Raw genomic sequence first — 288,358 nt, 5'->3', positions numbered from 1 at the left:
CATACGCACGGTAAAAAAAAAATACCCTACCCACTTGATCTGCAAGCGCAATACTGACAATAAATTTGAAATAAATTCAAAGAAAGTTTGTAACTTTTGCTTATCTTATTTTGATACCTTGATGTTTGTTTTTGTTCCTCATTTTTACACTATTTACTGATAATTGTTTTGGTAATCATATCAATATTAAAAAAATAGTATTAAAAAAATGAACAAATAGCCTAATTTTCTGCCATATACAATCAGCTAGCTAACAACAAATTTGTTCTGGGTTCACCTCACTCCAGTCTAAACTAAATGATTTTAGGCTATTTATTTTACTACACATTGTCCACATAAATAAGCTGAAAGACTGTTGATAATTAAAAATAATTCTTACTATCCACTCTTGCTAAAGTGGGTAAGCACACTTGTGTTCTCATTTCAGGTGTTGTTCTGAGTAAATTATTAAACTAATTCGTGAGTTCAGTGTTGGACAGATCAATTCTAACCAGTCGTTAAAATGATTCGGTTCAAAGGAGTCATTAGGTCGCGAATCGGACATTAGCAGACGCGTTGTGTGCGAAACCCGTCTTTAGAAAATCGCGAAAGATTCGTCAAGACACAGAAAACACTTCATAACCGGATAGGATTTGTTTCCTGTTTATTTAAAGTATGCTTTATGTCAGCTGGTCAGAGAATCAGTCAATGTTTTTTGAGCGCATTTCACACCCAGCGGCAATTAAAGGAAGACGTCTGATAGCGCCACGTGCAACATGGATTCGGTCTTCCGACCTTTTGATTTTGATTAACGTAAAATGTGAAACAGTAGAAAGCTAAGAATGCTTATTTTGAAGACAGAGAGAGTGCGAGCGAGGGATGAGCTCACTGGTCGTTCTCTCTGTCACTCAGTTAACGCAAGCGCAGCAGTCATCTACTACATCAATCATAAATCACAATAACTCAACAAATAAGGCTTTGGCGGGACAAAAATTTGTTTTGGCGGCCGGCAAAAAATGTTCAATGTAGGAAAAACCCTGATATTGTTTCAAAGCAACTTCACAGAAAATGCATGCGTCTACATTACAGAAAAAAACAGAGAATATTAAAATAATGACAACATTTTTAAGATTACCTTTTACACATTCAGGGTCAACATCTGTAAAAGTTCTTCAGGATCATGGATCCAAAACTTCTGGATCATGAGGGGGGAAGAAACATGCACACACACAAATGAATATTAATTTGTTTGATAAAACATTAATATTAATTATCAACTTACGGACATGGACTTGCAAAACATACTCACCAGGCCCATACAAAAACTTTACAGTAGATCCAAAATCCTGGTTTGCCTATAATTCTTCAGAGTCCAAGGATGGTGTTTTCCTGTCCTCTCTGCTGAATGAGTACATGATCTCAGATTATTCATTCCAAAGCTCTGTTACATTTTATGACAAGCTTGATCTTAAAACTAGCTGACAGTAGGGATGGGCATCATGACCATATTATTATACATACATGAGAAATTTTATTTTACAATAACAATATATATCACAATATATTTATTTTGATGGATATTTTATTAAAATGCTACAGAATAATACTGCTTTAAAAGTCTTCACTGTATGATATTCAATTAATTAATATCACTTGATTCTTAAAGAAGCAGAAGGTCTTCTCTATTCTTTTGTTTTATTACAATTATGACAAAGCTGCAGCCCCTTTAAGAACGGATGCACATAATGACAGCCATCCGGGTTTCCCCACGTTAACTTGAACTGTTTAATTTACTTAAGACATAACTGACTGTTTAAATCAAGTGAATACCTCACATGACAAGGTTTCTGAGATAATTGTGTGCATTTTACAGAAAGATAATTGATTTCGGGATCGCATGCTGTCTGAGAGAGGCTTATTTTAACACATGCATGTCCCGTTCATTATTCTACATTCATGCATGTTTCCTTGTCAAAATGTCAAAAAGTTTTAGTACAGTCAGTGCTGCGTTATATACGCTATATTCCCATTACGCAATATAAAAAGGTAATGTTAACGTTTACAGCAAAATCGCTAACAATAGTCAGTATCATCAGATCGCCATAACACCCAGCCCTATCTTAACAATATTACAACAAAACACAGAAACAGAATATGTAAGTTAATCACGATTAGCATATGACTTTAATGCACTAACGTTATATCTTGATAAGCAGTAGAAAAAATATAAAGGGATTTACTTTACCTTCTGCCGTCTGCTGTCCGCCATTGGAAACTTAGTCTGTTCTCTCAGTCGACATCCCACAATCAAAATTTGTCCAAAATAAGGTTTTAACAGGTTTAAAATGATCCATGCAATGCCATTAATGGACAGAAGAAGCCGTCCTGTTGAAGATTAGAAGCCGTGATCGCGTCGCGTCCCCGCGAGCCACGAGCAACTCCAACGACAACGGGTGTATAATTCAAACTGAAGGCGCGCACTGTCATTGGCCAGATTTCTGGATGACGTTCAGATTGACCAATCACGCTCAAAAGAACACGGAAAGACAGCAAATAGCCTTGCAAATATAGAAAAAAACTTGTTTTAAACAACAGTTAGAAAATGTGTATATTTATTTTTATTTGCTGTTATATTTAATTAATTGGTCAAATGGCGTTTTGTGGTGTGGGCAGATGCCTGGAAGTTTCAACCTGGAGAGCAGTGCAGATTTGTACTCTTTAAAAACAATTATTGTTTGATATTTAGTTTGCTATATATTTTGTTATATTTGTATCCAGAATTGAATGTAAAACCAGTTTGAATGTAAAAATACACCTTCACTGTAAAACAGAAAATTAAAGTAAAATATCTTAATTTAAATAAGGAAAAATCTGTAAACTAATAGTTTTCTCTAAAACGTTTAATGTAAATTTCTGTGAAGTTTTTTAACTTTATTTGACTTAAGATATTTGACTTATTTTACGGTTTTTGTTTTGCAGCTGTAGCTGCTGTTTTTTTTTAGGTTTTTATTTTTACAGTGTAAATATAAAACTAATAAGATTTACTTTAAAATGACAGAATAATGTTAAATTGTTAGTATGGACACAAACATAAACCTTTAATATAATGAGCTAAATATTGTATTACAGTTGTTAATTTACAGATATTGTTTGTAATTTTGCATGAATTTGTTATTTATGAAAACAGAAAAATAAAACAGTGATGTTCCTGTATAAAAAAATGAGAATTACTGTAATTTTTCATTAATGATATAATCCTTAAAATAACAGTCAAGTTGTTTATTTAGATATTGTTTGTAATTTTACATCGTTTTAAACATAATTCAAAATTACAAGAAAATACTGTAAAAAAACTGAAAACTGTTTTTTTCTGTAAAATTAGGATTATTTTTATTGGTTGCCTTATTTTTATTGGTAACCTTATTGGTTGCACCTACATCTATTGTGAGTGGTGGATTTCAAACCTTAAAACGCCCCTTTTGCAGCGTGTTAAAGTTAAGAATCTTGGAGTGACACTTTTTGTTAACAGTTGCAGAGCTGAAAGATCTGCTTGTGTTTCTGTGTTTCTTGAGCAAGTGAATCCCTGCTCTTTTTTTATTCCATATTTTTATTTTGAGCATATCAGTTTTTGGTGTTTTTAAAACAAACTTTTTCATTTTCCACATTTCATCTCCTTTTTATTTAATTCTATTATTGCCTACAATTTGTAAAAATTTGCAAAAATTGTTTGGGTATAGTCTAAAATGTTTGGTTAATTATCCTTTGTTAATACCATTACATTTCTTTGTTTATTTCATTACATATTCAGATTTTTTTGTGAACGTATATGTTCAGACAGGGTTTTTATTTTGTACTGTTTTCATAAAAAATATTTGATTAAGAGACTCTTTTCATGCAGTAGTTTTAAGGCCCTGCCACACCATTCTGATGGTTTGGCCCAGACCCAGGCAACATGAACCAACCCCACAGTCGGCTTTAGTCATTGCTAGTTCAGTTTAGTTTTTCAGGGCCTTAAGAATTCTTTTTTCTGTGTAAAAAGCTTGTTTGCTGTAGCCTACAGTAGACCAGAGATAATTCTCAATCCTGAAGTCCTCCCCTGCCACCCCTCCTTCTGAGAACAGCCAGCACAAGTGTCAGTCATTAACATATGAAAGGTCTTCTTCACACCTAACAGTCTTCAGTCCTAGCACACCCAGCAGTGTTTCAGCTGTATATGTCCGTGAAATTTCACGGATTCCTGTATACGTCCGCATACGTGAGGTTTCCGGGTTTTTCTGGAAATATACTGTTCCGTGTTACTCTGATCCGCTTTTTCCCACATACATCCGGTAAACATCAAATTACACAGGAGTATACCATGCCCGGATAGTGCCGGATTTCAGTGTTTTCATGCAGTGTTTCATTAAATGAGTAGGGCAGATTATGGGTGTGGCATTTGGATGATTCGTGGTCTTTTATGGCTTCCAGTTTTAGGTTTTTAGTCCCAACAATGAAACTATTAGTTTTGGCATCTTCTGAAGCGTGTTGACAACATACTAGGGTTGCCACCTTCAGTGTGGCAAAATAAGGGACACCCATTCACGACAATATAAAATATAAAATTTTATATTATTTTACATTTGATTATTTAATTTATTTCTAAAGAACTCTTTAGTAGCCTATTTGGTGCACTTTAAAGGGATAGTTCACCAAAATCGAAAACATTCTGTCATCATTTACTCTCCCTCATGATGTTTCAAACCTGTATGAGTTTCTTTGTTCTGCTGAACACAAAAGAAGATATTTTGCAGAAAGTTTATACCCAGGCTGCTTTGTGGGCACCATTGACTTCCATAGTAATCTTCCTTTGTGTTCAATAGGGGTGTAACGGTACACGTATTCGTATTGAACCGTTTCGGTACAGGGCTCTCGGTTCGGTGCGCGCGTGTACCGAACGGTTATGAATGCAATATATGAATACAGTCCGCTTGTTTAAAGCGCGGAACACACTTCAGTCCTAGTTCCCACACGAACATATTGAGTATTCAGTCCATTTTATAAAAAAATTCAAACGATAAATGCCGTTTTAACGCTCTTTAATGTGACGTGACTGATAGATGCGTATCAGTTCAACTTCAAGCGGCAGCGTGCGGCGCGCGAGTGAACGCGATCAGGAAGAGATGATTGCGTTCACTGGCGCGCCGCGCGCTGCCGCTTGAGAAGGAATAAATATAAATGAATATATTAAGGTATGTTGAGGATACATTACAACTTACTGAAACGTATCATATGTTGTGTAATCACTCCATCAGTGTTTCAACCGCGGAAAGACAATAAAACATTTTGTAAACAAGGTCGTGTAGAATCACGTTTACCTCAGAAGTCATTCAGTGTCCACAGCTGTTAGTTTACTAGAGAGATTAACTCTTTCACTGAATACATGCACTATATTAGCCTATATATTCATTATATATTCATTATATACTACTTAGCCTGTTAGTGATGTCTTGTTTATTTAATTTATGTTTAAATAAATCTGTCATGAAAATTACAGCCACTAAATGATTATATTTCAACAACAAATTGGAGAAAAAAATTATAATTAGATTTAGAAGTTAATGCAAAAACTGCCTTATGTGAAGCTTATGAGTGCTGATTATTATATCTAAAAATAAATAGCAACTTAATTTAGGCTAATAGTTTGGGCTCTGTTGTTAATCTTTAATAGCAATATGTAAGTAAGGGCTCCCTATATAGTTTACAGCATTATCTTTAAGAAACTTTTAGTTATAACTGAATTAATTTAAGGACTGACACAAATTTTTTTCATTAAACCACTGTTGAATAAAAATTAATAAAAAGTAATTTTGTAAAACTGCTGTACCGAATCCGTACCGAACCGTGACTTCAAAACCGAGGTACGTACCGAACCGTCAGTTTTGTGTACCGTTACACCCCTAGTGTTCAACATAACAAAGAAATGTATACATGTTTGGAACAACTTGAGGGTGAGTAAATAATGACAGAATTTTCATTTTTGGGTAAACTGTCCCTTTAAGCAGTCATTCTGAACCAGTAATCGCTTTTTTATTAATTTACTTAAATTATGACTATATTATTATGTAATTATTTGTCCCATTTTTATCTAAATATTCTTTTAATAAATGTCAAACTTTATATGGCAGGATTATTTATTATGTATGATTAAAATTATACATTAATAATAACATTAATTAGGCTATAATCTATTAATTAACCTGTCTAACATATATATATATATATATATATATATATATATATATATATATATATATATATATATATATATATATATATATATATATATATATATATATATATATATATATAATAATTCTGTCTGCCAAGCTCTGATAATGTATGGAATATTATATAAATTATATTATATATTATAAAATATAAATTTTATATTATCCATTTAAAAAAACAATAGGCCTATACCTTTAGAAGCACGGATGTGTGTGTCACCGCTGCTGCTTTAAATCAGTCAATCTGAGCAACTGAAATGCTTCTCTGCAAAGTGTGCAGTTCGCCTGAGGTTTATCTCGAGTTACTGGACAGACCCATTGATACCTTTTTTTTCTATTCAGCTCTATATCTGGAGATCCTCTTGCGTTCAAACGGCAGACGCAACGCGAGCTCGACATGTTTTTAAAAAAACGCGCAAGTTTACAGCTCATGTTCTCGAGACTCCGCCGCTATGGCAACAAAGCCGCTAAAACGCAACCACGTGGAAATTAACTTCTCTACTACTTATTGGGAATTTGATTTGTAACGCCACATTTTTTTTGAAGGTGTGCCTCCTCTAAAAGTGCCCGCCGTCCAGGTGAAACAGTAGGCTATGCTATTTGTATGTACCCGCCACGGTGGCCGGTAGGTGAAGCGAGTTTACCCGCAACAACACAAAATCACCCGCATTTGGCTGGTGGCGGGTGCTAATTTCCATCCCTGGTGCGCTGTTACAAAAAATGCGCTGCAAACCGCCAGGCGAAATGGGGTCTTGCGCACCCAACGCGCACGACCGCCCACTCTGCATTGACTTCATTTTTGCCGCTCGCGCTCTTGCGTACGCGTCGAGTATAAACAAGGCTTGAGTGAGTGAGAGACTGACTGAGCTCAGTGTCTTTTAATGTTTATTTTAGGTTTCATACACCTCAAATTACATTACACAACCACAAAAATATTAGCAAAAACTAAATATACAGGGCTCGACATTAAGCCTGTTCACATGCTTGTCCTTCGGACAAGTAAATCTGTCATTCACTTGTCCGAGTAAAACATTTGCTTGTCCGGACTTTTTTTGTAAATATAATCTATACTGAAGCAATATTCTCACCAGTGTTTAATCAGCTTTGACATATTTAAATATGCATATTTGTCATATTTGTACCTTTTTATAAAGGGCATTTTTCCATAATCTTATTAAATATAGGGTATGCTTCGGCTTTCCTTTTATATTCTTAAATTTGATCAATAAATTAAATTAGAATAAGACACTATAGGGTGTTACCAATCAAATTAAATAATTTACACTGAAAAATTACAACTGCATTAAATAATGTTATGAGATTATTTTAAATATTTTTGAATATACAAATAAGAAATGTAGGAAAGATGAAACTAAACCACCAGTAGGTGGCAGCATGTGACCGTCTTAATGAGCGAGTCATTGAGTCGATTCAGTGAAACGGCTGAATCATTCAAGAATTTGGCGGTCGTTTACGAATAGGCCATTGAATCTTTGATTCAACCGATTCACTAAAACGCTGAATCATTCAGTAACACACACACTGTTGCTGTGAGATGCGTTACGGTTCTGCTGTGATATTTGTTTGGAACTATTTTCGCTCCTGAAATAGAACAAAAACAGTCCATATTGCTTCTAAAATGTAAGTGACTTAATGTTAAATTGCTTATGGAACTTGTTGATGAAATCAGTGTCATTTTCAGTCGTGATGGTATTCAGGAAAACAACACTTGTTAGTGTAATGTTGCTTAACTGTATCATATGTTATAAATATAAAAACTGCACTATTTTATCTGTGTATGTTAACTGAGTTTCTCTGTATGAGCGGCGCTCATTTGTTTTCGAGAGGCTGCGCGAGCCTCAACAGCTCAACCTTGTCAGTTCGTTTTATATTATTATCCACTATCGATCGCCACTTACACTAACTGAATGCAGAATCATTATTGCACTTTGGTGATTCCCTAATTATTTTTTGTTTTGACGTTTTAACCAGGATACTTGTCCGTCGGGCAAGTAAAATTGTTTTTCACTTGCCCCTTCAAAAAAAGCGGACAAGCGTTAATGTCGAGCCCTGCTAAATATAGTTTGTAATTGCATATATATATATATATATATATATATATATATATATATATATATATATATATATAGCATGAAATTACTGAACCTTACGAGGCAAAAAAAAATCAAAATAATCGTTCATTAATCGTAATCGAGGTAAAATGTTCAATTAATCGAGGTTTTTATTTTTGGTAAAATCGTTACAGCCCTAATATATATAATTAATTTCCTGATAAGGTTTTTACTGTAAATATTTTCTACTATTAAAGGTGAATTTTTTTTCTAATGAAAAAATGCATTTCTTTTGTGATTTAAAAAAACTCTTGAAGGAAATGGTTCACTTTCAGCAGTTATTGTTGTCTGTGGGGCAGATTTATGTTTGTTGTACATCAGATACAGATATATTAACACAGTAGGCCTACATTACATTTATTTGAATGCATTAATGAGAGAGTGATTGTGTGTGTGAATTACTCATTACCGTCTCTATTCATTATGAAGCTGTGGTTTGTACTTAGCCTACTTCAAAGGTATTAAAATATATGCTATAACAGTTGAGTTTCTAAGCTACTTTAGTGACTTTACTTTAGTCACAGGACAGCGTTGATCCTGCGTTTCTGTGCTCCTCTGCGCGCGATCTTCACATGATGTGCGAGCTTCTGTCTGAGTGTTCGTTTGTCACAATATATCAGGCAATAGTTCAACATAATACACATCTGATGGTCGAAACTCGCTTTAATGTTCAAACTGGCAGGGCTTAAAACATACAAATTACAAAGCTTTGTGAGGACGCAGTTGAGGACGCGCGTGCGTTTAAATGTTGTAACTGACAAGCCTTTAAACGCATTTACTTGACAAACTTTATGAGCATGAAAGTGAAAGCGATCTGGCTTCGGGGCGTGCGCGCGCCGTGTGTGTGTGTGTGTCTGTGTGTGTGTCGGCGGCAGCGCGTATAGGCTATAAGAACGGTGATTAACTGACCTGTATATAAACTGTGTAAAACATGCAGTTACTAGTGATTCTGGGTATCTATAAACACAGATAACCGCTCCTGCATCTGTGTGCCTGAAAACTGCACTTGATGTGACTGACGGGGCGGAGTCACGTAAAAACCGAAATAACCGACATCGGAAAAATACGTCGGTTAGAGGTTCTGAATGTCGGTTTCGGTTATTTTTCGATTAATCGTACAGCCCTAATATATATATATATATATATATATATATATATATAACAGCAAGATATCAGTGTTGTAAACATATAATGGCCCGTGATGACATTACCGATCAAATAACACAATAATTTTCTACCCTTTGACGTGTACGATCAGTCTAGGCTGTTCCCTCACGTAATGTCACATATATCAGGAGAAGTGGGTGATCTTGTGTTGTAAATCCAGCAGGCTTCGGCTCCCTGGTACTGTTGTAAACACATAATGGCGGCGCCCCGCCCACAGCTCGTGATAACTTAATGATCAACTAACATACACTGCAAAAAATGCTCATCTTATTTAGTATTTTTTTCTTGTTTCCAGTTCAAATATCTAAAAATTCTTAAATCAGGGTGCATGTACTAGATAAGTAAAATGACACAAGATATTTTTTCTTGTTTCCTGGGGAAAAATATCAAAATGAAGTGAGTTTTTGCTTAAAACAAGCAAAATTATCTGCCAATGGGGTGAGAACAATAATCTTATTTCTGTTGGGGACAGAAACAAGAAACAAGATTTCAATCAGAAACAAGATTATTTTTCTCACCCCATTGGCAGATAATTTTGCTTGTTTTAAGCAAAAACTCACTTCATTTTGATTTTATTTTTAAGAAAACAAGTAAAACTATCTTATGTCATGTTACTGATCTAGTAAAAGCATCTTGATTTAAGAATTTAGATATTTAGACGTAAGTAAGAAGAGCATTTTTTGCTGTGTATATATTTTTAATATATATAAACCAAGTAGCTCAGTTAAATAGCCTAGCTAAATAGCCTAACAGTAAAAAAACCTAATAGCTCAGTTAAATTCACTTGCATGCATTTAATTTAGTTAACAAGTTTAAAAATATTTTGTATAAAAATAATAAAAATAAAACATTTGAACAGTCATGCATTGCGAGCAAGTTGTCACTGTTGACGTCACTCTTACCTCACACTCGCGTTGGTACCAACTTCAGACACAATTTTAATAAAATGTACCAGTTTTTAACTACTTCAGAGAAAATGGCAGACAATTTATTTAAAAGGCAACTGACAAGTGAGGAAATTGAGGAGATTTTTTTTTTTATTCTGACGAGGAGAATTCTGACAGTGAGGCAGAGAGAGACAGCGATGAAGACCTTCCCCCAAACCTTGAAGCTCTTGATAACACTGAGGGTGAAGATGAGACTTCTTCCACAACGCCAGAACATATTTTACCTTCAAATGACGCAGCTGAGGTAAACTCGTCAATCGTAATCGTAATCCTCCTGGCCCAGGCAATTTTGATGACCAACAGTGTGGTGTGCAAAATCCACTAGAATCCCCCAGTGAGGTCAATTGTTTTAAATTGTTCTTCACTGAAGAAGTTGTCGGAGAAATTGTGGAGGAAACAAACCGCTATGCCTCTGACTTGAAAGAAAAAGAAGTGAGGGGAGAAATGGTTAAATGGGTTCCAACAAATATCCCTGAAATGTACACATTTTTAGGGGCAGTTCTCCTAATGGGGGTGATCAAAAAACCATCACTTTGGGATTACTGGAGCACAGACCCCATGCTCTTGACACAATTTTTCGGGTCTTTGTTCTCACAGGACCGCTTCCTTCTGCTCCTCCGCTGTCTTCACTTCGCAAACAATGCAACAGCAGTTTTCAATGACCCTCTGGATCACAGTTGGCAGTCAAATGGCACGATAAGAGAGATGTGCATGTCCTTACCACAGTCCACCCAACTGGTATGGCAGCCACAGGGAAGTTGGATCACATCACTGGGAAAGCAAAGATGAAGCCAGTCTGTGTGCTGGAGTACAAAAAAAGATGGGGGCAGTTGACAAAGCTGACATGATGACTGGTTTTCTTGAATGCACCAGAAAGTCTACCAAGTGGTACAAGAAGATCTTCTTTCACCTACTTGACACGGTTTTACTTAACAGCCACATTGTCTACCGGCAAATTACTGGTAAGATATTTCTATAAATCAAAGAATATAAACAAGATAAAAAGTGATTACATTTTCAATTAATGTAAACATAAGTGTTATAAAGGGTATGCATGGATGTCACTTTCCTGACAGAGCATGCCCCTCTCAGCCTGAGTGAGTGGCAAAAGAGCTGCTGCGGGACTGGATTTAATAGGGGAAACTGCGAAAACAACGAGTAAAACAAGTTTCAGTTTAAACTTAAGGTTAGACTCGATATAGTGGTCCTTACAACTTACCAAAGATCCGGTGATCCATGGATATTGACAAGAACATTTCCTGACATTTATACATGCCTGATTTTGACGCCAGTAAAATACATAAATCAAATTTGCCTGTGAATGCTAAATACAATATACTAGGGGTGTAATGGTAAACAAAACTGACGGTTTGGTATGCACCCTGGTTTTGAAGTCACGGTTCGGTACAGCAGGGGAGAGAAAACTAAATTTAAAATAGCTTTTTTTGTTTTATTAAACAGTGGTTTACTGAACAAATTGTGTCAGTCCTTAAATTAATTCAATTATAACTAAAATATATAAAAAAAATGATCTTCTAATGCAATTTTTATTATTTGCTAATAAGTTATACCACACTCAGATAGGCATACATTATGCATGTTACTGGACATTGTTTTAATCCTCTCGCATCAAATTCAAAATACATTTTTATGGCCGTACAAGATATTATTACGCGCCGTGATGAACATCGCAATGCCGGGTTTGCCTACGCTGTCGTCACATTGTTCTTGCCGTCTGGATGAAGATGAGGAGCAGAGACTGCACAGCGAGTTGTGTTGACAGTGTTTAGTGATTTGGAGAAGAGAAAAGAGTTAATTCATGAAGTTGTGTGAACAACGCACAGTATCCGTATACGTCCGCGCACATGCGCACTTTGGTCAGAGCGGCAATATTGCAATTTTTAATGCGATTCAAATTGGCGTACGTGTGTTCATGCGAATATGAGCTTAATCACATTTTAATCGAATTTACTCCAGCTGACAGTGATGTCACATGCATACCCTCTATTAACAAATTTACAATAATAAACATACCACACTGTCACATACTATTCTATCCTCTTCCTTACGCCCTATTGATGTGTTCTATTGTGAGTAGGAAAGGAAATCACCTCCCTGCAATTCAGGACGAACCTGATGAGAGGGCTGCTGGAGGAGTACAGCACATCGCGGTGTCCATCCAAAGGAGGGCGTCCTGCCTTAGACACTCCTCTGTGCCTTACAGCCAGGCATTTTCTGTCAGAAGTCCCTTAGACCACTTCCCAGGGCAGCAGGACCAGGCGGCACTGCAAGGTCTGCCTCTCCAGCACACGGAAGGGCAAGCAGAGGCACCTCACCAAGCACATGTGTGTGTCGTGCAACACTCCCTTGTGTGCGGTCCCATGTTTTGAGGAGTACCACACACATAAAAAGTCATTTTATTTATTTATTTATTTTCGTTTATTTATTGTAATTATATTTGTAATTTGTTTAGTATAAACATATGTATATAGTTTGTTTTAAAGATTTTTTTACTATAGTATATTTATTGTTTTGTTTTTAATACTATTTAGATTTTTGTTCATTGTAATTATATTTATAATTTGTTTTGTAATTTTATTAGAAAGTGTATATATGTATAATAGTTTAAACAAAAAACATTTAGCTTAAATTGAAGAGATTTGATAAAACATGAATGAAATGTGTACATTTTGCAATTTCTTTTTAACAAATGACATATGTTTGAATTATGCTAAACTTATACAACACATTTCTCACTAGCAAAGCAGAGAAAAGGTACATGGTATTTGACATCATGTAAACTATATATATATATATATATATATATATATATATATGTAAGCTAATAGTAAGTGAGGCGTGACGTATAGCTTTTCTCTGCTTTGCTAGTGAGATATAAAACTCAGTAACAATATTAACACTAAAACATAAATAATATATAATTTATTCATGTTACGTTTCAAGTCAACTGAACCCTAATAACTTAACCGAATGCACGGAGCATATTTGCAATGTGCAAAACAACAAACATGACATTTGAACGACCACATTATTTAGTACTGTTGGTTTTACAAGAGAATTTTTAAACATCTTTATTCATATTTATTGCATGCTTGTAAATAATTATTATTTTTCTCCAAAATAGAAAAAAAAACTAAAATATACTCCCCAATTGTCACGCGGATGTTGTGAGGGAAACGCAAAATGCCGTGTGCAAGCGAAATTCAAAGTAGTGGTGAAAAAATGTACTTGTTGCTACGCCACTGAATTGGTGCATTGTTCTCTATAAAATTTGACCTGATTAACACGAAAAATAACACATTTCGACATTAAGTTAATCGTGAGATGTTCAGTATTTCTCAATCTCCAAATGACTTCAAGCCCCGTGCGGGAAAATACACAAAAACACGACCCAAAATTTATTTTATGGATTAATGTACGATCCCTTAACACTACCCCCAAACCTAAACATACCAATTTTATACAGAATATAAAGAGAATAAAAAGTAATGTACAGAATGTGGAAAATGTTGATTTTAGTAACAATATAGCATTAAAAAGATATTTTGATATCAAAAGTTACCCAAACCATTTATTAAAACCATTTATTATAAACAAAAGCACAACAGAAAGACCAGTGTAAATTAATCACAATAATTTATTTATTGCAAAAATGTCAAAAGCGGTACCAAGAGTAGTTCAAATGATGATGTGTTGCAGTCGCAGTACTCTCTGGTGGTATATAATAGTTTTGTATGAGCACTGAGCAGGGTGTAAGTTATTGATCAGTGAAAATATCAATCCGGCTTCAGTCCGTGAAGGCGCGCTTTTCCCATTTTTTTCGAATACAAATCGACTGAAACACGGCATGTCACAATCTGTGACGAAGCAGGCGAGAGCCAATGAGCGTTCGATGTCACTGCCATAAATCATGTCGTAACACTTCATAGGGGCCCGTTTTTTTAATTTGAAATGTGAAAACATCCCAATGAGCGCGGGATTTGACGTTTACGGTCGCTGATGAGAATGGAGATGAAGATCACTGGACAAAGGGCCGAATTTGGATCTGTTCCACGCAAACGTATGGATTCTAAAGATTTGGATTACAGCGAACAAATAAAATTGATGTGTTTTAAGAATTTATGTTGTTTTTGTGTATCTTATGATCGACATTTCCCACACAGACTAATTTGTGGAGCTGCGCCACAGAATCAACACCGGCCGCCACATATTGCGAGTCGTTATAATTTTTTTAACGCTATTTACAACACGCGTATTCGTTCAGCTGCAGCCAGAGCCGTTGAAAAACAGAGTTGCGACATGCTCTGCTCTCATCTCCCGGCGGCGCACGCGGTCACGTGGCACTGTTGATACATTTGAATGGATACACAACAGCTTCACTAATACTATACAGGTATTTGCAGCAATGTTTGGTAAACAGTACAGCATAGTGTGAATTGATTATTACGTCAACCACATTTACAGTATCATTTTATAATGGAGAGTGATGGAGATACAACGTCGTTAACATTAATGTTAATGTTTTTCTTGTACTTAGCCCTCGGGTATTCCTTACTAATCGGTCACACTCATACTCATTTATGGTCAAATGTGACCATACACCTTTTTTCAATTAAACAAATGTTTTATATTTTGGTTTAATAATATTTATTGAAAATTTTGAGGAGATATTTTGGTACTAAATAAACCTAATATTTGTGCAATAATTAGATTGCCCATGCATGCACGTTTAGTACATGGAGTAAGCTTCTTAAACACACATACAAAAAACATGCTAAACAGGATACTCCAAAACCATAAAAATTAACCACATTCCAGTGTCATGTGTGCTTATGCAAGGAGCTAGCAACAGAAAGAGATTATTTTCTACACATTAATGGACATCTCAGGCATAAGTAAACAGTTCAGTATATGTTTGTAGGATGTGCATTTGGAAGTAATATTTACAGCACATTTAACACCCACCGATACAGGAAACACAATCCACATTCATTGAAAGACTTCAAAACCATTGCCATCAGTTCAAGTGATCATTTGCATCAGTCAGACAATTCTGTAGATGGGCCAGCAGAGTCTGTGGATACAGATTATGAATAAGTTGGAAAATAATGTTCAGGTTCCAAAGTCAGCAGTAGATAAGGTCCTTTCAGCATCTTTCCCCATCACAAAGGCAGTCGTATCTGATCTGTTCCAAAGTCACAATATTCAAGTTGAGGAATCATTAGTTAATGAGCTTTCTACAGTTATATGCACATCTAATCCACTGGGCTTGAACATCTTGACGTTCAGATAACTGAAGACCATCAATTGACTGGTCTCAAGTATTACAAAACCATAAGAGATGGGGAGTATTGGAAGCAAAATCAGTTTCTTTCCGGAGACGGTTTGAGAATAGCCATTAATCTTTATGTTGATGATTTTGAGTTGTGTAACCCACTTGGGACATCTCGAAAAAAGCACAAACTCTGTGGTGTGTATTGGGTCTTGGGTAATTTGCCACCCGGTTACCATTCAACTCTATCTTCAATCTATCTTGCTGCTCTGTGCAAATCTGATGATATCAAGACTTATGGCTATGGAAAAGTTTTGGAGCCTCTTTTGCAAGACCTACAAGTTTTAGAACAGCATGGTGTTTTCATTTCTCAGCTTGGTCAGTTGGTTAAAGGAACTGTCCAGTGTGTAATAGCGGACAACCTTGGAGCCCACTCAATAGGTGGATTTGTTGAGAGTTTTTCTGGAGGTTCAATATGTAGATTCTGCACTGGACAAAAGTCAGAATATCAAACTAAACATGTCGGGTCGGGGGCTTTCCAACTTAGATCCAGAGATAACCATGATGCTCATGTACAGACAGCACAGGCGAATGAAAGTATCTGTTGTGGTGTCAAAAAACAATGTGTTTTAACTGAGCACAGTTCACATTTTCATGTCAGCACTGGCTATCCTCCAGATATTATGCATGATCTCTTTGAGGGTGTTGTTCCAGTTGAACTGGCGCGTTGTATTAGTTTGTTGATCTCCAAAAAGTATTTTACTCTTGACATTCTCAATAAACTGATACAGGCATTTCCATACAAATGGAGAGGCAAAACTAATCGCCCACACGCCATACCACGCTCTTTTGCATCCAACAACACAATAGGTGGCAATGCACATGAAAACTGGACCTTGTTAAGATTACTTCCTTCTATTATTGGGCTGTTGTTGCCAGATGATGAGCCAGCATGGCAGGTGATCTTAGATCTTAAAGATATAGTCGAACTGGTTGTAGCCCCTGTTCACACAGACGAGACGATTGCATATCTGGAGGCCAAGATTTTTGAACACAGACAGCGCTATCTTGAACTCTTTCCTCATGTCAAGTTCCTACCAAAGCATCACTATTTAGAGCACTATCCGCAAATGATTCGTTGCTTCGGACCTCTAATTGGACTGTGGACAATGAGATTTGAAGCAAAACATAGCTTCTTCAAGCAGGTTGCTCGTCACACTAATTGTTTTTAAAATATAGCTTGCTCGCTAGCTATTAAACACCAGTTCATGCTTGCCTATCACACACATTCCTCGAGTCTCAAGAAATCTTCCTTGGAGGTCACAGATGTTTCAGTTGTGCCTGTCGATGTCCTTAATGAGATATTAATGTGTACACTGAAACAAAAATACCCAAATGTGACTCAGGTTCATATGGCAAAAAATGTGTCTTGCAGTGGTATACATTACACTGAGTGGATGCTTATTGTACATGGATCTGTAGATGGACTGCCTAAATTCACTGAAATCCAAAAACTGTGTATTCATAAGGATTAGCTGTGTTTCCTAGTGAAACCTTTATGTTCTTGGTACAGGGAGCATTATAGAGGATTTGAGGTGACTGCCTTACCCACTATAGAGGTTGACCTGATTGAGCTTGGTGACTTGAAAGACCCATATCCCCTTGTGGATTACATGGTTGGGGGTTTGCGTATGGTGAGCTTGAGAAGATTCATCATCATTGAAGATTAATATAATCATTTTAGTCTAGTCCGAGGCCTGGAGGCCAATGGCCAATTGCTTTAAGGGATAGTTCACCCAAAAATGAAAATTTGATGTTTATCTGCTTACCCCCTGGGCATCCAAGATGTAGGTGTCTTTGTTTCTTGAGTAGAACACAAATGAAGATTATTAACTCCAACCGTTGCTGTGTGCCAGTCGTATAATTGATGTCAATAGTAAAAGATTCTAAGAGAGTAAAAAAATCATGACGACACATTGATGTCTTAAGACTTGAAACAATCGGTTTGTGCGCAAAATCGAACAGTATTTATATAATTGTTTTGGCCTCAAATACAACACTATGTACATCAGCCGTCCCCGCGCCATTACTGCTTGTAAGTGAGGTCAAATTACATGATATGGCGAAGAGATACGTGCAAGAGATCACTTCCGCCGCTTGTATCCCATTGAGATACACCATATCGTGTAATTTGACCACATTTGTGTTCTACAGAAGAAACAAAGACACCTACATCTTGGATGCCCTGTGGGTAAGCAGATAAACATCAGATTTTCATTTTTGGGTGAACTATCACTTTAAGCTCTTTCTTGCAAAATCTCTGATTATATTTTAATTTAAAATGAAAATGTATATATATATTTTTTTGTATAATTTCTTGTTCTCTTCTATTTTTCTCTTTTTTCCCCTCTAGTTTAAAGGTGTTCCATTATGGCGAATCCTGTTGCTATGCGGATTATCTTTGGTGACGAGACTGACTCCAGGAAACTGTCCCTGATATCTGGAATTCCAGATACTGTGGAAGAACTTCATTCTTTTATAAAGACAGTCTTTCGGCTGAATGAGGACTTCCGTTTGCAATACATGGATGTTGACTTCAATTTCAGAAACTGAAGTTAAGTTCATAAACTCTTTGAACACAAAAGTACACTGAAGGTGATATACCTGCCTGCATTGTCTCCTGTTGAGCTCCAGATCGATGAGCCCTGCATCAAATTGTACCCAGTGAATTTATTTTGTGAGACTCCTGATTCAGAGCCACAAACCTCATCACTTGTCTCATCCTTTGATGATGTACAGTATGCATCTACTCCTCACTCATCTACAGAAACTCCCTCAGGTTTGTCCCCATGGCCCAAAGCGTTTGTTGTCCCGATGTTTACTTATGACGCAGAATTTGAGCTAAACATAAAGAATACTGAGTTTGAGGCCAATGGGACGTACTTAAATCCTGGCCCAAAGCTGAAAGGTATCATTCTTAATGGCCTAGCCCAAGAAATGGTAAAATACACAAAATATCCTAAAGACTATCAGTGTGAAGAGGTAGCAGCAGCTTTAACTAGGGTCCATCCTTGTTTGGGGCAACTTGGTTCTAAGACAGGATTTTGGGGATGGAACCAGTCACTTAAGTACAAGATGCAAAATTATCGCACAAAGCTTGGCCGGCTCAGACATCCTGAAATCCTTGTAAATTCCTTGAAGTACAAACGAAAAGGCCAAGGCAAGGTTGTTGCCAACATCAAGAAACCAAGGAAGGCTGCGGTCAATTACATTCCTCTGCATCCAAAAGGTGAATCCACAGAAAGCTTGGAGGACGAGAGAATTTCTTTATTGTCGGAAGTGAAAAAGCGTGACAATTTAGTGGTGATAAAGCAAAAATGGAAAGAACATTCTCCCACAGATGTCAGCTGATCGTGGAGCAAAAGTCCATGATAGAGGAGATAAAGATTCAATGGCCAGCTCTTTTTCAGCAGAGTGAAGTAAGTAAATGTTATGTAGTGTTTTATTTTAGTCATTATTGGGTTATTTTTGTAGTAAGAATAAACAAAAAATTGCTGTGTTTTGTTTTTCATTTTGAAGGTGAACTCTGAGTTCATGCGGATCACAGTGAATTGGACGCGCATAAATCGAGCGCTTGAAGCGAAATAGACACGCGTTCAAGGCGCTCCAGGAGAAATATGTCATAAAACACCACTCTACCTCTTTTCATTTTCATAAAAAAATATAGGCTATTTAACATTAATAGCCAATGGATTCAAAATGTTCAAGCATCCACCTAGACTATATTCGCGTTCGGTGTGAACGCAGCATAAGGCTGAAATTAGCTTCTTTCTGTTTTTAATACATTTCTCGAATGTCTTAATTACAGTAGGCCTATAGATAGTTATGATATTTGTGGCTGCACCGGGGTCCGTCATAACAAGGTTAAAGTTACGCCACTGAGGCTAATCATGAGCGGTCCATGGCATCTGCTACCCATGGCTGTTAAGAACTATAGGCTACATCAATAAATTACAACAATTTCGTGCTATGGGCACTGCCACTGATACAGGCAGCGGATGAGCCTATTTTACGCTGAGCTTGCTTCTGCTTTTCAAAGAAGTGTAACAAAGGCATGGGCTAAATAAATTCTCTCATGTGGATACAGACATATACACACATCACTATACTATACAACACATGCCCTTATTAGGAGAAAATATGTCGTTTTAACAACATATCTCGTTATTACGAGAAAATTGTCGTTTTTACGACATAAGATCTCGTTATTATGAGAAAATATGTTGTTAAAACAACATAAGATCTCGTTATTATGACATAATTGAGTGAAAAAAAATATGTATGTGGCAGCAATGCGTCACCGTATTATTGCATGACATAAGTATTTGATCACCTACCAACCAGTAAGAATTCCGGCTCTCACAGGCCTAGTCCACACGTACACAGGTATTTTTATAACCAGAGTTTTTCCTCCTCCGTTTTAAAAAACAATCGCGTCCACACAAGCACGGTTTAAAAAAAATCTCCGTCCACATGAAAACGCAAAACCGCGCTATGATTGGCTGCTTGATTTCCACATGGGTCCCATCCACGGCACCGATGCACTGAGGGATGCCATGGGCTCAGTGAAACCCTTCTTCAAGTTTACTTTGGAATCAGTGACAGGTAACTGTATATACACAGGGGCAGGGCTCAAGTGGACTAAAGCTTCATACACTTGCCTTACTATGTTGTATTATTGTATTCTGGCGCCTCTGTACTGCAATACAATGAGATAACTGCGCATGTATCTGTATATATGTAATAAGCGCTGTTAGCAGAGTTATTAAAAGTTACGTCCGCCATTGCATAGACTCCACTCATGTATAAACAAAAGCGATAACGGCGCACATTTCGACTTAACAAGCCGAAATCTCCGGTTTCACCGTCTACACGACAACGCTGTAACCAGAGTTTCTAAAAAACTTCACCCTGGCCGGAGTTTTCAAAAAAGTCCGGTTTCAGTAACCAGATACTGCGTTTGCGTGTGGACGAACAGCCAAACCGCGTAGAAAAAGCTGCGGTTTTGAAAATACCCGTGTTCGTGTGGACAGGGCCACAGACCTGTTAGTTTTTCTTTAAGAAGCCCTCCTGTTCTCCACTCATTACCTGTATTAACTGCACCTGTTTGAACTCGTTACCTGTATAAAAGACACCTGTCCACACACTCAATCAAACACTCCAACCTCTCCACAATGGCCAGGACCAGAGAGCTGTGTAAAGGCATCAGGGATAAAATTGTAGACATGCACAAGGCTGGGATGGGCTACAAGACAATAGGCAAGCAGCTTGGTGAGAAGGCAACAACTGTTGGCGCAATTATTAGAAGATGGAAGAAGTTCAAGATGACGGTCAATCTCCCTCGGTCTGGGGCACCATCCAAGATCTCACCTCGTGGGGCATCAATGATCATGAGGAAGGTGAGTACAACTCCAAGAACACCATCCCAACTGTGAATCATGGAGGTGAAAACATCATTCTTTGGGGATGCTTTTCTGGAAAGGGGACAGGACGACTGCACCGTATTGAGGGGAGGATAGATGGGTCCATGTATCGTGAGAACTTGGCCAACAACCTCCTTCCCTCAGTAAGAGCATTGAAGATGGGTCGTGGCTGGGTCTTCCAGCATGACAACGACCCGAAACACACAGCCAGGGCAACTAAGGAGTGGCTCCGTAAGAAGCATCTCAAGGTCCTAGAGTGGCCTTGCCAGTCTCCAGACCTGAACCAATAGAAAATCTTTGCAGGGAGCTGAAAGTCCGTATTGCCCAGCGACAGCCCCGAAACCTGAAGGATCTGGAGAAGATCTGAATGGAGGAGTGGGCCAAAATCCCTGCTGCAGTGTGTGCAAACCTGGTCAAGAACTACAGGAAACGTATGTTCCCTTTCAAGGGAACTCGCGCTGCGTCAAAACGCTTAGAGAACGCTTCTGCGTGATTGCGTCTTGAAGCACTTGTGGAATCAGTCCAATGGACAGACGGAACGTCATAGACGGGTGACGTCATAGACCGGAAACTATAAAGCACCCGTGAACACAGACAGAACTAGCTTCTTCGCCTTCAAGAAGCGCTCTGTGTGAATCTTGTCTGTAAAAACTGGTGTTTTTTGTCTGTCTTTAAAAAAAAAAAAAAAAAAAGTTAGGCAGGAGTTTTCCACCTTTGTTCTTGTAAAAGAAAAACATAAAAGTAAAACAAACGTGACAGCAATTCACTGGATGTGTTCATCCCTGCCCTCATTTCATTACGGGTGGGGATGCATATTCTATGTGTGTTGACTGTTCGTTAAGCCGCCGGGCGCTCGAGGGCGCTTCGGCTCGCGTTCCCCGCGGCTCAGGTCCCTTCTGCCGAGGCAGAGCGGCGGCTTCAGTCGTGGGGATCGCAAATAGGTCCGGCAGAGGGGTTAGAGACGGGCATCGCCCTTTCTCTGCCTTCACCTGCCGGATCCAGTGTTTCATCTCAGGGTTGGAAGCACGCTTGCGGTTCCTTCCGCCCTGGGTGAAGCACAGAGACAGTGCATAAGCATATGTATGTGCGTCAGCTTTCATAAAAAAGGAGTGGGCGGACATTCATTGATAAATTTCTCAAATGTGTAAGAAAAGCACGTAGTGAAAAAGAGAAAATAACGACTCGGATCTCATATTTGCCGAGGCAACATGTAGATTACAGTCTGCAATATAAACACTGCATCTCACGTTTTGCCGAGGCAGCGTGTAGACTGCTAAGAATGTAACGGATTTGCAGAGCTCGTGTTTCCGAGGCAACACGTAGATTACAGTCTGCAATATAGTAGCGTTTGATCTTGCGTTTTGCCGAGGCAACGCATAGATCAGGGTCTGCTAAAAAAAAAAAAAAAAAAAAATACATATATAATGGACAGAGCTCGTGTTTGCCGAGGCAACACGTAGATTACATTCTGAAATATAAGAGAAATCAATGGATCTCGTGTTTGCCGAGGCAACACGTAGATCATGTTGCCACAATGCATTTATAAATGGGGGAAAGAAGGAAGAGAAAAAGAAAAAGAGAAGCCTTTTTCTCTGTTCCTATGTTTGACTCCTCTTTGCATTTTTTATGCCAATAATATTCAGCCAAAAGAGTGAACATCTGAGTGGTTTTGAATGCATTTCATTTTGACAAATTAAATCATATTTCTTTGTGGCTTGAGAATTCTTTATATATGGAACATATATATACATATTTCTAAAAATCCATGGTTATGGTAAGAGCATGCGCTGAGTGCTTCATGCCCTTTCTAATTCCAAAATGTGGAAGCAGAGTGAAGTTCTCTTCAGGCAAGGCGGTATTGAAAGACCGTTATTGTCATAAAGAGGGCTTTGTCAAAGTAAAACTCCTGATGCCATCAATGTCAGGTTTCTGAGGGAAACCCTCCGTAGGAAGGCGGTGTTCACCACATTATACGCTGCCCATCTCCCTTCGGGGCCCTCAAGGGGACCATTCTGCCAACCTCGCCATTTCATGTGTTTCGGGGCGCAGTGGTCTCTGGCGAACGCATATCTCAGGGTCCACCCGGAAACGTAGTGGTCCTGGGATGTGCGCACCCTCCGAGGAGGGTCCTAGAGCAGTCAGGCCAGTTGTTCCCTGCGCCTTCGTGCTTCAGGGCACTGCGCGTGCTTGTGGTACACCAGAGGCCAGTCTTGAGAGACTGGTATCTCTAATATTTCTGACGATATAAATATCATGTCTCTGAGGGTCTCTTCCGTAGGAAGGCGGTGTCCACCTCATTATACGGTGCCCGTCTCCCTTCGGTGCCCTCAGGGGGACCATTCTGCCAACCCTGCCACCTCGTGTGTTTCAGGGAGCAGTGGTCCCTAACGAGCACATGTCTCAGGTTCCACCCGGAAAACGTAGTGGCCCTGGGATGTGCGCCCCCTCTGAGGAGGGTCCTAGAGCAGTCAGGCCAGTTGTTCCCTGCGCCTTCGTGCTTCAGGGCACTGCGCTTGCTGCTTGTGGCCACGGGCCAGTCTCGAGAGACTGGTATCTCTAATATTTCTGACGAGCTCATATCTCAGGTTCCACCCGGAAAACGTAGTGGCCCTGGGGTGTGCGCCCCCTCCGAGGAGGGTCCTAGAGCAGTCAGGCCAGTTGTTTCCTGCGCCTTCGTGCTTCAGGGCACTGTGTTTGCTGTTCGCGGTATGTCAGAGATCAGTCTTGAGGGACTGGCACCATGGCAGAATCTGTTAGGTTTCATGGCAGCTGCGTCCGACGGGGATACCTTTTTGGCCTGCTGAGCATGAGACCGTGACAGTGGTGGCTCATAACCAAGGGGTTTCCCTGAGGGGATACCTGCTCCGCATGATGGAAGTCACGCGGCGATGCTTTCGTGCTTTAGTTGTGTGGAAAGATCCTTGGTTTATGCCCTAAAGGCTGGTATTGGGGACTCATGTTCGTCGCGTTACGCTAACGACAGAGTTTCCTTTGCGGGCTGGGGGTAGAAATCATGAGTGGTCACTCTCTAGAGCAATATAACACTGCATCTCATGTTTTGCCGAGGCAGCGTGTAGATGCAGTCTGAAAAAAGAAAGAAAAAGAAGGAAGCACATCTCAGGTTCCACCCAGAAACGTAGTGGTCCTGGGATGTGCGCCCCCTCCGAGGAGGGTCTTAGAGCAGTCAGGCCAGTTGTTCCCTGCGCCTTCGTGCTTCAGGACACTGCGCTTGCTGCTTGTGGTACACCAGAGGCCAGTCTTGAGAGACTGGTATCTATAATATTTCTGACAATTTCAATATCATGTCTCTGAGGATCCCCTCCATAGGAAGGCGGTCTCTACTTCATTATACGGTGCCCGTCTCCCTTCGGTGCCCTCAGGGGGACCATTCTGTCAACCCTGCCACCTCGTGTGTTTCGGGGCGCAGTGGTCCCTAACGAGCACATATCTCAGGTTCCACCCGGAAACGTAGTGGCCCTGGGATGTGCGCCCCCTCCGAGGAGGGTCCTAGAGCGGTCAGGCCAGTTGATCCCTGCGCCTTCGTGCTTCAGGGCACTGCGCTTGCTGCTTGTGGTACACCAGAGGCCAGTCTCGAGAGACTGGTATCTCTAATATTTCCGACGATATCAATATCATGTCTGGGGGGGACCATTCTGCTAACCCCGCCACCTCGTGTGTTTCGGGGCGCAGTGGTCCCTAACAAGCTTATCTCAGGTTCCACCCGGAAACGTAGTGGCCCTGGGGTGTGCGCCCCCTCCGAGGAGGGTCCTAGAGCAGTCAGGCCAGTTGTTCCCTGCGCCTTCGTGCTTCAGGGCACTGCGCTTGCTGTTCGCAGTATGTCAGAGGTCAGTCTTGAGGGACTGGCACCATGGCAGAATCTGTTAGGTTTCATGGCAGTTGCGTCCAACGGGGATACCTTTTTGGCCTGCTGAGCATGAGACCATGACAGTGGTGGCTCATAACCAAGGGGTTTCCCTGAGGGGATACCTGCACAGCATGATTGAAGTCACGCGGCGATGCCTTCGTGCTCTAGTTATGTGGAAAGATCCTTGGTTAACGTCCTAAAGGCCGGTATTGGAGACTCATGTTCGTCGCGTTACGCTAACGACAGAGTCTTCCTTTGCGGGCTGGGGGAGCGATCATGAGTGATCCTGCTGAGGCACTGGCTGAGGCCCGGGTAAATATAGACTCCACACCGAGGTGGCGGAGCTCTTGTGGTTATCCAGCTCCTCCGGGACTGGACACCATGATACGGGAATGGCCGAGGCCACCCTGTACACCTTTACCCGATTGCTCTGCTTCTGGGAGTTCTGGAGAGAATTCGCCGAGACGTGGCTCGTCTGCTGTTAATAGCTCCGTACTGGCGGGCCCGAGTAGGGCCCAGACCTAGTTTCTCTTCTGGATGGCTCTCCGCTGGAGATTCCGTTCAGTAGGGAATTTAACTCTTAAGTGAGAGGTTTGATCATCACCCCTGCCAGGAGGGTGAAACTGGGCCTGGCCTCCGAGGGGGCCCAGCCCATAAGTTCAGGTCTCTCAGCCGAGGCTGCCGAGACCATATATCACTCCAGAGCTCCGTCCACTAGGAAACTGTATTCTAGCCACATTGAAGGTGTATGTGGCAGCCTTAGCTGCTTTCCACGCTCCTTTTGGGTGAGGTTTCTTTGAGGAGACACCCGCTAGTTACTTGTTTCCTTCGTGGCTTTTTGAGGCATAGATCTGCAGTCAAGGGTTTGCGCCCGGCATAGGGAAAGTTCTCTTCATCCTAGGCCAGGCTATGTTGCTGGGGAAAAAATTCTACTAGCATTGTAATACCTATAGCACTGCTGGCCTTTGTCCTCCTTGGCGTCAGACCAAGGGAAACTAATCTGCTTTGACCACTCCTGGGGTGCAGGTGCTATCGTAGTAGTGTGCACTTTTGATTTCACACATACGGTCACATGCTCTTATGGCGGCGTTGGTATTGCGTTCTCTAAGCGTTTTGACGCAGCGCGAGTTCCCTTGAAAGGGAACGTCTCAGGTTACGTATGTAACCATGGTTCCCTGAGAGGGAACGAGACGCTGCGTCACCCTGCCATATTCCCTGTGTGCCCGTGAGCGACTTCTTTCAGGCTTTTTCAGAAGCTAGTTCTGTCTGTGTTCACGGGTGCTTTATAGTTTCCGGTCTATGACGTCACCCGTCTATGACGTTCCGTCTGTCCATTGGACTGATTCCACAAGTGCTTCAAGACGCAATCACGCAGAAGCGTTCTCTAAGCGTTTTGACGCTGCGTCTCGTTCCCTCTCAGGGAACCATGGTTACATACGTAACCTGAGACGATCTCTGTAATTGCAAACAAAGGTTTCTGTACCAAATATTAAGTTCTGCTTTTCTGATGTATCAAATACTTATGTCATGCAATAAAATGCAAATTAATTACTTAAAAATCATACAATGTGATTTTCTGGATTTTTGTTTTAGATTCCGTTAGTTGAAGATTAGGCCTACCTATGATAAAAATTACAGACCTCTACATGCTTTGTACGAAGGAAAACCTGCAAAATCGGCAGTGTATCAAATACTTGTTCTCCCCACTGTAGGCCTATTTAGTTTCCTTTGCACTAGTGGTGCTGATTTGTTTTTAACGTTGCAGATTTATTTATTTTTTATTTGAAAACGTGCTTCTGTATGCTGTTATTTTAGTGCAATTTGATCAATTAATAAAATCTCCAGTCTTTCACGTGCATCTCAAAGATCGTCTTTAATTTTGAGTGTGTGGGGGTGTCCGCCCTAGGCAAAATCATTATTGGTGCCCCCAGTCAAAAGCAACATTGGTATTACTGGTATTAATTAACAAATACATACATATTGCATCTATAATGTATGTGTAATTGACTTAATGTTAATAATTGTTTATGGAACATATGAAATCAGTGTCATTTTCAGTCGTGACGTTATTCAGGAAAACAGCACTCTTGGTAATGTGACATTGCAACTGGATCATATGTTATAAATATAAATAAACTCCACATTTCTACATGTTTACCGCAGTGTGTTAACGGAGTTTCTCTGTGTGAGCGGTGCACATTTGTTTCGATTTCTCCTTGAGAGGCTGCCCTAGCGTCAACAGCGCATTATAGACCATTTCAAGGACGTAAACATCAGTTCATTATACATTCTATATTATTATCATCCACTATCGATTGCCACTTACACTAAATTAATGCAGAATCATTCTTGCATTTTGATGATTACCTAGTTATTTTTTGTTAATGACGTTTTATCAGGCTACTTGTCTGGTCGTTCAAGTAAAATTCTCTTTCACTTGCCCCTTCAAAAAATCCACTTGTCCCGGACAAGCGGACAAGCCCTGACTTCTTGTCCAAAGGAAGCAGTTGCCAGAATATCTGCTGACCAGCAGAGGGCATGAGAAGCTAAGGTACGGCAGAGATGGCCTGACTCTCAATGTGCATACTATCCATCCTAAATAGTATGTGACATTAGTAATATTCAATAATATTTAGGGTGGATAGTATGCACATTGGGGTGCAGGGATGCTCTTACTGCTTACTGCCCAGGACACACTGCATACTGCCTACTATTATTTAAGAATAGGAGAATTATCACCCTACGTCATGCAGGTTCAGTGAGCATGTCGGTTGCAAAAGATGACCGGGAAAATGTTGTGTGCAGTGGGATGCCAGAATTGACCTATCTGCTATAATGTACCACTAACACAGGCCTTGTTGAAGTCTAGAAATGCAATGCAGATGAAGACACAGGACTGACCATGTTCTGTTTTAAATTTGAAGACTTTTAAAACGAAACCCAGTAATTTATTAATTTGTGTCAATCATACGGAATCAACTGGTATTTACCATTTCGCAAAAAATAAAACATACCGATTCATTTGAACCTGCTTCCGTATATTTGCAATGACAGGAATTCACAAAACAACTCAATTAAGCCATAAAGTCCAAAGGATTATGCATTTAGAAAAAAATATTGACAAAATATCACGTTTACGTCACATTTCTTTAGAAAGAGCGAGCATTTACATTAATTTTCCACAAAATGATGCGATCTGAGGAGGTTTGAACGATCTCTCCTGTCTCAGTATACTGTTATCCTTTCAGGCAGAGGGAGCTCATAAGCAGAAAAGAGGAGTTATACGAGTTAACTGGAGTATACAATTTATGACATATGTGGAATCATTAGTCAGGTATCAACAAAGTTAAAAGGCACAGGGAAGAGACAGATGAAAACCAAATAAATAAAGGTAAAGGTCTCCGGACAGATAAACCGAGGAGTTGAATTAGTTCAAATGAACTCTTTTGTATTAATCAAACATATTTAATAGCTCTATCTTAGTAGTCACATTTCTACTGTTTGTTTTAAACTCTTTCTTGTAGCTATGTAAATAATATTTGATATTTCTACAAAAGTACTGTGAAGCCTTTTCTGCCAAGTTGTTTTTGGACACCGACTGTAGCGGACCCCGTCCTGATTGATGGCCAAACTTTACTGATGGTTTATCAAGTTTATTGCGTCCTTTTTCACCACAAAACAAATCACTGTAAGTGTGCATTAGCGAAACTCTCTCTCTCCGTTGTATTATAATTAACATACACAGCAAAATATACAAAAACACTCATAAAACTAACATTAAACAAACATATACAGATTACAGACCTTTCACTACCCGTATTGCTCCGTAGACTATAATACCCATCAAAATAGGAGTCCCTCCTTAGTAAGACAGATAATGAAGACCGTAAACATATTTACACTGACAGAAATATCAAAAATGTATACAAAAACAAGTTAGAAGATAAATCACAATAAAGTGTATATAATAAGATATATAAAATATTTTAAAATAAATATGGTGGAGATTAATTTGGTAGCGAGGGTTTACAGATAATTTAACCAGTTTAATATGGAGAGATGCACTGAAATGTAGTAGACCTTCGTTTATGTGTTTTTGACCTACACTGTTAACGTTACATGATGTGAGAACAGTTAGTTATTTCGGTTTGTATGTTAGCAGGGACTCACTAACTTTATGTCATATTTAATTTTATTACAGTGATAATACTGTTCCATTAGCAGAGTACCGGACTTGTGCCCTCTCGTCCACGGGAGTTCGTTCTCCCGAGTCGAACTTGGCAAGTCTAAACTACCAAGGACACAAGTCAGAAGTTGGCATACTTGGTACTGAGAAACGGCCCAAGACAGGAACGCAACTGGAGTAGAGATAGGAGGTTTGTGAGTGAATCTTATCGTCCTTCTGGACACCTTAACAGAGATGGGTATTCCACACAGTTACACGCGGAAACGGAGTCCGTTGGTTGCTGCAAGAGAAAGCTCTGATGAATGTCAAGCAAAGAAATTTAAAAAGAAAAAGAGAAGGGATGGGGTGTGGAAAAGAGTTAAAGTGTATGCTGTATATAGAATGAAAGCTTTGTTTGGTCTTGTGGGTTTGAACTTTGTGGTAACCACTGATTGAGTCTGTGGAAAAATTTTCATCGCCTCTGCTGGTAGATGTATCATGCAATGTATGTTGTATACCATGAAATGATCGCCATACAGTTCTTTTTCAGCTGACTGCTGTAGTAGTTGTGGTCCACTGCCAAGTTTGGTGAAAGAAGAAGACCCAAGGCAACACTGAATGCCATAAAATGATCGTACAGCTGGTTGTTCAAAATTCCTTTTAGTACAATCTTGCCAGTGTACACAGCAAACTGCTGCAGTTCTGTGGCCTTCCACCAATCTATGTCGTCCAGACCCCTTGGTTTTCTAGCATTTAGGGCATTGCTCTACCCCACTCTAATCTTTTACTGGTATATCAGGCTCTTAGACCGCCTAGCTTGCACCAATGCTGACCCTTCCCTTGGCCCTTCCGAATGTTGTTGAGCACTGGCACCCATTGATGGACAAACTTGCACCCCAAAGGGACCTCTGTCTGGTGCTGGTCATCCACTCTCAGACTTGAGTTTTGGTACTTGGCTCTCTTCTGAGGTTAGACCAGGGGTTCATATGTCTATGAGAGAAGAGAGAGAACATGTGGTTTAAAGGTCCCATGGCATGAAATTTTCATTTTATGAGGTATTTCAACATTAATATGAGTTCCCCTAGCCTGAATTTTGTCCCCAAGTGGATAGAAATGTTGATCGGTGTAAAACCGAGTTCTGGCTGTCTTTCTCTGCCTTTGAGAAAATGACAGGCCAGACGAGCCAATCCTGACGTCTCCTGGTTTGACGTCCAAGCAGGAACAGTTACCTCCCTTTCCTCCGCCCAGAGAATCTGGCACGCCCATGCAAACACTCGAGATCATTAACGTTACTTGTGAACAAGTGAACGCTGCAGTTTCTCAGTGTTTGGATGTACAAATGAAAACAGAAGTCTTTCTTCAGTTCCTTCTGATCTGTGATCATTGATTTCTAATGTGTAGCTAATTATTTATTATTCGTGCACACACTGCGGCTTCTCTCTCTCCCGACAGAACGGTGTTTTCGTGTTTTCTATCTTGTGAGTCAGTGTTTTTGTACGTCCTCATCGCGTCTATCTGTTCTAAAATGTGCTTACAGTCTTTTCTGTTTAACATCAGCAGTCACATCTTTAGAGATAAACTTCACATACGCCGAAGCTCGGCCTTCAACATCCCCGACCCCCAGTACTGCATCTGGCCCACAGCGGAGGCACCAAACGCGGCGTGAGATTAAGCAGAAGGAGGGTAAGCGTGAGCATATCTGGGCTAGGCTAGCCAGCTTTCCCCACAATAAACTGGATTACATTCGATTACTGCTGTTGTGTCTTTGTTTGCGCTGTGTAAGTTACTCAATGCGCGTCACTGACACTATTCATATAATTGGAACATATCTAGAAATAATGCTATACTCAACACTTACTAACTCGTTCATCTCGCTGTAATGGTAACTTACATTGCATGTGTTACAAAGTTGGTAATAATGATGAAGACGGACTCGGCGTGACTGGGACTCGTGTTTATTCAGAACTCTCAGATACAAACACAATAAACTCGCGCTGACAGACAGCGCTCTCATAACTCAGTAGTTACTATAAATAACTTTGTTAGCAATCGCAACCGTCTCGGTGATGTCCGGTTCGCGAACGAATCATTCTTTTGAATCGATTCTTTTTAGTGAACCGAACCAGTTCACCAAATCGGAATGAATCGTTCTAAACGGTTCGCGTCTCGAGTCAGCGCTGATCCATCATTTACTAAAGTTACTAACTTTCTGACATGAGTGACAGCCCCTCCGACTAGAAATAAACTAATAACCTGAAGTATATGCTAGTAACTACAACAGTTCACCCTGAACTGAGACGTGCTGAGAACTGATGAGAAGTGAACTCAGGTCCATCCGTCTCTGGCAGACTCGTGCCTGCTCGTGCCTCGTTAAACCACGCCCCCTCCGCTCATTTAAAATGCAAAGATGTCAGCCAATCACAACAGTGGGCGTTTTTGCTGAAGTCTCACAGCAGACACGCCTCTTGAAGCAGGGCATTCAGCCACAGGGCAAACAGCATTATAGAAAAAATGCCTTTTATTTCTAAATTATGACATTTTATGATGTAAAAATCATACTAACAATATAAGTACACCTCAGGAAACACTATACAATAATAGAAAAATGCCATGGGACCTTTAAGTCTGCTATAATGTACCACTAACACAGGCCTTGTTGAAGTCTAGAAATGCAATGCAGATGAAGACACAGGACTGACCATGTTCTGTTTTAAATTTGAAGACTTTTAAAACGAAACCCAGTAATTTATTAATTTGTGTCAATCATACTGAATCAACTGGTATTTACCATTTCGCAAAAAATAAAACATACCGATTCATTTGAACCTGCTTCCGTATATTTGCAATGACAGGAATTCACAAAACAACTCAATTAAGCCATAAAGTCCAAAGGATTATGCATTTAGAAAAAAATATTGACAAAATATCACGTTTACGTCACATTTCTTTAGAAAGAGCGAGCATTTACATTAATTTTCCACAAAATGATGCGATCTGAGGAGGTTTGAACGATCTCTCCTGTCTCAGTATACTGTTATCCTTTCAGGCAGAGGGAGCTCATAAGCAGAAAAGAGGAGTTATACGAGTTAACTGGAGTATACAATTTATGACATATGTGGAATCATTAGTCAGGTATCAACAAAGTTAAAAGGCACAGGGAAGAGACAGATGAAAACCAAATAAATACACGATTATAATCATGTGTGATTTGTCTACATTCTTCAAGCTGTCTCTGGTATTTTACATAAACATATTGTATATCAATAATTATTCATACTTACATGTTGTGATTCTTAGGATCAAGCTGGTCCAAATAAATTAAGTACTGACCCATCTTTCCCATCTTCACCCATGTTCTCACAACATTAAACACAAAACCAAATCTTCAAACTACATTCGCAAAACTGAATTGTTGAATACATCGTAAAGGTCTCCGGACAGATAAACCGAGGAGTTGAATTAGTTAAAATGAACTCTTTTGTATTAATCAAACATATTTAATAGCTCTATCTTAGTAGTCACATTTCTACTGTTTGTTTTAAACTCTTTCTTGTAGCTATGTAAATAATATTTGATATTTCTACAAAAGTACTGTGAAGCCTTTTCTGCCATGTGCAATATTAAAGAGAAAGTTATTTTTTTCAGTGTTAAAAGAAAAACAAATTCCCTGAAGCCAATTCTCATGTAAGAGTGAGTGCTCATTTGGCTAATTAAATGCTTACCCATTCAGGCACATCGTCCTATAATGGGAAGACGTGATGATTTTCAGCTGTTACAGATCTCTGGAGTCACACTCTCTGAGCTAAATTTGATGAGCGCTGCCGTTATCTGTCTATACAGCTTAAGCAGAGCTGTGGGAATTTAATTATCGGCATGCCTTCCTCAACATAAACTGCACAATGATGAAAGTGTCAAAGAGTGTTTAGTGTTTGTTTTAATTAACATGCATAACAGACCAAGGACACTTGAAAAAGCAGTATTAAATATCACAAAATAAAAATTATATAAAAAATAGCCTATATATATATATATATATATATATATATATATATATATATATATATATATATATATATATATATATATATATATATATATATATATATATATATACACTCACCTAAAGGATTATTAGGAACACCATACTAATACTGTGTTTGACCCCCTTTCGCCTTTAGAACTGCCTTAATTCTACATGGCATTGATTCAACAAGGTGCTGAAAGCATTCTTTAGAAATGTTGGCCCATATTGATAGGATAGCATCTTGCAGTTGATGGAGATTTGTGGGATGCACATCCAGGGCACGAAGCTCCCGTTCCACCACATCCCAAAGATGCTCTATTGGGTTGAGATCTGGTGACTGTGGGGGCCATTTTAGTACAGTGAACTCATTGTCATGTTCAAGAAACCAGTTTGAAATGATTTGAGCTTTGTGACATGGTGCATTATCCTGCTGGAAGTAGCCATCAGAGGATGGGTACATGGTGGTCATAAAGGGATGGACATGGTCAGAAACAATGCTCAGGTAGGCCGTGGCATTTAAACGATGCCCAATTGGCACTAAGAGGCCTAAAGTGTGCCAAGATAACATCCCCCACACCATTACACCACCACCACCAGCCTGCACAGTGGTAACAAGGCATGATGGATCCATGTTTTCATTCTGTTTACGCCAAATTCTGACTCTACCATCTGAATGTCTCAACAGAAATTGAGACTCATCAGACCAGGCAACATTTTTCCAGTCTTCAACTGTCCAATTTTGGTGAGCGTTTGCAAATTGTAGCCTCTTTTTCCTATTTGTAGTGGAGATGAGTGGTACCCGTTGGGGTCTTCTGCTGGTTGTGCGTGTTGTGGCTTCACAAATGCTTTGCTGCATACCTCGGTTGTAACGAGTGGTTATTTCAGTCAAAGTTGCTCTTCTATCAGCTTGAATCAGTCGGCCCACTCCTCTGACCTCTAGCATTAACAAGGCATTTTCGCCCACAGGACTGCCGCATACTGGATGTTTTTCCCTTTTCACACCATTCTTTGTAAACCCTAGAAATGGTTGTGCGTGAAAATCCCAGTAACTGAGCAGATTGTGAAATACTCAGACCGGCCCGTCTGGCACCAACAACCATGCCACGCTCAAAATTGCTTAAATCACCTTTCTTTCTGTGGTTGGTTGATTAGATAATTGCATTAATGAGAAATTGAACAGGTGTTGCTATTAATCCTTTAGGTGAGTGTGTATATATATATATATATATGTATATATATATGTATATATAGGGTGAGTGTATATATATATATATATACATATATATATATATATATATATATAGGGTGATTGGGATGCTTTTTTCAAGTCATCTCAATGGCAAAAAGTGTCCGGTTGAAGGTCCATATCAATGCAGTTTCAAAGGGCTTCAGAGGCTCTGTGCGATCCCAGATGAGGAATAGGGTCTTATCTAGCGAAACAATCTGTCATTTTCAAAAAAATTTAAAATGAATATACTTTTTAACCTAAATTTCTCATCTTGCACTGCTCTGCGACGTGCCAGTGATTGCGCAATCACATCGAAAATGTCACACTACGTAGGCAGAAGTACCGCCCCAGTGTTTACAAAGTGCACATGCGAAGACTAATACAAAGGGCCTTTGGCAAAAAAAAAGGTAAAACAACGATGTCGGACAATTTTGAAGTTGAAGATGGAGTGTTTTTTGGTAAATGGCGTTTGTATTCGTCCTTACACGTTCGCTTGGGGTGGCCTATGTCTAGGTTTAACGTTTTCGACGTGATTGTGCAATCACTGGCACCAGGGCCGTGCACAGACCTTTTGAGGGGGATGTGCTGAAACTGAAAAAGGGCACCCCCTCTGTTCACCCGCCCCTAACACTTTATTATCAAACACGCATGACATGCTTTATTTAAATTTTTTGAAGATTTTCACAATTTTTATGTGTGTGATGGGAAAATGAAGTAGAGCAAGTTCGGCAAAACACAGATTCGAACCGTGATCAATTTGCATCTAAACTTCAAGCCATGCGCTTTACCCCTGCACTATCATGGATATCATTTGCATGGTGTCTTCTGCAATTCTGACTGACCCAACTAGACCTTCTGTGAAAAAGACGGCCTATTTGCACTTAATGTAACGACAACATTACTGTAACCATGTTTTACTACACATGTGAAAACGAGAGAGTATAGAGATTCAAAAATTAGTGAATATGTGCATATATCAACAACGTAAATTAATTAAACATGCGACCATGATATTATTACATGTTAACAAATTAATTGTATTAGCAATCATAAATCAAAGGACAAATTTCTAAGAAATATATTTGACCTAGATGACGAGGATCACTCAGTCACTTTGTGTAAGTTCCAGTAGGAAAATACTCACCAAATGGGCGCATCTATGGGCGCACCTTTGCTTATTTATGATTTTTCGGTGGCAAAAACAAATTAAATGTGGTTGTATTACTTATCAATATATTATTAAAATTTGACAAAAGTCAAACTCAAATGCAGTTACCAAAACTATTGATTTATTGAAGCAGGAACAAAAAACACTACCATCAAAAAAAGGGCACTTCGGAGTGTAAGGGCAAAAAGGGCATGTGCTCTGCACAGGTTGAGCCCTACCTGTGCACGTGCCTGACTGGCACGTTGCAGAGCAGCGCAAGATCAGCAATTTAGGTTAAAAAGTATATTCATTAAAAAAAAAAAGTTAAATGACCGATTGTTTCGCTAGATAAGACCCTATTCCTCGTATGGGATCACGCAGAGCCTCTGAAGCCCTTTGAAACTGCATTGATATCGACCTTCAACCAGTTGGTTGCAATTGAAAACAATTATGTGAAGAAAAATCCTGGAATGTTTTCCTCAAAAAACTTAATTTCTTTTCGACTGAAGAAAGAACAACATGAACATCTTGGTTTAGATGGGGGTGTCAGAGATGGGACACTGTCTTTATACGCTACAATGATGACCATAGAGGAAACATTCCTGCCCTTACTTCATGTTCCTGGATCTGGTGAATGCTCTTCAATGCAAAATCGACAATCGTGCGAGGAAGATAAGCTTTCAACAAACCCACCTATGGAGTGAGCAGCAAGATTATCTGCTACTACAGTGCCCTATATACCACTTTGCCCAGATTTGGCAAAAAAATACCATTATCTTCCAAGCATTTCAGATCTTTAAGCAGTATTGTACGTTTTAGTGTATAAAAACGTAAGTAAATTTACATGTGGATAGAAAAACTCATTATGTAATAATACACACGTATTCTCATGAGATCATGTTGATATGTACACTATATACGGCACTTTATTGCCACACAATTTTCTTTTTTTATTAATACAAATTAATAGGTTTCCCTAATGGATGGAGATCACACGGACGGGGACAGTTGCCTCTAAAAAGGTCTCTAGTACAACAAGTTTTTGTGTAAATAGTAGTATTAAGGTGAAATTGAAAATTATTTGTTGGATCTTTAAAACTTCAGATCAGATCATGTGAATTAGTCCATGTCTCTACTCCAGACAGGCAACCCTGCATACAATGTGTAAGTGCTACATCAACACTGACACTTTTTATTGCCTTTATGGTTTCTGAGTACAAAGTGGCTGATTTATTATATGAAACAATCAAAAAAAATGACTGGGACCTCTGGGATGCAAGGGTGGCGTGTCCACTTTTTGACCACAAGATGTCATCAGTGTGCACCGTACTAAAAAGTTAAGAGCAATGAACTATTTTTATTGTAGGTTCATTTCAACTTGCATGCAGTGAATATTTGTTACAAAAACCTTGACCGGAAACATGCTATAAATACACCTGAAATAATTAGTGAATAATTAACTGTGATAAATCAAGGCAGAAAAATAACAGGAACATGAGGGCCAGGAAACAGTGAACAAGATTAAGACTATGAACAAGAATGGATTTCCAAATAAAAGACACAACATCAATAAAGACATGAACTTAAAACATGAACCATAAACAAAATCTAAGCAGATGTGACAGTCAGTGGTTTGAGGGTACAGAAATGAGAAGAACACGCTTGTACTCACTGCTGCAGGGCTCTAAAAAATGCTCTCTGATCACTTGCAGATTTGCAAGTGTTTGATGCCCTAAATTATGCGACAATGATGTAATGTTCCATCTCTGTAGCTCAGCCTGGACTTCTTTTGCTCTTTGAGAACATGAAATTTCATGCCCACTCCTCAAGGGTTTTCTATTTGAACTCAATGTTGAAATATCAGGAGGAAATTTAAAGCATGGCCTGGAACAGATGTAGTGGAATGACAGCATCTCTAATCACACCATTCTCCAAATTGGACATTCATGTAAGCTAAGTAATCTATTTAAAGAAAGTCATCATTTATTGCATCAGACAGTCAAAGTGACATGATAAATTTGCTTACATAGGCATATGGCTTCTCATTTACTAAAAAGGTTTTCTGTTCAGCAATGCAATTTAACTAACACATCACACACCCTGCTTAGTTGAAAGTGAAACGCATAAGGATTTCAGTTTCGTAACTAAGGACTTGCTCAAGTTCATTATTTTAAAGTAGATGTTTTGCTAGTGTCTAGTATGTCTAAAATCCCTTCTCTGCTGTCCTCGTCAGAGCTCATTTCCCAGTACATTCAGCATCTGGCTCATTTCGCTATCTCATGCATATTCTCAAAACTCATTTTCAACGTCTTCCAAATAAATATTTTGATCGCTGACAGCTTCTTGACCAGATACAACATTAAGTGACAGTGACACGAATATTTGAATGTGTTCCCAAGTGAAAAAAAAGTATGCTAAGTATACTTGCAGCAAGACTAATTATCAGTATACTTGAAGTGTGTTAATGATTAGCTAACTTTAAATGTGCTATTTTGAAACAACTCATTTTGTACTAAGTATATTTTAGTTGTAAATAAGTTGTATTAAAGCATAATTTTAAGTGTATTTAGTGTACTTTATGTGCTAAATTGGAACAACTTTAAGTATACTTAGTATGCTTTAAGTATAGGGACTAATTACATGCTTGATTAGTGATGTTAAATGTGCTTTATTTTTATTATAAGTATATTTATTTGTGTTATAAGTATACTTTATTTGTGTTTTAAGTATATTACAAATTAATTACCAGTGTCTTCAGAACACACAAGCAATATACTATGAATAAATTATTTTTTCAGGTTTATTTATTTACTTTACCTTCCCTAAATACAAAAAATATACACTTTGTAGTCGATAACAATAAAATGTATTATTACTTAGCTATACATTGTACAATATACTTTGAATATAATGTCACACAATACAGTAGTTTAAATGTGCTACCAAGGCTGTCAACTTTTATTCTCGATTACATTAGTCTTACTTATTACTTACCTCCAAACTGCAGGACTTTTTCTCTAGTTCTTTTTGGCATCGCGTAATGTTATGCCATTTCAGGTGTGTTTCCATTTTGCCATCAAGGTCAGGCTGCAAACCTCCCGTGAGTGAGTGACGAGGGACAGACTCGTACAAACAGCAGCTCTGCCTCTGATTGGCTGCAGGCAATGAACAACACAATCTGATTGGTCACAGACCAAGTTGAAGAGACATTTGAATTCCGATAATACTCAACTACTCAACTCATATTTTCTTGCATTGTATTTTAGTGTGCTGTTGGTTTAATATAGAATTGTGTGTACGATTGTAACATGATTCTTCTCTGCCAGTGTAAACTCATTAAACATAATTATTTACACTTCAATTACAACTACAGTAGGGCTTGTAGCACACTGCATATATTTAAAAATGGGCTTTTAATGCATTAGTCATATTTTAACACTTATTTATTCATGCTTAATTTGAACACTTAAGCATGAATAAATAGCCTTAAACATTACTCAAATTTAACTTTAAATATACTACAAATTAAGGATATTTAATATGTATTTTTAAAATGTGCTTTTAGTACATTGTTAGAATGACAAATTTGAGCACAGTTTAAAATATACTAAAAATATATGTAAGGAATAATTGACGACGGGCTGTTGAATTATTAGAAAAATAATGCACACCCGAGAATTGCACTTATTTTGTCATTATAGATTCATTTATTATTGTGCAGAAAAAAAAAGTGCAATCTTACACACCTCGGGTCGTAAGCGACCCTATACAATTTTGACAAAAAACTAGTGGAAAAACAGGCATTTAATTATAATTGTATAATTTTTTTTTTTGTTATATTGTTTACAATGAATTGATTGAGGAATACTAAGAAGTTTGATGTCTAACCTTAAAAAAATAATGAGGAGGATGGAATGGAATGAATGCTCTCGTGGCACTTTGTTGACATGCGTCACAGTCACATGGCATCGGCGCTGTCTCAAGTCGGACAAGATTTCTAACCGGCATGCACAGCTTCAAGTCAGCCGCCAAATGGGCTGCACATCGCTGCATGAAGTCGAACAAGCCTGTTGTGTTTTGATTCTGTCACATGTTCCTTTGTCTAAGTTTCCCGCCACTTGTCTGTTTCCTAGGTTACCCTCATTAGTTAAAAACACTGTTTTGGACAGCCACGTTGAGCGTGAGAGTACAGAATGACGCATTTGATGTGGCGCCTTTCATCCAGTATATGACCCGATCTGACATTAAACACATACACTCCTACTCTAGCTTGATAGTTAAAGTGATGGTTATGTGCAATATTTGTGCACTGTGAAAAAATGTTTATTTAAAAAAAAAAGAATAAAATCAAAAAACATTTCCCAACAAGTGCAGCCACGGATATTCATTATGATACATCATGATGTTAGTATTTTGAATATCTTGTGGCATCGTGCGAGGGTGTGTCGTAGAGGGAAGGTATTTGCCAACTAGGTGGTTGCAGCATGGGGACTACAAACCAAGATGGCAGCTCGGTCCTGGACTACAGTTACCAGTTTCCTCAGTGGTGGAAGCACAGCTGTTGCAAGTGAAGGAGAAAAGCTGTTAATGAGCTGAGAACAGAGACTGCCTGTGTCTGGATATAGAGAGAAGCTGTTTTTGAAGAGTGTTTTTTCTGTTGTAAAGTTTTGAAGTTTTGAGTTGATGATTAAAAAGAAACCAGTGGCTTGATCTCTGCCTGGACTCGATTTGTGAAGCAATCCCCCCTTTGGCGATACCCTACCTCTCACAATGTCTGCAATCTGTTATAATAATTTCTTTGTTTTTTATTACATTTTTTTTTTTTTTACAGAAAATAGCATTTGCCTGATACTCTCAGTTTCCCCGTTTCTCATTTTGTTTTTCCATTGTGCATCAGGTATTTTTATTTAAAATGAAAATTGAGAATGAAGTACCTTTTTTTTATGATAGGTCTACTCTTTTATCTGCCTTGTACACTCTTGTATCTTGTTAATGTTTTTTTTTATATCACTCAGAGGACATGCCGAGGCTAGGACCTCTTCCCAGAAGCCTTCCTAGCCTGAAGGACGGTCCTCAGATCGGCCTTCAGCCGGTGGGCTTCTGCCGAGAGCGTTGCCTCTGTTGCCATGCTCCCTGAGGAGGGGCTCTAGAAGCAACGGTCTCTTTCTGTACCGTCCTGTACGAGGAGCTGGTTGACGGCTGAGGCTGCCTGCTCGATGCAGCCTTCTTCGATTTAGAGTGGCGAGGGAGATACTGTTTAAAAGCTGCAGACGGATTTTTCGCCTCCTGGAATCTGTCAACGACGCGGGCACGGATGCTCACACCTCCTGAACTGCTCACTCACCATTTATAGAAATGCTTATGAGACAATACAACCCCAAATACGACAGACAGTAACACAGAGCGCTTGCTGAAGAGCGAAAGATCTCTGTTATGTGCCGATGTCCCTTTGTAGCTTCTGTTTATGCCATCACGTTACGTCATGACGCAACACCAATCAGGATTGCAATAGTTGAATTCATACTTCAGACGCGCTACACTAAGGGAGGGTCTGCAAAGTGTCGTTCCGTCCTCGAAAGGGAACTGGATACTCAGGGTATTCATTGCTTTTATTTTTAAGTAATTTCTTCAGTATTATTTTAAAAACATGCTCTACACTTGAAAAATACATGATCCCAATGTAAAACTGCCAAACACAACAAATTCAAAAATATACATTTATATTGAAAGGTGGAGATCTGTAAGATATCAAACAATAAAAAAGTAAATATTTATTTATAGTTTCCATTAAAAACCTATTAAAGTTGGACACAGTCCCAGAAGATTTATATTTTTTAATTTTAAACAAACAATGCTGAAGTCTCTGCGCCCACAGCTTTAACACACCAGTGGTGCTCACATGGACATTGACTCCTGCACCTCCTCTGTATTGGATCATATCAATACCACCATTGACAGTATTACAAACCAGAAACAGATCACCACATACCCAAATCAGAAGCCATGGATGAACAGGGAAGTGCGACTCCTGCTGAATACTGCCTTTAGATCAGGAGTTGCACAAGCCTACAGTACGTCCAGGGCAAACCTGAAGAGGGGCATCAAAGAGGCCAAGCACTGCTACAAGCTAAAGATAGAGGGACACTTTTCCAACTCTGACCCTCGACGCATGTGGCAGGGCATTCAGGCCATCAGTGACTACAAACCCACCCACTCCACCCCCGCAGCCACTGATGTCAACTTCCTGAACGAGCTAAATTACTTTTATGCTCGCTTTGAAAGAGACAACAGAGAAACTGTCACCAAGCTCAAACCCTCAGCTGACCCACCAATCACACTCTCCTCCACAGATGTCTGCAAGGCACTGAGCCGGATCAGCGCGCACAAGGCTGCTGGACCAGACAACATCCCTGGTCGTGTTCTCAGGGCATGTGTGGAGCAGCTCGCTGGGGTTTTTACAGACATTTTCAACCTGTCTCTTGCCCAAGCAGCTGTACCTTCATGCTTTAAACACACTTCCATTGTGCCAGTGCCAAAACACTCTAGCCCGAGGTGCCCTAATGACTACCGCCCTGTAGCACTCACACCCATCGTTATGAAGTGCTTTGAGCGGCTGGTCCTGGAACACCTAAAAGACTCTCTACCATCCACATTGGACTCACACCAGTTTGCCTACCGCAGCAATAGGAGCACAGAGGATGCCGTTTCCATGGCACTGCACTCTGTGCTCACTCACCTGGACAATTAAAACACTTATGCACGCATGCTGTTTGTTGAATTCAGCTCAGCATTCAACACTGTCATCCCAACCAAGTTAATAGCCAAACTTGGAGACCTGGGCATCAACACTTCAATGTGTAACTGGATTCTGGACTTCCTAACTGACAGACCCCAGAATGTTCGTTCAGGACTCACCTGCACCACATCCATCACACTCAACACTGGTGTACCACAGGGCTGTGTGCTAAGCCCGTTTCTCTACTCCCTCTTCACCTCCGACTGCAAGCCTGTGTATGGATCTAATTCCATCGTCAAGTTTGCGGACGACACAACAGTGATTGGTCTCATCAGCAACAACGATGAGACTGCCTATAGGGAGGAGATCCAGCACCTGGCCACATGGTGCACTGAAAATAACCTGCTCCTCAACACCACCAAAACGAAGGAGCTCATCGTGGACTTCAGGAAGGAGTCAAGAGGCACACACGACACCATCCACATCAATGGAATGGCTGTTGAGCGTGTCTCCAGTTTCAAGTTCCTGGGGATCCACATCTCGGCGGACATGTTGTGGACGACCAACACCTCCAGCCTGGTCAAGAAGGCTCACCAGCGCCTCTTCTTCCTGAGGACACTGAGGAAGAATCAGCTCTCCTCGGCCATCCTGCTGAACTTCTATCGCTGCGCAATAGAAAGCATCCTGACCAACTGTGTCGCAGTATGGTATGGTAGCTGCTCTGTTGCGGAGCGCAAGGCACTGCAGCGGGTGGTGAAAACTGCCCAGCACATCACAGGGACTCCACTGCCTGCCATCGAGCACATCCAGAGGAAACGCTGTCTGCATGGAGCTCGCAGCATCCTCAAGGACTCCTCTCACCCAGCCCACAGACTGTTTTCTCTCCTGCCCTCCGGCAGGCGTTTCAGGATCCACCGGACCAGGACCAGCAGACTAAAGAACAGTTTTTTCCCCAGAGATGTCTCTTTACTGAACTCGAACCCCCGCTGATCCACTTCCCTCATATACTGCTAACTCTCCTACCTCACATATGCCTTCACTTTGTTATTTGCACTACCGACTGTTTATTACAGTAACAACTGTTTACTTATGTATTTTGCACTACCATACCTTAACTGTATTATGCTCATTTGCACTGCCGACTGTTATTTACAGTACCAACTGTTTACATTTGCATTTTGCACCGTACTTCTAACTGTAATATGCAACCACTTTCCACTGCACTTTTACACTTTTTTTCGGATAGCTTCTGTCCATAATTTATTGCACTACCTTAATCCACTACCATATTCCTCATTTTAGCCTAACATATCATTGTATACCTCTGTAAATGTCCATCCATTTAGCCCAAAAACCGGATGCTAACGGCTTGGTCAAAAGGAATTCTGCGTGTAAGCCTTTTCAGCCTTTCGGTGAAGTTCTTTTAATTTATTGATATCTCATTTTAAATCTGACTCCATTAATAATTTTACTCCAATTTTATGTGACTCCATAAAGTGTGTTACGTTTAGAGTTTTTTAGCTGATTTTAAGATTAGTTGCGATTTAATTTAGATCGTTGATTTTCCTTAGTATCACTTATTTCCAAATATTTGTTCCTCCATGGGACCCAGAGTCTCAAATAGGCTAAGCGTCTGGTTTCGCTTGCTCTAACGGACACAGATTAGTCAGTTCTGATATTACAGAGGATTGCAGGGTGAACTATCTTACCTCTAAGAGAGTCACACATGTTTACTCATAACAAAACGTGTAATTTTAGTGATAGTCACAGAAACTGCAACTTATAATAACAGTGGCAGTCAGAAATCAGGTTTTCCCTCATGCATGGCTCAATGCTCCCGCTATGGGGTCCCCAGTATGATCTGCCCTGGCAGAGAGATCTGCGGTAACTCCTACTCACTCCTCACGGACACTACTAAAATAATGATTTCAGAAAGATGCAGAATAAATCAAGATTAACATTTATTTTGGCCAGACCGGAAAAGTAAATAAGTAAACAAGAATCCATGGTACACAACTGATCAACGTAAAAACATAAAACACAATTGCAAAGCAATATGAAAATAAATTAAAAGAGTCATCATGTCTGGCACAATACCTGACCCTGCACCACACGGGGGGTTCTGACTACAGAATGTTCCCCCCTCAGTTTGGTTACCCTTGCTTAAATACTCCAACTAGAACAAAAGGGTTGTAAATATTTGCAACACAAACACCTGGTTTTGGGGGGGTGGATCAGATAACTTTGAAGAGACTACTCAAAGGAGAACTGAATTCTCATTAGTTTTCAATCTTTCTAATACTACTAGTGACTGCAGTGAAACTGAGACCATTTTACCATTCGCACTGAGACCTTTAAAAAGACATCAAACATGAAAGGGATAAAACAATAGATTTACAAGATACATCATCACTGGTATATCTGCATTTGGTGACTTGAAAACAGGGCAAGGAGAGGGCAAAATGGGGAGGGGGGAGAAATGTTTGTCAGGGTGTTGTCACAGTTTCTGTGAGATCTTCTCTCAAGATTAGTGACTTTTATTGTTCAATTGCTGGGGTGTGTATCTCAGCTTTTGTCTTAGCACCAAAACCGATCCTTACACCTCTATCTGTAAAATTCTGTTTATAGTAATAGCCATCTGTATATTATATTATATTCATAGTACATATCCACCTGTAAATTCTGTTTATAGTAATAGCCATCTGTATATTTATTCACTGTACATATTCACCTGTAAATTCTGTTTATAGTAATAACCATCTCTCTATTTATAGATATATTTACCGTAAAACTTCAAATAATAGCCCGGGCTTCTATTTACCCAAATCGCCGAACTGCACCGGCTTGTATTTGAAACAGGCGTCTATAAGAGACAGGCCTTTAATTTAGTGTTGAGATGTTCAAGCATGACGGTAGGAGGTTACAACATTATATTACGTTTTATTTATAATTAATTCGAATGTGTTTAACAAATCATTTAATGTAAGAAATGTCTTAGATTATTGGCAGCACAAAAAACGAAACGATGTGACAGCAATGGGCAGAAGTAGAACAATAAAAGTTACCGCTAAAATCCATTGAGCGTATGAACTTGTTGCCCGAAACACATCAACAAGAAAGAGTGAAGGCTACCATGTAAAACAACTGCAATCATGTGATAGAAAATTACTCTATTCATCACTATCATCATCCCCGCGATTCTTAATTCAAGTTCATGGGCGAATTCCTCCTCCACTTCTCCCTCTCCAGCCTCCGCTAACTCTGCCTGCCTTGCTCGCGCTAACAGCTCCGCCCAGATGCGCACGGCTCTCCCTCTTTGAAACAATGGATAATGTGGTCCTCGCTTCCATCAGAAGCTACTGTCAGGCCACATACCTAAGGATAACATCCCGAAGCTAATGAAATATATCTCCTCCTTCTCCCTCGCACACACAAACACACGCGCACGTCTGCGCGCAAGCATTAAAGGAATTGTTCAACCGCTCCGTATCCAGCTTTACCCACGCTTGAAATTTGACAACTGTTGGCTTAAATGTCAAATTATACTTTTCTCCATGGTGGTATTGAGAGAATTAAGAAAAACTGAAGACTGAAAGTTCGTTAACCTCTTTGTTATGTTGCCATAGTGATGAGTCGTTCATGAACGGTTCCGTCTGTCACGTGAAATTTAATCAAAACATAGAACAGATGATCTGACAGGTTTGAGAAGATCAAATACAGCCCGATACTAAAAAATAGACCCGGCCTCTATTTGAGACCGGCCTTTATTTACCCAAACCTGTCGTCACACCAGGCGTTTAAAAGAGACAGGCGTCTATTTGGGACTCGGCTATTATTTGAAGTTTTACGGTATATATATTCAGTACATATCCATGTCCTGCACTTATGCAAACGTTGTATATCCTGCACTTGCTGCTATTGCACTTCTGGATAGTCCTTAACTGCATTTCGTTGCCTTGTACTTGTACTTGTGTAATGACAATAAAGTTGAATCTAATCTAATCTAATCTTTAACATGTAAACACACTTAAAGTCACAATGAAATCATAATGGATGATATAAAATGTTTTATGGAATATTGCAATTTTAAATATAAATTGTTTATTTGTGCACATTATTATTAATATTAATATTATTATTATGTTTTACAACCTGTCACTCACATGAGATCACAGCAATAGCAAACCCTGATATAATGGACTTCTTCATAGCGCGAACATTGGTTAAACATGTTTAATATTCAAAAGGAGGATATTGATAATTATAAAGTGAATAAATGTTAATTTATAGAAAAAAGCTTTTTCAGCTTTTACACACACACACACACACACACACACACACACACACACACACACACACACACACACACACACACACACACACACACACACACACACACACACACACACACACACACACACACACACACACACATGTTGGGTTTTCATGTTTTATGGGGACTTTCCATAGGCGTAATGGTTTTTATACCGTACATACCTTATATTCTATCCCCCTACACTGCCCCTGCCCTTAAACCTACCCATCACAGGAGACATTCTGCATTTTTACATTTTCAAAAAACATCACTTAGTCTGATTTATAAGATGTTTTCCTCATGGGGACCTAAAAATGTCCCCACAAGAATGAGGATTTCGGATATTGCCATCTTTGTGGGGACATTTTGTCCCCATAAAGTAGGGATTAATAGTCCACACACACACACACACACACACACACACACACACACACACACACACACACACACACACACACACACACACACACACACACACACACACACACACACACACACACACACACACACACACACACACACACACACACACACACACACACACATAAACTCTAAAGGATCTAAAGGATTATTAGGAACACCTGTTCAATTTCTCATTAATGCAATTATCTAATCAGCCAATCACATGGCAGTTGCTTCAATGCATTTAGGGGTGTGGTCCTGGTCAAGACAATCTCCTGAACTCCAAACTGAATGTCAGAATGGGAAAGAAAGGTGATTTAAGCAATTTTGAGCGTGGCATGGTTGTTGTTGCCAGACAGGCCGGTCTGAGTATTTCACAATCTGCTCAGTTACTGGGATTTTCACGCACCACCATTTCTAGGGTTTACAAAGAATGGTGTGAAAAGGGAAAAACATCCCGTATGCGGCAGTCCTGTGGGCAAAAATGCCTTGTTGATGCTAGAGGTCAGAGGAGAATGGACTGATTCAAGCTGATAGAAGAGCAACTTTGACTGAAATAATCACTTGTTACAACCGAGGTATGCAGCAAAGCATTTGTGAAGCCACAACACGCACAACCTTGAGGCGGATGGGCTACAACAGCAGAAGACCCCACGGGTACCGCTCATCTCCATTACAAATAGGAAAAAGAGGCTACAATTTGCACGAGCTCACCAAAATTGGACAGTTGAAGACTGGAAAAATGTTGACTGGTCTGATGAGTCTCGATTTCTGTTGAGACATTCAGATGGTAGAGTCAGAATTTGGCGTAAACAGAATGAGAACATGGATCCATCATGCCTTGTTACCACTGTGCAGGCTGGTGGTGGTGGTGTAATGGAGTGGGGGATGTTTTCTTGGCACACTTTAGGCCCCTTAGTGCCAATTGGGCATCGTTTAAATGCCACGGCCTACCTGAGCATTGTTTCTGACCATGTCCATCCCTTTATGACCACCATGTACCCATCCTCTGATGGCTACTTCCAGCAGGATAATGCACCATGTCACAAAGCTTGAATCATTTCAAATTGGTTTCTTGAACATGACAATGAGTTCACTGTACTAAAATGGCCCCCACAGTCACCAGATCTCAACCCAATAGAGCATCTTTTGGATGTGGTGGAACGGGAGCTTCGTGCCCTGGATGTGCATCCCACAAATCTCCATCAACTGCAAGATGCTATCCTATCAATATGGGCCAACATTTCTAAAGAATGCTTTCAGCACCTTGTTGAATCAATGCCACGTAGAATTAAGGCAGTTCTGAAGGCGAAAGGGGGTCAAACACAATATTAGTATGGTGTTCCTAATAATCCTTTAGGTGAGTGTGTGTATATATATAGAGTTAATAATGTAATATTAAATAAATAAATAAATAAAAACTAACATCTAAAACCTGTTTTGTTGCTTATCTGAAGAATCGGTAATATGTGTTGATAAATAAAGTGTTACATTTAGTTGTAACTGTTCTGATTGTTTTCTGCCTGCCTAATGGAATATTCTGGCATTCAATATTTCATTCTGTGTAAAAGATGAAACAATGCGTTGATTGACTATGTATTCGTTAAAGTGCTCCATATGCTATTTTATAGGTTGCTAACTTTGTTTTGGAGCTCTCTTACAATTGGTTTACATGCATCCAAGATCAAAGAAATTAAAGGAAAATAAATGCCTATCAACATATCTGAATTTCAGCTCTTCCTTCTGGCTTTATGCACAATGATACGAAAAGGAATGATTGCGTCTGTTTTTCTGTATCAATTCCAGCACGAGTCCTTTTGAAGTGCATGCAAAGTGGATTTGCAGCATTGAAAATACCATCTACTCGACATGTCGACAACACAAACCAAACTCTTTCCGTCTCAGCTCCAACTGTAGTGTTTGAGGTCAGTAGACATTGTTCGCAGAGAGCCAATGACACCATAGGCTGGCATTATACAAATAACACTACAGACAGATCCAAATCGAAAAACAGAGGGACGTAGTCGTGATCAGTGTTGGGGATAATGCATTACAAGTAACTTGAGTTACATAATCAGATTACTTTTTCTATTAACTAGTGAAGTAACACATTACTTTTAAAATTTACAACAAAAGATCTGAGTTACTTTTCCACATTTATCTGACAGCTCTCATGTCCCCATGTTGAGAAAAATCAAGAGTAAGTGCAGATGCGTTGTGTGTAAACATGATGGTTATTTAAGTTCTAGACTAAATGTGAGCATTTATTCTTCTCACTTGCACAATAAAGATTCAGTACTCCTCAAAATGAATAAAATCAGTCAAATGCAAAATCAGAATATTATGCAAACCTCCAATAATTAAATGTTAAATAAAACAAATATTTTTTATGCATTTAATCTACCTTTATTGACCAATGTCTTGCTGCTAACGATGATTCAGTTAAACCATTAGCAAAAATGGCTAGATTTTTTGTTTTTATTATTAAAACGTTTTTATGCGTCCTATTCTTCCATTATCCAGAATGGCAACACAGCTGAAAGGTTTGTTTGAGCTGCGCCCTCTGCTGTACATGTGTGAATTTGCATTTTTGCCTCAGCCTGAGGCTTATTATTTCAATTTTGGTATGAAGAAGTCTTAACATTTGCACAAAAATAGCACTTTTTTGTTATAAAAAAACAAAACAAAAAGCTAGCCCAGCCCAGGTGAAAAAAGTAACGCAAAAGTAACGTAACTGTCACGGTTGGTGTGAGTGAAAAAGAGCGAGGACTCAAATGCAGGAAGATGTGGTCTTTATTAATAATCATAATAATATAAAACAAACAAAACACCCGCGAGGGGGAAAACCAAACTTGAAATAAACACAAGGAGAAGGAACACGTAGCATGACAGGGAACAGACGACATCAGACAACGATCCAGCACAGGGCTGCAAACACAAGGCGATTATAAAGGGAACAAACAAGGCAGGTAATGAGGGAGAACAGGTGGGGCAAATAAACCAATAATCAGATAACAAGATGGGCGGGGTTGACAATAGACCGGAGACATGACATCGTACCAAACAGGACAAACACAAGCACATGGCCAGAAATTCCAGATACAAGACATGTGCTTACACAATACAAGACAGACATGTGACAGTAAATTTTCTTAAAAAGTAACTAAGTAACTCAATTAAGGGAGTGACGCAATATTGTAATGCATAACTTTTCAAAGTAACTTTCCCCAACACTGTGATAAGGCAGTAATCTAATAACTTAATAACAGTCCAAACAGGCAAACAAAGCAAAAGGGTAATACAACAAACAACATCCAATAAAAAAGGCACAATGATCTTTGTGGTATGTGCAGAGGTTGAAGTAATGCTGGCAGTTCCTTGGGGGTCTTACTGTGCGTTCACACCGCCGCCGGCGAGAGCATCAAACTTCGCTCTGGCCGCCCTGCCATCGACGCTGTAGAAAGATTCGTGGACGCGCTGCCGCTCTGACGTAGATCGAATGCTTGGTCTTTTTTGAAACGGCATTTAAAGGGGCTGCAAAGCAAACATTCATGTTGACCGGCATTTGTGCTGACTGACCACAAGTAGGGTATAACCGTATAATATAACCTCATGAAATCATTTAAATGTGAAAGTTTAAAAAAAGCAGATCGATGGAAAGAACTTAACAATTATAGTTACATGTTTGCTAACGAAATAAACCAATTAAAAGCCATTTGTGTGGTAGATAAATAATATTGCACGTCTTCTTATCAAACCCGCCGCACCAGCAGTGATCAACCTCCTCTATTTTGCTTGGGAACTAATGTGGTAGGAACCGAAGTTTACAGCGCTGCGTTCTCTAGAATCATCTCAAGCGGAGCACTACTACATTCCCATTGGTTGCCGCCGGCTGCCGCCGAACCGCGTCATAGCTCATTACCATAAAGTTGACCTGACTTCAACTCTCCTTGACGCCCAAATCGTCCAAGACGCGCCGCGCCGCTCTCGCCGGAGCTCGCCGCCGGGCTCCCATTGAGAATGAATGACTTCCGGCCACTTTGACGCTCTCGCCGGCGGCGGTGTGAACGCACAGTTAGATTGAGCACAGAATTGACAAAGTTTGTTTCCTCATTGTTTAAAGATGGCCACAGGAATGGTGTTTGCCAGGGTAATGGTTCTCTAAATACATGGATGTTCAGTGCTCAATGACTCAGTGTGAATGCATTGGATGCTTGGAATACCATGGCTTTGAGACAGGACCACACCGATGCCACAACTGGATGCATCTACTTCAACACGGAATGTAATGCTGCGTTCACACCAAACGCGAATTGAGCGTCTGGCGCGAGTGATTTCAATGTTAAGTCAATGGAAAGGCGCGTTGACGCGCGTCTGGCGGTCTCGTGGCGTGGAAGGCGCGTTTCGCGCGGTGCGAAGGACGCGAATCCACCTCATTCGCGCGTCCAGTTTGCGCGAATGACACGAATTGGATGCGAATTGAGCATCTTGCGCGATACGCGCTTTACACGCGAATGGTGCTTTTGAGCATTCGCGCGTTTGAAGCGAATTCGCGTCTGACGCCCGAGTTGAAAAATGTGAACTTTGGCATCAATTCGCGCCGCGTTAACCAATCAGGAGCCTGCTTGCTGCTGTCACGTGGTAATGTGACATGTATGAGAAACCCTGCATAAATTAAAAATAGTACTATTGTGTCACAAAATGTAGTTTTAAGACTTTTTCAGGTGGGAATGTAGTTGTTTAAAGCTCAAATCTGTGGTTTATTTATAAAGAGAGTGCCTATTTAAAAAAAATTATCTTGTGTTTTTGGAGTTGTGAGATCCAGGCGATCACCGGGCAATCACTGCTCATAACCCCAGCGAAGGCAGCCTTTCCTCGGCTAGTCCTTCTGGCGTCTGCCGCTGGCTCTGATGTCCTGTAGTGGTTCGTTTTGTGTAGATCTAACGGCCGAGCTTTGCTCTCATGAATCTATAATTTGTTGTCTGTCAAATCGTTTTGACTGAGGGCAAAGAGAAGTTTCATAACTTTATATTTTAAGGATATTTAAACATACATGCAGTGAAGATAATGTAGGAGTTGCCTGGACCACATTTGTCTGGCTATTAATGCTTAATATATATTTTTAATGAAAATGAAAAGAGGCAGAGTGGTGTTTTATGACATATTTCTCCTGGAGTGCCTTGAACGCGCGTCAATTTCGCTTCAAACGCTCGATTTCTACGCGCGTCCGCATTCAAAATGTTCGCGCGTGAAACTAGACGCAGTAGACGCGATTTTGACGCTCAATTCGCGTTTGGTGTGAACGCAGCATAAGATATGGGTGTTTGAGAATAGGAGCAGTCATAAAGGCTTGGTCTGCTGATTCGTTCCATGGTAGTTTGGATGGTTTGCCCTTGAGTAAAGACGAGAGTGGAGGTCTACTAATACTGTAGTTTCAGATTAATCGTTTATAAAAGTTGGTGAATCCCAAGAATCATTGAAGTTCTTTAAAGGCACTGATGTCTTGGCCATTCTGTGACTTCCTTTACCTGGGAGACATCCATTTCTACACCCAGGTGACTGATATTAGAGCAGAGGAAGGTTGTTTGGGTGGCTTGGAACTGAGAGTCATGAGAGGACAGTCTTTACATGTTGAATATGTTGAGCTTTGTCTAAAGAGTATATGAGGATGTCATCAACGTAAGCTCTTACACACTGGTTGAACAGATCATGGAAGATTTAGTTAATGAAGGATTGGAAAACTGCAGGTGCATTTGCAAGGCCATACACTATCAACTGGAACTCATATTAAGCCCTAGTTATGATGAAAGCTGATTTCCACATTTATCCCTCTTTCCAATTCTTATGAGGTTGTAAGGGCTTCTGAGATTGGTATAGATGCATACTTCACAGAGTTGTTCAAGGGCTGAGGCAAAAAGTGTTAGAGGATATCTATATTTGACAGTTACTGTATTTAAGCCTCTGTAATCAATGCATGATCGGAGCCCTTCATCTTTCTTCTCTATGAAAAAGAAGCCTGCTTCTGCTGGAAAGGTAGAGGGACGAATTAACTCAACAGAGATCACACCCCCTCAACAGAGATCTCTGTGGTTTCTGGTCCTAAAGGGATAGTTCACCCAAAAATGAAAATTCTGTCATCATTTACTCACCCTCAAGTTGTTCCAAACCTGCATGAGTTTCTTTGTTCTGCTGAACACAAAAGAAGATATTTTGAAGAATGATTGTAACCAAGCAGATAGAGCAACCATTGACTACCATAGTATTTTTTTTCTACACCTATAGAGAACTTTTGGTGCATCATTAAACAAAAAATACGTCAAAGGCAACCACAAACTCTTCAGCAACTGGAAACCAATATCGGGCAAGTATCAAGCAAATTCCAACAGCAAAACTCCAGAAACTCATAACCTCAATGCCCAGACGTCTTCAAACTGTTTTGAAAAGAAGAGGAGATGCTACACCATGGTAAACATGCCCCCCGTCCCAACTATTTTGAGACCTGTAGCAGGCATCAAGTTCGAAATGAACACAACATTGTGTTGTTTATAGTCAGTTGCTCAGTTTTGCCAATGGAAATATTAAGACAAGGCAGAACTGCTCGTCTCCGATTCTGAGCAATAAACAGTGTTTCAAATCTGAATTTTTAAACAAAACCTTTAGTTTTGAACAAATCGGGTGAACCACTGATTCAATGGACTATGAAGAGAACCAACCGTTTTGGTACAGGGCTTGCGGTACGGTGCACATGTGTACTGAACGGTTCCAAATGCAATCTTTAACAGTTAAAGGGGTCGTGAACTGGCTTTTTTTATACTGTTGTCTGAGGTCAACTTATGACGTGCGCATGGTTTTTACATTCAAAAACATCATTATGAATAAGTAATAGGCTATTTTCTACCCTGGTTTTGAGCCTCTCTCATGGAATGCTCTGTTTTTATGGGCGTGCCGCACTGAAGACTTGGAAGTAAATGCCCACTGCTATGATTGGATAAGCTTTGCATATTATAATGAGCTTCGGCTCCCCCGTGAATACACGTGAGGAATTGTTTTGAAAGTGTGTGGGAAAACGGTAATCGGAATGATTCACCCACAGGCAGGGCTCGCAAAATCGCCTGCCCGACGTCCCGGGGCTAATGTGTTTTCCAGTCGGGTTACCAAAATGTATCACCACACTGCCCGGCGGGCTATCTTAAATAGTGAAATTGTTTCTCAATGTGCGTTGTTCACTCTCTTGACTTGTTATTTGAGGAACAATACGATCGCGGAAGTTTTGATAAGGCTGATTTGACCGCAGTTTAACTGATCGGTTTCACAACGCATGAGGAGGCAGCGCAGAAGCTGTATGTATGGAGAGCGGGAGCCACCTGATATGCTTTTCACATTGGCAGCGTTTGTTGCATGCAGCTGAACCGCTGCGCTTGTGTACTATACAGAGGAGTACCATTCTGTCACCCTTTCCGCTGTTCTCCTCCGACCCGTCTGTCTGTCTTGTGCTTTGATTTATGATGGGCAGCATATATCTGCTGAGAATGCAACAGTGTTCCCCTCTGTCCCACACACATATGCATATGACATGCTGTATATAGGTAGTTTACATGATACAAGTAACCTTAAAGTTAAGATATGCCTCTAGTTTCAATCATTTAAACGCCTCTGCATGCAGTGTACATGTTCTTTGTTCTATATCTACCCATCGGGCGGGCGAAGAACTAAAAAATAAATAACATTCAAATTAATTGTGATGAGAGACAAACCATTATTGTGTTTGTTTGATAAAGACAACTCTCATTTCATGGTAAAATGCAACGAACGTGCATTACTTTTTTACTTCCATTTTCAACTCTTCAGGGAAAACCAATCAAGGAAAACATACACCTAGAACATCTCCTAGTGGTCATTATATAAAACACAAAGAAGTTATTTAAAAAATGATATATATATATATATATATATATATATATATATATATATATATATATATATATATATATATATATATATATATATATATATATATGAATTACTAATGTTAACTAATACAAGCTTATTGTAAAGTGTTATCAAATATTGTTTAATAACTTAGCAACTCTGAGAAATACAGTGTATATATGACAGTAAACCAATAAAGCCTATATTCAGTCTTAGCTTGGGTTGAACATATTTAGTGTTGTGTGTTCGGGAAGCTGCACTGATGGAAACGGTGACAATTTAAGAGTGTGCACTGAAAAAACTGGTGTGTTGGATTTACATGATTTAATCATGTACATCGATTCCACGTGAATCAATTAAGTAAAACAAACATAATTTGTTCACATAATTTCAACATAATGGAATGAAGTAAATTTTAAGTAACCGTATTGAGTAGTCTCACAATGATTTTTATATGGCTCCCTAACATCAGTGGTGCACACAGGGGCTTGAAACCCTATCTCGTTAATCAAAACACACAAGTTTATTTTTGTAAAAATACAATTGTCACTTGACTATTCTATAATGTTGTACTTTCATTATATTTGCCAGCATTAGCACATCATATACATGCTAAGTTCGAAGTATGAAATGCTATTTAATTACATGTTCTGAGTCAGTCCAAACCCTAAGCAATCGCTCCGCTCTTCTCCACTATGGTAACCCAGTGTAATTTAAATGTTCTAATAATTCCACCATAATTAAACATTAAACACTAATAAACAATATAAAGTCTCCCCCTTTTCTCATTTTGCCCAAAAACACATAAAATAACACTTAATTTCAACAATTTTACTCTAGTCGTCAAGTCCCAAGCAAAGCATGCTGGGAACTACAGTTTCAGTAAAAATCATTTTCGAGTACTTAATTGGTTCACATTCACCCCAAATAATTTAATCTAGTAGATTGCACATTTTAGAGAATTACATTAATCGAAAGCAATGAAATCATGTTTAGAAGATAAACACAAATTTGTTGCGTAGATCACAAATAATACGATTAAGTAAATTGGACAACATGTGTTTTCCTGTTTTTTCAGTGTGTTTAGACTAATAATGGAAATGTAATTTTGCTAAAGAACTTACTACTTTACATGTATTTCTTTGTTGCTGAATGAAAGAGATTGCATGCACAGTGGAGAAAATAGTGGAAATCGATGTGTGTGTGTGTGTGTGTGTGTGTGTGTGTGTGTGTGTGTGTGTGTGTGTGTGTGTGTGTGTGTGTGTGTGTGTGTGTGTGTGTGTGTGTGTGTGTGTGTGTGTGTGTGTGTGTGTGTGTGTGTGTGTGTGAGAGAGAGAGAAAATGTTAAAGGGGCGCATGGATTTACACCGGGTATTTCAGTTCTGCTGATCCAAAAAAGACAGGTCAGGATAGAAATTCATAGAAATTTCAGTTCAGTTTGAACCAAATACATCTGTTTTTGTTTGTGTTTTTGATTTGATATTTCGACTCCAGTTCAATTTTCTATATAAAAATGCTCTTTTTTATTTGGGCTAGTTGAATTCTTTTCAGGCTACCAAAATCTCAAGAGTGCCTGCCCGAAGGACTACCACAATGATTTTTTTCTCATCCACCCGCAATTAAATGGAGTGTTATTTTTTATTACTTGGCCCGCCTGATCGGTGGATATAACCGCGAACCATGCATCACTAACACACACACACACACACATGCAAGCCTCACTGCAGAGTCAGGGTTAGGCACAGTGTTGGGCACGTTACTTTAAAAAAGTAATTAGTTATAGTTACTAGTTACTTCTTACAAATAGTAACTGAGTTAGTAACTGAGTTACATCATTATAAAAGTAACTAATTACCAGGGAAAGTAACTACTGTTACTTTTTTTTCTTTCAAATGTTCAAATATGTCAAATAACTTGGATGCCCCCAATTTTAAATATGTTAAATGAATGAATTGGACACTAAATAGAATAAATTGCTAATATAAAACATTGTACATTAAATGTGCACTATTGTAATGTTGCTGTGGGACAATGTGAGAGACACCTATCAAATTCAATACATTATTGTAAATATTATCAGTAGTATCACTACTATAGTTTAAATATTGTGTAAATAGTATCAGTACTTCTTTACTACTCCTCTGGTAGTGGAGCTCACGTTATCACCTGGGTTTTTAGCCACTAATGTTGTGGCTGTGATGCTGTGAGGCTTCATTAGATTAGAATTACTTGCCACCGACGTGGAGAGACTCTTTCTTCCTGAGAAATACTTTCTTCTATCACGTATAAATAAATAAAAAATGTACTCACAAAAGTGTGTTGATTCAGTCATTCATGTAATCTCATCATGTCTGCAAATCTAGTCTCTTGTTTACAAACAAATCTCTGGTGAAATGAAGGAACAAACGCGCAATGTCTTCCCCACGTGAGCTGGATATTCATTAAAAATAAACTTCATCCATGCATTCAGCTTATGCAACATGTTTATTGCTCGGAAGTTCGATCCGGTTTAGCTCCACGTAGGTCTATGTTATACAGGGAGTGCAGAATTATTAGGCACGTTGATTTTCTGATCATATTTTTTTTCCAGGCACATTTGACCAATTCCAAACCACAGTAATCCTAATAACTACTATTGATTCAGTATTTAATAATGTATAAGTGATATATAATTGTTCATGAAGGCTGGAAATGAAAATCACCTTATATTCAGGTGTGCAGAATTATTAGGCATGTTTTCTTTTACAGATAAATTGAGCCAAAAAAGAGATTTAACTCAGACTGAAAAGTCAAAAAGTATTAAATGCCCATGAGAAGGATGCAATACTAATGCAATACTAGACATTGCAGTTAAGGCATGACCATTGGACAGTGAAATGCTCGTTGGGTCAGCAGGATCTGACAAAAACAGGTGGTGAAGAAAAGACACCTGTTAACTGCAAAAGAATTAAGAATTAAGGTGAAGAATTAAGGGTGAAACCATCAGGAACCCTTTAGTCTCCAGCGCCACCATTTTCCAAAGCTGCAACCTACCTGGAGTCTCCAGAAGTGCAAGGTGTCAGGATCTCAGAGACTTCAGTTAGGTAAAGAATCCTAAAAAATGACCCCCACTAGATAAGAATCACAAGCTGAAGTGTTGTAAAATACATGAAGAAGGTTTTTTTATAGGCTTTATGGACAGATAGGTTGAGAGTGACTCTTGAAGGACCAGCACCACATCCTCTAGTACCACTGTTTGAAGAATTCATCTTCCAGAATCTGGCAGTACGTTTTGGGAGTTCATTTTAGTCCATCCTGAAGTCCGTTTTGCAGAGATGGACTAAAAATGAACTCCCAAAACGTACTGCCAGATTCTGGAAGATGAATTCTTCAAACAGTGGTACTAGAGGATGTCAGGCACGAGTCGGTGGGTGGGGCTACAGAATCAGGCGTTGGTTAAGGTGGTGTTTCACCACACTCTGACGTCACAGGGAGGCACATTCCCAGATCAAGGGTTTGCTGAGCCAGCTGTTAATAAAAGCTTTTCTTTGACTAACAAGGAAGTTTTCAGCTCTGAAACTTACAGGATATTCTTATATTACCATGACCTTTTAAACAGTATATCAAAAGCTCAAGGGAAAGTTGATTTCTCATTTCATGACCCCTTTAACAGTCGGCTTATTTTACGTGCGGAACATGCTTCAATCCAAGTTCCCACACGAACATATCAAGTATTCGCATCAGTTCAAACGCGAACAGAGTGAACGCGATCATCTCTTCCTAAAGAATAAACATTAATTAATATCTTAAAGGGGCACTTCAGCACAGGGAAGATGAACGTGTATTTAAACTGGGTCATTCATGTAGTAGAAATGTGAAATTATTTTTGAATTTGGTGCCTTCTAGACCGAGAAAAGACAGAAAATGTATTTTTGTCTCATGTGGATGAAAGACAACAACTCCCAGAATGCACTTGCTTTGCTGCCCTACAAGGCCACTCCCAAAGCCACGGCTACTGGTTATCACTTGCCCACCATGACACCGCCCACACCGTCGTTTTGATATTCATAGTAATACAATTATTTTGTTCAGTTAGAGAACAGACACTACAATTACGTGTCTTTTCAATAAAGTGTGAGTGAGCCGAACGAAAGTCACGACACAAATGCAGCAGGAGTCAGATTTCATTCATTACAAGAGAAGAGCAAAGCAGAGCTGAGGTAAGCGCGGCAGTCATTCACGAGTACCCAGTCTGGCGCGTTATCAGATCATGCCTATGGAAGCTTAACTTTCATAGGAATTCATTGAAAAGTTTAAACATGTCATGTCATGTCAACTTTATTTATATAGCGCTTTTTACAATGCAGATTGTTTCAAAGCAGCTTCACAGTGTTAAACAGGAAAATAGTGCAACAGAATTTTATTCAGCCGTATTTTATCCAGGCTCCAGCCCACGGCCCCGTCCAGGCTCCAGCCCACGGCGCCGTCCAGGCTCCAGCCCACGGCCCCGTCCAGGCTCCAGCCCAATGCCCCGTCCAGGCTCCAGCCCAAGGCCCCGTCCAGGCTCCAGCCCAAGGCCCCGTCCAGGCTCCAGCCCAAGGCCCCGTCCAGGCTCCAGCCCAAGGCCCCGTCCAGGCTCCAGCCCAAGGCCCCGTCCAGGCTCCAGCCCACGGCCCCGCTGTCCCGCCCAAGAAAATTTTTTGGGGGGGCAAGGGGTACATAGAGGCCATGAAGGCCCCGCCTCTGTGGCCTGATGAACTCCCGTTACCGCCATGGCCTGATGAACTGCCGTTACCGCCATGGCCTGATGAACTCCTGTTACCGCCATGGCCTGATGAACTGCCGTTACCGCCATGGCCCGGTGAACTGCCGTTACCGCCATGGCCTGATGAACTCCCGTTGCCGCCATGGCCCGGTGAACTGCCGTTGCCGCCATGGCCACCCACGCCTGAGGGTCCAGGTCCTCCCACGCCTGAGGGTCCAGGTCCTCCCACGCCTGAGGGTCCAGGTCCTCCCACGCCTGAGGGTCCAGGTCCTCCCATGCCTGAGGGTCCAGGTCCTCCCACGCCTGAGGGTCCAGGTCCTCCCACGCCTGAGGGTCCAGGTCCTCCCACGCCTGAGGGTCCAGGTCCGCCCACGCCACAGGGTCCAGGTCCGCCCACGCCACAGGGTCCAGGTCCGCCCACGCCACAGGGTCCAGGTCCGCCCACGCCACAGGGTCCAGGTCCGCCCACGCCACAGGGTCCAGGTCCGCCCACGCCACAGGGTCCAGGTCCGCCCACGCCTGAGGGTCCAGGTCCGCCCACGCCACAGGGTCCAGGTCCGCCCACGCTCCCAGGCCCGTCCAGGTCATGTCTGGGTCCGGTGCCCCTGCACGGGCCTGGCCCACCATCCCTCCCCCAAGACCGCCCCCCAAGACTTTTTGTTAAGACTTTCTGTTAGGCCATTGGTGTTTTGGTATTGTTTGGGCGTCAGGGGCCACCCATAGAGGGGGGGGGGATCTGTCACAGGGTGTTTTGGTGTTGGTTCATGTTCATTGTTCATTGTTCTTGGTTACATTTAGTTTATCATGTTATGTTTGAGTTTGTCATGTTCACAGTCTTGTCATGCACTTCCTGGTCTTGTCATGTGACTCCCATGCCCTCATGTGATCTTGTGTCTTGTCCTGTCATTGGTTCATTGTCTCATCACTGTTCACAGGTGTCACTTGTCTTGTCATTAGTCTGTGTGTGTATTTAAGCCCTCATGTTTGCCATGTGTCTTTGTCAAGTATTGAATGTTGTAACCCGCTGTTGGTGAGGTTTTTGTTATAGTTCATGCCAAGTCCTTGTTTTATGTTTTGTTGGAAATAAAACTGCACTTGGGTCCTTCAACTTGCCTCCAGTGGATCTACCCGTTACAGCTCCGCACCGCTCCGTTATTAATGCCCGAGCCGATGCGCATTTACATTCTGTGAGTGAGATCCCACCCCTATGCATGGGCGGGTTGAAAACATGCGGAACTAGCTCCAGCTACTGGTTGTAGTAAATAGCCTCTGGCCAAAAAATCCTCAGATGACGCAAAATGACGATATTTGTCATCTGAGGATTTTTTCCAGAAATAAAATGTATAATTCTCTCGTCTCAGGTGGACATGAAGGGGGAAAATACGATAATTCGAATATACTACCAGGTTTCTACGGAAACAAAGCTTAGTGCTAATCACTGAAGTAACCCTTTAAGGTATGTTGAGGATAATACATTTTTCAACTAAACATCGAAATAAATCTAATTAATAAACTAAATTAACCATTTAAACTAAATTACTGATCGAATTATTGATCTAAAGCCCACACTGTCACTGTATGATAATTGAAATGAACTGATGACATCAGCGTTTTTTCCAGAATGGCTATACAGCTGAATAAAATTATGCTGCATTATTTTCCTGTTTAACACTGTAAAGCTGCTTTGAAACAATCTACATTGTTAAAAGCGCTATATAAATAAAGTTGACTTGACTTGACTTGATACATTACAACTTACTGAAACGTATCATGTGTCGTGTAATCGCTCAATCAATGTTTCAACCGTGGGAAGACGTCAATAAAACAGCTTGTGAACAATGTCACGTAGCATTACATTTACCTCAGTGCTGTTAGTTCACTAGAGAAATCAACTCTTTCACTAAATATATGCACTATATTAGCCTATATATTCATTATATTCTACCCAACCTGTAAGTGATGTCTTGTTTATTTAATGTATGTTAAAATAAACCTGTCATGAAAATGACAGTAACTGTGTAGGCTATAAATGATTTCAAGAACGAATTGGAGTAAAAACATAATTTTATAATTCGATTTAGAAGTTAGTGCAAAAACTGCCTTATGTGAAGTTTACATGTTTGCACACAATGTGCTATTTGAGTGTTGAATATTATATCTAAAAATAAATAGCAACCGAATTTAGGCTAATAGTTTGGGCTCTGTTGTTAACCTTTAATATTATTGTTTTTAATTAAATTAATTAATACATTTAATTGTATAATTGTATATATATTTTTTCCTATACATCTGATCGAATAATATTAAATATATATCATATCAAAGTAATTTTCTGCAAAGTAATAATAATAATGATAATAATAATACGTCATTGACCCATATATTTCTCCATAATATCTAGGCTATTATTAATCCTTCACCAGCTACTTTTGGTATTATTAGCCTATAATATTGTTCAGTATAACCTACACTGTCTGAGAGTGCTTCCTAAAATATCACACATCTGGATCAAATTAATTACAAAACATCTTACGACATTAACGGGCAGAAAAAAGTCTCCAGAGGAAATATTCCCGGGGCGGCCGCTTTGATCCTTGACATTCCATTATGACATCACCATCATTCTGTCAAAGGACGCGCGCACAAAACAACCCCCGCTGTCACACGCGCTCAAGGAGCATTTGTCATCAGCGAAAAACACGAAACTGTATCAAGTTGGCAGGGAGACAGACTCTTCGCTTCTACCGACACCGTTATTTGTGCTCAATTGAACGCTTTTAATCATGGATGCGTCCCTCTTTCAGTTCTTCATAGAGGAATTCGTCGACTCCAACTGTACTCTTATGGGTGCTTTTCAGCACACTTTATACGAGAATTCGTCTTTCGCGTCGATGAGTGTCGATGGTGGGAATTACATTGGTTGTTAGCGCATGTGTTTTATTCAGACATTATAATGCACATTAATAAGCATCGGTTATATTTTCCTCCAAGGCATCTATTGTAACGCCACCACGGATGAAATCGGAACTTGCTGGCCAAGAAGCAACTCTGGACGGATAATTGAGCGACCGTGTCCGGAGTACATTAACGGCGTCAAATACAACACCACTAGTAAGACCCGTTCACTTTCTATTCATTTAACATGGAGCAGGAGAAGTGCATGTCTTTAGATGCTGTGGCTCAGTCCTTTAGTCAGAGTTCAAATACATCAAAAAGGTGCTCAGCAAATTGAGTCAGTGAATTTATGACAGATAAAATCAAATAAAAAAATAGGTCACACTCTTAGTTTAGGTCCCAATTCTCACTATTAACTATGACTTTTGCCTCTATAAACTCCTAATTAGGCTACTGCTTATTAATAGTTAGTAAGCTGTTAAGTTTAGGAATTGGTCGGATAAAGGGATGTAGAATATGGTCAAGCATTGACATAGGCTACTAAAAACCAATAAACGAATTACTAGTAATATGCATGCTAATAAGCAAGAGTGAGAATTGGATCCTAAACTAAAGAGTTTACGAAAAGTTCAAAGCTTATAAGATTTTTTCCCTCTCAAAGCATATTTATACAATCTTTATTCACATAAATGACATAATATTAATATTTTAGGCTAGTAGTTCTCAGCCCTGTTCCTGGGAACCCCACCGCTTTTGCACATTTTGTATGTCTTGTTAATTTAACAGATCTGATTCAGATCATCAGCTTGTTAGGACAGAGCTCAGTGTGTCAGAGAGAGACATACACACCAAGAGCAGTGGGACGCCAGGAGCTGAAACCACTGATTCAGACAATTGTTCGGTCACCATTTGTGCTTCTGTGGACAATGTTATCTGCCCTGCCACATGTTCTTTGCTTTAATGTGTGAAATGAAGCAATGCTGTGAAGTTCTTGTAACACACACACACACATACACATGCTCACACACATTGCCTCCATTCTGACACTCAATCTCAGTGATGCAAGGATAAGTTTTATTTTTATTTTATCTGAAGAAATTGCCTTAAAATGACATGACGTGAGTTAAAGTTAAATGCTTTTTTATTGTGAAATTCTGAGAACTTTTTCATAAATATGCCAAATGTATGCATTTGTTATCATTCATTATATAATTCGAAAAGAGAATACATGAATTCATTCAATTCTACTATGATAGTAGACCGTATAGAATCTAACACAATAATTTCAAACGTATTTGGAGAGCATTTATTGTCATATATCTTATACATTATGCACAGCTGTTTTACTTGATGTTGATAACATATTTCATAAGTAACAATTTTTTTTTTTTTGTCAGTTTATCATTAGTATTTGACATAGATGGACAGCTTGCTATAATTTCTCTATGGTTAAAATATGTCTTCATAAATAAGCAATGCATGTCCCTGAAAATCAATTCAAGGGGGCAAATATTACTCTTCAATAAAATAAAATATTATTTCTGACATTGTTGTGTACACAAATGATTATCATTAAGACCCTGTTTAGATCACGAAAAATCGCCCCGTATACATCAAAAGACAAAGTATTTGTTACAAATGATCTATGTAATTTCATTTTACTATGATTTATGGGTAACACTTTAGAATAATGGTCATTAGTTAACATTAGTTAACTAAATTAGTTAACATTAACTAATAATGAATTGCACTTATAAAGCGTTTATTGATCTTTGTTAATGTTAATTAAATTTACTAATGCATTATTAAAATCTTGTTAACATTAGTTAATGCATCATGAACTAACATGAACAAACCATGAACAGCTGTATGTATATTAACTAACGTTAACAAAGATGAACAAATACAGTAACAAATGTACTGCTCATGGTTAGTTCATGTTAGTTAATACATTAACTAAAGTTAACTAATGACCATTATTTTAAAGTGTTACCGATTTATGATATGCACATGCACAAAATGTGGCCGTTAAAGCGATCGTGAGTGTCTGATATCTTCAGTTATGAGCACAGATCATTATCCCCCTGTGTGCTGCACAGCATGCAATTTTCGTCAGTGTATCGATGTGACTTTTATATGTGAGGATAATACAGGGCTCCTAGGCACATTTAAGCCTTTCATTGTTGAGCACTGAATGTATAGTGAATAGTGAAATAGCCGTCTATCTGCTCATAGTGACCTGCTGATTATATAGCAGCTTTATTGACTCTTCTTTATGTTTTTATTAACAAAACTGGCATTTTATTGAGTGGCATTATTCATCCAGTTTGCAACCTCAATGTGCATTCTTTTCTGCCTCCTTTTCGTGGTTTAATTCCGATTATTATGGGTTTCATTTACAAAGGTCAGCACTGTTTGCCTCCCACTGTTAATGTTGTGCTATAAAAGTAGAATGTTTCTAGCAATCACAGAAGCTGTAATTCATCAAGTGATGATCAAATAATGGAGAAGAGTGTTATAAACTGGACAGCCTTACCTGATATGCATAATTCCTTTAGTGAACCTAACACAGCACAGACAGCACACACCAATAAAAAATGCTATCTGTGTGTATAATGAATTGCTAGAAAACATCCATCTGAATTCACTACCTAATTAAATTCACATTACATTAAATATTTTGGTGAATCTAGGTATTGTTTTCAACCTCAGACTAAAATCAACCGGACAAACCTTAGAGGGTTATTTATAGCTTGCATCAAGTTATGCATGAGACTCGTATGGTGTCATTGAGCCCTTCCGCTGCCCAAGGCACCTTTCCTAACGCTCGTCTCTAAACCCTCCTGTAGGCTATATCCATCCATCCAACACAGATACTTCAAACACACACAGTGTGGGTTTCTCCTTCTGCCTCACTAAACACGTACAATAATGTTCACTTATGTCATTTAGCACGTGAAATCACACCGCTGTCTGTGCTGTGGGCCGCTCCATGGCTTCTTTGGTGACTGTGGAGAGACATTTGTGGCTAAATCTATCGGGGATGAAGGAAAAGGATAAAACCTTTCTCCTAGACTCCCCGATCTCACCTTCTGGCCTGTTCGGTGACGCCATTAACACCGTCGTCAACAGGTTCCAGGAGGCGAGGAAGCAGTCAGCGGCCTTCCACCAGTACCTCCCTCGTCGCTCTAAGGGGAAGGCTGCCTCCAGCGGGCAGCCTCAGCCGTCCACCAGCTCCTCGCACCGGCAGGTGCAAAAGCAGAGCGTCGCCTCTAAAGCCCCTCCTCCCGGAGCTTGGCAACAGAGGCGGCGCTCGCACCAGCAGTCTTCCGCACCTAAGGGTGATTTAAGAAACGTCCTTCAGGCTAGGAAGGCTGCTGGGAAGAAGTCCTAGCTTCCTACAGCCGGTACTTCATAGTTCCAAAGAAAGATGGAGGGTTGCGTCCTATTCTAGATCTGAGGTATTTGAATCGATCTCTGAGGAGATTCAGGTTCAAAATGCTCACCATTCGCACCATCGTGAGTCAGATCCAGTCCGAGGACTGGTTCGTCACGATAGATCTGAAGGAGGCATACTTCCATATATCCATCCTTCCGTGTCACAGGAAGTTCTTGAGGTTCGCTTTCGAGGGCGAGGCGTACCAATATCGAGTGCTTCCCTTTGGTCTAGCTCTTTCCCCACGCACGTTCACAAAGTGCATGGATGCAGCTCTGGCTCCAATGAGACTCCAGGGCATCCGTGTGCTGAATTATATAGACGATTGGCTCATTCTGGCCCAGTCGTACGATATGGCAGTTCGGTATCGAGATTAGGGTTGGGCATCGAGAACCGGTTCCAACTTGGAACCGTTTAAAAAATAACGATGCCATTGGAATCGTTTAGAAATTTTGTTTTCGATTCCGATCATCGGTTCCAAACGCGCAAGTTTTCGGAAGTGCTTGCCGCGCCCGTTTGTTCTGTTGCAGCCATGGAGCACGGTAAGCGGCGCTCAAAAGTGTGGCTTTGTTTCACTTAAAAAAAAAAAAGAAGCCTGGGTCGGCACAGTGCAACACATATGACAAACTTATTTCTTGCACGGGAGGATGCACTACAAATATGTGGTGTATACATTAACGAGTGTAGCGTGTTTGAAATGCTGCGCAGGTCCTCCTCGGGCAACCCTGCGCTAACCAACGTTATTAAAGGGATAGTTCACCCTGAAATGAAAATAAAGCCTTCTTTTACTTGACCCTGATGTTGTCCCAGTGCCCTATGTCCTATGACATTTAAAATAATGTTCCTGCACGCGCTCCTTCCTATTATGGCAGTGAATGGCGATCAGCTAAAACATTACAAAAAATAAACAAATGTATCACGCAACGATACAGGGAGACGCGCGCCATATGGAAAGTGTTCAGGGGGCACACTATAAGGTTTTGCGAGAAAGAAACCGTATTATTCAGTCAAAACACTGAGCTCGGCCGTTATTCTGAGCGCGCTCCACTGTGTGCACTATGAGCCGTCAGCAGCCGCCGGCGCTCATGCCTACTATAATAACTCGCACTGTTGTCATTGCACCCACGATAAGCACACACACACACACACACACACACACACACACACACACACACACACACACACACACACACACACACACACACACACACACACACACACACACACACACGTAACCATTTTGAGAAATCAAGCTCAATAGAAAAAAACGCGATTCTCGTCTTTTCTATAACGTATATGATAAGAAATAATACTAATAATATAACCTCCTTAAGTGAATATTGTGTACCGGTTGTCATGACAATATTGCACGAGGCTACTGCGGCTTGGAGTGCGCACACACAGGAACACGCGCATTGGAACAACAGCTGGGTGAGTAAAAGATGGCTTTATTTTCATTTCAGGGTGAACTAACATTATCCCACCTTGTCATAATCAGGTAAGTGATTGTAGTGTAATAACAAAGCCCTTGACCAAATTGCGAATTGTGGTGAACAACAACATTACCGAAATTATTTTCCCCCCTTGTAGATAAATGTAGATATAAATTGCCCACGCTAGTAGCAGTCCTAATATGACTGCTGTTAATGCTATTGTTAAGTCGGGACTCGGTGTGAAACTCCATTCACCTTTGCAGCAAAGCAAGTGAAAATGCCAGCGGAGAAAGTCCCAAAACTAAAACTCATTATTGAATCAAAATACAATTTTCCTCTGTGAAATGAGCCTGTGACATGTTGTGACTCCACCCCTCAAAGAATCGGAATCGAGAATCGAAAAGAATCGGAATCGAAACTAAGAATCGGAATCGGAATCAGAATCGTTCAAATCAAAACGATGCCCAACCCTAATCGAGATGTCGTTCTAGCCCACATAAAGTGCTTGGGGCTGAGACTCAACACCAAGAAGAGTGTGTTGACGCCATCCCAGAGAACGACGTTCCTGGGAATCGTGTGGGATTCGACGTCGATGCAGGCACAATTGTCTCCCGCGCGAGTCGAGACCACACGGGTGATGGTCTCAGGGTTAAGGCTAGGCCACAGCATCACTGTCAGGCACTTCCAGAAGGTGCTGGGTCACATGTCAGCAGCATCCAACGTGATACCTTTTGGCCTGCTGCACATGAGATCCCTACAGTGGTGGCTGAAAACCAAGGGGTTTTCCCCCAGAGGGAATCCATTCCGTATGATCAGGGTAACACGCGCATGCCTTCGTTCCCTAGTCATATGGAAGAAACCTTGGTTTCTGTCCCAGGGGCCAGTGTTGGGAGCGTCCTGTTGCCGGAAATCCGTTTCAACAGACGCCTCCCTCACTGGTTGGGGCGCGGTCATGGACGGCCGCTTTGCGAGGGCCCGTGGGAGGGCCGTCATTCCTCCTGGCACATAAATTGCCTGGAGATGATGGCGGTCTACAAGGCTCTCAGGAGCTTTCTCCCGGACCTCTGCGGTCACCATGTCCTGGTACGGACAGACAATACGGCTGTCGTAGCGTACCTCAACCGGCAGGGGGGTCTGAGGTCGCGCCCTCTATGCAGAGTGGCGCATCAGATCCTCCTGTGGGCCCAAGGGAAACTGTTGTCCATCAGGGCAATGTATGTCCCGGGGGTCCAAAATCAGGGAGCAGACATCCTGTCGAGGCAGGGGCTGAGGCCCGGGGAGTGGCGACTCCACCCAGAGGTGGTGGAGGCCATGTGCGAGAGGTTCGGGATGCAAACGTGGCCGAGGCTGCGTCTGTACGCATTTCCCCCAATCGCTCTGCTTCTGGTGGCGCCACGTTGGCCGACTCGAGTTTGGTTCTCAGACATCATAGCTCTGCTAGCGGGTCAGCCGTGGGAGATTCCTCTGAGGAGGGATCTCCTGTCTCAGGCAGGGGGCACAATATTTCACCCCCGGCCAGAGATGTGGAATCTTTGGGTCTGGCCCCTGAGGGGGTCATTCAAACATTTCACAAGTTTGTTGATGTATCAATATCTCAATTTATACAACAGCTCTTTCTGGTTCTGGAATCTGATTGGTTAAGAGCCTTTTCCAGCCGTGCGATATTCCCACAGTAACAGCACTGGAACCGTTTCACCGTTTGTATCACTCCGCTTGTGGTCAAGGGGTGTGAAGGCTAAGGCCACACATATATATGTTTATTTGGTAGTACATTATTGTGTTGGTTTTGTAAGATTGTTTTTGTTTTATTTATTCTTATGTATTGTGTTAAATTCTAACCAAACGGTTGTACTAGGGGTGTGCGCATTTAACATCCAAAAAGGAGATAGCGCCAATTCATTACTAGAGTGCACGCTAGAGAATGAATAAATTCCACTAGACACATTTATGAGTTTAATATATTAATTTTATTGTTTGAGTTGTTTTCTTACCCGTGGTTCCGCTGAAGGCCCATGACTGCAGCATGGAGCGAAGATCGGACTAAACGGATGTATTATTTCCGGAGATCTTTTATTATTATTTTGGGGAATTATGGGAAATGTAGGGTTTGGTTTAACATGTGTGTGGATCATTTGTTGGGGGGGGGGAAGGTGATCTTGTTCATTTGAATGGATAAACTTGTGTGTATAATATTTTGTGTATATTTATTTTTATTATTACTTTATGGTGCATGTGAGTTTTCATATGTTTCTGGAGTTTATTTGTGTGAATATTTTTTTCTTTAAAATGTGAACCATGAAATGAGACATTTGTGAGACCCCTGGGTAATGCAATGGTTTGGTCTAATTTCTTAAAAATGAGTTTGGTTGTGATGGCGAGTCAGTTCTGGGGAGGGATCCCGGTCATAGAACATCAGAGACCCAGAGCTCACGTTGGTTTTCCCTTGCATTTAGTTATTTATTTATTTTGATGTGACCCTTGTATAAGTTATTTGTTTTCCCCCTCTTGAATAAATTAAGATTTTGTTGACTTGATGACTGCCTCCTGAAAAGTTTTTGGAAGAACCCGACAAGGGGGTAATCCAGCCCCCGGAAAGCGTACCTTCCATAGGGGCAGCCATTGCTAACCAAGCCATCACCTGCTGTTAGCATTCCATTGACTCCCATTCATTTTGGCGTCACTTTGACAGCGAATAACTTTACATCTGAGGCGTTCAAAGACTCCATTTGTCCATTGTTTATTTCTAAAGAAACGCGACAATGTATAAAAAGCTCCATTACCTTGTATCTTACACTATTGACCCGTAGAAGCCGTTTTTGTAAAAATAGGCTAACGATTGCGTCATAACCACGCGACTCTCGACGCGCAGTAGAGAAATTACCGTATAGACCCAAGGAGAAGCTCGCAGGCATCTTTTACTGTCTATGAGGCAATCGGGGGGACGTGGAGGCATAAAGTCCGATAAAGTTAAGGGAGAAGCTCGTGGAGAAGCCCATAGAGAGCCAAAAGCAACAGGACAGAAAATTTCAACAACGTGATTCAGACATCAGGAAGTGAGTGCTTCTACTTGACTTCACTTTTTCTCCGTGAAGTCTATGGGGTCGCTGTGTCCATTTCTTTTACTGTCTTTGCTTGTGGCAACTGTCATGGCGTTTGAGCAAATTCACAATTTTTTTCTTCTTCTTCAAATACTACTGTTGTTGTGTTACGAAATGTAGTTTTAAGAGTTTTTTACAGATGTTGGTGTTTCAAAGCAGCTTTACATTAATGGAAGAGAGATTGTTTTGGCTATACAGCGTCTCTAGAAAAAAGTTATTGTCCAGCTAAAGTAAGTTTTTGATTGATTAATTTCCGTTGTAAAAAATCATTAGTTTTTTTAATTTACTTGGGAGCCAATTAGTACACAAGAACATTTTCAACTAAAACAGAAAACTATTAATGTGTTTTGGTCGTTCATTTGCATGGCAACAGTGTCTGTTGGCTATAGAGCGCAAACCTTGAAACAGGTATACCATTATCATCTTCGTGTAAATTAAAAAACACAAATACTTGTCTGGCTTGCATAATACAGCGTTTTTAGTAATTTTTACGATAATTTTGATAACATTTCCATCTGAACAAAGGGAAAGAGAAGTGAAGGATGCATTCACAAGGGAGAGTCTAATATATATATCAGTGATTGAATCAGCCATATCGCACTGCTATGAGTGTGATATTGCTCATATATTTCAATATACATATTGGTTCATCCAGAGACTTGAGGTACTCAGGGCGGATCTCATCCACCCCCGGTGCCTTGCCACCGAGGAGTTTCTTGACCACCTCTGTGACTTCAGCTTGGGTGATGGACGAGTCCTCCTCTGAGCCCCCAGCCTCTGCTTCCTCAATGGAAGGCGTGATGGTGGGATTGAGGAGATCCTCGAAGTATTCCTTCCACCGTCCGACGACATCCCCAGTTGAGGTCAACAGCCGCCCATCGCCACTGTAAACAGTGTTGGTAGGGCACTGCTTCCCCCTCCTGAGGCGGCGGACGGTTTGCCAGAATCTCTTCGAGGCCAGCCGATAGTCCTTTTCCATGGCCTCACCGAACTCCTCCCAGGCCCGAGTTTTTGCCTCCACAACCACCCGGGCTGCAGTCCGCTTAGCCTGCCGGTACATGTCAGCTGCCTCAGGAGTCCCACAAGCCAACCAGGCCCGATAGGACTCCTTCTTCAGCTTGACGGCATCCCTTACTTCCGGTGTCCACCACCGGGTTCGGGGATTGCCGCCTCGACATGCACCGGAGACCTTACGGCCACAGCTCCGAGTGGCCGCAGCGACAATGGAGGTGGAGAACATGGTCCATTCTAACTCAATATCTCCAGCCTCCCTCGGGATCCGGTCGAAGTTCTGCCGGAGGTAGGAGTTGAAGATCTCTCTGACAGGAGACTCGGCCAAACGTTCCCATCAGACCCTCACAGTACGTTTGGGTCTGCCGGGTCTGTCCAGCTTCCTCCCCCGCCATCGGATCCAACTCACCACCAGGTGGTGATCAGTTGACAGCTCCGCCCCTCTCTTCACCCGAGTGTCCAAGACATACGGCCGCAGGTCAGATGAAACGACCACAAAGTCGATCATTGACCTACGACCTAGAGTGTCCTGGTGCCATGTGCACTGATGGACACTCTTATGCCTGAACATGGTGTTCGTTATGGACAAACCGTAACTAGCACAGAAGTCCAATAACTGAACACCACTCGGGTTCAGATCAGGGGGGGCGTTCCTCCCAATCACGCCCCTCCAGGTGTCACTGTCATTGCCCACGTGGGCGTTGAAGTCCCCCAGTAGAACGACGGAGTCCCCAGTCGGAGCACTTTCCAGCACCCCTCCCAGGGACACCAAGAAGGCCGGGTACTCTGCACTGCCGTTCTGCCCGTAGGCACAAACAACAGTGAGAGACCTCTCCCTGAGCCGAAGCCGCAGGGAAACGACCCTCTCGTTCACCGGGGTGAACTCCAACACATGGCGGCAGAGCTGGGGGGCTATAAGCAAACCCACACCAGCCCGCCGCCTCTCACCATGGGCAACTCCGGAGTGGTGAAGAGTCCATCCTCTCTCGAGGAGTGTGGTTCCAGAGCCCAAGCCGTGCGTAGAGGTGATTCCGACTATCTCTAGTCGGAACCTCTCAACCTCACGCACAATCTCAGGCTCCTTCCCCGCCAGTGAGGTGACATTCTATGTCCCAAGAGCCAGTTTCCGTGTCCAGGGATCGGGTTGTCTAGGCTCCTGCCTTCGACTGCTGCCCGATCTTCTCTGCACCGGCCCCTTACGGTCCCTCCTGTGAGTGGTGGGCCCACGGGAAGGTGTCCCCACGTCGCTCCTTTGGGCTGAGCCCGGCCGGACCCCATGGGGGAAGGCCCGGCCACCAGGCGCTCGCATACGAGCCCCAACCCCAGGCCTGGCTCCAGGGTGGGGCCCCGGCTGCGCCGTACCGGGCGACGTCACGGTCCTCTTTTTTTTGGTCATCATAAGGGTTTTGAACTGCTCTTAGTCTGACCCGTCACCTAGGACCTGTTTGCCTTGGGAGACCCTACCAGGGGCATATAGCCCCGGACAACATAGCTCCTAGGTTCATTCGGGTACTCAAACCCCTCCACCACGTTAAGGTGGCAGTTCAAGGAGAAGACAAGAATATTCAACATTTTATGTTTAAAACATCAAAACACAGTGCCAATAGAAAAATCAGCAGTGTTGAGCCCTTTAATTGGTAAATTAAAAGTCAAACACTAATAGGTATAATTAGGTGCATGCAACACAACCGCACTGCTTTTATTTATTATTATTAACTGTATGCACCCTCACTCAAATGGGTTCACGATCATGTAGGACAGCTTTCAAGAAAGATTTGCCGTTAGCCCTTAAATATGTTAGCTAACATTAAAAGAATATATTTACAATGTAGAGTTGGGAAACCCTTGCCCACCCCTGGTCTAGAGGTTGTAAACATACATACTTTGATAGTAGTGAACAGTCATTCCTATTGGTATCAGGTTATTCATCATCTCAGTACAGTCATGCATCACAGCTGACTGAGTTTATCCTGGATGACTTGAGCTGGCTGAGAATGAGAAAAACTACGACGTAACGTTAGTGACTAACGAATGGGGGTTTCGCTTAGAAGCCTATCATCTTCGAGCTTAGAGAAAACGCCCAATGGCGTGCCAATGCCATGGGGCATGCGGAATTTGCATACGTAACTCCGCCTCACCGCGTGAGTATATAAGGAAGTACGTGGCAATATCGCATTATGTTTCTGCTTTCGGAGCCAAGAGAACCTACCTCTTCACTCCTACAGCCTTCTGAGACTCTGTCAGCTTCTTCGAGACGAGCAGCTTTCCAGTCGGTGTTGGTGTAACGGCGCGTTCCAGTGATCGCATACTTCCTGCTTGGTGATCTGCGCAGTGGTCCGTTTGACAGCTGGTGTGTGTTTCCCTGGGCGCTTCGGCATCGACTGCGAGGCTTTCCTCTCACAAAAGAGCTTGCGCGTGGCACATCCTTTTCAGGATGTCTCGCCCGTGCACTTCTGGGTGCGGTAGATTTCTCTCGCCTTCTGATGGGCACGAGCGCTGTGTGACGTGTTTGGGCTTTCAGCACGCTCAGGCAGCGCTCGTGGATGATTCATGTTCTCACTGCGGGAACATGATCATCTCGGTGTTACGGTCGAGACTCTGTGAGCTTCGTGCTGATGCCGGAGCGAGAGTCCCCTCTGCCACACCCCAATCTGCGGTCTCCACCGGAGGCGGCACTTTGGCTGGTGGCCAGGGTGACCTGAGGGTGACGGTGTGGAATAAAGCTCCGACACTCATGCCTCGGCCCACACCCCCCTCTCATGCACCTGACCTGCCCCGCGTTCAGGCGTCTACATCGGGGCCAGCTCCTGCTGTCCCGACTGTGGCGTTTTGCGCGGCGGAGGATGAAGAAATGTCTATCGCCGCATCGCAAGGTGGGCTGGAGTCATCTGAGGATGATGACTCGGCTGTGCTGCCGCCTTCGGGTGTGCCAGCATTGCCCGAGTCGGACCCAGAGTTGACAGCCATGCTCTCTCGGGCCGCCGCAGCGCTTGGGTTAAAGAGTGGAACCCTCCGCCCCGACCTGAGCGTTCGCGGCTGGATGATTGCTTTTTGGGGGCGGCGCGCTCGGACACCCGTCCGACCGCCCCTCCAATACCTTTCTTCCCCGAGGTGCATGAAGAGATTGCGCGGTCCTGGAAGAACCCGTTGTCTTCCCGCAACCGTTTGGCGAGCTCTTCCGCCTTCTCTGCCCTTGATAGAGCCGCGGCTAAAGGGTACACTGGGGTCCCCCCAGTCGAACGCTCTGTTGCGATGCAACTGTGTCCTCAGAGTGCTTCGACCTGGCATGGCGACCCAAAGCACCCCTCCAAGGCCTGTAGGTTTTCGTCGTCTCTGGTGGCGAAGACCTATAGAGCTGCGGGGCAGGCCGCCGCTTCGCTGCATGCCATGGCAATTTATACAACAGCTCTTTCTGGTTCTGGAATCTGATTGGTTAAGAGCCTTTTCCAGCCGTGCGATATTCCCACAGTAACAGCACTGGAACCGTTTCACCGTTTGTATCACTCCGCTTGTGGTCAAGGGGTGTGAAGGCTAAGGCCACACATATATATGTTTATTTGGTAGTACATTATTGTGTTGGTTTTGTAAGATTGTTTTTGTTTTATTTATTCTTATGTATTGTGTTAAATTCTAACCAAACGGTTGTACTAGGGGTGTGCGCATTTAACATCCAAAAAGGAGATAGCGCCAATTCATTACTAGAGTGCACGCTAGAGAATGAATAAATTCCACTAGACACATTTATGAGTTTAATATATTAATTTTATTGTTTGAGTTGTTTTCTTACCCGTGGTTCCGCTGAAGGCCCATGACTGCAGCATGGAGCGAAGATCGGACTAAACGGATGTATTATTTCCGGAGATCTTTTATTATTATTTTGGGGAATTATGGGAAATGTAGGGTTTGGTTTAACATGTGTGTGGATCATTTGTTGGGGGGGGGGAAGGTGATCTTGTTCATTTGAATGGATAAACTTGTGTGTATAATATTTTGTGTATATTTATTTTTATTATTACTTTATGGTGCATGTGAGTTTTCATATGTTTCTGGAGTTTATTTGTGTGAATATTTTTTTCTTTAAAATGTGAACCATGAAATGAGACATTTGTGAGACCCCTGGGTAATGCAATGGTTTGGTCTAATTTCTTAAAAATGAGTTTGGTTGTGATGGCGAGTCAGTTCTGGGGAGGGATCCCGGTCATAGAACATCAGAGACCCAGAGCTCACGTTGGTTTTCCCTTGCATTTAGTTATTTATTTATTTTGATGTGACCCTTGTATAAGTTATTTGTTTTCCCCCTCTTGAATAAATTAAGATTTTGTTGACTTGATGACTGCCTCCTGAAAAGTTTTTGGAAGAACCCGACAAGGGGGTAATCCAGCCCCCGGAAAGCGTACCTTCCATAGGGGCAGCCATTGCTAACCAAGCCATCACCTGCTGTTAGCATTCCATTGACTCCCATTCATTTTGGCGTCACTTTGACAGCGAATAACTTTACATCTGAGGCGTTCAAAGACTCCATTTGTCCATTGTTTATTTCTAAAGAAACGCGACAATGTATAAAAAGCTCCATTACCTTGTATCTTACACTATTGACCCGTAGAAGCCGTTTTTGTAAAAATAGGCTAACGATTGCGTCATAACCACGCGACTCTCGACGCGCAGTAGAGAAATTACCGTATAGACCCAAGGAGAAGCTCGCAGGCATCTTTTACTGTCTATGAGGCAATCGGGGGGACGTGGAGGCATAAAGTCCGATAAAGTTAAGGGAGAAGCTCGTGGAGAAGCCCATAGAGAGCCAAAAGCAACAGGACAGAAAATTTCAACAACGTGATTCAGACATCAGGAAGTGAGTGCTTCTACTTGACTTCACTTTTTCTCCGTGAAGTCTATGGGGTCGCTGTGTCCATTTCTTTTACTGTCTTTGCTTGTGGCAACTGTCATGGCGTTTGAGCAAATTCACAATTTTTTTCTTCTTCTTCAAATACTACTGTTGTTGTGTTACGAAATGTAGTTTTAAGAGTTTTTTACAGATGTTGGTGTTTCAAAGCAGCTTTACATTAATGGAAGAGAGATTGTTTTGGCTATACAGCGTCTCTAGAAAAAAGTTATTGTCCAGCTAAAGTAAGTTTTTGATTGATTAATTTCCGTTGTAAAAAATCATTAGTTTTTTTAATTTACTTGGGAGCCAATTAGTACACAAGAACATTTTCAACTAAAACAGAAAACTATTAATGTGTTTTGGTCGTTCATTTGCATGGCAACAGTGTCTGTTGGCTATAGAGCGCAAACCTTGAAACAGGTATACCATTATCATCTTCGTGTAAATTAAAAAACACAAATACTTGTCTGGCTTGCATAATACAGCGTTTTTAGTAATTTTTACGATAATTTTGATAACATTTCCATCTGAACAAAGGGAAAGAGAAGTGAAGGATGCATTCACAAGGGAGAGTCTAATATATATATCAGTGATTGAATCAGCCATATCGCACTGCTATGAGTGTGATATTGCTCATATATTTCAATATACATATTGGTTCATCCAGAGACTTGAGGTACTCAGGGCGGATCTCATCCACCCCCGGTGCCTTGCCACCGAGGAGTTTCTTGACCACCTCTGTGACTTCAGCTTGGGTGATGGACGAGTCCTCCTCTGAGCCCCCAGCCTCTGCTTCCTCAATGGAAGGCGTGATGGCGGGATTGAGGAGATCCTCGAAGTATTCCTTCCACCGTCCGACGACATCCCCAGTTGAGGTCAACAACCGCCCATCGCCACTGTAAACAGTGTTGGTAGGGCACTGCTTCCCCCTCCTGAGGCGGCGGACGGTTTGCCAGAATCTCTTCGAGGCCAGCCGATAGTCCTTTTCCATGGCCTCACCGAACTCCTCCCAGGCCCGAGTTTTTGCCTCCACAACCACCCGGGCTGCAGTCCGCTTAGCCTGCCGGTACATGTCAGCTGCCTCAGGAGTCCCACAAGCCAACCAGGCCCGATAGGACTCCTTCTTCAGCTTGACGGCATCCCTTACTTCCGGTGTCCACCACCGGGTTCGGGGATTGCCGCCTCGACATGCACCGGAGACCTTACGGCCACAGCTCCGAGTGGCCGCAGCGACAATGGAGGTGGAGAACATGGTCCATTCTAACTCAATATCTCCAGCCTCCCTCGGGATCCGGTCGAAGTTCTGCCGGAGGTAGGAGTTGAAGATCTCTCTGACAGGAGACTCGGCCAAACGTTCCCATCAGACCCTCACAGTACGTTTGGGTCTGCCGGGTCTGTCCAGCTTCCTCCCCCGCCATCGGATCCAACTCACCACCAGGTGGTGATCAGTTGACAGCTCCGCCCCTCTCTTCACCCGAGTGTCCAAGACATACGGCCGCAGGTCAGATGAAACGACCACAAAGTCGATCATTGACCTACGACCTAGAGTGTCCTGGTGCCATGTGCACTGATGGACACTCTTATGCCTGAACATGGTGTTCGTTATGGACAAACCGTAACTAGCACAGAAGTCCAATAACTGAACACCACTCGGGTTCAGATCAGGGGGGGCGTTCCTCCCAATCACGCCCCTCCAGGTGTCACTGTCATTGCCCACGTGGGCGTTGAAGTCCCCCAGTAGAACGACGGAGTCCCCAGTCGGAGCACTTTCCAGCACCCCTCCCAGGGACACCAAGAAGGCCGGGTACTCTGCACTGCCGTTCTGCCCGTAGGCACAAACAACAGTGAGAGACCTCTCCCTGAGCCGAAGCCGCAGGGAAACGACCCTCTCGTTCACCGGGGTGAACTCCAACACATGGCGGCAGAGCTGGGGGGCTATAAGCAAACCCACACCAGCCCGCCGCCTCTCACCATGGGCAACTCCGGAGTGGTGAAGAGTCCATCCTCTCTCGAGGAGTGTGGTTCCAGAGCCCAAGCCGTGCGTAGAGGTGATTCCGACTATCTCTAGTCGGAACCTCTCAACCTCACGCACAATCTCAGGCTCCTTCCCCGCCAGTGAGGTGACATTCTATGTCCCAAGAGCCAGTTTCCGTGTCCAGGGATCGGGTTGTCTAGGCTCCTGCCTTCGACTGCTGCCCGATCTTCTCTGCACCGGCCCCTTACGGTCCCTCCTGTGAGTGGTGGGCCCACGGGAAGGTGTCCCCACGTCGCTCCTTTGGGCTGAGCCCGGCCGGACCCCATGGGGGAAGGCCCGGCCACCAGGCGCTCGCATACGAGCCCCAACCCCAGGCCTGGCTCCAGGGTGGGGCCCCGGCTGCGCCGTACCGGGCGACGTCACGGTCCTCTTTTTTTTGGTCATCATAAGGGTTTTGAACTGCTCTTAGTCTGACCCGTCACCTAGGACCTGTTTGCCTTGGGAGACCCTACCAGGGGCATATAGCCCCGGACAACATAGCTCCTAGGTTCATTCGGGTACTCAAACCCCTCCACCACGTTAAGGTGGCAGTTCAAGGAGAAGACAAGAATATTCAACATTTTATGTTTAAAACATCAAAACACAGTGCCAATAGAAAAATCAGCAGTGTTGAGCCCTTTAATTGGTAAATTAAAAGTCAAACACTAATAGGTATAATTAGGTGCATGCAACACAACCGCACTGCTTTTATTTATTATTATTAACTGTATGCACCCTCACTCAAATGGGTTCACGATCATGTAGGACAGCTTTCAAGAAAGATTTGCCGTTAGCCCTTAAATATGTTAGCTAACATTAAAAGAATATATTTACAATGTAGAGTTGGGAAACCCTTGCCCACCCCTGGTCTAGAGGTTGTAAACATACATACTTTGATAGTAGTGAACAGTCATTCCTATTGGTATCAGGTTATTCATCATCTCAGTACAGTCATGCATCACAGCTGACTGAGTTTATCCTGGATGACTTGAGCTGGCTGAGAATGAGAAAAACTACGACGTAACGTTAGTGACTAACGAATGGGGGTTTCGCTTAGAAGCCTATCATCTTCGAGCTTAGAGAAAACGCCCAATGGCGTGCCAATGCCATGGGGCATGCGGAATTTGCATACGTAACTCCGCCTCACCGCGTGAGTATATAAGGAAGTACGTGGCAATATCGCATTATGTTTCTGCTTTCGGAGCCAAGAGAACCTACCTCTTCACTCCTACAGCCTTCTGAGACTCTGTCAGCTTCTTCGAGACGAGCAGCTTTCCAGTCGGTGTTGGTGTAACGGCGCGTTCCAGTGATCGCATACTTCCTGCTTGGTGATCTGCGCAGTGGTCCGTTTGACAGCTGGTGTGTGTTTCCCTGGGCGCTTCGGCATCGACTGCGAGGCTTTCCTCTCACAAAAGAGCTTGCGCGTGGCACATCCTTTTCAGGATGTCTCGCCCGTGCACTTCTGGGTGCGGTAGATTTCTCTCGCCTTCTGATGGGCACGAGCGCTGTGTGACGTGTTTGGGCTTTCAGCACGCTCAGGCAGCGCTCGTGGATGATTCATGTTCTCACTGCGGGAACATGATCATCTCGGTGTTACGGTCGAGACTCTGTGAGCTTCGTGCTGATGCCGGAGCGAGAGTCCCCTCTGCCACACCCCAATCTGCGGTCTCCACCGGAGGCGGCACTTTGGCTGGTGGCCAGGGTGACCTGAGGGTGACGGTGTGGAATAAAGCTCCGACACTCATGCCTCGGCCCACACCCCCCTCTCATGCACCTGACCTGCCCCGCGTTCAGGCGTCTACATCGGGGCCAGCTCCTGCTGTCCCGACTGTGGCGTTTTGCGCGGCGGAGGATGAAGAAATGTCTATCGCCGCATCGCAAGGTGGGCTGGAGTCATCTGAGGATGATGACTCGGCTGTGCTGCCGCCTTCGGGTGTGCCAGCATTGCCCGAGTCGGACCCAGAGTTGACAGCCATGCTCTCTCGGGCCGCCGCAGCGCTTGGGTTAAAGAGTGGAACCCTCCGCCCCGACCTGAGCGTTCGCGGCTGGATGATTGCTTTTTGGGGGCGGCGCGCTCGGACACCCGTCCGACCGCCCCTCCAATACCTTTCTTCCCCGAGGTGCATGAAGAGATTGCGCGGTCCTGGAAGAACCCGTTGTCTTCCCGCAACCGTTTGGCGAGCTCTTCCGCCTTCTCTGCCCTTGATAGAGCCGCGGCTAAAGGGTACACTGGGGTCCCCCCAGTCGAACGCTCTGTTGCGATGCAACTGTGTCCTCAGAGTGCTTCGACCTGGCATGGCGACCCAAAGCACCCCTCCAAGGCCTGTAGGTTTTCGTCGTCTCTGGTGGCGAAGACCTATAGAGCTGCGGGGCAGGCCGCCGCTTCGCTGCATGCCATGGCAACCCTCCAGGCTTACCAAGCCCAGTTGCTGTGCGACATGCACGAGGGCAGAGCTGACCCAGAACTCAGCAATGAGTTGCGTGCCGCCACCGACCTCGCTCTCCGGGCGATGAAGGTGACCGCACGCTCCCTGGGTCAGGTGATGTCCACTAGTGTGGTCCAGGAGAGACACCTATGGCTCACCCTGGCTGATATGCGGGACGGCGAGCGGACCCGGTTCCTCGACGCTCCCATATCCCAGGATGGGCTGTTCGGCGGGGCGGTCGAGAGCTTCGCCCAACAGTTCTCGGCCGCTCAGAAGCAGACTGAGGCCATCAAACATATATTGCCCCGGCGGTCAGCTGCTGCCTCCACCCCATCGCCCGCGCAGTTGCCTCAGCCTGCTCGCCGCCGAGGGCGCCCTCCTGCGGTTCACTCAACCTCTGCGCCACCCAAGCAGCAGCCTCCACCAGGGCCGCGCAGAGGTAACCGCAGGAAGGCGTCCCAGTCCGCTCCAGCCCCGCAGCCCGCGAAGAAACGCCAGGCTAAGCGACGCCCCTGATGCGGAAGGCTCAGGGATGGGCAGTTCTTTCCAGGAGACGGCAGCAGGGCCGCTCCTTCCCCCGGTGGAGGGCCGGGGGAGAATCTTTTGTTCAGCTGCTGGCCCCCGGGTCAGCAGCACCCTAATGTGGTTAAAGAAAGAACTGACACTCCCATCCCTGAGCACCCAGAGACCGGTGATGACGGTACTCGCCACCCTCGGGTCCCGCCACTCGCATCCCTCTCTGTCGCCAGCCTCCTCTCAGAGCAGACCCCAGTGGAACGTGCGTCCTTCCCTGGTCTCCTCTGTCAGGACGCAGCCGTTAACTGTGCCCCCACACCGGGACGCCCAACAGCCTCCCATGTCCGGGCCGGTAACGCTGCCTCGCTGCCCCACCCTGGGTACGTCTGCCGTCCGTATGACCCCGCTGGTGCAGTTTCTGGGAGCCTGGCTTCAGCTTCCGGGGCTGTCCCGCTGGGTCGCGCGAACCGTCAGGCTCGGCTACACGATTCAGTTAGCGCAGGCTCCTCCCCGCTACAGGGGAGTCCGCCAGACCGTGATCGGGGCCAACGCCCCTGTCATGCGTGCGGAGATTGCCACCCTGCTGGCGAAGGGTGCGATCGAGCCTGTCCCTCCAGCCGAAATGAAGTCGGGGTTTTAAAGCCCCTACTTCATTGTACCCAAGAAAACCGGTGGGTTACGACCAATCCTGGACCTTCGCATCTTGAACCGATCCCTTCATAGGCTTCCGTTCAAGATGTTGACTGCGAAACGCCTTTTCGAATGCGTTCATCCTCACGATTGGTTTGCAGCGATCAACCTGAAGGACGCCTACTTCCATGTCTCCATCCTTCCTCGACACAGACCATTCCTACGGTTTGCTTTCAAGGGGCGGGCATATCAGTACGCGGTCCTCCCATTCGGGCTATCTCTGTCCCCTTCGGCAGCACGGGGTTCACATCCTGAACTACCTCGACGACTGGCTCATACTGGGCCACTCTCGAGAGCAGGTTTGCGGACACAGAGATCGGGTGCTCCAACACCTAGCCCGTCTGGGCCTTCGGGTCAACTGGGAGAAGAGCATACTCTGCCCAGCGCAGAGGATCTCTTTTCTTGGTATGGACATCGACTCGATCGCCATGTGCGCGCAGCTTTCGAGCGAGCGTGCGCAGTCTCTGCTGACTTGCCTCAGTCAAATCGAGAGCAAGAGTACGGTTCCACTGAAACTATTTCAGAGGCTCCTGGGGCATATGGCATCTGCAGCCGCGGTGACGCCGCTCGGATTGCTACATATGAGACCGCTTCAGCACTGGCTTCGCGATCGAGTCCCGAGATGGGCATGGCAGTCTGGCACGCTCCGGGTTCAAGTGACTCGGGCCTGCCTACAGACGCTCACCCAGTGGTCGAACCTCAGTTTTCTACGGGCAGGTGTGCCCTTAGAACGAGTTTCCAGGCATGTTGTCGTATCGACGGATGCCTCTGCCACGGGCTGGGGACGCCTTCTGCATGTCAATTGCCTCGAGTTACTGCCAGTACGGTTCGCCCAGCACCGCTTCCGAGCGTTGCTGAAGGGTCAACATGTGCTTGTCCGGACAGACAACACGGCCGTAGTAGCATACATAAACCACCAGGGCGGTCTACGCTCCCGGAGTCAGAAACACCTGAGGTCCCTTCGTGCTGTCCATATTCTGGGAGTTCTGAACCATGCAGCCGACGAGCTCTCGCGGTTTCAGCCTCTCCCGGGAGAATGGAGACTCCATCCCCAGACGGTCCAGCTGATTTGGGAACAGTTTGGGGCGAACGCGCAGGTAGATCTGTTTGCCTCCCACAACTCTTCCCACTGCAGCCTGTTTTATTCCCTGACTGAGGGCACGCTCGGATGCACTGGTGCACAGCTGGCCGCGGGGGCCTATGCAAATATGCGTTCCCCCCAGTGAGCCTACTCGCACAACTCTTGTGCAAGAACAGGGAGGACAAGGAGCAGGTCCTTTTGGTCGCCCCGTACTGGCACGGCCGGACCTGGTTCCCCGAACTCATACTCCTTGCGACAGCCCCTCCCTGGCCTAGTCCTCTGAGACCGGACCTCCTCACTCAGAGACGGGGCACCCTATGGCACCCGCGTCCCGACCTGTGGAACCTCCACGTGTGGCTCCTGGACGGGACGCGGCAGGTTTGAGTGGCCTGCCACCTACGGTGGTCGCCACCATCACTTCCACTAGGCATGCCTATGCGTTGAAATGGAACCTCTTCGTTCCACTCGGCATGCCTATGCGTTGAAATGGAACCTCTTCGTCACCTGGTGCTCTTCCCGCCAAGAAGACCCCTGGAAATGCCCGATCGGGTCCGTGCTCTCGTTTCTCCAAGAGGGGTTGGAGCGAAGGCTGTCTCCCTCCACCCTCAAAGTTTATGTGGCCGCAATATCTGCCCACCACGATCTCTTGGAGAACAAAAAGGTAAGTCAGCACGACCTGGTCATCAGGTTCCTGAGGGGGGCGAGGAGACTGAATCCTCCTCGCTCTCCTCTCGTACCCTCTTGGGACCTCTCAGTAGTTCTAAGTGCTCTGCAGAGGCCTCCCTTTGAGCCTTTGCGGTCGGTCGATATTAAGTTCCTGTCGATGAAGACGGCTCTGCTGACCGCATTGGCCTCCGTTAAGAGGGTCGGGGACCTGCAGGCATTTTCGGTTGACGAAGCGTGCCTGGAGTTCGGGCCGGCTAACTCTCACGTGATCCTGAGACCCCGGCCTGGATATGTGCCCAAGGTTCCCACCACTCCGTTTAAGGACCAGGTGGTGAACCTGCAAGCGCTGCCTTTGGAGGAGGCAGACCCAGCCTTGGCATTGCTCTGTCCAGTACGCGCCCTCCGCGCCTACGTAGACATGACGCAGTGTTTCAGGACCTCAGACCAGCTCTTTGTCTGTTATGGTGGAGAGGGGAAGGGAAGTGCTCTCTCAAAGCAAAGGCTGTCTCACTGGATAGTGGACACCATTGTTTTGGCTTACCAGCAGCAAGGTCGACCATGTCCCCTTGGGGTTCGGGCTCACTCCACTCGGAGTGTCGCCTCCTCTTGGGTTCTAGCGCATGGCGCCTCGCTAACAGACATCTGCAGAGCTGCAGGCTGGGCGACACCTAACACATTCGCCAGATTCTACAATCTCCGAGTGGAGCCAGTGTCCGACTATGTACTCGCCCCCCCGAGGGGCCGGTAATGGACCATGCTCAGGTGTCTTCGCTTGCTCGTCATTCCACTCCACGGACTGGATACGTGCGATTTTTCCTCAGGTGAGCTCCCCGAGAGCCCTGAGCTCCTCCAGCACTGTCGACGCCGACATCAGTTCAGTCTGCCCTTTCGAGCCCAGACCCTCATGTCTGGCCAGGTGCCCCATGTGCATGGTTCCCCTCCGGCGACCCCCACATGTGTATTTCACCGTAAGTCTCCGCAGTGAGCGGGTTTCTTCCCTTGGCGTGTCCCCGCCACCCCTAGGGTTAAAAATCCACCTTCGGCTGGTACCCTAGAGATCTTCCATATGCAGCCCTTAGCGGGTCATATTTGTCTCTTAAGTCCTCCCCACGGGTAGGCATCTTGGCATTCCCTCACTGGTATATGCTTCCCAGTGTACCTTGGTATTCCTGTGATAAGTGGGAGTCCTTCGTCCGTACTAGTCTTACGACAGGGTACTCACACTTACGCAGGGCACTGGAAGACAGCTGAGTGGGGGGATTATATTGGGACCCCCATTCGTTAGTCACTAACGTTACGTCGTAGTGACTGAACGAAAGGGAACGTCTCGTTACGGATGTAACCCTCGTTCCCTGAGGAGGGAATGGAGACGTAACGTCCCGTTGCCACATCAGCTGTGCTACCTGGAACGCAGGAGTTCAGTCTTGGCTCCTCAAGCAGGTAACATAATGCGATATTGCCACGTACTTCCTTATATACTCACGCGGTGAGGCGGAGTTACAGCTGACTGATTGACAGCCGATCGGGAGTACCTGAACTTTTCCTGGTGGGCCACTCGCCAAACCCCACCACGCCCCCGCATATTAAGTGCTTTTATTTACTGGAGTGCTGCAAGTGCATGGGAAACAAACACCAAAAGCCAGGTAATGAAACGGCGCTACCTGATTAAACCATGCACGCATCCAGCAGTCGCAGTGCGAGAGCAGCTGGATCATCTCACGCACAGGGCTGACAAACTTGTTTTGCGCATTCACTTCTCTATTGAAGTGATAACAAGCGCCAGGCAGTCGCTTTATCTATTTGAATTTGATACAAGCGCAACGTCATGTGTACAGTAAAGGCTCTGTGGCGAAACTAGCTAAACCAGACAGAATAGTTCCGACTATGTAAACTGAAGTGTTGAGATAAACTATAGGCTGCCTACACAACCACTGCATGAAAAAGTGGGATTTTCGTCAGTATGTGACACTGTAGATTGCCGTGAAACTTCAGGTTTACGACTGTGCACGGCAATTTGCAGGCAACACCGAAAACTGCCGTAAATTGTGGTAAATTGACGTGGGCCTTGCTTGGCAGTTGTCCCCCCATGACCCCCCCTCCCCTTAATTCTAGGGGAGGCTTTATCATGTAAATGAACATACTGTAATCATGCCTGTAGCCAGCTATAAAGTCACAGAGGTCTGGACCTCTATATTTTTCAGAGGTGTGTATAATAAATGTTGTGAAATAATTGATTAATATAAAATTAACACTACTTTAGTGCTGCAAGAATATCTTCTCATCTGAGCTGCCTGCGGTCTGTCACTGCTTGTCAATGTCAAAATATTTGAGATGACAAATCAAATTAAAGTTAGGCGGGCTTTATGTTCACAGAAGCTGCTGAACACGAGTCGCACAGCGCTAGTCTAGAAATCTAGACGCACCCTAGCGGCAGCAAATGTAATTTGCAGCCAGGGTCGTCTTGTAACTCTCTGTTGGCTTGCGAGCTTAAAAAACCAAACCCTAGTCAGGCCAAAGTCAGTGGGCGGGCTTAACATAATTAATTGTTATTATGACATAATAGCATAACATGCCCCCGAACCCCCCTAAATATCTTAAATTTGGGACCTCACTGTTTTTAAAACTCCTCAAGGCAGTTGTATGCTCAAAAGTTGTTGCTGTTTCTGGAAACCTGTTTGCTTGACCTTTTATCTGGAGATAATGCATTTATTAACAATGTGTTGCAGCCTGGAATATTTATATATAGGCCAAATAAAAAATTAATATTTAGACAGTATATACTAATTATATTTCTGTGCACTGAAGATTTAGTATTTTTTTTAATAATAATATATATATATATATATATATATATATATATATATATATATATATATATATATATATATATATATATATATATATATAATATTTCTGTGGTAGAAAACGCTCTGGCACCAAGATAGGCTACTATGGGGGCCCTTGTGTTTGTTATAGCCCCAGGGCCCTACGTGTTCTTAATCCGGGCCTGACTGTATCCAGGTGAAGTTGGATATACTTATAGTAGTTGTAGTTTAGAGTTATTAAGTCTTTATGTGTTGACATTAAATATTATGAAACCTGTAAAGTTTTGTTCGATGTGTAACAATTTGATGTAGTGATAAGCCTAATTAATATTTGTAATGTGTATCACTGGTTAAAATGATGCATATCAATGAGAAGGTTAAAATTCCAATCATATTGCCTACCCCTAAGCAGTTTAATTGAGGAATTAATTGAAGTCATGGTGTAAAACATAGACACAACACATTTTACATAGTAGCTACATAATTGAGTTAGTCCCCTAGGGTGCAAGCAACAAGCAACTGTGACAAAGAACAAAAAACTCTGATTGCTTTTGGATAACAGAGAAACATACCTTTGGAGAAACCAGGCAACACAAGGAGGCCAGTTTTCCTCTGACGAAAATCCACATATAATGTCTATACTTATGATTGTACTTTGATTGAAGTCTTTTAGCTCCATCCAGGATTGAACTTTAGAGTGCTCAACTGAGACATTCACATTGTTGAAAATAAATAAGCACATTACTAGCTCTAGGATCCTTTGGAAAGTAATGTTATTCTTAGTCCATCCTGTATCGCTCTTCTCTTCTCGTCATCCCACGAACACGTCAGTGGTCGGGGCCAAAGTTGCAATGATCCAGAAGTCCAGAAAAACACAAACACAAAAATTGCCCCTGCTCCAGGAGTTGTGGCTGTTGTAGTAATGATCGCATAAAGACTTTTAGGAATATCTACAAAAACACTCTTTAATCATAATTCAACTAGGAAACACGCAAAAGAATCACAAGGAATAAAGATACACAACCACTTAAACATCAACGAAAATGAACAAAGAACCAATGGAACTAAGATATGTGTACACAGGGTAAACAAAGGGAGCTAAATGAAATGCAGGTGAAACTAATCAGCAACTATGGAAACAAAGTGGCACACACTATTAAAATAGGGGTGATATCTTTCTGACATTACTTGTAATGTTTTTTAAAGTACATTATGATAAACACTTTGCTTGTTACATATACATGCAACATTTCAGTCTTAAGTAAATAATAAATGCTAGCTGGATTGAGACACTGTCACATTTATGTTCTGTTTTGTTCCTAGGACTTCCTGTTTTCATTTGTCACATGTTTCTTTGTTCAGTTTCCCGCCACTCATCTGTCCCCATGGTTACCCTAGTTAGTTTAATTCTGTTCAGCTGTGTCCTGTTAATTAACTTGTTTGTATTTAGTTCTCTCGTTTCTTTCAGTTTGTGTTCGGTCTCATCAATGTATAGAGTGTGTTGCTATTCTGCCTGTTCAACTCACCTGAGTATCCTTGTTCATTAAACCTTCATTTGAGAATTGTATTTACCTGTCTTTGCCTTCCTGCCTGAGCACAACGTGACAGACGCACCCTAGGTCAACTTAATATGACAGGGAACAGAAACAGAACAGAACCAAACCAAAACCCAATTAAACTAAAACAAAACTTTACAGAACATAACTGTTACAACATGTTTACAAATTGTGTAACAGTTATTATTTAATCTAATACTGAATGCATATTAAAGGTGCTCTAAGTAATGTCACGCATTTTTTAGACCAAAACATTTTTTGTCACATACAGCAAACATCCCAGCTGCCTGTCCCCTGAACACACTGTAAAAAAACGTGGTCTCTGTAGTCCGCCTAAACTCCACAAACTGCAACAAAAACAAACGTGGCCAGTCTGGACCACGAAGCACAACAAACAGTGCTCCAGCCAATAGCCGACAAGAATGATTTCCACCCCCCAAAAAAAACTTTAATACTTATGTGTAAACAATGAGGCAACATCACCTCCACGAATGTGTATGATAACGGACGTGTTAGCGATGACATTTTTCCATCGCTTAATGTGCTAATGTCACTTGTCTGTCCTGTCTTGTTTTGCACATGTGGTGTTTTGGGTGAATCTGGGCCATGTGCTCCTGTCTGCAGTCTTGACCCCACCCGTCTTGTCATCTGATTAGTGATTAATTTGCAGGGAAAGGGAATTTATTAGAATAAAACAAACATAATAGCAAAACAAGACAGGACCAGACATGCAGAGGTGGACAGTAACGAAGTACATTTACTTGAGTACTGTACTTAAGTACACTTTTTGAGTATCTGTACATTACTGAAGTATTATTTTTTAGGGAAACTTTTACTTTAACTTCGCTACATCTGAAAGACAAATATTGTACTTTTTACTCCACTACATTTCTATCAAGAGCAGCTTTGCAAGTCAGTGGATGATTTTTTTTCTTCTTTAAAAGTGTTTTTTTTTTTTTCTGCAAAATGTAAATGTCTGGGAGAAAGAGAAGCATAGACATATGGATGAATCTGAAAAAGCATGATGAAAGAGCTCAGTTCAGTCTCTTTTGTTGTGCCTCTCAGATGCCAGAGTTCGAGTACTGAACTGAATAGAGCTTTCTTTTGTGTTTTTTTCGCACTTAAACAGACCAATACACACAAAATGTCACAATTTTCATTTTGGAAAGTATTCACGTAAACAAAGTTGATTATGTCCCAAGTGAACGTAAACAGTTGGGGGAATATCAGATGTGTATCAGTGTGTAGGATTTGTGCATTCAGCCTTAAAGTGACAGCAGCTTTGTAAAAAGCTTTGTAACTTTTAAGTATTTAAATTAGTTCAAGGTGGTCGTATGCCAGCATGTTGAACCATGATGGCATAGTGTGCATTTATACAACAATGCAACAATAATGAAATAAAGCATTGACATAAAAAAGAAAATTTACTTTTGATACTTAAGTTCTTTTAAAAGCAAGTACTTCTGTACTTTTACTTAAGTAAAAAGAGTTTTTAAGAACTTTCACTTGTAACAGAGTAATATTTGACAAGTGGTACTTTTACTTTTACTCGAGTAATGGAGTTGTGTACTTTGTCCACCTCTGCAGACATGTGACAGCTTTAAAGCATATAATGGTTTTCAATGGGACTTCCACTTGAATCTCAGCTCTACATCACCAGAATGCAGTAATCTTTAAACCAGATCTAGCATGCTCAGATGTGATAGAAGCTTGCACCACTAGCCCACTAGTAAAAATGTATTTATAACTGGTTTTACTGTAAGTGATTTTGTGTATACTCTAATCTTTGGGTTGAGTTGAATTTTTTTTTTAAATGTACATCAGACACATTTTGAGGTAGCTCAAGCTCTCAGGCTTTGACAGAATTAATTCAGTCCCATGACAGAGCCATGGTGAGAAGGAAATGTAAAAATAGATTGAGCTGATAAAGACGGCTATTTTTATACTGCGTCTCCCATCTCCTGGTTAGATTTTTCCTTCCATTAAGGTTCATTTCCAGTCCAACAATCTGCTAACCTTCAAGGATTTTATCAATTATTGGTCTTTGAAACCGTTCTGCTAATGTGCCACATAAACCACTTTTAAATATGCATGAATATCTTTGCATTATGGGCTGAAATATCATTTTTAAAGATAACATTTTTTTTAAACATTTCATTTCAAATGGTAAACAATAGATATATTGTTCAAAATAAATTACAATAGTGAAATAAGGCCAAAAAGTATTTCACATGCCATTTGGTGTGATGTTTTTCAATATATTAATACATTTAAAAGTATGCCTTAATTTTCGTTTTTGGATGAAATAGTCCTTCACTTTCTATATTCTCTCTCACATGTTCCAAACCTGTACATTGCCATTTTTATTCTGTGGAGCATAAAAGGAAAGTTTTTAACAATCTATTTACAGCTCTTCTTTTCCATACAATGGTGATGCCTCCCAGAGAACTAAATTTCATCATTAACATAAATAATGCTAATGATTAATTATAAAATGAAGATCATAATAACCCGCTAGTTATGATTCAAGTATAACCAATTTAAGTAGTGCAGTGATAAAATACATACATAGATCCATATTTCTGTAATGTAGATTAAATAAATCCCTTTATATTACTTTGGTCATTATAGAAATTATTCGGCTGCATCTGTGTTCTTTAATTTGCACGTCTGCAATGGAATTGCGCTCTCACACTAATTTGCCCTGTTTAGTAAATCTGGCCCTAAGGGTGAAGAGCAGAGAGATGCAGTAGCACATGGCATCTTACACAGAGAAGCCATCAGGCCATCTGGATTTCAGTGGCATGTGCCAGTGACATGGCCATTGGGCGAGTTTTGCTGTGCAGACCAGGCAACCCTGGCGGGGACTTATAACCCACTCAACCTACGCCTGCACATGTCTCTCTCTGCCAGAGCATAATGTAGATGGTGCACACCGTTCCACACCGATCTACACCACTTCCAAATGGCTACAGTCCAGCTGAGCTGTCAACGGGGAGAAGACTGAGAACTGTCCTACCAATGCTGCCGTCACTTCTCACAACAAAACACCAAAATGCTGACAAACCATTTGAATCCAGTCTATGTGCTCGCAAAAATCATGCATCCAAAAAGAGACACAGAAGCTAGATCTTAAAGTCTGGAGATACTGTTTGGATTAAGCACCAAACCATCTCTGGTAAAGTGATCCGACAGCAGCCCCCAAAGTTGTTTGCCTTGAAGACCACACACGAAATGTATTCGACAGACAGACGGGCATTGGTGCGACAACCCTGAAAAAGGAAATGAGCAACCATTGGCCTGGCCAGACTTATTTTATCAAGATGAACACATACCTGACAGTCAGACGCCCACAATACACCATCAGCTCAAAGCATAGCTGTCAACATTGAACATTGAAAATAAGGGAGATTTCCCGGAATCCATCCACAAAATAAGGGATTTTTTTTAACACGATTCTTACCCACGAACTTGAACAAAAAAGCACTAATCATTAACAGTCTAAAGAGTTTATTACTACACAATATATTGTGATTTTGGCCGTCAGCGTCCTGATCCATCATCGCACATCACACTCATCTACTCTACTCTCCTTGAAGTTCACTTCCCGCTACATTTTCCCTCTTCCTCCCGCCCACCGCTGCAACTTATTCTTCTTTGATAGTAGCCTAAGCCAGTGTTTCCCAACCTTTTTTCAGTCATGGCACCCTTTGAAAATGTTCTCCATTTTGTGGCACCCCCTCGCTACGTTACGCTAGGGGTATAACGGTACAGATTGCTCATGGTTCGGTTTGTATGACGGTTTTAGGTTCACGGTTTCGGTACGGTTCAGTATTTGCTATGTTCAGGGAAAAAAGGACTACTGTCAAATAAAAATAAAGAAAATAATAAGAACAAATAATTTAAATACAAGCAGCAGCACAAATAAATACTATTGAGCAAAGATACTAATAAAATAAACTATGCTTTTCAGGTTTTTCAGGTACGTCTAACATTAGTTTTGAGGTACAGAAATTGATCAAATGTAAAATAACATTGCCTGTTTGACTGTATAAATTAAAGATTAATCCTATTAAGCTTACAAAAGCTATTCAATCAAGAGCAGTGAGTGATGTCCTTGTCTTTTGTTGTTTGACATTTAACAGACAGCAGTAAACGCTACTGCCCCTTTAAGACCAAATGCATGGATTTGCGTCGTCTTTCTCGACTGTATAAAGTTTACTTAAGGCATATACAGACTATGTCTGCTAGAATACTCATCAAGATGGACATGTTGACATACATTTTGCGTGAGTTTGTCCGTTCAAGAACAAGACTTGAAAGAGAACTTGCTGTGAGACGTGTGCGCGCTTTCTGATGAGTGCACAGAGACACTTTTTCTCACAGCGCGCGCAAATTCTCATTCGCGTCTTCTGGCACTACACCCGGGTGATGACGGCGAAAATGACTGGTCATATTCGAACATACGGCATGCAATGAACAAAGTTTACAAAGAGAGAATTATTTGAAAAATTTGAACAAAAAACTAATATTTTAAGAACTTTTTACACGGCACCCCTGCTCTCGTCAGACGGCACCCCGTTTGGGAAACACTGGCCTAAGCTACTGTCTGTGTACTGCCACCTGCTTGACTGGAGGTCTAGCAACCCAAGTGCAAGCCACTTCACAGACACAGATAGTTGCGTGTTCTGAGTTAACACAATCAGAGCGTAAAAATACCTGTCTATGAAAAATACGGGATATTTTACGGGAAAATACTAAAACGGGAAGACAGCGGGAAAAGAGCTAAAATACGTGAGGAACCCGGAAAAAACGGGAGGGTTGACAGCTATGGCTCAAAGCCCGCAGCCTGCTATACCTACCCGACATGGATCTTAAGCCCGGGACACACTGGTGAATTTTTGGCTGTGCCAGACAAAAGGAAAAGGAGCGAGGACTCAATTGCAGGAGGACTTAGGATTTATTGATGACAAAAACAAAAATAAAACAAACAAAATACCCATGAGGGGGAAAACAGAGCATACCACAATCAGGAACAAGAAGCATTGACAAGAACAACGACAGGGAACAGAAGACAACGATCCAGCACGGGACTGCAAAACAGCTCCTCCCCGCCTGCATGTGGCTACTCTCGCCGATCGGTTCCATCCAGCCGCAGCGGATGTCGAACACACCTAAGCACATGGCCAGCAATGACAAATACCAGCCATGTGCTCACACAAAGACAAGACAGACATGTGACAGTACCCAAGTTTAATAGATTGATGTCGCACAGTGTGATTTGTAATGATCTTACAGGATTGCTAAAATCGTTTAGTGTATCCCAGGCTTTACACAAGGTTGGGGGAGTTTGTCTGTCCCACCAAGACGAATGAACCTTTAGTTCATGGCTGGTGATCAAAGAGGCTGAATAATCCTCTCACTGTGCTAGGAGTGTTCAGGTAGTCCACCCTGACCTCTTTTGAAAAAAAGGAGACAAAGAATGTTAATGTAAAAAAGAGAAGAGGGAAACCAAAAGGACTGTAATGTTAATAGAGCAATAATTTTCTCCTGTGCTAGAGAAGTATTTAATGTAGACACATAAAAGTTGGTAAAAATGGTTACAAAATATGTTCATTGTTCTGGGGAAGGGGAGATGTGTTGATGCCTAATTGGTGAGATCGCTACTTAATTAGTCACTCCTCTAAGCAGAGAGTTTGTTACTGCACAAGTCTGCAATATTCAGTTACATATCTGCTGAACTGTAAGATCAGTGACTCAGCTCATTCACAAACACATTCTGTAAATAAATGGTGGGTAAATGGTAGGTAAATATTCTTGAATACAACAGTAAATTTTTGAGGTATTTTGAAAACAAGATTTATTGAGGTCAATGAAATCTTATGAGAATATATCAATTTAATCTCAGCTCAGTGGATAAATGAAAGAAACGGATGTTGGGGTGGTAAAAATAAAGTGAGGATTATTTACCATGTGCAAAGGGGGAAAACAGTGAGAAGATGAGAAGGCATTTATTTTGAAGACTTCTAAAGAGTCAGAGAGAACAGTCACTGCAGGGGAGAGAGCGTTTGATTCTCCCAACATATGTGCCAACACAGATGTGAAAAAATGGGTCTCAATTAAATGATCATAAAGTTGTATCTAAGTTACATAAAGGCTCATGTAAATGAATTTAAAAGTATATCTCCATTTATTTCTTTAAGGCTATTTAAAATTAAACTTTATCATTTATCAACTGGTTATCACTTCTGCTCAGTTTTGGCCTGTCATGTTTGACAGCACCTGAAGGAAACATTCTTCAACAGTGGTGGCTAAGATTCCCATATTGACAAATAAAACAACTTCCCTAAATTCACTCTGGGGTTTCTCCCCCACAAATGATAAAGTCTTAGGGCCAGATTTACTAAACAGGGCAGAGTGAGAGTGCAAATTCACAAAAGCACCGATGGGGTTGTATAGTCTGCACATGATCCACTGACGACATGCAAATTAAAGAACACATTTCCATAATGACCAACGCAATGTACCAAGAGCAGTGCAAATTAGCGTCTGATTTAAGATATGCTTTTTCTGGAGCGGTAAATAATGGTGCAAACATCAGTAAATTGACGAGTGCAAACCTATAGTAAATCATCTTGCATGATCAATTTAAATACTCTCCTCCCTTAAATACTGCGCCCGAAAGGGAAACTCCTACAAATGCAAATGCAATACAATCAGTGCTAATTTCTCACTGCATGTTTTTAGTAAATCCTGAGAGTGTTTTTTTAATTCCATAAGAGGGTTTGCACTGGTGCAAGCTGTTAGTAAATCTGGCCCTTATTGTTGTACCAAACACTATTTTTTTGACTGCAATATGCAAAAGAAGGGGAAAAAATGCTGGTCAACAGTCGGTGGGTGTTTTGTGAGTGTGAGACATTTTACTGCAGCTCTATTCTAGGTAAAAACAAGTCTAATGTAAGAAAATAAATAATAATTTAGGATCCTAATCACTACAACAATGGCCTGTTCTCACAGAACAAATAATACAAATACAGACTGTTTCAGGAATCTCAGCTTTTTTTCCAAGAGCTGCCTGTAACTAGACCTGGGATGCAAAACTCAGTTCCTGGAGGGCCACAGATCTGCAGAGTTTATCACAACGGACACACATCGAACACTTGCACTGGGAGTACTATGGACGCAAACTCCTTGCCTCCTCACACTCCACTGCTGCTCACCCGCAGTCAGGTAAGTGCGATATGTTACAGGGGCATGCAGCCTCCTCAACCGATGCAGATCGATACCGTTGCGGGCTCTCTGAAAAAGGTAGTTGTGTCACACATGTCTGTCCTGTGTCCGGTGATTCTAGTGAAGATCCTCAACTGCATTGGCACATCAACTGCCTCGAGTTGCTGTCTGTATTGCTGGCCCTGCGACGGTTTAGGCCATTGATCCAGGGCAAGCATGCGTTAGTCCGGATGGACCACAAGGCATTGGTGGCGTACATAAATTGTCAGGGCGGCATCCACTCATGTCGCATGTCACAACTCTCCTGCCAGATCCTCCTTTGGAGTCAGCAGCAACTGAAGTCACTGCATGCCACTCACATTCTGGGCAACCTCAATTTCATGATAGGTCATGCTTCGCAGAGAGTGGAGACTCCATCTCCAGGGCCCGTTTTTTCAAAAGGTTTAATCCGCATAAAATTGAGCCGGATTTAGTAATCGTTTTTTTGCGATCTGTGATCACGTAATCCAGCTTACTTTTGGAGACAGTTTTTTAAAGCAACATCGGATTGGATCAATCTGATCCGGATAGGAACTTTTTAGGATCACCAAATCTGGATAACCAGTGCTGGATAACCAGTGCTCAAACAGGATAGGAAATCACAATGTAGAACTATAGATATGTAAAGAGCAACAAGTAGAATAGCCAGTGTGGGGTCAATATAAGTTTATTTTTATTTGAAATGAAAACACACACATTTAAAAAAACTAAAAACAAGAAAAACCCTTGCCTGTATTGTCCAGCACAACATCGCTACTAAGCGCAATGTCCCTATCTGTGCTGACAATGATGCACCTGAGCCCCTTGGAGACCCTAACCAACCTCCTGCATTCTGCCAGAACGAGCAAACAGGACGTGCAACAAGGGACGCAATAGTTCGTTGTTTTGGATTTCAAAAATCAGTGATTGCCATTCTTTGCATTTTTTTGGTTATTCTGTAATCATTGCATCACTACTAAATATTCTAAAAACAAAAATATTTTCGATTGTAATGAATATATATATATCAATTAGTGACAGAATAAAATTTATTGTTTTTGCTCAATTTTGACAGCTGTTTGGGGGATTATTTTATGAGGCCAAACTCTTTCTACTTTGCTGTAGGCCTATACTGAGAGGCCGAATACGTTAAAGCCTACCTAATCACTGTAGCCTGACGGATGAACAAATACAATTAAAACCTTATGAATAAATAGGATATCTTGTAAGATACTGCATGATCCAAATATAGTATTATTTGATACATTTTTAAAGTTTTCATTACATTTTGGGTATGAAATCCACGCTGAATCCACCCTTCTGATGGGATCAGTTTAATCCAGATTTTTTGGATCAAAGTGATCCAAATCCTACAAAAAAGTTCTGAAAAACCCAAACTAAAGGTTTGATCCGGATCAAAACCAAGATTGGATTACATGATCTAATCCGATTATGTAATCCGTTTTTTCTTTTGAAAAACACATTTTCAAGTTCTGCCAGAAAGACTCGGGAGAATAAATACTGTGACAATTATCCATTTATTAACAACCCAGCAAGCAATAAAGTATATTGGCATAGGCCCCGTCCGTAGCTCGCAATCTGAGGGTCCGGACTCTGCATATCCTGCCTGAAGACGAAGGCAGAGGCGCAGCCGACCCCCACGTGAGGTATGGAAGGGACCATCCTGGTGGTGGTGGGGTGGATGTAGGGAAGGATTTGACTTGGAGGTGGTGGGGAGGATGGCGGTGAATTGGAGCGTCAGCATCTGCGAACTCAGACGAGCGTAAGTACCGATCTTTTATACCCAGTATTAGAATGTGATTGGATAGATACATTTAAAGTGACATGACAATTAAGTCTTCCCGGCAGAACTTATGCTAAAGCTTCCATTTCTGCCAGAAAGACTCGGGAGAATAAATACTGTGACAATTATCCATTTATTAACAACCCAGCAAGCAATAAAGTATATTGGCATAGGCCCCGTCCGTAGCTCGCAATCTGAGGGTCCGGACTCTGCATATCCTGCCTGAAGACGAAGGCAGAGGCGCAGCCGACCCCCAAAAATTAGGTGGAAGAATTCTTCCACCTGGACGGAGCCTATCCTATCCCCCAAAAATGGTAAATAAAATAGACCCACCGGTCTTGTATCCTGGAGTTCCTACAAAGAAGAAGAGCAAGAGTTAACATGTTAAGCGTGAACATGGAACGCCGCCTGCTGATGGCTAAAAAGGCCACTTCATGATTAACAGAACTTGAAGTTATCATTTGTAGAGAGTACTACGCATGAGCAAATCATATCTGCTGCTGCATAAATGTAAACATTTGGCTGTTGTTGTTGTTTTTTTTTTTTTTTTTTTTTTTAAATATATATAAAAACGCATGTATAAACCATCGAGACAGGCCGCAGGGCCACGCGGTCTGCTAGACCACGGAGACAAGGCAGCAGGGCCGCGCGGTCTGCTAGACCATGGAGACAAGGCCGCAGGGCCGCACGGACTGCTAGACCACGAAGACAAGGCCGCAGGGCCACAAAGACGAGGCCGCAGGGCCACACGGTCTGCTAGACCACGAAGACAAGGCCGCAGGGCCACAAAGACGAGGCCGCAGGGCCACACGGTCTGCTAGACCACGGAGACAAGGCCGCAGGGCCGCGTGGTCTGCTGGACCACGGAGACAAGGCCGCAGGGCCGCACGGACTGCTAAACCATGGAGACAAGGCCGCAGGGCCACAAAGATAAGGCCGCAGGGCCACACGGTCTGCTAGACCACAGAGACAAGGCCACAGGGCCACACGGTCTGCTAGACCACAGAGACAAGGCCACAGGGCCGCACGGACTGCTAGACCACGGAGACAAGGCCGCAGGGCTGCACGGACTGCTAGACCACGGAGACAAGGCCGCAGGGCCACACGGACTGCTAGACCACAGAGACAAGGCCACAGGGCCACACGGTCTGCTAGACCACAGAGACAAGGCCACAGGGCCACACGGTCTGCTAGACCACAGAGACAAGGCCGCAGGGCCGCACGGACTGCTAGACCACGGAGACAAGGCCGCAGGGCCACACGGTCTGCTAGACCACAGAGACAAGGCCACAGGGCCACACGGTCTGCTAGACCACAGAGACAAGGCCGCAGGGCCGCACGGACTGCTAGACCACGGAGACAAGGCCGCAGGGCTGCACGGACTGCTAGACCACGGAGACAAGGCCGCAGGGCCACAAAGATGAGCCCGCAGGGCCACACGGTCTGCTAGACCACAGAGACAAGGCCGCAGGGCCGCGCGGTCTGCTAGACCACAGAGACAAGGACAAGATACACAAGATGGCGCCGCCGTGCTCGGTCGCCGTTCAGGTCGCTCCGCTAAGACTTTGCTTTTATTTATTATTCTACTCTCTTTTACTCTCTATTTTTTCCAACGGATCATCTGCTTTGATCTGTTACGACAGCAAAACACTTCTGGAAATTGGTTACCGCTACACTGACCTGTTTCAGGACACTTTCTCCAATCTTCCATCTGAGATTCGCCGGGACGCCGAGTTGAACAATGGCCACTCGAGTCGACGGCGAAGATTCAAAAAACACAGCGGGAAACGCGCTGGGATCCGCAACAGACTGAGAAAAAGAGCATTCAGTCCTCCTCTCCCGAGCATTTTGCTCGCAAATGTCCAATCCTTGGAGAATAAGATGGACGATCTTAGAGCCAGGATAAGTTTTCAACGGGACATGAGAGACTGCAACATCTATTGTCTGTCCGAAACATGGCTCACGCCAGCGGTCCCGGATACAGCCGTGACGCCGTCCGAGAACTTCTCTGTTTTTCGGATGGACAGAACAGCCGAGGCCGGGAAATCTAAAGGCGGTGGAGTGTGTTTCATGATAAACAAGAAATGGTGTGATCCTAGGAACATCTCCATTCTTTCGCGATCCTGCTCGCCTCACTTGGAACATTTAACTCTCATGTGCCGGCCTTTCTACCTACCGAGGGAGTTTTCCTCGGTCATCGCCACTGCCGTTTATATTCCACCACAGGCAGACACGGGGCTGGCTCTATCTGCCCTCCATGATGTGACCAGCGGCTTCATAAACAAACACCCCGACGCTGCTTTCATCGTCGCGGGTGATTTTAACAAAGCTAACCTAAAGAAAGTATTGCCAAACTTTCACCAGCATGTCTCCTGTCCCACACGAGGAGCAAACACACTGGATCATTGCTACTCTCCGTTTAAGAACGCCTACAAAGCTCGTTCACAGCCAGCTTTTGGCAAATCGGACCATGCCGCCATTTTCCTCACACCGGAATATAAACAAAGGCTCGTTCAAGAGCCCCCGGTGAGGAGGGAAGTCAAACGCTGGTCATCCCATTCAGAGATCACGCTACAGGCAGCTCTTGATGACGTCGACTGGGACATGTTCCGCGCGAGTTCTGAAGACGTCAGCGAGTTCACAGAAGTGGCGCTCTGCTTTATCAACACACTGACAGAGCAAGCCACACAAACAATAACTATAACGTCCTTCCCTAATCAGAAACCGTGGGTGGACAGTTCAATCCGCACTGCAGTAAACTCGCGCACTACCGCTTACAATGCCGGTCTCCAAACGGGGGATATGAGGGAGTACAAAGCTTCATGTTACGCCCTCCGGCGCGCCGTTAAAGCCGCAAAACTCCGCTATAAAGACCGAGTGGAATCTCATTTCCAACTCAACGACTCCCGGCGGATGTGGCAGGGACTGAGGTCCATCTGTGCTTTTGGAACTAAATCCTCTGCAGAGGTGAGAGCTGATCCGTTGCTGGTGAACGAGCTAAACTCTTTCTACGCTCGCTTTGATGGTAATCGCGGCAGCGCGACTCCGGCGAGTGACGCGTCAGAGAGAGTCCCTCAGAGCAGCAACGGTCACGTGATCTCTGTCTCGGAGGACGAGGTTCGGAGGGCACTCAAACGTGTGGATGTCAGGAAAGCTGCTGGGCCGGATGGTATTTCAGGTCGTGTTCTGCGGTCCTGTGCTGATCAGCTCGCAGGGCTCTTTACATCCATATTTAACGAGTCCCTTGCTACATCTGTTGTCCCCACCTCCTTCAAACGATCCTCTATCATCCCTGTACCTAAGATCAGTAAACCCTCTTGCCTAAATGACTATCGTCCAGTGGCTCTCACATCTTTAGTCATGAAGGTCTTTGAGAGACTCATTAAAAACAACATTTGCTCCTCCATTCCTGACACTTTGGACCCTCTTCAGTTTGCCTATCGTCCCAATAGATCGACTGAAGATGCCATCTCTCACGTCCTTCACTCCTGCCTCACTCACATCGACAGCAAAAGTGGGAACTATGTCAGGCTGCTATTTATTGACTATAGCTCAGCCTTTAACACCATAGTTCCCATTAAGCTAACACACAAACTCCTGGATCTAGGCCTGAATTCTTCTCTCTGCCTCTGGATTGAAGATTTCCTCACTGGCAGACCCCAGGCGGTGAGAGTAGGCCAGTTCACCTCCACCTCCATCACCCTGAGTGTTGGAGCTCCACAGGGCTGTGTGCTGAGTCCCCTGCTCTACTCTCTCTACACCCATGACTGTTTGTCCACACACAGCTCCACCTCGATCATCAAGTTTGCTGATGATACTGTTGTCCTGGGTCTCATCTCCAACAACAATGAGACGGCATACTTGGACGAAGTGGAGCAACTGACATCATGGTGCCAGGACAACTGTCTCTCTCTGAATGTTAACAAGACCAAAGAACTGATTGTGGACTTCAGGAAGAGACAGCATCGGTCATACTCCCCTCTCATGATCAGCGGGACACCGGTAGAGAGAGTGAGCAGCTTCAAATACCTGGGTGTGAACATCTCCGAGGATCTGACCTGGACTACACACATCCAGACACAGGTGAAAAAAGCCTGGCAAAGACTGTACCACCTGCGCCAGCTGAGGAAATTCAGGGTTTCACCAGCCATCCTGAAAACTTTCTATCGAGGGGCGATAGAAAGTGTCCTGACTCAGTGCATCACAGCGTGGTACGGGAACAGCACCAGTCACGATTCCAAAGCCCTGCAAAGAGTGGTGCGCTTATCCGAGCGCATCTCAGGCTCAGCTCTCCCGTCTCTGCAGGACATCTACACCAAACGCTGCAGAGGTAGAGCTACTAAAATCATCAGAGACATTAATCACCCTGCAAACTCTCACTTCACCCTGCTGCCATCTGGTAAGCGCTTCCGTAGCCTGATGGCAAAGACTGAAAGACTCAGGAGGAGTTTCTTCCCCCAGGCCATCAGACTCCTGAACTCAGTCACGTGACTTCACTTCACCCCCGCACACACATAAACATCCAGCTTAAACATTAACATCCACATACTGCCATTGCACTGCACTTTACTTTCCTATTGTTACTGCGTAACAACCTGTAATAAACCTTGCACATTATACTTCTTTATATATACATATATATATATTTATGTTAACCACTTATTTCTAAGTCTACAGTTTATCTCACTTATCATATCCACTTATTTTTTTATATTTTTATATTTTAATTTTTATATTTTTATTTTTATCTTATTTCCTATTTTTATCTTTTACTTGATTTATTTATAATTCTACTTATGTTAATACTTTTTATTCTAATTTTATTCTATTTCTATTTTAATTTCTTGTAACTGTTATTTGCACTGTCCATGGAGCGGACCTGTTTACATTTCACTGCCAGTTGTATATTGTGTATATAACTGTGTATGTGACAAATAAAACTCTTGAATCTTGAATCTTGAATCTTGAATCTTGAATCTTGAAAGGCCGCAGGGCCGCGCGGTCTGCTAGACCACAGAGACAAGGCCGCAGGGCCACACGGTCTGCTAGACCACAGAGACAAGGCCGCAGGGCCGCACGGTCTGCTAGACCACAGAGACAAGGCCGCAGGGCCGCGCGGTCTGCTAGACCACATAGACAAGACAAGGCCGCAGGGCCACACGGTCTGCTAGACCACATAGACAAGGCCGCAGGGCCACACGGTCTGTTAGACCACATAGACAAGGCCGCAGGGCCACACGGTCGGTTAGACCACATAGACAAGGCCGCAGGGCCACACGGTCTGTTAGACCACATAGACATCTGTTAGACCACATAGACAAGGCCGCAGGGCCACACGGTCTGTTAGACCACAGACAAGGCCGCAGGGCCACACGGTCTGTTAGACCACAGACAAGGCCGCAGGGCCACACGGTCTGTTAGACCACATAGACAAGGCCGCAGGGCCACACGGTCTGTTAGACCACATAGACATCTGTTAGACCACATAGACAAGGCCGCAGGGCCACACGGTCTGTTAGACCACATAGACAAGGCCGCAGGGCCACATACACCACCACCAGTAGTTGCATAGGGATTTACTTCGATTTTAGACCACGTACGATTTGGGTTAAGATCCGAACCCACCGGCCATCGTAGTTCCTGACGCGAGATTCACAGCTACCATGACGTACAGATATATGGGCCACAGCCATCTTTTGATATAGTAGAAAGACCATGCAATCATAACGTACCGAGCCGAATTGGCCGGAACACCACCACCAGTAGTTGCATAGGGATTTACCTGAACCATTACTGGAGAGCTTGCTGAGCTTCAAGATGATTTTAGAATCGGTCTTGTATAAGACTTGAATGCAGAAAAACACCATCTCCCAGTAGCTAAATGCTGGCCTGGAATTTCCACGGTCGTAGCTGTAAGTCTGATACGAAGAGAAGGAGGTAAACTGCAGCTTTTAAGGTCAGTATAAAAGTGGGTCGGAAACCAGGCCTTAGAGAGAGGTGCTCCATTAGATAAAATATCGGTGTAAGTGGAAGAGCGACCTTTACGATTTAAGTGTTAGGAGTTAAATTAAAAGCTTTGAACTTTCCAGATGTTTGTTAAGACAAGTAGGTAATCTTAGTTTTACCTTTGGAATTATGGGAGAGTTTACTGAACATGCCTGATGGTTTGAGCATTGCTGAAGAAAACCATCTTGACCATCATGGAATCCCGCATTCAGATGCTTCTTGATAGGGGAGACCTTGGTAAAGGATGCCAACTCCACGGGTTGAGCTATGTTCGTAGCAACTCCAATCTGAAAGAATGGCCCATGCCCAGGTGAGTTGGAGTTCGCATTTCTTTCCATCTGCAGTTAGGAGGATTCTAAACCCCTGGGCGTAGCTCCCGCTCACATCTTAATAGAACACCATCTAACCGTCAACCTGCTGAGAGAACCCCCAAAAGAAAATTAACCAGAACAGCATGACAAATACATAACATGCGCATGTGGTTGAGAACACCGGACGATGCCCTTGCAAAAGGAAAATAAGTGTTATATGGTTTAGCTTTACTAGCTAATAAAACCATAACTAGCTATATAGGACCCGACACAGCTACCGAACCTATGAAAGAGATCAAAGCGAGATTCATAATTTGATAACCCAAGCCAGGATAATACTGTGATTTTTGCCACGTTTGGCAGTATGAACAATATCGCAATCCTAAAAATTCCTTTGACCCTAGAATAAAATCTGATTTCTTTAATAGTTAGTTGACATGTTCACCAACACTATGATAAAAGTTTTGGCCTGAATGATTTCGCTAAGTGAATGGGTTGATGTAAAACTCCAGACAAGTCCTCGTGCATCTGATTAACATACAGCCTGCCGTAAATGCCCTGAGATCCCACAGGGTGGCATCGGGATCGCAGTCTGAAAAGCAACAAATCACAATGTCTAAGCGCACCGTGTGTGCCAGCTTTAGTGAAGAGAAAAAAAAAAAAAAACTTACTGCGAGAGACCTCTCAGTTTGCGGTGCAGCCAGGCATCAATACGCATATGCAGACTGTGTCAACAGTCAAAGTTATATTTATCCCCCTGTATATTGTGTTAGTCGCGATAGAATTCAATGCGAGTGTAACCGGTCACAGACATGCCTTTTCTGTAGCTCAAACAGTAGAGCGTGGCACCAGCAACGCCGAGCCACAGGTTCGATTCCCAGGGAAAGCAAGACCCGAAAAATGCCAAATGTGCACCCCGAATGCAACTCAAGGTGCCCTAGACAAAAGCGTCTACTGCCAAAAGCGTTACTGCCAATTCTGCCTTCTAGTGCATACGTTTGACCAACGAATAGTAGAATATGCAATAAATCATGATCCGGTGCAGTCAGATTGACCACGGCAGTTTCCACTGGAGTTTATCTGAAATGAAGCATTGACAGTTTAATGCGTTTATAAAGGGAGTGCACTCTGCTCACTGTATTCATGAAAGATTTGAATAATTGTATTCCCGTGCTGCGATTTAGATGCTGAACGATCCAATCTTTATGTATACGGGTCGGATTGAGTACGGAATTAAATTATTGCTGCTATCGAATATCAAGTCAAACCTTGTTTTGTATGCAAACCTTACCCGACATATGGTGCTGAGAGTACAAGCGAGATACAAATGTGTTTTATTCATAAATGTAGCCATGGCGTCCTAGCACGGAAGGACCAAGTGAGACGTAACACCAAATTCGAATTTCTAAAAATAAAAAGAAGTATCCAGAAATCAGTAGCTGAATAAAATATGAAGAGTCAAATTAACTGGAGTAAAGCGAAGACAAAAGCACACAATTACTAATATATATATATATACACGTTTTGATTAACTAATATGTAGCGCATTTTATAATGCAATGAGCAAAGCACCTTTATATGAGCCAGAACACAGTTCTTCCTCATAGGGAAGGAAGCCATATCGAATCACGAAAGGAAGCCATTCCAACACTTGGTGCCCCATGTTTTTGAGCAAAATATGTACTCTGTTGGATGACAGCCAAAAACACTTCTAATCTTGAAACTATGTTATGTCAGTTAAATTGCATGTGTGACGAACTCACAGCACTTGAAAGATGTATCTAACGCCATTGAATCAGAACGGATCAAAGCACGGATGTCGGTGCTGTACCTACATATGCAAATTTACTCAGCACAGATTTTAAATTGAATTTTAGCGATCTGATAGCACTGAACCCAATCGCGATTTCAACTTAACACAGTTCATAATGAAGCCCCGATAACTGGGTGCATGTTGCTTTAAAACCCGTTTTGTTTTCCTTGCATTCATAGGGAGAATGATGTCTAAATAAGCTGTGCATATCTGTTCTGTTTCAGTTTTCTAACAAAATACTATCTATAATGGTAACCGGTGTCATGCGAATCATTTACGAGCACTATGGACACAAGCGATTCACAACGAGCGATCACGTTGCACAAGCAGACCGGCAAACACCTGTGCGCGTCTCATACGATGCATGCGTGTGCTCTACAGACATGCTTCGACAAAGTTGAAAAAGAGTAAGATACTACACCCAATCGGCTTCAGAATGCATAACCATATGCATATCGCTGTGATAAATGCTGATGTAGTGATGTCGCCAGAATGGTGATGAAAACACAGCCGTGTTTTTGATAACATGCCCGGATAGTCCTCATGAAAGTGAGGACATGAGATTTGCTCTTGTTAGTGAAGCACTCGCGTCTGTTACCGCGGTAGCCCAGTGAACAGATGATAGGCTGACATGGACTTAGAACGCCACTGTATGCACATTATTAGTTATAGACCAGCGATCGACCGCTACGGAACGTCCGGCTCGTCAACTGAATTGGAGCGTCAGCATCTGCGAACTCAGACGAGCGTAAGTACCGATCTTTTATACCCAGTATTAGAATGTGATTGGATAGATACATTTAAAGTGACATGACAATTAAGTCTTCCCGGCAGAACTTATGCTAAAGCTTCCATATTTGATCCAATCCGTTATCCAAAATCCTAGTGGAAAACCGGGTCCAGGTGGTCTAGCTGCTTTGGAGTCGATTTGGCGAAGCACAGGTAGATCTATTCGCTTCTCAGTAGTCCTCTCACTGCCCTCTGTAATATTCTCTATGCAACGTTCCGATTGGAATGAATGCCCTGGCACACAGCTGGCTCCAGGTTTTGAGCAAATATAGGTTTCCCCCAGTAAGATAGACACTGTACAAGGTCAGGGAAGACAGAGAGGAAGTCACGCCTGACTGGCCCACCCAGACTTGGTTCTTGGAGCTCACGTTTCTTGCGACTGTTGTCCCTATTAAATTTCACTGAGGAAGGACTTTCGCCCCGACTGCGCCCCGACTCTGGAACTTCTGGCCAATGGACGGGATATGGAATACCCGAGTGAACTATCACCAGCAGTGGCTTTTAGTATAGTGACCCCCTAATTTCACTCACCAATTCTTATTTGCCTTTTCTGAAAAGGCAAATCATAGCTGTTTGGGGCTTCCAAGTGTGACCCCTTGTGTCAGTACATCGACACAATGTCTCCTTACCTTCCATTAGGTAATGGAGGTTACAATAATAACCAAGACAACATGCAGTCATGTTAGACAGCTGGTCTAGCGGTCTTTTGGCTTTCTCCATGTGGTCCTGTTTGGTATCGCACCTTGACATGGTTATTTATTTATAAAAAAAAGCTCTGAAAAATGTAACATTTATTTTTTTCCCCTAACAGCTTTTGCTAATGCACTATATATATATTATAAATTATGAAAATTACAGTTTTTCTCAAATGCTAAAACACATTTCACAAACGTTTCCTCCATGTTCCCCAATGTCTAAACACAACACCCTTTTCTAAAGCTACATAAACACAACCACACCTTCTCACTTCAAAACTCAAATTTTCACACCAAAAGAGCAGCTCGAAGCTTTCAAAAATATAAACACTATACACATCATTACACACTACAGCAAAACAATTGAAAACACAATGCTCAATTTGTGAGAAGGTTCTTTGTTTCATAACTGCCAATGCATATTTTTAGAAACTTTACGGTAATGGATCTTCTTAGATCTCTGCAGAGGATTAGGCATTTAGATTTGTGAGTTTCATATGAAGAGTATAAATCTATAGTAAATTTGTACACTACTGTAACACAACTCAATGCAAAAACAGAATCTATTGCACACAACAGTACTCTTGAAAACATGATCAGGGTGTGAAGTTTTTTTTATTTACTTTATTCACACACCACAATCACTGTGCGGCATCATGTCGCTGAGCTGCATCGGGCCACATCACCTCATCCACATCGCAGGCTATATTGTCTCTTGCCAGGCACCGCGGGAAAAATGCCCTGGAATGGCGAATCCATCCTTGGAAGGCCTCCACTGGGATGTCAACACAGGCCAGCTCCATTGCCCTTAGGAGGTTCTCTCTAGTGTATGGTTGTCTGTCATAAACCTTCCATCTCCATGGTGAGAAGAACTCCTCTATAGGGTTCAGGAAAGGGGAGTAGGGTGGCAGACAGACGTTTAAAAAGTGGTTACTGTTGGTGGTGAAACACTCTCTGATTTGGTTTGTTCTGTGGAAGCGTACATTGTCCCAAATGATCACATAAATGTGATGTGCGGGCCCAGGATGGTGTTGTTGGCGGTCCAGGAGGATCTCTTTTAGCTCCTCTAGGAAGTGAGGAGACGTTGGGTGTTGTAAGACCCAAGGACAGCATTCCGGTGGACAAGCCCCTCCAAACCCATGGCCGCACAAAGAGTAATATTACCCCCCCGTTGGCCAGGAACCTCAGTGATGGCTCTTTGGCCAATGATGTTGCGGCCTCTTTGCCTTCGTTTCTGCAGGTTGAAGCCAGCCTCATCCAGGAAGAGGTACTCATGAGGTATGGCCATCACGTCCAACTGTAATATCCTCTGTGAAAATGTGAAAGTGCACAGGTGTTCAGAACAACAGTCAATCAGGTAGCACAGTATTGTCCAGAAGTAATGTAGGCCACTGAGCAACACAGTATGTCCACTAACTGTACTGTGAACATGGATGTATACTTACTTGCACATACTCGTAACGTAGGTCTTTGTGTCGCACAGAGTTGCGCTCAAAGGGAACCCTACAGACCTGTTTCATCCTCATCTTTTGGCGCTGGAGAACTCGGTCTGTTGTGGCCAAGCTGACATCAATGCTCTCAAAGTTGACATTATCGGCAATGACTCTGTCTCTGATCTCCCGCAGTCTGATGAGGTTGTTCTCACTAACCATATCCACAATGAGGGTTTCTTGTGCCGCTGTAAATATGGCAACCCTCCCACCTCTATGTGGCATTCTCGCATCTCGTCCGTAATGATGGTGCGAGGTTGTCTTGCTCTCCCTCCTGGACCTTCTCCTCTCCCTTGTTGGCCTGCTCTTCTTCTTCCATGGCCAGCTCTTCTCCCTCCTCTGACTCAAATTCCTCTTCCCCTGACTCTGCCTTCATCCATTGTGTTTGTTTGGAATCTTCAGCAAACTGTGCCCTCTGAACTTGCTTTTATACATGTGGTCACAGCACAGCAACAAGTGTCTTCAATTTTGAGTCGTTGTGTGTAATGAATGACGCCAGGTGTGTTCATTGTGTTCAAATATTGCTGACTGTGGCAAGCATTTTGCATCACATGAGCTTTCATTTGAGAATATGAGCAGAGTTCTTTTGCAACTTGTGTTTTAGCAAGGAAAAATGTGTTAAGATTTATGAGAACGGAGGATTGTGTTTTGTGAATTGTGTCTTTATGTGAAATGTGATTATGATATTGGAAAATTATGGCTAGATTTAGTAAATGTGTTTAGACAACTGGTCATTTGGTTTAGAGGATTGGTTTTTGTGTTTTAGCATTTGAGAAAAACTGTAAAATATAATTGTATAAGTATTAAATTGTAGCCTTTCAATCATGTCATCTTTCATGTTTTTAATAGAACATGTAAATGTGACTAGCTCTCTTCAATTGAGGATACTTCTCTCCTCTTCTCCACCAAGCAAGTAGCACAGATTTTAAGAATTCATATGAATTTACGATCCATATTTTTACAGTTTTCAATTATCACTTGGGTTTATGCATAAAAATGCCCAGACACAAAAGCCTTAAATCTATCACATGACTTTTTATATAACCTTTTCCTTTTAACATTGAAGGGCTCACATACTATCCATTTTGGCCTTCATAAACGTAAGTGCTTGTACTTAAACAAATGGAAGAGATGCACTGTGACTCTAAACTCATTTGTCTATTTCGACCCAGACTGATGCTGTCACACCCCAAAACCTCATCATCTGCAGGGAGAAACTGTTACTCATTTACACTAAAATACACATATAATGATGGATGTAAAGACATCATAGAGATTTTTCACTGTGAGAACCTTGTTTCTTTTGAGAACTCTAGCTGCTGTGTTTTGGACTAGCTGGAGTTTATGTAATAAAACTGCAGGGCAAACACCCAGTAGAGCATTACAATAATCTAGTCATTTGACACTGAGAACATATGTTGTAATTTGGAGATATTTTTAAGATGAAAAAAACGTTTATACAAATGTTAGAAATGTGGCTTTGAAATGACAGATTGTTATCAAATAATACACCTGGGTTCCTAACATATGACAGTATTCTAGGTTATTACGTGTGGAGGTTTTCCACGTTTCTTATTGATATTTTGGTAGTGTGACATTCAAGTAATCACCAAACATTTAATTTGGACTGGGGACATGGTACACACAAACACAGTACACACACGCAAAACAATGTACACAGTGTACACCCCAACCATCACAAAGTTGCACATACAGTGGTCTACATACAAAACAACAGAAGAATTTACTGTACAGTTACAGTAAAAAAAAAAAAAAGATTTAACTATGCTGCATCCTCTCTTCGGTTTCTCACCTGTTGCCCTTTGATGCTAAAGCTCTGTTTGCTAATTGTAAAACTGCGTGACAGGTGTTTGCCCATGTGAAGAGTCAGTGTGCATATTTGAATGGCAGTGTGTTCCTTGTGAAAACAAGATATTTTCTGCATGAAAATTGTGCCAAAAGCAGAGAATTGTGTGTAGTGTTTTGAAAAAAGTGTGTTTTAGAACTGCAATTTGAGTGTAAAGCAGGAACTGTGCTTGTAGTTTAGCAGAATTGGTTCAGGGGGTTGGTGAATGAGTTACATGTTGTGGTCATTGTGTCTCAAGTACCAGAATTTGTGTGTAAACAATTGAGAAAAACTGTAATTCGTGTGTGTGCGTGTGTGTCTGGGCTTTCCTGTATCTATGTGGTGGGGTGTAATGACACAGAGATCATTAATTGTTTATGTGATGAAACACATAACCTGTCAAGTTATTGTGCTCCATATTTCATCCATGATTTCAACCGTGGGGAGCCCTTATTGAGTGAAAACGATTTCTGTCAGAGCATTCTGTAATTCCGTATATGCTTCAGTGCAGTGGTCATCACAATGCACCTTATACGTAACAGTTGGATTTAGAATAGGTCATAATTGTCAGCGTGTGTCTAATAGACCTACTGTTTAACCAATATTATCTTGAAGTCCCAGTTTCCTGATTCCATGTGATTACAACATATGTAAAGTGCAGCTTTTCGGTGAGCAGTACAAGTCTCCTGTGAAACATATGCCAACACACACAGCTATTCTTATTGCTCTTCAGCCAAGCAGAGAATGAGTACAAGCTTTCTGCGGCTGTCAGGGAAGAACTTATCTTACAGGTTATGAAGCAGGGGGTTCTGCAAAGATAATACAAACATCTCCCACTCTTCCCCCATTCTGCACACCAAGGGCCCGTTCTTCGTACCTCGCTTAATACATCTAAGATGATTTGACAGATCCCAGATCTTTTAATCGGGATAACTGATCTCTGGCTAATTTGGTTCTTCAAAAAAATATGCGGATTGGATTAAAATATCTGGATTAAATTATCTAAGATCACTGCACGTTCTTTTTTTCCCTGAAGAGGGCAGATGCATCGATACTCGAAACCATGATCAGCAATGCAGCAATTGGCTGGCGTCAAGACAGCAACGTAATGACATCATATAATTAAAAAGCCACCTGGCAAAAAACTTGACAAATTACACAAAAAAACCCCACGAATTTCTGAACCTTTATAAGGAAACAGCCAAACGACCAAACCAACATAAAAGTTATAATAGATAAATGATAAATGTTTTTTTTTTTTTTTTAACATGATTACCAATTATTTATATTCACGATTTTATACAGTATTTGTACACCCTTTACATTTTTATTTCAATGTTGTAATTTAATTTTTAATTCAATTTGAAGCAGATTTGTAACGTGACAGTATTTAAGTGTCTTATGGGTCAAGATCAAATTATCCTCTCTTGCGCTGCATCAAGCCACTCCCATAATATCCGTGATCACTTAATGCACGGCTCAGATTAACTGTACAACATGTGTGTAAACCAATAAAAACAAAATTATATAAAGTAATTATTCCATCACAAATAAATCGCTCAATCAAGTGGCTGTGTCTATAGTATTATACACAACATTATACATTCTCATATACATATACAATATAACATTTTTATATTATTATTTAAAATTATTACTATTGCCCCTGGTTCAGTAATGCACTCTTGTAATAAAGTAGCAGTGGCTGGGACAGATTTTAAGTATCACCTCAAGATGCAATCTAATCCTGTTTACATGAAATAAGCCTTCTCCCGAGCAGTTTTAAGCTTACGGACCTGTTACTATGACAGCAAGTCCAGGATGAGCGTCGAAGAACCAAACAATCCAAGATCATGCCAAATCGTCAACAATCAAATCCAGCTAACTGAGTTAGCGAGGTACGAAGAACGGGCCCCAAGACCCAACAACAGACAACACTCTTTGAATTGTCTAGTTATTCTCAGTCACACTGATGAACAATACAGAGATGTAGTGGCCATTTACACAACACAGTTTTCAACAAGCCGTACCAAGCCGTACCAAGCAGGTGAAAAGCGCCATTAAATAACAATTGGCATTTGGGGGCCTGAAATTGCAAAAAAAATTTAACGGGTTTTAAAGTGCACGTTTTCGAAAACAATACCATTATCGTCTCAAGTGAATTGTTGATGTCATGCGCATGTGTATTATGAGTTCAGTCTACAATGTTGTCAACTTCAAGCAGTTAGCCCAAGACAAATGGGTCTGATGACGGCACATCCCGACATACAGTAGTTACGCCATAAACTAAAGACAATGTATAATTGGTCAGAAAGCCCTTTAGGAGTTGGTCAACCAGCAGAGTCAAAAAAAAGGTGACCTGAAGAAATCGGGGGGCTATTAATCTACCGTCATGGAGAAACAAGCCATCTAGTCTAGCCTCACTTTTGCCACAAAGCGGTAGTCTACAGCCATAGTCTTTGCCCCCTTCAGACTTCAATCTACACTTTATCTATTCATCAGCTAACAGATCATCTTTGTTGGTTTCCCAAGACATCACTCGAGACTCAACTAGACCTCTAATAATTGAGCGAACTTGGGAAACTCCTTTCATCCTTTAATGCCATACAAGGGACTCCCCATTCAAAGACACAACCCAAGAAAAGCAAGAAATACCTCCAGATTCTAGCTGAACTGGGGTCCTTTCTTCGTACCTCGCTTAATACATCTGAGATGATTTGACAGATCCCAGATCTTCTAATCGTGATAACTGATCTCTGGCTAATTTGGTTCTTCAAACAAATTTACGGATTGGATTAAAATATCTAGTTTATATTGTCTGAGACTACTATGCGTTACTGTGTTCCCTGAAGAGGGAGGTATTGATACTCGAAACTACAATCAGCAATGCAGCGATTGGCTGGCGGTAAATTTGACTAATTAAAAAACAACCCCCCCCCCACACACACACACACACACACACAATTTCTGGACCTTATAAGGAAACAACCAAAAACAACATTAAAGTTTTAATAGAAAAATTAAATTTGCATTTTTTTTACATGATTCCCAATTATTTATATTCACAATTGTATAGTATTTGAACAATCTTTACATTTTTATTCATTTAATTTTTTATTACATTTTAAGCAGATTTGTTACGTGGCAGCATTAAAGCTGATGTACATAACATAGACTTAAAATTATATAATGAGAATGTAGCGACAACATGAATCCGTGTTTTTGTCTTACCCTGAATCCTTATGGTACACTTATAAAAAGTGTTTATATTGGGATTATTTCAGACCGGACTGGTAGGAACCACTGCGGAGGATCACAGTCCCTGCGTGACTCGCCATGGACATAAACAGAGAGAAGTAGCTCTAGCTGCAATGTTCTTCTGCAAGATGCATGCAGTTCTGTTTATTAACCGCTAGAGCGCAAACAATTACAGACTGCAGCTTTAATTAAAGTTTCTTAAGGGTTAAGATCAAATTATCTGCTTCTCCTGCACTGTATTAAGCCACTCCCATAATATCCGTCAAATTGAGTCTTAGATTAACTGTACAGAATGTGTGTAAGACTAAATAAAATTATAAAATTATTATTCCATCTCAAATAAATCTCTCAATCAAGTGGCTGTTTCTATAATAGCAACATTTTAATACTATTTTCAAATACATTTTTATATTATTATTATTATTATTTAAAATTATTATTTCCCCTGGTTCAGTAATGAACTCTTGTAATAAAGTATCAGTGGCTGGGACAGATTTTAAGGATCACCTCAAGATGCAATCTAGCCCTGTTTAAATGAAATAAGCTGCTCCCGAACTAGTTTACGTTCATGGACCTGTTGCTATGACAGCAAGTCCAGGATGAGCTTCGAAGAACCAAACAATCCAAGACCATGCCAAATCGTCAACAATCAAATCCAGCTAACTGAGTTAGCGACGTATGAAGAATGGACCCCTGGTGCATTAAAAAAATTTCATAGCCTCGATGAAAAGTCAATGCAAATTTTAAAGGTCCAATGGCATGGATTTTTAATTTAATTTTATAATGTATTCTAAGGTGTACTTATATTGTTAGTATGATTTTTACATCATAAAATGTCAGAGACGGATGTCACTTCTCATCAGTTCTCTCAGCACGTCTCAGTTCAGTGAACTGTTGTAGTTACTAGCATATACTTCAGGTTATTAGTTTATTTCTAGTTGGAGGGACAGTCACTCATGTCAGAAAGTAAATGATGGATCAGCGCTGACTCGAGACGCGAACCGTTTAGAATGATTCAGTCCGATTTGGTGAACTGGTTCTACCGGTTCACTAAAAATAACCGGTTCACTAAAAATAAAAATCAATACGACGGAGCGATTGCTAACAAAGTTATATTGTAACTACTGAGTTGTGAGAGTGCTGTCAGCGCAAATTTATTTTGTTTGTATCTGAGAGTTCTGAATAAACCAGTCACTCCGAGTCCCAGTCACGCCGAGGCCGTCTTCCTCCTTATTCTACCAACTTTGTAACACATGTAATGTACCATTATAGCTGTCAAGATGAACGAGTTACGAGTAAGTGTTGATTATAGCATTATTTTTAGATATTTTCCTATCATATGAAAAGCGTCAGTGACGTGCATTGAGTACACAGCTCAAACAAAGACAACAGGGCAGTAATCGAAAGTAATCCAGTTTATTGTGGGGATAGCTGGCTAGCCTAGCCCGTATACGCTCACGCTTACCCCCCTGTCTGCTTAATCTCGCGCCGTGTATGGTGCCTCCGCTGTGGGCGAGATGCAGTACTGGGGGTCAGTGAGGTTGAAGGCCGACCGGTCAGTGCAGCCCGAGCTTCGGCGTGCATGAGGTTTATCTCTAAAGATGTGGCTCTGCCGATGTTGAGCAGAAACTCACGACTGTATGCACATTTTAGAACAGATAGACGCGATGAGGACGTACAAAAACACTGACTCACAACACGAAAACACCGTTCTGTGTCGGGAGAGAGAGAAACCGCAGCGTGTGCACGAATAATAAAGTTCTGTGTGAACTTGAATAATTAGCTACACATCAGAAATCACTGATCACAGATCAGAAGGAACTGAAAAAAGATTTCTGTTTTCATTTGTACATCCAAACACTGAGAAACTGCCAGCATTCACTAGTTCACAAGCCATGATCTCTCGAGGACAAACAAATATGGCGCTCGCATGGGCGTGCCAAATTCTCTGGGCAGAGGAAAGGGAGGTAACTGTTCCTGTTATGACGTCATAACAGGAAAATTCAAGATCAGCTCGCCTGAGCTGTCATTTTCTCAAAGGCAGAGAAAGACAGCCAGAACTCGGTTAACACCGATCAAAATTTCTAGCCACTTGGGGACATTCAGGCTAGGGGAACTCATATTAATGTTGAAAAACCTCATAAAATGAAAATTTCATGCCATGGGACCTTTAAATTAATGGTTTATGGTCAGGTCTATGAAATTGGTTCAAGAGGGAGCTGCAGAGCAAGCCAAAGACTCTGATGTGTGTGCATACTTTCAAGAGATTTTGAGCATGTTAAGGGCCCTAAAAGCCTTCAAAACCTCGAACAAAAACAATAATAATCCTTAGGAAAACAACAGGGTCCTGTGCACTTTCAGTGTTTGGGCACGAAAAAGCTGAAACAGGAAGTAACTTCTTCATTGAAAATGGATAGAAAAGCTGACTTATTCTCTATTAAAATGTAATAATGAGATGCAGTATATCAACAGGATGTTGAAAAATCTAATTAAGTTCACAAGTGCAGCTTGGAAAAAAGATTTGAATTTTCCATGAAATAACAAAAAAAGAAGTCAAATAACCACAGCAAAGCAAGAAAATGTAGGCATGGGTTTCCAGAGATATGCAAATTAACTCCTTGGAAGTAAATCCTTCTGTGCCTTTACATATGAAATGCTCAAAAACTTAAATGGAAGCAACATATCAAATAGTTAAACTCTAAACTGGAAGGTTTACCTAAGACAGACACAACCGCTCTTGAAGTAGAACTATAATGAGTCGATGCCATTGAGCTGTAATACATTGTGTGTGTATTCAGCAATTTCTTGAGTTAGGACATTTTCTTCAAAGAAGTTCTTGACTTCCAATTTACTTTAACTTGAATTTGAACTTATGACTGCTGAACAATGAAATTTTTAACCTTTTTGGACTTTAAGAACAACACTGACTTTTGAATTCCTTTTATTCTCTGCAGGAATTGCTTACAGAGAGTGCTTGGACAATGGTACATGGGCACTGAAAAGTAACTACTCCAACTGTGAGCCCATTTTAGAGGAAAAGGTGGGTACATGTATTATAAGCCTGAACTGTACTCTACTGAACTCTTCTGTTTTGGCTTTAGTGATGCCCCCAGGATTGTTTATAACATTTCATTAAAGAAAAAAATAGCTGCAAGCAGCAATGATCGATCATCACTTGTTTCCCCTGGGAGGAGTAAGTTCACAGCATGCATTTTTGAGCACTATGGGATTGTCAGAGGGGGACTGAGGGAGGGGGATGTCTTCCCTGTAAAGCACAGCGTTGAGATTAACTGCAATGACAACAAGCTCAGTCCGATGATACTGTGATATACCTATACCGCCCCAGACACCTCCAAATCGATCCTGCACCAGAGTATAGGCCTCGGCATAACGCTCATTCTTTCAGCAACAAAAGCAAGTCTGACCATCACCCCTAGCGAGATAAAAACTGTGACTCATCAGCAGCACTTTTCACCAGTCCCGTCTTGTCCAGCCAATTGTGCCTCCATTGTTGCCGGTGATGGCCTTACAACAGGCCTACAAGCCCTCAGTCCAGCCTGGGGGGATTGTGCATTCCTACTGTAACTTGGGCAGTTGCTTTTGCCATCCTGTACCTATGCCACATATACATATCCTGTGCAGATGTTGTTACTGCAAGGAAAATCAGCTGTCCTTTCTCTCTCCCTGTAGCACTGTCTTAGGTGTCTCACAGTACGGACATTGCAATTTGTTGCCCTGGCTACAATTGCAGTCCATATGCCTCCATCCAGCTTGTTTAACGCTTGTTCAAGACCCTTGGCTTTTTTCTTTTGGTGTTTTTCAGAGTTAGTAGAAACGTCTCTTTAGTGTCTTAGGTTTTTATAACTGTAAACTTAATTGCCTACCATCTGTAAGCTGTTAGTGTCTTAATGATTGTTCCACAGATGCATGTTTATTTTGATATTGCAAAGTTATCTTTTATATACGGTAGCGTTAAAAGGGATTTTTTTTTTGTTGAGTTCAAAAATATATGTTTGCCTGACAGTGGGCAGATCAGAGAATATCTGTCTCCAGTCAGCAAACAAGATATGCCTTTTTGTCTGCTGCAGACCTTTCAGAACAGGACCCGGAAGGGGCTGAACAATAGGGAAACCTTTTTCAAAATGGGAGAATATAAGTCAATATGAGGTGCCTATGGAAGCTTGTATCCACCACAGAATTAAAAAAAATTAAAAGGTAATTGCGACTTTAATTTCACAATTCTTTTTTTCTCTAAATTCTGATTTTATATCATGCAATTCTGACTTTTTATATCATGCAATTCTGACTTTATATATCGCAGTTCTGAGATAAAAAAGTCAGAATTGGGAGATGTAAACTCACAATTGGGAGATAAAAAGTCGCAATTATCTTTTAACATGTTTTATTCTGTGGCGGCAACAAGCTTTTATGCATATTTGACATACGAAACTATAAGCATTTACATGGTTTTGGATGCTGTGTAAATAGATAAATAAATGCTGTGATAGACTGGTATAATTGATGTTTAGAACTACTACCTGTTCACTCCTTATCACTTACTAATGCATCCGTCAACTTCTCACTTCACTTCACATGACTGAAAATTCTGCAAAAGATTAATTAGAGAAAAAGAGAAAATATTCATTAGAATAATTTAGAATGGTTTCTGCAATTTTGCAACCTCTGTCAAGGACTCATGAGTTTCAAGTCTTTTGGAAGCTTCCAGAAAATACCAAGAAAGGACAAAATGGTCATTGAGTAATAACTATTGATTTCTGCTAAAATTGCAATCATTCATCATATTATATCATATCATATGCTAGGAAGAGACTGAGTTACTTTTTCAATCATGGCAGAGATAATAATGAATTTGTTTTCCACAGAGGAAGTACCACATGCATTACAAGATAGCCCTCATCATAAACTACTTTGGTCACTGTATATCTGTTGGAGCTCTCGTTATTGCCTTCATTCTCTTTTTGTGCTTGAGGTAAGTGTGTCAGTGATTTTCCAGTACTTGTGAGTAAAGTCTTGTGCTAAGGCCTTGTTCAAAGTTAAGAAATGTAAAACAAAAAAAGGAGATATGTTTTGATATGTTTTCAAATTAAGGCTTAGAAGTAGAGATAATAAATATTGCATATAAACTTAAGGGCTATTTCGGCCATTATTTGATATAATTATTTTTTGTGGAACACTCAAAGATCATTTTTGAAGAAGGCAATGGTAATTTTTCTTTTTTCATTTATTGTTCATTAAATGCTAAAGAATGGGAATTTTTACTTTTATTTTATATTCAAATTGACATAAAAGCATATAAAAGTATGCTTCTTTTCAAGTCTTCTGATGTCATATGATAGCTTTGTATGAAAAAGAGACAAAAGTCATTACACAGTGTCATGGATTGTCTGTCTTTCCTTGTGCTCTTGTTGTGTAGTATGTTAGTTTGTATTTTGCCCTTTTCAGGGATGTCCTTACCATATTGCATAGAATCAAAAATGTAACTGTAGTATTAGCTAAGATCATGGTATTCACAGGTAAAACCATGCTCCTCGTTACCAGGATTATATGGTTCCCTAATTAATAATAATAATAATAATAATAATAATAATAATAATAATAATAATAATAAATGTAATTTATCCATGTAGAAACTACATACAAGTGACTTATTGTCATGGTGTGTTTGGGTTTTGTTCATGTTTATGCTTCCTGTTTGTCATGTGATCATGTCATGTGATTCCATTGTGCACTCAGGGTGCGAGCACACTCTACTAGACCCGCGCTGCGTGGCATGAGCACCTGGTGCAATCAATGCATGCTAATGTGCATTGGCTCGTTTAGTTACACCCGAAATAGATTGGCTCTCGCGAGCGAGATTCCTATTCGTCAGTACTCCGATTGGGTGTTTACGTTCCCTCCTTCAGGGAACGAGGGTTACATATGTAACCGAGAATTGTCAATTGTCTTGATTGTTCACAGGTGTGTCTTGTTTAGTCATTAGTCTTTGTGTATTTAAGCCCTCATGTTTGCCATGTGTCCTGGTCAAGTATTGTTCCCTGTAGCCCGCTGATGGTGAGTGTCTGTCATAGTCAAGTCTGTTCATGTTTCAAGTCAAGTCTGTTCATGTTTCAAGTCAAGTCTGTTCATGTTTCAAGTCATCATTGCATTCTGTTTATCACCTTGTTTAAATAAACTGCACTTGGGTTCATCACTTCAACTTGCCTCCAGTGGAAATCTGTTACAGAATTCTCGACCATCTACAATGAATCCAGCAGTTGCCCTTCTTTGTTTACGCCAGGGGAATCGTCCCCTGGAGGATTATGTCCAGGACTTCCTCGAACTTTGTCACCTGGTTGACTTCAATGATGTGGCCCTCAAGGACCTTTTTAGACATGGTTTAAACCATCCCTTGTGCTCTCAGCTGCCTGGGGGAAAAATTCACTTGACTCTGGCCCAGGACATTGACAATGCCCTTCTGCTGAGTGGCTCTTCATTTACTGTGGGTGGTGCGGAATCCCACAGCATCCTCCACACCAGAGTGTCTCCATGCCCCCACTGCCAAGCCTGATTTCGTTCACGTCATGCCTGCCCTGCCACAGCCTGTCCACGTCCAGTGTCCAGTGGTGTCTCCTGTCCACGTCCAGAGCCAAGCGGCGTCTCCTGTCCACGTCCAAAGCCAAGCGACGCCTCCTGTCCACGTCCATAGACAAGCAACGTCTCCAGCCTGTGACCAGAGTCCAGAGAGGTTTCCAGCCCGTGACCAGAGTCCAGAGAGGGCTCCAGCCAGTGACCAGAGTCTAGAGACGGCTCCAGACCCTGAGCAGCGTCCAGAGGCTGCTCCAGGCCATGACCCTATAGCTTTGCCCAAGAAAATGTTTTGGGGGGGGGGCAGTGGGTACCTTGCAGGCCACGCCTCTGTGACCTCCTGAACTGTCTGTACCGCCATGGCCCCCTAAACTGCCCGAGCTGCCATGGCTTTCTGAACTGCCTGAGCCTCCATGGCTCCCTGAAATTCTCCACTGCCCATGTCCACCCAGGCTCCACTACCCACGTCCGTCCACGCTCCACTACCCATGTCCACCCACGCTCCACGGCCCAGGTCCACCCATGCCTGGCCCGCCATCCCTCCCCCAAGACCGTCCTCCTAGACTGTTGTTTGTTTAGTGTGCTTTTGTTGGGCATCGGGAGCCGCCCATAGAGGGGGGATCTGTCACGGTGTGTTTGGGTTTTGTTCATGTTTATGCTTCCTGTTTGTCATGTGATCATGTCATGTGATTCCATTGTGCCCTCATGTGATCATGTCATGTTCTTCCCTAGTCTCTTGTGTCATGTTGTTATTGGTTAATTTAGTCATGTGGGTTCTTAGTTCTTGATTGTTCACAGGTGTGTCTTGTTTAGTCATTAGTCTTTGTGTATTTAAGCCCTCATGTTTGCCATGTGTCCTGGTCGAGTATTGTTCCCTGTAGCCCACTGATGGTGCGTGTCTGTCACGGTTTAAGTCAAGTCTGTTCATGTTTCAAGTCAAGTCTTTTCATTTTTCAAGTCATCATTGGATTCTGGTTATCACCTTGTTTAAATAAACTGCACTTGGGTTCATCACTTCAACTTGCCTCCAATGGAAATATGTTACACTTATTATAAGTGACATTTATAATAATAGTAACATTTATAATAAATGCATTTCTGCCACAATACCATATTTGCACAGTGTCGGTAAAACTACAATGTAAATTACTTTAAGGCTGAAGCAGGATTGAAAAAATTGTAATTACCAGTCTGTATGCCACGTTGTTTTCCAGTTTAACTTGTCAATGCAGTTTACATGGCGGTGGCTGTTTTCAGCTAACTTAACCTAACCTGTAGGTTACCATGTTTCCATATCATATGAGTGTCTTAAACAGAATGCTGTGTTGAATTTGTATTGATCAAACGTTCTTTGCTGTTCTTCATTTGATAGAGCGGCAGAAGCGCGTAGCAAGTTAATCAGTGCTGTACAGATGAGACTGATCCCGCTCTGCTTTCACGCTGCTGTTGGCGGATTACATGGTTAAATCTGGTGGCACCATTTCATTACACTTTTGAAGTATTTGCCTTTTGGAGTTTCCCATGCGCTCCAATAACAAAACAGTGAGGGGAGGTCTAGCTACTCGATCGGCCCACCGGGAATGTCCCAGTTCTCCCCATCGCTAGTACATGCCTTGTCTCATGTTTCACAGTTTAGTCAAGTCATATCATTGTCTAGTTTTGGTTTTGATTTTTATCTCCTCTGAAATTAGCTGCATTTGGGTGCCACTTGACTCACCTACAGTGGACTTCACTTAACAGAAAGCTTGAACCTATGATAAAACCAGCAGTTTGGCTCTTGCAGCTCTCTCGGGGAGATTGCTTTCTGGACAGTTATGTTGAGGATTTCCTTTAGCTCTGTAATTTTTACAGACTTTAATGATGCTGCTCTCAAGGACTGTTTTTTTTAATCATGGAAGTAATGAGAAATTTCACTCAGAGAAGGCTGGTGAGGGAGTAAATTGTTCTCTGGTCCAATACATTGACTATGCTGTCTTGCTGGGTAGATCACCATTCACTGTTGGAGAAGTGGTAGAAAGTCATCCTAGAACCACACCAAAGTCTCCTCACATCACATCACACCAGAATCTACTCCTGCCTTAGGGGTTAGAGTCTCAGCACTCACTAATCTGGCGGTCCCTTGTCCAGTGGTCCCAGCGCTCCAGATCTGGCAGTCCCTAGTCCGGTGGTCCCAGTGCTCCAGATCCGATAGCCCCTAGTCCGGTGGTCCCAGCGTTCCAGATCTGGCAGTCCCTAGTCCGGAGGTCCCAGCGCTCCAGATCCGGTGGTAACTAGTCCTGTGATCCCAGCGCTCCAGATCCGGCGGTCCAAAGTTTAATGGTCCGGCGGCACCTAGACCAGTGGTCTCAGCACTTCCTAGCCCGGTGGTCCCAAGCCCAGTGGTTCTGGAGGTCATTCCACTGTCCATGGTGCTCCCAGTGATGTCCATTGCTCTCTTGTGTGTTTGCATAGCACACAATTCTCCTGAGGTGACAGCATCTGCTACAAATCACTCAGAGATGTCTACTTGCTCTGTTATAACCACAGAGGCCTCCATGAACTTTCTGTGCTCCATGTCATGGCCACGGTCATCCACACTTGAAATGACTGATGTAGCAGAGACTTAATGGCAGCAGAAGACTAAGGCAAGATTTCAATTGGAAGGAGGCTCTGCAAAAGCAGTACCACTAGAGTGCTGGACTATGCGCTGGATTTGCCATGGGACTGAAGGAGTGACTGAAAAAGAGAGAGGCACAAGGAAATTATCTATGGCCAGGGAGGGAACCTCCAAGACTGCAAGACTAGAGTGTTTGTGTGAGCTGAGTATTAGTTTTAAGTATTATCCTTAAAGAGTGAGTAGCGTGGATGCAGGTGTGTAAGATTAAAAGTCTGGGGAGATTGAACAAGTCATGGCAGGAGGTGGAGAGCCTGAGAGCGTGACAATTAATTATGGAAAGATGAATTCCAAACTGTGTTATGATTCATTATGAATGCATTTGCAATATCTTTGCAATGCATTCAATTAAATGTGTGTAATTCCTGCACCACTGAGAATCACTAAACAGCATAACAAAATATCCCCTAACCGAATGCCATTGGTTGAGCCAGTGCTACTGGTAAAGATTCTCAAACAAACAGCAATATTTTGATAGCACCACAGAGTCAGAGAGTTGTGTAAAATAAGCATATGAATCACTTGAAGAACTGAAGAAATTAAACATGTAATCTTTAAATATGCAGACCTCAATTGAACGTGTTACTGAACATTACATTAAACATGCTCAGAATACATAATTCGATATGATTGTTGTCACTGATTGTGTCTCTAGCTCCTCTTTGCTCTTTGTTTCATATTCATGCTTATGTATTTCCATAATCAGCTTATGCAATGCTAAAACTGTGTCACAGTGTAATTGCTGAAAATTTTGTTTTATTTATCTTTTTTTGAATTCAAGGAGCATCCGATGCCTTCGCAACATAATCCACTGGAACTTAATTACGACTTTCATTCTGAGGAATTTAATGTGGTTTTTGCTTCAACTGATTGACCAAGACATTTATGAGATGAATGAGGTATGAAACACTTTTAAACTTACTTATCAGCCTATTAATATGTAAACAGATCAGCAAGTTTCTAATATTTACATTTATGATGTTGGCAGATGATTCCTCACCGATATTGTTTTCAAGTTGCAATATAGCACCTTGCAAAACACTCTTATAAAATATTTGAGGAAGCTGGGGTATGATGTTGTTTTATCCTAGAATAAGATTAATGTTAGCATCAAGTCTACAAAAGGTTTGCAGTTGTAAAAACATCCAAAGAGTTCACCTCAATTAACACCCTTTCTCTTTCTCTCTGTAGCCCTGGTGCCGTCTCATAACAACAATCTATAATTACTTTGTGGTGACCAATTTTTTCTGGATGTTTGTGGAGGGCTGCTATCTTCACACAGCTATTGTGATGACATATTCCACAGACAAGCTTCGTAAATGGGTCTTCCTCTTCATTGGATGGTGTGAGTTGATTTCTCTACAGAAGTGTACTCATTTTGAAAGGCCTAATCATGTGCCGATTCATCTAGGGTAGCTTGATATTATAATATTGACGATATATGGTTATTACCTACCACTCAAACATTGAATTGAAGTATCATATAGATTCTGCAAAACGGGAACCAATAGACTAGGCTACTATAATGACGCTAGCTTGTAAACGTGAGCATCGCGATCATTTGGCTTTTGAAAAAAATAAAAACCCATGAAATTATATTCATATGACACGCTGAAACATATGCCACTGTACCTGGGATGAAGACATTTCACACGCGACTCAAGCAGAACACCTGCATGTGAACTCCTGCAGTGTTCAGGGCTATCATGGTTGTCATGTCAACAAATGCACGTGCGATGCATCCACTGATGTAGAATGACAGTTTACGACAGTATTAGAGGACAATACTGTTTCCCAACTGTAGGGGGACCCCGAGAGCAAAAACTACCTAGTGCTGCTTTAAAGTTTTGTTAAAATTTAAAATGACAGAAATGTTTTTTTGGTGAAAACATAATATGGATTCGACTCATTCGTTTTTTGATGAGGTGGGGTAGTTCACTATAGGCCCCTGTAGTGTGGCCATATGCTTTTGTCCTTAATGGCATTTTTTTCTTTACATTACTTTTACTTTTATACTTTAAGTAGTTTTGAAACCAGTACTTTTACACTTTTACTTGAGTAAAAAGCTTAAGTTGATACTTCAACTCCTACAGAAGTCTTTTTAAACCCTAGTATCTATACCTCTACCTGAGTAATGAATGTGAATACTTTTGACATCTCTGGTAATTAGCTCCTGAGCAACGCAATAAAGCTGCAGATAACACTAAATTGACTCTGTATATAGATATGCTGTGATAGGCATCGTATTCCTATAGATAGGAGTTTGATTCATTCTTTGTGACATAGATTCAACAAGGTGCCGGAAACATTCCTCAGAGATTCTGGTCCATATTGCTATGATAGCATCATGCAGTTTTGATTTGTCGACTGCACATCCATGATGCGAATCTCCCGTTCCAGCGCATCCCAAAGCTGCTCTGTTGGATTGAGATCTGGTGACTGTGGAGGCCAATATGAGTTTAGTGAACTCATCATTATGTTCAAGAAGCCGGTTTGAGATGATTTGAGCTTTGTGATATGACACGTTATCCTGCTGGAAGAAAAATGGGTACATTGTGCTCATAAAGGCATGGACATGGTCAGCAACAATACTCAGGTCAGGCTGCCATGTGATTTGCTGATTAGATATTTGCTTTAACAGGCAGTTGAACAGGTGTACCTAATAAAGTGGCCAGTGAGTGTATATGATCCCACTATTTATGAGGTGTTTTTTTTTTAATAAATATCTGCATTTAATTCATTTCTATGATTGCATCAATAATTAATGTTGACATTCTCTTATCCTTTAACCCACGCTTAATCTAACCGATACCAACAAACCTGCCCCTAACCTTGCCTGTTTTGCAATTCAGTATGAACACAATAAGTACATTGTACTTATTTTTATAGTAGTCATAATAGTTCACCCAAAAATGAAAATTATCCCATAATTTACTCACTCTCAAGCCATCAGAGCTTTATACATCTTCCAAGCTTTATAATGGCAGTGAATGGCAGCCCAAAATTTAAAGCCGAAAAAAATGTATCCATTCATCATAAAAGTAATCCCCCGGGGGTTAATAAAGGCCTTCTGAAGCAAATCGATGGGTTTTTGTAAGAAAAATATCCATATTTTATATATTATAAAGTGAAATGTCTAGCTTCCGGCGGACCATCCAAATCTAAGGATGTGAAAATGCCAACGTTATTGTACGCCTGCTAGAGGGCTGTCGTCAACTCGAAATCTGATTGGCTGATTAAATCTGATGTATTATCTGATACACAGTTTCATTATTTTAAGCTAGAGGCCCTGCACTATTGATTCTGAAGGCCTCAAGGCAGATCTCTTTGACCCTGGCAACACATGATGACTTAAATATGATTGGATAAAAGCTCTAACATAAACAAACACTACTGGAAGTAGGGATGAAACGGTATGGAAATTTAACATCACGATTATAGTGACCCAAATTATCACGGTTATCAATATTATCACGGTTTTGTTCAAACGAAATGAAAGTGTTCAAAAAGAACAGATGCACACACTTAAAACATTTCAACAAGTTTTATATTTGAAATTCAACAAACAACAAATAACTAAAGCAGCTCTAAGCACTTTTTTTAAGCTAGATTCTGTGGGATTTCCTTCCTTAATGGCCGTCATCAATAGCAACGCATAACACATAAATAATAATAATTTGTCGTAAATATAATCTCTAATATTATCACTGTAAATATATTCCCAAGCAATATTCTCATCAGTGTTCTATCAGACACATTTAAATCTAGCATATTTTGTGTTAGAGCCCAAACAGTATCCTAGTGAAATAATGCATATCCATATTTCCATATGATTTGACAGTTTATTTTATTAAATATCAAAATGTGTGCATCATACCTGACACCTAGATGAACACTTTACAGTCAGTTTTATGACTGTCATTCTCTTCAAATGCTATTGAAGTTTGAAACGTGTATAACGTTACCAATGTTGTATGTAACTTTACAGACGGTCCCTAAATTCGCCTGCGTTATGCCAGTCATATCAGATGCGCTGTGGTTCTGCTGTGTTTTTTTTAAACAATTTTCGCTGCTGAAATAGAACAAAAACAGTCATCCACTGTATGATGAGTGAATCTCCTGCGTACAGCACACGTTTATCTCTGCTTTGAGTGCAGATTTCCGCCGTGAGAGCGGCGCGCGCTCTGAACAAAACTCCGCTAATCTGAACGGAGTTCAGAGATATTGCATTCATAAACTCAATAGAAGCACGTGTAAGTGCTTATAATGCGCAACGCGATTATAACAGATGGCTTTTGAGAAGACTATTATAAGTTCAACAGCCAGAGTGGCTAGTGTGCAGCCGAAATAACGTTACACTCGCAAATGGCGGTTGTTAATGTCAAACCCTGATTATTATTCCTTAAATGTCACCCTAGTCTTGTCTGAATTTGTTCGTTCGCTTCACGTTATTATTTCCCAGACGTAGGTTTGGTATTGAGGTCAAAGTCCACTTGCCTTGCGTTCGTAGTTTTGAAGTGTTTTCCCTATTACAGCGACTTTCTTCTGGCATGTTTGCAGACAGGGTGACCATCTTAGATTAAGTTTCCCTCAGGACTTTTATAAAAGCCAAAATATGACCACGCCTCAGATTGGGTCCTTTTAGAAGGCAGAACAATCCCCCGAGTGCTGTCACTGCTTTCTGCCATTTCTCCTCATTCAGAAAACAGCGGTGCGCCAGACTGACGCTAACTGGACAAGATTTACCGCGAGTTTTCACAACCGTGATAATCACACGCGGTTTTAATGATAATAAAATTTTATACGATATTACTAACCGTCACTAAATTTTATCGTGGTTTATCGTGAAACCGGTAATCGTTTCATCCCTAACTGGAAGCAACACAACCAAGAGAAAATCTATTAAATTAAGAGAAAAGACTATTGGGAATAATTGGTTACACTTTATTTCGATAGTCCACTTTAAACATTCTACTAACTATAAGTAACTTTGCAACTACATGTCAACTAACTGTCATTAGAGTATTAGTTGACTGTCAGTAGACTGGTAGGTTATGGTTAGGTGTTAGGGTTCGGGTTAGTAGAATAAGTTGAATTGTAGTTGCCAAGTTACTTATAGTCAGTAGAATGTCTGTTGGGGGACCAACAAAATAAAGTTTTAGTAAATATTAATCAGACAGTCAACAAATACTTTAATGACAGTTAGTTGACATGTAGTTGCAAAGTTACTTATAGTTAGTAGAATGTCTAAAGTGGACTATCAAAATAAAGTGTTACCGAATAATTTAACACACATTCATGGAAAAATATATACAAATTTAAGTCAGTGATTCTGATTATTTTAGGCCAGCAGAGAAGGCCTTTCTGGCCCCACCACTGCATTTTAGTAATTACTATTAACTAACAAGAAACGGATTAATGAATTATAATTATTGCACTCAGTTGAGTGTTGTAGTTCTATAGTTCTATAGAACTACTATATACAGATTCATAATTAACATGAATAATGCATGATGTATAATTAATTCTAAAGTGAAGGTAATGGTAACCAACTTGTAATGACTCGAGTGTTACTACATCCTTTTAAAGGAATTACTAATTATTTGGATCAGTATTCTAAAGGGAAAAACATTATAACGCTGTAGTAATTACTGAAATCATTGTAAGCTTTTGAGGTTTTTGTAAGGTTTTGTAATAGTAACACCTAAGTAATTACTAGTGGGTTACTGTGATCTTTAGAATACTGATCAAAATAACTAGTAATTCCTATAGAAGTATGTACTAACACTTGAGTCACTACTATCCAAAACCTTACAAAAACGTCAAACGTTTACAATGATTTCATTAGTGTTATTGTGCTATTCACTTTAGAATACTGATCCAAATAATTAGTAGTTCCTTCTGAAGGATTTAGGAACACTTGAGTCATTAATAGTGGGTTACCATTTTCTTTACTTTAGAATTAATTATACATTATGCATTGTTAGCATTTATTATAAACCTGCATACTAGTAGTTCCTAGTAGTACTCTGTGAGGTATGAAAAAAATAAGGAACTTATCAAAGAGGCCCTTTCAAAGGTCAAACCCAACATTTTCACATTTTAGGCTGGGGATATCACATAGTGCCCTGAGCCTTGGAAAGTAGATCTGCTCTAATTGGAATCTCTCAAGGACGGTCCTCCAGGAGACAGAGATCAGATCCGAGAATCAAATGTGGGGCTGATAAGACAGACAGAATGCCCACTGTTTTCTCAGCAGAAAGGTGGCAGAATTAAAGGTGGCAGAAAGGTGGGACACGTACAGTGAACCCAAAATTTATTCAGACACCTTCAACATTTTCTCACATTATCACAGTTTCTTCACTATAGTTTAGAAAATGGTAATAAAATATGACAAGAACTGTGTCAGAACAAATTCATCTTGATTATGTCAGATAACTTTGATAGAAAGGTATGTAATGGATTACAATCAACCAATCAGCTATCAGCTGTTAAATTTAAGTACACAATTAGATAATAGCAATTTAGGTCAACCAATAACCAAGCAATGCTCAATTTTGTTCAGTCTGTTATGTAAAAGGTCGCATTAGCAATTAAAGAAAAAAACATTTAAGCAACACATGGTCAGGTCAAAGTGTCTGAATAATTTTGGTCCCAAATTTTCATCAAATTTACTGGTAGTCCACTGTATGAGGAATGTTTGGGTATAATATGTCAGTTTACTTTATTTTGCTATCCTCACTTACATAAATTAACTTTAGTGTCCTGCACCCACTAGTTAAAAAAAAATATATCTGGTGTCTGAATAATTTTTGCTCTGAGAATGTATTCATAGTGATAAAGGAGACAGAGAGAACCAAAAGGGGCAGTTGGTTGTTTCACTCGAGGCGAACATACTGTATATACCTCTGCTCTGCCAAAGCTAAAATCAGAGCACAGATTGGAGATAGGCATCACTGGACGGAGCACAGTCTAGAAGACATACAGATGATCTGCTGTTACCCTGAACTCGTAAACATATATCTCATACGGAAAGGCACGGATAATGGTTTCTAAACGAATAACGAATAATTCTGCAGAATAATAGAAAAAAAAATATTCTCCTGACACAAAATGTAAAATCTTGTCTGTGAAAAAAGCCAGATATAGGCCAAACTTTTTCTTTTATAATATGTATGTAATGGCATTTTCTCTGAAGACAAACAAGGTAACACATTACAATATGAGTGCACTAATATGCATTAATTCATGTTTAACTGAGCCACAGAGTTAATGTATGACTCATGAATAACTAAACCCTTTATTAATGATTACTGCATCAACAACTAATGAAGAGTCTATATGATTAATAGATTAAGTAATATATGAATTGCTATTAATTCAACGTGTCAGTGTATGTAAATTAATTCATGTATGTTAATTACCACGTGAATATACACTAGTTAATACTATATGTTATTAGAGAATAAATACATTTTGACACATTTAACTAACAATTTATTGATTACTTAATTTATTAATCATATGGAATCTTCATTTGTTGCTGATGTAGTAATCACTGATAAATGGTTTAGTTCTTCATGAGTCATACATTAACTTGTGATTATCTATGCATTATTAAGCATTAGTTAATGCATATAAGTGCACCCATATTGTAAAGTGTTACTACAAAAAATAACGACAACAATGAACTGTACACAAATAACACAACCTATTACAGGGTGTGAGTTTTAATAATGTCTAAATCACTCATTTTCACTGTTCAGCAGCAACAAGTGGGTAAGGTTCCAGAGGGAGGCAGCCTCTTTTTTGCATTCTGGAGCCCATCGTAGTATAACTTCAGTAGCATGGCTTTAATGGGAGGGAGGAACATGCCAGGCGGAAAGTCATGAGAGGAAGCAATATTTCCATTGTGCTATGATTATCTCATTAACTGGTCAATGTCATAATACCCGCCTATCATATTCACAAACAGTACGCAAATCTGCATGAATCAGTCAAACAGATTAGTGGAGGTAGAGGGACTAATTACAAAGCAAACAACTCACCCACTCAGACGTCATGTTTGGCCATATCCAAATTAAATACAGTACATTTGAAATGACATTTTGTAGCACTCAGCTCTGTTAAATTCAAGCTGCAACTCCCCTGTGATCATCCTGACACCTGCCGTGTATTTCTTGATTAATGGCCATAATAGGAAGGGAGTCAAGGGACTAATATTCCCTGTTCAGTATTACAGAATGACAGTTTGTAACAAATGAAAGATATTCGTTTTTTTTTTACTCTATTACTGTACTTAATGGCTATATAGTAATATGCAAGTCATTTGTATATACAAATGTTTATTAGCAATGAGACTTAGGCTGGCCACACACTAGAAGATTTTAAGCCTGATTTGCAATCCCCAACGATCTAGGGGCTGTGAGCCGATTAGAGGCTTTTCACAACCAACTTTTTGTCAAAAATATCCTCAATTGTGTTGTGTCATTATGATTATTTTACTGCTCCCGATCGCATCGGAGCCTGCACAATCCCAAATTGTAAATATCAAACATGTTTGACTCTTGATCGGGCTGCCTCTGGCGTGATACCCACGATAGCCAATGAGAGCGAGCTTCACCAACCAGATGGTGCTTGCTTCTATAGCAGAAACTTGGCAGCTGCAAACATGCAACAAAAGTGGAGTAGGCCTACTGAGAAAGAAGATCAGCCATATTGTTCCCTTTCGAGAATACTCTCGTATTGCGTAGCAAACGCTAGGGAAATTTCCTTTCCTTGAGAATATGAAGCAAAATTTTTATCCTAAAAATTACCACGTAAAACGCAGTGCAGCTGCACGCCGCATCAGCAGGAAGCAGCTGCGTGCTGATTGGCTGTGCTGCGGCAACTGCAGTAACCTATGGCGAGACCGCTGGGCGGGAGGACCAATTAGGTCACTCTAATTTTCCTGCCCCAGGGGATAGCAAGAATTTGCATAGCCAGGGTATAAAAGACCCTGTCTCGTCATGTTTTTAAGATTATTTCTCCTTCAGCGACTCACCTCGCTGAGCTCCGGAATTGAAGCTCGCCGTCGACACACATCCAGCGGAACTTCTGCAGCATGAGGACGTCGGATTCTCCGCCTTCAGCTCTGCATTTCCAGCTGCGCCATCAGGCACATATCCTTTTTATTACTTGTGTGTTTTCCGCTGCTACACACTTTTGTAAAAGATCACGAGCGTTGCTTCAAATGTCTCGTCCGTCTTGCGCCTCGTGCAGAGGCCCTCTCCTGGGCAAGGATCGGCACATCATCTGCGTCTCCTGTCTCAGATGAGACCACGCACAGATCGCACTCTCCCAGGGCGGCTACCCAGAGTGCAACGAGATGGTGCTGCCGACCCTGCAGGCTCTGCTCACCAGCTTCGACTTGGATCCCGCCCCCTGCTCTCTGCCTCTCGAGCTGCGGAAGAAGAAACGCCGCGACCAGAGGCCCCCGGAGCGTTCTGGCGAGTACACGCTGGGTAAATCCCCACGTGCCTCGCCATCACCCGTCATGTTCGCCCTGGAACAACACAGCTCCCCTCGCTTGGTGGCTGGGTCTGTTCATTTGGCGGACCAGAAGAGGAAGAAGAGGGTGACAGCCTCTCTCTCGCTGCATCTGGGAGCGAGTGGTCAGTCTCTGTCTCGGAGCCTGCTGCTTCGACGCAGACCACCACAAGCGGCAAGTCGAACATCGACGCCGAGCTGATACGCCTGCTCACTAAGGCCATTGACGACCTCGGAATTGACTGGTCTCAGCCCCAGGAACCCACGTGAAGCAGGCTGGATGAGTTGTTCCTGCAAAGCCGGCACCATTCCAACCCGGAAAAGCCCGCTCCCTTCTTCCCAGAAGTCCACGATGAACTGACCTAATTGTGGAAGGCGCCATTTTCTTCTCACGCTAAATCCTCTTTTTCTCCTGCGCTCTCGATTGTCGACAGCGCACAGGAAAAGGAATATCAGGGCCTTCCCCCTCTCGAGGAAGCCATCGCTACGCACCTTTGCCCACCCTCCACCAGAGGATGGCAGTCCAAGGCTGCGCACCCGTCGAAGCCCTGCCACACTACCTCCAGCCTCGCCGGTCGAGCGTACGCCTCCGCTGGCCAGGCTGCTTCAGCGCTCCATACTATGGCCGTCCTTCAGGTCCTCCAGGCCAAACTCCTCCGCTCTCTGGATGAGTCTGTCCCCAACAACGAGGCACTGAAGGACCTGCGCGGCGCCACTGACCTGGCTCTGCGCGACCAAGTCTACCGCTCAGGCGATCGGCAGATGCATGGCCAACCTGACGGTGTTGGAGTGCCATCTCTGGTTGAACTTAAAGGAGATGAAGGACGTGGACAAGATCGCTTTCTTGGACGCACCCATTTCTCCCTCCGGACTGTTCGGCCCCGCTGTTGTCGGCTTCACTGAGTGCTTCACCAAAGCGCAGAAGGCTTCGGAGGCTATGCGGCATTTCCTGCCCAAACGTTCTGGCTCCTCTACTGGCCGTCATGCCAAGGCAGCGCCCGCCCAGCCGCCAGAGCAGCGCCACCGGCTTCCCAGCCTCGCAGGGCTTCCAAGCCCAGACAGTGCTCTTGCTCCGCGAGCTGCAGCAGACTCGCGGAGCGTCGGGGACCTCTGCCCAGCAATGTGTTGAAACCCAAGCCGCCGAAGCCGTCCTAGCTTTAGGGACAAAAAGAAGGTGGATAATTACCACCTTGGCCGGTTTACCACCCCACTCTCCTGCAATATGTTCCCCAGCTCCCTGCAGTCAGGCGATTGGAAACATTATTCCCACAGTCAACGAGCCCGTGAGCAAACGCGCTCGCCTGTACACAAACGCCGTTTTCACAGCGACCCAAATAAAGCACAAAAAGAGCTTTTTCTCTGTTGGCAGTGTGCCAACATTAAAGTTTGCACCCCTACACTCAAGCACTTCCCTACCAGCGTGAGAGCTGTACCACACTCACAAAATAAAGCGCACGCCCACTATTCAGTGCACGCCGCCTCTCACAGTGTCACAAGCACAACGCAACCGGGCTACCAGGTCCCTGTCACTCAGCAACCCATTCCACAAACTAATTCAACCCCTGGCTTCACAAGTCGAGGCCTGGCAGGCTATTCCCAGCATTTCGACATGGGTTTTGAACATAATAAAACAAGGTTACTCGCTACAGTTTGCTCGCAGACCCCCGTGCTTTCGCCGTGGTAGAGACAACGGTGAGAAGCAACTTAAGTCACGTGCTTCGAACTGAAGTGTCAAAACTGTTAAAAAAGGGAGCAGTAGAGACCGTGCACCCCTCACAGAGCGAGTCAGGCTTGTACCAAAAAAGAATGGCGGTCTCAGACCCCTTCTAGATCTCAGACATCTGAACAAAGCCCTTATGAAGCGCCCGTTCAGAATGTTAAAAATGACACAAATCCTCAAGCACATTCGCCCGGGGGATTGGTTTTTCACTGTAGATCTGGAGGATGCTTATTTTCACATCCAGATAGCCCCTCACCACAGGCCATTCTTGAGAATCACCTTCGAAGGGCAGGCCTACCAATACACAGTCCTAGCCTTTGGTCTGTCCCTGGCACCCTGCATATTTATTAAGTGCATAGATGCAGCATTAAGATGCAGTCAGATGTCAGACACAGCCCCATGGCCAATACCGCTAAGGAGAGACCTCCTCACACAGGCGAAAGGGAAAATCTGGCATCCCCGTCCCGACTTGTGGGCCCATCATGTCTGGCCCATCAACGGGTTCAGGAGAACCTCTCTGACAAAGTGCTAAACACTATTTCTGAAGCTAGAGCCACCGCAACCAGACGGCTCTATGCACTCAAATGGTCAGTATTTTCTGACTGGTGTAAAAGTGCGAGATCTTGACCCACATGTGTGTGGAGTGTCAAAAGTGCTCTCCTTCTTACAAGAGCTGATGGACGCGGGCCGTTCCCCCTCCATGCTCAAAGTCTATATGGCTGCCATAGCAGCATATCACATTCAAGTGACTGGACGATCACTGGGGAAAAGCGACCTGATTGTGCGCTTTCTCAGAGGGGCTAAAAGGTTTCATCCACCTTGCCCCCCTTCAGTCCCTATATGGGACCTGTCCACAGTCCTAGATGCTATGAAAGGCTCCTCATTCGAGCCTCTCTATTCAGTGAGCTTGAAGCTCCTTTCACTCAAGACCGCTTTCCTACTGGCACTAGCATCAGTTAAGCGGGTCGGCGACCTGCATGCACTTTCTGTGAATGCTTCGTGTCTGGAATTTGGGCCTAACGACTCCAGAGTCATCCCCAAACCTAGACATAGATATGCACCCAAAATGCTCTCCACTCCATGCAGAGCACAGGTAATTTCGCTGTCAGCCCTTCCTTCGTCGCAAGACGAAAAGGATGCGAATCTCCTGTGCCCCGTTAGGGCTCTGAGATTATACATAGAGTGCTCCGCCGTTTAAAGGCAATCAGAACAGCTCTTCGTTTGCTTTGGTGGCCGCACCCAAGGGTGCGCTATCACAAAGCAGAGATCGTCACAATGGATAGTGTATGCTATCTCTCTGGCTTATGAATCTAAGAATCTCAGCTGCCCTATAGGCAGTAGAGCGCATTCTACCAGAGACATGGCCTCTTCATGGGCGGCAGGATAGGCCTCTCCGTCCACTTTTATCAGATTTTATAACCTAGATGCCCCTGCCTTGCAGGCCGGGCTTCTCTCTGTTTAGAGACACATGTTAACCCCTCATGACCCAAATTTTCCGGTCTGGTTCATATACCCTACATCATGTTCATGCGCTTCACTCGTATAAGACTCGACTCTGTCTAGTCCATTCACTATACCACATATATTAAGGCCTGTCTCCGTCCGGTCAAATATGTAATATTACATATATTAATGGCCCGACTTTGTCCGGCCTAAAAATTAGGGGGTTTCCCCTTGTATACCGTATCTACGGGCCCACTAAGGTTGGCTTTATGGTACGCTGGCTTATCTATCAGATGCTTGGTGTCTCCAGGCTATCGGAGCCATTTAAAGCTTGCGCAGCGTTTTGCACTAGGTCCCCCTAGCATTTGCTATGCAATACGAGGGTACTCTCAAAAGGGAACGACTCGGTTACTTAACGTAACCTCGGTTCCCTGAGAGAGGGAACGACTATTGTGTAGCATGCCGTGCGTACGCTTGCTCAGGGAGTCGCTTCAGTCGATTTAACCTGAAAAGCATGACGAGACAGGGTCTTTTATACCCTGGATATGAAAAATTCTTGCTAACCCCTGGGGCGGGAAAATTAGAGCAACCTAATTGGTCCTCCCGCCCAGCAGTCTCGCCATAGGTTCCTGCAGTTGCCGCAGCACAGCCAATCAGCACGCAGCTGCTTCCTGCTGATGCGCCGTGCAGCTGCACTGCGTTTTACATGGTAATTTTTAGGATAAAAATTTTGCTTCAAATTCTCGAGGAAAGGAAATTCCCCTAGCGTTTGCTACGCAATACTCGTTCCCTCTCTCAGGGAACCGAGGTTACGTTAAGTAACCGAGTCATTTTTTTCTCGTTTGTTTTTCTTCCCGTAAAACAAAACTCACGCCAGGAGAACCAGCTGACGTCGTCTATCATCCTCAATTTGTTTTTCTTCTCAGGGAACCGAGGTTACGTTAAGTTAACATTTGTTTGTTACATTCCAAACAAAATGCTAACATCAAATTGAACATGGAAATTATGTAAGGAATAATTGAGGATGGGCGGTTGAATTATTCAAAAAAGAAGGCACACCCGAGGTGGTAAGGCGGTCACGATGTGAAGCAGAGTTACATCTTGGGTGTACATATTTGTAGAATTCAACAGCCAGGAGTCAATTATTCCGCTTATACTATGGTTACCACACCTCAAAACATTATTCAGATGATTTATTACTAGACATTTGTCAGGTTTTGCCTTTAAAACGCTCTAGTGTGTCATTTTAGAGCTAGTAACGGAGGCTTGATCCACTGATAGCAGACTAATGCAGTTATTAATGCAGTTATTAATGCAGTGAGTTATGAGAGAGAGAGAGAGAGAGAGAGAGAGAGAGAGAGAGAGAGAGAGCGTATGTGAATATCCTCAGTCTATACGTCTCTCAACAGTGTTCAGCAGCAGCGTCTACAAATACGAAACTGTACAAATAGCGCCGTTATTACCTCACTAGTGAGAAATGTCATGTAGCTTTTAATATGTTTAACTATTTTACTGATAAAATCGTCAGAGAGTTTGTGTTTGAGTGGGAGAGAGCGAAAGAAAGAGAGTATGTGTTTCGTACATAAAAGTAATTTTGTGGTAAAAACATGGAAACATTTTTATTGTTTTTATCCTATTGTTTACTATATTTATTTGCTTGGTCAGTGTTGTTGTGGGTTTTGGTTATTTTGCTGTTGTCGGCTGTAAAGACCTTTGAAATAACTGAAATTATTTGGTGAAGTGATATGGAACTGTAATGAGGTCAAGACCTTCCTGGAACTACTTTAGCCGTGCGTTTCCCTAAAAATAATTGCACACCTTAGAAAGCTCGTCAGCCAGGGAGATTCAAGCATCCAACAGCCCCGTAGTATAAGCATATGTAAATTATAAAGTGTCTGCAATCTAAACTTAATCTAAGGTATTGTGGTTGCATATCTTTCCACTTGCATAAACAAAATAACAAAAAATTCCCACGGCACAACACTGGTTAATGGCATTTAGTGACTATATATTCAATATATCCGTGAAGTGTGATTTGTAATCTTCTCTCTTTCAGGTATACCATGTCCGATAATTATAGTGTGGGCCATTGGAAAACTTTACAATGAAAACGAACAGTAAGTGAATGACTGGGTAATTGGAGAGTAGAGAATGGAAAAGATGTCAATGAATGAGCCTGTGATTTGAATACTTGAAAATTTGTGAAATTTCCTCCATATATGTATAACATTTCTAAAACGAAATGAGTATAGTTAAAAATATATGTAAAAAACAAAAAGTTTTTATGTTAGCTAATGTAAAAACCTGTTCATAACATCTTCGCCATTGTTGTCACCAACAAAGCTGTAAAAACTCCCTTTTCTGAGTGGTTGTTATGCAGATGACTCAGAGACTTCAGTGTAAGAATAGGCACTGTTTTATCATCCGCCAAGTGAAAATAAGTCTGATCAAGTCATAGGAACCTTACAAAAATCTATACTTCAAGTTCATTTTAAATAAAGTTTGCATACAGTATATTTAATGTAGTAAGCATACTAATATCAATGTACTATTCTTGTGTTTTTTGTATGTATTATTTTAATACTTCTGAGGACTAAATTGGCCTAAATTACCAAAATTTTACAGCAGATTTAGTTCACAAACAACTGACAGCCGTGGCCTAAATATGATTTTCATTTACAATATAAACCCCAAATTTGGTATTAGTAAGTAACTTACTACTCACGCTCCGAGGATCTCCCGTTCTTGGATAATTTTTGAGTAAGACTTGAGAATTCTTAAGAATTCAGACTTGAGAATTGTTACATGGAGACTCACACTGATCAGATCATTTGAATCAGTGAGATGTTGACTCAAGAACGAATGCAATCAATCAAATGAATGAAACATTGAAAAGTACAACAACACTGAACAGTAGTATATGCGTGCGTGCGTGTGTGTGTGTGCGTGTGTGTGTGTGTGTGTGTGTGTGCGTGTGTGTGTGTGTGTGCTGTGAGTGTACACTCAAAAAGCTCTGTGTTTCAGATGCTGGTTTGGGAAGGAACCTGGGAAGTACATAGACTACATTTATCAGGGGCCCGTGATTCTTGTCCTTCTAGTAAGTATTATTGCTTCCCTCAGATTTGTAGTTGTCAGTGCCTCCAACAAGTGCAGCATTTAAAGCCAAGTGGGCAAAACTCTTAAAGCATTACAAAGACTGGGATGGAGAAAATGTAATACCCCTATGTGTTTTTGAAGAGCTGTTCAATCATTTTTAACATCAGGAAATAGTAGGCCAGTCCCTGCCAGAATATAAGCTTTTTATATAATAGCAATGTCTGCTAATTTCAGATAGAGTGCTTAAGCTTTGAGAGAATTATTGAACTGATGTGAATCTCTTTCCTCCTCTTCTTCATGTAAAATTCTTATATGAACTGTATTAAATGTAAGCCATTCTGCAGGGGAGTGCATACGTCTCAGCGAGCGTCTGCATGTTCTGTGCAGAAAGATCAAGCTGTTCCAGAAATATATGTGCAAATATGAATATGCCTAAATCCTAGGAGCAAAGAGATTTAGAGTTCACCACACTCAATATGCCATTAATTGTGATTGCTGGGACATTTGAGTTCATTCAAATACTGTATGTCAAACAAACACTGCTGTAAACTTAATTTAACAACACAATGACGTTTACAACATTACTAACCTATATTCCCTTCTCTTCCTCTCCACTGTAGATAAATTTTGTGTTCCTTTTCAACATTGTGCGCATTTTGATGACAAAGCTGAGGGCCTCGACCACATCTGAAACAATACAATACAGGTAAAGCACTAGTAACTGCTGCTCACTATAACAGTTTGTTTTGCCCAAATGATGTTCATCTGGTGTTGGTTCACCCAAAAAATAAAGGTTCTGTGCTTCTGTCCTTTTTTATTTACTCTTGTGTAGTTACAAAACAGCAGTTTGCAATTACGTTTAAACACTCAGGGCCCTATTTTAACGATCTGAAACGCAAGTGTCAAAGCGTGAAGCGCAAGTAACTTTGTGGGCGGGTCTCGGCGCTGTTGCTATTTTCCCGGCGGGATAAATGGCTCTTGCGCCCGGCGCAAATCTAAAATGGGTTGGTCTGAAGTAGCTTCATTATTCATAGGTGTGGTTTGGGCGTAACGTGAATAAACCAATCAGAGCGTCATCCAACATTCCCTTTAAAAGCAGGTGCGCAAGTTCCATTATGGATTGCTATTATTATGGCGTATTTACCAGGCGCACGCCAGGAGCGGTTCACAGCCGAGGAGACTGATGTTCTTGTAAGAGCAGTGAAAGACAGAGAAGTGAAGTTGTAATGTTGTACATTATGGTAAAGGTGATTTCACAGTCTTTTTTTTTTTTTTCAGTCTTTCAGTTTTTTCAGTTCCCTTTCGAAAGGGAACTCTCGCTGCGTCTAGCTGACGCTATGGGGAACGCCTCCAGCGTCACAGGTGTCTGAAGCTACTATCGAATCACGTCAATCCTATTGACCGACGACAACCCATGACGTCATCACTATGCGACCCGGAAGTATATAAGGGCGCTGTGCCAACACATACACATCTTCTCGTCTTCAGGGACTGTCTGTAAAGCGGTAAATTCTACGGATCCTGGTAAAAGACTTTTGTAACATTATGAAACGCACTGAGAAGAGGCAGAACTGCTTCAGGAAGTGTGCCGACCCGTGTCAGAGATTTCTGACACCGGAAGACACACACACTCTGTGTGTTTTCTGCTTGGGAGAAGAGCATGCACAAGCAGTTCTTGAGGGTTCTGCTTGTGCAAATTGTGAGAGGTTTCCGCTGCGAACTCTCCGCTCTCGTTTGGCCCTCTTCTCGAGGGAAGGGGGCGCTTCATCTGGCGCAACCGATGTGGGTTCCACTCTCGCTGAGGCGGAGCGGCTACGCACATCGTGGGGCTCCCAGATGGAGCTCGCCGATCGTCTGGAGAGAGGCGTTGTTCTCTCAGACGATCCAGCGGCTGACGAGAGTGAGCTGCAGGTCGACGTGGAGAATGGCAGTTCTCCGCGAAGCTCTGCAGCGAGTGCTCTTCTGGACGGGCAGGAGATGGCTGAGGAGGGTGGTAACAACAACCAGGATCAGCCTGGATCCTCTCAGCCACCCTGTCCCGCGTACGCTGAGCTGCTGGACACTGTGGAGCGCGCCGCGGGCAGGCTGAGGCTGCCTTGGCGGCGCGCTAGGGGAGAGATCGCACGTGGTAGACTCGACGATCGGTTTCTCCCCGGCCACAGCCCAGTACCTCAGACGAGCCTTCCATTCCTCCCGGACCTCCATGATGAGGTCCGGGCGGCATGGAGGAACCCGTACTCCGCCCGCATCCACCGGCATCAGCGAGCTAGTTTCGCTGATGTCGAGGGGATGGCGGAGCACGGGTATGTGTCGATGCCCCCCATGGACGAGACGTTCGCGAACTATCTCGTCTCAGGGCGTGCATCGACACTGAGAGCTCCAACTCTGCCATCCCGACCGCTGAGGGCGACTGCGCGGTTGAATGGCAGAGCGTACGCGGCAGCGGGTCAGGCTGGTGCGACCCTGCACACGATGGCTGTGTTGCAGGCGTACCAGGCGGATCTGCTGGAAGACCTCGACCAGGGGGCGGGGCTGTCCCCTGAGGCGGTGGCTGAGTTGCGCCGCACCACAGACCTGGCTCTCCGGGCCACTAAACAAACCGCTGCCGCGATCGGGCGGTCGATGGCGGCGATGGTGGCCACGGAGAGGCACCTGTGGTTGAGCTTGGCTGACATCGGGGAGAAAGAAAAGAGCTTTCTCCTCGATTCACCAGTTTCGCCCTCTGAACTTTTTGGCACCTCCGTAGAGGCGGTGGTTGGGAAGTTCAGAGAGGCGAAGGCGCGCTCAGCCGCGTTCAAGAACTGTATACCGCTGAGGTCTGCGTCCGCACCCAGGCAGGCGGGACCTGGTCCATCGCGGCTCGAGGGCCGTAGAATGGACCAGAGAGTGAGCGTCTCTTCCCGTGCCCCTCCTCCGTTGAGGAGTAGGACACAGAGGAGACGCCAGTCCCGCAGGAAAAGGGATCTTAGGGAGGTGATCCAGGACAAGCGCTCCCGGCGTTGGTAATGGGTCACCTCCTTTGAGGGGATTTCAATCCTACCCTCTCCCTTTTCCTTTTTAAAATGCCTTTTTAATGCAACATTTTAACACTCTATGTCTTTTAAATCCCAGGCGCTTCTTACATCAGGCCTGAGGCGGGCCTATGATGATTAGAACAGTGGTTCTGACGGCCCGCCGTAGCTTGGTTAGTGAGAGCGCCACTTTCAGGCATGCAAGGGCGGTAGAACATCGCGGTGATAGCTGCTTGGTGAGTCTTCGCTCCACGTGCCGCAGGTGAGAGTGGTAATTTTTTGTGTTGAAACACTAAAAAATGTGCTTCTTACAGAGACACCATTCCCTGTTGCAGTACGGGATTTTTCTGAGACGGAGCTAACTGAAGTTTTCTCCCTGTAGGTGGCTTATGTCAGCATTAGGTGCTGCTTGAGTATGTGTTGGCCTTCCCTTCTGCGATTGAGGTATCGCGGGGCTGGCCACCGCTCATGGTATCATAGTTTTGTATTAAGGCCTCCTCTCAGTGTGAGAGTGGTGTTTAGGCCGCCGATCTTTCTATTGAAATGATAGCTTCAGTTGGGCATTTGGCTTAGGCTATGTGGATGAGGTGTACCATCCCTGTGGTAGCCTCCTCTCAATTGAGAGTCGTTTTTGTCAAAGCAATAATAGTATTAGTCAGCCAGTGGATCTAACTGTCAAGGGTTTCATAGCAGTCAGTTAAACTTGCTACCAGGTGGTAGGCCTCACCAGGCCTCCCTGGAGGCGAGTTCCTGAGTTGGATACTCGGGGAGCTAGCATTGCTTGCTATCAGGTAGTAGGCCCCTTTAGGCCTCCTTGAGGGCGAGAGCCGAAATTAAGGCGTGAATTTGATATGGCTAGCCTGATCGCTATCATGCGGTAGGCCTCATCAGGCCTCCGTGGAGACGAGCCCCTAGGGTCTTTTTTGTTACTCTCACATTGTGCAATGTGTTTGATATCAGTTGGCAGGCCTTTGAAGCTAGGCCTCGCTGGAGGAGCGCTCTGAGTCTCATTTCGCTTGACAGCTAGCACGGCTGAGGTAGTGCTAGCAGGTGGTAGGCCTCACTAGGCCTCCCTAGTAGGCTTGCTCTCAGATAGAAGGCCTCTTTAGGCCTCTCTTTTGAGGGTGAGCTTCCGGTAGAAGTTCCCGGGTAGCTAGCATAGCTTGCTATCTAGGTAGGCCTCACCAGGCCTCCTGGTAAGGCAAGTATTGATGCAGGGCATCTTGGAAAATAGCCTGGCTGGCTTTCAGGGTATAGGCTACAATAAGCCTCCTTGATGGTCGGCTGTTAGGTGGAAGGCCTCAGTCAGGCCTCCCGGGAGGCAAGTACCGATGTGTGGGCATCGGGAGTATTTTAGCCTGGCAGGCTACTCAGGTGGTAGGCCTTATCAGGCCTCCCTGAAGGCAGAAGAACCAGCCTAGCTGGCTATCAGGGTGTAAAGAGCCATTACGCTCCCCTGAGGGTCGGCTGCCAAGTAGGCCTCTACAGGCCTCTTGATCAGGAAGAGAGGCCTGCCGGCTAGCAGGTTGCAGGCCTTGTCAGGCCTCCCTAAAGGCCTGTTGTAGTGGAAGCAGGCTAGAATGGGTGGAAGGCTTTACAAAAGCTTCCCTGGAAAGGAGTTCCCAGGTCATGGTCACTAGATTGGTAGTATATATTGCTATCTGACAGTAGGCCTGTACCGGGCTTATCCCAGAGGCCGGTAGTAGGCCTTATTAGGCCTCCCTAAGGCGTTCTTGGGGCCCACTCACTTGAGAAACAGTTAGGAACGGAAAATTAACAGGTAGTAGGCCTCTCCAGGCCTCCCTAAAGACTGGCTATCAGGTTGTAGGCCTCAATAGGCCTCCCTTGAGGGCGAGTTCCTGAGTCAGGATGCTCGGCTAGCCTGCGTAGCTTGACTGTCAGGTAGCAGGCCTTCATTTGGCCTCCTTGAGAAAACAAGTTCAGTTTTCCAGCCTTGACAGACAGCTTCAACTGTTATCAGGTGGCCCAGGGGACCTCCCTAGATGTAACCTCAGCAGTAAGCATGCTTCGCTGGCAGGTGGTAGGCCTCTTTAGGCCTCCCTGAAGGTGAGCTCGAACGCTCTATAATTTGGCATATATTGCTGTCAGGTAGTAGGCCTCTCTAGGCCTCCCTGAAGGTGAGCTTGAACGCTCTGTAAATTGCCAGCATGGCGTGCTGTTAGGTAGTAGGCCTTTATAGGCCTCCCTGGGGGATAAACCTTTTATCAGGTAGTAGGCCCACCGGGCCTCCTTGAAGGCGAAGTTCCCGAGGTAGGCACTTCTTAGTTACCAGTTCTCTGTCTTAGAACTGGTCATAGTTGGCCTACAGCTGGAGGTTACCCGCCAGGCAGGCTCAGCTGCTCCCCTCACTGAGGGTCGTCTATGAGCACACAGCCGCCTGAGCCTGGTCAGACGGTTGTAGGCCTCTCGTGAGGCCTCCCTGTTAGATCAGTCCGTAGGCCTTTCCGGCCTCCTTATTGCTTTGAAACACAAGCACCTGATAGATCCTTGATTGAGCAGGCAGACTCCCCTCGCTAGCAAGGGTTGTAAAGCGCTATGCTGAGTATTGCTCTCTTGGATAACCCGTCTCTGAGTTCCGGGCTGAGTAGGACTGCCAGTTTTTCAGTCCCTTAGTTTGGATGCCTCCTGGGCACCATCCAGAGGCTCTGTCTGAACAGACAGGGTTGGCTAAACCGAAGTGTCCATAACTCTTAGGGCACCAGGTCAGGCCTCCCTGGTGGCATTCGGGAGAATTTTTTTCCCGAATAGTGACTGGCCAGGGTTCCTTCGGGTCCCCTAGCCACATTCCCTTAAAGTAACCCCTTCTGTTGAAGTAGTGGTCTCGGGCCTTTGAGCAGTCTGGATAAGAACCTCACGCAGTTGCGTTAAGGTTCCGTTTAGATGTATAGCTTGGGCTATGACCGTAGGGAATGCTGTCGCTGACAGCCCAGTGTGACCTGAGGGAGTGGCTCAGGTTTTTGTTCAGTTGAATTTACTTGTGTTGACAGTGGTCACTGCCACTAGGCAGACACTCCCCTCAGCATGGCGGCGTTGGTATATCGTTCCCCATAGCGTCAGCTAGACGCAGCGAGAGTTCCCTTTCGAAAGGGAACGTTCTAAGGTTACGTATGTAACCTCTGTTCCCTGAGAACAGGGAACGAACGCTGCGTCGCTTTGCCATGCTTCAGGGCCTATCTGCCACACAGTCCCTTCAGACGAGAAGATGTGTATGTGTTGGCACAGCGCCCTTATATACTTCCGGGTCGCATAGTGATGACGTCATGGGTTGTCGTCGGTCAATAGGATTGACGTGATTCGATAGTAGCTTCAGACACCTGTGACGCTGGAGGCGTTCCCCATAGCGTCAGCTAGACGCAGCGTTCGTTCCCTGTTCTCAGGGAACAGAGGTTACATACGTAACCTTAGAACGTTTTTCAGTCGATTTTTTTTCCTGGTTCTTGACGGACAAACCAATTTGTCAGATGTCCTTATATACATATATGTCTTGCCACTATTGGGCAAACAGGTCTTATCCTTAATTATTACAATTAGCCTGAATCATTTGTAAGCTAGATTTATGCCTATTTTTTTCACATCTTCGTGGCACACCACAATGATTTCCGTCATCTCATGTGTTAATATTTTTTTAGTGTAACAATTTATGATTTGCAAAAATAACTGTTGCATCTGTGTAGATTACATGAGCAAAGTGTATGCGCGTTGTGCACGCTATACATTATGGTCAAGCATGCGCCCTTAAAATAGCATAATGAACAACGCGCAACGCGCCACTGACTTTAGACTAGGTTTTTTCTGGTCAGTGGCGCAATTGTTTAATGGAACAGCAAAATAGCACCAGGGATTGTTTGCGCCGGAACACGCCTCCTTTTTTGCGCTGAACCGCCCAGGGAGCGCAAGTTCATTCACTAGTTTAGCGACGTGCTTCTGTGGAGGGAAAAGCGCGCTTTGCGCGGGTGCAAAATAGGAATGACACATGCGTCGGTGTACAAAGTCAATTGCGCTGGGTGCAAGATAGGGCCCTCAGTCTCTTCCTCACATACATTTTATGACTTCATAAGACTTGAAATAGAACACATAAGTTTAGGCCACCTACAGTATATGCTGTTTTTTTAGACTGACATACAATATAGTATTAGATACCAGTGGCGGCTACTGGTCTGTCAGAGAGGGGAAGCTCATTTTCGGCCTACATCATAAAATTGTCTATTTATTTAAAAGTAAATTCTGCCCTACGTTCCTTTTCAAGAAAATGGTCTGTGACCCTGTCGTACAAACTAGGAGTCTTTTCAAGTGACTTGACCAGTGTCCTCTCAATGGCCAGCAGAGCTAGGCTGCTTAAACGGCCTTGGCCCATTGTGTTTCGGGTGTAGGACTTGAGTCGCTTTAAACAGGAGAAGCTCCTTTCTACACTTGCAGATGTAGCTCCAATTGTTGCCACTAATGAGAACAGTTTGTAAAGCTGAGGCATTGCACTGTCCAACTCCATGTCTTTAAGGAACACCAAGTAATCACACAGCTTTCCCCTAGCCTACTAACGTTATATGAATGAATGAAGGAATGAATGAATGAACGATCTAAAAAAAAATATTAAACTCTGTAAAACTGAAACAAGGAATGTGGTGTATAATTGTGTGAAATGTATGATGAAAATCAAGCAATTTCGCCAAGCAAATATCAAAGAAATAGGTTGCAGCAGTTTTTATTTCGACTGAACTTGAGAAATCCGCGATAGGACTGAGCGCGAATAGCTTCAGTGATTCCTTATAGTACAGAATCGCTGTCAGTCAAAAGGAGATGCAGTCTTTCGACAGACCCTCCAATCATCACGCAGAAGCTCGGAGTCCGGGCCAGCCCACTCCCCATTCACCCCCAGAGACGCTGAGCGTCCGTGGGCGGGACATAATCGCAGCGTTTATCCAATGACCATCTAGTTTCGAAGCGCTGAAAAAAACCGTTCAAAGCAGCCCCATTGAAGTCAATGGACGCTGGGCTTCAATAGGGAAATGCACTGTGACGCTGCGGGAATGTATGAGAAGGAAATCGAGTCAGCCGACCTGCTATATGTAACTGATTCTGAACGAACTCGTCTTTGAGATGAACGTTTTCTAACGCATTTTTAGTCAATAAAATGTTAATACAATAGTACATATTTGACCATTAATTTTGTGACATTATAAGGGAAGCCGAGCTTCCCTTGCAGTCTTAAAGAAATCGCCACTGTGTTGTGTAGAATCAAAAAAATTAAAATAGCATATTTTCTGAGTTTTGGAACAATCATTGGGTGAGTAAATGATGACAGACTTTTTTGGGGGTGAATTATTCCTTTAACAAGTCTTCAGAAACTGAAAAGTTGTTTCTTCTAATAAATTAAGTGTGATTGTCATTTAAATAATTAAATTCTGCTGTATTAAAGCAAATCTACTTGACAAAACACTGGGTTTGTTCCTTAGATTATGAGTATTAGTAAAAAAAGAGAAAATATATTCCAGTGCTGAGATTAATAACATGCTGTGTCACTCAAGAAAGTGAAATACATTATTTTCAGTTGCGTTTTACATAATCTTTACTCTGCCATGATAATAACTGTCTTTTATTCAAAGGATTAGCTGGATTTTCATGCATTAAAAATGGCACATAAACGTGTTTCCTTATAGAATTTGCGACGCCTGCCCAAATGAATTTCATAGTTTTTCTTTGTTGCATGCATAGTAACATTTTCAATTAGCTTGTTTTCAATTCTCATATTCGGACAATAATAATATTCCTTATATTTAATTGTTGGTGCAGTTGTATTTAAATACTACAAACTAGAACTGTACTTTAAAAGAACAGAAATCAGTTGAATTGTAATTCGAATTACCCTTTTGAGAGTCTGGGAAGAAACTTGCATGCCTTTAAACATGGTCTGTGATCTAGAAACCTTTATAGACACTCAGCCCGCCATCTTATCTCTTCACAGTCAATGAGTCAAACAATACATAAATAAATAAATAAAATGAGACAATCTTTAAACTTGTACCAGTCTTTGTCATGTCATTTGAGGTTGCTTGGGTTTGAAGTGTCTTTTCTTTTTTTATATAAACCTACCTGTTTTTCTTTCTTTTTTTTGACACTCAGAAAAACACTGACAAGCATGACTTCCTAATGTGTGAATGTATCTCAGGGCAATGCTTACTTCAGTCAGAGCAGGGAAAATTAGTCCTTTCATCTGGGGTTTGCTGAGAATGCATTTGCAAACTTTGTTGTGGCGTTTCACTTGATTTCCTAAACATTAATGGAGTGAGTCTGAGTCTTGAGGACAAGCTTATATATGATTAATCTTCTTTTCTCAAATATTTTTTTTTCATTTCACAAAATTTCATTGTTGGATGGATCTCAAAATTCATCAGAGCAAATACTGATTAACAATGTTGGTTGAGTGGATGATAGCACATATTGGGCCCGGCGCAGTTATCATTTTCACGTCCAGCATAATTTGCTTTAAATAGCAAATGCACTCGCCCCCAATGACGAATGAAATTGGCAAATTATTTAACCAATCGTGGTGATACACACATGTATTTAAACTGACTTGCCAGGTTGAGGGTGTCTATATTCCACCATGTAAATAGCGAATCCGCCATGGCGCGAGCGCAACTGGCTTTTAAAGGGAATGGGAGATGAGACTCTGATTGGTTTATTGCACATTATGCCCAAAACACACACTGTAAAAAATGTAAGGCCTCTCCAATTCAAAATTTTCTAGTGAGCGATCACATCTAAATTTTTCAATTGGCCAAATTGAATTTCTGTGAATTGAATTTTATCCATTGTGGCAACAGCCTGTTAACATGGGCTCAATTAGAAATAATATGTTGAGCCAATGGAAAAATGTAATTTACCAACACTGTAAAACATGTCATGCCTCTCCAATTTAAAATTTTCTAGTGACCGATCACATCTAAATTTTTCAATTTGGCCAACTAAAAAATTTAGATGTGATCGCTCACTAGAAAATTTTGAATTGGAGAAATGTTTTACAGTGAAACTGTAAGGTTGGTCCAATTAAATATTTTAAATTGTAGTAACAATTGTTTATTTCTCACTGTCCCAAAAGACAAAAATTACTAAAAACATAAATATATTAAGCAAAATACAGAACACAGCCAACAGGGTTGACATTTTATCACATTACTTTATTAACAAGTAAATTCCAACACAGGATATTTGGTGAAAATACCTTATTTTCAATAAGGAAAACTCTGAATATTCAAGAAGTCTTCTGCCTAACAGGATGTCTTAATGTGGTGAAGAAAACACGGCACTGCAAGCTAAAAACCTGCAAATAAAAATAAAAACTAACATTAATGGCAAAGTTTCCCTGCATCACATCTGGCAAATGACAAAACAGAAGTTCTTCATTATATAATGAGGATGAGACGAATGAATGGATGAATAAGAAAATCGAGCTTGACGTGTTTGAAAGGCAATAACTTAAGCCCTGAAAGAGGCCGACGCCAAATGCAATCTCCGGCACCGTGTTCAACGGTCGCATGCCGCATATATCACACAAATGACTTAATTTACTTATTACCTATCATTTTAGACATATAAGACATGAGGAAAATAAAACTATTGGCTACCATAAGAGTAAACGAGGTAAACAAGAACACACGCATGAAACCAATGAATGCACGAACTCGTGATTCTACAAAATGTCTTTTAAACTTCATACCGGGTCATAAAGCAAAACTCTGGAGAATAATTTCAGTGCTAAATACTCACCAACGTCTTTGTGAGATGAATATCTCTATTCTCTTGGGAATGTCTGTTTCGGTCTTCAGCACCTACTGGTTCGGCTCCGCTCCCGCGCTCCGCATTTGAAATCTCCACACAAACGTTTTTTTTCAAGCGCATTTTGCGCATGCGTATACCATTTTTCGGACTTGTTCAGACAACATGGATTTTTCACTTCGACTTCATAGATTGACTGAGCACAATTTAATATGTTCGTTGAATATACAATTTTAATTTTGAGTTAAGACCTTAAGCTATGATTAGTACAATGCATCTTTTTGCATGGGGATAATTATTTGGAAGTAATTTATTGGGCCAATATGTGACGATCAATTGTCACAATTTTCCCAAAATGTTTTTTTTACAGTGCACCCATGACTCATTAAGAGATAAGGGACAACCCTTTGGGACCATGTGCCGGGTGCGCAGACCATTTTTTCCATCATTAAACTAGCAAAAGTGGATTTGGACATGCCCTAAGTGCACCTGTGCCATGCGCTTCAGACCATGCGCTCAGATTGTAAATATAGATAGTAAAAATAGATTGTTAAAATATGGCCCCTTTTGTGTGTGTGTGTGTCACAAGGCAAGGCAAATGTATTTATACAGCACATTTCATTCACAATGATGATTAAAAGTGCTTAAATTCCTAACTGCCTGGTCAGTAAGTTTCGGGGCACCTCTATCTAGAGTGGAGGAACTCGAGAGTCAGGTTCATGATTTTACCCTAAAACTACTTCCCGGCTTCTTTTAGTGACTTTTCACACCTATAGGGCTGGGTTCTACCAAAGTCCCTTTAAGAAAAGTCCTTTCACTCGGCGGCCATCTTTGAAACGCCTCTCGGGCATGCAAGTGCAGCTCCTATCTCTTTGAATGGGGAAACATCAAGTTCTCCAAAACTGTTCGCCAAGCTTAGGATTAAATTTGAAATCACCAGTGAAATCTGACAACAACTGTCTCATAAATTTTGTTTCTAAACGCTCAAATCATGACAAAAAATTCTACAAAGCTAATGCACATGCCCAGTCCTAAATGTGCGTCTCAGAGTACTGCCTGTTTCTATAGCAACCGGAGCTGGCAGCTGCAGTGACGCAATGACTTCTTTCATTTAGAAGGCTGGGCTTATTTGCCATATTGGGCGTTGCAATTTCTCCCATTCATAAGTAATCGTCTTCCTATATATAGAGTCTTTGGTTCTACTATGTGCAGAAGATTACTTGATATCATCTGCTATGTTCCTGCTATTAATGCTCAAAATAATAACACAATAACACAGTGATTCATTAAGCAGTATCAGTTCATTATAATGGCAAGGTCAGATGATGACATACAATCACCTTAAGTTTATTCAGGGGCCCAAACTGAGTGTCACCGCTGGATTGGCAAATAAATATGAGATGAACAGATCTATTCACAGTCTTTATTTAATCATGGGAAACAATGTACAACAACCAAACCATTTCATAGGACTCTACAGATACCCATACTAGCATGATAGAGATGGCAGAGGTGTTCTGTTTTTCCCTGGCTTACAATAGCTGAGTATCTCTACAATATTTTCCTGCACTCTGAAAATCACACTTTCAGATCTTTTCTCTACTGCTGGCATACATCATCCATCACAGGTGTATCTTGTTGTCATCTTTGATAAGAGCCCAAATTATATGTTATTTGCAATCTATTCATGTGTAACAAGGGTAAATGGTGGTTAGCTTATTTGGAGCATGACAGCATGACAGCATATTAGAAATAAGCTAAATTCAATTGCTGGTCTGCGGTTCACACCTGACCGCACATAGAGCCGTTTCAATATTTGATGTTCACTACATGTACTTAACTGTCAGATGTCGATCAGGTTGAAATTTGCAACCATGTTAAATATGGGACATCTGAATGTGGTTTAAATATAGCTATTTATTGTAAACAATGATTTGTGTGAATTTGTTCTCATTGAATTAACTAATATTGTCTCAGGATTTATCAGTGCTTTAAAATGTAATGAGACTCTAAAGCTGAAGTTAGGAAAAGTGCCTTATGTCAAATCAGATTAATGTGCCATAAATCTAATGAAAACTTGTTGCTTCCTCTCCTTTTTCTGTGACTGCAGGAAAGCTGTGAAAGCCACTCTAGTGCTTCTGCCTTTACTCGGCATCACATACATGCTGTTCTTTGTGAATCCAGGGGAGGATGACATATCTCAAATTGTATTTATCTATTTCAACTCATTTCTTCAGTCCTTTCAGGTGAGTGTGCCATTATGTCTGTTCAGCGATCATACTCTTAGTCTACCCATCACATTACTTGAACTGCAGGAACATTTGCAGGTGAAAAGGACACTGAAATAGATCATGTAGGAAAAGGAGGTAATATAGAGGAAGATCGCGGGTCAATAACTCAGGATGAGCCTGAAACCATTCTCGAACCAGCTCTCATGGTGGAAAAGACATCGTCCCACACAGGGCTGCTCAAGTTAGTTTAGAAAGGCTATCAGATTTCCAATGTTGTATGATCCAAGAGCTGGTCAAAGGACTGCCACTCCACCTCACATATAGCAACACACATTGAAATAGGTGGTTGCCCGTTAGGCTAGGTTAGGTTACGTCGAGAGCAGCTGGTTTTTGCCAGATAGGGGAATATGGATACGTGTTGATGCTACCGACTGGCGAGGAAAGTTTGCGAACTTTTCTCGCATTTTGTGAGCATCAACACTGAGAGCACAAACTCTGCCGTGTACCTCTCTAAATCACATTGTGCTTTAATGGCAGGGGCATACACAGCAGCAGGTCAGGCTGGTGCGGCATTTCACACCATGGCGGTGTTTCAGGCGTACCAGGCAGATCTGCTGGGCGATCTCGATCAGGGGTAGGTTTTTTAACCCCTGATGCGGTAGTCGAACTGCGCAGCACCACAGGTCTAGCTCTCCGTGCCACCAAGCAAAACAGCTGCCGCGATCGGCTGATCGTGGGCGGCGATGGTGGCCTCGGAGAGATATCTGTGGTCGAACTCGGCGGATATCGTAGAGAAAGGAAAGAGCTTTCTCCACGATGCGCCGGGTTTTTGCCTTGCAAACTTTTCAATAAAAGTGTGCAGAGGCGAAGGCGCGTTCGGCAGCGTTTAACCTGCGTACCGCTGAGATCCGGATCCACGTCCAGGCAGGCGGGAGGGCCTGGCCCGTCATGGCCCGAGGGCTGGAGACAGGGCCAGAGTACCAGTATGGCCTTTCGTGCGCCCGCTCATAGGAGGAGGTTGCAAAAGGGGCGGGTCTCCCGTAGGAAGAAGGATCCCTCATAGTTTTTCGTCATAAAGATAAAAGAAGCGTTTCTCCAGGCGCTTCTTACATCAGGCCTGGGGCGGCCCGCCTTGGCTTGATCAGTGAGAGCGCCCTTTCAGGCATGCAAGGGCGGTAGAACACCGCGGTCATATGAGAACTGTGTGGTGAGTCTTCGCTCTACACGCCGCAGGTGAGATTGGTCTATTTTGTGTGATAACACTAAAATAATGTATTTCTTACAGACTGTTGTTCCCTGTATAGTGTGTGGGTTTACGCAACCATTAGGAAGGAGGAGTTAACTGAAGTCTCCCCCTGTAGGATGGCTTACTGCAGCACCAGGAGCTGGGCTGTGTAGGTGAGCGTGTGTTGGCTTTCCCTTGGCGGTCAAGATGGCGCGAGGCAGGCCACCGCGCATGGTTATCACATGTATGTAATGAGGGCCTCCTCTCATAGCGAGAGTGGTGTTTAGGCCGCCGCTCTTTTCTTTGAAATGTTTGCGGAGTACTAAGCGGTAGCACGCCCTTCTGGGAGAATGGAGTGTTTGTCTACCGCTTAGGGTTACTATGTGTCTTTGGTGTCCCTAAGCCACTGCAAGGTGGATTAGTTTGTCTCTTTTAGAGTGTTTATAGAGACTGAGCGCTGTTGCGTCAGTTGGGATGTGGATGACGGAGGTGCGTTGCTGAAGCACTGTCACCTCTGGCTGTTCACTACGTGATTCTGAGCCTGTTGTACCATCCCTGCGTATGTTAACCTCCTCTCACTGAGAGTCGTTGGTTTAAGTAGCAGCCAGCTTGTCATTCTGGCAGTTACTTTTCGTCTATTGTAGGACTCGTACAGCTTGTAGGCTTTACAAGCCTCCCTGGGAACGGGTCCCCATAGCATTGCAATGGGTAGCTATTAGTCAGCCAGTGGTCTAACTGTCAAGATTTTCTTAGCAGTCAGTAGCCGCGTTTCCATTACCCTTCAAATTGCGCAAATTGAAATTGCGAATTGAAAATATGCCCAATGGAAACGCGTCAATTTCGCAAAAACTCCCATATATCGCAAAAAAGTTTTTACGCTCGCATGAGGTGGTTTTCCAGGCAATTCGAAAAAGGAAATTTTCGCAAAACTACAACGTCTCGTTGCCATGCTTCAGGGCCTATCTCCCATACAGTCCCTTCAGACGAGAAGATGTGTATGTGTTGGCACGGCGCCCTTATATACTTCCGGGTCGCATATTGATGATGTCATGGGCTGTCGCCGGTCAATAGAATTGACGTGATTCAATAGTAGCTTCAGAAACCAGTCACGCCAAGGGCGTTCCCCATAGCGTCAGCTAGACGCAGCGTTCGTGGGGAACAGAGGTTACATACGTAACCTGAGACGGTTTGTTCGGTTTAGTGTCAACAGTGTAATTATACATGTAATTACAGAAATTAATTACAGATGTTATTACATGCAGGTATTTTTTTAAATATAAGTACAATGTAATAACATGTATGTACACAATAAGTGCATTGTATTAAATTGTTAATGTAAATGTTAGTACATATTATTTAAGGCCACCTAATATAAAGTGGGTCCCAGGTAAATTTGTTTCATAGAAACCTGGTGCTTCTTCTAAAGGCGAGTTGAAATGCTGATTGATGCCTCTTTGATAACCTGCTTTGATCTCGGACAACTGTATATCATTCTTTGCCCTGAGCATTTCCACCACAGTGAACTCCTGCTGGTCAGTCTGTGCATGTGAGAGGCCGGCAACAGGTTGTCTCCTATCAATTCTAGGAGAAAAACTGAGCATGCTGTTAATATTTTATGACTGTGAATTACATAAAACTGTGTGACAGTTACATTTTGATCACTATTCTATACAGTAATATATGGAAGTTTGTTTCCGCCACAGAATAAAAAATAAATAAAAAGGTAATTGCGGATAATTTCACAATTCTGACTGAAGCGTGGGCAGACCTGGACCATGGAGTGTGGGCGGACCTGGACCGTGGAGCGTGAGCGGACCTGGGCAGTTCAGGGAGCCATGGAGGCTCGGGCAGTTCTTAGACCCATGGCGGCTCAGGCAGTTCAGGGGGCCATGGCAGTACAGGCAGTTCAGGGGGCCACAGAGGTGCGCCCTTTGTGGCCTCATCAAGGTACCCACTGCTACCCCCCAAAATTTTCTTGGGCGGAGCTATGGGGTCATGGCCTGGAACCGTCTCTGGACGCTGGTCAGGGGCTGGAGCCGTCTCTGGATGCTGGTCAGCGGCTGGAGTCGTCTCTGGACGCTGGTCAGGGGCTGGAGCCCTCTCTGGATGCTGGTCGTGGACAGGAACCCTCTCTGGATAATGGTCATGGACAGGAGACGTTGCTTGACTCTGGACGTGGACAGGAGATGCCGCTTGGCTCTGGACGTGGACAGGAGATGCCGCTTGGCTCTGGACGTGGACAGGAGATGGCGCTTGGCTCAGGACGTGGACAGGAGACGTCGCTTGGCTCTGGACGTGGACAGGAGACGTCGCTTGGCTCTGGACGTGGACAGGAGACGTCGCTTGGCTCTGAACATGGACAGGAGATGGCGCTTGGCTCTGGACGTGGACAGGATACGGCGCTTGGCTCTGGACGTGGACAGGAGACGTCGCTTGGCTCTGGACGTGGACAGGAGACGTCGCTTGGCTCTGGACGTGGACAGGAGACGTCGCTTGGCTCTGGACGTGGACAGGAGACGTCGCTTGGCTCTGGACGTGGACAGGATACGGCGCTTGGCTCTGGACGTGGACAGGAGACGGCGCTTGGCTCTGGACGTGGACAGGAGACGGCGCTTGGCTCTGGACGTGGACAGGAGACGGCGCTTGGCTCTGGACGTGGACAGGAGACGGCGCTTGGCTCTGGACGTGGACAGGAGACGTCGCTTGGCTCTGGACGTGGACAGGAGACTTTGCTTGGCTCTGGACGCGGACAGGTGGCGTCGATGGACTCAGGATGTGGACAGGCTGTGGCAGGGCAGGCATGACGTGAACGAAATCAGGTGTGGCAGGCATGACGTGAACAAAAACAGGCGTGGCAGGCTGTGGGACTGGGGAGCTCCTCATCCACCGTTCCCACAGTAAATGCAGAGCCACTAAGCAGCAGGGCATGGTCAATGTACTGGGCTAGAGTCAAAAAAAAATTTCCCCCAGGCAGCTGTGAGCAAAGGAGCTCTTTTAGCCCAAATCTAAAAATGTCCTTTAGAGCCACGTCATTAAAATCCACCAAATGGCATAGTCCACAAAATTCAGCCACATAGTCCTCGATAGTCCGTTCTCCTTAACGGAGACGAAGCGATAAGCTGGGTTCATGGTTGGCGGTCGAGTATTCTGTAACATTTTATCCACTGGAGGCAAGTTTGATGTGAACCCAAGTGCAGTTTTATTTACAAATTTGAACAGATACAAAACAAACTAAGACTTGACACAGGAACAGACTTGAAGCATGAACAGACTTGAACCAGGAACAGACTTGACTTAAACCATGACAAACACTCACCAAATGCACAAAGACTAATGACTAAACAAGACACACCTGTAAACAATCAAGACAAACAATCAAGACAATGAACAAATGACAGAACTGGGCTGCGTTCAGCCCCAACAAAACGTTGCAAAACGTTTTTTAAGCGGAAATGGTGCTGCGTTGAACACCCTGTTCTGATGACGCAACAGTTGCAACTATGGCAGGTGAGAAGGCCATTCTTTGTGTTCTTTTTGAGGAATTTTTGGAGCCTGATGAAATCGATATATATCCTGGTAATCAATTCTGATTTTATTTTATTTTATTTCTAGTTCTTACTTTTTTAATAGCTTTTATTTTCTTTCTCATTTTTATGTAAAGCACTTAATTACCATATATGAAATTTGCCTTGCAATGAAGCTAAGAATATAAATAAATACATCATCATGTTGATATATATACTGTATTTTTTTTTTTTTTTTTTTTTTTTACAGCATTTCTCAATTGCTAAAACACATTTCTTGAAACCTTCACCCATATTCTAAAAACTTTAAACACAAAACCCAGTCTTTAAACTACATTCACAAAACCCCTGATTCTTCTGGCAAAATCAAACACTTGCCTCAAAACCATTTGATCTGTGCTCAAAATCAAACAATACTTTCAAAACATAAAAACAGCCAGTCAATATATAAACACTCATTAGCATTCATTAGACACTACATCAAAAAAATTAGAACACAGCGTCCAGGGCATGTAGTTACAGATAATTTTTTTTTATTGCATATAGAAAGTAATTTTGCCATAAATAAAAGTAAATAATTCACAACTCAGTACAGCAAATATATTGCATACTGTAAGTACTGCAAGTAATACAGTATTGAATTTCTGTATTTTCAGCATAAAAATAAAGTAAGGCCAAAGAACAAAGACAACTCTAAATGAAAAGCGTATTGCACAAAATATTGTGCAATTGCAAAATCAAAGTCAATGAGGGCCTCTTGCTGTTGGGAGAACAAAAGAGTCCTTCCACCCTCATTTGGTAGTCTTGCAATTCTACAAAAGGGAAAATGCTCTTACAACTGTATACATACAGAAACAATTGTAATGGACATCACATTCATATGTAAAATGCATTGTAAATCTTTTTTTCTTTTTTCCCCACTCCCCTTTCTATTGACAAACTGATGTACTATATCAAATGTATACAGTAAACTTTCAGTCGCACAAAGGAGAAAAACAATACATTTACCTGTTCTCTTCTCTGAATGTCCTGATTATGGTGGCCACAAAGAATCTGGACAAATTGGGTTGTAATCTTTGTCCTCCTTCCCTCATTGTCATTCCATGAACAAGAACATGGTCTATCACAGTTGCCTTAATATGATCTGAAATTACTATTCTTGGTCTTGCTCTTCATTGTCCTTGTACTCTTCCTCCTCTTCCTCCTCTCCCTCTCACATTGTTTCCATCCATTGTGGTATCAACACTCAACATACCTGGGCCACCTGTGTACTCTGAACTGGCTTATATTCTAGACAACTGATTTGATCACATCATTAGAAACAAGTGTGAATAATTTTGAGTTGTTGTGTGTAAACGATGACAACTGTGTTGAAGTTGTGTTTAAATTTTGCCACATGTATGTACCATTTTGCAACACAGTGCAAAATGTGTTTTAGTGAGTAAGAATGTGTTTAGAGTTTTGAAAAAAGAGTGGATGAGATTTGCAAACAGTGTCTTAACTACCTGAACTTGTTTAAGGTTTTGTCTACAAAGTGACTTATTTGACAAATGGGTTTAGGCCACTGAGCATTGGGTTCAGAGAATGGGGTTTAGTGTTTTAGCGATTGTGAAATACTGTAAGACAATCATGTCTTCTAATATCTTCAATTGTTGAGTATACATACTGAGCTGCAGCGGACACATTTGTAAACAACTTTACTTGGACCCATTGTGTGTCTCTTTAATACCGCGTGTTTTATATACATGAAGAGTTTCGTTGCAAAACGAGATATATCCATTTTGAGAAATGTTGGTTATTTGACATTATTATTTAAGACATCAACAGTCAAGTTCATTCACAATTTTTGTACATTAAACTATTACTTGAGCTCAGTGAAGGCCAGGGACACAATATTCTTCAAATCCAGGATATTTTTTATTTAATTTTATGTCCATAAATAGTTAATAAATAAGTCAAAAACCATGCCAAAATGCAACATATTTATCTTAACATTGTCAAACATCTTAAATTGGTTAAAAAAACAATACATCATAAATATATGGACTAGTATATACAAAGATTGATTAATAATAATAAGATTCCGAGTTAGTTTTGGCCAGAACATACACAACATAACACGATTTTTTTTTTTTTTTTTTTTTGCAAAACGCTATATATCCACCTTAGGCTATATTATACTACTGTAATACCATTAAGAAAAGCTAGTGAATCAATGTTTTGTGTGTGTGTGTGTGTGTGTGTGTGTGTGTGTGTCGGCATGACACAGACCAACATTAGCTACTCGCAGTCGCACGATGACCACAATTAATCTTTGGATGTTTTCCCTCCCCTGAATGCCTTGCCCGTTTGGTCTTCTCCCTTTGATGATTTTCTTTAGATGCCTTCCTCTTTCTCCCAACAGCAGCTGGAATGACCGGCTCCAATCCGTCATCGAAATCCATAACGTTAGCTTGACTCTGAAGCTTTGATTCTCTGACTGACAGACAGCTGTTGATCAGTGACGTAGCCTACGTGACTGACAGCTCGCCTACAGTGTAAACAATTAAATGGTAAACGTTTTTTAGTTAGCCTATAGGGCTCGGGCGCTGCGTTGCATTCTGGGACGTGGCGGCCATGTTGATGGCCTCGCGAATGTAAACATACAGCAAATCGAACGAGGAGAAGCAGAGTTGGGAGAAAGAAAAACTATGTTAAAATCCCGAAAATGATGTGGAATTTACCGGGATACGTTAAATAGGGAAGCCAGGGACCGGTATATGGACAAAATTGGAACTATTAACGGTTTGGATTTATATGAAATTTGCAGTTCACAAATGGATGGGTTCAGGAGCTGCAGATCATGAAGCCTATGTAACGTTAACCTTTTACCTTGAAGCATTCTGCACCGTTCTGTGTTCTCGGGTTGCACTACTTGCAAATAAACACTGAAAAATATCTGATTGTGTGACACTTCTTGCTTTTGCACATTATACGATTATTGAGATTGTGTGACACTTCTTGCTTTTGCACATTATACGGTTATTGCGATTGTGTGACACTTCTTGCTTTTGCACATTATACGGTTATTGCGATTGTGTGACACTTCTTGCTTTTGCACATTATATTGATTTAAGTATATTTATTTTGAAGATTGTGGGTATGGATGCAACAGACACTTATGGCTGTATTTAATGCACATTTATTTTATTTCAACGCTAGGGCTCATGTTTGTCAGAGCACAACATACATAACGTTACACAATCTTATAGAGAAATGTCATGTCTTCGTCCTTGCTTGGCAACACCATGTGAATCGGTACTTTATCTGACAAAATAGTGTACTTGTTGCGGACGGTTACAATCACCCTTTCCACGTGAATTCGGAGGTGGGCATTTTTTCTTGTGCTCCCCACTTCTCTTGCATCCAGCTGACAGCGTTCTTTTGTGAAAGCAGGGATCTTTACCTCGGCACACATAAGTCCCACACTGTCCTTTATGTCAAAGCCGCGATCAGCCAACACCATATCCCCAGGTAACAGTTTGTCTTACAGCCGCGATCCAAGCGAGCCGACGACTCTTTGTTACCTCGGATACTTGGTCTCCGTGCTTGCGTCTCCACACTGTAAAAAATTTCCCTGTAAAAAAAACGGTAATCTACTGGCAGCTGTGGTTGCCAGCATGATACTGTAAAAATACGAAGCACTACTGTTTTTTAAATTAACAGCTAAATTCCGTTTTTTCAGCTACAGTAGACAACTGTAATTTAACGGTTAAATTACAGTTGTCTACTGTAGCTGAAAAAAACGGAATTTAGCTGTTAATTTAAAAAACAGTAGTGCTTCGTATTTTTACAGTATCATGCTGGCAACCACAGCTGCCAGTAGATTACCGTTTTTTTACAGGGACATTTTTTACATTGATATCTGTTAAATTACATACTAGTCACAACCCAATAATTCACATTTTAAATGCTATAATAACTAATAACTCAGCATTTTATATTTGTCTATGGGTAACAAAAAGGAATAGAGCCAAGTTAGTCTTTTTTTTTTATTATGATGATAAAAATGTAAAAGTATTCAAGTAATATTCAGTGCATATAAAAAAATAAACACCCAACAACATATCAAAATACAAAAATGGCTAATAAAAAAGCAAACATACAAACAAAAACAAACAATATATAGACAATCCTCCAGTATATAAAATACAAATTGAATCAGGCTTCACCAAACATTACTCCAAAAAAACAATTGCACTGAAACAAACCAATAATTAATACAAAAAAACAAAAATAAAAAAAACACTAGAACAGGCTTTAACAAAGCATCAGCATTTTTAATACCTAAATAACTTGGTATAAAAGTATAAAGTATAACTCACCAGGCCAGCACATTTTTCAGAAACCAACCTGCATGGGTGTGGGGTGTGTCAACTACACTTTTTAAACGAAGTCCCACTCAAAGTCCATGAGTCTCTTTAAAAGGTCTGACACTTTGGTGTTGACAGTTATGGTTTTCTTTTGCACCGTTTTCCCAGTTTTTTTGGATGTAACTTTTCCTCGTGCAGCCTTGGTCCCCTTTTCAGGATTTATTTCAACAAAACGTCTTTAAAATAAGAGAGATATTTTCAGTGAACAATGATTTTATATGGTATGATTTTGATTATCAAAATTTTGGTAACACTTTACAATAAAATGTAATTTGTTTAAGGAACACACCGACTTTTGTGGACTTTATCTAATTCACCATATCCCCTAGAGTTAGATAAATCCATAAATACCAGTCTCATCTCTGTGCGTGCCATAACTCTGTCTTACGCACCCACCGCTAGCCTAGCTTAGCACAAAGACTGGAACGGCTCCAGCTAGCCTACTGCTCAATAAGTGACTAAATGACACCAACATTTTCCTATTTACATGTTGTGATGTGTATAGTTACATCGTATTCTAGACCGAAATGGCTAGAAACTATACTCTCATTCCTGCATAATGATCAAGGAACTTTGAGCCATCCCATGATTGCAGCGGCGCAATATTACACAGCGCCTGAAAATAGTCTCCAGTGCTCTCTGTAAGCAGGTTGTCACGTTGGTTATGTAGACGGAAGTTTGCCTATTTTCAGGCGCTGTGTAATATCAATGTGCCGCTGCACCCATCATACGGCAATAAAGTTCCTTGATCATTACGCACGAATGAGAGTACAGTTCCTGCCATATCAGTCTAGAAAATAGCAACTTTTCATTTTCTGTCGGTCTTAGTACACAATGTAACTATACACATCACAATATGTACATAAGAAAATGTTGGTGTTATTTTGTCTCTTATTGAGCAGTAGGCTAGCTGGAGCCGTTTACCTCCAGACTTTGTGCTAAGCTAGGCTAGCGTGGGGTGCGTCAGACAGAGTTATGGCACGCACGGAGTGATACGGTGAATAAGATAAAGTCCCCAAAAGTCGACGTGTTCTTTTAACAATTTTAGTTAACATGAACTAAGAATGAACAATACTTCAACAGCATGTATTAATCTTAAATATTTTCAACATTTGCATTATTATTGTTAAAATAAAAAGTGTGTACATGTTAACATTAGTTAATGCACTGAACTAACATAATCAATGAACTATATTAAATACTGTAACAAATGTATATCTCTTTGTTAGTTCATGTTAGTTAATGCATTCACAAATGTTGCCAAATTATATATTATTGTATTGTGTTACTATGGCCTTTTAAAGAAAAAAAAAGTCACAAGTTTGAGAGAACAAAGTAAAGTAAATGATATCATTATTTTAGCTGGAACTATTTCTTAAAGGGTTGGTTCACTCAAAAATAAAATTCCTGTCATGAATTACTCACCCGTAAGACCTTTGTTAATTTTCGGAACACGAATTAAGACATTTTTCCTGTGACAAAATCACATGTATGTATGTCTGCTCACGTGTTCAGCTTCAGCCAATACTGAGTTGGCATTCGGATGTAAACAAGGAATCCTGCACTACGTATACTAGTTCACTACGTATGACAACGGTTCATATTGTTAAATAAAATCTTTATTTTTGTTTTGCTTTTTTGGTGCACAAAAAGTTCTTATCACTTCATAAAATTTAAGGTTGAACTACTGCAGTAACGTTGACAATTTTTAAATCATGTTTTCAACTACCTTTCTGGATGTCAAAAGGTGCAATGACGTTGCTGTCTATGTGTGGATCAGATAACTTCGGATTTCATCAAAAATATCTTAATTTGTGTTCCAAAGATGAAAAAAGGTCTTACGGGTGTAGAACGACATTGCTGACAGAATTAAGGACAGAAATTTCACTTTCGGATGAACTAACACTGTGAAAAAAATAGTTCACCCAAAAATTTAATTTATTATCCCATAATTTACTCAACCTTTATTACCTGGGGGTATTAAAGGCCTTCTGAGGTCAAGCGATGTGGTCTTGTAAGAAAAATATAAAAGTTATTTAAACTTTTATAAACTATAATGACTGGCTTCCGGCAAAAGCCTTATGCTCGTTTACGAGAGAGATGAGTTCCGGCAGAAGGGTGACCTCTGACCCAAAGTAGGTTGTACAGAGGATAGAACAAAACAAAATGGCAGTTATAAATTAGAAGAATGTCATACACCTAGGTTAGCTTGAGGACGAGTAAATCATGAGATGATAAATGTAATTGTTGGGTGAACTATTCCTTTGATTCACCAAACTAATACTAACATATTAATTAGAAATAAATAATATAAGTGCAAATTTACCTTTGAATGAATTCCAGTGTGGATGCTGCTTCCTCCTGGTACTGCAAATTAAAGATATAATACAAAGAGAACAATGCAGCAAGTCCAGTGAGAAAAGTTGGCTGCACACCCTCGCAGATTACTCGGCCTTCCAGGCTGATCATCCACCGTTTCATCCATTGCCCCGGATTTTCACCTAAACCATAAAGGAATGAATAGAACAATGTTTATTCTATGATCTCTAGAAAGTGTAGAAAAGGCAGTGAGAAAATTCTTTCATAACCTGACAACGGCACACAAAGTCATGTCTTTGAATGCTAAGTGACATTGCTGACCCATTGACAAAATGTTATATTGATTTGTAACAACCTGACTGCGAGTACAGGATGACAACATCGAACCTTGTTCTTGTCTTTTTTAATTAAAGGGATAGTTTAACCAAAAATTCTGTCATTAATTCCTCACCCTCGTATCGTTCCACACCCGAAAGACCTTTGTTCGTCTTCAGAACACAAATTAAGATATTTTTTATGAACTCCGAGAGCTCTCAGTCAAAAATATATTTTCTGAAGATCAACAAAGTTCTTGCAGGTTTGGTACGACATGAGGGTGAGGAATTAATGACAGATTTAAAATATTAAAATATTTGGGTGAACTAACACTTTAACGGCAAGCCATCATTCAAGATGGGAAAAAAGGTCAAACACAAAGTGTATAGTGATAAAAAAAAACTGAGGTTTCTATAGGTGAACTAAATTCTCAAACTAAGAATAAGACTTGGCTTAGTTGAATAAATATTTTACATTCAAACCTGGGCTGCGTTTCTCAAAAGCATCATACGCCTAAGTTGATCGTAGAGACCAACTGGTGGCAATGATTATCTAGATAAGATACAGTATATCTAGGCTTATGATGCTTTTGAGAAACGTAGCCCAGCACAGTGCAATACAACATGATTCAAAGACAGTGGATTCTAGAATAAGGCTTTCCTGTAGCTCCTGTTGTTCAAACAGTAGAGCGTGGCGCTGGCAACACCAAGGTCATGGGTTCGATTCACAGGGGAAAGCAAGAACTGATCAAATGTAAAATGTGTACCTTGAATGCAATGTAAGATAAAAGCTTCTGCCAAATGCATAAATGTTAATGTAAGGCACATAAATGTGGAACTTCTAATAGTAAAACTTGTGTGAGCCTTGTTTTAGTAAAACAAATTGCAGATATGTCTAATATGATATACTTACCAAGCAGGATCAAACGAGGAGTCATAGGCAGTTTATCCGTCTTCTTGAGGTCAGCAGGAGTGGCAGACATCTATTGTCAAAAATAACAATTTATGACATTTTTGGAGTCTGAAGTTCAAGTTTGCTTGCATTTTATAGGGAAACAGACATAATTTCTTCATTAAAATATCTTCGTCTGTGCCCCTTGAATTCTTATGAATTCTAGAAAGCATAAGGGTGAGTAAATTTGAGTGAATTTCATTTTTGGCTGAACCATTCCTATACAGGTGTAATTTTAAGAACTAACAACCACAAAGACAAACACAAAGACAAACTTACATTTTCTCGTAGAATGAGTCCTTCATGCTTTTCTGCGAAGTGAGCCATTAGGAGTTGAACCACTAGATAAAAAAGAGATGTTTTGTAAAGAACAGATAGCTTAACTAGCCGATCCCATCTATTCACGTTAAATACGTCTTCATAAAGCGGCTGTTGCAGATGCGGTCCAAGATTGGCATGCCGCGAATAGTTGTGTGATCAAACCAGTAACTTAGCGGTTTGCAAAATCATATGCAGTAATTATACTACAACAAGAATTGTACATTTCGTACCTCACTTACCATTAACAGACAAAAAGATTAGCACATGAAAACTTCGCTTGTGTGTGTGTCTGTGCAAATTAGCTCACGACTCGCGAGCAATTTGATTGCTATCGTATAACGTTACCCGTTCACTAACTTAACCGGCTTCTAGCCTATTTAAAATTACAAAGGCTTCACTTGATCTTTATAATATTATTTTTAGAAGTACTTGAAGGTTAAAATCGGACGTAGTGGCAAACACTAGCAGATAGGCTAACGTAAGTTACATGACTCTGGCGCACGTTAAAAGTTACCACACAACAAAAAACAATCGATTTTGTTCACTCCTACTGAGTCCCAGTCATATTTTGATGGATAACGTTTAGTAAAATATCCATTTTGGATGACAATGAGGGATTCTTACCTGTATCTGATGCTTGCATGTACAATCGATTCGTCGGTCGCTCAATCACCCCTTTACCTAGAGTCGCCAGATTTAAATAACAGTAGTGTCATTTGATGTTAAGTTGTAATATTTTAAAGTAATAAGTAATTTAAAAAGAGGCAAATACAATCATAAATAGTTGCAAACTTACCTCGTGTAGCAGAGGTGGACAGTAACGAAGTACATTTACTTAAGTACTGTACTTAAGTACACTTTTTGAGTATCTGTACTTTACTGAAGTATTATTTTTTAGGGAAACTTTTACTTTAACTTCACTACATCTGAAAGACAAATATTGTACTTTTTACTCCACTACATTTCTATCAAGAGCAGCTTTGCAAGTCAGTGGATGATTTTTTTTTCTTCTTTAAAAGTGTTTTTTTTTTTTTTGCAAAATGTAAATGTCTGGGAGAAAGAGAAGCATAGACATATGGATGAATCTGAAAAAGCATGATGAAAGAGCTCAGTTCAGTCTCTTTTGTTGTGCCTCTCAGATGCCAGAGTTCGAGTACTGAACTGAATAGAGCTTTCTTTTGTGTTTTTTTCGCACTTAAACAGACCAATACACACAAAATGTCACAATTTTCATTTTGGAAAGTATTCACGTAAACAAAGTTGATTATGTCTCAAGTGAACGTAAACAGTTGGGGGAATATCAGATGTGTATCAGTGTGTAGGATTTGTGCATTCAGCCTTAAAGTGACAGCAGCTTTGTAAAAAGCTTTGTAACTTTTAAGTATTTAAATTAGTTCAAGGTGGTCGTATGCCAGCATGTTGAACCATGATGGCATAGCGTGCATTTATACAACAATGCAACAATAATGAAATAAAGCATTGACATAAAAAAGAAAATGTACTTTTGATACTTAAGTTCTTTTAAAAGCAAGTACTTCTGTACTTTTACTTAAGTAAAAAGAGTTTTTAAGAACTTTCACTTGTAACAGAGTAATATTTGACAAGTGGTACTTTTACTTTTACTCGAGTAATGGAGTTGTGTACTTTGTCCACCTCTGTCGTGTAGATAATCCAAAATTCCGCCCTTTTCACGTTGGAAAAAAAATATAGTATGATTCTGTTAAATAACAGTGCAATACTGTTGTTGGTCGACCACGCAACCCGAAGTGAACAAGTCTTCCCATGATGCAATGTAAATAACAGCAACTTGCTGTTATTACTTGAAAACATCATTTTACTGTTAAATTTCCATGTAAATTTACAGGAATTTTTTACAGTGCAAGCAGGAAAGCGGTGGAAAGTTAATCCATTTTCGAACTTTTTCCCATGGCGATTATGTGATCTAGTGTTACACCCCACAATGCAGCAACGGTTTACCATGGTTTCCAATAATAACGCCAAATTAAGACACACGACTGAGAGGGAGCACGTCTATAAACAGTGCGCAGTAGTCCGAGTTGCAGCAAATGAGGCCATCAACATGGCCGCCACGCAAAGTAATGACGTCATTCGCCCGAGCCCTATTGAATCCTCTTTTTAAAAATATGTTTTTTTGTTTTGATATTATCGTTAAATCACTGAGCAAACTCGGAGCACTTCACCGGCGGTGACTCTCTCCTCGCGTGACATCCTGAGCTCGCGCAGCGTTATATCGCACTTTGTAAAGAAACTGGGCTGGCGGATATCGCGTTTTGTGAAAAAATACATTTTGTAGTAGGCTTAAAATGTACATTTTTAAATCTTATTGATGGCAGCAATTCACACATAGATTAAGGTACATCTAAACAGTGATTTCCAATAATAAAATCCAAATGTCAAAAAATGGCGTTTATCGCGTTTTGCAACCGAACTCTTCACATGTTGCTGCTGATTGGGCTGACATTTTTTGACACACCCACCAAACGAGATAAAACGCATCTCAAACCTGTTGCACACCGTTGCACACCGTTTCCAGGAAACATGACGTTCAACCGGAAACCGTAGCAAAACGTTGCGCACCAGTTTGAGCTTTGAACGTCAGAATTGAGAGATATAAGTCAGAACTGTGAGATATAAAGTCAGAATTGCGGGTTATAAAGTCAGAATTGTGTTATAAAGTCAGAATTGTAAGTTAGAAAAAAAGATTTGAGAGATATAAAGTCAGAATTGCGAGATATAAAGTCAGAATTGTATGTTTTTTGCAATTGTTACTTTTTTTCCTCAGTATTGTGTGATATAAAGTCAGAATTGTGAGTTAAAAAAGTCAGAAATGCGTGATATAAAGTCAGAATTGTGCGTTTTTCCGCAATTTGTACTTTTTTTCCTCAGTATTGCGTTAGATAAAGTCAGAATTGCGAGTTATAAAGTCAGAATTGCAAGATATAAAGTCAGAATTGCGAGATGTAAAGTCAGAATTGTGAGATGTAAAGTCAGAATTGTGTTATAAAGTCAGAATTGCAAGATATAAAGTCAGAATTGTGAGTTATAAAGTCAGAATTGGGATGTAAAGTCAGAATTGCGAGATATAAAGTCAGAATTGCGAGATATAAAGTCAGAATTGCAAGATATAAAAACAGAATTGTGAGTTTTTTGCAATTGTGACTTTTTTTCTCACAATTGTGATATAAAGTCAGAATTGTGAGATATAAAGTCAGAATTGCGAGATATAAAGTCAGAATTGCGAGATATAAAGTCAGAATTGTGAGATATAAAGTTAGATTTGTGAAATATAAATACAGAATTGCGAGATATAATTACAGAATTGCGAGATGTAAACACAATTGTGAGATAAAAAGTCGCAATTATCATTTCAAATGTTTTATTCTGTGGCAGAAACCAGCTTCCATAGTAATGCTATTTACTATACTGTATTGTAAAAGTATAGTGAATTTTTACTGAATTGTTTCTTGGTGAAATGTTCTGATGATGGAGCTTGACCTTTGCATGTTAGGTTGAACTAATCTGGCAGCCTCTGCCATGGTAAGGCTTCTGTTAACCACATGGTCAATAATGATGATGATGAAATGACAGTATACTGCCTTCCGCCTACACTCCTCTGATGATGATAAAGCCCACAGTCATCTCGTTGACCGGGTCCATGTCTACCTTTCTGATCCCTTTGTTTGTTTCCTCTCTCTTGAAGTCTATTCTGCTTCCTTCTTGCACATTTTCACTCACAGGTATATTTAATGGGATCTATTTTCACCAAGTGACAGTACGTTGTAACTGGGATTTAGTATAATTGACCTTTTATTTGAAAGCACTTAAAGCAATTAATCTAGTTTCTACCTTACTAACACAAAATAATAAGACTAGCTGAAAATCTGTAGATGTACCAAACAATTAACCCTCATCCTTCCCCCACACTTTGTAATAAATCCTTCCCTTGTGAGTCAAAATGACCTGAAGCCCTTATAAGCTTATTTCTTGTTTTCAATTTTTAAATGCATTTTTTGGGAGATTTTTTTACATTTTATTTAAATCACCTATAAATTGCTAGATTTTATCAATAAATAATAAATAAATAATAATTTAAGCACATTATTCACATTCTTTCAACTTAAATTCAAAATAACTCACAATTTCACTCATAACCCTTTTAATTCAGCTCATATCTCACATTGGGTGTCTTTGCCGACCTCTTGTGGAAAAATTATAATATAACATGATATTTCATGACTTGCCATATATATTCTATATTTCTGTTCCGCTGGGTCCTAAAGTAATTTATCTTCAGTATGCATTCAGATACACATGTAGATATGATAAAAGCATTTTGTTAAAGTTTTATAAAACATTTTTAAAGTTTTAGCATTTTTAGTCTGAATTTTGATCATTTTTAGGTTTTTCTATGTGTACTGAAAGCATTCCTTGCATTCATTCATTCCTAAGGGGGTCGAATTGACCCGTGAGGGAAGGATTTGTTACTTTTTTTAAATTTCAACCACAAAACTCCTCGAATCCAGTCATTGTGTGTGTGTGTGTATTCGTGGTTCAACTGCGACAAAAGTCCTAGGGTCTTGGACCACTCCGAAATATGTGAGCAGAGATTTACTGTTAACAAACATCCGACACCAGCCATCCTGCTGAGAGCGACGTTCAGATAAATGTGTACATTTCGCTTTCCTCTCAGTAACAAAAAACAAAAACAAAACATGACAGCGCCGAGAGAACAGCAGATAAGAAAGCATCTGATTACAGCGATGTGGATGTGTTTGCACCAGCTCTGTAATTCGGCACTATCCAGTCAAGTCACGTTACAATTGTTTATTTACAACTTTATACCAGTGTTTCTCGACTGGTGAGTGGGTCATGGAGTGTTCAGTCAAAGAAACAATTTTTTATTTTGAAAGATGTAAATGAAAGCTGTTGACACTTCTGTCAGACGCAAGAGTGTCTGAGAAAAACATTCAGCATCTGTCCTGATTCAGTATCTGCGGTCAGATGAGATGTTGTCAGACCATATGTCAGTGTCATTATTCTACATTATTTTCGTAACTTGAAATAAAAAGTCTCTCACCTCAGAAATAGAATGTTCCTGTCCTGTCAGACATTATGCTGTGCTCAGAGCACACACTCTTTAACTGCATGCAAATGTGGCGACGCACGCTGTATATCACTTCACTTCATAAAAAGCAAAATAAAGTACGAGCATGCAACGTCGTATATATGTTGTCAACTAGCAAGTCATGAAATAACCAAAAAGTACCAATAAATTACATAACTGGTACTTCCTGTGTTAACAAGGAAGGACGTGCATGCATTACATGCATGAAAGTTTATTCAATTAATCAGGATCAATGTCCATACGTTTCATTACTCTTCATGTTAGTATTGTGTATTTACCATGGTAAATGTTGTAACCAATTTATTTTCACATCCCACCCTGAAAAAAAATTCTGGGAGATGAGACAATCCTAAAAAAAATTGGTTCACGGCTTAATGACCATGGAAAGTGTGGTTCCCAGGCCAAACCAGTTGAGAACCAGTGCTTTGTACAGTAGATTGTTTAAAAGCAAGCAGCCTTACAACTTCAACTTACAACTTCAATTTCTACTATAAAGTGGCTCTCCAGTGTGTTGATGTATTCACTCACGGATGTCTGACCTTGATGGACTGAACAGATGAAATGAAGCAGAAAGATTTCTGCATCAAAGAAGAGCCTCAGAGCACACACACCTATTACATAATCGTCATGGGCCAGTGATGCTTTGAAGGAATATACCAGACAGAGTGAAGGAACTTTTCCGGAAGGTTTGATTTGGCAAGCTGTTTTGAAGTACCGGAACAAACACCAAACAAACTTAATTTTGGTCTGATGTTGTTCAAAATTACGTCACGCAAATTTGTTCTTTGATTATATCGGGGACTTTACTGTAAATGAAAAGTTTTGTTTTCCTTTCTTATGAGCTAAACAACTCTGGCGGCACATGGGCATGAACAGGGCACCATCTCCTATACCAGGGAGGAGTTTATGGCATTGCACTTCACTGGTACATGCTCTGAAATATCCGATAAACTTCCTTTTTTTACCAGAAGAGCAATAGTGGATATTTGTTTCCAAGTAAAACAGAGGCAGAATTTAGCATAGAGCTAAATGGGGAGGTGTATGAAAGCGATCAAGGAGGAGAGGCAATCGCCCAGCCCTGCCTTCAATGATCCTGTTCAGCGCCTATTCATTATGGAATAAAATGGACGGAATAAGTCATGGCCTGTTAGGAATATGCATGCATCATGGCTGTGATAGAGACGTGGCTTCAACCCGATGTCCCCTATGTTTATGTTGAGGTGGGCGGCTTTACATTGGTATATGCTGATCAAAAAACAGTCCGTTTCAAAAAGCAGGTTCTACCAACTCTGAGTTAAAACTTGAACTCTGACTTGAATTACCCTGAGATGGGAAACTCGGAGTTTTCGGTTTCAGAACAGCTGAATTGAGTTAGTTCAATGAATGAAGTATTTAAACATTGCTTACTATTTAAAAAGGGGGAGGAGACCGAAAGAAACTCTGGGTTTACCGAAGAAAACCTGCTCCCGACCAGGGGTGCGTTTCCCGAAAGCGTTGTTAGCCAACTATGGTCGCAAGCTCCTTAATTATCAGCATAGTTCAACGAGTCTGTGTTTCCCGAAACCATAGTTCCAACGAACGTTCGCAAACAGCATCGCAAAGTTGCGTGGTTGGAACGACAGCTCTCGACCTGTGGTTAGAAGCATAGTTTCTTGTTTGCATAACATCTGGACTTAATAAATCCTTATCTTGAGCAAAATAAGCAAGCTGACATTCAGTACAATCTATATCTTTTGTTTAGAATACTAAATAAAATGTCATTTTAGTTTGTCAAGAGATTTAAAGCACTCTTTTTAAAGAGTGCGCATGTGCGTGCGTGCTCTAGTACGTAAGGACGAGCCAATGATTGAATCTGGAAATAAAGCAAAATTAGTCCTCAGATGCCATGTTCATACCAAAAAATTTAGCATTAATTCAAACTTAAAAAGATTAATTAAAATAAGTTATTACTCCACCACCTGCGTGACATCGTATATGACACCGACAATACGGTTTCGGGAAACAGTCATCAGTAGCTTGATTTCTTCAACGATGCATTGTACTCTGGTAGTTAAGCAGTGAGTTACGTCATTGTACGGGAAACGCACCCCAGGTTAGGTTCACAGAGTAAGTTACCATGGTAACTGACTCTCAGTAGAAGTTACCTCTCTTTCAGAAACGGACTTGACTTACCCTGCTTTCTAGGGCTTGACATACCTCCCATTCAGAAACAGAAAACCCAGAGTTTCCCTCATTTCAGGGTTAAAGTGCTCAGAGTTTTCACTTAACCTCCTTTCTGAAATGGGCCCCTGGAGGTGTGGTCTGTGTTTACGTTAACAATCGATGATGTATTTGTATTACTGTGAGGGAGACTATATGTGACAGTGATGTGGAACTGCTGTGTATTAGTTTGCAACCCTTCTATTTGCCACGTGAGTTTGGCAATGTTGTCATATGTGTTGTCTAGAGCTGAGATACAAGTGTCTGAGTGTATGCAACAGCAGCTCCAACGCTCCTCTGTTTGTTTTAGGTGATATGAATCACTGTCATCTCTGAAGATTTCTTCCTGGGGTTCAACAGTATGTGAAAATTAATACAAGGAACATTGGACAAAAGTTATGGGAACATATCCAATGCATACACTGCAAAAGTTAAATCACCACTAGCAAACTCTGACCACAGTGCAGTGCAGTATATTCCTATATACTGCACATCGCTGAAGTCAAGTAAGCCTGTGAAAAAGATGGTGAGACTTTGGTCTTCAGGAAAACTGGAGCTATCAAAAGGCTGTGTGGATAATGTGATGGCAATTACATTTTCATTTTCCAAACAACAAGCCTAACATTGCCAAAGAGGTTAAAGAGTGTATAAACCAGAAATTCTTGACTTTTAATCAAAAGGACCCTGCACTTATAAAACTGGCTCAGAAAAAGTTTCGTAAAAACTCGTAAGCATTATAGAGATTTAATTGATAGTGATTTATTTGATAGTGATAGTATCTGAGTAATAATTTAAATAAGATCTTTAATAATGAAAAAGTCTCTTTCCCCCATGGTCTTAAGCTTACATGAAGGCTGATGAAGTAAAAGAGTGTTGGCAGAACGGAGAGAACATGGAGTGTATGGACTAATAAGATCACAAATATACACTGGTGCTGTCCCATGTAATGCTTTACATGTTAAAATTAGAATTTTAAAATAGCATTAATGGGAAGCCAGTGCAACTGTAAAAGCACTGGGGTAATGTGTTCCAGAGGAGAGGTACGAGTTTACACACGAGCAGCAGAATTTTGAATACACTGTAGCCTGCCTAAAGATTTAGCTGGAAGGCCAGAGAACAAGGCATTACAGTAAGCCAGCCTATAGACATAATGAAGGCATGTATGAGCCTTTCTGCATCAGCAAAAGAGAGAAATGGTCAAAGTCGTGCAATGTTCCAATGTGCATAAGCTCAGTTTTTGAGTCATTCAGTTTCAAGAAGTTATTCTGCATCTAGTCCCAGCCTCATACGTGACGACACGCCCACAGACTGTTGGCTGGACGTCTGATGCATATGGAACACTTTTCTGGAAACACCTCAGGAGTTTCGAAGCCGTCATCTGATTCTACAGGATGTCCGTGAGACGTGTGTGTTGCGTTCTTTAACGGTCCGCCTGGAAACAAATGCTGTGACGCCAAACTACCTTGTGAACGCCGTCTTTTTTACAACTGTGACAATGAGCGCTTACAAGGATCAACTAAACGATTGATTTTCAAAAGTGTGTGAAATTTGCGGCTCCATTGTTGCAGAAAAAATGCACAACGTTCTTGAATAAATAATTCATAGACGCATTTATTGCAGGGACATAATTTTTACGAGTTCACACGTACATCAAATTAAATGGAGTAAAGATTATGCGTATTTGGCGTGCTGTCCGGGGGAGGGCTCCGGGGGAGGAATTTGGCCCGAACCCAGAGTACCCCCCCATGATGAAGATAGTCTAGAACTAGACTGTATTTTATTATGTATTGTGTTGATGTCTAATGAGTTTATTAAATCAAGTGAGGAGATGGGGTGGTGGAGGGATGCTAAGAATAAAAACGGTCAACGAAAGAAGGTAAATATGCTGTATATATACACATACCTCTTATCGTTGATTAAATCGATTGGCTTGATATGCTCCACATGTGTTTAATTAGGTTTAATTATCTGAGGGTGCTCCACTTGGGTTTGATTAGGTTACATTATCTGGCGTGCTCCATTGTTTAGATAGGTTTAATTATCTGGACGTGCTCCTCCCGAAATTAGTTACTAAAACTTCACTTCACGAGTTCACATGTACATCAAATTAAATGGAGTAAAGATTATGCGTATTTGGCGTGCTGTCCGGGGGAGGGCTCCGGGCTCGGAATTTGGCCCGAACCCAGAGTATCCCCCAAAATGCAAATAACCGGACAGCCACCACGAACCCCCCCCCCAAATACGCAGATAATTGGTGGCCTGGCGTTTTGATAGGCCTGGTTGCTAGACCAGGAGGGCCCCTGTTGCCTCTGGTGGGAGCAACTCACAGAGTCGGGCGGAACGGGTCCTACTGGCCGATGTACTGGGAGCAACCTTGATTTGGAATGATCGATCGGGAAGGCTCTTACAACATCTGAGGGGGGCCCGGCTCACTGCAACAGACGAGAAACAATCCTACCGGCTGATAAATGAGGAGCATCCTCACAAATTACCGATTGGGAAAGCTTGTGCGACGTCTGAGGGGGGTCAGGCTCACTGCAACAGACGAGAAACAACCCTACCGGCCGATAAACGAGGAGCGGTCTTAAATTAAAATTACCGATCGGGAAGGCTCTTGCAACATCTGAGGGGGGCCCGGCTCACTGCAACAGACGAGAAACAATCCTACCAGCTGATAAATGAGGAGCATCCTCACAAATTACCGATTGGGAAAGCTCTTGCGACGTCTGAGGGGGGTCAGGCTCACTGCAACAGACGAGAAACAACCCTACCGGCCGATAAACGAGGAGCAGTCTTAAATTAAAAATTACCAATCGGGAAGGCTCTTGCAACATCTGAGGGGGGCCCGGCTCACTGCAACAGACGAGAAACCATCCTACCGGCTTATAAATGAGGAGCATCCTCAAAAATTACCGATTGGGAAGTATCCTGGCCGTAGTTATATTATAGTTTACTTTGTCAATACTGACACCTAGTGGTCACATTAAGAACTCTGTTGCTTTTAGTAATGCATCAGCCATTTTGGTTTCTCAGAGCTCATGGTGCAGAGTATAGAGGTGCATCCACGTCCATCCTTCTCGTTTCGCTCTTGAAAAGGCCATAATCTGTAAGTTTAAAAGATGAACATATGCAGTAATGTATGATTATGTGTAATTTGATAAGTTATGCAAATGTTTGAGAACTATTTACATGTAATGGAATAAATGTAACTCGAGGCACGTAATTGTGATGCTAGATTGTTTATTTATTTTAACATTGCAGGTTCTATGTTTTGTAAAGTCAATTTATATTCATCTTACGTTTATATGCAGCTTACATATTGTCTTGGGCTACGTTAAGGGACTGTATCTTTGTAAGAGATAGTGTTTTCTCTTTATCATTGTTCATTTGTGTTACAGTTTCACAAAATGGTCTTCAGTAAAGAGAGTTTGACCCCAACTTCCGTCTATGATCTTTACTGGGACTTTGTTTAGCTCGCTGCCAAAGCAAAGTAGGGAAAACGCAAGCTGAGGGCAGAAGAGTGAAAAGATTGACTTCACATCAAGAGCCTTATAGTGGACTACATGCACTCTATCTTCAGAAAGAACCAGAATGTTGCACTTGTCGAAGAACAGCCAAGTTTCTAAGCTGGAAACCAGGTCAGAGGCTAAATCTTCAACTAGCAACACTTCATCCTCAAATCGGTCTCATAGATCTAATGCAAGCCAAGCTGCAGCTGAAGCACGCGCAAAGGCAGAAGCCGCACGCACAAGAGCTGAGTTTGCAAAGCGTCAAATAGATATGGAGATCGAAAAGGCTAGGATTGAAGCAACGCTGAATGCTCTGAAAGAGGAGGGTGAAGCTGAAGCAGCTCTCGCAGCAGCAAGGGTGTTGGAATCTGCCGCAATATGTTCAAATGACGAAACTGAAAGGGGTAGTTCAGTCGCCGCTGAACGCACAGATGAATACGTTAGAACACACTTTTCTCAGAATCAAAGTGTGAAGAAAGATAAGGATCAAGCAAGCACAGAGCACAAAAACATTCCTGGTATCAGCCAGTTTACGCCTGATGCTGTAAATACTATGAGCAGACATGGCCATACGGGACATCACCATACAAGGCAGCAAAATCACTCTTCCTCACATGTGAGAAACCCCTGCTTACCAAGTACACCAGCGAGGTGTCTGATCTTGCTGTGTTTCTTGCACGACGCGATCTGCTCACTAGCAGCTTCAAAGTATTTGACAACAAGCCAGAGAATTACATCCCCTGGAAAACAGCGTTTATGAGCGCCATTGACGGTCTGAATCTAAAAGGCAATGAAGAGCTTGATTTGCTTACCAAGTGGCTTGAAGGTGAGGCCCTCCGACATGCTCAGAGAATAAGAGCGGCCCATGCACATGATCCTGATGCAGGTCTCAGGCATTTGTGGTAACGTCTAGACAAAAAATATGGTTCCCCAGAGGTAATTGAAGCATCTTTATTCAAACGTTTAGAGAGTTTCGCTAAGATTTCGCACAAAGACTTCAATCAGTTGCAAGCACTCGCAGATCTGCTCCTGGAGGTGCAAGCAGTGAAAGAGGAAGGAAATCTATCTGGTCTTGGATTCCTTGACACATCAAAGGGAATCAATTCTATCATCGAAAAACTGCCTCACAGTCTTCAGGAAGCATGGATAGTTAAGGGAACAAAATACAAGAAAGAATATCTACTACATTATCCACCTTTTTCATACTTTGTTGAGTTTGTCAATGAGCATGCTGAAATGAGAACAGATCCAAGCTTCTCTTTTCAATCTTCCAACACGTTGCCTCCTAGAGCTGAAACAATCCCAATGAAGCAGTCAAGATTCAGACCTTCTTCCTCTACTAACAAAACAGAGGTTGAATCGAACATGTCTGTATATTCCAACACCAGTTCAGTTGACCTGACAAGACAATGTCCCCTCCATAAAAGGAACCATTCACTAGCGAAATGCAGAGGTTTCAGAATGAAGTCCTTAGCTGAAAGGAAGCGGTTTCTCAAGGAGAATTCTATTTGCTACAAGTGCTGCGTTTCCTCAGATCACAGGGCCAAAGACTGCAGGGTAACCATCCATTGTTCAGAATGCAATAGCCATGATCACATCTCTGCTCTTCATGATGGTCCAGCTCCATGGTTCAACAAGGGACCTACTATACCAACAGAGGCTCAAGGCGGGGAGCAGGAGGAACTAACCTCCCCAGTGACCACATCCATATGCACAGAAATATGTGGAAACGGGCTACAAGGAAAGTCATGCTCAAAAATCTGCCTAGTCAATGTTTACCCTGATGGTTGTCCTGAGGAAATGAAGCGTATGTACGTCATGTTGGACGATCAGAGTAACCTCTCTTTAGCCAGGTCAGCCTTCTTTCATATGTTCAATGTTCAAGGAGAAGTCTTCCCTTACACGATGAGAACATGTTCAGGCACAGTTGATACCAATGGGAAGAGAGCAAAAGACTTTGTGGTTGAGTCATTGGATGGAAAAGTGTCAATGATGCTTCCGACACTCATCGAGTGTAATTCGATCCCTGACAATAGGCTGGAGATTCCCACTCCTGAAGCGGCTGCTTACCACCCTCATCTTCAAGCCATTTCCTCTCAGATACCTCCACTGGATCCTACAGCTGACATTCTCATTCTCATAGGCAGAGATCTTATCCGTGCTCACAAGGTCCGCAGACAGCGAAATGGGCCCCACAATGCTCCATATGCCCAACTCCTCGACCTAGGATGGGTGATTTTAGGTGACGTGTGCCTCAGTGGAGCTCACAAACCTATAGTGAGCAATTTCAAAACTAGTGTGCTCGAGAATGGCAGACCCAGCTTTCTGACACCTTGCAAAAACAGCATCTGTACAAAAGAAAGGTTCACAAGTGAAGACCCTAGACTCTTCATAAGGAGCACAAAACGATCTCATGACATTGGGAAGCATATCTTCAAACAAACTAATGAAGACAACATGCTCGCGCCATCTGGAGAAGATGAGGATTTCCTGGACATCATGGACAGTGAATTCACCAAAGACAAAGCAAACAGTTGGGTGGCTCCACTCCCATTTCGCTGTTCCAGAGAGCGCTTGCCCAACAATAGAGACCAGGCTGTCAGTCGTCTCTTATCACTTCGTCATACTCTGAAAAGGAAGACAGACATGAAAGGCCATTATGTGGAATTCATGGAGACAATGTTAAAAAAAGGACATGCTGAGATTGCCTCCCCTCTTGAAGACAACACGGAATGTTGGTACCTACCAAGTTTTGGCATTTATCACCCACAAAAGCCAGGGAAGATAAGGATAGTGTTTGATTCAAGTGCACAATACAACAGCATATCCTTAAATCAAGTTCTCCTTAAAGGCCCAGACCTCAACAACAGCCTGATACGTGTGATCATCCGCTTCAGATCTGACTCCTATGCTGTGATGGCAGACATTGAGCAAATGTTTCACAGCTTTCTGGTCAAAGAGGAACATCGAGATTACCTGCGCTTCTTGTGGTTCCAGGATCACAACCTTGATGGAGATATTGAAGAGTACCGCATGAGGGTTCACGTTTTTGGAAATTGCCCCTCCCCATCAGTTGCGGTATACGGGCTCAAGAGAACAGCTGTAGAGGGAGAGCAGGAGCATGGAAGTGATGCAAGGCTCTTCATTGAGCGTCATTTCTATGTGGACGACGGGCTAAAATCATTCAGTTCAGAAACTGAGGCCATTGATGTACTGTACAGAGCTCAACAGTTGCTAGCACAATCCAACCTCCGCCTACACAAAATCTCATCTAATAGCCCCGTCGTCATGAAAGCCTTTCCAAATGAGGATCTGGCAACTACTTTGCAGGGCCTCGATCTTGGTGTGAACTCACCAGCCATCCAACGAAGCTTAGGATTGTGCTGGGACTTGTCAACAGATACATTTGTATTTCAAGTTTCCATCAGCGACAAACCTTACACTAAGCGAGGAGTGCTCTCTACCATCAACAGCTTGTACGATCCTTTGGGATTTGTAGTACCTGTAAGCATTGAGGGTCGCTCCATCCTGAGAGACATCTCAGGAGATGCAGATGATTGGGATGTCATTCTGCCCAAAGAGAAACAAGAACGATGGCAGAAATGGAGAGATTCCCTCAAACATCTGCAAGGTCTAAAAATCCCAAGAATGTATACCTCCACTTCATTGTCTAGTGCACACAAGAAAGAGATCATTGTTTTTTGTGATGCTTCTACTAAAGCTGTAGGTACAGTAGCTTACCTGAAAGTTACTGACGTGAATGGTCTAAGTGAAGTTGGTTTCCTCTTCGGCAGAGCAAAACTTGCCCCAAAGCCAGATGTCACTATCCCGCGACTTGAGTTATGTGCGGCTGTACTGGCAGTGGAAGTAGCAGAGATGCTTCAAGAACAGCTGGACACAATACTGGATGATGTGAAATTCTACACTGACTCTAAGGTGGTACTAGGATACATCTTCAATGAGACGAGGCGTTTCTACGTCTACGTTCACAACCGAGTACAGCGCATTAGACACTCTACACGACCGCATCAGTGGAACTTTGTGCCCACTCATCTTAATCCAGCTGATGCTGCTAGCAGAGGACTCTCATCTGGGCAACTGACTTCAACATATTGGTTTACAGGGCCTCCATTCCTCCTACACGCAAGACAAGACGAACTTGATAAAAGGTCCTATACGCTTATTAATCCTGAAACGGACACAGAGCTTCGTCCTGTTGCTTTTAGTAATGCATCAGCCATTTTGGTTTCTCAGAGCTCATGGTGCAGAGTATAGAGGTGCATCCACGTCCATCCTTCTCGTTTCGCTCTTGAAAAGGCCATAATCTGTAAGTTTAAAAGATGAACATATGCAGTAATGTATGATTATGTGTAATTTGATAAGTTATGCAAATGTTTGAGAACTATTTACATGTAATGGAGTAAATGTAACTCGAGGCACGTAATTGTGATGCTAGATTGTTTATTTATTTTAACATTGCAGGTTCTATGTTTTGTAAAGTCAATTTATATTCATCTTACGTTTATATGCATCTTACATATTGTCTTGGGCTACGTTAAGGGACTGTATCTTTGTAAGAGATAGTGTTTTCTCTTTATCATTGTTCATTTGTGTTACAGTTTCACAAAATGGTCTTCAGTAAAGAGAGTTTGACCCCAACTTCCATCTATGATCTTTACTGGGACTTTGTTTAGCTCGCTGCCAAAGAAAAGTAGGGAAAACGCAAGCTGAGGGCAGAAGAGGAAGGTTCTTGCGACGTCTGAGGGGGGTCAGGCTCACTGCAACAGACGAGAAACAACCCTACCGGCCGATAAACGAGGAGCAGCCTTAAATTAAAAATTACCGATCGGGAAGGCTCTTGCAACATCTGAGGGGGGCCCGGCTCACTGCAACAGATGAGAAACCATCCTACCGGCTGATAAATGAGGAGCATCCTCAAATTACCGATTGGGAAAGCTCTTGCGGCGTCTGAGGGGGGTCAGGCTCACTGCAACAGACGAGAAACAACCCTACCAACCGATAAACGAGGAGCAGCCTTGAATTAGAATGACCGATCGGGAAGGTTCTTGCAAGGTCTGAGGGGGGCCAGGCTCACTGCAACAGACGAGAAACAATCCTACCGGCTGATAAATGAGGAGCATCCTCAGAAATTACCGATTGGGAAGGCTCTTGCAACGTCTGAGGGGGGCCCGGCTCACTGCAACAGACGAGAAAAAACCCTACCGGCCGGAAAAGACGGAGCAACTAGATTTAACGTGCGTGTAATTTTTTCAAACGGCCAATCGGGAGGGTTCAAGCCACATCTGGCGGGAGATTAGACTCTCGGCGTCAGATGGGTGAGCCCTACCAACTGATAAACGGAGCGCCTTAATTAAAGAGGAAGACTGACCGAGGGGGCCCACCCAGCCTCTGTCTGGAGCGGCTTACTGGCATCAGGTGAGTGGGTCCTATCGGTCAACGGTACAGTGAAAGAGATGTGAAACACCCGGCAGGAGAGCTCTCACAGCATCCGACGGGAGATCGAGACTCACTGCAATCGGATGGGTAAGCCTCGCTGGCAGACGGGTGGAAGGTAAATGTAGAGGTTTGTCCAGGAGAGCCCTTGCTGGACAGAAAAAGAGGAAAGATAAGCATTTGACCAGGAGAGCTCTAGCAGCATCCGAAAGTCAAGTCAAGTCAACTTTATTTATATAGCGCTTTTAACAATGTAGATTGTTTCAAAGCAGCTTTACAGTTTTTAAACAGGAAAATAAAGCAGCATAATTTTATTCAGCTGTATAGCCATTCTGGAAAACACGCTGATGTAATCGGTTCATTTCAATTATCTTACAGTGACAGTGTGGGCTTTAGATCAATAATTCGATCAGTAATTTAGTTTAAATGGTTAATTTAGTTTATTAGATTTATTTCGATGTTTAGTTGAAAAATTTAGTGTCCCCAACTGAGCACGCCAAGCCAGAGGCAACAGTGGCAAGGAAACCAAAACCCCATTAGGTGACCTAATGGAGAAAAATAAACCTTGGGAGAAACCAGGCTCAGTCGGGGTGCCAGTTCTCCTCTGGCCAATTAACAAACAGCGTATTATTATTATTATTCTGGCAGCTATTATTATTATTATTCGGGGCAACATGTTGGAGACGGGCTTATTGAGGATGATGTTGATTAAATAAATATTAAAGTGCAATACTTGGAGGCCCTTAACGGTATTAAGATAGGAAACGAGTTGATTGAAGGAGAGAAAATTTGAGGGTATGCATGTTATAAGAGAAGTGGAATGCTTTAAACATCTCCAAGCGGTCACATAGGATTGGAAGTTTCTGGGAGAGAACAGCACTGCTGCAGAAGTGGAGAAATTAGCCAGAGAATCTGAGCTCCTGTGAGAGCAAAGGGAACAGCACTGCTGTGGCAGTGGAGAAAATATCCAGAGAAACTGAGCTCCTGCGGGAGCAGAGGGAGAAGCACTGCTGTGGCAGTGGAGAAAATAGCCAGAAAAACTTATCTCCTGTGGGAGCAGAGGAAACAGCACTGCTGTGGCAGAGGAGAAATTAGCCAGAGAAACTCTGCTCCTGCGGGAGCAGAGGGAGAAGCACTGCTGTGGCAGAGGAGAAATTAGCCAGAGAAACTCAGCTCCTGTGGGAGCAGAGGGAGAAGCACTGCTGTGGCAGAGGAGAAATTAGCCAGAGAAACTCAGCTCCTGCGGGAGCAGAGGGAGAAGCACTGCTGTGGCATAGGAGAAATTAGCCAGAGAAACTCAGCTCCTGCGGGAGCAGAGGGAGAAGCACTGCTATGGCAGTGGAGAAATTAGCCAGAGAAACTCAGCTCCTGCGGGATCAGAGGGAGAAGCACTGCTATGGCAGTGGAGAAATTAGCCAGAGAAACTCAGCTCCTGTGGGAGCAGAGGGAGAAGCACTGCTATGGCAGTGGAGAAATTAGCCAGAGAAACTCAGCTCCTGCGGGAGCAGAGGGAGAAGTTAGCCAGAGAAACTGAATTCCTGCGCACTGGAGAAAAGGTTAGACGGACAATGGAGAACCACATTCATATTAGGGAAACAGCTATGACTTTTAAATCTAGCATATTTTATGTATGAGCCCATACAGTAGCCTAGTGAAATAATTGTCCATATTTTCATGTAATTTGTTTATTTTATTAAATCTAAAAATAAAAATCTAAAATGTGTGCATCAACCTGACACCTAGATGAACACTTTACAGTTGGTTTTATGACAAAGCCATTCTCTTCAAATGCTATTGAAGTTAGAAACATGTGTAACTTTAGATACAGTCCCTAAAACCGCGGATATCGAATATCCAAAGTCATGGAGCTTACTCCAGTTAATTTCACCTGTAGGTCAGTCTGGCCAGTAGGAATTCACAACCTTTGGATCATGAAAGCCAAATAATTTCGCTCGCTAGGCATTTACCATGGCCCTGTAAAAATTAATTTGAATGGTTTGTTGAGATTCGCTTTGCACTGTGTGGTGAATTTGCAGACGGTCCCTAAAGCAGCCTAGGCGGAGACTTTACCTCTCTGAAAACTGCTCCTTTAAGGCGGAACACATTCTCTCTCACTCACTCATGAGTGGGCAGTCCGTAGATGGAGCGCGAGCTGTGAACGTTGCATGCGTTCTAAATTCCGTGCTCTTGCCATTTATTTATTTTTCTGTTCAGTAACGCAGTTGTCAGTCAGGAGGTTATGCGAACTGCCCCATGTGTGCGTGGGATCGACGGGGATAATAAACTCCATGGAATGTCAGATATGTGAGATTGCTTACACTTGGCAACGACCATTCAGGCCAGCTCTCCGGCCTCTCTGTGTGAAGAGCTATGCATGTATACAACAAACAATATTAAATCACAATAAAGAAAACATTGTCATTATGCCAAGTGAATATTTATGAAAAATGGTAGATGTGCGCCATTCATTGATTGTGAACTGCTCTGAACTGAAGCCTAGTTGTGCAAGCCTGTACAACGCTCGGAATCTAAAACGTGAGTTTCACATGTATTTATTGAAATAGCCTTTGAAGTTTGCAGTAACCTGATATGTTTTTCTATCCCCAAAATATAAGATGCCATAAAATAATTGTTAATAGCATGGTATACAATATAGCCTACTGTAAGGTATTGATGCTACATTTAAGGAAATGGGTGCTCCAAGATACAGTGTACTAGTTCGCACACTATTTTTCTATTTTCGCAGTTCTATTTTTTGTCGCAAATGTGAGTAGCTATATGGTCGCACTGTCGAGCCCTGTGTGACCGAGCTTATGTGAGCGAGCGTCAAGTTGAGAAGTATTGAATCAAAGCAGTGATTATCTGAATCAAAGCAGTGATTATCAGCTGGTTCCAACAAGTGGCTGATCGTTGACATAATATGCCGTTTTGTACTGTCATCATTTTAGTGATTTCTTTACCAGCAAGTATATTTATAGTTCATTACCACGTGCGTGTCCATGATGAACGTAGGCTACTTCTCGCGTGTGAAAATTGTCTGTATAGGCTACACAGAGGCGGCAAGATCACGAGAAAGGCTTGTTGTAGTTTCCCCTGTTGCAAGTCTGCGGAGTGCACTCTTTACACTGTCCGAGCACTTTCGTGGTTGACGGTCATTTTTAATTTTTTTTTTAGACAACACGCTATTAACATGCATTTAGAACAACGATTAGAATTTAGAAGTCACAATCTCAAATGTGATTTGTGGCAAACACAATTAACAGTTACATCCGGGAAAAGCTGAATATATTTTACCGTGAATGCTGATGGAAGCGGACGAAATGGTTTAGAAATCTGTAAGGAAAAGATTTTAGCATTGTAGAATTGCTTCGCTATTTTTAGGCTATACAGCGTGGGCGGGTGGGGCGACCTTGCTAGCAGTCCATGCTAAAAATAAAAACGGTCAACGAAAGAAGGTAAATATGCTGTATATATACACACACCTCTTATCGGTGATTAAATCGATTGGCTTGATATGCTCCACATGTGTTTAATTAGGTTTAATTATCTGAGGGTGCTCCACTTGGTTTTGATTAGGTTACATTATTTGGCGTGCTCCATTGTTTAGATAGGTTTAATTATCTGGACGTGCTCCTCCCGAAATTAGTTACTAAAACTTCACATAGTGTATTTTAAAAACGCTATACAAGAACAGTAAAAAGCACCAAGATGGTCAAATCTAGTGCGTGTTCACAAAAAACTGAGAAACAGTGTAGATGGTCAAATAAGTGAAGTTACTAAACATAATTTCGGGAGGAAGTACGCCCATCTAATCTTCCAATTAATACCAAGGTATAAAACCAGCAGCTTAACTCTTCCCGTTGTTAGTTCTTGCAGCATCCCTCCTCCTCCCCTGCTCCTCCCTTTTGAACAATTTTGCCTGTTATAGGGGGGTAATCGGAGCTCGGGTAGAATATCCTCTCAGAGCCCCTCTATAGCAGACAGCAAGCCAAATCTGTTTACCACTTTTTACCAAGATTATATGGGCACACAAACTCGTGAAACACTTTTGGTGTAAATTGCCGCTTATTCACATACACACAGTAGTAGCTGAATTCACTTCTCAAGAAGTAGCCTTTGTTTCAATACATGAACATCGGCTTCATCCATCGCTGTTTGTTCTCTTTGTTCTTAAGTATCTCGATACCGTCTGTTTTAAAGTCTGAGAAAGCTCTTCAGATGATTCGGTGAGAGAGCGGTCCAAAATGCGAACCAATTTGGCCAATTCACTGAAAAGAAAGAAACGACACAAAAGAATGATTTATTCACGAATGAATAGCATCGCTGGTTAGATCAACAGAAGTACGGAGCACACATAATAACTGCCGGAACATTTGCTGGGAATCCATTTCTCCGGTCAGACGGAGCACTTATGGTACACAGGGCATAAAGCCGCACAGATGCAGACGCCACTGTTTGCATTGGCCTGGAGAAGAATGCTGTTCGATTGGAAATCAAACAAACCACCAACAGATTCTCTCCGGTTCAGCGATGTGAGTAAATTGAATATTCAGGATCCACTAAACACTTTCATTCAGTAAGGAACCCAATGCTTTTTTGTTTCGAAAAGCACACAGCATTCCTGCCAAACTAAAAAGAAGACCTGTGATATCACAATCATATTTCCCCAGTCTCTATACTTTCAGCATTTTTTCTGTATGTATAATTTATTTATATTATTTTACATAATAATATTATTTATTGGGTGGGGAAATTAAAATTAAAAGAGGAATATTACCAACACATTTTGGTTGATGTGGACACTCCTCACGTACTGGCTGTGCCACTGTGGGTATCTATTGTGCTTCCCACATTATACATTTACTTTCCTAACTCTTCAAGGAGTGATAGTGTTCTGCACTAGTAATGCCGTGTGATTATATGTTGTGTTACTTATGTAACCTCAGTTCCCTGAGATGTAGGGGAGGTTTGAAGGGAATTTTCTGAGTTGGCTGAAGAAATGGTGTTCCCTGCCACCTTTATGGGTCACTATGCCAAATACGGTGTGCTAGAACACCACTTAGCTAATTGTATTCAAATTAGCGTGTCTCTATAAGGCTTCTGGTTGGGTCGAAGAAAGGAATTTCCCTGTAAATACTGCAGGGGTGACATATTTTTGTAGGCCAACTCATAAGCATCACCTGGTTCCCTCAACAAAAACACAATAGTATTTTTCAATTGGATTTTGGATTATTGAAGAATATAAGCTCCATCACTAACAAAAGATGGTGCATTTATGCGTTTTTTTCATCATGATAATCTTGACAAATGGAAACATCTTTTACAAATTTTGAAGTGTAAATACAATCGGCTATAGACAAACTACACCAGTCACATGACTTCAATGTCACCATCTCTACCCTTACGGAAGTAAAATTTATTTATTTTTTAAAAAGTAAATTTTAAGTGTATGTTTGTTTACTATAAGTGTCACAGTAGTAAACTTTGAGTGTACAACTAGTTTACTGCCTCTGTACTACAAGTGAACTTATAAGTATACTAGTAGTTTACAGTTCCCTTCACACTGCGTCCACTAGGGACAGCTCTGGGAACGCCCACAGCGTGATAGCGTCTGATGCACGTATGTCAACTCAGCCAATGGCGAGAGTGAGTGTCACGGGCGGGTGACGTCACATCCAGGAAAGGATAAATATACATCCGGTCCGATCGCACTTCAGCTTTCTGCCTCAGCTAAGCAATCTGTGTGAAAACTGTCTCTGTCTATTTATTGTTGTCCGTCAAAAGCACAATAAGTCTCAGTTTAAAAATGGCGAACACATCCGTATTCAAACAGTGTACTCCTCTGTGTCCCCGTTTCCTTACGGGGGGAGATACACATGATTTGTGTGTGATGTGTTTGGGAGTCGAGCATGCTCTATCAGCCTTCGAGGGGGCTGATTGTGAGCATTGTGAGAAGCTGCCGCTTCGCATGCTCCGCTCCCGCCTGTCACTCTTCGAGAAGGGTGATCAGGATCGCGTTCCCTCTGGTTCTGGACCCGCTGCTGCTGAGAAGGACATCATGGGGATCGCAGATGGATCTCTCGGCGGGGTTTGAGACGGGCGCGAGCGCTCTTTCTCTGCCTTCACCCGAGAGATCTGTCGCTCAATCTCTGTTGTCGGAAGCCCACGCTGCGGCTTCTTCTGCCCAGAGTGAGAGCCCGTCGCTTCAACACACCAGCTCTGAGGGGGAAGATGATTGGGGGAAGATGATTCGCCATCTCTTTCCCCAGCAAACGAAGAGCTGGTGGAGGTGATTACTTGCGCTGTGGCGAAGTTAAATATTGATTGGCCAGCCGAGAAACAAGGCGCTCGTCCTAAAAGCAAATTAGACGAGCGCTTTTTGTCATCAAATGTTTCACCTTCACCACGGGGTCTTCCTTTCTTTCCTGATTTACACAGCGAGCTGTGTAGATCATGGAAGAAGCCATATTCATCACGTCTCTTCAGCCCTCAAGTTAAAACATATAGTGATATAAGGGGGCTGAAGGAATATGGTTATGGGGCGATGCATAAAGTAGATCAGACACTTGCTAGTTATCTGTCCCCTGCTTCGGCATCGTCCCTGAAGGCCCCCACGCTCCCCTCTAAGCCGTTAAAAACAACATAAGGGCTGGTGGGGAAAGCATACACGGCAGCAGAGCAGGCTGGTGCGTGTTTGCATACAATGAGTATTTTGCAAGCGTACCGGGCTGAACTGCTGAGGGATTTGGATGGCGGTGAAACGGTGAGCCCTGAGGCAGTTCGTGAACTGCGTCGGGCCACAGATTTATCTCTGAGAGCCACCAAGGAGACCACTAGAGCTATTGGGCGATCTATGGCAGCCTTGGTGGCGACAGAGAGACATCTGTGGCTCAATTTGTCTGATATTAAAGACAAAGACAGGGCTTTCCCTTTCGAAAGGGAACACTCGCTGCGTCTAGCTGACGCTATGGGGAATGCCCTCGGCGTGACTGGTGTCTGAAGCTACTATCGAATCACGGCAAAGTCTTTGACCGACGTCAGCCCATGACGTCATCAACGTGCGACCCGGAAGTATAAAAGGGCGCCGTGCCAACACATACACATCTTTCTCGTCTTCAGGGACTGTCTGTTTGAACTGCTATACGAATTAAGGTAAAACAAATTCAATTATTAATACACACGAGTGTGTATTTACTGCCTGGGATCAAGAGCATGCACAGTCAAGTTCATTTGAAGTTGTTTGTGTGTGAGTGTGAGCGGTTTTCAATCTGAGATCGCTCCACTCTAGTCTGGCTTTTTTCCTGAGGGAAGAAAGTTTGGCATCTGGGACTGGATGATGCTGTCCCGCTCAAGCTGAGGCTGAGCGTTGGCATACATCATGGGTTCTCAGATGCAGCTCGCCGATCGTCGCGACGATCTGGCGGTTAACGAGACTAAACAGCAAGTGCTCTTAGGGATGGCTGGTGAGAGTGGTATGAATCCTCTCAGCCACCTTGACCGTGTATGCTGAGCTGATGAATGTTATGGAACGTACTGCAGGCAGGCTGCGGCTGCCATGTTGGCGCGTTAGAGGAGAGATCGCTCTTGGTAGATTGCACGATCGTTTTCTCCTTGGCCATAAACCATGAGCTCAGATGAGCCTTCCATTCCTTCTTGATCTTCTTACAGAGATCGAGAGGGCATGGAAGAATCCATATTCGACCCAATATTCATCAGCATCAGCGTTAACTTCGCTGATGTCGAGGGGATAGGGGAATATGGATATGTGTTGAGGCTACCGACTGGCGAGGAAAGTTTGTGGACTTTTCCCGCGTTTCGTTGGCATCAACACTGAGAGCTCAAACTGTGCTTTAATGGCAGGGGCATACACGGCAGCGGGTCAGGCTGGTGCTGCTTTTCACACCATGGCGGTGTTTCAGGCGTACCAGGCGGACCTGCTGGAGGATCTCGACCAGGGGGCCGGGCTGTCCCCTGAGGCGGTTGCTGAGCTGCGCCGCACCACAGATCTTGCTCTCCGGGCCACCAAGCAGACTGCTGCTGCCATCGGCCGCTCTATGGCGGCTATGGTGGTCACGGAGAGGCATCTGTGGCTGAGCCTGGCTGATATCGGGGAGAAAGAGAAAGGCTTTCTCCTCGTTTCGCCGACTGAACTTTTCGGCACCTCCGTTGAGGCGGGGGTTGGAAAGTTCAGGGAGGCGAAGGCGCGTTCAGCGGCATTTAAGACATGCATACCGCTGAGATCCGCGCCCCCACTCAGGCAGGCGGGACCTGGTCCTTCACGGTCTGAGGACCGTAGGCAGGACCAGAGGGCTAGCATCTCCTCTCGTGCCCCCCCCCTCCGTGGAGGAGCAGGGCACAGAGGAGACGGGATTCCCGGGGGGAAAAAGGATCTGAGGGAGGTGATCCAGGACCAACGCTCTCGGCGTTGGTGATGGATCACTTCCCTTGAGGGCGGTTACATCCTAGCCCTCTCCTTTTTCCTTTTTAATGTCTTTTAATGATTTTTTACCCAGGCACTTCTTACATCAGGCCTGAGGCGGGCCCATGATGAGTAGAACTATGTTCTGACGGCCCGCCCGGACCTGCTCAGTGAGAACGCCCCTTTCAGGCATTCAAGGGCGGTAGAACATGGTGGTGAGAGCCGCACAATGAGTCTTCGCTCAGCATGCCGCAGGTGAGAGTGGTCATTTTTGTGTATTACACTAAAAATATGTATTTCTTACAGACCCCAGGTTTCCTGTATAGAGTTGGGTATTCATCAACGACTGAACGCTGAGGCGTCAGTTGGGATGTGGATGAAGGAGGCGCGTTGCTGAGGCACCGCCACTGTTGGTAATATGTACCACTTAGATTGGAGGCTCTAGTAAGGCAGGTGCCAATGCTGAGGCATCAAGGTACTGCTAGCCTAGCTGGCTATCAGGTTAAAAAGGGGCAAATACGCTCTCCTGAAGGTCGGCTGTCAATTGTAGGCCTCAGTAGGCCTCTTGAACAAGGCGCATTTTCAGTTGGAAGGCCTCAACCAGGCCTCACTGGAGGTATGTACCGATGTGCGCATCGGGACAGCTAGCCTGGCGGCTATCAGGTTGTAGGCCTCATCAGGCCTCCCTGAAGGCCCGCTGTTAGTTGTAAGGCCTTATTAGGCCTCCCTGAGGGTGAGCTCTCAGGTTGTGATCACTACCAGAGGCAGGTTGTAGGCCTCATCAGGCCTCCCTGAAGGCCTGCTGTTAACTCTAAGACCTTACTAGGCCTTTCTGAGGGTGACACTCCCAGAGGCAGGTTGTAGGCCTCATCAGGCCTCCCTGAAGACCTGCTGTTAAATTCTAAGGTAGTAGGCCCCATCAGGCCTCCCTAAGGTGTTCCTGGGATCCAGTCATCTAAAACAGTTAAGCACGAATTGCAAACAGGTAGCAGGCCTCTCCAGGCCTCCCTAAAGGCTGATTATCTGGTAGTAGGCCTCAATAGGCCTCCCTTGAGAGCGAGTTCCTTAATCAGGATGCTCGGATAGCCTGCGTAACTTGACTGTCGACTAGTAGGCCTCAATAGGCCTCCCTGAGGGTGAGCTCCCAGGTTGTGGTCACTCGAACGAGGTAGTAGGCCCCATCAGGCCTCCCTAAGGCGTTCCTGGGATCCAGTCATTTGATACAGTTAGCACGCATTGCAAACAGGTAGCAGGCCTCTCCAGGCCTCCCTGAAGGCTGCTTATCAGGTAGTAGGCCTTAATAGGCCTCCCTTGAGGGCGAGTTCCTTAATCAGGATGCTCGAAAAGCCTGCGTAGCTTGACTGTCGGATAGTAGGCCTCAATAGGCCTCCCGGAGGGTGAGCTCCCCGATTGTGGTCACTCGAACAAGGTAGTAGGCCCCATCAGGCCTCCCTAAGGTGTTCCTGGCATCCAGTCATCTGATACAGTTAGCACGCATTGCAAACAGGTAGCAGGCCTCTCCAGGCCTCCCTAAAGGCTGGTTATCAGGTAGTAGGCCTTAATAGGCCTCCCTTGAGGGCGAGTTCCTTAATCAGGATGCTCGAAAAGCCTGCGTAGCTTGACTGTCGGGTAGTAGGCCTCAATAGGCCTCCCGGAGGGTGAGCTCCCAGATTGTGGTCACACGAACAAGGTAGTAGGCCCCATCAGGCCTCCCTAATGTGTTCCTGGGACCCAGTCATTTGAAACAGTTAGCACGTATTGCAAACAGGTAGTAGGCCTCTCCAGGCCTCCCTGAAGGCTGCTTATCAGGTAGTAGGCCTTAATAGGCCTCCCTTGAGGGCGAGTTCCTTAATCAGGATGCTCGAAAAGCCTGCGTAGCTTGACTGTCGAGTCCCAGATGGTGGTCACTCGAACGAGGTAGTAGGCCCCATCAGGCCTCCCTGAGGTGTTCCTGGGACCCAGTCATTTAGCACGTATTGCAATCAGGTAGTAGGCCTCTCCAGGCCTCCCTAAAGGCTGGTTATCAGGTAGTAGGCCTTAAATAGGCCTCCCTTGAGGACGGGTTCCTTAAACAGGATGCCCGACTAGCCTGCGTAGCTTGACTGTCAAGTAGTAGGCCTCCATAGGCCTCCTTGAGAAAACAAGGGTAACCTCAGCAGGCGGTATTGCTGTCAGGTAGTAGGCCTCACTAAGGCCTCCCTGAGGACGGAGTCCCGAGCCTGGATGCTTGGGTTTCCAGCATGGCTTGCGGTTAGGTAGTAGGCCTCTATAGGCCTCCCTGGAATACCCGCTATCAAGTAGTAGGCCCACAGGGCCTCCTTGAAGTTGAAGTTCCTGAGCTAGGCACTTTGATTACCAGTTCTCTGTGAGAAATTGTGGTAGTTGGGCCTAGAGCTGGAGGTTACTCGCCAGGCAGGCTCAGCTGCTCCCCTCAATGAGGGTCGTCTATGAGTGCTCAGCCGCCTGAGCCTGGTCAGACGGTCGTAGGCCTCTCATGAGGCCTCCCTGTTAGATCAGTCATTAAGGCCCTTTCGGCCTCCCTACTGCTTTGAAACACAAGCACCTGGTAGATCCTTGATTTGAGCAGGCAGACTCCCCTCGATAGCAAGGGTTGAAAAGCACTACGCTGAGTGTTGCTCTCTTGGATAACCCGTCTCTGAGTTCCGGGCTAAGTAAGACTGCCTGTTTTTCAGTCCCTTAGCTTGGACGCCCCTTGGGCACCATCCAGAGGCTCTGTTTGAACAGACAGGGTTGGCTAAACCGAAGTGTCCATAACACTTAGGGCACCAGGTCAGGCCTCCCTGGTGGCACTCGGGAGAACATTTCCCGAGTAGTGACTGGCTGGGGTTCCTTCGGGTCCCCTAGCCACATTCCCTTGAAGGGACCCCTTCTTTGGAAGTAGTGGTCCCGGGCCTTCGAGCTGTCTAGATGGAACTCCACGCAGTGCGTTAGGGTTCCGTTTAGTTGTATAGCTTGGGCTATGACCGTAGGGAGTGCTGTCACTGTCAGCCCAGGACCTGAGGGGGAATCGCTCAGGTTTTTCTATGAATTACTTGAGTTGACAGTTGTCACTGCCAATGGGCAGACACTCCCCTCAGCATGGCGGCGTTGGTATATCGTTCCCCATAGCGTCAGCTAGACGCAGCGAGAGTTCCCTTTCGAAAGGGAACGTCTAAGGTTACGTATGTAACCTCTGTTCCCTGAGAACAGGGAACGAGCGCTACGTCGCGTTGCCATGCTTCAGGGCCTATCTGCCATACAGTCCCTTCCGACGAGAAGATGTGTATGTGTTGGCACGGCGCCCTTTTATACTTCCGGGTCGCACGTTGATGACGTCATGGGCTGACGTCGGTCAAAGACTTTGCCGTGATTCGATAGTAGCTTCAGACACCAGTCACGCCGAGGGCGTTCCCCATAGCGTCAGCTAGACGCAGCGCTCGTTCCCTGTTCTCAGGGAACAGAGGTTACATACGTAACCTTAGACGTTTCTCCTTGATGCGCCAGTTGAACCTGCTGGTTTGTTCGGCGACCCTGTAAATATAGTCGTCGACAGATTTTAGGAGAATAAGAAACAAGCAGAGGCATTTAAAAAATATCTTACGCGCCGCTACCAACCCTCTGGGGCTGCTTGGCGTGAGCAGCCCCAGCCGTCTAGCTCTTCATAGAGGCAGCAGCAAAAAGAGAGTGTTGCATCTTGTGCTCCACCTCAAAGATACGGTGGGCCAGGTCGGCACTCTCAGCCGAAGCCTTCTAAGCCGAAGACCAACCTGAGGGTCGTGCTTCAGGCGAAGAAGGCTTCAGGCCAAAAGAGGTCCTGATGCCAGCAGCGTCAGGTCTCCGAGGGCGCCCCCCCGCGGGGTGGATTGGTGTTCACCTCAGTATACGGTGCCCACTCCACTTCGTTGCCCTCAGGGGACCGCTCTGCCAACCCCGCCACCCTTGGTGCTTCGGGACGCAGCGGTTTCCAGCGAGCTTGTGACTCTGCGTCCACCGGACAAGGTGTCACACTCGCAGCCTCCAAGGAGGTTAGAAACGCAGCCAGATCGGTTAGGTGGTGCCAGTATGCTTCAGGCCTCGAGAGGCTGGTTCCCTTAGTGGATTTTCTGGCAGAATGGAAACGTCTACCAAATATATCGATATGGGTCCTGCAGACGGTAGAAAAGGGGTACAGAATTCAGTTTGGGTTCCACCCACCTCGATTCAACGGAGTGCTGTTAACATCAGTACGTCCCGAGCAGGCTCTGATAATGAAACAGGAAGTGGAAACCTTGTTAAAAAAGGAGGCTATAGAACAGGTCCCTGTACAGAACAGAGAGTCTGGTTTTTACAGCCGGTACTTCTTAGTTCCGAAAAAGGATGGAGGGTTGCGCCCTACATTAGATCTTCGTCGTCTGAATTGGACAGTCAGAAAACTAAAATTCAAGATGCTGATGCTAAGTCAGATTGTGACCCAAATCAGATCCGAGGATTGGTTTGTCACAATAGATCTGAAGGACGCATACTTCCATGTCTCCATCCTTCCACAACACAGGAAGTTCCTGAGGTTCGCTTTCGGGGGCAAAGCGTACCAGTATCGGGTTCTTCCATTTGGTCTAGCTCTTTCACCCCGCACGTTCACGAAATGCATAGATGCAGCTCTGGCCCCGCTCAGGCTGCAGGGCATACGCATTCTGAACTATATAGACGACTGGCTGATCCTGGCACAGTCGCAGGAGATGGCGGTTCGGCATCGAGATTTCGTCCTCGCTCATATTCAAAAGTTGGGGTTGAGGCTGAACGCGAAGAAGAGTGTGCTTTCTCCAGTACAGAGGACCACTTTTCTAGGCGTAGTTTGGAATTCCGTAGCAATGCGGGCAGTGCTTTCACCCACGCGCATTGCTGCAATTCTGTAAGCTGTAAAGAGAGTGAAAATAGGCCAGTCATTCACTGTGAAGCAGTTTCAAAAGTTGCTGGGGTTAATGGCAGCGGCGTCCAACGTGATTCCTTTTGGCCTACTGTACATGAGACCCTTGCAGTGGTGGCTCAGGACCAGAGGGTTTTCCCCGAGGGGGAACCCTTTTCGTATGATCAAGATCACGCGGCGGTGTCTCCACGCCTTGGTCATATGGAAGAAAACCTGGTTCCTGTCCCAAGGTCCTGTGTTGGGGGCACAATGTCGTCGAGTCACCCTGACGACAGATGCCTCTCTCACGGGCTGGGGAGCGGTAATGGAAGGCCGCTCAGCTCAGGGTCTGTGGGGGGACCATCATCTTTCGTGGCACATCAACTGCCTGGAGATGATGGCAGTTTTCAAAGCATTGAAATTTTTCTTCCCGGACCTGAGGGGCCATCATGTGTTGGTCCGTACGGACAACACATCGGTGGTCTCCTATGTAAATCACCAGGGGGGACTGCATTCGCGCCCATTGTGCAAGCTAGCGCACCAGATCCTCCTGTGGTCTCTGGGGAAGTTACTCTCCTTGAGAGCAATCTTTATTCCGGGGGGTCCAGAATATAGGAGCGGACATCCTGTCAAGACAGGGGCTGAGGCCAGGGGAATGGAGACTTCACCCAGAGGTGGTGAAGCTCATTTGGGAGATTTACGGCCATGCGGAAGTGGATCTGTTTGCGTCTCAGAATATGACGCACTGTCCACTCTGGTTCTCGTTGACACATCCAGCTCCTCTGGGACCTGATGCCATGGAACAGACGTGGCCGAGGCGGTGTCTGTACGCATTTCCCCCAGTTGTTCTGCTCCAAGGAGTTCCGGAGAAAATTCGCCGGGAGGGGATAAGTCTACTGCTCGTAGCTCCTTACTGGCCGAGCCGGATTTGGTTCTCGAACCTCGTAGCACTGCTCGATGGCTCACCCTAGAAGATTCCGATCAGGAGGGATCTTCTATCTCAGACGGAGGGCTCAATATTTCACCCCCGCCCAGAAATGTGGAACCTGTGGGTTTGGCCGCTGAGGGGGCCGAGCTCATAGAGTCTGGTCTCTCTACCGAGGTAGTGGAGACCATTCTCAGCTCCAGAGCTTCGTCCACGAGGAGACTATATGCCCTGAAGGTTGTTCACTTCTTGGTGTCAAGAACGACAGTTAGATCCAGTCAACTGCCCTGTTGGTTCAGTGCTAGATTTTCTATAAGAGCGTTTCTCTTCTGGGTTGTCCCCTGCTACACTGCTTACCATGCCCATGTGGATGGTATTACTGTGGGGAGGAACCCGTTGGTAACTCGTTTCCTTCGTGGCACTTGGAGGCTGAGGCCTGCGGTGCGCACTAGAGTTCCTACTTGGGATTTGGCTATAGTGTTGGAAGGTTTATCTGCGGCTCCGTTCGAGCCACTTGACATCATCTCAGAAAAGTTTCTGACTCTGAAAACCATCTTCCTTCTTGCCATCTCTTCTATTATGAGAGTAGGAGACCTTCAGGCCTTATCAATATCCCCTTTGTGCTTGGAGTTTGCACCAGGGATGGTTAAAGCTTTCCTTTTCCCTAGATTAGGGTATGTTCCGAAGGTGTTAACCAATGTTCCACGGCCTATAGTGCTGCAAGCTCTCTGTCCTCCTCCATTTGTTAATCCAGACCAGGAAAGATTGAACCTTGTATGTCCAGTGCGAGCACTGGATGCTTATGTCCACAGAGCTACCCTGTGGAGGAAAGCGGATCAATTGTTTGTTTGTTTTGGACCTCAGAAAAGGGGTCTCCCTGCGTCCAAACATACAATGAGCAAGTGGATAGTCGAGGCTATCTCACTGGCTTATGGGTCTTCTGGTCAGCAGTGTCCCTTAGCTGTCAGATCCCACTCTACTAGGAGTATGGGGGCCTCTATGGCCTTGGTATCGGGGGTTTCCCTCAAAGAAGTCTGCGATGCGGCCGTTTGGTCCTCGCCTCTTACGTTTGTGAGATACTATGATCTTGACCTGGAATGTGCTCCAGGTTCTTCAGTGCTCCTGTCTTGAATGTGCCACAGTTTCACACGACAGGCATTTGGTATTATGGCGCTTTGGTATTTCGTTCCCAGAGCTGTCCCTAGTGGACGCAGTGTGAAGTTCACTCGAAAGGGAACATCTCAGGTTATGACTATAACCATAGTTCCCTGAGAAGGGAACAAAACACTGCGTCCCTTTGCCATACTCCCTGCATCCATGTGATCCCTTGCTTCGGCAGTTTAGCTGAAGTGCGATTGGACCGGATGTATATTTATCCTTTCCTGGACGTGACGTCACCCGCCCGTAACGCTCACTCTCACCATTGGCTGAGTTGACATACGTGCATCAGAATCTATCACACTGTGGGCGTTCCCAGAGCTGTCCCTAGTGGACGCAGTGTTTCGTTCCCTTCTCAGGGAACTATGGTTATAGTCGTAACCTGAGACGTTTTAATACTTTTTGCACATTATTTAAGTTTATGAAAGCTTTGAAGTATACTCTCAGTAAACTACTAATTAAGTAGTTTTATACTGCAAGTATACTTGTAAAGTATAAATTAGAGTATATAAAAGTATATAGTATATTAAAAGACAATATAGTATAAAAGACATAAAGTATATTTCTGAGAAGAAATAGACTGAAAGTATCTTATTTTTAGTTTAAAAGTATACTAATTACCTGACAGTTTGAGTCATAAATAAACACAATGAGGCTGTGAAAGCGGACTAGTGAGTTTAGCTGAATGTTCCTGTTTGTGTGATGATGTTTAATATCCCAGATAGCCTCTGTAATCCCATTTAGCAATTGTTAACAACCGCCTTTTTCAAGAAGAGTAAAAGCTTTAACAAAATCATAAGAGGGCATTATAAATGTAATTTATGTCATAGAATAAAACACGAGCTTGTGTTGACCACAGACCTTATTTCAGACATTTCCCCAGACACCCATTGACTTTGGGACAAGATCACAAAGCAGCTTTCAATTAGAGTCCTAATTCTGCCAGCAACTGTTCTGTGTGAACCACCGATTTACAACCTGTCACTAATTAACCAAGTTTCTAAATCAAATGATATCATACAGATTTATGTAACATTTATCATTGTGGCCAGCACTCTCTGCTGTGTTTCCATTTGCTGTCAACAGTAAGAGTGGGCGAGAGTTTTCCAGCAGTTGAAATACAGGAAAAGTGTAGGCACACAGAGCATCTCAACATCAGCTGCCCTCACTGGATTAATGGCTATGTGGGAGTCGAGGCCCTTGTTAGTACATACACAATTCCTTCACTGTGTATGGTAAATGATGCAGCAAGTCTTTATTTTTATTTATTTTAAAATAGACAGTTAAAGAAGGAAATAGAAAAAAATTACAGTCCACAAGTTGAGGCAAATATGTGATGAAATATATGATTTAGCGTAATGACGGACCCTGGTGCAGCCACAAATATCATAATTATCTATAGGCTAGGCCTACTGTAATTGAGACATTCAAGAAATGTATTAAAAAGAAAGACGCTTTCAGCCTTACTCAAAGTAGAGCCCTACATTTCTGCCCGAGCCCGACGGGCCCCGATTTTTTTACGCCCTAGGGCCGGGCTTCGGGCCAATTTTCCAGTCATAGCCTACCTCAGACGCGGGCCGGGCTTCGGGCTTTTTTAGGCTATAGGACGGCGCTATGCAACACGCATCGCCGCAAATGAGTAAAGCAAGCCAACACGCAAACTGCCACAAGTGAAACTGAAAATAAGCTAAGTTTTAGATGCTCAAAAGCACAATCATCTTCATTAAAATGAATGAGACTAAATGCTCTTACCAGTGTTTAGGTCGCTCGTTCTCATAATGCGGTCTTTGATGTTGAAAAGAGCTGATGTAGCTCATATCGGTTGATTTCGTTGACATGAACTCCGTTAAATGTGCATATAGCACGGGAATTGAAGATCGGATATATATTCATTTCGCGGAGAGGTGTAGCCTAAGGTAAGACAACCAGCATGTTTTTTATTTTTAATTATTTGTTTAGATTGTGTAGCCCGTTTTGTTTGCGCGCGCCGTTGCGATCTGCCTGCCTCATCTTGTCAAAAATGCCTTTTTACTGTGATGGTGGTGATAATAGGCTAAACGTTTAAACGATGCTTTAAGTGTTTTTTATGGATTTAATAAGCAAGACAAGTCAAGTGTTGATTTCAGAGGCTAAAGTGTTGGGTTAACTCACTGTCGGCCGCTGGCCGCTTGGTCGTCACTTTAAAAAGCAAAAACTTTAGTTTAACAAACATTAAATGCTTTAAACATTTTTCTAAATTAACTTAATAAAGAAACAAAACGAAATATATCTACTTTGACATTAAAAACAAAACTGAACTATTTTAATGGCTGTAACTAATGTGTAATAGGGAGGATAAAAAAAACACGGGCTCCAGTGGGACTCTGATAATGAAGTGGTAAAAAAAATTGCAAAAATGAAAAATATTAAAGAATTCACGGGGCGCTTTCGTCGGCATGAGTAAGATAGGTTATAAGACCCGCAATATGTCTCTCATCTGACATTTTTATTTATTTACATTAGTAAGCTGCAGGACATAGTCTTTCAAAACATGACCTGCGCGAAAGAGAAAAAAAAATGTACCCAGCACTTCTGAAAATGCACTTCTGAATGCGTCTCTGTCCCCAGCACATTTCAAACCAAACTGACGCCCATGCGTATGTCAACAAAGTGCCGCGAGAGCGATTCGAGAGCAGCCGGCGATTACAGCCGGTGCAGTTTCTCCAGAGCATCTGCTCAAGGCTGCAGGGGCTCTGATGACGACACAGCTGTTCTACGATTGGCCAGATTCACCGCATGACAGCGATCACGTGTGTTTCGTGTTTATTCTAAAACCTTCAGCTCCACTAATGCGCACAAATCTGTTTTTTATAACAGTAAAACCTCCTTTCATGTAGTCGCGATGTTGTATTGTCATGTTTATCAAAATAGAACTGATTAAAAACATAGACCCCACTTCATTGATAGTGTAGGCTTATATGTTGAACTTTATTCTTGTACAAACACACGCTGTTTTAAGCAGTACATGAAGTATTACATGACAATAATGTGTCTGAAACATCTGTGTATTGCCAAATATTGTATTTATTTCACTTCAGCTGATAAAGTATGCAAACACAGCGCGAGCGTCACTGCAGGAAGCAGAAAGTGTCCGACTTCACGTCTCCGTTTGCAGCTCCTCCCCGCCTGCACGCGGCTACTCTCGCCGATCAGTTGCATCCAGCCGCAGCCGATGTCGAACACACCTAAAGACTTGACAAAGACTTGACAAACATGAGGGCTTAAATACACACAGACTAATGACAAGAGACACCTGTGAACAGTGATCAAACAATAAACCAATGACAGAAAAAGACACAAGATCACATGAGGGCATGGGAGTCACATGACAAAAACCAGGAAGTGCATGACAAGACAAAACAGGACTATGAACATGACCAACTGAAAACATGAAACATGAACCAACACCAAAACACCCTGTGACAATAAGAGCCAGCAGCTCTTTTGAGATTTGAGGGTTAGTTCACCCAAAACTGAAAATTCTGTCATTAATTATTCACCCTCATGTCGTTCCAAACCCGTAAGTCCTTCATTCATCTTCGAAGCACGAATTAAGATATTTTTGATGAAATCAAAGTGGTAGTTCCATCGACTGTCAATGCAGTGACAAAAATCTCTCAGATTTCCTTAAAATATCTTCATTTGTGTTCTGAATATGAACAAAAGTCTTGAATGACATGAGGGTGATTAAATAATGCCAGAATTTTCATTTTTGGAGGAACTAATCCTTTAATGTCTCAGAACTTGGTTGTATTGTTGCCTCACAAGCTGAAGATACAGAACTTTTTGTGTCTCATAATGTCTCTCGTCACTGGATGGGGACTCGAAGCATAGAGCTTTAGTCTCATTGGACAGATACTCAGAAGAGGCTGTTGAAATGGTACTTTTATCCCTTTCCGATGAGCAATATATTGTTTCTCCATTCCAGTGCTGTGATTGGCTGTTGACATCAGAGGTGGCACACACAGCGTGGCCCACCCTTATTTCCCCCTGTGGAACTCATTTAGCATAATCTGAAGCACACTGTTAGAAGTGACTTTAAAGCTTTACCTATGCATTACTCGCTTCTCAAAACACCTTTGGCAATGTTCTGAATTCAAGATGGAAGAATACTGAACTATTATGTATGCATTAATTTATATGTTAACAGCTAAATTTGTGTCAAATGTTGTCTTACTCAGAAGCTGTCACTTGTAATAGAACAGTTTTACAGGTTTTCCACTGGAATTTTATGGCAGCCTTGGCCTGAACCTCAGAATGAATCCATTTGGTGATGCAAAGGGCAATGATACCTCATTAGCCATATTATTCGTTCACCATTTTGAGTTTTATCAAAGAAATAAAACTCAAACGTTCATCTGGCTCTAGATGAACGTCAAAGCAACACTTCTCACTCCCAACTAGGATGTAACGATTCGCTCAACTCATGATGCGATACGATTCACGGTACTATTCACGATGCAATAAGGATTTTATAAATTATTTTTCTGTTTTCCTGTCTGAAATGATGCCCAAATACCACCGTGTCCTTATTGTTGGGGATTTTAATGTCCATGTGTGTTGTCCTGATAACTCATTGGCAAAGGACTTCCTATACCTCATTGACTCTTTTTATCTTGTGCAGTCTGTGTCTGGTCCTACACAGGAACGCGGACACACACTCAATATTGTATTATCTTTCGGTTTGCCTGTTTTTAATCTAGAGATCTGTGACACAGTGTTTTCTGACCATATGCCTGTAGTATTTGAGATTGCTCTGGCCTGTAATGCAGTTGAACCTTGCACTGCTGCTCGGCGCTGTCGTATTATTAACCCTTCCACTGCTGTTCAATTCTCGTCCGTCTTCAGTCAGAACTGTGCCATACCGGAGTCTATATGTAATGATTCAGATGAGCTTAGCTCATGGGTGCACTCCACCTGCCAAACTGTTATAGACACTGGCTCCTTTGAAAAACAAGCTGCCTAAAACTAAATCTGAGCCCTGGCTGAATGACAAACTGCATGTATCGTTTCAAATGCTAAGAGACTGCTGGCGTCATTATCAGACAACTGTGAAAGATGCTAAAAGAAAACATATATCTGATATTGTTCTGTCAAAATGTAACAAGCCTTGTGTCTTGTTTAAAACTATTGACTCTGTTTTAAATCCCCTGCAAACCGTCTGTATTGATACCTCATCTGCTCTCTGTGAAAACTTGTCTTTTACAAGTTTGAGCCTGTGACTCTGTCTGTGTTACAGGAGACTGTTGGTCATTCGAAGCCCTCAGGCTCACCACATGATGCTGTCCAAACTACGTTTATATAAAAAATGATTTGAAAAGATAGTTTACAGTCAATTAATGGCCTTTTTGAAAGACCATAATATTCTCTAGGTTTTCCAGTCCGGTTTTAAAAATTTGCACAGCACAGAATCCACTCTGTTGAAAGTTTTTAATGATATTTTTATCCCTCTGCCCCTTTGAAAGTGAAAGTGCCCTCTTTGATCGCGCCGCGGTGCCCCCGCATACGAACGCAGAATCCTCCCCATAACGCGATACATAACGGCACCCCCTCCAGAACGTGATTCAAACCGTCAACACCGAACGTGATTCATACCCTCAACCCCCCCCCTTTTTTTTCTGTGTATTGACTTGCACGGATTAATTGTTCACCCTAAGGCCTGTAATGTGTGCTAACAAAGTAGATTAAGTGCTAAAGTGCTAAAGTAGTGCTAAATAAGATCGATTTTGATTTCATGAGGACTTTAACACTTCTTCGGGCAGCAATTGCTTTTGGGGATTTCCTTCACATAAATCAATTGTTTGGCTTTGGAACACTTGAAATATTTGTACTTTTTAAATAAATTGTACCTGCAGTCGTATCTGCCTGTTATATCCTGTGTTTTAAATCATATAATACACAAATGGGTAGGTTTAGGGATGGAGTTGGGTTACGTGTTCAAACGTGTTTCAATAGTGTAAATAAAAAAATGAAATAAATGTTAATAAAATTATGCTGGCTAATTAAATTGAGAATCACACTCCAACATGTCATAATGGCAAAGTCATAACCAAATATATAATTTTATCATGACGATAACATTCCCATGCCCAACGCGTCTGTGTATGATGCCAAAGGTTTCTCATTGAAATCAGTGGAGTACCCTGCACGTTGAAAAATGATGTTGAAGGCATTGCTACTTCTAATTTTAGCAGTTCAGTTTTAATTTGAGTTAATGTTTAATGTCAGTTCAATTTATGTGTTAATGTGTTTTGAATAATGTAGCCTAAATTCATGTTTCTTCTCAGTTTAAAGACATTTAAAGTTTAGTGCTTACCATCTCTAAAACTTTTTTATGTCAAATTGTTCTCTGCAGCAACATTCAAAACTTGCTGGAGGTCTGGTGCATTAGGGAAAGCTTGCTGGTCAAAAGGTTGCTGGTTTGAGTCTTGCTACATGAGCCATTGCTTTTATGCATTGATTATGATATCCCCAGGGTGCTTGGTACCTTAATTGCAGTTATATTTATTCTTGTGTCTGTCATGTACACCTGAAAGAATGGTAGATATGTCAATATTGTGAAAAGGTATTGTGTGAGAGAGTTGGGGGCCATTATTGGTCTTATGTCACCTTTTAAGTGGCATCTCCTGATCTCTCTCTGTTTGAAGTGGTCTGGAGTCTATTTCGTCTTCTCATGAAACTTTTAAGTGCTTCAGTGTGAAAAACTGTTTTGTTTCCCCCGAGAGCATTATTTCCCATGCAACCTTTGATGCAGTCAGTCCTCAGAAGTGGAGCTGACACCTGAGTAACAACATGTGCCAATTATTTTTGAATGGATCTTTGTTCCAGGGAGATCTTTGCTACAAGACCCGCCGTCAAACCACTATAATCTGGCAATTTACATACTGAACTAGGCCAAAAATATTACATTTTGATAAGCAACATACTTTTGTTTCTTGTGCCCATCACAATGACATATTACATTTTAAATTTCAAATTTTTAATGCATTTTTGCATTTTGTTAATTGAAGTGACAGTTTAACTGATGTTGTTTGTGTTTTGTTTTTCTCTAACAGGGATTCTTTGTGTCGGTATTTTACTGCTTTCTTAATGGAGAGGTGAGTCAATTATGAATGTAATTTCATGGATGGACAGAACTGAAAGATGACTATAAATATACAGGCCCTTTCCACAGCCATATCACCCATCACCCTATCTGCTTTTCGACACCAAGCCTATTATTATGTGGGAGGCTATTTACACTCACCCGCTTACACACAAACACCAAGAGAAACAGAGCAATTTATTAGCACACTGCAAACTGCTTTCATTTAATGGGTCCATGTTTATTACCTATAGGATGCCTCTTCAGTATCACTTGACACATCTGTCATTTTTCTCTAGTTATTATTTCTATCTTCTATGTCCAAACAGAATAACTGATGTTATGTGTGTGTGTGTGTATCTGAGTGTGTGTGTAATGTAGATGCATTGTGGAGTTTAAAAATATTTTACATTAATTAGAATTTTTCACTTTTGGTGGTAGATGATAGCAAAGGTATTTGGAGGAATTTGAAAACGACAACGCATGTTTAATTATGTGACGCATATCGTCACTGTCCGATGAAAACCATGTATGTCCATTTTGCCGATTTTGAGATTTTTCGACGGATTGAATGTCCAGGTTCATTTCCGTATACAGTATGCGTCACAAATCTAAATGGCCAATGAAAAGTTGTGAAATCATGTCAACTGATTTTCACGTATATCCATTTGGTGTCAAAGCTGTCAATCACGCCGCGTATCTCCCGCCCTGTGGAAGCATCTCGCCGGTCTCGTGAAGTTTCATCGAAGCTCAGCACTGGATAGTCGAAAGTATAAACATTGAAGCTCTCCACAGTTTAGTTCTAATCTAGTTCTTCACAGATTAGTTTGCTTGCTAGTATGTAAATAAACTCGGTCTCATTGATAAGATTCAGCCTTTTTTTTTCTTAGTCAAACTGATCAAATGATAGCCTGTAATGCTACTGTCATGATTGTCACTAGAACATGCCTCACTCATACTGCTATCACCAGAGGCTGAGAATGTCCAGCACGTATTCCTCTGTCAATATGAAACGCCACTTGGCCATTCTAATTAATGATCGGAAGAACGCGTATCGACCACCGTTACTGTAAAATATGCACGTATGTCCATTTAAAATCAATTTTGGTCAAATGTGGATTATATCATTACACTGGCAAGAATATGGTTGAATGGAAGGACCGATGCACAATTTGATCCAAAATAGGGAGCCCAACATCTCTTACAGGGACGCTGTGAGTCGTGAGTGCACAATATAAGGCACAATTTCTGTGCTCTGAAGATTCATTCTATCTTTGTTCAAGATGAAAAGTGTCGGTACAGACCAAACAGACTCTGGAGAACAGTGAGGAGAAAGGTTAATACGCTTCAACAATTCAAAACCAAAAATCTAACGGGGAACCTGACCTCCATTTCAGGACAATAAAATGAGGATTGACCCTTGGAAGACTGAGGTTGAAAAGCCTTAGCTATCAACCTCAAGTCAATTAACCAACGTTAATGTTATTTTTGTAGACACCATCATTCTTTTAAAAAATATATAATTACAGTATACACTAAATATTTGTATTTCACTATCATCGTTCTGATTAGTGAATTCTTGCTTAAGCACAGTGTCATTACTGTGATATTACATTTCCCCAGCTATGCCTATAAACTTCCCTGTGTGTCACTAAATAACTGTGCCCCTAAAACATGTCTCTAAACAGAAAATAACTATATAAAATCATAATAAATAATAGCCATCTATTAATAAATACAGTGAGGTTCACTGTAATCAGACGATTACAAAAATAGACTGCTTGTTTCTATTATACATTATTTTCTACAGTCCCTGTCTGCTTTGATGACAGCAGCACTGAACTGACATGGACACAACTTTTCTGTTTTTCAAAATCATAAAATGTTATTGACATGTTTAACCCTTAAATGCATGACTGTTTCGCCAATCATTCCTACATATTTGGGTCTTTAGCCACCCGGATCTTTATCTAACACGGATCTCTACCTGTCAAAATAATATAAAACTCTCCTGAAATTAGTGTAACAATTACAGAAGAATAAAATAAAATATATTTCGTTACCTTTTGGAGCTTGGAAGGGTTCAGTTTTAGCAGATGTTTTATACCATCATCACTGTCCCCGTCAGAGCTCATTTCCCAGTACATTCAGCATCTGGCTCATATTCGCTATCTCAAACATATTCTCAACTATCATTTTCAACATCTTCAAAATTAATATTTTGATCACTGAAAGCTTCTTCACCAGATCCACCATCAAGTGACAGTGACACTAATATTGGTAACACTTTATTTTGATAGTCCACTTTAGACATTCTACTAACTATAAGTAACTTTGCAACTACATGTCAACTAACTGTCATTAGAGTATTTGTAGACTGTCTGATTAATATTTACTAAAACTTTATTTTGTTGGTCCCCCAACAGACATTCTACTGACTATAAGTAACTTGGCAGCTACAATTCAACTTATTCTACTAACCCGAACCCTACCACCTAACCATAACCTACCAGTCTACTGACAGTCAACTAATACTCTAATGACAGTTAGTTGACATGTAGTTGCAAAGTTACTTATAGTTAGTAGAATGTTTAAAAGTGGACTATCGAAATAAAGTGTAACCCTAATATTTAATTGTGTTCAGTACTTGCTCTGCAGTAAATCGCTGAGCCATTTCAGGTTTTGCAGATTATTACTGTTTCATTTTCTGTCTGCAGTAACTATGAGGGAAACGTCACTTCATCATTGTGTATCAGACATTGCCACCTTGTGGAATAAAGGTGAATTGCACTTATTCCATCATTAATGGTTCAATTATTGTTGTGCAGAAAAAAATATATGTAGGCCTACACTCTTACACACCTCGAGCTGTTAGCGACCCTATACAATTTTTACAAAATTTTAATGGAATAACAGGCAGTCTTTTATAAAAAAAAATGTCTAGTTATATTATTTATAACGAATTAATCGAGGAATACTAAGAAGGTGGATGTCTAACTTAAAAAATAAATAAGGAGGAGGGTAGTGAATGACATCCCGGGCCGCTAAAGACCCGAGGTATGCATTTAAGGGTTAAATAAAAACAAACAAATCTTCAGAACTAATTAACTAAACATTTGTTTATTCTGGGGTTTAGACTGTATTTACTGCAGTAGACTGTAAAATAACATTAGACTTGTTATTTTACAGTCTAATGGCCTCTCTTCATATCTGATTTGGTATGTGGGTTATGACCCCAGGCAAGATGTACACTATTCTTACACTCATCCAGCATCATATCATATCAGTGCCATCTGTGACTCAGCTGTGTCATTCTCCATTTGCCCATCATTTGTTTCTGTTTGCCCATATAGTTTTCAGATGAAGGCATCAACATCGTCTCTCATGACTGGCTGACTAATGAATCAATTTCATAATGAAACTGTAACGGTTATCCACTGGAGGCAAGTTGTTGGACCCAAGTGCAGTTCTTTTATTCAACATAAAGCTTAACATAAATCAAAAACTTGGCAAAACAACAAACAAAACTTGGCTGTGACAAACTTGACTAAACAAAACAGACTTGACTAGAAAACTCACCACCAACGGGTTACAACGTTAATAACAGACGAAGACACATGGCAAACATGAGGGCTAAATACACACAGACTAATGACAAGACAAGTGACACCTGTTAACACTGATTAACAAATGAACCAATGACATGACACAACACAAGATCACATGAGGGCATGGGAGTCACATGACAAGACCAGGAAGTGCATGACAAGACTGTGAACATGACAAACTCAAACATAACCATGATAAACTAAAAACATGAACAATGAACATGAACCGTCACCAAAACACCCTGTGACAGAAAAAATCATCCAGCTCTTTTTATTGTTCTTTTTCTGTGCTCCTTTTCTTTTTATAACAATAGCATGCAAGTATTTTTAGAAAACCTTTCATAGGTTCACTTAACACTACATCAGGAGCAGACAAAAGTGGAGATGTATTAAATAATGCATGATAAGCAACACTCCTAGTAGAGTGAGCTTGAAAGCCAAGATGTTAAGTTAACCCAAGAGCCTCATAAGCAAGATAAATCACATCCTTAACCTATTGTGACATTATTGAAGCAGCGACGCTGCCCTATTGTGGCCATCAAAACAAGAAAACAACAGAGCAAATTCATGCCACTGGCTCCTGTGGTCAACATAAATAAATTATGTCCTCACAGGAAAAAGCCTGTGCAGCTTCTCAGCCTTCTTTGATTCAAAGAGCAAAGCCAGAGGGAAGGCCAGAGCCCGACGGAGCCGATATGGTGGAGGGACAAGGTGCAGCTGAAGGCTCGGAAGTCCATGGAGCAGGCAGAGTGATGACTGACTAAGACAGAGCCAGATGAATGAAGGAGCCCTGTGGAGCTGTAAGGATGACAGTCCCAGGTGGAGCCGAGGGAGAGAGAGCCAAGATGGAGCCGACTGGTTGATGGGCCGAGGTGCAGTGGCGGGCTCAGGGATCTGATGTGAAGCCATGGGATCCATTTTAAAAGGCAGAGCTGGAGACCAGAAGACTCGAGGCGGATCCACACAGCAGAGTGGAGTAAACTGAGAAGGAGCCAAGGAACTGAAGGGATCCAGCGGAGACACAGAAGACTTGGAGCTGGGTGAGACCAGCGGCGACGGAAGACGAACGGGTGTAAAAACCTCTTCCTCAAACCATTGCATTGAGACCTGGCACAGCTCACCCTCAGCGGCAGGAGTATGGGCAGGGCTCCATTCAATGCCATCATACTCCACAAGGATGCCCTCCTTGACAGATGTTGTTTCCAGCTCATACACCTGGTCAGACTCCGTGTTGGGCTCAGGCTCCGGGGTAATGTTAGGCTCATGCCATGCCATCGACTCTGCCTCTGGTTTTAGTACGGGTTCGAGCTCTGTGTCTCATGCTCGTGGGGCTGGGGGTGTCATCCTCCATGGGGCAGATCTCACCAGCACCTACTCAATGTATTCTGCAAAGCTCCCTCGAGGACCTTCCATGGGCATGCATGCCTTTGACCGCTCGTTGAGGCAGGTGTAATAAAAGATGTGGAGTGAGCATTGAGAGTAGTGAGTGAGGCACGCCAGATCTATGAAATCTCTCATGTGGTCCTCGAGGGAACGCTCCTCCTTTTCCAGGAGGAGAAGGCAGACTGCAGGAATGACCATCCTTTCTTTGAAATCTGTGTTTGTGATTTGGTGTTCAGTCACCTGTGACAGTAGCAACAATTGCATGACAGGAGAATATAACAAACAGTTTTTAATAAATCTAAAAGGGAACACAAAGGAGATCACACAGAGTAATATATATATATATATATATATATATATATATATATATATATATATATATATATATATATATATATATATATATATATATATATATATATATATATATATATATATATATATATATATATATATATATATATATATATATATATATATATATCTGTGTTTGACCCCCTTTCACCTTCAGAACTGCCTTAATTCTACGTGGCATTGATTCAACAAGGTGCTGAAAGCATTCTTTAGAAATGTTGGCCCATATTGATAGGATAGCATCTTGCAGTTGATGGAGATTTGTGGGATGCACATCCAGGGCACGAAGCTCCCGTTCCACCACATCCCAAAGATGCTCTATTGGGTTGAGATCTGGTGACTGTGGGGGCCATTTTAGTACAGTGAACTCATTGTCATGTTCAAGAAACTCATTTGAAATGATTCGAGCTTTGTGACATGGTGCTTTATCCTGCTGGAAGTAGCCATCAGAGGATAGGTACATGGTGGTCATAAAGGGATGGAGATGGTCAGAAACAATGTTCAAGGTAGGCCGTGGCATTTAAACGATGCCCAATTGGCGCTAAGGGGCCTAAAGTGTGCCAAGAAAACATCCCCCACACCATTAAACCACCACCACCAGCCTGCACAGTGGTAACAAGGCATGATGGATACATGTTCTCATTCTGTTTACGCCAAATTCTGACTCTACCATCTGAATGTCTCAACAGAAATTGAGACTCATCAGACCAGGCAACATTTTTCCAGTCTTCAACTGTCCAATTTTGGTGAACTCGTGCAAATTGTAGCCTCTTTTTCCTATTTGTAGTGGAGATGAGTGGTACCCGGTGGGGTCTTCTGCTGTTGTAGCCCATCCGCCTCAAGGTTTTGCGTGTTGTGGCTTCACAAATGCTTTGCTGCATACCTTGGTTGTAACGAGTGGTTATTTCAGTCAAAGTTGCTCTTCTATCAGCTTGAATCAGTCCATTCTCCTCTGACCTCTAGCATCAACAAGGCATTTTCGCCCACAGGACTGCCGCATACTGGATGTTTTTCCCTTTTCACACCATTCTTTGTAAACCCTAGAAATGGTTGTGCGTGAAAATCCCAGTAACTGAGCAGATTGTGAAATACTCAGACTGGCCCGTCTGGCACCAACAACCATGCCACGCTCAAAATTGCTTAAATCACCTTTCTTTCCCATTCTGACATTCAGTTTGGAGTTCAGGAGATTGTCTTGACCAGGACCACACCCCTAAATGCATTGAAGCAACTGCCTTGTGATTGGTTGATTAGATAATTGCATTAATGAGAAATTGAACAATTGTTCCTAATAATCCTTTAGGTGGGTATATATATATATATATATATATATCATAACCACATAACAAAAGACATATGCAACACAGAACAGGGAATTGAGAGAACTCAGGGCTTAATTGCACAGGGAATGGTAAATCTACTACAGTAAATTTACAAAGTGTAGTGAATACTAGCCTGGATGCCAGCCGAACTTAGCCCCGCCCACAACATTTTTACTCGGGCAGTTCGGTCTGGAATTGATCGGTAGAGAAGTAATTATCCCCGAACAGAAACTGTTCGGACCAATGAAATTGTCAGGGCGGGCTTTAGACGATGATGGACAAATTATCAACATTAACGTAATCATCCACGTCATCAAAAGCCGCTTGGGTTGAATTTGTTCTAATCCTAAACGGAGAACTTGTTCGTATATGCATTCACCTTTACTATTTCTCTCAAAAATGATGATCGTGTTGGTAAGTACTCTGTGTATCCTTAAATTCTTTTTTTTACAACACCGGCAAAGATCGTTTACATGTTTTTCTTCTAACGTTAGGCTACTTATTCCAGCGTGCGTGCAGACAGGGTTGCCAAGTTTTTACAACAAAACCCAATTGCTAACGTTCCTCAAAACTAGCCAAAAACAAGCCCAATAGCTTTCCAGGGGGGGGTCTTCGGGAAAAAAAGGCATTTGAGGGGTAAAATATGTGTTATTTTGGCAGGGCTGGCAGCTAAAAATCGCATTCATGGGTTTGTATATCACATAATTGGGGTCGCTTCAACCCGCGGACATGGCAACACAGTGCAGTTGAGTTCTGTTAACCCTCAGAGCCCGACGGCATCGCCCACGACGTCACACGGCACCTCCGATAAATATCTATATTATTTCATGAAACTTTTATCGATTTTCTTACCGTTTTTTCCAGCAGAAAGCTAACGAGCTAGCCATCACGGGGGTGTCTTTGGTGTCTTTGTAGCCTTTACAGAAGGTTTTCTATCCAGCCTGGAACATGTGCATCTTTTTGGAGTTGTTCAGCAATAAATCAAAACGCTTACATCCAAGATATATCCACTTGATGTCCATAATTTATAAATTTTCCGTCATTTTTGCCGCTAGCGCGATGCTAGCTGCCATTTTGGATGAGGGTTTGACCAATGACAGGCTGATCCGTCATCCACGTTGGTGTGCGTCATTACGCATTACCACAGCTCTGTTATTGTGGAGAGAGAGAGGCGCACGGCTAGTGTTGAGGAGATGGAGAGAGAGACGCGCTGCAGTTTTGTGGAGAAAGTTTGAGGAAAAAGTTTGAGGAGAAAGTTTGTGGAGAAGTTCCTGATAGGAACTGTTTTGAGGCTTGGCACCAGTAAATATCCAAAATCCAAAGAGGCCAAAAGCGCCTGGACTTTTTTTGGAAAAATGTAAATAGTTTTGGTTCTGTATAAGTTATCATGTTTATTCCTGAGTTCCAGGACTCCAAAGACTTGAACAAACTGTTTTCCAGAGGAAATATGCTTAGCTTTTATTTATTTGTGTGTTTTTTCAATAAATATTTGAGTGATTCAATTTCCGTTTTATGTTTTCATTTGTCTTTATGGTCCCCTAAACTTATTTTACATTCAGGTGACATCAATGCAACACAAAAATACTGACAGTGCTACTTGTCTTGAAAAAAAAGAGGTGTGTCAATTGTCTGTGCTCAACAGGGTTGATGTTTTACAAGCTTTTTTAGTAAATAACACCAGGCGGAAAATTAATTGTAAAAATACCCTTAGGTCTTAAAGGGTTAACATTTGACAACTAACGTTATGCGTCGCTCCGTTGCTCTGATTGGTTGTAGGTCTATCCAATTGAGATCTTTCCTGGTTCGGTTGAAACACGCCCTATAATCACAGCCCAACGGAGCAGTATCAGACTCATATTCTGACTAGAATTGAGTATGACGACGTCAGGCTAGTGAATACTATAATATACTACACTATTCTACAATTTACGGTAGTATCTTTACTATAGTATGGTTAAAAAACACTAGTATTTACTAGAGTATTTTTACTATAATATACTATAATATACTGTAGTTTTTTTGACAAAACAAAATGAGACTGTTAAAATTACACAGTGACACTGTACATCTAAGATTAGTTCTGATGCTAAATCAGGTCGATTTTGAGTTATGGCTAGTCCTGTAGTAATCTTATACACTCACATTCACTTTTACACATTCATGTTTATATATACCGTGGCAAGAATAGATTATAGACAAACACAGTTCCTCCTTTAACATTTTTATTGCATACATTTGAGTACCGGTAGTTATTGTCAATATATGGTTTAGTAAGTAAGTGAAACTTTGAATTTAGTAACTGATATGCTTTTAGCAGCAAACCTCCACAAAATGTTTGTAGATAATTATAAGATTTTTTCAAACCATCTAACCCACAAATCTTTTTTTAGTCTATCAATATTTCTAGGTTGTCTTGATAGCTCAGCCCACTAAAGGTTATGCCACAGCATCTGAATTTGCTTAAGGTCAGGACTCAGGAAGACACGTACCTTATTCTTTTTTAACCTTTAGTTGATTTTTTTGTGTCCTTTGGATCATTGTCTGTTGCATCAGTTTGAAGCCATGAACTGCTTTCCTGAAGTTGTCCTGTAAAATCTCTTGATACATTTTAAATGTATTGTTCTTTCAATGCTTGCACAGTGTCTCTGCCCTCCCTTCCACCATGCTTCACTGTTGGGAAGAGATTTTTTAGTGTGCAATGCCCATTTTTGCCCATCTAAAGAAAGTTAAACTTTTGTCTCAATTTTCCCAGAAGCGTTGTGGAACATCCAGGTGATCTTGGGCAAACCCGAGACATGCCTCAATATATATATATATATATATATATATATATATATATATATATATATATATATATATATATATATATATATATATATTAGACAAAAGTGGTTTTCAACAGTATGTTTTGTCCGATCATGAACACCATTCTTGTTCAGTGTTTTTCTGATTGTGGACACATGAACAAGTGATTCAGAAGATTTTCCTCCACAATCAGTGCAATCAAATAACATAAACTAATGCATGTTTCCTCCTCATAGGTACGTTCTGCAGCCAGAAAACGTTGGCATCGATGGCAAGATAATCACGCACTGCGAGTGAGAGTGGCGAGGGCCATGTCAATCCCCACCTCCCCCACCCGCATCAGCTTTCATAGCATCAAGCAGACGACGGCTGTCTGACCTTTACAAAATTGCTTTTCCTCTTTAGTAATTCAGCCACACAGATGGACTGCAAGTGGCATGAGAGACCAAGTGATTGTTTGCCTTTCCGGTGGTCATGGGTGTATCATCCAATAACCAGTTAATTTAATTTATATGTCTGTATAGTTTTGACAATCTGCCCTGAATGAAAAGTGTTTTTTAACAGTATTGATGAATTGTATCTTTTCACTAGTAGTTTGCAAACATCCAGAACACTGTAGCATATTTTTCATCTATCTATCTATCTATCTATCTATCTATCTATCTATCTATCTATCTATCTATCTATCTATCTATCTATCTATCTATCTATCTATCTATCTATCTATCTATCTATCTATCTATCTATCTATCTATCTATCTATCTATCTATCTATCTATCTATCTATCTATCTATCTATCTAGTTAGCTAAATTATAATTGGTGGTTAGGGACCAGCACTTAGATCAGGCAAATCTATTTATTGCAACAACAAAAAAAAGGTCTCAATGTTTTAAAATAAAACAATCTTAGTCCAAATTTCAGCCCACACTCGTGCATCTGAATCACACCCGGCACCAATCTCCAGATCTCCACAAAAGCAGCACATATGATTGTACTGCAAAATAGGAAAACAACTGCCAGTACTCACAGGCCAATACTCAGTTATATAAATATTATTTCTATTAGCTTTTTTCACCAAACTATATCATGTACAAAAACTTTGAATATATGGGAACATTCTGTAATACTTTTGCACATTTTCCTAGAGCTTGAAGGTGGTCACTCAAGCAGGACATTATTTATTGTCCCAAAAAAAAGTACTTCGCTACAAAAATAAAATTGGCAAGCCATTGTTCTGTGGCCCCAAGGTTGGCTGTCTTCAAGCGAGCCACCAGATTACTAACCATAACCACAGTAAACCTTGATCCAGACAGGTGATTTTTATTTATCTTTTTTTTTGTTTTAATGGCCAACAACTCTAATACAAAGGAACTGTATTTGTCATGGTTTCACTCCGCAGGGTGAGGACAGCAATCACATGCTCTCGTCCTTCCTGAACTTGGAAAAGTACACCTAATCCCTCATGTCTGATATCTGTATGCGATTTAACAGGCAAGGAAAAATCAGCATATGCCACTACAAGGGCTTGAGTAAGATTTCGGATTTTCAAAAGCACCATTTGAAATGCAACAGTTCACTCAAATCAGTGTCCACCAAATTTCATTTCAAGAGCATTCAATGGTTGGGCTATTTTGTCAAAGTGGAAATAAAACGCCTATAATAGCCTGCAAGGACCAAAAAAAAAACCTTGCCTCTTAGATTGAAGTCAGGGTAGGCCATCCTGAACATCTTCAGTGTGGATCCTGTGTTGTACTACCTCAGTACAACCAACATCATCCTCATTCTCAGCAAAGACAACACTTTTAAAAGTGCATCAAGATCTGATGCAGTCAGATCTGGTTTTTGTGTTGGTTAATATCCATAGTCAGTCTGGGGTTCTCACATCCATAAATACCAGGACCATTTTGTAACACTGGCCAGTTTCTGATACAGTGACAAGAATTAATTTGTAAACCAGATTTTTTTGCATTGCTGACTATTATATGATCTTAATTAACTCACAATTATAGACAAACACAATCGGACATACTGCAACTAATATAAATTTTTATTGAATACATAATCATTAAATCCTCTTTTAGCAGCAAGACTTTTACCAAATATCTGTAGCTGCTTAAAAGACTTTAGACCATTTTATAGTTCCATTTTATCAGCATTTATGGGTTGTCTTGTTAGCACATCCTTCTCTAGGTTATGCCAGAGCATTGGATTCAGGTCAAGATTCAGGACAACATGCATTTTCTATTCTTCTATTTCAGCCATTCTTTAGTTTATTTATTTATGAGCTTTGGTTAACTACAGTGCATTGTTGCATCGCCCATTCTCTCTAAAGCTTGATGTCATAAACTGTTCTCCCTAAATTCTCCTGTAAAAGTCGTGATACTCTTTTGAATATTTTTTTTTCCTTCAATGATTAAAATGTTTCCAGACCTTGATGTAGTAGAATAGCTCTAATCCATGATGCTCCTTCCAGCAAGCTTCTGAATTGGTAAGAGGTTTTGTTGTTGGTGTGCATGTGTATTGCATTATTGCCAAAAAGTTTTGTTTCAACTATCCAATGACCATTTTCCAGAAGCATTGTGGAACATGCAGGTGACCTTGAAAACATGAAATATTTCTTACCTCTTTCAAGATTGTCCGTTGCATTCTCAGAGTGATCTTTGCAGGATGCCAGCTCTTAGGAAGAGTAGCAACAGTCCCGAATCAATTTTCTATATATGTAGACAGGGTATCTTAACACCCAGGTCTTTAGCAATGATTTATGCTTTTCTGTAATGTGTTGTAAGGTCCTGTGAAAGCTTTTGGGATGGAGACATGGTTCACACTAACCGATCGTTCTTGAGTAGAACGGATCTGTCAGTGGCTGTCTGTACACTCTAAAAAAAAAGGTTCTATATTGCACCAAAAATGGTTCTTGGCTCGTAATCATAGGGGAACCTTTTTTAGTGCTATATAGCACCAATTTTGGTGCTTCAGTGGTTCTTCAGCGGTTCTTCAGAGGTTCTTCAGCGGTTCTTCAGAGGTTCTTCAGCGGTTCTTTGACTAAGGTGCTATATAGCACCTCTGAAGAACCGCTGAAGAACCACTGAAGCACCAAAATTGGTGCTATATAGCACTAAAAAAGGTTCCCCTATGATTACGAGCCTTTTTTTTTAGAGTGTATTTAAAGGTCCCATGGCATGAAATTTTCATTTTATGAGGTATTTCAACATTAATATAAGTTCCCCTAGCCTGAATATTGTCCCCAAGTGGATATAAATGTTGATCGGTGTAAAACCGAGCTCTGGCTGTCTTTCTCTGCCTTTGAGAAAATGACAGGCCAGACGAGCCAATCCTGAAGTCTCCAGGTTTGACGTCCAAGCAGGAACGGTTTCCTCCCTTTCCTCCGCCCAGAGAATCTGGCACGCCCATGCAAGCGCTCGAGAGATCATTGCTTGTGAACGAGTGAATGCTGGCAGTTTCTCAGTGTTTGGATGTACAAATGAAAACAGAAGTCTTTTTTCAGTTCCTTCTGATCTGTGATCAGTGATTTCTTATGTGTAGCTAATTATTTATTATTCGTGCACACACTGCGGCTTCTCTCTCTCCCGACAGAACGGTGTTTTCGTGTTTTCTATCTTGTAAGGCAGTGTTTTTGTACGTCCTCATCGTGTCTATCTGTTCTTAAATGTGCATACAGTCGGGAGTTTCTGCTCAACATCGGCAGAGCCACATCTTTAGAGATAAACCTCATGCACGGCGAAGCTCAGCCTTCAACATCCCCGACCCCCAGTACTGCATCTGGCCCACAGCGGAGGCACCAAACGCGGCGTGAGATTAAGCAGAAGGGGGGTAAGCGTGAGGGTATCCGGCTAGGCTAGCCAGCTTTCCCCACAATAAACTGGATTACATTCGATTACTGCTGTTGTGTCTTTGTTTGCGCTGTGTAAGTTACTCAATGCGTGTCACTGACGCTTTTCATATGTTTGGAACATATCTAGAAATAATGCTTTAATCAAACTTACTTACTCGTTCATCTCGCTGTAATGGTACATTGCATGTGTTACAAAGTTGGTAGAATAATGATGAAGATGGACTCGGCGTGACTGGGACTCGTGTTTATTCAGAACTCTCAGATACAAACACAATAAACTCGCGCTGAGAGACAGCGCTCTCACAACTCAGTAGTTACTATAAATAACTTTGTTAGCAATCGCTCCGTCTCCGTGATGTCCGGTTCGCGAACGAATCATTCTTTTGAATCGGTTCTTTTTAGTGAACCGAACCAGTTCACCAAATCGGACTGAATCGTTCTAAACGGTTCGCGTCTCGAGTCAGCGCTGATCCATAATTTACTAAAGTTACTAACTTTCTGACATGAGTGACAGCCCCTCCGACTAGAAATAAACTAATAACCTGAAATATATTCTAGTAACTACAACAGTTCACCCTGAACTGAGACATGCTGAGAGAACTGATGTGAAGTGAACTCAGGTCCATCCGTCTCTCTGGCAGTAGCTCGTGCGTCGTAGACCTCGTTAAACCACGCCCCCTTCGCTCATTTCAAATACAAAGATGTCAGCCAATCACAACAGTGGGCGTTTTTACTGAAGTCTCACAGCAGACACGCCTCTTGAAACAGGGCAGTCAGCCACAGGGCAAACAGCAGTATAGACAAAATGCCTTTTATTTCTAAATTATGACATTTTATGATGTAAAAATCATACTAACAATATAAGTACACCTCAGGAAACACTATAAAATAATAGAAAAATGCCATGCCATGGGACAACCCACACTTCCAATCGCATCTCCTTCATTGACTGAATTCTGAAGTAACATAGAGGCTCACTTACTTTCTCTAACCTGCCTTATCAATGCCTTATCAACGTCTTCAATACAATTTTGAAAGTCAGATTGTCTATAATTGTGACTTAGATGAAGATCAGACCACAGTTGTCAATGATTGAATGAAGAAAATAAACAAAATAAATCGCTTTCCTGAAGTATTAAGTGTGTCATTTCTGCACCACTTATGATAATAATAACAGTAACACATGTTTTTTAAACACTCCCCCAATCCCCATGTGGCCAAGAAAGTTATCCAAGGAATTTTGATACATTAAAGATTGCAAAGGTACACCGATCAGGCATAATATTATGATCACCTAATATTGTGTTGGTCCCGCTTTTGCTGCCAAAACAGCCCTGACCTGTCGAGGCATGGACTACACTAGACCCCTGAAGGTGTGCTGTGGTATCTGGCACCAAGATGTTAGCAACAGATCCTTTAAGTCATGTAAGTTGCAAGGTGGGGCCTCCATGGATCGGACTTGTTTGTTCTACCAGAAAAACTCGGGAGCCAAGATGAAGTAACAATACGCTATTTTATTAAAAGACCAGCAAGTATTATATTAAGAGGTTCTTTGGCATAGGCCCTGTCCGTAGCTCACGTCTAGAGGGTAACGGACTCTGCATTTCCTACCTGAAGATGAAGGTAGGGGTGCAGCCAACCCCCTGGGAGGTATGGGCAGGGACCATCCTGGTGGTGGTGGGGAGGATGGAGGTGAATGTTGGCGTCAGTATCTGTGAACTCCGACATGTATGAGTACCGATCTTTTATACTCCAAGTATTAGACCATGATTGGTTGGATCTAAAGGTAATAAGTGACGTAACAAATGAGTCTTCCTGGCAGATCTTACGCTAGAGCTTTCATTTCTACCAGAAAGACTCGGGAGGCAAGATGAAGTAACAATGCTTTAATTTATTAAAAGACCAGCAAGTATTATATTAACCCTTAAATTCATGACTGTTTCGCCAAACATTCTTGCATATTCGGGTCTTTAGCGACCCGGATCTATATCTAACATGGATAGATCTAGACCTGTCGCGATAATATATAAAACTCCTGATATTAGAGCAACAATTACAGAAGAATAAAATAAAACATATTTCGTTACCTTTTGGAGCTTGGAAGGGTTCAGTTTGAGCAGATGTTTTATAGCATCACCACTGTCCTCGTCAGAACTCATTTCCCAGTACATTCTGCATCTGGATCATATTCGCGATCAAACGCATATTCTCAAAACCATTTTCAACGTCTTGAAAATAAATATTATGATCACTGACAGCTTCCTTCACCAGATCCATCATCAAGTGACAGTAATATTTGATTGTGTTCAGTTCTTGCTCTGCAGTAAATCGCTGAGCCATTTCAAGTTTTGCAGATTATAATTATTATTGTTTCGTTTTCAGTCTGCAGTAAGTATGAGTGAAACGTCACTTCATCATTGTGTATCAGACATTGTCACTTTGTGCAATAAAGGAGAATTGCCGTTATTTCGTCATTATAGATTAATTTATTATTGTGCAGGGAAAAAAATATGTACAATCTTACACATTTCGGGTCGTTAGCGACCCTATACAAATTTGACAAAAACTAGTGGAAAAACAGGCATTCAATTATAATTTTATATCTTTTTTTCTTGTAATATATGTTTAAAATGGATTGATTAAGGAATACTAAGAAGGTTGATGTCTAACTTTAAAAAATGAATGAGGAGGAGGGTAGTGAATGACGTCTCGGGTCACTAAAGACCCGAGGTATGCATTTAAGGGTTAAAAGGTTTTTTTGCATAGGCCCTGTCTGTAGCTCATATCTAGAGGGTAACAGACTCTGCATTTCCTGCCTGAAGATGAAGGCAGGGGCGCAGCCGACCCCCAAAGATTGTTGGAGGAAATTAGTTCCACCAGGACGGAGCCCACCCCCAAAGAACTGTAAAAGAATTGTGGGTGGGTGACCAGTCGGATATCCTGCTATTCCTAAAGCATAAAAAGTAAAAAACTCGCATTATGTTAAGCATTAAAGGCATAAAATGTAATAAACATGAAATGAGCATGACAAACATGAAAATTGTGGAAGGCATCATGGAAAAAGAGTTTAATCATGAAAGAGGGCCGCTTCCGACATTTTGTGAGAGAACGGCAAACGCTGAAAGGGTGCTACATGCAGACATATTGAAGGAAACAAGGGAGCTTTAAAAGAGTGGACATTATACCAAGTGAGAGGTTAAATAGCTACATAGAGACAAGGCCGCGACAGCCACATGGAGACGAAGGCCTTGATCGGCCACAAAGAGACGAAGGCCTCGATCGGCCACATGGAGACGAAGGCCTTGATCAGCCACATGGAGACGAAGGCCTTGAACAGCCACATGAAGACAAAGGCCTCGATCGGCCACATGAAGACGAAGGCCTCGATCGGCCACATGGAGACAAAGGCCTCGATCAGCCATATGGAGACGAAGGCCTTGATCAGCCACATGAAGACAAAGGCCTCGATCGGCCACATGAAGACGAAGGCCTTGATCGGCCACATGGACACAAAGGCCTCGATCAGCCACATGGAGACGAAGGCCTTGATTGGCCACAGAGACAAAGGCCTCTATCGGCCACACAGGCAACGTCCATGATAGGCCACATGGAGACGCAGGCCACGATAGGCCACACAGACAATGGCCATGTGAAGACAAAGGCCACAATAGGCCACATAGATAAACCTCGATAGGCCACATAGAGATGCAGGCCACGATAGGCCACAAAGACAATGGCCATGTTAGGCCACTTGAAGACAAAGGCCACAATAGGCCACACAGATAAGGCCACGTTAGGCCACATGGAGATGAAGGCCACGATAGGCCGCATTGAGACGAAGGCCACGTTAGGCCACATGAAGACAAAAGCCACATTAGGCCATACAGATAAGGCCACCTTAGGCCACCTGGACAGAGACCACGTTAGGCCATAGACAAAGTCTTGAAAGGCTATAGAGACTAACAAATACGGGATTGATAAGTAGCAATAATGAGAAATCATTCCATCACCACCACCAGTATTTGCTTGAAAATTACTACTTGAAAGAGCTTGCTGAGCAACAGATCTTGGTTGGAACTGATACTGAGGATTACCATGTACATAGCACCTTGACAGAGGATGCTGACTCCACACGTACAGCTGTGTTCGTAGCAGCACCAATCCTAAAGAATGTCCTATGCATAGATGAGTTGGAAAACCGCAGTTATTTGCATCTGCAGTTTGGAGGATTCTAAACCATTGGGCGTGACTCCTGCTCACAGCTTGATAGAACTCTGCCAATAGACTCTAATCTAATCATCAGAACCTGTCGAGAGAACCCCCAAAAGAGAATAAACCAGAACAGCATGAGAGATAAGTAAAAGAAATAATCAAAATACATAGAACGCATATGATTGAGAAACCTCAGACAATGCCCTTGCAGAAGGATAAGAATGTTTTATATGATGACGCTTTACTAGCTAATAAAACCATAGCTAGTTATTGAACCCTGCAAAGCTACCAAACCTATGAAAAAAGATTGAGTCATGCAAGAGTCATCATTTAATACCCTAAGCAAGGTTCATACTGTTTTGGCCACGGTTTGGCAGTCTGAGACAAATGTTGCAATTCTTGACCCTAGGCTAAAATCCGATGTCTTTGATAGTTAGTTTGACATGCTCGCCAACAGCCGAATAAGGACCTAAAATTTTAACCTGGAATAAATTCACGTAAAACTCCGGACTCTTGTGTGTCTGATTGTTGTACAGTCTGACATTAATGTAGCTGAGATCCCACAGTGTGACATGAGGATCACGTTTGCACAGTCTGAAAAGCAACAAATCACAATGACTATAAGCCACACCGTGTGTACAAGGCTTTAGTGAAGAGAAAAAGCTCACTGCGAGAGGGCCCTTTTCATTTGCGGTGTGGCCCGGGAATCAATAAGCACGTGCAAACTGTGTCAAATAACCAGCCATATTCACTCCCCTGCATAATGTGTTTTCACTCCCCTGCATATTGTGTTAGTCTCCAAAGACTGTCAAATGTTGGCATTTACGATGCGTTTTGCAGTGTTGAGCATAGCCAATCACAGAAAAGTCTGTTGAGCACTTGAATGCAATGCCCAATTGGAGAAGTTTAAGTAACACAGAATACACACAATCAAGATCGAGTGGTTCAGTGCTTGTTCACTGGCTAAATTCTGCCTGCTAGTGAATACATTCAACCAACAAAGAGTAGGACATGCTATAGATTCATTGTGCAGTGTAGTCAGATTGACTAGATTAGTTTCGCTAGAGTGTAGGAGTTTAACTGAACTGAAGCATTTGACAGTTTCATGCATTTATAAAGGGAGCGCACTCTGCTCACTTACTGTATTCATAAAAGATTTGAATTATTATGTTCCCATGCTGCGATTTTGCTATACAGGATGGAATCTTTATGTAAAATGGGTCGGATTGAGTATGGAATTAAGTTAGTGCTGCTGTCGAATAACAAGTCGAACCTTGTTGTGCATTGCAAACATTTGATATACCCGAAATATGGTGCTGTGAGTATAAGTGAGAATACACATTTCTGTTTTATTCATAATCGTAGCCAGGGCATCCTAGCACAGAAAGACCAAGTGAGACGTAACACGATATTTTAAAGGTCCTAAAATAGACAGAGGCATCCAGATATCACTGTAGCTGAATAAAACACAGATGGAGACATATTAACTGGAGTAACACGAAAACAAAGCACACAATTACTACTATATATGGTGTGTTTGTTTTTATTAATTAATTAATTTATTTATTTATTTTTAATAGATAAAGCATATTTATAATGCAATGACAGCTTTTATAGGAGCTTCCGCATAAGAAAGGAAGCCATGTCAGATCACAAAAGGAAGTTATTTCAACACTTTGTTTTGAGATGATGGGGCGTTTACAGGTTCACATTCCCTCCTCATGGACGATATGCATGTGAATTGCTTTGCACGTGCGTGGGTGTGCGCGTGGGTGTTTTCATACAGATTACATAAACAGAGAATATTTTTTTTATATATATTTAATTTAAAAGTAGACATTCCAAGCTTTATAAAGAGATATCTGTCGTTTCTGTGTGGCAATTTTTTGCGGCGTTACAGCTCATCTTCAGACGCATTTCAGAATGGACATCACAGGGAGCGCATCCTGTTTGTTTTCTTTATTTAACGAAAAGCACAACATTTAGTTTTTATTTTGAGTGTACACAAATAAAAGTAAACAATTTAAGCTCTGTAAAGACATATCGTTCATGTCTGTAAAGCCAAAAATGACAGAGTATTTTAAGTTGATTTACACTGTCATGAAGAAAAATCCAGCAAAACACGCGGGTGCGTTTCTCTGGTCTAGAGGGTTAAAACCCATGTTTGAGGTTTCCTTGCATTCGTGGGGAGAATAATAGAGGCTAATATGCTGTGCCATTCTGTTCTGCTTTGAGCTTATCTAAAACAAAATATGATCATTAACGGTGACCTGTGTCATGCGAATCATTTATGAGACACTATGGTTAGGTTACAACACAAACAAGCAACGACAAGCGAGTGATCACGTAGCACAAGTGCTGCATCTCATACAAATGAGTGCAACTGCTCTATACAGACCTGCTTGTGGTAAAATTTTGAAAGAGTAAAATACTACACCCAATCAACATCAGATGTGCATAAACATATACGTATCACTGAGATGAATGTTGATGTAGTGATGACACCAGAATGGTGATGATGATTGCAGCTGTGTCTTTGATAACAGGCCCAGAGAGTCCTAAAGAAAGTGATTGCTGAAAAAACGAAATTAGAAATCCACCAAGAGGGGATCTGCATGCTTTTGAAATCTGAAACGTAAGATTTTGCTCTCATTAGTGACAAATAAACTTGCGTCTGTTCAGCTCTTTGTCTGTCATGTTGGGAAGCTGAAGGGAAAGGCTCTCTCTAAGCAAAGGTTGCCACACTGGATAGTAGATACCATTGTCTTGGCTTACCAGACACAGGGTCGTCCATGCCCCCTTGGGGTGAAGGCATACTTCACCAGGAGTGTGGCCTCCTCCTTGGCTCTAGGGCATGGCGCCTCGCTAACAGACATCTGTAGAGCTGCAGGCTGGGCGACACCCAACACATTCGTTGAGTGGAGCCAGTCTCCTCCCGTGTACTCGCTTCCAGTAGCCAGTAACTAGGACCTGCACGGTGTCATCAGCAGGCATTGTGCTGCATACCAAGTGGGATATGCTTCCCAGTGTACCTTGGTATTCCTGTGTTAAGTCGAGTCCTTTGTCCGTGCTAGTCTCACGACAGGGTAAGCTCAGACTTGCGCAGGGCACTGGAAGACAGCTGAGGTGACGTGATTAGATTGGACCCTCATTCGTCAGTCACTGACGTAACTCGGAGTGACTGAATGAAAGGGTCTCAGTTACGTATGTAACCCTCGTTCCCTGAGGAGGGAACGGAGACGTTACGTCCCCCTGCTACTTCCGCTGTACCGCTGAAATGGACGGGAGTTCATTAGGTAACATAATGCGAGATTGCCAGCGTCCTTCCTTATATACCCACAAGGTGGGGTGGAGCTACGCTATGCAAATTCCGCCGACCCATGGCATTTCATTGCCATTGGATCGTTTTGTAAGAACTCGAAGGTGATAGGCTTCTAAGCGAAACCCCCACTCGTTGGTCACTGATGTAATGTCTCCGTTCCCTGCTCAGGGAATGAGGGTTACATACGTAACTGAGATGTTATGTAAATTGTCAGGCATTGCCTATTTTACCTGTTTTCCGGACAAAATGTCTAAACTTCCCGAAACTGGATACGCACAATTTAATATGGCCACCAGCAGCCAATCAAATTTTAGAACTCTCTATCCATGCATGCTAGCATCAAAGTAGCTGTTTCATCTGAATATTTGTGCCATCCCCTAAAATGTATGTATTTTTCTAAAAAGCTTATCTACCATTCTAACTGCTTAAAAAAAGAAATTTGTCAAGGTGCAAGATATAATTGAATGTATTACTGTTAAAAAATGTAAAAGAATAAAAAAGCAGCAACCTCATTATTTGACTCTTTTTTTTAGTTAATTGCTCATATTATATTGTAATAAAGATATGGTCATGGTATCACCATATCGTCTACATGAGCCATTTGTATGTGTGTGTGTGTGTGTGTGTGTGTGTGTGTGTGTGTGTGTGTGTGTGTGTGTGTGTGTGTGTGTGTGTGTGTGTGTGTGTGTGTGTGTGTGTGTGTGTGTGTGTGTGTGTGTGTCCTCCAAACATGTAAATAGAATGTATATGAGGAAAGAATGTATTTATTTTGTATTGAAAGTTGTTTCTCTGTATTGCTCTTTTTGAAACAACTTAGTGTTATTAAGGTTATTTTATTAATATCAATAATGATAGTGTGTTTCCAATTCATTATCAGGAGTGTACATTGATGCATGATTTTAATACCTTTGAATAAAAAGAAGTAAAACTAGTTGGGCAGATGAATTATGCAAATATAGAGGGTGAACATTTCTCCTAAAAAATAATATTGTATATCTGCCAAAGATGAGAATATTTTTGTATTTCAGAATGTTTTATTACCAGGTTTTCTGTCTGTTTGTGTGATTAATTTTCTGCCATGATATTTTCTGTAATTTCATGGATTTTACGGAGAGAAAAAAAAAATGCCTTAAAATTTTGAAAGTGTGTAGATGTAAACAATAGACAGTGTTACTGCTCTGTTTGAATATAAAACACTCAGAAACAGCCTCTCTCCATTCCTGTATAGTCATTAGCCAACATTAGTTTCTAATTACAGCATACTTATGTTCTGTGCAGCATATAAGATACCCTTTATACCCCAAACATATTTGACAATAACATAATAACAGATTGAAAAAAATGTTAGAACGGATTATTATATAAGCAGAATGTCTTAAAATGTCCTCCACAAAACGGTTATGTTTCGGTTTTAGAGATCCCAATTATAAGAACTGCACATGCAACAAATTTCAAAATGTCAACAAACAGAAACAACTTTGTACTCTTAGAAAACTTAGAAAAATGCATACATTGTGTCCAGAGTGTTAAATCTTGGTTTGCATACTTGGTTTTGATTAAAAGGATAGTTCACCCAAAAATGAAAATTAGCCCATGATTTACTCACCCTCAAGTCATCCTAGGTTTATATGACATTCTTCTTTCAGACTAATACAATCGGAGTTATATTAAAAAAGTCCTGGCTCTTCCAAACTTTATAATGGCAGTGTTAGTTTTTGAAGTCCATAAAAGTGCATCTATCCATCATTTAACTGCTCCACACGGCTCTGAGGGGTTAATAAAAGCCTTCTGAAGGCAAGTTGCGCATTTGTGTAAGAATAATATCCATATTTTAAAAAATTATTAACTTCCGGCAGTCAGCGGTATGCAAGTTGACTTATGGCGAAAGAGTAACCCTACATGACATTAGACATTAGACACATCATGCAGAGAATAATCTCAGTGTACGCACCAAATCCCATTCTCTCAATCTCCCATTTTTAAATCCCTTTAAAATTTGTATTACACAATTTACAAATGCATAATTCACCCCTTGACATTAATGCAAATGGATCAAAATCAACAGAGATATATTAATGCAGGTTTGCAAAATTATGCTAAATAAAACAAATAAGAACCTCACATCCAGATGCTAGGTGCTGATGTATCTTGGGATAGATAGCCGGAGGGTGAGTTATATAATTCATACACTGATTCCTCTGTGTGAGTTTCTCTTGCCTAAACAGTGGCTGAAAAAAGAGAACTTAAGAAGTTTGTTGGCAAACATCAGTGAACAAAATGTAAACGGCATCTAGAAATGTATCTGACAACACGTGGTTAAATTTTGTTAGACATTTTTTTTGGTGTAAATACTTAATATAGCTACCATTGTTGTTACGATGCTGTTAACTACCATTGTTGTTTTGATGCTGAATGTTGAAGTCTGTGTTACTCAAACATGATCAATTACAAGATATTGTCACAAATATAGAGGGATTATATCAACACAATTAAAAGTTTCATAAGGTGTTTATGATTAAAATTTTACAAGTGTTAGCAATACAATTGTAAACGATCGTTATACGACATAAAGGGAAGTATTACATGGGTTGCTTTAAAAAAGTGACCTCATTTCTGACTAAATCATTAGTGATTATTCAGTCAGAAGCTATAGGTCAACTTTTAAAAGCGACCTATTTATTACTTCTCTTCCTTTGAAACCAAATAACTGTGATTTCTTGTTTCACCGCTGCATTACAATAATATGTATGTTCCAAGTGCCCAACCAAAGGGAACACTGATCACCATAATGGTGAGTTTGTTTGTTTTTTCTTGCCAAAATGACACTCAAACCAATCAATTAATCTTAACTTGGGTTTTCTGAGTAAACAAGGTATAGTATGTGATTACTAGATTTTTACAATTAAGTAAAGTTTATGTGAAATGTGTTAGTTAATCACTGTTGGATTTTACAGGACTATGCATTACCTGGGACTTGACTCGTCCTCAGTGAGCCGTCCCACACACACAGTACAGCAAAAGCCTAACTGGCGTGGATTAAAAAACTCTAGTGGATTTACTATCCGCGAGTGGTTCAACCGAGACCCAGACAACAGAGCAGCAGAAAATCAGCTTAATGACGTCACTGACATATGGGTACAGTTTTGTTAATATGCCAGACTATACTGACATATCATCAAGACGTTAAATGGACATTATGTCTTTAAGGTTACATCACACAGAAACTCTTAATATGTAATTTGTTATTTTTCACTCATTTGTATTTCATTCTTTTTACACCTCAACAAGCAGACATAATCACATCAATAATTGTAGAGTCCTGCTAAAAGCTCTCACACTTCAACATATTGCAAATTTGCAGCTATAAGATTTAGTGTCTTTGGTGTCAAACCTGTCGTGATGCACAGAGTTAGAGAAATTTGAACAAGAGGGTGAGTAAAATTTCACTTTTTGGTGAACTATATTCAGTCATATTGTTGTGAATGCAGCACGATGCAATGTCAGGTTGTATTATCAATTGTTCAAACTGCTGTTTTGTTATACAGTATATCTGACACAATCTTTTTTCCCCCCTTTATTTTTATTCCAAAGACAATGCTCTTGTTTGTACAAAGATTTTATGTTTTACATTTTCAACACAAAATCTTTAAACAGTTTGATGTTCTCCACATCAATGCAGTTCTATTGTTTACAGTATCTATGTGTTTTTCCATGCATGTGATGCACATCTTCCTGACAAACACACAAAATAAGGTTTATTCACAGTAATCCTTTGCGTCCTTGGGCAATAAGGGCTAAAGGCAGACTGTATTTCCTCTAGAGTGATTTTATATCTACTAAAGCAGAGAATTTAAAACTGTGGCATAAATCGGTGATGCTATAATAATCCCTTCTTAATAATCCAGGCCTTTGTTCATTTAATAGCAAGTTTGCCATTAACTTCAGGACAAAGCCACAAAGGACACTTCCATGTGCTTTGAGTGAAAATGCCAATGCCCTCTTTTGATCACAAAGGACCTTCCTAAATCTGACATAATGGATTGGAAACGGGTCTGTGAAACTGCAGGAACGAGGCAGTATGATCTGTTCAATACAGAACTCACAAATGCATAGACACATCTCACATCTTTTGTTTCTGTCAAGACTGAGCCATCTCATTTTACTAGTATTGTATATGACTTATTCCGGTAGTATTATTATTGATTTTGAAAACATAATAGGACATGACTATGGTTGAAATTTATTTGGGGGTTGCCCATTAATGCTGGGAAAATACAAAATTTGAGGTTCTGAATACTACAGAACAATTTTGATTACACTGATATCCTGTTATATAATGTGTAAAACTAGTAGTTTTGAGCTTTTGGTTTGTTTTGAGATAATCATTTATCATCTCTTCGATTCTCTAGTTTGTGTACGGCACGATGCATGTCTGCCATCTAGTGCTTTAATTAGAGAATGCAGTCTCTCTCTCTCTCTCTCTCTCTCTCTCTCTCTCTCTCTCTCTCTCTCTCTCTCTCTCTCTCTCTCTCTCTCTCTCTCTCTCTCTCTCTCTCTCTCTCTCTCTCTCTCTCTCTCTCTCTCTCTCTCTCTCTCTCTCTCTCTCTATTTTAAACAGTCCTGTTTCGCATGTCTCCATACATATAGTAATTACAATAATAGGTGATAACTAGGTACTAGCCCTGAACCTACCCCTAAACCTAACCTTGACCTTATATTAACCAGTACTTTATAGGTAAGTGCACCTAAGTACATATACTGTAAAATAATGAAATGTACTTTAAAAATAAATAAATAGCCATATTTATAGCAATAGATGTTTTTTGTAATGTTTAATATAAAACGTAATTGGTTATTAACCTAATTGTAATAATTTGAGACATCTCACTTATTTTGTACATACAAGTTTTACACTGTACTTTTGGTTTAAAATACCTGCATGTAATTACAGCTGTGATTAATTAATCTAATTCCATCTATAATTACACTGTTGTCCTCTTAACCCACCCTTAAACCTACCCATACCACCAAACCTGTCATAATCTTACCTGTATCCACCTCGATATCATCACAAGTGATTTACAATACAATATGAACACAATAAGCACATTGTATCAATTATGTATTTATTTTTATTTATTTATTTTGATGTAAGTACATAGTTAAATACACCTAATATAAAGTGGGACCAAGAATGTTTTAAATACGTTAAAACCATCCTTTCCTATCCTTCCTTGAGGACTTTGTGTTGTTGTTGTTGTTGTTGTTGTTGTTGGTCTTTTTCCTGAAATATTTGTTACACCATATAATCTCAATACTTCTTCAGTTTGTAAATATTGCACAGTAGTACATATGTTTTGGTCTCTTTTGGATCTTTAGAGCATATTTTGAAGGTGTTCATTTTTGGCTTTAAACACTGCAAGTCTCAAACAGAGCGCTGTTATACATTTTTTAATCGGTCGAGCAAAGATGACTATTTGGAGTTAAAAAAGAATATGAATTTTATCAAATTAATAATAATTTGTCAATTCATAAACAAATAATTATTAAGGGTTTATTATTGAGAAAAAAACTTTAAAAACATTATTTATGACATGATGGTTAAATAAGTGTTTTAAAGGTCTCAAGTCTTTCTCTCTCTCTCTCTCTCTCTCTCTCTCTCTCTCTCTCTCTCTCTCTCTCTCTTTAGCATATTATGCCAAAAATGTCTTTTATTTTATTTTTTTTTATGAGATGAGTTTGAAGTGCATGAGACAGCAGGGGCAGGATAATGAAACACCCGCGTTCACAACTGCTGGACGATGGGAGAAGCATCCGTCCTGGCTGAGTAATACAAGGGTGATAATTCAAGGGTGATGTGAACTCCTCTGCTGCAGGGAATGAGAACATCAGCAGTGGCTCTGGCACACTGAGGAGTGAGAAGAAGAGGAATAAGAAATCAAATGCCAGAATGTGATTTTACCTTATGCTGTTACTGAGTCAATCAATCAATCAGTCAGTCAGTCAGTCAGTCAGTCTGTCTGTCTGTCTGTCTATCTTTCACATTCTGTTTAAATCTCAACAAAGTCAAAGTGCAATTTGTCACTCTATTTATTTTACCATCTTATCTACAGACATGTGTCGCCGCAGAGCTCATCTTACAGTTTAAGTGGCCATGACTTCATATTGTACAACTACTTAAAATGTATTTGACACCTGTTGGTTAAATCTTGTTGCAAAAATAGACGTTAATAAATGTTAAGTTCTGTTTTTTTTTTGCCACATTTTACCGAAACATTCTCTAAACTGTAATTTACATTGTCACAATACCAGAACTCTATTGCATGTCTGCAAAATGTGGTAACTCACCCAAAACATTTAATTCATGCTTCAAAACCTAGTTAACGTGTCAGTAAATAGACCAATGCCACCAAAATAAAAATGGGGTTTTGTCATCGTGAGCCACACTGGTAAAAAAGTTGACTTTTTATAAATATAACCTTTCAGTTTACATATTAGCACATTTTTACAAAAAATAAATGCTGTATAAATACAAATGTACAGTATTTATACTGTAGCTACTGCTGTTTAGGGTTGTGACTTTCCTCCATGTTCAAAAATGCTAGCGATTGAAAAACTCTATATGCTCCATAACTTGATTGATTGATTGGTAAGATTGTGATTCCTATTTCATTGCAATGGCAGGCCATTTACCAGTTTAGTAGACATTACACATATCCCATTTCAAGGTTTTTATGGAATATACATAGATCAGGCATAACATTATGACCTAATATTGTGTTGGTCCCCCTTTTGCTGCCAATACAGCCCTGACTCGTCGAGGCATGGACTCCACTAGACCCCTGAAGGTGTGCTGTGGTATCTGGCACCAAGATGTTAGCAGCAGATCGTTTAAGTCCTGTAAGTTGAGAGGTGGGGCTTCCATGGATCTGACTTGTTTGTTCAGCCCATCCCACAGATTGGATTGTGATCTGGGGAATTTGGAGGCCAGGTCAATACCTCAAACTTGTTGTTGTGCTCCTCAAACCATTCCTGAACCATTTTTGCTTTGTGGCAGGGGTCATTATCCTGCTGAAGAGGCCACAGCCACCAGGGAATACCGTTTCCATGAAAGGGTGTACATGGTCTGCAACAATGCTTAGGTAGGTGGTACGTGTCAAAGTAACATCCACATGGATGGCGGGACCCAAGGTTTCCCAGCAGAACATTGCCCAAGGCATCACACTGCCTCCGCCGGCTTGCCTTCTTGCCGTAGTGCATCTTGGTGCCATGTGTTCCCCAGGTAAGCGACACACACGCACCCGGCCATCCACGTGATGGGAAAGAAAATGTGATTAATCAGACCAGGCCACCTTCTTCCATTGCTCCGAGGTCCAGTTCTGATGCTCATGTGCCCACTGTTGGTACTTTTGGCGGTGGACAGGGGTCAGCATGGGCACCCTGAATGGTATTGCCCCATACACAACAAACTGCGATGCACTGTATATTCTGACAACTTTCTATCAGAACCAGCATTAACAATTTGAGCTACAGTAGCTCGTCTGTTTGATCAGACCAGCCTTCGCTCCCCACGTGCATTAATGAGCCTTAGCTGCTCCGCCCATGACCCTGTTGCCGGTTCACCACTGTTCCTTCCTTGGACCACTTTTGATAGATACTGACCACTGCAGACCGGGAACACCCCACAAGAGCTGCAGTTTTGGAGATGCTCTGACCCAGTTGTTTAGCCATTACAATTTTGCCCTTCACAAACACACTAAAATCCTTAAGCTTGCCCATTTTCCCTGCTTCTAACACATCAACTTTGAGGACAACATGTTCACTTGCTGCCTAACATATCCCACCCACTAACAGGTGTCGTGATGAAAAGATAATCAGTGTTATTCACTTCACCTGTCAGTGGTCAAGTCAATGTTATGCCTGATCAGAGTACATGCATGTCTGACAGATTTTGATCACTGAATGGATAATTTTGCATGTGATGGCTCACATGATGAAAAAATATTTGACAATTTCACTGAGAATCATTAGTTTTGATCAACAAGCCATGTGCATTTGGTTTTTGAGAAAATTGTAGACAAATGCACTTACTCTTTAAGTGCCAAAACACATGCAATTTGCTTAAATAAATAATAAATTGAAATCTGATGTGAACAAGGAAACTAATTGTTCAGAGATCTGACTTATTGTTTAGAGAAAAAAAGTCTCATTTGAAATTTGAGCCAAGGCAATTTAGAAAAAAAGCAACAGCAACATTTCCCTCCACATCACAGACGTTCAATACAAGCAATTACATTTTCAAGGAATAGTGGAATGAAAAGGATTTAGAGAGAGAGGAAGCGGTTTAATCCAAGCGTGACATTTAATAAACATGTTTGTATTCACAAAAAGAACATGTATGATGTATGTTGGCATTACAGACTGAGGAGCTATACAAAAAGGTGCGTTTGAGAGACAGTGGATCCATGGCAGGAAACACCTGCATGGGTTTCATTTACAAAAGAACAACAATGAAATAACATGGACACTATTCTGTATCCTCATTGAAGTGTCTGGATCATCTGAAAAACAGGGAAACAATCAACATTTATACATGCAGATGGGACTCAAAATAACTTTTTAGAGAGCGAAATGATTTGAATTAAATGCACCACAAACAGAACAGATATGCCTTCAAGATGAAGTTTAGTTTAATAAGGGTGATTTCTCATACCTGTTCAACCAGCCATGATGTGCTTTACAAAAGCTGTGAGGAAAAAAAAAGACAAAATCTTGATCAATATTCTATGCCAATGCGGGTTTAGTCTATACTATTCTGAGTCCACTGATGCTATTTATATTTTCAGCTTTAGACTAAGTCATACAGGCATAGTTTAAATTTTATGGGAAAACAATTTGTTAATTTCACAGAAAATATTGTACTAGATGGGTCGACATCATCTAGAGGTGAAGAGAACAATCATATTCTGATTAGAGATAGACATATTTCTGTACTCATCACTTATACTACATTCATAGACATAAACTGTGATGTTATCGGCCTATTGATGACAGATGTTGATTTAAAGTAGCAAGCATTGGTGGACGTGCTGTTACTGAATGAAACAGCTGAAGAGCAGCAGATGATGGAGTTGTAAAAGTGTGTATAAACTCACCTTCATAGTTTATACAGCCGTTTGCATCCTCCTGGCCAGCCATCAGCTGCTCCACCTCATCCTCCTTCATCTTCTCACCTGCCGAGAACACACACACACACAGTCACTACAGCGCTCTTCATACTAACAAATCCTCATCTGAGCTGAAAGCAGGATCGTCTTTGTCGTTAGTCTGATGCTAAAGAATTCCTAGAGTTGAGATTTGTGGTATTTTCTCTTTTCTTATAATTAAACGTATAATTAAAACTACTGGGGGTGAAATATGGTGTACAAACTATTTTCTCTCAGAAATGTTTCTTAACAAGAAATGGCATGTAACACATTTAATTAAATGTGAAACTTTGAAGTAGAAAAACTGAAATATTATTTTCTTGTAAAATATTACTCCAATAATCTTTAACTTTGAAATATCATTATTTACAGCGTTCTCTCTCTTATTGAGAATTGAAATTTATTAAGAACGATTTTGAGGAAATATAATATATTTTCTTGGTTATGTGAGTGTTAATGGAACGTTCCATTCTATCATTCTTCAAACATTATGGGAACATTACTTTTGAATGTTCTCTGAACGCTCTGAAACAACATTCAAAAAATGTTAGATGAATGTCAAGCTAATACATTCCATGAACAATGTATAAATGTTTTGTGCTAATGTTTTGAGAACATTATTAAAGACCAGATAACTTTTAACAAACATTCTATTGAAGAGCGTTTGTTCATAAAGTTGAAAGAATCTTGCCAGAACATTCCCTGTTATCTGGAAAGTTCTTTGCAGCTACTACAGGAATTTGCTTATACAGAAGACAATTAAATATAATTTATTATTATTGTTAAGCTCACCCAGAGTAGCGAGGACGTGTCTGAGCTCAGCACCCATTACTGTTCCGTTTCCCTCTTTGTCGAACACTCTCAGGCCCTCAACAAAGTCCTCAAAGGTGCCGCGGTCTTTCGCCTTGCAGATGTGTTGATGCATGGGGAGAAACTGGTCGAAATCCAGCATCTTCACCTGCATATCTGCCAACAAAACAGCAAGACACAGTATGTGTATGTGCATGACTGGGCTCAACAGTTGAACTCTCAGTATTTAGGAGCGGGCAGTTAGGCTCATGTCAGTGAGGGTCAGGGTCTCACCTTCAGCTTTGGGTTTGCCTAAGACGTGCATAACTTCAGCGTTGGTGGGGTTCTGACCCAAGGCCCGGATAAGGTCGCCACACTGAGCGAAGGTGATTTTCATCTCATTGGTTGGCGTCCTGTCAAACAGCTGGAATGCATCCTTGAAATCTACAGAGAAAAAGACAGTGGGACATCAGTTTCTCCAGCTCCAGCAGATCTAAAACCTACAGGGTCAGAAGTCAAAAGAGGAGATGGAAAAATTACCTGTCAATGGTAGCGGGACAATTGGCATGTTTTTGATTGCCTTTTTTCTCTATCACATATTTTAAAATCATCATAAATATTTTTGTACAATGAAAATTTTACTTTTAAACCTTTTAGTGTCTCAATTTTCAGGATATCAACTTCAAATTTGGAACACATCTTGGTTAGATATACAGCATTTATTTTATAGCAATTTTACAGGCCAAAATATTTGATAAAATCCCAGACAGCAACACAGTGTTGTTGGATTCCATGTGGATTCCACGTGTACCAGATGTGTATATTTTATATGAAATAAATATGTTTTGTTCAATATTTGCTTAAATATCTATAGCTCTCTGACTGTTTGCTACAGTAATTATTCTGATTATGTCAAAACATAATTTCATTTATCATTATGTTGTTTTGTTTTCCATTTAAAACATTTAAACATCCTTTAAAATAAATACATTTACTCGAAAAATAATTGTGTAAGACTCATTTTATGAGAATATATATTGCGATTTCTAATAATGTTAGTTTTTTTTCTTGTATTGATATTCTGAATCATCATCAGAATCAGCAAAGCAAACATACATTAATTCAATTTAACATTTTTAAACAATGCATACAAAAATCTGACTTACCCTCAATCTGCTCAGCAGTGAATTCAAGCTGCCAAGAAAAGAAAAGAAAAGAAATGAAATAATCATACAAAAGTCTGAAGTTGAATCATTAAGATACAAGTTTATAAGGGAATCAGATATTGGAAATGTGATTATTAATGCTCGGGTGGTATTTGTCCTTCAGGACGTGAACCCGTCGTGGCTGTCAGATGTCTCTGGTTACTCAAGCTCAATCCCGTTTGTCCTGTGACTCATTGTTCAAAAGAATTTATGAGCAGCCTTGGGCCAGAAGGTGCATGTGGCCCTACGGGTGTGTGTTCACCCGACACCCCTTTTGTCATTCCAGCACAAACGCTTAGACGTCAGGGTTAGCGGGCTCAGTCAGTGATTGAAGCTGCGAACACATGACACTGACAAGATGCTTTTTACAGCCTTAGGAAATGGAAAATGCCAAAAGATGAGCCCTACTGAGGAAACACTTAGGATATTATGTACTACACATTTAAAGGCATAACTTTGTGTTTTGTTTGGCCAAAGATAACTAAAGATTGAAATGCCATTAAGAGCCATTGTATCTGATTTGTCTGAATTCGCTGAAATACAGTAAAGCATATTGCCCACTGATGCGTAACCAATCACTGAAAAAATGCCACTGGATGCAGGAAATGATAGAGGTACTGTAAAAGATTATCCTCAGGAATCAGAGCTCATTAGAAATGTATTCTAGTCGATTGACATGCTTGCTTTAGTAGACGGATTTGAAACTGCTTGAGAAGATTGGGTGGTCCAGCATAATCAAAATCACATTGTGTGGCCCAAACCTCAATGGTTTGGAACATATATCATTGCCTCGCCTTACCCCAACATTTCAGACTATGGAAATGTGGTGTAAGTGGCAATGCTGACCACCAAAAGCTCTTTTGTTGTGTTGGCTCCTCTGTCAAATTTCCATTATTTCACTACCAAAACAACATATCACTTAACCCGCAAAGAAAGTGATATGCCATTAGGTATTACCAATGATATGTTTGAGAATATGGTATTTATGTGTCTTGTGTTTACATTTGTGGAACTAATGCGAGTTGCTAAAGCATTTGGATGTGGGAAAGAAATTATCTGATGATAATTGACAATTGTTTCAGTGCAAATCAACTCTGAGCTCTGCAGATTAAACAAATATGTAAAAAATACACCGCCAAATGAGTTATCATTCACAGCCATTATTCAACAGCAGGTTGTCCTTTTGGACGCACCACCCTGTTGTTCAAAATAGCGCATGGACAATAAAGAATGCTTTGTGAGAAGGCAACATTTGTCCTCAGGGAATTCAATAGAGAAAATGACATCAAAATAAGAGGACAAACTTTTGTCCCCCCAGAACTCAGATCTATGAAGAGAAAGTGCCTTAAAGTCTTTGATCAGAAGCAGCAGGAATGATAGGCAATAATTTTCACTTTGTTCTTCACCATAATTAATGGGGAAACAGAATAATAATAAGACTTGTCACTCAGCGTAACCCACCTTAGTTAGACTAGACGCCATATTCAGTTTGATAGAAATGAAAATGCAAATCCGTTCAATAATTTGTCAAAGATATTACATTTTTGGCATCTGAATGATGGCAGTGCTGATGGGTGTGATCTATTAAAGCCTATCTCCTGCCGTGGATCGCAACAGTTTAGACATGTAGAGTGTGTACCTGGATTTCAGCTGCATTAAACTCCGGCTCCTTGGGGGGCTCGGGCTCTGGGGGCTTGGGTGCCGCTGCTGGTTTGGGCTCTTCCTTCTTCTTGGGGGCCATTCTGATTGTTATGGTGCAACACAGAGGGACAGACACAGCACAGGGTGGGACACGCTCTGGGTACAGGACTCCATGCTGCCGGACCACCCTTTATCCTCCTCATAGCAGGTGAATCCGGCCCCCTTTCGTCCCAGGAAGGTGCCAAACTCCAAGAGGAAGGCCGTAAAAGGACAAGCGCTAAGGCTTCTATTTGAGACACATTGTTCTCTCACAATAGATTCTCCCGTCCGTCTGTACAGGGCCAGAGAGACTACACAGGTGGTTAATAAACAGAGAACAGATTCATGGATTTTGCTCATTTCACACTTTAAAATAAAGACGATCCATGCATGATATTACTGTCTGCTGCTCAGAGTCGTCATTTTATTTACATTATTTTTGTAGTGCTTTAAATAGATTCAAAGTATTATTCAGCTCAATTCAATTTAAGTTTTGTTCTCATCCGATAGCGTCAGTGCTGTCAAATCAATAATATTGCAGAATATTAAGTTGGGCTTGGATTCTATATAAATATATATAAAGCATGCCACATCTCTTCTGAATCCAGTAGTTCAGTGGATCAGGGATTCATTGCAACACCAGGATGTTAATCTAAATTATCCAGTGCAATCTGGCACATTTCCATTTAAAAGCCCAATCAAGATGCTTGTGAGGTTCCTCATGACGTACTGATATAGAATTCAAAGATATGGCCATTCAATTTCTTCTCAAGAATCATTTTCTTCCCATAGTGTAAGGGACTTGATTTTTTTGGAGATGAATAAGTAATTTACATTTTAAAGCAACAGAATATTTCATAAGTTCTTCTATGAAATTAGGCTGTGAATTCCTTTTGTTTCTAATATTTGTTTTTAAGAGTGTAAAGGCAAAAAGATATATACGTTTCATGGCTGAGTAAAAAAATATGGTGCCATAAGTTATTGCTCTTCAATATTCATCCACAGAAGATGTGAGGGAGTTTCTGCAAATTAAAAAGAAAAAAAAACTTATTTCTATAGCAAATTGAGCAGAACACTGATTACAACATTCAACAATCATAATAATTATAATTACATAAATATAATAATTAAATCCACAAATAGACTAATTTAGTGTCAACGGTGAATCAGATGGCCTAGCAAAAATCCTTTGGAGAAATAAAAATAGACACAAATGAGAAAAGGAGTCAAAACTGAGATTGAGTTGTGAGAAACATTGCTTTCTTTCTTTCTTGGACAGAATCAATAGGAGAGGCAAGAGAGGAACAGGATGTTCAGCTGTCCCATCTGTCAATCACACATACAGTAACTGCCTCATGACTGAATCCTTATATGTCTCATCAGGGCCGTGCAGAGAGTTCTTCAGGGGCAGGGGCTCAAATGTAAAAAAGGGGCAATATGTAAATATAAATATATATATATATATATATCTTATATATATATATATATATCTTATGCTCATCAAGCCTGCATTTATTTAATCAAAAATACAGAAAAAAACAGTAGCCTAATATTGTGAAATTTTATTACATTATGTTCTTTTTAACTTTTTATTAATAAAAGAATCTTGAAAAGAGTATCACAGTTTCCATCATTGACATTAAATCCTCATATTAGAATGATTTCTGAATGATCATGTGACACTGAAGAGTGGAGTAATGATGCTGAAAATACAGCTGTGATCACAGGAATAAATTATATTTTAAATTATTTTAACCCTTAATCGCTGAGTCCCTTGGGGTCAGATAGACCCCAAACTTTTACAGAGCGATTGCATAAGGAAATATAATTTTTTTACATGGAAAACTATATATCATTTTTTTTATTTACTTCTCAACTATACATTTATGCTGTGTTTTTGTGGGTATTTGGTAGTTTTTTACCTATTTGCTGCACAAATACCTAACTATGTCATAAATTAGCTCATTAAAAATAATTTTTTTATGAAAAAATCACTTGAATGATGATCTTAAATAAATATAAATAGTTTTTGGACATTGCTCTATGTGTTAGGGATAGAATACCGCCATCTGTAGGTTTGTGGAAAAACTTTAGGAATTATAGTTAAAGAGAAAGAGAGTGCAATGACCACATTATCCAATAGAGATCCATAGGGAAGTTATGCAAAAGTTAAGCTGCCTTTCATCTTTCTTTTATTTGCCCCTTTTCCCTCTCTTTCTCATGATTGTTCATGTTGCATTTGTGCTCTAGTATTTGTCCTTCATTTATGTATGGAATTTTTTCAGATTTATGCCAGTTTTGTTGATTTTATTTGCCAGTTTCTATAAAAATGCTCTCTGTTGCAGTCACACACATGTGTGTGTTTGTGTGTGTGTGTGTGCGTGTGTGTATGAGACAGAAAGTTCGTTCCACTTTGTGTTTATGCTCTAGGACCAGATCTTGATATAAATGTAGACATTTTCAGATTTATACTGCATTTAGTTGATTTTTTTTTACAAACAAAGTGAAAAAAAAAGCATTTTTTACATTTTCCCATTCATTGCCAAAATCCAAAAAAATGCTCCAGACACCTGTGTTTGTGTTTGTGTGTGTGTGCGTGTGAGTGAACATGCTTGTTCCATATTGCATTTGTGCTCTAGTATTAGTACTTCATTTATGTATGAAAATCTTTCAGATTTATGCCAGTTTTGTTGATTTTATTTGCCAATTTCAATAAAAATACTCTCTGTTGCAGTCACACACATGTGTGTGTTTGTGTGTGTGTGTACGTGTGTGTGTATGAGATAGAAAGTTCGTTCTACTTTGTGTTTATGCTCTAGGACCAGACCTTGATATAAATGTGGAAATTTTCAGATTTATACTGGATTTAGTAAAAAAAATTTGACAAAAAAAGTGAAATTTTTTCATTTTTTACACTTTCCCATTCATTTTCAATGTGGGGTCAATCTGACCCCGAGGGACTTAAACGGTAACTTTTTTTTTACACACCCTTAGAACAACCAAATCAAGCCCAGATTTTTTGTGCATGTTTAGATAGATTATTTAGGAAAAGTCACCGAGTCTCATGGCCCTGAGATGAAGGGAACACTTTTAAAAAATGGAGGAAAAGTCCATTGGGGTCAGCTGGACCCCAAGGGACGATTAAGGGTTAATAGAAAACCATTATTTTAATAATATTTCACAATATTGCTGTTTTTTATCAAATAAATGCAGGCTTGATGAACATAAGAGACTTTCATAATGCTGCATAATATTCAAAAATGGTAATATAATAAAGTCCTTTCACGTAACCATTTCGCTGGCCTACACTTCACATAATAGGCCTGTAGGTGCTGGTGGCACTTGGGGTTTGTTAACTTTGATAGTTTCATGAAATAGTAAACGGTGTATCAATATACATAAATACAAGTGAATTTAACACTTACCATTAATGCGACTTTTGCTGCTGCTGGTTTTGTGCAGGGATTTGTTTGTTAAAATCCATTTTGTCAGTGATGCAATTTAAAAAATGAGACAAACCGCAGGAAATCGTTCCACAAACGTTAGTTCGTCTGTCCACGCCTATACATGACAAACGGGCATTGGTGAATTGTGTAATACTTTAAAATATATAATATATAGATTTTTAATTAAATCAACACATTAGCTTTGATTATGGATGAAAAAAAAATATTGGTTTACTTTTTTCCCGTAAGGCCACACACTCTCTGAAAGGACCATATTTGTCTCGAGAGCCGCTTCCGAACAGAGGAAAATCAGCTGTCAATTAAAACGCACGCGACCCATAGCAACGCGTTACGGCAACGCCTCAACAGAAATTGTCCGACTTTTGAGCCGTTCGTTACCATTGTATACATTGTCATGTTATAATAATCACATTTATTTCGTTTTATTGACCACGATATTATCATTGATATTTGTCTGAGAGGGGCACTTTTGATTCATTTTGAAAAAGGGCAGGGGCTCGAGCACCCAAAGCCCCCCCCTCTGCACGTGCCTGTGTCTCATCCCAGCTAACACAAATATGTTCTAAAAATGGTTTGCAAACGTTTTCATCAACTTATGAAAACGTTATTTCTGAATGTTAAAAACTGATATATGATTTTTCAGTTGTTTAAATGTTTTAAGAACATTAAGGAAACATTCCTTTTGTATTATTCTTCAGACATTATGGGAATATTACTTTGGAATGTTCTCTGAACGTTTTGAAACAAGTAGTAACTGTCACGGTTGTGTGTACAGGAACAGGCAGAAAACTCAGGAGATGCAATCCAACACGTGTTTTAATAGTAACAAACTCAAAGCAGGCAAACAGGCAACAGCACAACATAGGCCCTGTCCCAAATGGCACCCTAAACCCTCACGGTCTTCCTCTGAGTCCGCACTTTCACGACGTAATGCCGCTTTGACTGCCGGGAAGAAGTCTGCTGCGTAGCTCGTATCAGTGCGTATCAGTGCAGTGCTCAGCAGAAGTGGGCATCGAGGGCGCATATCGACCTCAAAGGGGGCGCTCGCGAGCACCCTTCTGAGACCTAAAATGACAAAAAGGACACCCTGCGGTCTCGTGGACTTAACGGACACGCGCACGCAGAGGCCATATTATGTCCACAAGACCGAAAGTGCACTTGAAGTGTGCCATTTCGTACAGGGCCATAGTATAACAGTGACCGGACTAAGACTGAGTGAACAAGAGGAACTTAAAATAGCAGACAAAAACGAGATAACTAGACACAGCTGGGACAAATTAACTAATGAGGGTAACTCTGGAAACTAAGACAAAGGAGCATGTGACAAATCAAAACACACAGAGAAGGCCCAAAAAATAGACAGGCATGTGACAGTAACATTTGTAAAAAATGTTAGACGAAAAAATTTCAGAAATAAAAAATTCCATGAATGATGTATAATATGTTTTTTTTTTTTGTGCTAACGTTTTGAGAATGTTATTAAAGACCAGCTAACTGAAAGAATGTTCTGTAAACGTTAGGCCTACTGGAAAAAAACATTTTGTTCATAAATTTGAGAGAACCTTGCAAGGAAAGTTCCCTGTTAGATGGAATTTAGGTATCAACTTTTGTCAATTTTATCAAAAAAATTCCCTAATATTGTAAATACTGAAACTATCCTTTAAATAGCTCTATGCATTTCAGAATATCACTAGGGGCCAGTTGTTCAAAAAGTTTAATCTGGATCAGAATGATCTGGATTTGGAAATCCCATGTTTTGCTATTGTAACATACGGTCCACTGGAGGCAAATGTTCAGAACCCATGTGCAGCATTTATTTATCCAAACATAAATCCTAACATAACTCAAAACTTGGCAAAACAACAAACAAAACTTGGCTTGACAATAAACTTGGCTTGATTAAACATAACAGACTTGAGAAAACTCACCACCAACGGGTACAACGTTAATAACAGACAAAGACACATGGCAAACATGAGGGCTTAAATACACACACTAAAGACAAGAGACACCTGTGAACAGTGATTAAACAATGAACCAATGACATGAAAACACATGAGGGCATGGGAGTCACATGACAAGACCAGGAAGTGCATGACAAGACTGTGAACATGACAAACTCAAACATAACATGATAAACTAAATGTAACCAAGAACAATGAACAATGAACATGAACCAACACCAAAACACCCTGTGACAGATCCCCCCCTCTATGGGCGGCCCCTGACGCCCAAACAACACCAACACTTCAATGGCCTAAAAAAAGAGTCTCAACAAAAAAGTCTTGGGGGGCGGTCTTGGGGGAGGGATGGTGGGCCAGGCCCGTGCAGGGGCACCGGACCCAGACATGACCTGGACGGGCCTGGGAGCGTGGGCGGACCTGGACCCTGTGGCGTGGGCGGACCTGGACCCTGAGGCGTGGGCGGACCTGGACCCTGTGGCGTGGGCGGACCTGGACCCTGTGGCGTGGGCGGACCTGGACCCTGTGGCGTGGGCGGACCTGGACCCTGTGGCGTGGGCGGACCTGGACCCTGTGGCGTGGGCGGACCTGGACCCTGTGGCGTGGGCGGACCTGGACCCTGTGGCGTGGGCGGACCTGGACCCTCAGGCGTGGGTGGCCATGGCGGCAACGGCAGTTCATCAGGCCATGGCGGTAATGGCGGTTCAGGGGGCCACAGAGGCGGGGCCTTCATGGCCTCCATGTACCCCTTGCCCCCCCCCCAAAAATTTTCTTGGGCGGGACAGCGGGGCCGTGGGCTGGAGCCTGGACGGGGCCGTGGGCTGGAGCCTGGACGGGGCCGTGGGCTGGAGCCTGGACGGGGCCGTGGGCTGGAGCCTGGACGGGGCCGTGGGCTGGAGCCTGGACGGGGCCGTGGGCAGGAGCCTGGACGGGGCCGTGGGCTGGAGCCTGGACGGGGCCGTGGGCTGGAGCCTGGACGGGGCCGTGGGCTGGAGCCTGGACGGGGCCGTGGGCTGGAGCCTGGACGTGGCCGTGGGCTGGAGCCTGGACGTGGCCGTGGGCTGGAGCCTGGACGTGGCCGTGGGCGTGGCCGTGGGCTGGAGCCTGGACGTGGCCTTGGGCGTGGCCGTGGGCTGGAGCCTGGACGTGGCCGTGGGCTGGAGCCTGGACGTGGCCGTGGACTGGAGCCTGGACGTGGGCTGGAGCCTGGACGTGGCCGTGGACTGGAGCCTGGACGTGGACTGGAGCCTGGACGTGGGCTGGAGCCTGGACGTGGGCGTGGGCTGGAGCCTGGACGTGGACGTGGGCTGGAGCCTGGACGTGGACGTGGGCTGGAGCCTGGACGTGGGCTGGAGCCTGGACGTGGGCTGGAGCCTGGACGTGGGCTGGAGCGTGGACGTGGCTATAATAGTCCCTTGCCTCTCCTACCGTCCAAACTGAGCCACTTAGAAACAAAATAAAATCAATGCATTGCCAGAAGCTGCAGGGGTGTTCCTCTGATGGCATGAGGGCTGCAATGTCAGAGTCCAAACCGGAACAAAAGCACCTCTTAAGTAAGGTCTCATTCCAGGGCAACAAATCCATGAACCGAATAAAGTCTCTGACATAGTCCCCTATGGGACGCTGGCCTTGACAAGGGTGGGCAATGGTAACTGCTGGGTTCATAATGGCGGTCTGTAATTCTGTAACATACGGTCCACTGGAGGCAAATGTTCAGAACCCATGTGCAGCATTTATTTATCCAAACATAAATCCTAACATAACTCAAAACTTGGCAAAACAACAAACAAAACTTGGCTTGACAATAAACTTGGCTTGATTAAACATAACAGACTTGAGAACACTCACCACCAACGGGCACAACGTTAATAACAGACAAAGACACATGGCAAACATGAGGGCTTAAATACACACACTAAAGACAAGAGACACCTGTGAACAGTGATTAAACAATGAACCAATGACATGAAAACACATGAGGGCATGGGAGTCACATGACAAGACCAGGAAGTGCATGACAAGACTGTGAACATGACAAACTCAAACATAACATGATAAACTAAATGTAACCAAGAACAATGAACAATGAACATGAACCAACACCAAAACACCCTGTGACAGCTATCCAGGATCAGGTAATCCATTTTACTTTTGTGCCGTTTGTTCAAAGCAAAATTGGATTGGATCACCCTGATTACCAAATCTGGATTACTAGTGCTCTACGGAGCCCCTAAAGGGACATATGGAAAAATACTTCAATGCTTTTGCGTTTTCTCAATAAAGGTGACTTGACATGTAGCGCCAACCCGAGAACCTTGGCGTTCGCTCGCAAAGACATTTTGACTGGGTCATCTCTTGATTGTGCCAATGTAGTTTACAAACAGTGATAAAAAACACTTTAAATGACATATAATATTTTTGTTTGATATTTACAGCTGTTTGGGGATTATTTTATGGTGCCAAAATCTCTTTTTTACTTTACTGTAGGCTACCGAAAGGCTTAATAGGTAATGTCTACTTTTATCACTTTAACAGTTAAACTAATCACTAGCAAAATAAAATGTGTGTGTGTTGTATATATTACATGATAGGAATGCTGTATTTTTTTTTTTTTTTAACCAATTTTGAAGTTTTATTATTTTTTTGTTCCTGAAATCCACTCTTCTGCTGGAATCAGTATAATCCTGATTTTTGGATCAAAGGTATCCCAATTTTACTAAAACGTTTTGAACATGTATCATCACCTTTAGAGTTACACATAAAGGTGCACTATGTAAAATTTTTTCTGTAAAATATCCAAAAACCACTAGGCCAGTGTTATATATTTTGTTCAGTTGAGTATTTTAAATATCTCAAATGTTTCCAACTATTTGTAAATCGTGATAAAATTGCTATTTTAACCAAGGAACCAGGACGTGTGAGGAAGTCGCTTGTCAATAGCGTCATATCCGCGTTCCCCTCAGTTTCCAGTTTTATTTTGCAGAAACGCTTTACTCTTACTGTAGTGTAAAACAAGTGTCATAGCAGCCGCCGAGCAAACGCACAGAGTAACGCCATAACATAATTTTCAACACACTCACATGTATCTAATATGATAAACAGATCTGCTTTACTTCATACTCATGACTAGAAAAGCGGAAGTGGCGACTGTGGCATAATAAAAGTCCGCCGGCGACTATGCCATAATAACAGTCCCGCTGCTTGCGAGGCGTGTGTTCCACTCTTCTTATTAACAGCGGCCTTGCTCAGCTCCCACAACACTCGGTCCTGCTCTGCTTCATACTACAGTAACGTTAATAATCGCATTCATGAACATGATTTCTGCACAAGTCCTATCCCGATTCTTTTCTACTGGCTGTGAGGTGAAGACCACGTGTCCCAAGATTCAGCGCTCAAACGTGGCGTCATCAAACTATGCCTTTTTTTTTTAATAGGCAACCTCTAGTGGACGGAAAAGTTACATAGTGCAGCTTTAATAGTCGAAATACAGGACGAGAATAAAACTATATAGAGTTTAGCTATGTGTAGATTATTTGTTTGTTGAAGTAGTCATGGTCATGATCAACCCTGGACCTTTCTTTGCTGAAAGACACAAGATATTGTATGATAGCTATGTTGTGGTCAAGACCACCTAAACTGAGACCAAGACCTGAGTGTGTTGAGACCAAGACAAGGCAACAACCAGACCAGTACTCCTCAAAATCCTCTAAAAAAATCCATCTGAGAAGTGTCTTATTTTTAATCGATAAATACTATTAGAATAAGACACTGTAGAGCTGTTACCAATCAAATCACTAACAATAACATTAATCTTTGTGTTGCAGAGGTGGCACAGAAGCTGCATCTGAAATGGTACAATTACACCTGCATAAAAAAATAATAATGTTGATATTAATGTTTTTAAAATAACATTTTGAATATAGAAATATGATGGAAAAACAAAATGATAGGCCTACTTTTAAATTTAAAAATGAAACCCTCAGTAGGTGGCGACAAATAATTTATTCAACCAATTTGTTCAAACCAGCTGGTTTATTTAGTAACAAAACACCACAGTGTTGCTGGGAAATACACAGCAGTTCTGCTATGGATTTGTTTGGAACTATTTTCATTGCCAAAATAGCAAAAACTGGCATTTTACTTTATAGCGTGTTAAATATTTCTCTTAGATAAACACATCGACACTTTTATAATGGATGGATGCACTTTTTGTGGTTCAAATTTTGGGCTGCCGTTCACTGATATTGCTTAATTATATCCTATGTTATATAAAAATAAAAACACAAGATCTCATACAAGTACTTTTTTTGCAATCATATCTTGAATTTGTGGGCATTTGTATGATTTTTGGGCATTTGACTTTGAGACAATTCTGCATTGGTTTCAAACCCAGCACAACATTAACAAAAGGAATCACATTAGAAATAAGTAATTGATGGCATTTTAAGCAGTACGTTTTATATAAAATCACATTAATGATGTTAACAAATAAATCAGACGATGCACCGGCAATTTAGTGATATCCTCGCAGTTGTGGTCTTGAGATAAAATCCAGAGTCCTCTTGTTCTGAGGCCGAGACAAGGCCGAGTACAAACACGGTCAAGACAGAGATTTTCAAAAAATTGTCTTAAGACCGGTCTTGAGTAGGCTACTACAAAACTGCTCAGGTTATGTATATAACCCTTGTTCCCTGAGAAGGGGAACGAGCACTGCATCGGAACGACGCTTTGGGGATGCTCCCTTAGCATCAGCGAATCTGAAACCAGAATGCCAACAAGGCCAATCCGATTGCCGTGCGTGATGACGTCATCGTGACGGCATACCCAGAAGTATAAAAGGGGAGCTGGAACGTAATGGCGGCAGTAATTAATCTGAAGCATGCGCTCCAGGCGCGCCGAAGTGTGGCGTCGGGATGCAGTGCTCGTTCCCCTTCTCAGGGAACAAGGGTTATATACATAACCCGAGCAGTTCCCTTTCGAGGGAACTCGCACTGCATCGGAACGACGCTTTGGGGAACGAATCCCAACTAGGCCACACCAAAGGGTAGCGCCTGCCCTAGTGTGAAGCCGGAGACCGGGCACATCTAGGACTGGAGCATCCTAGCACCAGGCGTCGTAGGGAGATCCAGGCTATAAAACCTGATAAATGTGTGTGGGGTAGCCCACCCGGCCGCCTCGCAGATATCCTGCAAGGGGACCCCAGAAAGAAGGGCCACCGAAGAGGCCATGCCTCTGGTGGAATGAGCCCTCACGGCCACAGGTGAAGGCAAACTGCGATCTTCACCTTAAGGGTCAGGTCCTTTGGTCCAGCCGGCTCCAATGGTTCGAAGGGGGCCTCAGCCAATCCTTCGAGAACCACTGCCAGGTCCCAGGTTGGAACTCTGGACCGAGCCGCAGGCCTCATCCTCCGAGCCCCACGGAGGAATTGTACAACCAGTTGGTGCCTACCCAGAGGCCCATCACCCATAGGAGTGTGGAAAGCCGCAATGGCAGCCACGTACACCTTGAGTGTGGACGGGGTAAGCCCTGCAGAGAAGCGATCTTGGAGGAACTCCAGCACTGAAGCCACGGGCAGTTAACTGGGTCCACCTCACGCTCCCTGCACCAAGTGGAAAATACATTCCACTTGAGGCTGTACAGTCTCCTCGTAGACGGAGCCCTGGAACTGAGTAAGGTCTCTATCACCTCCGCCGATAGGCCAGCCTCTATGTACCTGGTCCCCTCAGGGGCCAGACCCATAGGTTCCAAATCTCTGGGCGGGGGTAAAATATCGTACCCGCCGCCTGAGATAGAAGATCCCTCCTCAGAGGAATCTCCCACGGCTGACCTGCTAGCAGAGCTATGATATCCGAGAACCAAACTCGAGTCGGCCAACGGGGTGCTACCAGAAGTAGACTGACCCCCTGTTGCCGGACCCTCTCCAGGACTCCCGGGAGCAGAGCAATCAGGGGAAATGCGTACAGACGCAGCCTCGGACGCAAACAGATCCACTTCCACTGGGCCGAACCTCTTGCATATGGCCTCCACCACCTCTGGGTGGAGTCGCCACTCCCCGGGCCTCAGCCCCTGCCTCGACAGGATGTCTGCTCCCTGATTTTGGACCCCCGGGACATACATTGCCCTGATGGACAATAGTTTCCCCTGGGACCACAGGAGGACTTGACGTGCCAGTCTGTAAAGAGAGCGCGACCTCAATCCCCCCTGGCGGTTGATGTACGCTACGACAGACGTATTGTCTGTCCGTACCAGGACATGTTGGCCGCGGAGGTCCGGGAAAAAGCTCCTGAGAGCTTTGTAGACCGCCATCATCTCCAGGAAATTTATGTGCCAGGAGGAATGACGGCCCTCCCATGGGCCCCTCGCAAAGCGGCCGTCCATGACCACGCCCCAACCAGTGAGGGAGGCGTCTGTTGAAACGGATTTCCGGCAACAGGACGCTCCCAACACTGGCCCCTGGGACAGAAACCAAGGTTTCTTCCATATGACTAGGGAACGAAGGCATCTGCGCGTTACCCTGATCATACGGAAAGGATTCCCTCTGGGGGAAAACCCCTTGGTTTTCAGCCACCACTGGAGGGGTCTCATGTTCAGCAGGCCAGAAGGTATTACGCTGGACGCTGCTGCCATGTGCCCCAGCACTCTCTGAAAGTGCTTCACAGTGATGTTGTGGCCTAGCCTTATTCCTGAGACCGACGCCAGTATGGTCTCGACTCACGCGGGAGACAACTGTGCCCGCATCGTCGTCGAATCCCACACGACCCCGAGGAACGTTGTCCTCTGGGACGGCGTCAACACGCTCTTTTTCGTGTTGAGTCTCAGCCCCAAGCACCTTATGTGGGTCAGAACGACATCTCGATGCCAGACCGCCACTTCGTACGACTGGGCCAGTATGAGCCAGTCGTCGATATAATTCAGCACACAGATGCCCTGAAGTCTCATTGGAGCCAGAGCTGCATCCATGCACTTCCTGAACGTGCGTGGGGAGAGGGCTAGGCCAAAGGGAAGCACTCGATATTGGTACGCTTCGCCCCCGAAAGCGAACCTCAGATACTTCCTCTGACATGGGAGGATGGAGAAGTATGCGTCCTTCAGATCTATCGTGACGAACCAGTCCTCGGACTGGATCTGACTCACGATCATGGGAATGGTGAGCATTTTGAATCTGAAGCTCCTCAGAGACAGATTGAAAAACCTCAGATCTATAATCGGAGGCTGGCGTCGGGTGTTACACGGTTCCCGTTCCCAACCTCCTGAAGCGGCTGACCGGCAGGAAGTAGTTGGGAGCGGTTCTCCGTGTGCGGACGCGCGAGCTGCCCAGCCGCAGGTCTTTCCAGAGGCGGCTGGTGCAGCATGCGTTCCCGGGAAATCGATGTGGCCCGAAGCGTCATAGGCGGCGGGATTACCACATTGATTTCCCCAGAGCGCCGTGGAGGAAACAACCTCAGTCAACCTTCTTCCCAGCAGCCTTCCGCGCCTGAAGGACGTTCCGTAGATCGCCCTTAGGAGCTGAAGACTGCTGCTGAGAGCGTTGCCTCTGTTGCCAGGCTCCCGGGGGAGGGGCTCTAGATGCGACGCTCTCTTTTTGCACCTTCCGGTGCGAGGAGCTGGATGACGGCTGAGGCTGCCCACTAGGGCCAGCCTTCCCAGGCTTAGAGCGGCGAGGGAGGTACTGGTGGAAGGCTGCCGACTGTTTCTTCGCCTCCTGGTGTCTGGAAACGACGGTGTTAACCGCGTCTCCAAACAATCCAGAAGGCGAGATCGGGGAGTCCAGGAGGAAGGATCTATCCTTCTCCTTTATCCCCGACAGATTCAGCCAGAGATGCCTCTCCACAGTCACCATGGAAGCCATGGATCTGCCGATAGCGCGGGCCGTCTCCTTGGTGACGCGGAGAGACAAATCTGCAGCCTTCCTCAGCTCCAGAATATTCTCCGGAGAGGGACCATCTCCCTCGTCCAACTCTTTGAGGAGATCGGCCTGGTAGGCCTGCAGAATAGAGAGAGTGTGCAGGGAACCACCAGCCTGACCAGCCGCCATATATGCTTTGCCCACCAACGATGAGGTGTCCCGACAGGGTTTGGTGGGCAAAACCGGAGCCTTAAGGGACGATGCAGAATCGGGTGAAAGGTAGCTCGCGAGAGCCTCCTCCACCCGAGGCATCGCCCCATAGCCCGCCTCGCGTGCCCCCAGAATATTGGAATAATCCAACACTGGAGGATTAGAAACACGCGAGGAATAGGGCCTTTTCCAAGATCTGCACACCTCGGTGTGTAGATCCGGGAAAAAAGGCAGGCCCCGGCGAAGTGTTTGAACCCGGTGCGAGAGGAACCGGTCATCCAGCCTGCTGGGTGGCTGGATTTCCGGAGCCTCTTGTGGCCAATTTATATTTAATTTAGCCACCGCCCGGGTCAACACCTCGACCAGCTCCTCTTGGGCGGGTGGATGAAGCGATGAAACAATTCCTGTTTCATCCCCCGCCTCGGTGCCTATTTCCTCCGGCTCCTCGGAACCGGAGAGAACAAGCACCGGACCTCCCACCCCGGGGGAAGAAGCCGCAGAGCGGGCTTCCACACGGGGAGGAAGATCCTCGGAACTGTCAGAAGAGGATCAGGAAAGTGCCGCAGCAGTCCCGAAACCCTCTGACAAATCCCGCTGTGAGCCCCATGATCTGCGACGCCGAGCCGCCTCAGCGACCGCGGGTCCAGAATCAAGGGGCTCACGAGGCTGGCCGGCCTCATCAAACGCGGCCAGCCGAGAGCGGAGCACCCTGAGCGTCAGCTTTTCACAATGCTCACAAGCGGCTCCCTCGAGAGCCGCTTGAGCATGCTGAACGCCCAGGCAATGCACACAAAGCAGGTGTGTATCCGAGCCCGACATATAACGGGGACACGGATGCACACTGCTTAAACTCTCTCACTTTCTCACATTCCATTTTACAATCACACACTTTCACTGACATACAACAGTAAATAGACAGACAGTTTGACAGAGAGCGCTATGCTGAAGAGCGATAACTGCCGCCATTACGTTCCAGCTCCCCTTTTATACTTCCGGGTATGCCGTCACGATGACGTCATCACGCACGCCAATCGGATTGGCCAAGTTGGCATTCTGGTTTCAGATTCGCTGATGCTTAGGGAGCATCCCCAAAGCGTCGTTCCGATGCAGTGCGAGTTCCCTCGAAAGGGAACTAATGCTAGCATAAGGAAATGTTTGACTTCATATTGCACAGTTTGTAAAGTGGCAGAGATCTCTTCTGAAGCCTAAGAGGAGACGAACGTGAGAGTGCTTCAGTTTAGGAAACAATCTGACCACAATGTGTGATGATGTTGAGCTCGCTTCTGAAATCTGAGGGTATTCTTCTCAGCAGACAGATGTGAGACTCAGACAAAAGCCTCCGTTTGATGTTCATGCTAGAGGTCTTCACGGAGCCCCCGAGACCCGTGGACCCGGGACCCGACCCGGGACCCGTACGGGTTCGGGTCTATATTTTAAATGATCAGCCGGGTCCGGGTCGGGTCCCAATCTATTACTACGGGTCCCGGGTCTGTTTAACATTGTGTGCAATACCCGAGTCGATCCGGACTCGGAGAACACCTGCCCGTGATCAGAGTCAGTCAGCACTGCTTGTGTGTTTTTTGTAACTTGCAACTGTAAAATTAGGATAAGAAAAGTGTGAGCCGGGAAATAAGGTTTAAAAAAAAAGAAAGAAGAAAAACACGAGCGATCTCTCTCTCTCTTGCTCGCTCGCCTCACGCGCTCGCTCGCTCTCTCTCTCTCTCTCGCGCTCGCTCGCTCTCTCTGCAAGCGCACGGTAATAATAATGGTTACCTTCATGAGTGATGTGCGAAAAAAGCTAAAAAACAACGAATATAAAGAAGTTAAACCCACGCGCACCTCTTCTGTCCGGGCATCCTTCATGCATATTGTGGACAAACATGAGAAAAAAGTAAGTGCTGTCTACGTGTGACGCACTGTTGAAGTTTGATTTGAAATTATATTTAAATAATATATTTAAAATCAGCAACAAAATCTCAGTTGAACTGTCACAAATGTTTTCTATGATGCTCAAATTGCGTAAAAAAGCTCATATTTCAGGTTGCTCCAGCCACCGCGCACGTGCAGTATCAAGCGCGTGTCATTTCTATGGCAACCCGAGCTTCCGCTGTGATTGACTTTAATAATAATATGAATGAACCGTCTTATTTCTTAAAGTTTTGGTGGTCAGGCTCGGCTCACAGAGATTATAGCAAATAAATAATGCGGACGTCAGCGGCCACCGAACGAGCAATCGTTATTCAAAAAGGCAAACAGTCAAAGTTATTATGCGAGTTAACTCGAGTCGAAATGCAAATCTGCAAAGACGCATTTGTCATCCGTCACCGTGACATAAAGTGGACTTTTAAAGCTGAAATGATGAGTGAATTAAGCATGCTTGGAATAACAAGAGAGGAATAACATGGATTTAACTTTTTGGCAAGGATGTAATGCATCACAAGTAACGTTACAAGGAAGGGAGACGACGGCTAGGTAAGACAAAAAGTTATATTTTTCATAACTTGTTTATTGACTTGTTAATATCAGTTATTGTGGAATATGTGACAAACGGGTCCAGTCGGGTCTGTGTCTTCACGCCGGGTTCGGTTCCAGCTTTTAAATAATAGACGGGTCCAGGTCGGTTCCGGGTACTACGTTTTTGGCATTTCTCGGACCTTCACGGGTCCGGGTCCAGCTTTTGAAATAATAGACGGGTCCGGGTCGGTTCCGTTAAGCACATTACGGGTCTCTTCGGGTTCGGGTATGAATTTTTGGACCCGTGAAGACCTCTAGTTCATGCAACATCAAGTACCGGGACAAAACACTAGAGCTGTCCATTCCCCACCCAAAGACCACCAACAGTTTTCAAATATGTGGCGTCACAGCTGATTCAACTCAAGGGTTTGGTTAAATCAGCTGTTCAGTGATTTGTTTGTTTGTTTCCGCAAACCAAGCCTGACGTGTTTCAGTTTGTAACAAAGCCATTTGCTCTGCTAACTCATGATCAACTAACCTTTTGCAACGTGATCACATTAGAATATGTGTGTATCTTTTTAAGTAAAGTGTGGTTCTACCACACATAGGCCTACATTTACTTTTCATACACACTAAAACGTACAATACTGGCATATTGACAGCACTAAAATTCAAGTATTTATGTATCCAGGATTAGCCATTCAAAACATCTTTTTAATGCTATATTGTTACTAAAATTGTCATTTTCCAACACATTTCTATCCATTACATTTTATTCTCTATATATTCTGTATAAAATGGGTATGTTTAGGTTTGGGGTAACGTTAGTGTTAATGGATCTTACATTAATCTATAAAATGGTAAACAGGACATTTTACAGATCTTTATGAAAAAGAGATTCAAATCTTTATTTGTATAAAGTTTCATATTCGTAAAAAAATGTGTAAATATTTTAATATTTAAAAAATGTTTTGCTGTAAAACATAATAATGCTATGTTTAAATGTTGACAATATGTCCATATTCTACGTTTCAGCACTTCTCCAAATGCACAAAAACATACGTTTTGTGACATTGAAAGTTACGTGTTAATACCTATGTTTTAACAATGAGACCAGCCTGTCTTTTTGCCACTTAATTTACAGTAAATGCATCTTGAAAGTGCATGACAACAATGCTCTGCAGATAACGTAAGGATAATGCTTGTGAAATGTTGACCTGTTAGGTGCAGTTTCCTGACTTTAAGTGCCTATGAACCTCCAATTAAACTAGACAATAGCCATGCTCCACCATTTCTGACCCCTGAAGCACACTTCACAGCCAAGCGGCCACAGATGGGCAGATCTCTGCACTGGACATGGGTATAAATGGCTCCAGCTTTGCATAACAACACAAAGACTATATCAGGTGATCGGTGCTGAACGTATTTCCAACATGCCAGCGATGAGACCACAGAAGACAAGCTTGTAAACCACGCAAGATCGGTTATTTTGGCAACAACCTGTTGTTCACTTGGCATGAACCCTGGGAGGAGTGCAGCTGAAATACAATGGCAATTGTCATTTGACACGCTCTGAAGTGACCTTCACGTTTAAAAGCAGCTGCTGGGGCTCAGCAAACAATTTACAAAGACTGTTGTGCTAAAACAGCACGCAGAGGGTAACTCAGAAGCAATTAGACTCCCCGAAGAGAAAAATCACATTTGTTTCTGCTCCAGTTTAATCTGCAGTGCTGGTTAAAGCCGTCTTTATGACTCAAACCCCAAATAAAGAGGGATCAGTATGTATATCATTATGTATAGTCATATAGTTATAAAAGCAACATGAATCAGAGGTCTACTTAAAGCTTCTCATTGTTAAAACTAATGATTTTCAAGCTCGATAACTCTTAACCCACACATTTATACAGGGTTCAAATGTTTCTTATGGGGAGCATATTCACTATCAACTATGACTTTTGCCTCAGTAAACTGCTAATTACTGCTTATTAATAGTTAGTAAGGTAGTTGTTAAGTTTTGGTATTGGTCGGATTAAGGGATGTAGAATATGGTCATGCATTAGTAATTACTATAAGTACTAATAAACAGCCAATATAGTAATATGCATGCTAATAAGCAACTAGTTAATAGTGAGAATTGGACCCAAAAAATAAAGTGTTACTGTTTATTCTTGTTTCAAATGATCTATCCCCCTTCTCCAAAGGTGCAAAATCCATAATATACATCTAAAAGATTAATATCAATACTGTATTAAATCACAGACTAAACTATAGAAGATAAATTGAGAATTTGGTTTTGTAATCAAATATAATACCTTTGTATTTTATATATCCATTATTGTGAAATAAAAAAAACGCTGTAAACTCGAATAAGTTGGAAAAACTCAAATAATTTAAGGGAATCAGTTACATCACATTTTTTAAGTTAAGAAATTTAAAGTTTAAGTAAGCATATTGCAGATTTTTATTTTGTACTCATTTTAATTGCGCTTAACGTGAAATATTTGAGTAAGCTAATTCATACATTTAACTTAATTATCAACTTAATATCTGTAGTGGAAACAGCTAATTCAATAAATGCCACCTTGCTAATTAATAACACAATGATTTTATAGCATTAGCATAGCACTTGCTGAATGAGGACCGCAATGTAATACATTTAATACAGTTCTCAAACTAAGTTCATGCTCCACTCGTCACATGATGGAAACCCTACAAAAAACACAACATAACAGAAACTCTTCTAAACTAACAACGCATTAAACACTATACATCGCCCAAATAACATTAATCTTGCACATAAAAAAAACATTATACAGGGTTCCTACGGGGTTTGGAAAAGTATGGAAAAGTATGGAATTTGATTTGAGTAATTTCCAGGTCTGGAAAAGTATGGAAAAAATAAATCAGAGTATGGACAAATATTTATGTTTTTTCCAGACTATTGTCCCTATTTCATTTTCTAAATATAAAATTAAGAATTTCTAAATGTATGTAATAAATATATACTCAATCGTTTTTTTCAATGAATGAAAAACTTAGCCTAGCTATGGCAGTAAAGGTCAGACCTGTGTGTTCCTTCCTTTTCACAGTTCAACAGTGGTTAACACAGCACTTTGTAGTTTGAGAAAGCAAGTTGGGTTTGAGGATAAAACAGAGTCGATGGTGGAGTTCTTAAAGGAATAGTACACCCAAAATGAAAATTTGTCATTTATTCACCCCCATGTCTTTCAAAACCATAAGACTTTATTATATTAACATTTTTAATATTTTAAATCTGAGAGATTTCAGTCCCTTTATTAAAGGACTTGTTCACCCCAATGAAATTGTCCTAATCATTTACTCACCTCAATGCCATCCAAGATATCCATTACTTATTTTCTTCAGTGAAAGATAAATTAAGTTTTTGAGCAACCAACTGAGTTGGTGCCATTTTGGATGGCATTGGGGTGAGTAAATGATTAGGACATTTTCATTTTGAGGTGAACTAATCCTTTAAATATCTTCATGTGTCCAAGATTTCTAAGATTAACAAAAGTCTTATTAGTTTAGAATGACATGAGGGTAAGTAAATTATAATAGAAATTTAATTTTGGGGTAAATTAATAACCCTTTAAAAAAATTGTGACTGATTTAACATTTTGATCGTTAAGGTCACAAAAGGCAATATTTTAATATAGGATTTCTAAATATTAGATAGCCTACATAGAGGTTTTGACTCAGAGTGTAACATAATTGTCGGTGCCGATAGCATTGTGGGTAAGTGATTCGCCATGTAGTGCTGTTGTGCTTCGGGAGACCCGAGTTCGAGTCCTGCTGCTGCCTCCTCCCACCTTACTTCCTGTCTAGCTACTTTCCTATCCTAATAAAAGGCAAAAACGCCAATACTAAATCTTTAGAATGTAACACTTGTTAGCAGTTGAACTGGAAAACATTTTATCAGAACAAGTTAAATAAGGTTGGAAAAATCTGTAGGAAGTCTGGAAATTCGAGTCTGGAAAAGTATGGAATTTTGAAATTAAAATTGTGTAGGAACCCTGATTATATAACACTTAATTTTAGCATTTACTCTCTCTTTTTAAGTGTCATGGCAAAGCATGCTGGAAAATATAAATCCTAGCCCAGTTCCAGTTAAATTTAAGTTTGTCTAAATGAAAAGAAACAAGTTCATAGAACTCAAAACAATGAAACAATTCAGATTAATTAAAATGTGTTTTGTGACCTCAAAAGAAAAAGAAAGTTTAAAATACTCATAAAAATTAATTTGATTTAACTAATTTGTTTAATGAAAAAAATAAAACCCTGGAAACTTGCATGCATTTCTAATTATAATTGAATATATATATATATCTTCAATATCTGTTAAATCAAGTGTAGCATTAGTTCTGGCAGGTCACATCAGTCAAGCCCACATCAGCTGATCCATGTCTACACAGGAATAAGACACCTATCAGTGCATCCATATAAGGCACCATTTAGTGTTTTCAGCCTCTTTATCGCGTTTCTCAGGAGATAATTCTCCTTCATCCCCAGCTCCTCCTGTCGTCCACAGACTTGGCCTTCTGATGTTCACCTTCGAATCAGACTGTCATTTATTTAGATTTATGTTGTTACATTAAATTATTGTCATTAAAGGGTAACTTCAGTGATTTAGCATTACGCTTTGTATTTAAACTGGGTCATTTATGTAGTAGAAATGTGAAATTATTTTTGAATTTGGTGCCTTCTAGACTGAGAAAAGACAGAAAATGTATTTTTGTCTCATGTGGATGAAAGACAACAACTCCCAGAATGCACGTGCTTCGCTGCCCTGCAAGGCCACTCTGTACACTGGCGTTTTGATCTTCATAGTAATACAATCATTTCGCTCAGTTAGAGAATAAACACTACAATCAAAAACTGAACGCGTGTTTTCAATAAAGTGTGAGTGAGCCGAACGAAAGTCACGTCACAGATGCAGCAGTGTCAGATTTCCTCAGCAGTGTCAGATTTCCTTCATCACGAAGAGCTGAGGTGACGTTAAGCACCAGTCTGGCAAGTTTTCAGATCGCATATGGAAGCTAAACTATCACAGGAATTCATTGAAAATAATTAATTGAAAAGTAAATTATCACAGGAATAACTCCGTTATTATGAATGTCCGTTCGGCCGTCTGTCTTAACGTTACATTCTGTGCGTGAGATCTCTCCCCTATGGGGGGGTTGATAACATGCGGAACAGCTCCATCTAGTGACTGTAGTCTTTGCCTCTGGCCAAAAAAATTCTCGGATGATGCAAAATGACGATATTTGCGTCATCGGAGGAATTTTTCCAGAAATAAAATGCATAGTTCTCTCGTCTCAGGAGGATATGAGGGGGGAAAGTACCATAATTTGAATATACTACCGGGTTTCTACTGATACAAAGCCTAATGCTAAACCACTGAAGTGACCCTTTAAGAACATTAAGGCAGCTGCTATTTAGCAAATAGTAGTTAGCTGCTATTTATACTAATAAATTGCTGAATATATTATTTGCACCTCAGTGTTGTTGTAAATTAAGCGGTATGCAATAATAACATATAGAGTGTAAATGATCACATTTTTTTTTTAAATTATTAAATGAATGCCGCCTTATTGGGACAATAAATCCCTCCATACACCGACCCCTAACAAATAAACACTTTATTATTAAACACGTTAGACACTTTATTTCCACTCATTGGATATATTTTCTTAATTTTTATTGAAAATAAACACCTTTACTTAAAAAGTACTTAAATGTCTTAAATTTAGATTCGATGGGTCTTACATTTTTTTGGTAACATTACCGCTAAAATTTGGACCAAATGTGACAGGTTGATTTTTTGAAAGGGCAATTGAAAGAGAATTTTACTTGCCCAACCGGACAATAGCCTGATTGGTCAATGACAAAAAATAACCAATGAAGCATAGGAAGGTGCATGATTCTGATTTTATTGCATTCAGCGTAAACAGCTATTAATAATGGATGGATAGTGTATTTCTGGTTAGTGGAGAAATCAAAACAAATGAGCGTAAAAGCACACACAAAGAAACTCACAGAAGAAACATACTGAGGTAAAAATTCAAAATGTTGAATATCTGTAATATGATGTTAAGTAACGTAACATGACAAGAGAGCTATTTAGCCAAATATTCTCACGATTGCAAATGTTACATTGATATTAGTTCAATAAAAAAGTAGCTAATTTTCAGTCGTTTTTTTCTATTTCACCCTCAAAAATAGTTCCAAACAAAGATCACTGCAGAACTAATGTGTATTTCAAAACACTCAGCTGTGTTTTACTGAATGATTGAGCGTTTTGAATGAATCGGTTGAATGATTGACTGTGATTAGACTGTCCTGGGGGTAAATATAGAAAAATGCAGATTCACTATGTAAAAGCTGATAGCACACTGATAAAAATATTTCTTCAGAATAAACAGTTTACACAACCAAAAATCTAGGTGATGTGGTGCTTTTGTGGGGATTTTTGAGTATTGGATATTTTCTGCTGATATGAAAAGTTCACTGTATATATAATAATACATAACATGGACCCACTTTATATTAGGTGGCCTTACTATGTACTAACATTTTAATTAATCATTTGATACAATGCATTTATTGTGTACATACATGTTTTTACATTGTACTTACATTTTTAAAAATACCTGCATGTAATTACGTCTGTAATTAATTTCTGTAGTTACATTTGTTATTACACTGTTGGCACTACCCTTACACCTAACCCTACCCTTAAACTTACCCATACCCCCACACCTGTCCCTAACCCTACCCGTATCCCATCTCAATATAAGCAAAGGTGTTTTACAATACAATTTGAACACAGTAAGTACATTGTATTTAATTTTTGATGTAAGTACATATTACTTAAGGCCACCTAATATAAAGTGGGGCCCATAACATTTATGACAGCGATTATATTTTGTTTGCTTTTGACATTAAACACATTAATATTACATATATATATATATATATATATATATATATATATATATATATATATATATATATATATATATATATATATATATATATATATATATATATATAAATATATATAATAATAATAATAATAATAATAATAATAATAATAATAATAATAATAATAATAATAATATTATTATTTCACAAGTTTGTGTGCCCGTATAATCTAAGTGAAAGTGGTAAACAGATTTGGCTTGCTGTCTGCTATAGAGGGGCTCGGAGAGGGTATTATACCCGAGCTCCGATTGCCCCCTATAACAGGCAAAATTGTATAAAAAAGGAGGAGCAGGGGAGGAGGAGGGATGCTGCAAGATCTAACAACGGGAAGAGGTAAGCTGCCGGTTTTATACCTTGGTATTAATTGGAAGATTAGATGCGCGTACTCCTCCCGAAATTACGTTTAATAACTTCACATGTCATATATATCTGTAGACACCCTGTTAAAGTGATGGCCTGATTATTTCAGGGACTTTGTCCGTTCTTTTTGGGTTTCTGTGTTACTTTTGCTATATTTTCATGCTTAAAACAATGCTTTAATCCTTTTGTACAATTGTCGACTTTTTTCGAAAGAAATACATCTTCTGACAACTTTCTCCTGAGTGGTTCCATTGTTTTCAGCATTAAGTCTAAGAATGACTTTTAACTGTAAAGACATTCGGAAAGTCCACATAAAACATGGAACCTGTGTGTGTGTCCAACAGACATCACATCCATGCTGATTATGTTTCAGCTGCTGATTTGGGCTCCTCTCTGCTCAGGGTGGAGGGGGCGGATGTTTGGGGTAAAGCGCCTGATCCTGGCACAGCAGGTGATGGGACATTTTCCAGAGATTGTGTTATGTTACAGGGATGAGCAGTTTCGGGAGGGAAGAGTGTCACCTACTGGCCCATATGTGATATGTCTATCTTTCAGATCCAATTCACCAAGACCATATGACTCTGTGTACCTCACAGAAATGTGTCTATATGTGTCAGACCTAAAATATATTAGAAAATAATGATTTATTCTGTAGTAACTAGTGATCTTAACCAAGGTTTTCTCGATTGTTTACACACATTTTCTGAAAGCATGTCTCATACTCTCAGAACTCTACACACAAATCCAAAAACACACACACAATGGGCAAAACCCCTCAATTCTCCTGCAAAATTACATTCAAAACAATGCTATTTCTTCTCAAAATTGTATTTTGTTTTCAAATGACACACACAAATCATCATATGAATATACATTTATAAAAACCAGTTGAATACTGATGTGAATGTAAAACACTATGATGAATAGAAATCACCTGTTATAATTGGGAAAACACTGTTCAAAATGCAAAACTCATCTGGCAATTGTAGGCACTTACATACACACCTGAAAACACTTGCACAGAAAACAACACCAATCGGTCTCAGCCTTAGCACTACAAATAGGCCTCAGGTAAGCCATTTTGAGAACTTTGCAAGCATGGAGGCAATGAGAGTCAGAGTAAGCGAAGGACAAAGAGAGAGAGGAGTTGGATGGGGAAGAAGATGAGGACAAAGATGAGGACCAGTGCGGAGACGTGTATTAGATGACATCAGGGCTACTCTGGTGGACCATGTGATAAATCATGGCCTTTGCCCAGGGAAGCTGGGCAAAGAGTCCACTCTAACCTCAGTCGCTACACAGTAGCATCGATAATAAGGACATTCCGACTGGAGAACAGGTATATCTTCAAGTTTCTACTCCAGACTGTACCTACTGTATGTGTCACATGATTCTGTATCATATTACAGTATTATTGTACTAACTGTACTATACAAAAATTAGTAGTGCTGTGAAGTGTATGTAAAAGAATACCATTTTGGTTACAGTACTGTGTACAGTTTGAAAGTACAGTATGTGGAAAATAACTTTTTCTACGGAATGGTTGGACGACCTCAAGGCGGAAGGGAACGGCTCTTCACTCAACAACAAGAGCTTGCCATCATTGAAATGGTGCGAGAAAATAATGCAATCCGACTTTGTGAGTTGCAACAACGCATAATTGCAAATAGAAATGTACTCAACAATATCAACAGGGTCAGCATTTCTACACTAAGTCGCATCCTACAGAAACAACTTCAGAATGAAGCAGCGGTACAGGGTGCCATTTGAGAGGAACAGTGTCAGGGTCAAGGATCTGCGCCATGATTATGTGCAGGTATGTGTCACTTTACTTTACATACTATATATTGTGATGTGGGAATGAGGGTTTATGCTGCCACCTGCCCTGCCTGTAGCTTGTAGTTTTTGTCAATACTGACCCAACCCAGCCCCTACTTATATATAGACATTGTAGTTACTGTATGTGTTTTCAGTAACACTATTCAATATTTTCTGTTACAGGCATGAGGATGAGGCCGGCCAGGCTCGCGTTCCCCGTGGTCCGCCGAGGTGGCATGGCGGCTCAGATTGTGGAGTTCACAAATGGATCTGTCAAGAGGGATTGAGACTGCTGCGGCACGTTCTCAGTCCTCTGACAGTTCCGGAAGCCGATGGCTGAGCGATCTGATTCTGAGGAATTAGATGCACTCAGCATTGAGGCAGTTGTAGTAAATGAGAGCTCGCCACTTAATTCCCCTGGGTATGGGAGCGAAGCATGTTCGTCAGTTCTTGAGAGGGCTGACAGTGTTCATTCATAAAAATGTCCAGACGTGTTAATAAAAGCAAATGCATCAGGAGTTTTTAAGCTCCGCCCCTGTTGGCTTTATTCTCGAGGTAAAAGCCGAGGCAATGCGGAGATTTCATGAATAAGAGTGAGACACACAAACCGTGTGTGATACTGTTTGGGTGTGAGTCATACACAGTCAGCTCCTGAGGGTGCTAGCTGTGTTCAATGAGAAATATCTTGACGCGTACAGCAGATAAACATGCGCTTTCAGGTGTTTCAGCCTCGCACCTGTTGACTTTCATCTTGAGGGATGAAAGGCAAATATATTGTGAACGGCTCAAATCTTGCGTTTGCTGAGGCAATGTGTAGATTACAAGATTGTATAAATACATATTAAAACAGTATTGTCTGGTGATTATGGCTGCATTTAATTCTGAGGAATTAAAATAAAATATTATCTGACTTTGAGAAGTTAGATATTTTTATTCAGCATATCATTCAGACCATGTTTCACTTGTTGGGTGATTATGGCTGCATTTAATTTTGGGGAATTAAATGGAATATTATCTGACTTTGATAAGTTAGATATTTTAAATCAGGCTATAATCCAAACCATGTTTCACTTTTCTGAATAATCATGGGAGCATAGCATGCATGGGCAGTTCCTGAGGGGGCTGCTTGCATGCATTGCATGCATTCTCGCCACCTCGTGTGCTGCGGGACACACCGGTTTCCGATTGATAATCGCAGTGTCCGCCCGAAGTCGTTGCGGCCCTGTTGAGTTGCTCCCTTAGATGAGGCCCCTGCTGGCCAGCCCCTCTCCCGGGGAGGAGCAATCAAGGTCGCCTCCTCCGCAGAGCTCTCTGGAAGTCGATGTCACATTCCTGCCGTCCAGGACGCTCGAGCCACATCGATTTCCACCGAACGCACACTGCTCCATCCGCCTCACAAACTTGTGGCTGGGCAGTGAACGCGTCCGCACACCAAAAATCATCCGTGACTTCTCCTTGCTGGTCAGCTGCTTCTGGGGATCAGGAACGAGGCTCGAAAACATCCGAGGCCAGCCTCGAGAGGCTGGGTATTAGGCCGCGTTCCCATAGCAGATTATCTCAGCGCATGGTTATGCCTTCCGAATATATCTGCATGGGCCCTGCGAACTGTAGAGAAGGGATACAGACGGCATTTTGGTTACCCTCCCCCAAAGTTCAACGGGGTGGTCTGGACAGAAGTGGTCCCAGAGCAGGTTCGGGTAATGGAACAGGAAGTTCACTGTCCATAGAAAGTGTTCCTCCGCCAGACAGGAAGTCCGGGTTCTACAGCCGGTACTTCATAGTTCCCAAGAAGAATGGGGGGTTGCGTTCAATTTTAGATCAGAGGTTCTTGAATCGTTCTCTGAGAAGATTCAGATTCAAGATGCTCACAATTTCTACCATCGTGAGTCAGATCAGATCCGAGGTCATGGATAGATAGATTTGTCACGATAGATCTAAAGGACGCATACTTCTACATATCCACCCTTCAATTTCACAGGAAGTTCCTGAGGTTCGCTTTCGGGGGCGAATCGTTCCAATATCGAGTTCTTCTGTTTGGCCTAGCTCTTTCCCCTCGCATGTTCTGGCTCCACTTAGACTCCAGGGCATCCGTGTACTGATCTACATCGACGACTAGCTCATATTGGCCCAGTCGTGAGAAAATGGCAGTTCGGCATCGAGATTGAGAGCGTGTTGACGCCTTCCCAGAGGACCACGTTCCTGGGAGTAGTATGAGACTCGACTACGATGCGGGCACAAATGTCTCCCGCACGGATTGAGTCCATACGGGTGATGGTCTCCAGTATGAAGCTAGGCCGCAACATCACTGTAAAGCAGTTTCAAAGGCTGCTGGGGTTCATGGTAGCTGCGTCCAACGTAATACCTTTTGGCCTGCTGCACGAGACCCCTGCAGTGGTGGCTGAAAGCCAAGGGGTTTTCCCCGAGGGGAAATCCATTCCGTATGATCAGGGTTATGCGCAGATGCCTTCGTTCCCTATCAATATGGAAGAAACCTTGGTTTCTGTCCCAAGGGGCCAGTGTTGGGAGCGTCTTGTCACCGGAAAACCATTTCGACAGATGCCTCCCTCACTGGTTGGGGCACGGTCATGGACGGCCGCTTTGCAAGAGGTCTGTGGCAGACGCAGTATTCCTCCTGGCACATAAATTGCTTGGAAATGCTGGCAGTCTACAAAGCTCTGAGGAGCTTTTACCCTGACCTCCATGGCCACCATGTCCTAATACGGGCAGACAATATGTCAGTAGTCTCGTATTTTAATCATCAGGGGGGTCTGAGGTTGCGTCCTCTATGCAGACTGGCACATCAGATCCTCCTGTGGTCCCAAGGGAAACTGTCGTCTCTCAGATTGATGTACATCCCCAGGGACCAGAATTAGGAAGCAGACGTCCTGTCGAGGCATTGGCTGAAGCCCGGGGAATGGAGACTTCATCCAGAGGTGGTGAAGGCCATATGCGAGAGGTTCGACACAGTAGAAGTGGATCTATTCACGTCTCGCGAGACATCCCACTTTCCACTGTGGTTTTCTTTCATGCATCCAGCCCCACTGGGGTTGGATGCCATGGTGCAGACGTGGCCGAGGCTGCATCTGTTTGCATTTCCCCCGATCACTTTGCTCTCGGGAGTCTTGGAGAGGGTCCACCGAGAAGGGATCAGTCTACTTCTAGTATCCCCCTATTGGCCGGCCAGAGTATGGTTTTCAAACATCATAGCACTGCTAGCAGGCCTTCCATGGCAGATCCCTCTGAGGAGGGACCTGCTGTCTCAGGCAGGGCACACAATATTTCACCCCCCCAGAGTTGTGGAAGCTCTGGGTCTGGCCCCTGAAGGAGCCCGGTACCTAGAGGCTGACCTAGAGGCTGGCCTATCGGCAGGTGTAGTCGAGGGCTCCTTCCATGAGGAGGCTGTACAGCCTAGGCTGCAACATCACTGTAAAGCAGTTTCAAAGGCTGCTGGGGTTCATGGTAGCTGCGTCCAACGTAATACCTTTTGGCCTGCTGCACGAGACCCCTGCAATGGTGGCTGAAAGCCAAGGGGTTTTCCCCAAGGGGAAATCCATTCCGTATGATCAGGGTTATGCGCAGATGCGTGGATTGTGGATTGTGTTTTCCACTTGGTGTAGCGAGCGTGAGATGGACCCAGTTATCTGCCCAGTGGCTTCAGTGCTGGAGTTCCTGGAGTCCACACTTAAGATGTGCGTGGCTGCCATTACGGCTTTCCACCCTCCTGTAAGTGTTGGGACCCTGGGGAAGCACCATTTGGTTGTACGTTTCCTCCGTGGTACTCGGAGGATGAGGCATGCGACTCGTTCCAGAGTCCCAATCTGTGATCTGGCAGTGGTTCTCGAAGGGCTGTCTATGGCTCCCTTCGAACCATTCGAGTCGGCTGAGGCAAAGAACTTGACCCTGAAGATGGCCTTCCTCCTTGCTATCACCTCTCTTAAGAGAGTGGGGGACCTTCAGGCCTTGCTATCACCTCGTCATGTCTGGGCGCTTGCTTCATCGCGAAAGCTAACTCTGTTGTGTGCCGGCGTCTCTTTGTAGCTGTCATGACGCAACACCAATCAGGATTGGCATAGTTTCATTCATACATCAGATGTGCTACGCTAAGGGAGAGTCCCCAAAGTGTCGTTAGATGGAGTGATATTTTCCCCATTGCCTAGCCTGCGAGGACATCGCATGTGATGTTGACGAGGTCTTGTGGCCAGATACGAACAGAAGGCGGGATCCAGAAGGCTTGTGTATATGGTTTTGTTGCATTCATTTCATTTTTAGAAAGGAGTGTTAAATTTTGACATATATGCGAGTTGTTAAACTCCAAGTGCTATGACTGATTGGCTTGCGTGTAGAGTTTTGACATAATGAGCCAAATTCTGCAAAAAGTGTGTAAGCAATAGGTCAAAACTGTAATGGATAATCAAAAAATCATTTGGCACATCTAAAGATTACCACAGATGTAGATTCTACAGTTATCATGTTGGAACAGGAAGGAGCCATCCCCAAACTGTTCCAACAAATCTGGGAGCATTAAATTGTCCAAAATGTCTTGGTATGCTGAAGCATTAAGAGTTCCTTTCACTGGAACTAAGGGGCCAAGCCCAACCCCTGAAAAACAACCTCACACCATAATCTGCCCTCCACCCAACTTTACACTTGGCACAATGCAGTTAGTCAAGTACCGTTCTCCTGGCAACCGCGAAATACAGACTCGTCCATTGGATTGGCAGACAGAGAAGCGTGATTGGTCACTCCATAGAACACATCTACACATCCTAGGCCAAAATCTGAAGTCTTTAATTGCTAGATTGAAATGTTCGCAGACAGCCGATTAAAGGCCCCTTCACACCAAGAACAATAACAATATAGTTTTAAAAATCATTCTCAATTTAAAAGAATATCAGAGTTCACACCACAGCTATAACGATAATGATATTGTGGAACAATATTGTTGGGATCACTTTCAGAGCAATTTCTTACAGTTGTTGAATGATAAAACACTGACAGCCGATCAGAATCCATTCGAATGTAAGGGTTTGTGCAATTAAAATTGCAGATGACATTGCGGAAAAGTTAATTGCAGAGGTCCAGAAAAATCCACCACTGTTTGACAAGTCAAACAACCCCTTTCAAGGATACTTTAAAGAAAATGGATATGGAAAACAATCAGTCATACCCTCGGAATAAATGGTGAGATGTAACCTAAAGCTAATGATGAACAGCTGAAAACAACCAGGCCTAAAGAGTCCAGGCAATGGGTTCTGGGAAATGCAGTTTGTGATAGATGACAATGGGCTAGGGTGGAGTGCCCTCTGATGGATATCCAAGGCACTCCAGCTGGCATTCGTGACAAGATCCCCCTGAGGCATTTGACATCCTTCTGCATACCCCTAGACTGCAGTCACACCTTTCCATGAAGGGACAATATTTGCCCCCTTAAACTGATTTTCAGGTGCAAAGATTGGTAACACTTTATTTTAAAGGGATCATGAACTGAGAAATAAATTTTTCCTCGAGCTTTTGACATATAAGAGTATAAGAATACTATAAAAATATCCTGTAAGTTTCAGAACTGAAAACTTCCTTGTTCGTCCATAAACAGCTTTTATTGTAACCAAACCCAGAGAACGTTGTGGAATGTGCCTATAATAGATGGTGAAAGACTACCTCTGCAGAAGAAGGTCAATGCGTACTTCATCATCGCAACTTTGGCCCCGCCCACTGGCGTATTAGTGAGATGACGAGGAGAGACAAACGGACTAAAAATAACATAACCTTCCAAATTATCCTAATGCTAGGAATGCGCTTATTTATTTATAACAATGTGAATGTCTCCCTTGATCATTATTTATTTGTATTCGCTACATTTTACTGTGGATTCTTTGGTAAATAAGTCACAATTTTGCCGCAGGCTTTGCAAACAGACATGTGAGTAACCGTGTTAATTCTAATGCCTGATCTGTGACCAGTGATTTCTGATATGTAATAACTCATGCACAGTCCGATGTTCTTTGTCTTTGTGTCAGTAAATCCAATCAGCGACTAAACGGTCAACTTCACATTGTTTCTCTTAGTAGGATGCAAATAATCTGTTATTTAAACTTGGATTAAATGATACATAGAAAGCAATCAAAGAACACTCCCTTTACAATCGCTGGAGCTGTCAATTAAACAGCACAAGTTTATCAGCGACTAAGTTCTGGACTCACTTCAACCTTTCATGCCACAATCTGGTTATACTGAAGCCTCACAGCAATGGGCGTTTACACTGAAGTCTCAGAGCAGCCAATCACAGCAGTGGGTGTTTACAGTGAAGCCTTACAGCAGCCAATCACAGCAGTGGGCGTTTACACTAAAGTCTTGCAGCAGCCAATCACAGCAGTTGGCGTTTACACTGAAGTCTCACAGCAGCCAATCACAGCAGTGGGCGTTTACACTAAAGTCTCACAGCAGCCAATCACAGCAGTTGGCGTTTACACGGAAGTCTCACAGCAGACATGCCCCTTCAAACAGAGCATTCAAATCAGAGGCTAAAATCAGGGTAGGAAACATTACTTTTATTTCTATATTATGATCATTTTTGATGTAAAAATCATACTAACATTTTAAGTCAAGTCAAGTCAAGTCAACTTTATTTATATAGCGCTTTTAACAATGCAGATTGTTTCAAATCAGCATTACAGTGTTAAACAGGAAAATAGTGCAGCATAATTTTATTCAGCCGTCTAGCCATTCTGGAGAAAAAATGTCATCAGTTAATTTAAATGATCATACAGTGAGAGTGTGGGCTTTAGATCAGTAATTAGAGCAGTAATTTAGTTTATATGGTTAATTTAGTTTAATAATTAGATTTATTTCAATATTTAGTTGAAAAATTGAGTGTCCCCAACTGAGCACGCCAAGCCAGAGGCAACAGTGGCAAGGAAACCAAAACCCCATCAGGTGACCTAATGGAGAAAAATAAACCTTGGGAGAAACCAGGCTCAGTCGGGGGGGCAGTTCTCCTCTGGCCAATTAACAAACAGCGTATGATTATTATTCTGGAAACTTTACAGGTCAGAGGTCATAATAGATCGGAATATTCGAAGGATCAGAGGCAACACGCCGGAGATGGGTTTATTGAGGATGACATATCGATTTAAGTATTATTAAATTGTAAAATTCGAACAATCGGAGTCATCACGCCGGAGACGGGTTTATTGAGGATGCCGTGTCGACGATGCAATTTCAGGGGAGTCTAATTGACACAGTCAATACCGTGTACACCTCAGGAAACATTATAAAACAATACAGTTCGTTTCCCCTTTAAGGTGACATAGTTACACGTTACTACATGTATTTAGTATAGTAATAATTTATCAGGTCTCGCTCTAAGTGGTTAGAAGAAGGTGAACAAAACTCTCGTTATTTCTTTAGTCTAGAGAAATATCGTTCCACCAACAACTGTATTAGTAAATTAAATGTTAATGGAGCTATCACTGAAGATCATCGTAAAGTATCTGAGTTTTGCTCAAAATTCTATAAAGACTTCTATAGCTCTCATTATAGCCCAACTGCCTCTGATAATTTTTTAAAAGCCCTTTCAGTGAAGATAATAAGCGAAGTGGATAGAGAGCACTGTGACATGCCTATATCACTTGAAGAAGTACAGCAAGCTGTAAACCAACTAAAAAAAAAAAAATCGCCTGGGTGTGACGGGCTACCCTCCGAATTTTATAAATTATTTATCGCTGAACTGTCCCCTTTTTTATTGAAAGTCTTCTTGGAATCCATTGAAAATGAATGCCTCCCCACCTCTCTGACCCAAGGAATAACAGTCCTAATTCCTAAACCAAATAAGGACAAATTACTTTTAGATAATTGGCGCCCAATTTGTTTACTTAACAATGATTATAAAATTTTAGCTCTCTTATTGGCTAGAAGATTAAGGTCTGTTCTGGACTCAATCATAGACGAAACACAGTCAGGCTTCATGAACAAAAGGCATATAGGAAATAACATTAGGCTCATCTTAGATATTTTAGATTACCCAGAAATGGTTGAGGAAGGTGGGCTCATGCTGTTTGTAGATTTCTACAAAGCATTTGACACCGTTGAGCATCCGTTCATTTTACAGTCCCTTAAAAAATTCGGTTTTGGTGACCTTTTTTCCTCAGCTATTAAAAGTCTTTATAACAATAGTAATAGCTCAATTAGACTACCAGGTGGTATGTCTCCCAGGTTCAATGTCTCCAGAGGCATCCGACAAGGATGCCCGGCTTCGCCTTACCTTTTCCTACTGGTAGCCCAGCTTTTGTCTGATCATATTAAATCAAGTGAGATAAACGGCATCAATATTTGTGGTAGAGAGCTTATTATATCTCAACTGGCGGACGATACCACTCTCTTTCTTAGAGATGAAAATCAAGTCTCTGGGGCAATAAATACCATAGAAAAATTTTCCATGGCCTCTGGCTTAAGGCTGAATATCAATAAGTGTGAAATCATGTCTATTAAGGACTGCTTGAAATCTTCCATTTGTAATATTCCAGTCAAGAGTGAACTTGTTCACTTAGGTATCACAATTACCAAGGACCAACAAAAAAGGACTTTATTGAACTTCAACCCTATTATTCAAAGAACAAGAAAAAAGCTGAACCAGTGGCTGTTGAGAGATCTCTCCCTCAGAGGTAGAACCCTACTGTCTAAGACAGAAGGTTTATCACGGTTAACATATCCAGCTCTATCTCTGTATGTGGACAAAAAACATATTGCTGAGATTGACAAACTACTTTTTAATTTCTTATGGAAAAATAGAACTCATCATGTTAAGAAATCTGTTCTAACAAATGACTATGAGAAGGGTGGATTAAACTTTATAGATTTCTGTACTCTTAATAATACCTTTAAAGTAAATTGGTTGAAACATTTCTTTAAAAATCCCAATTCTATTTGGAATGTCATACCGTGTTATATTCTGTCAAAACTAGGTGGGTTGAGCTATTTCTTAACTTGTAATTATAATATTGAGAAAGTCCCGATAAAAATGGCATCCTTTCACCGCCAGGCCTTCCTTTCATGGTCTCTTATTTTCAAACACAACTTTTCACCAAACAAATATTACATATGGAACAACAAAGACATACTGTTTAAACACAAATCCTTATTTATTGATTACTGGTATAATAATAACATTATTTTTTTTGAACAATTATTTTACAGGGATGGTTGTCTTTACTCTTATAATGAGTTTCTAGAGGAATACAAAATTCTTGTGTCTCCTGGAGATTACGCTAAAGTTTTTGGAGCAATTTCCTCTGGTATCTGCATGTTATATAGAGCGCAGCCAAGATTGGACACACAACAACTAACTTTGTTATCGCTGACTGACACTTCAGCTGGTAAGATTTGTTTTTCTTGTAATAATGGTAAGAACAATAAACTAATTAGATCCCTGTTTAAAAAAAATATTATCACAGTCCCATATGTGGTTCCATACTGGAATAAATTTGTGCAAAACATTGACTGGAAGAATGTCTGGCTCTTACCTAACCGATATTTACTGACCAACAAAATTAGAGAAATATCGTTTAAAATAATACATAAGTTCTACCCATCTAATGATCATATTGTTAAAAAATTAAAAAAAGACATTGATGTAAGGTGCACTTTCTACTCTATGAGTATTGAAACAGTTACCCACTTGTTTTGGCACTGCCCTTTTGTCCAGAGTTTCTGGTCTGACATTTGTAATTTTATTGTAAAAAAAATTGAGAAAGATTTCAAGTTGTATTGGAAGGATGTTCTTTTCGGCTTGTATGACCTCAACAGAATTAAGTCTAGGCCTAATGAAACTTTCATTATTAATCTCATTATTCTCTTGGCAAAATTTTACATTCATAAATGTAAGTTTGCGCATTCCAAAACATCTTTTATTGCTTTTAACATTGAGGTCAAGCAATATATCAACACAATAAAGTATTCTCTTAATCAAAAGGCAACAAAAACTGTGAAGGTGTGTAAGCAATTTGATATATTTTTGTAAGTCTGTACTTCCCCTGGTTGTATATGTTGTGAGTCTTTTATTTATTTTTTGTTTATGTTAAAAAAAAAAAAAAAAAAAACTTGCAATGTTGGAAACTGCACAATATTATTTTTATATGTGTATGCTCATGTTAACTGTGCAATTTTTGAATAAAAAAAAAAAATAAATTAAAAAAAAAAAAGTATAGTAATAACATTATGCATGATTACAAGTAACTAACCCTAAACCAAACCTTAACTCTATAGTAAGTACATGTAGTTAAGTAATATTACTCAGTACTTATGTGAGTAAGTACAATGTAACTATGTCACCTCAAAATAAAGTGTAACCCCAAGTTTTTCTAGCCCTATTCAATGTAGGTCATGTTTTTAAGTTCAATTCTTAAAATTTCAATTTTTCCGCTTGCAAATTCGACCCTTGTAAATAGCGAATCCACCATGGCCTTTTGAACCATATGTGGGGCGACCATTTTTCCCATCGTTAAACTAGCAAAAGTGGATTCGTACCCTAACTGCACTTGAGCACTTAGGGCCCAGGGTTTGTTTCTTTGTCGACGAGAGTTTATTAACCCTAATTGATCTCTATGCACAATCTGTCTTTATTTGTTCTTTGTACTAGTAAGTGCTAAAGCACAAAGGTACGTTGTCGAGAATGGCAGTAATGTAGAGTGATTTGCTAAGGCAGAATAATCTGCACACAACCTATCATTTACATGCTGCGCTTGTGTGGATGCAGTCAGTTTTGACCGCAAAAGATGAGATAATGTGATTGAATGTTAGAAATACATCCTCAGTTTTAATGTTATTTTAAGGTGGTGTGGAATTAAATGAATGGCATAATGGCATTTTGTTAGCGTACCGCCTCTGTCACCTTACGTGCCCCAGTCTTCTTGTGTGAGTCTGTGATTAACGCGTCTTGACTGGCGTACAGTCTGAGATCCTAAAGGGTGACATGGCTTACAGCGGGGATCATGTTCATACACTCTGAGAAGCAACAGCTGGGAAGGTCTATTATAAATCGTACAGTATGTACATGCTTAAATGATCAACATAATTAATTATTCTTTCATATGAAGGTAGTTATGTGGTTGTGCCCTGCCTTATTGCCACATTCGAGGTCGGGATTAGGAATATCCGAGTGAAAATGGCCATAAAGATGTGATATAATTCGCTTAATTGTCTGTATGGCTTAGCTAAAGTAACTTTGGCAGACTACTGAATAGCTATTCTATATAAAAAAATAATAAAATCTCACTATTATTTACCATATCAGGCTTTACAGGTTGTATTAGGGCACTGCATAAGAGCCTGGAAATTATGCCCAGTGTTTTCTAAGCCAGTATTTATTTCTGATAGAATTCAAGCAATGTTCCAGCTATGCTTATAATTACCCCTTGACATATTAATGTAGAGTACAAATGCAAAGGGCTATGAATTGATTTGAGCGTTATAATTATATCTATCATAGGATATGTGTGTATTTGTCTAATATAAGGTTACAAAAAACATGTATAATATATTTGTTCATTTTGTGGCATGTAATTGTGAATTGCAGCATGCATTTGTGGCAACCTTTGATGCTTTTAACTCAATAAGAGTGAAATAAAACTGACTAGATCAGAAGCCGTTGTTGTTTTGTGTGTCTTTCCTCTTCACCCTTGATTCTTCTGCCCTCACTTCTACTTAAAGGGACAGTGCACCCAAAAATGAAAATTCTGTCATTATTTACTCAACCTCAAGTTGTTCCAAGCCTGTATGAGTTCCTTTGTTCTGTTGAACACAAAAGAAGATATTTTGAAGAATGTTAGTAACAAAGCAGATAGAGCAACCATTGACTACCATAGTATTTTTTCCCCCTACTATGGTAGTCAATGGTTGCTCTATTTGCTTTGTTACAAACATTCTTCAAAATATCTTCTTTTGTGTTCAGCAGAACAAAGAAACGTATACAGGCTTGGAACAACTTGAGGGTTGGTAAATGATTACAAAATTTTCATTTCTGGGTGAACTATCCCTTTAATATGCATTTTTTGGGGGCTTGGCCCCGTATTGCTGCTTGCAGCTATATTTGATATACAAACTGTACATGGGAGAATTATGAAATTTGGCATTCTAATTGTTCTGAATAGGAATCTGACCAAATAATAGCACCACCATTTAAAAACAATCTTATTTATAACTTTTGAACCCTTTGTCCAAAAAAGATTTTTTTTTAAAGGTCAGCTGCTTACTGTCCTCATGATAACAACATTCAATATTGTACATTAAGACTCTTTTCATTGCAGTACTATTTTGAAATGTATGAAATTCAATTTCCTTTTGATTTTTACCAAAACTGTCTCAAATGATCACTGGATTGAGCAGCACTGAAATGGCAGAACAGATATTCATAACAAGTTTCACACATATACTTGCAAGGGGATGCCTATGTGCTTTTGCCATGAATCAACCGTTTTTGAGGCCCCAAAAGCCACCAAAACCTTAAAAAATATATGTATTATTCTTAGGAAAACAATAAGGCCCTGCATACTTTTAGTGCTTGGGCCCTAAAAAAATAACCCTTAGGAAAACAATAGGGGCCGCTAGTGCACATTCCGTGCTACATATTGGCATTTAACTGTGTTATGTACTGGAATCCAGCATCCCACAAAGCCAAAGGTTAAGATAAACGACACGCATCATGTCACAATCTACTTCGTAAGCGTTCTGACATGGAAACATTTCTCAGCTGCATTAGGTCAAAGCAAACAACTGCAAGTATGGCATTTTGAGAGCAGCACACAGTCTCTCTGTGTAAAACTGCACTTAGACCTCAGGAGCTTATGCTGAGGCTGATGTCTCATAAGAGACCCAGGTGAGCCCTTCTGCGTCAGTGCCAGAGGCAGGAACCTCAGCCCAATGTTTTCCTCTTCCAGCTCAGTGGCTCTGTAACTCAGCAGAGGGCAAAATTATGGTCTTTACCAAGCTGGAATCAACTGCACTGTGAACAGAAAGAGAGAGGTGGTTTTCAAGATCCAGAAGTCTCTTAAAATATCTGCTAATTTACCCTTTTATGTCATAGCCAGGATTGTATATGATGTAATATGGCATGTGGCACAACCCTTAAAAAAAAAAAAAAAAGAAAAGAAAAGTAATATTTATGATTTAATTGTGTTAATGTATGTGAAATTTGTATGATTGTGTACTAATGTTTTAAAAAAAAGAAAAAAAACTGGGGAAATCAGGGCAGTATCAAGATGCATGTTGACTAAATTCAAGCATTAAAGAGAAAACAGTGTCTTCACTTTTATCTTTTTACACTTTCATTTCCCACATGTAATTGAATGAGGAGAGGAAAAATAAAAGAATAAAAAAGCATGTTGACTACTTGAACATACATTTTGCTCTCCTTTCTTTCTGGCCAGCAAATTTCTCAATGACTCTCTGATTAAAGTCCGTCATCTCAGTAGTGTCATGACGTTTGCATTGTTCAGTCAGATATTTGAGGTCTCTTACCCCCGTTGTTGTCCACAAAACTTCAGTACCGACACTTAGAAATAAAAGACAGGGAAAGCAATAAGGGGCATTGCTAACAACACATCCAGTCAGCCCATAACAAGCGTGTGGAGCTCCGAGTGCAGCTGCGTCCTGTCACTGGCCGGCTGCTGGATTTGTAAATCGTGTTGGTCCGGTTCGGGATCCTTTATCATTTTTTTTCTTCCAACGAATGCCTTGTGAAAGAATTTGGTTTAACTGCTGCCATCTCTACGAAACTGATCATCCTAATAAGGTTTTGGCGGAGTCGGAGTGACAATGTCGCCCGCGCACTTTCGCTTTAGTGGCCAAGAGTGTAAAGTTGAATGACAGGTGACGAGAACCAATCAGATTGGATAAAATAACACGTATCCATTTCTGATTCGCCAGGGACGCAACGATCTGCGTCCGGAGGAGGATCTTTAAGAACCAATTAGAGACCAGCTTCAGGTCACATGCTGCCCGTATATTTTTAGACTCAGATAGACATCCATTTGTCCGGCATCCCTCACGCATGAAATCGCATGAAACATATTGAAGAACATATAAAATAGTTAAAGGTCCCATGGCATGATATTTTCATTTTATGAGGTTTTTCAACATTAATATGAGTTCCCCTAGCCTGAATATTGTCCCCAAGTGGATAGAAATGTTGATCGGTGTAAACCCGAGTTCTGGCTGTCTTTCTCTGCCTTTGAGAAAATGACAGGCCAGACGAGCCAATCCTGAAGTCTCCTGGTTTGACGTCCAAGCAGGAACGGTTACCTCCCTTTCCTCCGCCCAGAGAATCTGGCACGCCCATGCAAGCGCTCCAGAGATCATTGCTTGTGAACGAGTGAACGCTGGCAGTTTCTCAGTGTTTGGATGTACAAATGAAAACAGAAGTCTTTTTTCAGTTCCTTCTGATCTGTGATCAGTGATTTCTTATGTGTAGCTAATTATTTATTATTCGTGCACACGCTGCGGCTTCTCTCTCTCCAAACAGAACGGTGTTTTCGTGTTTTCTATCTTGTGAGTCAGTGTTTTTGTACGTCCTCGTCGCGTCTATCTGTTCTACAATGTGCATACAGTCGTTTCTGCTCAACATCAGCAGAGTAACATCTTTAGAGATAAACCTTACACACGCCGAGGCTCGGGCTGCACTGGCCGGTCGGCCTTCAACATCCCCGACCCCCAGTACTGCATCTGGCCCACAGCGGAGGCACCAAACGCGGCGCGAGATTAAGCAGAAGGGGGGTAAGCGTGAGGGTATCCGGCTAGGCTAGCCAGCTATTCCCACAATAAACTGGATTACATTCGATTACTGCTGTTGTGTCTTTGTTTGCGCTGTGTACTCAATGCGCGTCACTGACGCTTTCCATATGATAGGAGCATATCTAAAAATAATGGTATTATCAACACTTACTCATAACTCGTTCATCTCGACAGCTGTAATGGTACTTTGCATGTGTTACAAAGTTGGTAATAATGATGAAGACGGACTCGGTGTGACTGGGACTCGTGTTTATTCAGAACTCTCAAATACAAACACAATAAACTCGCGCTGACTGACAGCGCTCTCATAACTCAGTAGTTACTATAAATAACTTTGTTAGCAATCGCTGAGCTCAGTCTCTGGTACATTAGTGATGTCCGGTTCGCGAACGATCTTTCTTTTGAACCGGTTCGTTTTAGTGAACCGTATCAGTTCACCAAATCGGACTGAATCGTTCTAAACGGTTTGTGTCTCCAGTCAGCGCTGATCCATAATTTACTAAAGTTACTAACTTTCTGACATGAGTGACAGCCCCTCCGACTAGAAATAGACTAATAACCTGAAGTATATGCTGTAACTAAAACAGTTCACTGAACTGAGACTGACAGAACCGATGTGAAGTGAACTCCGGTCCATCCGTCTCTCTGGCAGCAGCTTGTGCCTGCTCGTGCCTCGTAGACCTCGTTAAACCACGCCCCCTCCGCTCATATCAAATGCAAAGATGTCAGCCAATCACAACAGTGGGCGTTTTTACTGAAGTCTCCCAGCAGACACGTCTCTTGTAACAGGGCCTTCAGCCACAGGGCAAACAGCAGTATAGAAAAAATGCCTTTTATTTCTAAATTATGACATTTTATGATGTAAAAATCATACTAACAATATAAGTACACCTCAGGAAACATTATAAAATAATAGAAAAATGCCATGCCATGGGACCTTTAACCCATCAAAGCCAGTTTTTATTAAATGCTGAGGCTCTTACTAACAGCCAGCACATCGTATGAGTAAACTATTTTATTTTTATTTCACTTTTATATAATTTTTGTATACATGTATATTTCTGGAATTTTGATGGGGGCGGCGCCCCAGCGCCCTCTATTGACCAGCCGCCACTGCTCCAGAGCAGTTCCTTCTTCTCAGCGTCGCAGAATTGGTGCATTTCCTCTGTGAAATTCAGGTTTTTGTGTGTTTTATTTTATCTATAAAATCACTGCTGTGCTTAAAATAATTGTATTCAATGCAAAACAACATAACGAGACGCAATGTGAGTCACCAAAACGAGTGTGTCGTCTATGTCTTTGAAACGCCTGGTGCCTTGCTCAAAACACATGACTTTATTCCTAAAGATAACGAATACAATTAATTTGGATGATAAAATATTCTCACAATTGTGTACTGTTTGTTTATTGGCAGGTTATGGTAGGCGTGTAGCAGCATCTTTCGGCTACGAGTGAAACGCAGGACGGCGGTCTTAAGTTCAAAGTCCACCCGTAGAATGCGAGTCCATCTCAGGCTTGAGAACCAGTGCTGATTCGGTGGAAATGGTATAACAGACTGGTTGATTACACTTGAATTATTTTTAAATGTTTAATTTTTACTTCTAAAATGTTTGTTACATGAGTTTAAATGTTGTAAATATGTTGTAAAATATTGTATACATGTCAAAACAGTAGTATTGCTGTACTCTTCGACAATAAAGGCCAATGTCATATATAAGTGTGGTTGTGTGGAGTATTTTACAAAGGTTTAGAGAAAATTAAAGTTATATTTTAAAAGTTAATATTACTCATAAATATTGTTTTTTAAAGTTTTTTTTACCCAATTTTTTCTACTCAATTGTATTTGTTAATGTACCAAATGGAGTTACTCAGATCTACTTAATTTTTTTACTTACATTTATTCAGTTCATATACGCCGTATGTAATTGATTTCACTGCTTTAAAATTTACTCAATTTTTTGTGTGTAAAAATATTTCACCAAAAAAATTGAGTAAATCATTGTAATAGTTTTTAGAGTGTATGTCTACAGCTACCCTTGCTAGCTCTGCTCTAGAAAATTAGGCTCTATCATGAGCAGGGGCATTGAGGTTGGGTAAGTGTTCACACCTCTATACATTGAAGCTCTTACAGATCACTCATGTAAGCAATTTGGCAACTGGAAATCTACAAAAAAGGAAGATAAATGGCAACCCTGGCCTTGGATCCCTCGGTTGTTGAATGCTTGCTCGCTTGTGGTTTCTATCAGCTTGAGTGCAGGCACAACATTCCCATAGTGTCAGCAACTGATGCAGCATTGAGTTCCCTTGAAAGGGAACATCTTAAGCCACGTTTCTACCACAGGAACTTTCCGCAGGAACTAGGAACTTTGGGGTGGTACTCGACAGTGTGTGTTTCAACAGCAAGGACCATGGTCTAAATCCAGGGTCAGGGGTCTTCCCCCCTCAGAAAGTCCCTGTTCAGGAGGTAGTACTTTTTCAAAATTCAGGAACTTTCGGGGGTAGGACTTGGGCACTGAACATGCTGAATGGTGAGTTCACACAGCATTTTGATTGGTTGACTCCACACAATTTCAGTGGAAACGCGGCTTTTCGGGCTATGGGTGAAACCCTGTTCCCTGAAAAGGGAACGAGACGCTGCATTGTGTTACCATACTTCAGGCGTGGCTGCACATCTTCCTTGAGACAAATCAGAGCTGATGACGTCTATCGCACACGTCTTTATTGACTGTGCCAGTCACATGACTGCCTCAGCCAATGAAACGGCATGTTTTTACACATGCTTCAAACACCCATTCCCATTGCATCAGCAACTGACACAGCATCTCGTTCACTTCTCAGGGAAACAGGTTATATCTACATAACCCTATAAGACGTTTATCATACCGCTGCAATTGTGAATCAAACTGAAGCTATTGTAATCATGACTGTAAACTTCAGAGTGGCATAAAAGCTTAATTTGTCACCCTTGGAAAACCTCAACAATCACAATCTCAACAACTCACAACAACAACCAATGAGACATTATTACATGGACCGCCTATAAGCAATACAGTACACTCAAAAAAAAAAAAAATGATGCAAGGGCACATTTGGAAAGCTACTTTCACCAAGCCCTGACTGTCTAATTTCAGAAATGAACAGCTCTCTCTAACTTAAAGAGGCTTAACCCTGCCATCATATAATACTCATCTCATCTGCTGTGCTGCAGCATGCCGCTGTTTGTTTTGCGCTTAGCAGGGACTTGTGCTGTAGGTGGATTTTAATGCTGCCAGATGGCAAGCAAGGATCAAAGGCTATTTGTTTCAATGACAATATAGCGACTAATGGAGATGCCATATCGACTAAAATGATACAGGCTTAGAAATGTGCACTGTGTGTGTGTGTGGTGTGTATGATTGGAAAATGAAATTGCTGCCTGCCTTTAGATCTTCACTGCAGGGGTTTAGAATCACTGTTGAGGATTACTAGGAGGTGTTAAACGTGCTGTCGAATGATGCACTTTCTTCTGCCTCTGGACCTGCAAGAATACTTTTTTGAAAAATGATAATGGCTCATTTGATGTGAAAACTTCCCAGTTTAGAACCATATAAGGACAGGATTATTTTTAATCATTCTTAAACTGTTCTGACTGTGAGTCATTCCCTCATAAGCTTCGAACATGACACTGAACCTCTGCAGAGGCAGATTTACAGTACAAAATACACTTTCAAAGGTTGTCAATCAGTTCTATTTCAAACATAACTCTCAAATTTCAGTGCTTGTCTGCTATAATTTTGAAGGTGTCAAAATACGAGGGAAGCCCAATGTTTTGGAAAGACTAAAATACATGCCCTTCTAGGTAAAATTTCACTTTACATGAGTTTATTATGTGGTTTCATTGCAGAGTTGAGCAAACATCTAAACTGTCTACTCTAATTCATCTTCCACTGATTCTTACAAGTGGAGAAAACTTAAAATAATCTAATATACATTTTAAACAGAGGAATTCACCTATTATGTATTAGTGTATTTTAGTGTACATATTTATATGTTTGTCTTTCTTAATTTTAATATAGCCTATACCCAAGTGATAATGTCATTATTTTGATACAACAAGGGTTAAGAAGACTGAAATGGTTAAGCAGAAATAAATCATTGTCATTTTAAAGCAATGTAAAGGAATATTGTTTAATGTTTGACCCATAGCATTCAATGTGAAAATGACTTAACTCTTCTATTTTAATGTAACATTGAAATAATATTATGCTGGTATTACATATGTGTTCTGACAGACTACAGATTAATTTATTGATATCACGAGAATGGTATATTTTTTCTTCCTTTGAGAATACTAGTAAAGGGAAAAAAATCATCTAAATCACCTTTAATTAGAGCTGTTAAGCTTCTGGCAGTTTCTTTTGCCCCTAATAGGGGAGATGGTCGTCTAATCAGTGAAAAATTTCATATTTCTATTGAGCCTAAAATAAAACTGCATATGATAATCAAGTGTAAAACCACCTGGAATGCCAAAACATTGCCTGCTCAAACAATGTACTAGAATTTCTAGCGGAACCGTTCACTTTAATTTTCTCAGGGAATATTTCATGGCCAGAGGAAGAAACGCTGATTTAATGCTACCATTTGAGAAGTTTCTTTGCTTTAAAATTTTTCCAAACAAAGCCAAAACAGAATCAACAATTTCTTGCATGTTGTTTTCGAATGAATCATTTTATAAATCATTTTTTGAGCGACTAAATCTTTGTTTCAGTTGTGAAATGTTTAACAGACTATTATAATGATTATTAGTGGAATAGTTCACACAGTAAATAAGTTTACCCCAGTGAAAACATAAACAAATTTGAGTATGTTCTTCATATAAAGCATTGATTCAGAATACTTATCGGGTGCTATTATGGTGTATTTTGACCTTTTGCAAACTGTAGTTATAATATTGCACAACAAACAACAACAACAGCAGCATCAGCAGGTTTGGACATATGTTATTTCTTATTGGTCTTATTGGTTTATTTAAAGGGATTAAATCATTAAAGGATTAAAAGGGATTTAAGGAAATAACGAAAAATACATAAGAATAGTAAAAGTCCCAGTTCTAGTTATGAAGTAAAGTTTTGAAAAAAAATTGGGGGGGGGGGGGGGTATAGGGTCGGGCAAAACCACTAAAACCCCACTGCTAATACAGTGTACTTATTTGCACTGTTAAAGACTTGTGCCCCGGTTGCATAAAGCACCTTAAGTTTTTCCCTCAAGTATGATACTTAAGGGGCGATTTCCCCTTACCTAAGAGAATAACTTAAGGGTGTTGCATTTAATCTCTTAAACGGTTCTCTTAGGTAAGGTTCTCTTTCACGACAGCAATCCTGGATTCACGTTAAAAAAGTCTTGTTGCCATAGATACGCAAAACACTAACACTAATGCTGCGTTTACACCAAACGTGAATAGAGCGTCAAATTTGCGTCTAGTTTGACGCTTGAACTTTGAATGCATTCGCGCAAGCGTTTGAAGCTAAATTGACGAGCGTCCTTTTGCGCTTTAGTGGTTGTGTGCAGCCTTGAAATTGAAAAATACTACTGTTATTGTGTCACGAAATGTAGTTTTAAGAGTTGTTCAGTCGAGAATGTAGTTTAAAGCTCAAATATGTGGTTTATTTGTAAAGATAGCGCCTATTTAAAAATGTTGTGAGATCCCTGCGATCACCGGGAGCTCGCGCTCATGTAACTCGCCTGGAACAGCCTTACCTCGGCTAGTCCTCCTGACTTTTGCTGGTGGTAAACGAGAAATGTTTGAATTCACAATCTATAGCTTCGGTTCTATTATATGAAACATACAAGTTAAAAGACATTAATGACTTGTTATAACGTCAAACGACTTCTTTAATTATGTGAGTTTTTCTTCATCTCATTCAGGAATGTATGTTTGACTGCAAGTGTTCAGTGTCACAGTGGTTGCGATGTGTGACGGTCAAATCGGTATTCTTGCAACAACTTTGCAAGATGGTCCAAAGGGTTCTCCCTATCCCTAAAAATTATTCTTGGCACATAATGATCTTCAGCTGGTTCCATAAATTCAGCCATGTCGTCTTATTTTTGTCCGCGTTACTCTTAAGGTTACGCTTTCCAAACCTTAAGTTATACTTAGGGAAATGACCGTTAAGGGGTTTTATGCAACACTTAACGCTTTTTAAGGGATTACTTAAGTGAAAAAACAGCATTTAAGGGGAATTAAAAAATAAGGGGAAAGTGTTTATGACGTTTCACTTAAAGAAAGCCTTAAGTAACACTTAAGTTTTTTATTTTCTGCAACACCCTTAGGTTTAAGGGAAACATAAGGGAGAACTTAAGGGAAAATTACACTTAAGGTGCTTTATGCAACCGGGCATTGGATTCTAATGCTAAACATGGCCAAAATATTTTAAAAAATGAGTTGGACGTTTGACGAAGTATTTCTGTGTCACATACATTCCTTCAGGATTCGAATAAGTTTCGGAATGTTTTTTTTCGAGTATGGCCCTGTATGACGTCATAAAGGGCGGAATTGCTTGAATGGGCACTTCTCCCCAACCCATTCTCACTCCCAAGGTGTCAAAATTTGAAGCATGGTCAAGTGCCTTTCGCGTCACATTAAAGGCGCTAAAGGCACCCCTAGGCATCACTATATCGAGGCCAAGGGTACTCCATAGATTTCAGTTGTTTGCCCAATGTGTCAGATCAAGACGCGTTTAATTCTTTGCATTCATAGGCTACTTTTATATTTTGGAGCAACTAACCCCAATCCTACTGACGTTGTCATACTCAATTCTAGTCAGAATATGCGTCTGATACTGCTTCATTGGGCGGTGATTATGGGGCTTGTTTCAACCGAACCAGGAAGGACCTCAATTGGATAGACCAACAACCGATCAGAGCAACGGAGCGAAGCATTGTTATCAACAGAACTCAACTGCCCGCACGCCGGAAGAAATAGAAGAAAATGAGTGAAAACGATCTTTGCCGACTTTGTAAAGGATACTTACCAGCACGACTATCCTTTTTGAGAGAAACAGTAAAGGTGAATGCATTTACGAACAAGATCACCGTTTAGGATTAGAACAAATTCAACCCAAGCGCTCTTTGGTGCTGTTTATCATCTGTCCATCATCGTATAAAGCCCGCCCTGACAATTTCATTGGTCCGAACAGCTTCTGTTCGGGCTTAGTTGCTCCACAGCAGATCAAGTCCAGACCGAATTTCCCGAACTCAAATGTTGTGGGCGGGGCTAAACTCGTCTGGCATCCAGCCTACACTCCTACCCTAAACCTACCCACTTCTAAACAATATAAAACATATAACAGGCAAATAAAAGTACAGTCACAGGTATCTATTGCAAAAACTGACCAAAACTGTATAAAAGTATTAACTCATGTTGCATTCCAATTCTTCTGAAGTCATACGATATCTTTATGTAAAGAACAGTTCTTAATGTTTTAATCGCTGAAATGATGATCCAGCCGCTCGTTGAACGCAACACACTCATTCATATCTCATTAAAATTATACACACGACTCTTTAGCATGACGCAATCGGTCACAAGACACACAAGAGCCAATTACATTTTACAATCAAAGCTGACGTAATGACACAATTGGTCACGAGACATATGAGAGCCAATGCAATTTCACTATGAAATCTGACGTAACACTTCTTCGGGCGGCAATTTTTGAAATTTGAATGTATGCATGATCTTTGGCGGATGGAGACGCTGATTGCTTTTGGGGATTTTCTTCACACAAATCAATCATTTGGCCGCGGGACACTTGGAAAATTTGTACTTATAAATAAATTGTGCATGCAGTTGTATCTGCCTGTCATATCCTGTGTTTTAAATCATATAATACACAAATGGTTAGGTTTAGGGATGGGATGGGGTTGGGTTGGGTTATATGTTCAAACGTGTCTAAATATAGTGTAAATAAATGTAAATAAAATTATGCTGGCTGATTAAATTGAGAATCACACTCCATGTCGTAATGGCAAAATCATAACCCAATATATTTCATCATGACGAAAACGTTTCCCATGCCCAACTCGTTTGTGTATGAAGGTTTCTCATTCAAATCAATAAAATTACATCTGGGGTACCTTTAGTGTCATCATTATGACGTGGAAGGCACTTGACCATGCTTCAAATTTTGACACCTTGGGAGGGAGAACGGTTTGTTCTCCCGGATGAGCATGTGTGCACATCACCCAGAGCGAGAGCAAGAGCACACATATCAACGAGCTTTGTTCGGGTTACAGAAGCCGGTGGCAGCGCTGTAATTTTGTTTTTAGACCACAAAAACAACAATGTCACTAAATAAGTGTGTTTTGGTTGTGAAGGAAAGATAACCTTGTTCAGCTTCCCAAATAACCCAGTGTTAAGGAAACAGTGGATGCAGTGTGTTTGTTTGTTCCTGGTCATGAGTCGAAACCGCTGGCGGTGAGTGAAACTGCATCAGATGTCTGTGTTTTGTTGGCAATCTAAGTAAGGACCGCAAGTGCATATAATGTAACGTATATAGTGAATCGAAAGTTGCCATGATGTATTGTGTGCGTGTGCACTCATCACTCTTCAGCTCCACCCACGGCACGCCTGAAAGAGCTCGGCTGTTTTCGAAAAGAATCGGTACAGCGTATCTGTCTTTTATAAATATTATAAAACTAAAGACTCTTCTGATATATGAAGGATGCAATATGTACTAAAGATTAACATGAGATTGGCAGAAACTGTGTGTGTTATGTACCCTTTAAATATGCACATTGACTCTTATTTTTGCCTAATATGTAAAAATGCAAAACGATTCTTGTCACATCAAATTCAGTTATGATTTACATAAATAATGTCATATTTTCAAAATTTCATAAAAAATGTCAAGTAGTTTGCATCACTTGATATAACTGTTGGTCGTTGAACGTTTTTATCATGAAACAGTTATTCAAATATTCAATGTTTAGCTTCTTACATCTTAGTGTCGCGTTGGAATTCTCACTAACAGTAAGCCCCGCCTTCTTTGCTCTTAGACCGCTGAGGCAGATCAACCTAAAAATATAACATTTTACTTGTGTCATCCTAGCAACAATCAGAGCGATGTGTAATAGAGCACAGCAGAGTAGCATCAACAATATCAAATATTTGGGGGGACAATTTGGCCATTTCTAATTATTGCATGTCATGATTTGTCTATGGTGGTTACGGCCCTGCCTCAAATACGCGGCTTGTGAACGAAGGGCTATGCTATTATTTGACTTTAATCAGACTCCAGTTTTTTACCTGGTAGGTTGTCACAGCCTTCCATTGGTTGCAACTTTTGCATGCACTACAAAATGTAGAATCGACTTGAAATGCAACTTGTCCGTGTGTGTGTGTCTGTGTGGGCATGTTTTTGTGAAATATCAGGACAAAAATGTGTATAATGACATGGGTATGACATAGGTATTACAAGGAGAGGGTGAAATATGAGGACGTTACCCATGTCCTCACTTTTCAAAAGGCTTATAAATCATACAGAATGTGATTTTTTTTTCACAGAAATTAAATTGTGCAGTTTCCTGTGATGGGTAGGTTTAGGGGTAGGGGCAGTGTAGGGGATAGAAAATACGGTTTGTACAGTATAAAAACCATTATGGAACCTATGTAATGTCCCCACATTTCACAGAACCCCGTCTGAGTGAATGTGTGAAAGAGTGTGTGTGTGGGTGTGTGTGTGTGACTGAGAGAGAGAGAGAGAGAGAGAGAGAGAGAGAGAGAGAGAGAGAGAGAGAGAGAGAGAGAGAGAGAGAGAGAGAGAGAGAGAGTGCGCGTGTGTGTGAGAAATAAAAATATAAATAATAATAAATCAATAATATAGACGAAGCCAGTGTGCAAACAAAGGTGTTGTGAACTTCACTGACTGTTCAAGAAATTAAAAAGCAAATATTTATTTTAAAAAAAAGAAAGAAAGAAAAAAAATAAGCAAATATTAAAACCAATACTGAAAGATGTATTTCAGAAGCCAGCGAACGTTAACCAGCATTGAATCTGCATATATTCATCAGTTGCACTGCACGGTGTCGACCCGGACCGCTAATAAACGCTCTTCTGCCAACATAAAGCACAGCACTGAATGCGCGGCTTGTGCAAAAGGGGCGGGAGGCGCGTGTCGTCTTGAGTCGTGGTGTAATGAACCCCTGGAGACCGTGAGCCAATCAAACCCCTCACCCTTTCCCCTTAAGCCAATCAAAACGCTTCACGCCTGTCAGCGATACCTGCCTCCTGCTATCCTCTACTCTACTACACTCAGAGGTTCAGTGAGGGTTACCGATTGGAGCCGTTTAGTCAGAGGACAACTTTTGCTTAAAAATAATCTGAGAAGCTCGTTCTTTTTTCAGAGGTACGGCGTGACGTGACGTGTCGTGACGTTAAATGTGAAGTAAACGTATTTTAAATCCCATTACTTGGTCACATCTATCTTACGTTTGTCTCGTAGCCTCAACGCGGCTGTCAGATCCACGTCTGCCTCAAAACTAAAGCGAATATCCGTTCAGAAACAGATGTGAAACTTTCAGTTAATTTTGAAAGAGCCCAGCAGCATGTTTTAATTATTAGTTTACATAAAACGCACTTTTAGCGAAGTCACATAGGTTTCATGGTTGAACAGCAAAACCCCGAGTAGGCTATATTCTGTATCGTGTCTTCAGATGTGTAAGTTATGTCGGTTAGATTCTCCACATCGCTCCATCAGTGTCCGTTAAAACAATATAGTCGATAGTTTTTAGCGCGTTTTGCTGTCCTGAGAAGAAACTGACGGTTGAGCCTGAGGGACACCGCTTTATTATGTCGCTTTTTTTACTGCAGGGCTGAAGGGAAATTTAAAAGACCTAAAAATAAAGTGTCGGTTTCTACTCCACAAAGAATCATTTGAACTTCCTACCGCAGAAGGAGAAGGACATAAATAGTTCTGACATGTGGATGTAATTTCAGAAAAAAAAAGAAAGGCAGACAGATGCAGAGAAATAAAACGCGAGCGGGAGAGAGAAAGAGAGAGAGGGAAGAGTTTGAATCGAGGAAAAGCCGTGAGAAAATATTCATAATTTCACAAGCAAACGATGTGATGGGAGGGAAGCAGATGGAAGCGAAATGACTGGCTCTTTGACGGCGCTTAAACAG

At 41.8% G+C, this 288,358-nt stretch overlaps 3 protein-coding genes across 3 annotated transcripts in view; 2 read left to right on the top strand and 1 right to left on the bottom strand.

The window, feature by feature from the left end:
• Positions 1-62,478: 62,478 nt before the first annotated feature.
• On the top strand, positions 62,479-214,236 carry LOC307127420 (corticotropin-releasing factor receptor 2). Its single transcript, XM_079818635.1, has 12 exons — positions 62,479-62,726; positions 62,814-62,933; positions 116,566-116,651; positions 118,495-118,601; positions 123,631-123,748; positions 124,041-124,194; positions 137,597-137,657; positions 138,565-138,637; positions 139,257-139,342; positions 151,552-151,687; positions 203,526-203,567; positions 213,263-214,236. Exons 1-12 carry the CDS (start codon positions 62,606-62,608, stop codon positions 213,401-213,403), a joined length of 1,245 nt encoding a protein of 414 aa, XP_079674761.1. The 5' UTR covers positions 62,479-62,605; the 3' UTR covers positions 213,404-214,236.
• Positions 214,237-230,488: 16,252 nt separating this feature from the next.
• myl13 (myosin, light chain 13) lies at positions 230,489-237,455 on the bottom strand. Its single transcript, XM_079820023.1, has 7 exons — positions 237,255-237,455; positions 235,577-235,604; positions 234,705-234,854; positions 234,414-234,587; positions 233,571-233,648; positions 233,129-233,161; positions 230,489-232,976 (listed from the first exon to the last, which is right to left on the bottom strand). Exons 1-6 carry the CDS (start codon positions 237,354-237,356, stop codon positions 233,133-233,135), a joined length of 561 nt encoding a protein of 186 aa, XP_079676149.1. The 5' UTR covers positions 237,357-237,455; the 3' UTR covers positions 230,489-232,976; positions 233,129-233,132.
• A 50,778-nt stretch (positions 237,456-288,233) lies between these two features.
• The window catches only part of pth1r (parathyroid hormone 1 receptor), a 149,642-nt gene continuing 149,517 nt past the window's right edge, over positions 288,234-288,358 (top strand). The window contains exon 1 of the mRNA XM_079819867.1: positions 288,234-288,358. This exon is cut by the window's right edge and continues 135 nt beyond it. The gene's annotated coding sequence lies outside the window, so the exon portion shown is untranslated.

This window comes from Gobio gobio (assembly GCF_949357685.1).
Source record: "Gobio gobio genome assembly, chromosome: 6".
Classification (NCBI taxonomy): domain Eukaryota; kingdom Metazoa; phylum Chordata; class Actinopteri; order Cypriniformes; family Gobionidae; genus Gobio; species Gobio gobio.
Note: the sequence above shows the minus strand (reverse complement) of the source record. Positions and strands in the feature narration are given on the sequence as shown.

Excerpts from the sequence above, each read along its gene's own strand:
- myl13 (XM_079820023.1), bottom strand. The coding sequence starts at position 237,356 with ATGGCCCCCAAGAAGAAGGAAGAGCCCAAACCAGCAGCGGCACCCAAG. Across the intron at positions 235,605-237,254 it reads TTAATGCAGCTGAAATCCAG|CTTGAATTCACTGCTGAGCA; the intron begins GTACACACTCTA and ends TTTTCTTGGCAG. Across the intron at positions 233,162-233,570 it reads CGGCTGTATAAACTATGAAG|CTTTTGTAAAGCACATCATG; the intron begins GTGAGTTTATAC and ends TTTTCCTCACAG.
- LOC307127420 (XM_079818635.1), top strand. The coding sequence starts at position 62,606 with ATGGATGCGTCCCTCTTTCAGTTCTTCATAGAGGAATTCGTCGACTCC. Across the intron at positions 137,658-138,564 it reads CTTTACAATGAAAACGAACA|ATGCTGGTTTGGGAAGGAAC; the intron begins GTAAGTGAATGA and ends TCTGTGTTTCAG. Across the intron at positions 151,688-203,525 it reads CATTTCTTCAGTCCTTTCAG|GGATTCTTTGTGTCGGTATT; the intron begins GTGAGTGTGCCA and ends TTTCTCTAACAG.